General features: G+C 44.5%; 9 protein-coding genes and 3 non-coding genes across 20 annotated transcripts in view; 8 read left to right on the top strand and 4 right to left on the bottom strand.

The window, feature by feature from the left end:
• LOC139578111 (transcription factor 12-like) overlaps window positions 1-3,210 on the top strand; it is an 18,128-nt gene extending 14,918 nt beyond the window's left edge. Inside the window, exons 6-9 of one of the 3 annotated variants that reach the window (XM_071405328.1) lie at window positions 661-968; window positions 1,640-1,875; window positions 2,632-2,796; window positions 3,094-3,210. In XM_071405328.1, the coding sequence (XP_071261429.1) occupies window positions 661-968; window positions 1,640-1,875; window positions 2,632-2,783 (696 nt within the window). In that variant the 3' untranslated portion in view covers window positions 2,784-2,796; window positions 3,094-3,210. The remainder of the gene's footprint in view (window positions 1-660; window positions 969-1,639; window positions 1,876-2,631; window positions 2,797-3,093) is intronic. The other 2 variants (XM_071405329.1, XM_071405330.1) reach the window with 2 other exon arrangements.
• Window positions 3,211-3,216: 6 nt separating this feature from the next.
• Window positions 3,217-36,185, top strand: LOC139578110 (cingulin-like protein 1). Of its 3 annotated transcripts, none has more exons than XM_071405325.1 (20): window positions 3,217-5,329; window positions 6,813-8,369; window positions 8,575-8,687; window positions 17,770-17,875; window positions 18,488-18,592; window positions 19,006-19,154; window positions 20,048-20,192; window positions 23,543-23,755; window positions 24,475-24,582; window positions 24,997-25,095; window positions 25,213-25,317; window positions 25,526-25,678; window positions 26,022-26,192; window positions 27,076-27,228; window positions 30,779-30,868; window positions 32,032-32,115; window positions 32,313-32,437; window positions 33,646-33,754; window positions 34,614-34,777; window positions 35,449-36,185. In XM_071405325.1, the coding sequence occupies exons 2-20, from the start codon at window positions 6,924-6,926 to the stop codon at window positions 35,516-35,518; spliced, it is 3,708 nt and encodes a 1,235-aa protein (XP_071261426.1). In that variant the 5' UTR covers window positions 3,217-5,329; window positions 6,813-6,923; the 3' UTR covers window positions 35,519-36,185. The 3 variants fall into 3 exon arrangements, with proteins under 3 accessions (XP_071261426.1, XP_071261427.1, XP_071261428.1); XM_071405326.1 differs by having other exon boundaries at window positions 23,543-23,746; XM_071405327.1 differs by lacking the exons at window positions 30,779-30,868; window positions 32,032-32,115; window positions 32,313-32,437; ... (1 more) ...; window positions 34,614-34,777; window positions 35,449-36,185 and adding an exon at window positions 29,373-29,548.
• Window positions 36,186-39,341: 3,156 nt separating this feature from the next.
• LOC139579843 (U1 spliceosomal RNA) lies at window positions 39,342-39,505 on the top strand. Its single transcript, XR_011675858.1, has one exon. It is a non-coding gene; the product is annotated as a U1 spliceosomal RNA (small nuclear RNA).
• Window positions 39,506-42,676: 3,171 nt separating this feature from the next.
• On the top strand, window positions 42,677-42,840 carry LOC139579938 (U1 spliceosomal RNA). Its single transcript, XR_011675946.1, has one exon. It is a non-coding gene; the product is annotated as a U1 spliceosomal RNA (small nuclear RNA).
• Window positions 42,841-46,080: 3,240 nt separating this feature from the next.
• LOC139579950 (U1 spliceosomal RNA) lies at window positions 46,081-46,244 on the top strand. The gene has a single exon (XR_011675957.1). It is a non-coding gene; the product is annotated as a U1 spliceosomal RNA (small nuclear RNA).
• A 1,123-nt stretch (window positions 46,245-47,367) lies between these two features.
• On the top strand, window positions 47,368-68,025 carry LOC139578084 (aquaporin-9-like). The gene is made up of 6 exons (XM_071405269.1): window positions 47,368-48,286; window positions 49,119-49,245; window positions 50,603-50,740; window positions 51,327-51,445; window positions 58,406-58,623; window positions 65,938-68,025. Exons 1-6 carry the CDS (start codon window positions 48,185-48,187, stop codon window positions 66,146-66,148), a joined length of 915 nt encoding a protein of 304 aa, XP_071261370.1. The 5' UTR covers window positions 47,368-48,184; the 3' UTR covers window positions 66,149-68,025.
• A 15,231-nt stretch (window positions 68,026-83,256) lies between these two features.
• Window positions 83,257-110,914, bottom strand: LOC139578086 (disintegrin and metalloproteinase domain-containing protein 10-like). Of its 2 annotated transcripts, none has more exons than XM_071405274.1 (16): window positions 110,577-110,914; window positions 107,907-108,060; window positions 102,335-102,453; window positions 100,940-101,098; window positions 99,799-99,899; window positions 98,529-98,675; window positions 98,193-98,285; window positions 97,764-97,947; window positions 97,468-97,631; window positions 96,507-96,690; window positions 96,133-96,283; window positions 94,835-95,018; window positions 93,184-93,295; window positions 91,108-91,328; window positions 89,660-89,786; window positions 83,257-88,528 (listed from the first exon to the last, which is right to left on the bottom strand). In XM_071405274.1, the coding sequence occupies exons 1-16, from the start codon at window positions 110,641-110,643 to the stop codon at window positions 88,296-88,298; spliced, it is 2,400 nt and encodes a 799-aa protein (XP_071261375.1). In that variant the 5' UTR covers window positions 110,644-110,914; the 3' UTR covers window positions 83,257-88,295. The 2 variants fall into 2 exon arrangements, with proteins under 2 accessions (XP_071261375.1, XP_071261374.1); XM_071405273.1 differs by having other exon boundaries at window positions 98,529-98,678.
• Window positions 110,915-111,017: 103 nt separating this feature from the next.
• On the bottom strand, window positions 111,018-127,911 carry fan1 (FANCD2 and FANCI associated nuclease 1). Of its 3 annotated transcripts, none has more exons than XM_071405272.1 (14): window positions 127,636-127,911; window positions 125,592-127,080; window positions 125,151-125,291; window positions 124,342-124,549; window positions 123,782-124,015; window positions 120,323-120,454; window positions 119,857-119,965; window positions 116,523-116,642; window positions 115,862-116,026; window positions 115,166-115,328; window positions 112,773-112,876; window positions 112,376-112,570; window positions 111,572-111,700; window positions 111,018-111,381 (listed from the first exon to the last, which is right to left on the bottom strand). In XM_071405272.1, the coding sequence occupies exons 2-14, from the start codon at window positions 126,970-126,972 to the stop codon at window positions 111,244-111,246; spliced, it is 3,219 nt and encodes a 1,072-aa protein (XP_071261373.1). In that variant the 5' UTR covers window positions 126,973-127,080; window positions 127,636-127,911; the 3' UTR covers window positions 111,018-111,243. The 3 variants fall into 3 exon arrangements, with proteins under 3 accessions (XP_071261373.1, XP_071261372.1, XP_071261371.1); XM_071405271.1 differs by having other exon boundaries at window positions 127,215-127,911; XM_071405270.1 differs by having other exon boundaries at window positions 125,592-127,911.
• Window positions 127,912-128,328: 417 nt separating this feature from the next.
• Window positions 128,329-158,618, top strand: LOC139577966 (zinc finger CCCH domain-containing protein 13-like). Its single transcript, XM_071405087.1, has 12 exons — window positions 128,329-128,522; window positions 129,422-131,545; window positions 132,086-134,458; window positions 136,288-136,423; window positions 137,929-138,074; window positions 138,616-138,702; window positions 140,703-140,888; window positions 146,363-146,542; window positions 149,085-149,297; window positions 152,455-152,574; window positions 152,727-152,867; window positions 155,491-158,618. Exons 2-12 carry the CDS (start codon window positions 129,458-129,460, stop codon window positions 155,560-155,562), a joined length of 5,742 nt encoding a protein of 1,913 aa, XP_071261188.1. The 5' UTR covers window positions 128,329-128,522; window positions 129,422-129,457; the 3' UTR covers window positions 155,563-158,618.
• LOC139578088 (dual oxidase maturation factor 1-like) lies at window positions 158,604-163,253 on the bottom strand. Its single transcript, XM_071405275.1, has 7 exons — window positions 162,999-163,253; window positions 162,567-162,624; window positions 162,195-162,329; window positions 161,056-161,263; window positions 160,524-160,741; window positions 160,050-160,243; window positions 158,604-159,435 (listed from the first exon to the last, which is right to left on the bottom strand). The coding sequence occupies exons 1-7, from the start codon at window positions 163,143-163,145 to the stop codon at window positions 159,376-159,378; spliced, it is 1,020 nt and encodes a 339-aa protein (XP_071261376.1). The 5' UTR covers window positions 163,146-163,253; the 3' UTR covers window positions 158,604-159,375.
• Window positions 163,254-164,410: 1,157 nt separating this feature from the next.
• LOC139577811 (dual oxidase 2-like) lies at window positions 164,411-207,216 on the top strand. Of its 2 annotated transcripts, XM_071404985.1 has the most exons (33): window positions 164,411-164,477; window positions 164,637-164,720; window positions 164,862-165,026; window positions 165,460-165,647; window positions 167,126-167,327; window positions 168,351-168,517; window positions 168,800-168,863; window positions 169,877-169,973; window positions 170,961-171,051; window positions 173,718-173,820; window positions 176,246-176,418; window positions 176,717-176,892; window positions 177,420-177,538; window positions 178,491-178,631; window positions 180,246-180,356; window positions 180,973-181,175; window positions 181,467-181,652; window positions 182,883-183,108; window positions 183,382-183,475; window positions 184,835-185,010; window positions 185,235-185,307; window positions 187,140-187,220; window positions 189,146-189,324; window positions 190,788-191,018; window positions 191,315-191,414; window positions 192,148-192,197; window positions 195,215-195,342; window positions 200,240-200,393; window positions 201,004-201,236; window positions 202,787-202,945; window positions 203,618-203,773; window positions 204,784-204,912; window positions 206,489-207,216. In XM_071404985.1, the coding sequence occupies exons 1-33, from the start codon at window positions 164,411-164,413 to the stop codon at window positions 206,609-206,611; spliced, it is 4,629 nt and encodes a 1,542-aa protein (XP_071261086.1). In that variant the 3' UTR covers window positions 206,612-207,216. The 2 variants fall into 2 exon arrangements, with proteins under 2 accessions (XP_071261086.1, XP_071261088.1); XM_071404987.1 differs by lacking the exons at window positions 164,411-164,477; window positions 164,637-164,720; window positions 164,862-165,026 and having other exon boundaries at window positions 187,176-187,220.
• A 4,766-nt stretch (window positions 207,217-211,982) lies between these two features.
• Window positions 211,983-218,907, bottom strand: LOC139577967 (octapeptide-repeat protein T2-like). The gene is made up of 2 exons (XM_071405089.1): window positions 218,801-218,907; window positions 211,983-212,523 (listed from the first exon to the last, which is right to left on the bottom strand). Exons 1-2 carry the CDS (start codon window positions 218,905-218,907, stop codon window positions 211,983-211,985), a joined length of 648 nt encoding a protein of 215 aa, XP_071261190.1.
• Between the last annotated feature and the right edge of the window lie 4,033 nt (window positions 218,908-222,940).

Here is a 222,940-nt window from a genome sequence, read left to right on the forward strand (position 1 = left end):
AGTGTTCCTTTTGTCCAGATGAGAAATGGCAGTGTGGAGTGCAATTGAGATGGCATCATCTGTGGATCTGTTGGGGCGGTATGCGAATTGGAGTGGGTCTAGGGTTTCTGGGATGATGGAGTTGATGTGAGTCATGAACAGCCTTTCAGGCTACCGACATGAGTGCTACGGAGCAGTAATCATTTAGGCAGGTTACCTTCGCTTTCTTGGGCACAGGGACTAAGGTGGTCTGCTTGAAACTTATCCTTCCGTGGGGAGCTCAAATTAAAACTTTTAATAAAACGTTTTTATTGAATATAACCGCCCATTTGTTTCCTCATTTGGATTCTGCTCGTACTACTTACTACATACACATAGAGTACCACAGTATGAGTCATAATACCCATTAAGAAAAAATAGGAGCTGAATATATTGATGAAAGTCACCTTGTCTGAGAGAGATTCACATTTTTATCTTTTAGTAATACAGCAGACGCTCTTATCTAGAGCTGACAATGTTTGTCTATGGAGGTTGTGTGGCTGTGTGCTCGATTTTATACTCCTGTCAGCAACGGGTGTGGCTGAAATAGCCAAATCCACTAATTTGAAGGTATGTCCACATACTTTTGGCCATGTAGTGTATGTGTATATTTATTGCACCTATTCTCTTGTGTGTGTACAGGTAGAGGCTGTCAATCTGAACAACAACAACCACCACCCTGTGTTGCAGAATAAACATGGCCACTCCTTCCCAGCGGGTCTCCCTGCAGGACTAGGTGGCTTGGAACTGAAGTCGGAGGGTCTGGAGAAAGATGAGCAGTATGAGCTACATCACAGCCATCACAACCAGGGTCACAGCCACAGCCATCACAGCCAGGGTCACAGCCACAGCCATCACAGCCAGGGTCACAGCCACAGCTCTGACAGCCACAGCCAGCGCTCCGACGAGGAGAGCGTGTCACACAAGACACAAGGAGACAGCATGACCAGGTGAGGACAGCAAAAATTGCTTTACGCTATCTCTCTTTGCCTCTAGCCTGATCCCAGATCAGCTTTATGCTATCTCTCTGCCTCTAGCCTGGTCCCAGATCAGCTTTATGCTATCTTTCTGCCTCTAGCCTGGTCCCAGATCAGCTTTATGCTATCTTTCTGCCTCTAGCCTGATCCCAGATCAGCTTTATGCTATCTTTCTGCCTCTAGCCTGGTCCCAGATCAGCTTTATGCTATCTCTCTTTGCCTCTAGCCTGATCCCCGATCAGCTTTATGCTATCTTTCTGCCTCTAGCCTGGTCCCAGATCAACTTTATGCTATCTTTCTGCCTCTAGCCTGGTCCCAGATCAGCTTTATGTTATCTTGTCAGAGTTGAAACAGATCTAGAACGAGGCTATTCTCCCTCTACCCAGCAGGGGAAATTATTGTTATGATGTCATTTCAACCAGCTTTGCCTGCTGGCTGGGTAGCTCCCTATATATCTGTTTGAGTGGTAAAAACTGGTAATGAACTCAATATTCAACGCATTTTGTAGGGGGCAAGCATAATCAGAATTCCAACTCAACCCCCAAAAATAAAAATAAAAAGTGTTCAAATAATTCCCACCAGAGGGCGCCACATGGCAACTGCCAATTCTAATACTAACCCCCACTTTCTTTTCTCCCCTTCAGCAGCATCCATGAGGATGAGGACAACCTGAGTCCGGAGCAAAAGGCTGAGCGGGAACGAGAGCGACGGATGGCCAATAACGCCCGCGAGCGCCTTCGTGTCCGTGACATCAACGAGGCGTTCAAAGAGCTGGGTCACATGACCCAGCTGCACCTGAAGAGCGAGAAGCCCCAGACCAAGCTGCTGGTTCTTCACCAGGCCGTGGATGTAATACTTAGTCTAGAACAACAAGTCAGAGGTCAGTACTGCTACCATCTTGAACAGGTCTCTCTTTGCAAAAAGAGATTATGTCTATTTTTGAATTCATCTTTCCTCGAATCTTTCCTCGAATCTTTCCTCGAAGGTCTGAGAAGAGGAACATTGTATTTTCTCCTCCAATAAGAGATTGAGAAGGAGATGTAGAAAAGACGGAAAGATACATTGAGATATAGTTATTATCTAAATAATCTGTATAAATAGAAGTTGAATGAGTACGTACTTCACTACAGTGGAACATGAATCGATGGGAGGGGCTGCGTAGAAGAGGATATGTCCTGGTTCCCTGTCTGGTCCATGAGACAGTACTAACGTTGATGTCCTGGTTCCCTGTCTGGTCCATGGGACAGTACTAACGTTGATGTCCTGGTTCCCTGTCTGGTCCATGGGACAGTACTAACGTTGATGTCCTGGTTCCCTGTCTGGTCTATGAGACAGTACTAATGTTGATCTCCTGGTTCCCTGTCTGGTCTATGAGACAGTACTAACGTTGATGTCCTGGTTCCCTGTCAGGTCCATGGGACAGTACTAACGTTGATGTCCTGGTTCCCTGTCAGGTCCATGGGACAGTACTAATGTTGATGTCCTGGTTCCCTGTCAAGTCCATGGGACAGTACTAACATTGGTGTCCTGGTTCCCTGTCAAGTCCATGGGACAGTACTAACGTTGATGTCCTGGTTCATTGTCTGGTCTATGGGACAGTCCTAATGTTGATGTCCGTGTGATCTGCTACCTCTAGAGCGTAACCTGAACCCTAAGACAGCCTGTCTGAGGAGGAGGGAGCAGGAGAAGATGTCAGCTGGGTTAACAGATGCCCAGGGCCTGCAGCAACACCAGGCATCACTACATCCTGGACTAGACGCTGCCAACCCCATGGGACATCATGTCTAAACATCTAAAACAGGTACAGTACAAAGATCTCCCATTCTTCTCCTTCTTCTTCTGTTTTGGCTGTGTTTAGACAGGAAGCCCAATTCAAAAAAAATAAAAAAAATAAATGTAAATGTCACTTTGATTGGTCTTTTGACCAATCAGATCAGGTCTTAAAATGATATGGTGTGAGAAGATCTGATGTGATTGGTGGAAAGAGATCAGATTTGGGTAGTCTTCTTCTTCTTCTATGAAAGCGTGTGTTGATCCAAGTTGATATCATCTATATTGTGAGAAACGTTATCAACACATGTTTTCTTTCTTTCTACAGATGAAGTGTGTAGAAGGATCATCTCAAGATGGTGAAAGACCATCCAATGACACTCAGTGTTATCTCTGGGACCCAGTAGCGAAGAAACAGAAGGATTCTCGTGGGGGAGGAGGAGGAGGAGGGGGGGGGGGGGGGATAAAGTGTTGCAGCAGCTAATTAATCACGACAGTAGTGACAATTTCCTCCTGATCGACTTTCACTTGTGCCTAAACTTACTTGTAACCAGCAAATGTTTTGTACAAAATGTTTTATATTCGTTAGTACAGTGAAAGAAAAATGTACAGTGAAAAAAACAACAACAATACTGTCCCGTCCTGTGTAAAACAATGTTTATTTCATCATTTTTTATTCTCCTCTGTCAGTATTGACCTCTTATAAGGCTCTGCATGGTCAGCCCAACATCTGCAGTGGCTGTACAGCATTTAGAGAAAGCATTGAGCTTCCATACTTGTTGCGCTTCGTGGTGCTTTCATACGCATCCAATAAATTGGTCTGAACCACACAACTCACAGTGATTCAGGGCTAATCTCTATAGGCATCCAGCTAATTTACAGAGCAACTGGCTAAACGAAAAGACAAGATCTTATCTCTACTGAGATGTTGGAGTCCGTTTCCCGGTGCTTGACATAAGAACTCAGACAAAATAGCATGAAGTAAAAAGGCTGCATCTCCATCCCGAATATCTCCCCGTTGCCCCCCCAGCAAAACTAGTCTACATTTAAGGCTATTGTTTATTTGTGTATTTCACACTATGTTGAGGAAAAAATGCTTTGACTACCACCTCTGATGTCTTTATGCTAGCTATGTGTGTGTGCCAATCCAGCGTCCTTCTATCCCCCGCAGTCTTCATTCCATTGACCTCTTTACCCTTCTATCCCCATTACCTCCCCGATCTCTTTCCAGGAGTTCAAACTCATTTTTGTGTCTTAGAAATCCCTAGACGAGGTATCATAAAGATGTTTTTTATTTGTGAACTTGTTCTGATAGCCTGTCGTCAAAGTTCTACATTTTTGTTGTCAAGGAAGTTGGCAAGGAAGTTAATTTGTGTTTATACAGGATGTACCGCTCCACTTACCGTCAACCAATCATGTCAATCCGGAGCTATACGGAGCTATACGGATCCCTTCGCATCGTTACAAAATCTGGGAGGCGCACGGCATCGCCATACGGAGCTCGATTTGCCCTCCTCGAGCCTCCAGATGCACTGCAATTGAGTCACACTCTCCATATTGAGACTCTGGGCCGCATGCCAGATCGAGCTTAAATTGGTTTTAAGGCTGAAACAAGGCTTGAAACCAATTTATGCTTGCTCCAGCAATATGAGCTGGAGGCTCCGTATGGAGGGTGTGACGCAATGGCGGAGGCTCCGGAGGCACGAGGAGGCTAAATCGATCTCCGTGCTCCTCCCAAATGTTTTGACGGAAGGTGAGGGCTGGAGGTCCTGCATAAACACAAACTCACTTCCTTAACAACTTCCTTCACACAGCTCTACTCTGCTCCACGAAGTGATGTATGGCCACTGCAGATGTCTGCTTGACCATGCAGAGCCTTTTAGTTGTATGTACATGCTTGTGTTTAGGCAGAGTCAGATTTTTTGGAGCTAAGTGCACTTTTTGGTTAGGCTACAGATGGATTAATACTTAATTGTTCAATTTTTATAGAAAATATTGATTACTTTTTACTAACTTGCTGTAGTTTATCTTTTCTACAATTACTAATAACAAAATATCTGAATTACAGATTTTTAATTTTAAACCAAAAAGTATTTTTTTCCAGAAATATTTCTTGGTCATATATTTTACCAGACATTGTAAATAATGATACGCTAAACAAGCCACAACTTAGTGTATATTGGAGGATTCCATAATGGGGGATGTCTTTGTAAAACCCATACCTTTCTGGTATGTACAGTTATGTTGTTGAGTGTCATCTATGTAATCTACAGGAAAGGTAAACCATAAAAGTATTTCTTATTTTTCCCTACATTTTCTTTTCTCAGAAAGGACATCCGGTATGTATTATTCGGGGAGTTAATGATCATAATGATGATGATGATGATGATGATGATGAACACCCGCGCAATTTGTTGAATAGCTGAACAATTCCGCTAGGGGGAACACGTACTTGTGAATAGAGACTGGAATAGGGAGGGGGAATCCCGAGCGCCATACAACAGCTCCCACAACACTGGCACTTCAGCCAGGGCACTGCTTTTAACAGAACTGCGCGAATTTAGGTAAGACAATCACAAAGATTTTGCGCACTGGGACACTTTTCTAAACTGTCTAACAACTGTTACTCAAACCAATTGTACAGTCAGTGATTTATAAAGTGATTCTCGTTTTGGCATTGCTTTGGGTAGGCTGTTTTATCGTTCAAGAACATCACGTTTGATCCGCTAGTAAAGGTAGTGGTGTTTTATTATCCGCTGGTAAAACTGCGTAGAGGATTATCCATGCATATCATATATCCTTTGTCTTTAATTACAATCGTACAAACAGAGGTTGATAAAGTACTTGTGAAGGATACACATTTTTGATATTGGTTAATAATTAAAAAGGGTCTCCCGTGTGATCTAAGCGGTCTAAGGCACTGCATCTCAGTTTTTGAGGCGTCTCTACAGACACCTTGGTTCGAATCCAGGCTGTATCACAACCGGCCGTGGTTGGGAGTGTCATAGGGCTTGGCACAATTGGCCCAGCGTCGTCCGGGTTTGGCCGGGGTAGGCCATCATTGTAAAAAATATTTTGTTCTCAACTGACTTGCCTAGTTAAATAAAGGTTAAATGTGAACAATTTCAATTTATTTTTTAAATATTTTTTCATTAAAGAAGTGTACTCCCATTGGGCAAAAACTGGATGAATCAACGTTGTTTCCACGTCATTTCATTTCCCCAAATCAAAGTGGTGATGTTGAATCAATGTGGAAAACTTTGTGGATTTACAAAGTCATTTTGTATTTTTTTCACCTAACTTTGAACCTAAATCCAATGACATGGTGACATTTTTGTTGTTGAATTCACAATAGATGACAAATCAACCAAATGTCAATCAAAACTAGATGTTGAACTGACGTCTGTTGCCCGGTGCCCGGTGGGCTGTAACACGGGTAACAACTGTCACCTATATTAGAATACAGTACTTTTGCATGTTGTTTATTTCAATAACAATCTACATTGTTCTAAAACAAACGTGTGTTTTTGTTTTGTTCCGTAACTGATTTTCTCTCATAATCATATCATAAACTGTAGATGACTAAAGTCTGGTCGGAGTGTGTGTGTGTGTGTGTGTGTGTGTGGATGACGATAGTCTGGTTGGCGCGACCACGGCCAGTGGTAGTCGTCATGCAGCAGTAGTGTCCTGTATACAATAGTTACACTGTTAGCACACTGAATAAACTGTTTTCTATATCAATGTGCTGTGTGTTGATGTTGGTGTTTTCTCTCTCTCTGTGGCTAACTGGTTAGTGCAGCTGTCTGAGTGACATCAGATGCTCTTGGGATGTCATTGTTGTTAGTTGGTCCACATGACTAGTCTCTGTTTTGTAAACAGTCACCTCATCCAGCTGATGCCATAGAAAGTGATGTATTTTTCCCTGGGGTTAAACTGTTGTAAAGACGGGTGGTTATTGGAGCCTCCAGGTTAAGAAGAGCCGTGGTAATGGTCAGTCAACTAATAATGCATCAGCCTCTAACGTGTTGTATTTGACGTCTTTTATAGCTGTGAACCTCTTCAGTTCTGAGGGAGGTCCTCTGTTCATTTCAGGACTAGTGTGGACCCAGCAAACACGCAACGTTGTCTTAACGTTGTCTCTAAGTTGACTCTCTATAAATGGAGTCTCACAGACACGGAGTGAGTGGCTCTTCTCCAGACTTCAGTAGAATACAACAGGGCTACAACATGCAGCAGCCTAGGCCTGGTCCCAGAGGCAGCCCTCGACCTCACAGCGACAGCAGCAGCATGTTCGGGGTTAGGGTACAAGTCCAGGGGATTGAGGGTCTTCCCTACGTTGTATTGAACGGGGATAGTAGAGCAGCTCTGCCATCTGGTGGCCTGGAGAGCTACAGCAGGAAATGGGACCACCAGGAAGTGTTTGTCAACGCCCACAGTCAGTCTACAGAGTACACCTTCATGGTGAATGATGGGCGATCTTCATTCGGTAGTCCCAATGTGGAGCGATCTTCATTCGGTAGTCCCAATGTGGAGCGATCTTCATTCGGTAGTCCCAATGTGGAGCGATCTTCATTCGGTAGTCCCAATGTGGAGCGCAGACTTCCCAACCACCAGAGGGAGTATACTCGTGGAGGTGCTCTGACTGAGGATATGGAGTCACAGAGGATTCCGCTGGCGTCCGCTGCATTCGTGTTCGACTTCCAGGAGTCACATTTACAGCAGTCACAGAGGACCGTGCCGACATCTAACACGGTGTTGAACTTCCAGAGACATCCAGAGCTGCTGAAACCCTACAACCCAGACAGGAACAGCCTCAGCCCCCTCCTAGTCTCCACCCGAAGACTCTCTGTTCCCCCCACTCAGACAGCCTCTATACCTAGGCCGGGACATCTCACCAGGGATCTCCAGAGTGGAGCAGAGGCCACCCTGATCCAGGCAGCAGGGTCTAGACCAGGAGCAGCCAGGATCCCTCTGCCTGCTGGGGGTGTAGAGAGGGCCCCCACCCCTGTCTCGGCCCCCACCCAGACCCAATGCCCAGGCCCTGCCCCTGTCTCAGCCCCCACCCAGACCCAATGCCCAGGCCCTGCCCCTGTCTCAGCCCCAGCGCTCCACCACTCTTCTTTGGCCACCTTACTAAGCCCCCCAAACGAGGTCACCAACATCCCCAGAAGATCCCCAAACTCAGTGGACACAGAGCCCATCTCCTCCATAGGTAGCCTGATCAACCAGTTCGACAGCCCCCAACAGATGGGCCGAGCTGGGCCTAGGAGAGGGAGGATAGCCCCAGAGGACCGGAGGAGGTCACGTAGCGTGGACAGCAGACAACAGTGTCACTCATACCCATTGGACCCCTCCAGCCCTGCCTCGGTCGTCAGAGTGGCCAGGGGAGAGACTCCAAGCGGATACACCAGTGCCCCAGGGTCACCGAAGGTGAGAGGGGCCAACGGACCCTCCACTGTGATGTTTAATAAACCACAGTGGGGGGAGAAGGAGCCTAGCGGGAGGTCATCCAGAGCGGTGAATGTGCTGTACGGAGTGGAGAAGACCTCCATGACCAGATCCAGGTCTCTCAACCACACGGAGGAGGAGGAGAGAGACATTCAGGTAAAGAGATTAGCTTTAGAGGTTTTACTCGGTTTAAAGAGTTTTTACTTGATTCCTTCTAGGGAGTTTTTCCCTTGCAACTGTGCCTTTGCTTGCTCTTTGAGGGTTCCGGTCGGGTTACTGTAAAGCATTCTTTTAACTTTTGTGATCGATTGATTAATTGATTGATACACTTTGATATTCTGTTGTGTGTTCATTTAATCAGATCATCACTCCAGATCTTTTGGAAGATCAGAGGGGTCAGCACGAGGTCTCAATTGAACCACAACCAAATGAAGACACCACCAAAATGATACTGTTCACTTACCTCAATGATGGGTGAGTAACACTGGACTAAATTAACCACTGAGTACTGTCATGATTCTTTTACCTATTTAACCTTTACATGACCTGTAGGTTTTTTTGAGTTGTGACATAACTTCCTTGGAAAGATGCCGGCTAGAATGTTTTCAACCAAAGAGGGTTGGGATCAATTCCGATCCCATTCCATTCCAATGAGGAGAATTGGAATTTCAGTTTACTTTTTGAATTGACTGAATTAAAATGGAACTTAATAATGACCCCCGATCCTGATCCCAAGTGACCATTACACATTCCTCATATCCTGCCTCTCATATCCTGCCTTTGATGATCTGAGGGAGAGAATGTGACATACAGTTGTTAGTCTGATAAAGGATTGCTGTTTCAGCTGTGTGTGTGTGTGTGTGTGTGTGTGTGTGTGTGTGTGTGTGTGTGTGTGTGTGTGTGTGTGTGTGTGTGTGTGTGTGTGTGTGTGTGTGTGTGTGTGTGTGTGTGCTCACACACAAACACACACGCCAGTTCAGGAATACAGACTACGATGATGAACACCCTTCCAAATACCCAACAATGGAATATCAGTTTCACCTCCTCACTGTCGTGAGTTATATAAAACTGCCAACATCTGAAATATGTCGATCCTCTGTAGCTCAGTTAGTATAGAATGGAGCTTGCAAGGCCAGGATGGTGGGTTTCGATTCCCCGGGGACCATCCCTATGTAAAACGTATGCACGCATGACTGTAAATGGCTTTGGATTAAAGCGTCAGTGTAAATGGCACATATTAATATCAACGTTTGAAACGTTTTAGTCTGGCGTTATTATTCTCTCAACGTCTTGAACGAACGTGAGGAAGCCTGGAAATGGAGGCTCTGTCAGGCTCTGTGTTTGTAGTACAAAGCTAAATCCCTTTAATAAATGAAACACTAGTCACTTTAATAATGCCACTTTAATAATGTTTACATATCTTGCATTACTCATCTCGTATGTATATACTGTATTCTATACTATCTATTGCATCTTTGCCTATGCCGCTCTGACATTGCTCATCCATATATTTATATATTCTTATTCCATTCCTTTACTTAGATTTGTGTGTATTAGGTAGTTGTTGTGGAATTGTTAGATATTGCTGCACTGTCAGGAACTAGAAGCACAAGCATTTCGCTACACTCGCAATAACATCTGCTAACCATGTGTATGTGACCAATAACATCTGCTAACCATGTGTATGTGACCAATAACATCTGCTAACCATGTGTATGTGACCAATAACATCTGCTAACCATGTGTATGTGACCAATAACATCTGCTAACCATGTGTATGTGACCAATAACATCTGCTAACCATGTGTATGTGACCAATAACATCTGCTAACCATGTGTTTGTGACCAATACAATTTGATTTGAATTGTAGCCTTCATTATCTTACATACAGAATACCTGCAGATTTCCCACACACAGTATCTATATAAGTGGTATGTTGTTCTGTATGCTAGTTATATGACGGGTATGTTCTGTATGCTAGTTATATGACTGGTGTATGTTGTTCTGTATGCTAGTTATATGACTGGGGTATGCTGTTCTGTATGCTAGTTATATGACTGGTGTATGTTGTTCTGTATGCTAGTTATATGACTGGGGTATGTTGTTCTGTATGCTAGTTATATGACTGGGGTATGCTAGTTATATGACTGGGGTATGTTGTTCTGTATGCTAGTTATATGATGGGTATGTTCTGTATGCTAGTTATATGACTGGGGTATGTTGTTCTCTATGCTAGTTATATGACTGGGGTATGCTGTTCTGTATGCTAGTTATATGACTGGGGTATGCTAGTTATATGACTGGGGTATGTTGTTCTGTATGCTAGTTATATGACTGGGGTATGCTGTTCTGTATGCTAGTTATATGACTGGTGTATGTTGTTCTGTATGCTAGTTATATGACTGGGGTATGTTGTTCTGTATGCTAGTTATATGACTGGGGTATGCTAGTTATATGACTGGGGTATGTTGTTCTGTATGCTAGTTATATGATGGGTATGTTCTGTATGCTAGTTATATGACTGGGGTATGTTGTTCTGTATGCTAGTTATATGACTGGGGTATGCTGTTCTGTATGCTAGTTATATGACTGGGGTATGCTAGTTATATGACTGGGGTATGTTGTTCTGTATGCTAGTTATATGACTGGGGTATGCTGTTCTGTATGCTAGTTATATGACTGGGGTATGCTGTTCTGTATGCTAGTTATATGACTGGGGTATGTTGTTCTGTATGCTAGTTATATGACTGGGGTATGCTAGTTATATGACTGGTGTATGTTGTTCTGTATGCTAGTTATATGACTGGGGTATGCTAGTTATATGACGGGTATGTTCTGTATGCTAGTTATATGACTGGGGTATGCTAGTTATATGACTGGGGTATGCTGTTCTGTATGCTAGTTATATGACTGGGGTATGCTGTTCTGTATGCTAGTTATATGACTGGGGTATGCTTTTCTGTATGCTAGTTATATGACTGGGGAATGTTGTTCTGTATGCTAGTTATATGACTGGGGTATGCTGTTCTGTATGCTAGTTATATGACTGGGGTATGCTGTTCTGTATGCTAGTTATATGACTGGGGTATGTTGTTCTGTATGCTAGTTATATGACTGGGGTATGCTGTTCTGTATGCTAGTTATATGACTGGGGTATGCTAGTTATATGACGGGTATGTTCTGTATGCTAGTTATATGACTGGGGTATGTTGTTCTGTATGCTAGTTATATGACTGGGGTATGTTGTTCTGTATGCTAGTTATATGACTGGTGTATGTTGTTCTGTATGCTAGTTATATGACTGGGGTATGCTAGTTATATGACTGGGGTATGTTGTTCTGTATGCTAGTTATATGACTGGGGTATGCTAGTTATATGACTGGGGTATGCTGTTCTGTATGCTAGTTATATGACTGGGGTATGCTAGTTATATGACTGGGGTATGTTGTTCTGTATGCTAGTTATATGACTGGGGTATGTTGTTCTGTATGCTAGTTATATGACTGGGGTATGTTGTTCTGTATGCTAGTTATATGACTGGGGTATGTTGTTCTGTATGCTAGTTATATGACTGGTGTATGTTGTTCTGTATGCTAGTTATATGACTGGGGTATGCTGTTCTGTATGCTAGTTATATGACTGGGGTATGTTGTTCTGTATGCTAGTTATATGACTGGGGTATGCTGTTCTGTATGCTAGTTATATGACTGGGGTATGTTGTTCTGTATGCTAGTTATATGACTGGGGTATGCTGTTCTGTATGCTAGTTATATGACTGGGGTATGCTAGTTATATGACGGGTATGTTCTGTATGCTAGTTATATGACTGGGGTATGTTGTTCTGTATGCTAGTTATATGACCGGTATGTTTTGTATGCTAGTTATATGACTGGGGTATGCTAGTTATATGACTGGGGTATGCTGTTCTGTATGCTAGTTATATGACTGGGGTATGTTGTTCTGTATGCTAGTTATATGACTGGGGTATGCTGTTCTGTATGCTAGTTATATGACTGGGGTATGTTGTTCTGTATGCTAGTTATATGACTGGGGTATGCTGTTCTGTATGCTAGTTATATGACTGGGGTATGTTGTTCTGTATGCTAGTTATATGACGGGTATGCTAGTTATATGACTGGGGTATGTTGTTCTGTATGCTAGTTATATGACTGGTGTATGTTGTTCTGTATGCTAGTTATATGGCGGGTATGTTGTTCTGTATGCTAGTTATACCTTGGCTTCCAATCCAAGGTGGCTTAGCAGTTCAGACGTCTTTTTCTGTTCCGTATTGTTCGTGTCCTGTGTATATATATATATTTACACCTTTCTTCGCATATCTTTTATCTATTTTATTATCCAAGAACTCAACTACAAAAGCTTTCCTGCAAAAGCTTTCCTGCAACCCGCTTCACCAATTACAAAAAGTATTACTTACCTCAATCTGAAAATCCATCGTGGAAGCTAGCCAGGGGCTAATTCAGAAGCTAGCCTGAAAGCTTAACCAGAAGCTACTCCGATAGCTAGCCAGAAGCTAATCTGTAGCTGCCCCGAAATTAGCCGGTTTGCTGGCTAGCGTTGGTGTTTCAGCTGCCCACGTTTAGTGGTCATCAGCTATTCCTTTAGCTCGATAATCTACCGGCACTTTTGTGCAACGCGACTCGGACCGGAGCATTCCGGGACTCTTTTTTTCTCTCAGTTTCCCCGGATTCCAGCCGCAGGCTCTGGACACTTGTACCTTGATTTCGCAGCTAGCTAGCTGCAAACCGTGTGACTATTGGCTTACGTCGACCCCGGAGCAAACTCTAATCATTCTGGAGCTAGCCAGCTGAGGAGTTCCATCACCATCCGGACCCGTTTCTTTTGTTGCTGCTGCAGATACGGAACCCCACCGGGCCTTCACGACTGACTGCCGCGACTGACTGCCGACGTTATCTGCCCGAGGGATTTATCCAACTGGCACCTCCGTCCCGACGTTACCTGAACGCTCATCTGAGGCCCGCTAATCGTTAGCTGTCTTATCGGCTGCTATTTGAACAAGTATATTGGACAACTATTATTATTATTATTATTTATTTATTTTATTTTTTCCTTGGGTCACTATATCTATTTTGCCAATTTGGATTGATCCCCTCTACCACACGGAACCCCACTACACGGAACCCCACTAACCTACCGACGGAAACGCACGAGGTATCTACAAACAGACCTCCATCCTATGCTGCTACCGATAGCCATATACCCGGCCAGCTGTCTGGATCGCCACGACCCCAACCAACCTCTACTCACTGGACCCTTATTGATCACTCGATTAGCATGCCTCTCCTTAATGTAAATATGCCTTGTCCATTGCTGTTCTGGTTAGTGTTTATTGGCTTATTTCACTGTAGAGATTCTAGCCCTGCTCTCTATACCATATCCAACCTCTCAGTTCCACCACCCACATATGCGATGACATCACCTGGTTTCAATGATGTTTCTAGAGACAATATCTCTCTCATCATCACTCAATACCTAGGTTTACCTCCACTGTATTCACATCCTACCATACCTTTGTCTGTACATTATTCCTTTAAACTATTTTATCGCCCCCAGAAACCTCCTTTTACTCTCTGCTCTAGTAGCCCTAGGCGACCAATTCTCATAGCTTTTAGCCGCACCCTTATCCTACTCCTCCTCTGTTCCTCTGGTGATGTAGAGGTGAATCCAGGCCCTGCAGTACCTGGCTCCACTCCTATTCCCCAGGCGCTCTCTTTTGATGACTTCTGTAACCGTAATAGCCTTGGCTTCATGCATGTTAACATTAGAAGCCTCCTCCCTAAGTTTGTTTTGTTCACTGCTTTAGCACACTCTGCCAACCCGGATGTTTTAGCCGTGTCTGAATCCTGGCTTAGAAAGACCACCAAAAATTCAGACATTTTCATCCCCAATTACAAGATTTTCAGACAAGATAGAACGGCCAAAGGGGGCGGTGTTGCAATCTACTGCAAAGACTGCCTGCAGAGTTCTGTTATACTATCCAGGTCTGTTCCCAAACAATTTGAACTTCTACTTTTAAAAATCCACCTCTCTAAAAACAAGTCTCTCACCGTTGCCGCCTGCTATAGACCACCCTCTGCCCCCAGCTGTGCTCTGGACACTATATGTGAACTGATTGCCCCCCATCTATCTTCAGAGCTCGTGCTGCTAGGCGACCTAAATTTGAACATGCTCAACACCCCAGCCACCCTACAATCTAAGCTTGATGCCCTCAATCTCACACAAATTATAAATGAACCTACCAGGTACCACCCCAATTCCGTAAACACGGGTACCCTCATAGATATCATCCTAACAAACTTGCCCTCCAAATACACCTCTGCTGTTTTCAACCAAGATCTCAGCGATCACTGCCTCATTGCCTGCATCCGTAATGGGTCAGCGGTCAAACGACCTCCACTCATCACTGTCAAACGCTCCCTGAAACACTTCAGCGAGCAGGCCTTTCTAATCGACCTGGCCGGGGTATCCTGGAAGGATATTGATCTCATCCCGTCAGTAGAGGATGCCTGGTCATTTTTTAAAAATGCCTTCCTCACCATCTTGAATAAGCATGCCCCATTCAAGAAATTTAGAACCAGGAACAGATATAGCCCTTGGTTCTCTCCTGACCTGACTGCCCTTAACCAACAGAAAAACATCCTATGGCGTTCTGCATTAGCATCGAACAGCCCCCGTGATATGCAACTTTTCAGGGAAGCCAGAAACCAATATACACAGGCAGTTAGAACAGCCAAGGCTAGCTTTTTCAAGCAGAAATTTGCTTCCTGCAACACAAATTCAAAAAAGTTCTGGGACACCGTAAAGTCCATGGAGAATAAGAACACCTCCTCCCAGCTTCCAACCGCTCTGAAGATAGGAAACACTGTCACCACCGACAAATCCACTATAATTGAGAATTTCAATAAGCATTTTTCTACGGCTGGCCATGCCTTCCACCTGGCTACCCCTACCCCGGACAACAGCACTGCCCTCCCCTCTGCTACTCGCCCAAGCCTTCCCCATTTCTCTTTCTCCCAAATACAGTCAGCTGATGTTCTAAATGAGCTGCAAAATCTGGACCCTTACAAATCAGCCGGGCTAGATAATCTGGACCCTTTCTTTCTAAAACTATCTGCTGAAATTGTTGCCACCCCTATTACTAGCCTCTTCAACCTCTCTTTCGTGTCGTCTGAGATCCCCAAAGATTGGAAAGCAGCTGCGGTTATCCCCCTCTTCAAAGGGGGGGACACCCTTGACCCTAACTGCTACAGACCTATATCTATCCTACCCTGCCTTTCTAAGGTCTTCGAAAGCCAAGTCAACAAACAGATTACCGACCATTTCGAATCCCACCACACCTTCTCCGCAATGCAATCTGGTTTCAGAGCTGGTCATGGGTGCACCTCAGCCACGCTCAAGGTCATAAACGATATCGTAACCGCCATCGATAGGAAACAATACTGTGCAGCCGTATTCATTGACCTGGCCAAGGCCTTTGACTCTGTCAATCACCACATCCTCATTGGCAGACTCGACAGCCTTGGTTTCTCTAATGATTGCCTCGCCTGGTTCACCAACTACTTCTCTGATCGAGTTCAGTGTGTCAAATCGGAGGGTCTGTTGTCCGGGCCTCTGGCAGTCTCTATGGGGGTGCCACAGGGTTCAATTCTTGGACCGACTCTCTTCTCTGTTTACATCAATGATGTCGCTCTTGCTGCTGGTGATTCTCTGATCCACCTCTACGCAGACGACACTATTCTGTATACTTCTGGCCCTTCTTTTGACACTGTGTTAACAACCCTCCAGGCGAGCTTCAATGCCATACAACTCTCCTTCCGTGGCCTCCAACTGCTCTTAAATACAAGTAAAACCAAATGCATGCTCTTCAACCGATCACTGCCTGCTCCTGCCCGCCTGTCCAACATCACTACTTTGGACGGCTCTGACTTAGAATATGTGAACACCTACAAATACCTAGGTGTCTGGTTAGACTGTAAACTCTCCTTCCAGACTCACATCAATCATCTCCAATCCAAAGTCAAATCTAGAATTGGCTTCCTATTCCGCAACAAAGCATCCTTTACTCATGCTGCCAAACATACCCTTGTAAAACTGACCATCCTACCAATCCTCGACTTCGGTGATGTCATTTACAAAATAGCCTCCAAAACCCTACTCAATAAATTGGATGCAGTCTATCACAGTGCCATCCGTTTTGTCACCAAAGCCCCATATACTACCCACCACTGCGACCTGTACACTCTCGTTGGCTGGCCCTCGCTTCATACTCGTCGCCAAACCCACTGGTTCCAGGTCATCTACAAGACCCTGCTAGGTAAAGTCCCCCCTTATCTCAGCTCGCTGGTCACCATAGCAGCACCTACCTGTAGCACGCGCTCCAGCAGGTATATCTCTCTAGTCACCCCCAAAACCAATTCTTCCTTTGGACGCCTCTCCTTCCAGTTCTCTGCTGCCAATGACTGGAACGAACTACAAAAATCTCTGAAACTGGAAACACCTATCTCCCTCACTAGCTTTAAGCACCAGCTGTCAGAGCAGCTCATAGATTACTGCACCTGTACATAACCCATCTACAATTTAGCCAAAACAACTACCTCTTTACCTACTGTATTTATTTATTAATTTATTTTGCTCCTTTGCACCCATTATTTCTGTCTCTACTTTGCACTTTCTTCCACTGCAAACCAACCATTCCATTTTTTTTTTTTATTTTATTTTTTTTTTTAATTTTTTTTTTTTTTTTATTTATTTTTATTTTTTTATTATTATTTTTTATTATTTTTTTATTTTTATTTTATTTTTATTTTATTTTTTTATTTTTTTATTTTTATTTTTTTATTTTTTTATTTTTTATTTTTTTATTTATTTTATTTTTATTTTTTATTTTACTTGCTGTGTTGTACTCACTTCGCCTCCATGGCCTTTTATATTTTTATTTATTTATACATATATTTGTTTGCCTTCACCTCCCTTATCTCACCTCACTTGCTCACATTGTATATAGACTTATTTTTATTTTTTTTCACTGTATTATTGACTATATGTTTGTTTTACTCCATGTGTAACTATGTGTTGTTGTATGTGTCGAACTGCTTTGCTTTATCTTGGCCAGGTCGCAATTGTAAATGAGAACGTGTTCTCAATTTGCCTACCTGGTTAAATAAAGGTTAAATAAAAAAAATAAATAAAAATATGACTGGGGTATGTTCTGTATGCTAGTTATATGACGGGTATGTTCTGTATGCTAGTTATATGACTGGGGTATGCTGTTCTGTATGCTAGTTATATGACTGGGGTATGCTGTTCTGTATGCTAGTTATATGACTGGGGTATGTTGTTCTGTATGCTAGTTATATGACTGGGGTATGTTGTTCTGTATGCTAGTTATATGACTGGGGTATGTTGTTCTGTATGCTAGTTATATGACTGGGGTATGTTGTTCTGTATGCTAGTTATATGACTGGGGTATGCTGGTGTCATTGAACTCCGTGTGTCTGGTTGTTGGTATTCCCTCAGGACTACTGAAAAAACCTCCATCACTGAGACGAAGGTGAACCTGGTATTTGACAGAGTCAACCAACTGAAGTGGAAGACTGCAGAGAACGTGGAGGAGGAGATCAGGGTAAGGTTGGATGACATAGCTCAGATGGATGGCTGTGCTGTCCTAGGGGATCCCCAGCCCAGACACGGCTCAGATGGATGGCTGTGCTGTCCTAGGGGATCCCCAGCCCAGACACGGTTCAGATGGATGGCTGTGCTGTCCTAGGGGATCCCCAGCCCAGACATGGTTCAGATGGATGGCTGTGCTGTCCTAGGGGATCCCCAGCCCAGACATGGTTCAGATGGATGGCTGTGCTGTCCTAGGGGATCCCCAGCCCAGACATGGTTCAGATGGATGGCTGTGCTGTCCTAGGGGATCCCCAGCCCAGACATGGCTCAGATGGATGGCTGTGCTGTCCTAGGGGATCCCCAGCCCAGACACGGTTCAGATGGATGGCTGTGCTGTCCTAGGGGATCCCCAGCCAAAACGTTTCAGAACCACTGCTGTAGTATACACAGATGGTTGAGACTTCCATATAGAAGCATTACAATCTTACGCGTTATACTAATACATTCATATCTGTGTAAATACCTATGTATTTCCGTGTTGTATTTCAGTGTAAAGGAAAGTAAAGTACTGTGTCTGTCTGTGAGGCAGAAGCAGGTTGGTGATGTGTTGTTGGACCTGTTGTAGGACTATGCTGCTAAGGCCAAGGAGGCCAAGGAACTTCAGAAGACAGGAGCAGAGCTGGAGAGAGAGGTGTCACAGCTGAAGACACAGCTGGAGCATAAGACCATGGTGCAGTACAGTACAATACACAATATAGTACAATATACAGTACAATAAGGTGCGATACGATACAGTGCAGTACAATACACAGTACAGACTACATTACAGTACAGTATGATACAATACAGTGCAGTACAGTACAATACAGTGCAGTACAGTACGATACAATACAATACAGAGCAGTACAGTACGATACAATACAGTGCAGTGCAGTACAGTATGATACAATACAGTGCAGTACAGTACGATATAGTACTTTTAGCAAGAGATTTGTACTTGTTTTCTCCTTATGTGCACGGAGTCCAGCTCGGACACGTTTATTCTCACTAGTACTGATTTTGCAGATGGCGTTATTTTTGTGGTGATCGTTACATGTGGTTATTTTTTACCTACTTTAGTTGAATGCACTGTGTGTCCTGCAGAGTGGTCGGAGTCTGGCGGAGGTGTGTTACAAGGCCCAGACATACATGAAGACCATTCAGGAGGAACTGGACAGGAGACAAGAAGAACTCTCCACGCTACGGGATAGGCTGGCTCAGATGGAGGCGGAGCTTGAGGTCGCCATAGAGGAGTAAGAACATTTCCACAAGTGCATAGGGTTCTAGAAGTCATTTGGGGATTATGTTTAGGACCATAATCCTCCTTGATGATTATTATTAGTCCCTATCCCCTAAGAACTCCTGTAGCACACCAGTATCTCTACTTACACATCCTCATCTGCACATCTATCACTCCAGTGTTCATTTGCTAAATTGTAATTACTTCGCCACTATTGGCCTATTTATTTCCTTACCTCATTTGAACACACACTGTATACAGATTTTTTTTCTATTGTGTTATTGACTGTATGTTTGTTCATTCCATGTGTAACTCTGTGTTGTTGTTTGTGATCACACTGCTTTTGCTTAATCTTGGCCAGGTCGCAGTTGTAAATGAGAACTTGTTCTCAACTAGCCTACCTGGTTAAATAAAGGTGAAATAACTAGCCTACCTGGTTAAATAAAGGTGAAATAACTAGCCTACCTGGTTAAATAAAGGTGAAATAACTAGCCTACCTGGTTAAATAAAGGTGAAATAACTAGCCTACCTGGTTAAATAAAGGTGAAATAACTAGCCTACCTGGTTAAATAAAGGTGAAATAACTGGCCTACCTGGTTAAATAAAGGTGAAATAACTGGCCTACCTGGTTAAATAAAGGTGAAATAACTGGCCTATCTGGTTAAATAAAGGTGAAATAACTGGCCTACCTGGTTAAATAAAGGTGAAATAACTAGCCTACCTGGTTAAATAAAGGTTAAATAAAATAAAAAGGATCTGAAAGAATTGAACAGGTGTAAGCATTTCGCTAATTGCCTCACAACGTCTTGACATAGTATGATTTCTCTGGTGCTCTGTAATATTAAATTCCCTATCGAGTGCAAATAAGATTCTATTTCTATTCTGTTGTATTATTTCTATTGCCAGGCTAGTCCAGGTGAAGACTGAGCGAGAGCAGGGCCGCACAGAGATGAAAGACCTTCAGCAGCAGCTGTCTGAGATGCATGACGAGCTGGACCTGGCTAAGAACACAACACAGGCCGACAGCACAGAGAAACAGCTCCTTCTAAAGGTAAACAGAGAGAAACCGCTCCTTCTAAAGGTAAACACGGAGAAACAGCTCCTTCTAAAGGTAAACACGGAGAAACAGCTCCTTCTAAAGGTAAACACGGAGAAACAGCTCCTTCTAAAGGTAAACACGGAGAAACAGCTCCTTCTAAAGGTAAACACAGAGAAACAGCTCCTTCTAAAGGTAAACACAGATAAACCGCTCCTTCTAAAGGTAAACGCAGAGAAACAGCTCCTTCTAAAGGTAAACACGGAGAAACAGCTCCTTCTAAAGGTAAACACAGAGAAACAGCTCCTTCTAAAGGTAAACACAGATAAACCGCTCCTTCTAAAGGTAAACACAGAGAAACAGCTCCTTCTAAAGGTAAACGCGGAGAAACAGCTCCTTCTAAAGGTAAACACGGAGAAACAGCTCCTTCTAAAGGTAAACGCGGAGAAACAGCTCCTTCTAAAGGTAAACGCGGAGAAACCGCTCCTTCTAAAGGTAAACACGGAGAAACAGCTCCTTCTAAAGGTAAACGCGGAGAAACAGCTCCTTCTAAAGGTAAACGCGGAGAAACAGCTCCTTCTAAAGGTAAACACGGAGAAACAGCTCCTTCTAAAGGTAAACACGGAGAAACAGCTCCTTCTAAAGGTAAGGGGACGAGTTGATATTCCTGCTCAAAACATTCTGTTTATTCCAAGTGTATACTTTGAGTTCAGACTATTGTATGTTTTTATATATCGGGTTACCTGGACCGAGATTAAGTCTAGTTTTCTGGACAACGCCACACTTTCAGTGAAGATTCTCCCTTGATGATTTGTAATCCAGGTCTTAATCTGGGTCAGGAAACCTCCTTCTACCGTATTATACAAATTGTCTTTAATATGTACCTGTTTATAGTAGGATGTGGCCCAGCCATGTGACACACACAGACGCACATAATAATAATAAGTAATAATTGATTAGATTAATATAGTGCTTTTCTACCAACTGAGGTTCTCAAAGCGCTTTACATAGTAGGAGGAAACTCACCTCATCCACCATCAATGTGTAGCACCCACCTCAGTGATGCACGTCAGCCATTTTGGTGCCAGGAACACTCACCACACAGCAGCTATCAGGTGGAGAGGTTGGAAAGGTTGAAGCACAGGGTTTGAGTTCGAATTACTGGATTATATCAATTAACTCAGTGTCTGTGTTAGGACCTGGCCCAGCTGGATTATATCAATTAACTCAGTGTCTGTGTTAGGACCTGGCCCAGCTGGATTATATCAATTAACTCAGTGTCTGTGTCTAGGACCTGGTCCAGCTGGATTATATCAATTAACTCAGTGTCTGTGTCTAGGACCTGGCCCAGCTGGAGTATATCAATTAACTCAGTGTCTGTGTCTAGGACCTGGCCCAGCTGGATTATATCAATTAACTCAGTGTCTGTGTTAGGACCTGGCCCAGCTGGATTATATCAATTAACTCAGTGTCTGTGTTAGGACCTGGCCCAGCTGGATTATATCAATTAACTCAGTGTCTGTGTCTAGGACCTGGCCCAGCTGTATTATATAAATTAACTCAGTGTCTGTGTCTAGGACCTGGCCCAGCTGGATTATATCAATTAACTCAGTGTCTGTGTTAGGACCTGGTCCAGCTGGATTATATCAATTAACTCAGTGTCTGTGTTAGGACCTGGCCCAGCTGGATTATATCAATTAACTCAGTGTGTGTCTAGGACCTGGCCCAGCTGGATTATATCAATTAACTCCGTGTCTGTGTTAGGACCTGGCCCAGCTGGATTATATCAATTAACTCAGTGTCTGTGTTAGGACCTGGCCCAGCTGGATTATATCAATTAACTCAGTGTCTGTGTCTAGGACCTGGTCCAGCTGGATTATATCAATTAACTCAGTGTGTGTCTAGGACCTGGCCCAGCTGGAGTATATCAATTAACTCAGTGTCTGTGTTATGACCTGGCCCAGCTGGAGTATATCAATTAACTCAGTGTCTGTGTTAGGACCTGGCCCAGCTGGATTATATCAATTAACTCAGTGTCTGTGTCTAGGACCTGGCCCAGCTGGATTATATCAATTAACTCAGTGTCTGTGTTAGGACCTGGCCCAGCTGGATTATATCAATTAACTCAGTGTCTGTGTTAGGACCTGGCCCAGCTGGAGTATATCAATTAACTCAGTGTCTGTGTTAGGACCTGGCCCAGCTGGATTATATCAATTAACTCAGTGTCTGTCAAGGATCTGGCCCAGCTGGATTATATCAATTAACTCAGTGTGTGTCTAGGACCTGGCCCAGCTGGATTATATCAATTAACTCAGTGTCTGTGTTAGGACCTGGCCCAGCTGGATTATATCAATTAACTCAGTGTCTGTGTTAGGACCTGGCACAGCTGGATTATATCAATTAACTCAGTGTCTGTGTTAGGACCTGGCCCAGCTGGATTATATCAATTAACTCAGTGTCTGTGTTAGGACCTGGCCCAGCTGGATTATATCAATTAACTCAGTGTCTGTGTTAGGACCTGGCACAGCTGGATTATATCAATTAACTCAGTGTCTGTGTTAGGACCTGGCCCAGCTGGATTATATCAATTAACTCAGTGTCTGTGTTAGGACCTGGTCCAGCTGGATTATATCAATTAACTCAGTGTCTGTGTCTAGGATCTGGCCCAGCTGGATTATATCAATTAACTCAGTGTGTGTCTAGGACCTGGCCCAGCTGGAGTATATCAATTAACTCAGTGTCTGTGTCTAGGACCTGGTCCCGCTGGATTATATCAATTAACTCAGTGTCTGTGTCTAGGACCTGGTCCAGCTGGATTATATCAATTAACTCAGTGTCTGTGTCTAGGATCTGGCCCAGCTGGATTATATCAATTAACTCAGTGTCTGTGTTAGGACCTGGCCCAGCTGGATTATATCAATTAACTCAGTGTCTGTGTTAGGACCTGGCACAGCTGGATTATATCAATTAACTCAGTGTCTGTGTTAGGACCTGGCCCAGCTGGATTATATCAATTAACTCAGTGTCTGTGTTAGGACCTGGCACAGCTGGATTATATCAATTAACTCAGTGTCTGTGTTAGGACCTGGCCCAGCTGGATTATATCAATTAACTCAGTGTCTGTGTTAGGACCTGGTCCAGCTGGATTATATCAATTAACTCAGTGTCTGTGTTAGGACCTGGCCCAGCTGGATTATATCAATTAACTCAGTGTCTGTGTTAGGACCTGGCCCAGCTGGATTATATAAATTAACTCAGTGTCTGTGTTAGGACCTGGTCCAGCTGGATTATATAAACTAACTCAGTGTCTGTGTTAGGACCTGGCCCAGCTGGATTATATCAATTAACTCCGTGTCTGTGTCTAGGACCTGGCCCAGGTGCGGTTGGACTTCCAGGAGCTCATTCAGGTACAGGAGGAGCAGGAGGTGCTGCTACACTGGAGGGAGAGGGAGCTGACCGCCCTGAAGGGAGCGCTGAACGAGGAGGTGGAGAGTCATGACAAGGAGCTGGGCATTATGAAGGAGGTGCGCGACAAGGAGGTGCAGAAGCTCCGAGAGGAAGTTGAGGAGGTGAAAGAGGTATTGAATTGAGATAAGGGACATGTTACTGCTAGTGGAACTAGTGGTCTAAAGGACTAAAGTACTGTACTTTACTTTAGTATTTATATTTCTGCCAACTTTTACTTCACTACATTCCTAAAGAAAATAATGTACATTTTACTCCGTATATTTTACCTGACACCCCAAAAGTACTCGTTACATGTTGAATGTTTAGCAGGACAGGAAAATGGTCCAATTTACACACTTATCAAGAGAACATCCCTGGTCATCCCTACTGCCTCTGATCTGGTGGACTCACTAAACACGTGCTTCGTTTGTAAATTATGTCTGAGTGTTGGAGTGTGACCCTGGCTGTCCGTAAATTAAACAAACAAACAAGAAAATGGTGCCGTCTGGTTAGCTTAATATAAGGAATTTGAAATGATTTATACTTTTACTTTTGATACTTAAGTATATTTAAAACCCAAATACTTTTAGACTTTTACTCAAGTAGTATTTTATTGGGTGACTTTCATTTTTCTATTAAGGTATCTTTACTTTTACTTTGAAAACCACCTGAGTAGAACAGAATTGAGTGACTGAGTGTCCCAAGTGGCTATAAATATTTACATTTGTCATATTAGTTGACTTTGAGTTTCAATGTGTTGGCATGCAGAAGGTTGTGAGTTTGATCCTAGGTTTTTTCTACTAATATTCCACCCATCTCCTGTGTATACTACCTCCTCTCTCCCTGCTAGAGTAACACAGTGCTGGGCCAGGACAAGAGGGAGATGGAGGAGGAGAGAGGGGAGGCACGGGGACAGGTGATTCAGCTGATGCAGGAGAGGGAGGAACTGAGGGGACAGGTACTGCAGATGGATGTACTCCAGTACCCATAATGCTCTATAGTACAGAACCCATAATGATCCTTAAGAAATACAAATAATGAGGTACTACAATACCCATAATGCTCTATACTACAGAACCCATAATGAACAATACCCATAATGCTCTATACTACAGAACCCATAACGTACTACAATAGCCATAATGCTCTATATTACAGAACCCATAATGATGTACTACAATACCCACAATGCTCTATACTACAGAACCCAAAATGATGTACTACAATACCCATAATGCACTGTACAATATATCCAGAAAAACATATCAGTGTCCGTATTCATAAAAAATCTCAGAGCAGGAATACTGATCTAGGATCAGTTGCCTCTTGTCCATTTGACGTGATGGTGTGTCCCGTCTCCTCACTAACCAAGGTGGAGGAGCTAGAGAGCAGGGTGGAGCAGCTTAACCTCGTCATCAAGGACTCCAAAACCCTGCAGAGACAGCTGGTGAAATGCATAGAGCAACTCAAGGTGAGGTAGAGAGAGATAAAGAAAGCACTTAAAATATAGACTGAATGAATTTAGATGTTCTGTGAAAATGCATGGCCAGGTATTGAAGGTATATTTATTACAGATGTGATTCCACAGAGGGAGAAACGGCAGGTTGAGGAGACTCTAGTGGAGGTGAGGGAGAAGGAAGAGGAGATGTCCCAGGCAAACAAAGCCCTTCTCGTACGTCTGGAGAATGTACAGGTGAGTGGATACAAGGACCGTACAGGTCGTACTGTATCTCAGGTGCTGGAGTCAATGGAATATACCGTATTCAGAACTCGCTGGTAAACATCTCCTTAGCACAGAGTACGTCCAACTTCGAAAACATGTTGTTGTGGTAGTTGTTGTTGTGGTAGTTCTGCCACACAATAACACAGTACATTCTCTCTGTGTGTGTGTGTGCCCACAGAGCGAGATGACCCAGCTGAACCACCAGCACAGGGAGGTGAAGGAGAGGCTGAAGGAGGAGAGGAGAAGAACAGAGGAGTTGAAGAGGATAAAGAGTGATCTGGATGAGGAGAGGAGACTGCAGAACAGCACTGTGGAGGAACTGCAGAAGGAGGTGAGGCAGAGAGAGGGGCTAGGTCATAGGTCACTGAGAAGAACACTGTGTTTCTATGCGGAGGAGCTGAAGATTTTATCGACCTCCACTTTATTGATTGCCACCCTACAGAGCTACTGGGTTTTTAAATAGTTATAATAGTCATGCATTACCCTGGAGTTGTCACCAGTACAAATGATAGGGGTTGTATGAATTTTCTTTAAAACCTGTATCTATCATGGGGGGGAATGTTAAATGAATACCATTCAGTCTGTCTTAATCTTCCATCTCTCTCTCTGCCCTCCCCCTCTTTTTCTCTCCCCCCCTCTCCCCCCCTCTCTCTCGCCCCCCCTCCTCCCTCCAGATGAGTACTATAGTAGAGGGCTGTGAGGCGTCCACTGAGAAGCTCCAGCTCCAGGTTGATGAAGTCAGAGAGAAAAGCCACTCCGCGCTGTCTGAGCTCCAACAACAGCTGCAGGAAAAGGGAGTGGAGCTGGAGAAATCCCGACAGACCGCCAGAAAACTGCAGGAAGAGGTGTGGCACACATTTTTTCCCCCTGATGAGTCACCAATGGATGGATCATATTCTCTGATATGATCTCTGATTATACTCTGTCTCTCGCTCGCTTGCTCTCTATTCAATTCAACTTTCTCTCGGTCCCTCTCTCTTTCTCTCTCTCTCACGCTCTCTCTCGGTCTCTCTCTTTCTGTCTCTCACGCTTTAGAGATAAGGAGGTGAGGAGTGATTCTAGAGATAAATCTGTCTCTTTCTCTCGGTCTCTCTTTCTGTCTCTCACGCTCTCTCTCGGTCTCTCTTTTTCTGTCTCTCACGCTCTCTCTCGGTCTCTCTCTCAAGCTCTCTCTCTGTCTCTCTCTCTTTCTGTCTCTCACGCTTCAGAGATAAGGAGCTGAGCAGTGATTCTAGAGCTAAAAGGTTTATCAGGAGAGGAGACTGAAGTAAAGTTCAGCTGTAAACATGTTGAGATGAAGGCTATCCAAGACACTTTACCTGATGTTGATGTTCTGTGTGTGTGTGTGTGATGTTCTATGTCGTGTGTGTGTGGTGATCTATGTCGTGTGTTACATTCTGTGTGTGTTATTGTGTGTGTGTGATGTTTTATGTCATGTGTTAAGATCTGTGTGCGTGTGTGATGTGCTATGTTCTATGTCGTGTGTTATGTTATGGTGTGTGATGATCTATGTTGTGTGTGTTGTTCTATGTCCCTGCTGAACCTGTCTCTGACTGGGTTTGAACCAGAGTTGTCTACCTATGTTCTGTGTGTGTGTGTTGAATATGTTGTGTGTGTTTGTAATATAATGTGTGTGTGTGTCTGTGTTGAATATGTTGTGTGTGTTTGTAATATAATGTGTGTGTGTTCAATATGTTCTGTGTGTTATAATATGATGTGTGTGTTCAGCTGCTTCCCCTGGAGCAGGGTCTGGAGCGGGGTCGTAGAGAGTGGGAGGAGGCCCAGCAGAGAGGCAGACAGCTGGAGAGGAAGGTGGAGGAGCTGGAGGAGAGGAACGCACACGCCCACGAGGACCACGCCCGACAGGTCAAACTCATGGAGGTAATGTTACTGTGGAGGTAATGTTACTGTGGAGGTAATGTTACTGTGTGTGTGTGTGTGTGTGTGTGTGTGTGTGTGTGTGTGTGTGTGTGTGTGTGTGTGTGTGTGTGTGTGTGTGTGTGTGTGTGTGTGTGTGTGTGTGTGTGTGTGCGGGAGAGGAACACACACACCCAGGAGAACCACTCCCGACAGGTCCATCTCATGGAGGTACTGACTGACTGACTGAACTCAAAACACATCCGTGAGGCACCCATGTACTGCAGGACATACACCCCTGTACTGCAGGACACACTGTTGGACATAGACCCCTGTACTGCAGGACACACTGTTGGACATAGACCCCTGTACTGCAGGACACACTGTTGGACATAGACCCCTGTACTGCAGGACACACTGTTGGACATAGACCCCTCTTAATTTCTTTCTCTCTTCCCTTCAGATTGTGTTAGAAGCGTCCCAGTCTGTTTTTGTATGATATGTCTCCTTTGTGTTGTTTACCTGCTGCCTCTATTTATACCTGTAGACTGACATGGAGTGGAAAAGAGCAGCGCTGGCTAATTCTCGCTGAAAAATTAACTGTTAACTGATGGCAAAACATTGAGTTCACTGTTGACTCACCATTGTTTGATACTGAAAGGTCAAAGGTCCTGTTTTCACTTGTAACAGAACAACCGTCAGAGTTGATGGACCAGTCTGTACAAATATAACTCATGTCTTAATAGTTGTAAAGCTACGGGGTCCTGTTTTTAATGACGTGCAGCTTCATAAAGCCTTCATAAACACGGCATAAATGTGTTACAAATCATCTATAACTATTTGCCATGCTTTATAAAGGGTTCATAAATGTGGCTTAACGGTGTGACATAACACACTATGTCAAATATGGCATAAACGTGTGCTTTTATTAAGGGTGACATAAGCACCGCTTAATAAACCATAAATTGAGGCTTCACAAAGCATTTATAACCCTGTCATGCATCTTGGTAGAGCGTTGCAGCGCCAGGATATTGGATTCGATTCCCAGGATCACCCATACGTTAAAATGTATTCACGCATGACTGGAAGTCTCTTTTGGATAAAAGCGTCTGCTAAATTCTATATATTATATTTCACTAAAACATTTCTAGGATGGCCCAACCGCTTTCCCTCCTGGGTGCATAGTCAATATTGGACCTGACCTCAACTTCCCCCAAAATGCTTTGCTACAGGATAACTTACACAGTCACGCACAGTAAAAAACATTGGTAGGGCCTTTTAAAAATCTATAAGCCAATATGTATTCCGTATACAGTGATTCGTATTGGGGGCATTTATTTGACCATGGTACATGTTTTAAAACCCAATTTTTTTAAATTTAAAAGTCACTTAAATATGAATCATTGTTAATGTTATTTTTCATATCACGAATGGTTATTGACATTTTTCTATTATTACTTGGGGGACTCGCTCTTTATGATCTATGCATAGTCACTTTACCCCTACCTACATGTACACATGACCTCGACTAACCTGTACCGCCGCACATTGACTCGGTACCGGTACCGACTGTATATAGCCACGTTATTGTTTATTTTATTGTTACTTTTTTTCTACTTTAGTTTATTTACTAAATATTTTCTTAACTGCATTGTTGGTTACGGGCTTGTTGGTAAGCATTTCACGGTAAGGCGCACGTGACAAATAACATTTAATTTATTTAGAACATTTCCAAAATTCCGGAATTACTTTTTTTGTATTGCTGATCATGTGATGAGTTTGCAAATCAAATGCCCACTTCTGCTGCCACTGGACAGCAAAAAAAACAAGTAAGTTAACTTTTTTTATTTATGGTCATTTTAAACGAGTTTGTAGTAGTTCAGTGTTGAGTTAGATTACATACTGTAGCTACCTCCAATCGTAATTTCAAATAATTATGGTGACCTTCACAGCAATTGGTAGCTAACCAAAGTTTAGCTAGCTAGCAGGCTAAGCTAAATACAAATCCGCCTAGATTTGTAAATGAAAGAGGAATATAATAATACGAATTGAATCGAGTTTCCCATCTCCCCATTTAGAGTTTCTGGCGCAGCACAGACCTTATGCAGATGGTGTGACAAAGACATTTCCTAACAGACCTGCTAACTTTCTTTGTTGTTACTTTTAAGGTTGGAACCAACTCTTCCTCTAGCTGGAAGAGCTGCAAGAATCATTGGTACACCAGCTCAGGGACAAGCTACACTATTCAGCCCTGTGTAATGTTCAATGTAATTACATTGCTGGATTTCATGTACTTGTATTGTTTATTTAAAATGTACAAATAAAAGCAAATGTATCATTTAAACATGTCTATAATGTTTCTTTGTTTTAGTTGTTTGAGGTGAGGTGAGCTGGAGGGGAGAGATGAGCTGGAGGGGAGAGGGGAGAGGTGAGCTGGAGGGGAGAGGGGAGAGGTGAGTTGGAGGGGAGAGGGGAGAGGTGAGCTGGAGGGGAGAGGGGAGAGGTGAGCTGGAGGGGAGAGGGGAGAGGTGAGCTGGAGGGGAGAGGGGAGAGGTGAGCTGGAGGGGAGAGGGGAGAGGTGAGCTGGAGGGGAGAGGGGAGAGGTGAGCTGGAGGGGAGAGGGGAGAGGTGAGCTGGAGGGGAGAGGGGAGAGGTGAGCTGGAGGGGAGAGGGGAGAGGTGAGCTGGAGGGGAGAGGTGAGCTGGAGGGGAGAGGTGAGCTGGAGGGGAGGAGAGGTGAGCTGGAGGGGAGGAGAGGTGAGCTGGAGGGGAGGAGAGGTGAGCTGGAGGGGAGGAGAGGTGAGCTGGAGAGGTGAGCTGGAGGGGAGGAGAGGTGAGCTGGAGGGGAGGAGAGGTGAGCTGGAGGGGAGGAGAGGTGAGCTGGAGGGGAGGGGAGGGGAGGTGAGCTAGAGGCGAGAGGGGTGAGCTGGAGGGGAGCTGAGAGGTGGGGGGAGAGCTGGAGAGGTGAGCTGGAGGGGGGAGAGCTGGAGAGGTGAGCTGGAGGGGGGAGAGCTGGAGAGGGGTGAGCTGAGGGGGAGAGGGGGTGAGGAAACCTAACCCTAACTAATGAATGACAAATTTGATGTGTTAGTCCACCAGACCATTTGGGCCGGAAGTGTCTGGGAACGAGATTAGGTGTAATGTGACTAACATGACATCACTTTAGAGCGTATGACATCACTTTAGAGCGTATGACATCACTTTAGATCGTATGACATCACTTTAGAGCGTATGCCATCCTTCAGCACAACATGCTACCCTTTATAAAGCACACGTTTATAGCATATTCGACATAGTGGGTTATAAACTTATGTCACATTTGACATTGGTGATTATGTCACACAGTTACGCCACAAATAATGAACTCTTTATAAAGCATGAAGTACGGTTATAGATGCTTTGTAACACATTTATGTAGTGCTTATGAAGCCTTTATAAGCCGAAAGTCATTTAAATGCAGGACCGAGATGGTCCTAATACATAAAGGCACCTACACAAGGACTTCATAACACATTCATAACCCTTAAATAACACATCCATAAGCACTACATAAGTATTGCATGTCTCTTTCCCAGGGTGAGGTGAGCCATCTGGAATGTGATCTGAGTGAGGAGAGGAACAGTGCAGATCTCCTGATGGACAGAGTGGACCATGGGAAACAACAGGCCAGTACACACACAGGGCCCTCCTCCACCAATGGCAGACAGCCAAGCATACAATGTAGCCTGGGTCATAGAATCATGCTAGATGACTCAGACTTTACATTAACACATTTAGGTCTGAACGCTCACGTTTCCTGCTCTGCCTTTAGTTGCTGGCTAAGGAAGTTTTTTCCCAGTTTTGTTCTCAAGTTTACACTATGTTTGTGAAATGCTGACACAACTGTGTGTGTGCTTGTTGGTGAAGTAGGCCATGGGAGCAGATCGGTTCAGACTAATTGACACAACTCTGTTTTGGTTTCCCTGAAAAGACAAAGAAGAGCTAACTATTCTGAGCAATGATGTCACCTATTATTTATTCTCCCTTTACTGGCGAGTTGGAGAGAGCGGTCTCTCACTGGCAGTAGAGGAGACAGTGTTTGGGTCCTGTCTCACTGGCAGAGGAGACAGTGTTTGGGTCCTGTCTGACTGGCAGTAGAGGAGACAGTGTTTGGGTCCTGTCTGACTGGCAGTAGAGGAGACAGTGTTTGGGTCCTGTCTCACTGGCAGTAGAGGAGACGGTGTTTGGGTCCTGTCTGACTGGCAGTAGAGGAGACAGGACCCAAACACTGTCTCACTGGCAGTAGAAGAGACAGTGTTTGGATCCTGTCTGACTGGCAGTAGTGGAGACAGTGTTTGGGTCCTGTCTGACTGGCAGTAGTGGAGACAGTGTTTGGGTCCTGTCTGACTGGCAGTAGAGGAGACAGTGTTTGGGTCCTGTCTGACTGGCAGTAGAGGATACAGTGTTTGGGTCCTCCTGTCTGACTGGCAGTAGAGGATACAGCCTTTGGGTCCTGTCTGACTGGCAGTAGAGGATACAGCCTTTGGGTCCTGTCTGACTGGCAGTAGAGGATACAGCCTTTGGGTCCTGGAGATGAAAGTAAATGCATTATTCCCTTTGGTTTTGGTGAAAGAACCATTACTGACAGCATCACTGTTTTGAAGATGGCCGTAGATTGTCTTTTTTACATGACGTCTTCTTCTGACGAGGGAGATTCTGACAGCGTCACTGTTTTTAATAACTGTCCATCAATGGACTGGGAGTGTCCCTTTCTCATGTGAAAGGTGTATTCATCAGTGTGTGTGTGTGTGTGTAGTGAATGTCTGTACATGGTTTTCTCTGCTGACAGATGGAGCTGATAAGAGTTGAGCTGCTGCAGGAGAGTGCAGTCAAACAGGACCTGGAGTGTGACAAGATCACTCTGGAGAGACAGGTACTGGACTTTCTCAATTTCTCCTCCTCACCCATCTCTCTTCACATGTAGTCCTCTCCATTGGTGGTTGAAGTTGCTGTATGTCACCCCCCTGGATCATTGGTGCTTAAACCTGCTTGTATATGGTACCCCCTGAATCATTCCCCATGCTTCCTGTCTCTTTTATATGTGCTCACCCTTTTGTTGTTCTCCTCCAGAATAAGGAGCTGAAGAGCAGGGTGTCTCATCTAGAGGGCTCCCAGAGGTCCAACCAGGATGTTGTGGTCTCCAGACTGGAGGGAAGGGTCCAGGAGCTGGAGGGGAGGCTGGCGGGAGAGGAGAGGTGAGATGGATGGGTGAGGTAGAGGGGAGGCTGGCAGGAGAGGAGAGGTGAAATGGAGGGGAGAGGTGAGCAGGAGGGGAGGCTAGAGGGGAGAGGTGGAAAGGTGAGCTGGACGGGAGAGGTGGAAAGGTGAGCTGGACGGGAGAGATGGAAAGGTGAGCTGGACCGGAGAGGTGGAAAGGTGAGCTGGAGGGGAGGCTGGATGGGTGAGGTAGAGGGGTGAGGTAGAGGGGTGAGGTAGAGGGGTGAGGTAGAGGGGAGGCGGGAGGGTGAGGTAGAGGGGAGGCGAGAGGGGTGAGGTAGAGGTGGTGAGGTAGAGGGGTGAGTTAGAGGGGAGGCTGGATGGGTGAGGTAGAGGGGTGAGGTAGAGGGGTGAGGTAGAGGGGTGAGGTAGAGGGGAGGCGGGAGGGTGAGGTAGAGGGGAGGCGAGAGGGGTGAGGTAGAGGTGGTGAGGTAGAGGGGTGAGGTGCGCTGGAGGGGAGAGAAGAGATGAGCTGGAGGAGAGTCTGCCAGGAGAGTGGAGGTAGACGGGAGGCTGGAGGGAGAGGTGAGGTGAAGATGCCGCAAGGAGAGGGGAGGCTGGCGAGGATGCGAGTAGAGGGGAGCTGGAGGGTAGAGGAGAGTCTGCCAGGAGAGTGGAGGTGGACGGGAGGCTGGAGGGAGAGGTGAGGTGAGGTGAAGATGCTGCAAGGAGAGGGGAGGCTGGTGTAGAGGAGAGCTGGAGGGTAGAGGAGAGCTGAGAGGTGAGGTAGAAGGGAGGAGGAGGTAGAGGGGAGGCTGGAGGGAGAGGAGAGCTGAGAGGTGAGGTGGAAGGGAGGGGGAGGTAGAGGGGAGGCTGGAGGGAGAGGAGAGCTGAGAGGTGAGATGTGAAAATAGTTGGTAGTGTGCTCAACCCTGGACTATTATGCTGGCAGTTAGATTCTTCCCTTGGTTTATAATGCTGAGGTTTAAATACATCACCGTCACTACAGCAATGACAAGGCATCTACGGTACAAGGATTGAATGTTTAAATGGTGTTGAGGGCTATGATTGAGTGTAACAGGTTTGAATGTTTAAATGGTGTTGAGGGCTATGATTGAGTGTCTAACAGGGTTGAATGTTTAGATTGTGTTGAGGGCTATGATTGAGTGTCTAACAGGTTTGAATATTTAGATGGTGTTGAGGGCTATGATGGAGTTTCTAACAGGGTTTCATATTTTCTTCTCAGAGACAACATCAACCTGCAACAAGCCAACAGGAAACTAGAGCGAAAAGTCAAGGAGATGACGATACAGGTGGACGATGAGCACATGTCTATACAGAACCAGAAAGACCAGGTAACATGGAACACTTAGTCAAAATAATGACTTTAGCACTTTATTTGAACAGTAGGTCGTAAGTGTTGTAATACAGTCATAATCCTGACATTACAAATGTCTCTGAATGTCAAGTGGCAAATTCAGATAAAGTGTTACAGGAAGACAAAATAATTCACATTCATTGTGGACTTTGCATTGGCCAATTCATAAAGATCCTACCTAACGTACACCTCTTATAGCTGACCCAGAATCTGAAGTACTAGACAAGTACTAATGAAGCCAACGTGAAATGGCTAGCTAGTAACGTTCAATCGGTGACTTTACCCGCTCTTGAGACCTTGAATTAGTTGTTTCGCCTTGATTCACAAGGACCGCAGCTTTTGTGGAATGATGGGTAATAATGCTTCGTGGGTGTGATCAGAAGGTCCCTGGTTTGAGCCCAGGTTGGGGCAAGGAGAGGGACGGTAGCAACACTGTTACACTACAATGGACATACAGACAAACTTTAAAAACAACATCTATGAATTATAAAAAAACGATGTAGTCTAACTTCCTCTTCGTCAAGGGGCTAAAGACATAAGTTCTAATAAAGCCATTACAGACACAACAATGGACATATAAATTTACAACAACACATGATCAATAAATTATAACAACCAGGGATGGAATATAAGGATTTTGGGCACTGGCCAGCCTGGCTAGTAGACTGTGATTTCTACTTGCCTGGATGATATTCAGGTTCAAAATTTGGGCTATGCGTTGTTCTGAAAGACATAATTTTACTGGGCTAGTTTTGTACTTTTTCACTAGTCTGGTCTAAAAAAATATATACTAGCCCCGAGCCAGCTTTATTTCCATCCCCTCTCTCCTCTCCTAGCTGAACCAGAGGCTGAAGACTGCGAAGAGACAGATGGATGGGGCTGAGCAGGAGATAGAGCTACTGGAGAACTCGAAGAGGAAGTTACAGAGAGATCTGGATGAGCGGATGGAGACCAATGAGCAGGTCCTCAGCCAGCTCAACACCCTACGCTCAGAGATGAGGTGAGGTTGAATGTAACAATGTGTGGGTATCTATCTTTCCAGCATGTTCTCATAGACTAGATGTAAGATAGTAAACGTAAATCCGACACACTCAAATTAGTATGTTATGGTTACATAAGACAGAAGGTTACTTAAGACAAAATTGATTTGGTCGGGTTGGATGGGTGGGCGTATCACGCGAACATCTAGCAACACAGCGTTCGAATGTAATCAGGGACAACTTTAGCATTATAGCTAATTAGCAACGTTTCTACTACTTTTTAGCTACTTTGCAACTACTTAGCATGTTAAGTGTAAGGGTTAGGGGAAGGCTTAGCTAACTCCTAAACTTAACCCTGACCTTAACCCCTAGCCTAGCTAATGTTAGCATTAGCACTAGCTACCTAGCTAATGTTAGCCACAACAAATTAGAATTTGTAACATATCATATGAAATGGATTATGGACATCCACCAATGAATACATACCATACAAAACGTAACATACGTATAACATACATAACTAAATGGAGTGTCTCGTAAATTAAATGGAGTGTCTCGTAAATTACGAACAGAATAATACGAAATAGTCTTGAGACCAGGTTGTTCTTTCATTTCACTTCAGTTTTTGTACCCTGCACCTGCACTGTTGTCGTTTTTTTACAAGGCTTCTCCTGCTCTTTTCCTTGTTCAGGCGCAAGCAACAGAAATCAGCACCGCTCCTGATGATCCTTAAGGGTGTGGATGACATCAACACTGACTGACTTTTAGTACTCCTTGGTGACATGTTGTCATGCACTGACTACAGCGTGGTGGGGAAAAATACAAGCAGTCAAGTCGCATATATCCTGATTCTCACAACGGGTCGGTAAATCACTGAGGACATGGGAATGAAAAGCACTACAGAAGTTTCTCATTAACGATATTTCACCTGTACAACTCAACTGTGGGCTCAACTGGTGATTTCATAACCCTTTGCTCTAGACTGACCTCTAGTGGTTATTCTAAAACTACAGAGTTCCATGCAGTTCCAGAAGAAAGATTGCTAATAAAAAAGATATGTTTTTTGTTTTTTTGCTTTTCACCAGGGGCACAACTTTCACTGGGGACGGGGGTACATGCCCCCCCCCCCCCACATTCTGAAATTACATTTTTGTCCCCCGCAGTTTTATCATTGGAATGTGATACAAAACGGGCAACTGTGTGCTTTAGGACCATGCAGACGCCTCCGAGCAGTCGGGGCAGGCTGTTTGGAGTGTTGATCTGACTGAAAAATATATATATATAAAAATTGCCCCCCCCACTTCTAAAACCAAAGTTGGGCCCCTGCTTTTCACTATCATAAAGCAGTCAATAAACGTTATTGTGTGCTCCATAATTTTGTATTTGCATGATGTATTTAACCTATGAATAAATTACGGTTATTTATTACTAAGTTGTGTAAAATGAAGATTTGAAGGAAGGCTGCGTATCTGCAAAGTTCAAAGGTACATCTCAGAATTTCTTACACAGTGTGGGACTCGCGCGCACACACACCCTCCCCCATTTCACACCTTACACGGAACCCAAACCGGCTGCGAGCGTGCGCCATCGTACATACATTTATTTTGTCCCCCTACACCAAACGCGATCATGACACGCAGGTTAAAATATCAAAACAAACTCTGAACCAATGACATTAATTTGGGGACAGGTCGAAAAGCATTAAACATGTATGGCAATTTAGCTCATCAGCTTGCACTTGCCAGCTAATTTGTCCTATTTAGCTAGCTTGCTGTTGCTAGCTAATCTGTCCTGGGATATAAACATTAGGTTGTTATTTTACATAAAATGCACAAGGTCCTCTACTCCGACAATTAAGCCACACACAAAAACAGTCAACCGAATCGTTTCTAGTCATGTCTCCTCCTTCCAGGCTTCTTCATTGTTTAACTTATATGGTGATTGGCATCTAAACTTTCATAGTATTACCACGACAATCACCCACGTCTTTCAATCACCCACGTGTGTATAACCAATTAGGAGATTAGGAGAACCCTCTGCACACATCAACAACTGCCTCCCATGAAGCATCGTTACCTATCGCTCCACAAACGCCGCGGCCCTTGCAGAGCAAGGGAAAAAACTACTTCAAGGTCTCAGAGCGAGCGACGTCACCGATTGAAACGCTATTAGCGCGCACCACGCTAACTAGCCATTTCACACCGGTTACACATGCAGCGGATTTGGAAGTTTGCAAAGGGAAAGCTAAAGATGGAGTGTAACTGGTTAATTCTACTACAAAACCATGAACCAAGTAAGTTACAAAACTTCAATAATGGTAGTGTAACGACCCTGGGTTTATAAGCACGGAAATCGACTCTGCCGCATGAGCATGCTTTTGCGGCACAGTCGATAGCGCCCTGGACTTCGGGCTGGAAGGTCGAGGGTTCGAGACCTGCTCCCTGCTGTTTTATTACAGTATTTCATGTACATTAAGAAGTTTCTCGTAGTGACTGAGTATACCGAATGGAAGGAGTAGGCCGGAAAATACAATGTTTGGGTAAGTTTCTCTTGAGGATACATATTTAGATGGGAGTTGGCTACCCAACCCCCCAGCCTACCCAAAGGCCGACAGATGGTGATATTGAGTCGTTTTATATTACCATCCAAAGGGAATGTATGCAGCTAACATATATATATTTTTTTTAAACATTTATTTAACCTTTATTTCAAATCTAATTTTATTGGTCACATACACATGTTATTGTGGGTGTAGCAAAACAGCCTCCTCTTCCTCGTATCCTGATGACTAGCTGAAAAGACGGGCTACACAGCCTCCTCTTCCTCGTATCCTGATGACTAGCTGAAAAGACGGGCTACACAGCCTCCTCTTCCTAGTATCCTGATGACTAGCTGAAAAGATGGGCTACACAGCCTCCTCTTTCTCGTATCCTGATGACTAGCTGAAAAGACGGGCTACACAGCCTCCTCTTCCTAGTATCCTGATGACTAGCTGAAAAGACGGGCTACACAGCCTCCTCTTCCTAGTATCCTGATGACTAGCTGAAAAGACGGGCTACACAGCCTCCTCTTCCTAGTATCCTGATGGCTAATGTCCAATCGACAGAAATGGTCCAATTCACGCACTTAACAAGAAAACATCCCTGGTCATCCCTACTGCCTCTAATCTGGCAGACTCACTTTTATTTTATTTATCTGTTATTTTACCAGGTAAGTTGACTGAGAACACATTCTCATTTACAGCAACGGCCTGGCGAATAGTTACAGGGGAGAGGGGGATGAATGAGCCAATTGTAAACTAGGGATTATTAGGTAACCATTTTGAGGGCCAGATTGGGAATTTAGCTAGGACACCGGGGTTAACACCCCTACTCTTACAATAAGTGCCATGGGATCTTTAATGACCTCAGAGTCAGGACACCCGTTTTAACGTCCCATCCGAAAGACAGCACCCTACCTGGGGTATTGGGATATTTTTTAGACCAGAGGAAAGAGTGCCTCCTACTGGCCCTTCAACACCACTTCCAGCATCATCTGGTCTCCCATCCAGGGACTGACCAGGACCAACCCTGGTTAGCTTCAGAAGCAAGCCAGCAGTGGGATGCAGGGTGGTATGCTGCTGGCAAAACACAAATGCTTTGTTTCTGAATAATGTCTGAGTGTTGGAGTGTGCTCCTGGCAATCCATAAATTAAGTTTGCTTAATATAAGGAATTTGAAATTATTAATACTTTTGATACTTGAGTATATTTAAATCCTGACTTTCACTTTTACTTGATTCATTTCCTATTAAGGCATCTTTACTTTTACTCAAGTATGACAATTGGGTACTTTTTCCACCGCTGAACAATTGTAAAACGTTAGTAGTATCTTTATCCATTGTCCAACTGTTGCATTTATCAGAATTGTTTTTAAACCTTTTAATTAACAATTTCGATGACTCTTGCTCATTCAGTATTTTTCCCAGCAGATTGTACACTTCTCTTGTATTATCAGGGAGCAACTGACTTTTATTTTTAACAGTAACATTCTTTCAGTTTACCAATTTGTTAAGAGGTGGTGTGGTTGAACTACAATACTCTGTTATTCTAACGCTTTATCAGCCCTCCCTGTTTCAATGTGCCTGCATGGGTGGCTGTGTGGGACTGGGGAATGTGGCCACTAGTGGTCTATAGTGGAATTGCAGTCTGGCTTTCGAAGACAAAAGAACCACGAGACGAGAAAAGCTAAATAAAATCACAAATTCCATTCACTTGGCTTTGTGTGTGTTTCAGAATAGTTTTGGATCTACTCATGGACATTTCTAATCATTTATTATAGTTTCAGCTATCAGACACGTTTAATAAAAATGTTTTTTAATTATAATTTATACAGAATTGCATCCTGGGAAAAGGGCGAAACACTCATCTTTTACGAGTAAAATAACAGTTCAAACGTGTTTTCACCTTTCCACCTACAAGCAGATAAAATAACACTGAACGTCCATTTCAATTATTTGCTTTTCTCTCAATAGCCGCGGTGCTAAAACCATTAGCTTAAAACGTTCGCCCTGGAATGACTATCCCACATTGATCGTGTACAACTCATACTTACCTGGCAAGGGAGACACCGTGATCAAGAAGGCGGTTCACCCAGGGCGAGGCTCAGCCATTGCACTCCGGCTGTGCTGACCCCTGCGAATTTCTCAAATGTGGAAATCTCGATTGCATAATTTCTGGTAGTGGGGGACTGCGTTCGCGCTCTCCCCTGATTTTATTGTTAAAGAAATCCTCCGGTGCAACTTGTATAGCCTTTGTTGAAGTAAGCTAAGCTTTTACATATAGATATCAAGTTTATTTACAATTTGGTGTTTGTATTTGTAGTAGCTCTGCTGTTTAATCAACAGAGTTTATCGATGTCCATCGCTTTGGTCGGTGCTGTATCCGATTCATGTGCTGTTTTCTACTGTTACAAATATGTGGAACATTGAACTGTTTGTCAATTGTCAATATTAGCACAATTCATGAAAATGGTATGCTGTTATGTTTGGTTCAATTTACTTGCTTTTGAGACTCAGTTTTAAGACATTAACTTTATATACTTTACCATAATAAACTCAAAGCTTAGCAGGGTCGGGACTGGTTAGTACATGGATGGGAGACTGCGTGGAAATAGTAAGGCGCTGTACATTTTTACAGATTTTGTCCAGTAGGAGGCGCTGTGTCCCCGTTGTAACAGGCACACTTCTGCCAGATGGTGTACCGTCTCTGCTGCTGTGTGTTGTTTTGTAAAATAAACGTTGTGAACTCCGAGAAAGGCTTGAATCACAGAGGGACGTTAGGGAATGTCTTTGTTTTTACAGAGACATGGCTTACGGAGAATTCACTCGACTCTGCTATTCAACCAGACAGCTTTTCAGTTTTCTGTAGCGATCGAAATGTGGCTTCTGGTAAGAGCAGGGGGAGGTGTATGCTTCGTCATCAACAATTCCTGGTTTACCGAAGTTGAAAACATACTCAGCTCCTGTTTACCCGACCTTGAGTTTCTGATGCTAAATACCGACCCCACTATATACCAAGTTAATTCACGTGTGTTATTATCATAGCTGTGTACAAGTTTGTTTCTTATTTTTATTTATTGTGTTTTTGTTCTACCTTATGTAATTTTTAGTATTACATTGTTATTCATTACTGCATTGTTGGGTTTAGAGCTTGCAAGAAAGGCATTTACTGAACTTGTGCACGTGACATTAAAACTTTACTGTAAAATAAATGTAATCAAGTTATGTCTATAAGTTAGTCACACAGGATAGCTCAAACAGCATTGGCCCGATTTTGACGAAACTTTGGTGAATGATGCGTCTTGCCATAGAGATCCGGCATTCATTAAATCATACTGATTGACCAGATGGTGGCGCTGTAACAAGAGATTGAAAATGCAAACTTTGAAAGCTCACCACCCTCAACACGTTTTACCTAAAGTCACAAAATTTGTTACATTGATTCCTCTCCTCACATGGAACAAATTTGCCTTAAGAACCCATAAGGTCCACCCTGATGTATTTTCCGCCATTTAGAACATTTAGTAAAAAACACTTAAAACGCTACTCTTCTGGCACTGAATGACTGATATAACAGAATTATATCTACGAGGATATGAATGAACTTTGAACTTCAGAGAGTTGGCTTAACTAACGTTGGACCAGAGCTACCTAACGTTGGACCAGAGCTACCTAACGTTGGACCAGAGCTAACTAACGTTGGACCAGAGCTAACTAACGTTGGACCAGAGCTACCTAACGTTGGACCAGAGCTACCTAACGTTGGACCAGAGCTACCTAATGTTGGACCAGAGCTACCTAACGTTGGACCAGAGCTACCTAACGTTGGACCAGAGCTAACTAACGTTGGACCAGAGCTACCTAACGTTGGACCAGAGCTACCTAACGTTGGACCAGAGCTAGCCCTTGGTCATGACTCTCAGTTCCATTACATTACACATAATGCCGCCTTGAGTTTTCGAGAGCTAGACAGACCAGAGCTATCTAGCATGATAGCTAGCTAACAAGCTTGTGCAGTTGCACCAGAATTCAAATAAAAACACGTCTTAGATTTTTGTAGTTAATAAATTCAATGTGAAACGTGATAACTATAGTATCCTTAACTAGTATTGAAAAAGTGTATCCATTGTTCTCTTATTAAAAATCTCTCTCCCTAATTTCTGAATCACGCCTGTAACGTCAGTAGCTACAGTAGACTATGCTTTGGTGGGAGGGGCAGGTAGCCTACATACACACATTAGCTGGCAGGCAGACACTGGGTGATGTTGAGGGCTTTGCATAAATGCTTCGTTGCGTTTTTAGTTGAATTTGGGAAAAAATGCCCGGAATGTAAAATAACGTTATTAACCAGTTCCCATGTTTTTCAAATAATGGTTTGTTTTCAGGAACATTATAAATCACTTTCGTTCCCTGTTCTGGTTCTGTTCCGCAGAAAAGGTCATTATTTTCTGTCATGTTCCCTGAACCTGTTCCAACCCCTGTATCCTACGACACACACACACACACACACACTTATCCCTGTTCTAAGAGTTGATCTAGCAACGCGCATGCCCCGCCCTCCAGAGGATCTGTCTTTTTCAACCATCTATTTCCCGTGTTTGAGGGGTGCAAATTCCACTTGTCACTTGACTTAAAATCTCACTTGGATTGCTATAAATTTACTCATGCTACTCTTTTATACTCCTACTTGTGCCTGTCGTTTCTTACCATTAACGTTACGGACCGCCGCCATTTTTGTAATGACCTGTCTAACACACCCCAGTAATGGCTGACATGGGTTCAATAGGATACGTTGGCTTTCCGTTCAATCTATAAGAACGCTAAAGTTTAGTCAGGTATTTAACGCACAGTCTCGACATTTACACCACAAGAAAGAGTAGAAACTAACTCCATCAGCGCTCCCTGTTTCAATGTGCTTGCATGGGTGGCTGTGTGGGACAGCCACTAGTGGCCACTAGTGGACTATAGTGGAATTGCAGTCTGGCTTTTCTCTCGAAGACAAAAGAACCACGAGACGAGAAAGGCTAAATAAAATCACAAATTCCATTCACTTGGCTTTATGTGTGTTCCAGAATAGTTTTGGATGTACTCAGGGACATTTCTAATAATTTGTTATAGTTTCAGCTATCAGACACGTTTACTAAAAAAAAAGTTATGGTAATTTATACAGAATTGCATCCTGGGAAAAGGGCGAAACACTCATCTTTTACGAGTAAAATAACAGTTCAAACGTGTTTTCACCTTTCCACCTACAAGCAGATAAAATAACACTGAACGTCCATTTCAATTATTTGCTTTTCTCTCAATAGCCGCGGTGCTAAAACCATTAGCTTAAAACGTTCGCCCTGGAATGACTATCCCACTTTGATCGTGTACAACTCATACTTACCTGGCAAGGGAGATACCGTGATCAAGAAGGCGGTTCACCCAGGGCGAGGCTCAGCCATTGCACTCCGGCTGTGCTGACCCCTGCGAATTTCTCAAATGTGGAAATCTCGATTGCATAATTTCTGGTAGTGGGGGACTGCGTTCGCGCTCTCCCCTGATTTTATTGTTAAAGAAATCCTCCGGTGCGACTTGTATAGCCTTTGTTGAAGTAAGCTAAGCTTTTACATATAGATATCAAGTTTATTTACAATTTGGTGTTTGTATTTGTAGTAGCTCTGCTGTTTAATCAACAGAGTTTATCGATGTCCATCGCTTTGGTCGGTGCTGTATCCGATTCATGTGCTGTTTTCTACTGTTACAAATATGTGGAACATTGAACTGTTTGTCAATTGTCAATATTAGCACAATTCATGAAAATGGTATGCTGTTATGTTTGGTTCAATTTACTTGCTTTTGAGACTCAGTTTTAAGACATTAACTTTATATACTTTACCATAATAAACTCAAAGCTTAGCAGGGTCGGGACTGGTTAGTACATGGATGGGAGACTGCGTGGAAATAGTAAGGCGCTGTACATTTTTACAGATTTTGTCCAGTAGGAGGCGCTGTGTCCCCGTTGTAACAGGCACACTTCTGCCAGATGGTGTACCGTCTCTGCTGCTGTGTGTTGTTTTGTAAAATAAACGTTGTGAACTCCGAGAAAGGCTTGAATCACAGAGGGACGTTAGGGAATGTCTTTGTTTTTACAGAGACATGGCTTACGGAGAATTCACTCGACTCTGCTATTCAACCAGACAGCTTTTCAGTTTTCTGTAGCGATCGAAATGTGGCTTCTGGTAAGAGCAGGGGGAGGTGTATGCTTCGTCATCAACAATTCCTGGTTTACCGAAGTTGAAAACATACTCAGCTCCTGTTTACCCGACCTTGAGTTTCTGATGCTAAATACCGACCCCACTATATACCAAGTTAATTCACGTGTGTTATCATCATAGCTGTGTACAAGTTTGTTTCTTATTTTTATTTATTGTGTTTTTGTTCTACCTTATGTAATTTTTAGTATTACATTGTTATTCATTACTGCATTGTTGGGTTTAGAGCTTGCAAGAAAGGCATTTACTGAACTTGTGCACGTGACATTAAAACTTTACTGTAAAATAAATGTAATCAAGTTATGTCTATAAGTTAGTCACACAGGATAGCTCAAACAGCATTGGCCCGATTTTGACGAAACTTTGGTGAATGATGCGTCTTGCCATAGAGATCCGGCATTCATTAAATCATACTGATTGACCAGATGGTGGCGCTGTAACAAGAGATTGAAAATGCAAACTTTGAAAGCTCACCACCCTCAACACGTTTTACCTAAAGTCACAAAATTTGTTACATTGATTCCTCTCCTCACATGGAACAAATTTGCCTTAAGAACCCATAAGGTCCACCCTGATGTATTTTCCGCCATTTAGAACATTTAGTAAAAAACACTTAAAACGCTACTCTTCTGGCACTGAATGACTGATATAACAGAATTATATCTACGAGGATATGAATGAACTTTGAACTTCAGAGAGTTGGCTTAACTAACGTTGGACCAGAGCTACCTAACGTTGGACCAGAGCTACCTAACGTTGGACCAGAGCTAACTAACGTTGGACCAGAGCTAACTAACGTTGGACCAGAGCTACCTAACGTTGGACCAGAGCTACCTAACGTTGGACCAGAGCTACCTAATGTTGGACCAGAGCTAACTAACGTTGGACCAGAGCTACCTAACGTTGGACCAGAGCTACCTAATGTTGGACCAGAGCTACCTAACGTTGGACCAGAGCTACCTAACGTTGGACCAGAGCTAACTAACGTTGGACCAGAGCTACCTAACGTTGGACCAGAGCTACCTAACGTTGGACCAGAGCTAGCCCTTGGTCATGACTCTCAGTTCCATTACATTACACATAATGCCGCCTTGAGTTTTCGAGAGCTAGACAGACCAGAGCTATCTAGCATGATAGCTAGCTAACAAGCTTGTGCAGTTGCACCAGAATTCAAATAAAAACACGTCTTAGATTTTTGTAGTTAATAAATTCAATGTGAAACGTGATAACTATAGTATCCTTAACTAGTATTGAAAAAGTGTATCCATTGTTCTCTTATTAAAAATCTCTCTCCCTAATTTCTGAATCACGCCTGTAACGTCAGTAGCTACAGTAGACTATGCTTTGGTGGGAGGGGCAGGTAGCCTACATACACACATTAGCTGGCAGGCAGACACTGGGTGATGTTGAGGGCTTTGCATAAATGCTTCGTTGCGTTTTTAGTTGAATTTGGGAAAAAATGCCCGGAATGTAAAATAACGTTATTAACCAGTTCCCATGTTTTTCAAATAATGGTTTGTTTTCAGGAACATTATAAATCACTTTCGTTCCCTGTTCTGGTTCTGTTCCGCAGAAAAGGTCATTATTTTCTGTCATGTTCCCTGAACCTGTTCCAACCCCTGTATCCTACGACACACACACACACACACACACACACACTTATCCCTGTTCTAAGAGTTGATCTAGCAACGCGCATGCCCCGCCCTCCAGAGGATCTGTCTTTTTCAACCATCTATTTCCCGTGTTTGAGGGGTGCAAATTCCACTTGTCACTTGACTTAAAATCTCACTTGGATTGCTATAAATTTACTCATGCTACTCTTTTATACTCCTACTTGTGCCTGTCGTTTCTTACCATTAACGTTACGGACCGCCGCCATTTTTGTAATGACCTGTCTAACACACCCCAGTAATGGCTGACATGGGTTCAATAGGATACGTTGGCTTTCCGTTCAATCTATAAGAACGCTAAAGTTTAGTCAGGTATTTAACGCACAGTCTCGACATTTACACCACAAGAAAGAGTAGAAACTAACTCCATCAGCGCTCCCTGTTTCAATGTGCTTGCATGGGTGGCTGTGTGGGACAGCCACTAGTGGCCACTAGTGGACTATAGTGGAATTGCAGTCTGGCTTTTCTCTCGAAGACAAAAGAACCACGAGACGAGAAAGGCTAAATAAAATCACAAATTCCATTCACTTGGCTTTATGTGTGTTCCAGAATAGTTTTGGATGTACTCAGGGACATTTCTAATAATTTGTTATAGTTTCAGCTATCAGACACGTTTAATAAAAAAAAAGTTATGGTAATTTATACAGAATTGCATCCTGGGAAAAGGGCGAAACACTCATCTTTTACGAGTAAAATAACAGTTCAAACGTGTTTTCACCTTTCCACCTACAAGCAGATAAAATAACACTGAACGTCCATTTCAATTATTTGCTTTTCTCTCAATAGCCGCGGTGCTAAAACCATTAGCTTAAAACGTTCGCCCTGGAATGACTATCCCACTTTGATCGTGTACAACTCATACTTACCTGGCAAGGGAGATACCGTGATCAAGAAGGCGGTTCACCCAGGGCGAGGCTCAGCCATTGCACTCCGGCTGTGCTGACCCCTGCGAATTTCTCAAATGTGGAAATCTCGATTGCATAATTTCTGGTAGTGGGGGACTGCGTTCGCGCTCTCCCCTGATTTCACTGTAAAAGTAAAGTTTCGTTGCGGCGGATTCAGCTTAATTGAAGTGAAATAAGCTTCGACATGTCAATCTATAGCTTCTTTACAGGTTGTCCTTTATATTTGGGAATTCTGCTTTGCCTACTGAAATTGTCAGCCTCTTCCTGGTTTTAGCTTTTGTAGTAGCTCTGCTGTTTAGAGATCCAATAATCAACAGAGCTTGTCGATGTCCATCTATTTGGTCGGTGCTGTATCTGATTAATGTGCTGTTTTCTACTGTTAAATACAACTGATTTTAGCATAATTAATACAAATTGTAGGCTGCTATGTTTGGTTCAATTTACTTGCTTTTGAGACTCAGTTTATTTATTTTTTTACTTTATATACTTACTCATAATAAACTCAAAGCTTAGCAGGGTCGGGACAGGTTAGTACTTGGATGGGAGACCGTGTTGGAATGCACTGTAAACTTTTACTGATTTTGTCCAGTAGGAGGCGCTGTGTCCCCGTTGTAACAGGCACACTTCTGCCAGATGGTGTACCGTCTCTGCTGCTGTGTGTTGTTTTCTAAGAACAATAACATACTGTTACTAACAATATACTTTTAGAAATATTTGCAGCAGTTAACAACGTAAGTCATTGCAAAAGTATAATGTTGGAAAATCATAAAGTAAAACTAAATTATGTTACTGTTTGAAAGTATTAAAATGTTCTAATGTCATTATCCTTTTACCGCTCTCATCCAGAACTTTCAATATCTATTGAACTAATTTTAGCCCCAAAATGCCAATTTTTTTTTTTTTACCCCCCTGGTCTCACTCTGAGACATGCTGAATGGGTGTAGACTAGTGACATGTAGGGGTGGAGGATGTAGGAGTGTCTGGTAGGGGTAGAGGATGTGGGAGTGTCTGGTAGGGGTGGAGGACGTGGGAGTGTCTGGTAGGGGTGGAGGATGTGGGAGTGTCTGGTAGGGGTGGAGGATGTGGGAGTGTCTAGTAGGGGTAGTGGATGTGGGAGTGTCTGGTAGGGGTGGAGGACGTGGGAGTGTCTGGTAGGGGTAGTGGAGGTGGGAGTGTCTGGTAGGGGTAGTGGACGTGGGAGTGTCTGGTAGGGGTAGTGGACGTGGGAGTGTCTGGTAGGGGTAGTGGACGTGGGAGTGTCTGGTAGGGGTAGTGGACGTGGGAGTGTCTGGTAGAGGACATGGGAGTGTCTGGTAGAGGTAGTGGGAGTGTCTGGTACGGGTAGAGGACATGGGAGTGTCTGGTAGGGGTAGTGGGAGTGTCTGGTAGAGGTAGTGGGAGTGTCTGGTACGGGTAGAGGACATGGGAGTGTCTGGTAGGGGTAGTGGGAGTGTCTGGTACGGGTAGAGGACATGGGAGTGTCTGGTAGGGGTAGAGGACGTGGGAGTGTCTGGTAGGGGTAGAGGACGTGGGAGTGTCTGGTAGAGGTAGTGGGAGTGTCTGGTAGGGGTAGAGGACGTGGGAGTGTCTGGTAGGGGTAGTGGGAGTGTCTGGTAGAGGTGGAGGACGTGGGAGTGTCTGGTAGGGGTAGTGGGAGTGTCTGGTAGAGGTGGAGGACGTGGGAGTGTCTGGTAGAGGTAGAGGACGTGGGAGTGTCTGGTAGGGGTAGTGGACGTGGGAGTGTCTTGTAGGGGTAGAGAACGTGGGAGTGTCTTGTAGGGGTAGTGGACGTGGGAGTGTCTTGTAGGGGTAGTGGACGTGGGAGTGTCTTGTAGGGGTAGAGAACGTGGGAGTGTCTTGTAGGGGTAGAGGACATGGGAGTGTCTGGTAGGGGTAGAGGATGTGGGAGTGTCTAGTAGGGGTAGTGGACGTGGGAGTGTCTGGTAGGGGTAGTGGACGTGGGAGTGTCTGGAGATGGTGGGAATCTAGCGATGCTCTAGAGACACTGAGACTGTTGGACAACTGTCAGTTTTGACAGCGCGTTGGCACGGTGATACATGGAGATGAAACACAGGAGAACTATGAGGCAACGCTATGCTCTAAAACATGGGATACTCAAGGAGTTCCTGGCTGAGTTTCTGGGGACTTTTATCTTGGTTGTAAGTACTGCTGGTTTCATATTCAATATGTGTTTTGGTGAGAAATTGCCTTACAAGGGCAATTTGTAACCTCTCAATATCAGTTATCTTATTGAGCAATTACATTTAAAAAAAATTATGCTATTTCACATGATTATGATTCAATTAAGGGTAGGATTATGATTCAATTAAGGGTAGGATTATGATTCAATTAGGTTTAGATTAGTATTATATTTTATTTAACTAGGCAAGTCAGTTAAGAACAAATTCTTATTTACAATGACGGCCTGCCCTGTTCAGGAGCAGAACGACAGATTTTGTCAGTTTGGGGATTCGATTTAGCAGCCTTTCGGTTACTGGCCCAACACTCTAACCTCTAGGCTACCTGCCACCCCAATTAGGTTAGGGTTAGAATTAAATTAGTGTTAGGATTATCATTGGATTAGGGTTAGGATTATGATTGGATTAGGGTTAGAATTAAATTAGTGTTAGGATTATCATTAAATTAAGGTTAGGATTATGATTGGATTAGGGTTAGTATTATGATTTGATTAGGGTTAGGATTATGATTGGATTAGGGTTAGGATTATGATTGGATTAGGGTTAGGATTATGATTGGATTAGGGTTAGGATTATGATTGGATTAGGGTTAGTAAAAATTTGTAAAGTGAGTAAAGTGTAATCAGAATTAATTAAAATTCTTACAAACTAAATGTAACTGATAGACATTAATCCCATTCAGTACAATACTATTTGCTTGGCTAGACCCGGACTAACTCTCCTTCCCTCTCCCTCTCTTCCCTCTCTTCTTCCCTCTCCCTCTCTTCTTCCCTCTCCTCATCTCCTGTGTTAGTTGTTTGGCGTTGGGTCTGTTGCTCAGACGGTCCTGAGTCGTAATGCCATGGGGGAGACTCTCACCATCCATATAGGCTTCTCTGTAGGACTGATGATGGCAGTGTACGTGGCCGGAGGAGTGTCAGGTAATTATCATATCACATTATAATAATCACACTACAATTAAGTGCGTTTAAAAATATACTTAAAAAAAAAAAATGCCTGTTCTGAAGCAACGGTGCATTTTTAATGTGACAAACTCTCTCTGCCATTTTGCCGGAGTTTAATGTTGCAGTAAAGCTGTATCAAAGATGTCTACCTCCCAGTGAAATTATCAGCCCAACCCAATACATGGCTGAATGAGGTACAGACAAAAACAAAGATTCACAATGCATTTGTACTATTATGCAATGAATGGTGTTTTGTTATTAATTGGAGTTTGCAGGGATCAATGCCTTTTCAAATGAGATATTGGAATTCAGTTCAATCAATGAGGGATGCCATCTCAATTAAACCAATAGTTTTTTAAAAGTTCCTGGAACCTACTGTGTACACACACAGACACACACACACACACACACACACACACACACACACACACACACACACACACACACACACACACACACACACACACACACACACACACACAGTCTGACTGGAGGCTTACTGAAGTGAAACGTTAAGACATTTGAATTGTTTGATGATAACATTGTAACACGAGGCATTTCCTTTAGAGTAATTTAGTTCATCTGACAACATAACCCCCCCTGCACCCTGTCAACAGTCATGTTGTCAGCTCACGTTCTAGACCGATGCAGAACGTGCCAGCTCCAGTTCACAGTTAATACATCTGAACTAGCGATTGATTTCTCACCCATAGCCCTGCTTTGTTCCAGCCCCATCCAGGCCATTCATAACCTCGGGCAGTAAATGTCCTACAAACTCCATTGATCTTAGGCAGTGGCCTCTCTATGACAGAGATCTATCTCGGCTCCAACACACTGCAAGGCTGATCGTGAATACAGCAAATAGTTCACAGAGAGGGATTGAAAATGAGATTAATTGCGTACCAACAGTAACAGTAACATCATGCAGGTTTAAGATCATGCTCGTGCATTTTAAATATTGTGAAAAGAGACCGGGAGTATAGCTGGTCTTAATATATGTCACTTAGCAGTAATTTCAGCCGCTGGAATTACGTTATAGTGAGAGCATATATCTGTAATATGTCTCTTCATCTAATAGTGTAGACGGCTATCTTTCCAACCTCCCCAACCTCTCTCCTCTTTCACTGGCTCATTCTCAATTCATCTTTCCGTCATTTCTCCCATCCTTTCTCCTCGGCTTCCTTCTCAAAACTTATTGGAGAAGAAGATCTTGAGGGGGAAGAACCTTTTTGACCTTCTTCAATATGGTTGAGAAGGAGGCAAGGAGATAGGATGGGGAGGAATCAGAAGGAAGAATCATTGAGATAGAGCCTGGCTCTCTCTTCTCTCCCAGGAGCCCATGTGAACCCTGCTGTCTCCTTGGCCATGGTGATCCTGGGAAAACTCAAGTTCTATAAGTTTCCCGTCTATGTCATCGCTCAGTTCCTTGGTGCTTTCGCTGGAGCTGCTGCAGTCTTTGGGCTGTATTATGGTGAGTAGCGTGGTCATGGTCTGCATTCTGTTACGCACATCGAAAGTAATAACAGGAGTTGGACAGTAGAATAAGCCAATAGAAAAAGGGGAATGTCTGCTCACTGTTTTTCTGCTCCCGGAATGCGATTATTTAATAAATGCTTACTGTGATACAACAAACAACACATTTCTGCATTCTGCTATCACCACGGTGATCTGTTGCTGCAGAGTTGTTGAGGACCAAATGCCCATGGAACTGTTCCAACAGATTCCACATGTTTAAAAGCCTTGGGGCGTATTGTAACAAATCAGGTCAACTGGCTTAACTCATATTTCCTGCCAAACAAACATATTTTACATGTTTGTTATGAACAACCAATGTTATTAACTGCTGTTATGAACTTCTGTTATGAACTGTTGTTATGAACTGTTGTCATGTGCTCTGGATGTACAGAAGCTGTCGCTATCCCGCTTTCTAACCAAGGTGCAATAGAAGATCAATTTTTGAAGCAAACGTCCATCGTCTTATCAATATGTGCTGTTATCTTTTCATCTTAAGAATGGCTAAGTTTTGTTTTCTAACTGTGACATTGTCATCCATGTAGATGCGTTCATGGACTTCACCAATGGGATTTTATCAGTGACTGGTATTAACGCCACCGGTCACATCTTTGCCTCTTACCCTGCCAGGTCCCTGACCATCCTCGGAGGACTCATAGACCAGGTAAGAGTGTGTGCGTGTGTGTGTTGCATCCTACTGTGCCAGGTCCCTAACCATCGTAGATGGCCTCATAGATCAGGTGAGACAAGGTCAAGGGTCACGATGAGAGACACCAGGGGGTAGAGAGACCAGGGGAGAGACCGGGGAGGGAGAGAGAGACCGGGGAGGGAGAGAGAGACCGGGAGGGAGAGACCGGGAGGGAGAGAGAGACCGGGAGGGAGAGAGAGACCGGGGGGAGAGAGAGACCAGGGGGAGAGAGAGACCAGGGGGGAGAGAGAGAGACCAGGGGGAGAGAGAGAGACCAGGGAGGGAGAGAGACCAGGGAGGGCGACCAGGGGGAGCGACCAGCATTATGTTCATTAGTCACCACACAGATCAAAATTCTCTGAGGGACTACCTACCTACTACCTATACATTTTAGTTTTTTGTTGCAAAAAAATGTCCGTTGCGTGCCTTAATGAACACCACCTAGGCAAACCAGGCGAGACAAAATCAAGGGGTTGAGAGGAGAGACAACCCCTCTGGTACTCCAGCCTGCTCTAGTTACCAGTAGTTACACAATGTTTTGTCAGAGTTAGGCCATTAAACCTTTACATCCCCAGATCTCTGGGACATGTTGCTAATGCAAATTGATTGTCCCACTTTCCTACACATCACATCCCCTCGTTAGCTGGGTTTTGGGGCCAATGACCCTTGTTCTGATGTTCACACTTACCTACTTAAAACACTTTAACATCAACACAGACACAACACAGTAACAATCACGATGGTGTTGCATCCTGTCTTAGACATTACGTTCTCCCAACAAATATAAAGAATAACATCACCACTGAAGGATGTTACTTATAATGACTTTTTCCCCTTAATAATAATGTGAAATTAAAAGCTAATAAAGAAAGACTCATATGAAGTCCAAATTACAGAGGAGGAACAGTCTGGAAAAACTCCAGGGCTCGAGTTATAATAAACTTTTTTTTGATGTACTCAAAGATCCACTATTAGCGTGTTTTAACCACTCATATAAAATGGTAGATTATCAGACACTCAACAAGAAGGTCTTATTTCATTATTACTGAAACAGGATCACAGTGGGAAATATAAAGATCCGGTCCATTAAAAAGATTGGAGGCCCCTTTACACTTCAGTGTTGTGATGCAAACATTTTAACAAAATGCAGGGCGCATAGAATTAAAAAGGTATTGTCGGATATTATTCATCCTAATCAGACAGGTTGTTTACATGGACGATACATTGGAGATAATATAAGACAAGTACTTGAAACAATAGAACACTATGAAACATTTGGTAAATCAGGCCTGGTATTCATAGCTGACTTTGAAAAGGTCTTTGATAAAGTACAACTAGAATTGATATATTTTTATTTAGGAGAATCTCTTATACAATGGGTTAAAGTTATGTATAGTAACTCTAGGTGTAAAATAGTAAATAATGGCTACGTCTCAGAAAGTATTGAACTGTCAAAAGGACAAAAACAAGGTTGTACATTGTCTCAGTATCTATTGGCTCTGGCCATCAAAATGTTAGGTATCAGAACCAACAATAATATCAAGGGGTTAAAAATCCAGGGCTTAAAAACAAAAGTGTCAATCTATGCCAGTGACTCAAGTTCTGTTCTCTCTTAAATCTGGAATCTGGATCCCTGCACTGGATGCACAATCTCATTGAGAATCTGGAATATTTCTCTAACCTCTCTGGACTTAAACCTAATTATGATAAGTGTACCATATTACTTATGGCATCATTAAAATACACAACTTTTACATCACCCTGTAGTTTATCAATAAAATGGTCTGACGGTGAAGAAGACATACTTGGCATTCATATCCCGAAATATATAAATTAACTCACTACAACAAATTTCAATAGAAAGTTAGCGAAAAAATAAACAAGATCTTGCAACCATGGAGGGAAAATACCTGTATTTTATCATATCACAGTTTACTTATTTCTTTATGGTGCTTTTTTTTAAATTATATGAGCAAAAAATATTTAACTTGATTTGGAATGCCAACCAGACTAAATTAAACGTGCATGTTTATATAATGAAAATTAGTTTCCCACTAAAAGCTTCAGTCATACAAATGTTTATATTTAAATACGAACTGGTTCTCCAGTAGACTAGTACAAATGGCTGCGACAGGAGAAAACTGAGGATCAATCAACACCTTTGTAGTTACTCCACAATACTAACCTAAATGACAGAGTTAAATGAAGGAAGCCTGTACAGAATACAAATATTCCAAAACATGCGTCCTGTTTGCAATAAGGCACTAAAGTAAAACTGCAAAAAAATATGGCAAAGAAATTAACTTCATGTTCTGAATACAAAAGTGTTATGTTTGGGGCAAATCCAACGCAACACATCACTGAGTACCACTCTTCATATTTTCAAGCATGGTGGTGGCCACATCATGTTATGGGTATGCTTGTCATCGTCAAGGGCTAGGGAGTTTTTTAGGATAAAAAATAAATGGAATAGAGCTAAGCACAGGCAAAATCTTAGAGGAAAACCTAGTTCTGTCTGCTTTCCAACATAAAATGGGTTGTTGACAAATTCAACTTCAAATTCAACTTTCAGCAGGACAATAACCTAAAACACAAGGCTAAAGTTGGTTACCAATATGACATTGAATGCTCCTGAGTGGCCTAGTTACAGTTTTGACTTTAATCGGCTTGAAAATCTATGGTAAGACTTGGAAATGGCTGTCTAGCAATGATCAACAACTAACTTGATAGAGCTTGAAGAATTGTTTAATGTGCAAATATTGTACAATCCACGTGTGCAAAGCTGATTCAAACATGTACTGAGACTCAGGGGTGTAAATACTTATGTAAATGAGATATTTCTGTATTTAATTTTCAATAAATTTTAAAACATTTCTAAAAACATGTTTTCACTTTATCATTATGGGATGGAGTATTGTGTGTAGATGGGTGAAAATAATTAATATATTTAATCAATTTTGAATTCAGGCTGTAACACAACAAAATGTGGAATAAGTCAAGGGGTATGAGCACTTTCTGAAGTCTCTGTGTACCAGTTTCATTTGAGAACCAAAATGTTGACAGCGGCGCCATACAGGTTGCAAAATAGGTGGGAAGAGATTTTCGATGTTCCGTTTTCATGGTACATCGTTTATGAATTGATACACAAAGCAACACTCAATTTAAATGATAATGTAACATTCTTGCCACCTACAGAATATTATGTCCTGTATATGGGGCATGCAACCATTTATTTAAATTTTATTTATTTATCCCAGCTCTGCATATTTTGATGCAAAGAGACAGAATCATTAGATCACTTCTTTTGGTATTGTCCCTATGTAGCTTGTTTCTGGTCACAGGTTTAAGAGCGGCTGAAAAATCTATACAATTACATGAAAGGAACCGTACAAATAGCATTGGAAACTCATAGTCAATCAATCAACAATATAATATACACACCGTCTGTATATTAAAGATTCATATTTGACTATCTGTAAATACTATGTGATTATAAAGGTTCAGAATTTATGTAAAACAGCACAGTTTAAAAATATATATTGCAGATGGAGATCATAAGTCTGGTTTACGATGACAGGTGGGATGGGCTGAGAGTAGCTTTACGATGATAGGTGGGATGGGCTGAGAGTAGCTTTACGATGATAGGTGGGATGGGCTGAGAGTAGCTTTACGATGACAGGTGGGATGGGCTGAGAGTAGCTTTACGATGATAGGTGGGATGTGCTGAAAGCAGGTGAGGGGTGGGTTTAAAAGGCCATGATCTGTAATAGTTAAGACCAAAAAATACTATACAGTGCAAACGGAAAGTATTCAGACCCCTTGACTTTGTCAGGGAGGTGACCAAGAACCCTCTGGTCACTCTGACAGAGCACCAGAGTTCCTCTATGGAGATGGCAGAACCTTCCAGAAGGACAACCATCTCTGCAGCACTCCACCAATCAGGCCTTTATGGTAAGAGTGGCCAGACGGAAGCCACTCCTCAGTAAAAGGCACATGACAGCCCGCTTGGAGTTTGCAAAAAAGGCTCCTAAAGAACTCTCAGAATATGAGAAACAAGATTATCTGATCTGATGTAACCAAGATTGAACTCTTTGACCTGAATGCCAAGGTTCATGTCTGGAGGAAACCTGGCACCATCCCTACAGTGAAGCAAGGTGATGGCAGCAATATGCTGTGGGGATGTTTTTCAGTGGCAGGGACTGGGAGACTAGTCAGGCTTGAGGGAAAGATGAATGGAGCAAAGTACAGAGAGATCCTTGATGAAAACCTGTTCCAGAGCGCTCAGGACCTCAGACTGGGGCGAAGGTTCACCTTCCAACAGGACAATGACCCTAAGCACACAGCCAAGACAATGCAGGAGTGACTTCGGGACAAGTCTCTGAATATCCTTGATTGGCCCAGCCAGAGCCCGGACTTGAACCCGATCGAACATCTCTGGGAGAGACCTGAAAACAGCCTGAAAAAAAACATGAAAATAACCTGACAGAGCTTTAGAGGATCTGCAGAGAAGAATGGGAGAAACTCGCCAAATACAGGTATGCCTAGCTTGTAGCTTCACACCCAAGAAGACTTGATGCTGTAATCGCTGCCAAAAGGTGTTTCAACAAAGTACTGAGTAAAGGGTCTGAATAATTATGTAAATGTGATATTTGAGTTTTTTATATTTAATACATTTGCAAAAATATCTAAAAATCAGTTTTTGCTTTGTCATTATGAGGTGTTGTGTGTACAGTCGTGACCAAAAGTTTTGAGAATGACAAATATTAATTTCCACAAAGTTTGCTGCTTCAGTGTCTTTAGATATTTTTGTCAGATGTTACTATGGAATACTGAAGTATAATTACAAGCATTTCATAAGTGTCAAAGGCTTTTATTGACAATTACATGAAGTTGATGCAAAGAGTCAATATTTGCAGTGTTGACCCTTCTTTTTCAAGACCTCTGCAATCCGCCCTGGCATGCTGTCAATGAACTTCTGGGCCACATCCTGACTGATGGCAGCCCATTCTTGCATAATCGATGCTTGGAGTTTGTCAGAATTTGTGGGTTTTTGTTTGTCCACCCCAGCCTCTTGAGGATTGACCACAAGTTCTGGGGAGTTTCCTGGCCATGGACCCAAAATATCGATGTTTTGTTCCCCGAGCCACTTAGTTATCACGTTTGCCTTATGGCAAGGTGCTCCATCATGCTGGAAAAGGCATTGTTCGTCACCAAACTGTTCCTGGATGGTTGGGAGAAGTTGCTCTCGGAGGATGTGTTGGTACCATTCTTTATTCATGGCTGTGTTCTTAGGCAAAATTGTGAGTGAGTCCACTCCCTTGGCCGAGAAGCAACCCCACACATGAATGGTCTCAGGATGCTTTACTGTTGGCATGACACAGGACTGATGGTAGCGTTCACCTTGTCTTCTCCGGACAAGCTTTTTTCTGGATGCCCCAAACAATCGGAAAGGGGATTCATCAGAGAAAATTACTTTAACACAGTCCTCAGCAGTCCAATCCCTGTACCTTTTGCAGAATATCAGTCTGTCCCTGTTGTTTTTCCTGGAGATAAGTGGTTTCTTTGCTGCCCTTCTTGACACCAGGCCATCCTCCAAAAGTCTTCGCCTCACTGCGCGTGCAGATGCACTCACACTTCTGTACTGGTGGTGCCCCGATCCTGCAGCTGAATCAACTTTAGGAGACAGTCCTGGCGCTTGCTGGACTTTCTTGGGCGCCCTGAAGCCTTCTTCACAACAATTGAACCGCTCTCCTTGAAGTTCTTGATGATCCGATAAATGGTTGATTTGGTGCAATATCCTTGCCTGTGAAGCCCTTTTTGTGCAAAGCAATGATGACGGCACGTGTTTCCTTGCAGGTAACCATGTTTGATAGAGGAAGAACAATGATTCCAAGCACCACCCTCCTTTTGAAGCTTCCAGTCTGTTATTCGAACTCAATCAGTATGACAGAGTGATTTCCAGCCTTGTCCTCGTCAACACTCACACCTGTGTTAACGAGAGAATCACTGACATGATGTCAGCTGGTCCTTTTGTGGCAGGGCAGTGGAAATGTTTTCCCAACAAATATAAAGATTAACATTATTCTCCCAACAAATATAAAGAATAACATTACGGTCTCCCAACAAATATATATTTTAATTTTTACATTTTTTATTTAACTAGGCAAGTCAGTTAAAAAAAATATATTATTTACAATGACGACCTACCTCGGCCAAACCTGGACGACGCTGGGCCAATTGTGCGCCACCCTATGGGACTCCCAATCACAGCCGGATGTGATGCAGTCTGGATGAAGAATAACATTATGTTCTCCAAACAAATATAAAGAATAACATTTCAACAATTTTCTTTGTAACTTGATGGAATATTAAAATAATTGAAAATATCACCAGGTGTTACTGAATGTCCTTTTATTTAAATGAGCAAACAGGGTCCATTTCCTTCCTGAATTGACTGAATTGAAATGTAATTGACCCAATGCTGTTGTCAACAATACAATTATTTTTGAAATCATCTTACCACAGAGATTTTAAACCCAGATGCGCAACATTGAGAGACTTCCGGGAGCGTTTCCCGAAACAGACCAAGCAGACCCGTCCGGGGTTTTAGAAGTCAATGAGAGAAGTGAAAAGCTCTTCCTTAATTGTTGATTTATTTATTTTTAATCTAAAGGAACAACCAAGATTCAAGATGTCTTCAGTAGTTGAACATGTTATTACTCCAACTTCGTGAGTGACAAACTAATACGTTTTTATTTGAGTCAAAAACAACTTTATATCGAAGAAGTGCCTTTCATTTGACAGCCTTCACATGCACAGTGAGACGACCGTTAGCCCCGATCACTTAGCTAGCCAACATCGCCATGACATCGCCGACAAGCGTGAACAGGGATTCGGGCCTATCTTCATACTGTATTCTTTGATTGTACTCTCCAGGCAGCGGGAACAGGCATGCTGGTGTTGTGTATCCTGGCCATCAGCGATGGGAAGAACATCGGCGCCCCTAGGGGCATGGAGCCACTGTGCATCGGCCTGATCATCATGGCTATCGGGGTGTCCATGGGGCTGAACTGTGGGTACCCCCTCAACCCTGCCAGGGACCTGGGGCCACGGCTCTTTACTGCTGTAGCAGGCTGGGGCTGGGAGGTGTTCAGGTAACTCATAATATAATACTGTATAATATAATATATGCGGCTAAGATTAGAGGTAAGTACCCCCTCAACCCTGCCAGACACCCGGGGCCACGGCACTTCACTGCAGTAGCAGACTGGGGAGTCTTCAGGTAGAAGTGTTCGGGTAACTCATATAGAAGGGTTCAGGTAACTCATATAGAAGGGTTCAGGTAACTCATATAGAAGGGTTTGGGTAACTCATATAGAAGGGTTCAGGTAACTCATATAGAAGTGTTCAGGCAACTCATATAGAAGGGTTCGGTTAACTCATATAGAAGGGTTTGGGTAACTCATATAGAAGGGTTCAGGTAACTCATATAGAAATGTTCAGGTAACTCATATAGAAGGGTTCAGGTAACTCATATAGAAGGGTTCATGTAACTCATATAGAAGTGTTCAGGTAACTCATATAGAAGGGTTCAGGTAACTCATATAGAAATGTTCAGGTAACTCATATAGAAGGGTTCAGGTAACTCATATAGAAGGGTTCAGGTAACTCATATAGAAGGGTTCAGGTAACTCATATAGAAGGGTTCAGGTAACTCATATAGAAGGGTTCAGGTAACTCATATAGAAGTGTTCAGGTAACTCATATAGAAGTGTTCAGGTAACTCATATAGAAGTGTTCAGGTAACTCATATAGAAGGGTTCAGGTAACTCATATAGAAGGGTTCAGGTAACTCATATAGAAGTGTTCAGGTAACTCATATAGAAGGGTTCAGGTAACTCATATAGAAGTGTTCGGGTAACTCATATAGAAGGGTTCAGGTAACTCATATAGAAGTGTTCATGTAACTCATATAGAAGTGTTCAGGTAACTCATATAGAAGGGTTCAGGTAACTCATATAGAAGTGTTCATGTAACTCATATAGAAGTGTTCAGGTAACTCATATAGAAGGGTTCAGGTAACTCATATAGAAGGGTTCAGGTAACTCATATAGAAGGGTTCAGGTAACTCATATAGAAGTGTTCAGGTAACTCATATAGAAGTGTTCAGGTAACTCATATAGAAGGGTTCAGGTAACTCATATAGAAGGGTTCAGGTAACTCATATAGAAGGGTTCAGGTAACTCATATAGAAGGGTTCAGGTAACTCATATAGAAGTGTTCAGGTAACTCATATAGAAGGGTTCAGGTAACTCATATAGAAGTGTTCAGGTAACTCATATAGAAGTGTTCAGGTAACTCATATAGAAGGGTTCAGGTAACTCATATAGAAGGGTTCAGGTAACTCATATAGAAGTGTTCAGGTAACTCATATAGAAGTGTTCAGGTAACTCATATAGAAGGGTTCAGGTAACTCATATAGAAGGGTTCAGGTAACTCATATAGAAGGGTTCAGGTAACTCATATAGAAGTGTTCAGGTAACTCATATAGAAGGGTTCAGGTAACTCATATAGAATGGTTCAGGTAACTCATATAGAAGTGTTCAGGTAACTCATATAGAAGGGTTCATGTAACTCATGTCGATCAAAGACTAGACCAGTGTGTCACAAACTTCTAGTTCCACTTACTGGATCTATTCCAAAACTAGCTTGATTATTAGTTGACCGTTTTAATCAAATCGTCCTTTGATTGTCTGGTATTGATAGGTGAAAAAACAACCCTGTGTTGATTGGTGTTATATAACCTCACATGCACAGCAACACCTCACATCACATGCAGTCAATGTTAGCTAATTATCTGTTGTCATGCTCTGTGCTACCCCGTTGGGTTACTGCCTGCCTACTATTGAATTGAACTTTCAAAGCTTTGGAGCTTGGAAAGTAGACTGAGATTTAAATGATAATGGTGCTGTAAAAAACAAACAGTTGTCCTTCTGGGTAATTCTGTGATGGCCGCATCGAGCCGCACTTATACTGCATTAGGAAAGTATTCAGACCCTTTGACTTTTTCCACATTTTATTACACTACAGCATTTTTTTTCCATCAATCTCCACACAATACCCCATAATGACGAAGTGAAAACAGGTTTTTAGAAATGTTTGCAAATGTATTAAAAATAAACAGAAATGCCTTATTTACATAAGTATTCACACCCGTTGCTATGAGACTCGAAATTTGGCTCTGGTGCATCCCGTTGTCATTGATCATTCTTGAGATATTTCTACAACTTGATTGGAGTCCATCTGTGGTAAATTCAATTGATTGGACATGATTTGGAAAGGCACACACACCTGTCTATATAAGGTCTCACAGTTGACAGTGCATGTCAGAACAAAAAACCTGAAATAAGGACACATTTATGTATATTCTTGATACTGTGACGACCCTGGGTTTATAAGCGCGGAAATCGACTCTGCCGCCCGAGCATGCTTTTGTGGCACAGTTGATAGCGCGCCGGACTTCGGGCTAGAAGGTTGAGGGTTCGAGACCTGCTGCCTGCCTGTTTCATTACATTGGTGTCAAAAGTGATCGGACCTTGCATCCACGACAGTGCGTGTGCTTGGCCGGTGAGCGCGTTCCTGTAAGACGCAGAATCGCAAGCTAGCGTGAGGACGCACTCTTTGAAAGGAGGGAGTAGTGTAACGACCTTGGGTTTATAAGCGCGGAAATCGACTCTGAGCATGCTTTTGTGGCACAGTTGATAGCGCGCTGGACTTCGGGCTAGAAGGTCGAGGGTTCGAGACCTGCTCCCTGCCTGTTTCATTACAATACTATTTGAAAGGAAACACTTTGAAGTTTGTGGAAATGTGAAATTAATATAGCAGAATATAACACATTAGATCTGGTAAAAGTTAATACAAACAAAAAAACATGAGTTTTTTTATATATATATATATTTTTCATCATCTTTGAAATGCAAGAGCCATACATTCAGATAGGAGTCTAAGTGTAATTTAGATTTTGGCCAACAGATGGCAGCATGGTGTGTGCAAAGTTTCAGACTGATCCAGTGAATAATTACGTCACTACACAATATTTTGTATCAAGTCTGCCAGGAGTTTGCCCAAATGTGCCGAATTGGTCAACTGATACATTTTCAAGTATATACAGTTGAAGTCGGAAGTTTACATACACTTAGGTTGGAGTCATTAAAACTCGTTTTTCAACCACTCCACAAATTTCTTGTTAACAAACTATAGTTTTGGCAAGTCGGTTAGGATATCTACTTTGTGCATGACACATGTCATTTTTCCAACAATTGTTTACAGACAGATTATTTCACTTATAATTCACTGTCTCACAATTCCAGTTGGTCAGAAGTTTACATACACTAAGTTGACTGTGCCCTTAAACAGCTTGGAAAATTCCAGAAAATGATGTCATGGCTTTAGAAGCTTCTGATAGGCTAATTGACATCATTTGAGTCAATTGGAGGTGTACCTGTGGATGTATTTCAAGGCCTACCTTCAAACTCAGTGCCTCTAAGCTTGACATCATGGGGAAATCAAAAGAAATCAGCCAAGACCTCAGAAAAACAATTGTAGACCTCCACAGGTCTGTTTTATCCTTCCAAACGCCTGAAGGTACCACGTTCATCTGTACAAAGAATAGTACGCAAGTATAAACACCATAGGACCACGCAGCCACCATACCGCTCAGGAAGGAGACGTGTTCTGTCTCCTGGAGATGAATGTACATTGGTGCGAAAGTGCAAATCAATCCCAGAACAACAGCAAAGGACCTTGTGAAGATGCTGGAGGAAACAGGTACAAAAGTATCTACAGTGGGGAGAACAAGTATTTGATACACTGCCGATTTTGCAGGTTTTCCTACTTACAAAGCATGTAGAGGTCTGTAATTTTTATCATAGGTACACTTCAACTATGAGAGACGGAATCTAAAACAAAAATCCAGAAAATCACATTGTATGATTTTTAAGTAATTAATTTGCATTTTATTGCATGACATAAGTATTTGATACATCAGAAAAGCAGAACTTAATATTTGGTACAGAAACCTTTGTTTGCAATTACAGAGATCATACGTTTCCTGTAGTTCTTGACTAGGTTTGCACACACTGCAGCAGGGATTTTGGCCCACTCCTCCCTACAGATCTTCTCCAGATCCTTCAGGTTTCGGGGCTGTCGCTGGGCAATACGGACTTTCAGCTCCCTCCAAAGATTTTCTATTGGGTTCAGGTCTGGAGACTGGCTAGGCCACTCCAGGACCTTGAGATGCTTCTTACGGAGCCACTCCTTAGTTGCCATGGCTGTGTGCTTCGTGTCGTTGTCATGCTGGAAGACCCAGCCACGACCCATCTTCAATGCTCTTACTGAGGGAAGGAGGTTGTTGGCCAAGATCTTGCGATACATGGCCCCATCCATCCTCCCCTCAATACGGTGCAGTCGTCCTGTCCCCTTTGCAGAAAAGCATCCCCAAAGAATGATGTTTCCACCTCCATGCTTCATGGTTGGGATGGTGTTCTTGGGGTTGTACTCATACTTCTTCTTCCTCCAAACACGGCGAGTGGAGTTAGACCAAAAAGCTCTATTTTTGTCTCATCAGACCACATGACCTTCTCCCATTCCTCCTCTGGATCATCCAGATGGTCATTGGCAAACTTCAGACAGGCCTGGACATGCACTGGCTTAAGCAGGGGGACCTTGCGTCCGCTGCAGGATTTTAATCCATGACGGCGTAGTGTGTTACTAATGGTTTTCTTTGAGACTGTGGTCCCAGCTCTCTTCAGGTCATTGACCAGGTCCTGCCGTGTAGTTCTGGGCTGATCCCTCACCTTCCTCATGATCATTGATGCCCCACGAGGTGAAATCTTGCATGGAGCCCCAGACCGAGGGTGATTGACCGTCATCTTGAACTTCTTCCATTTTCTAATAATTGCGCCAACAGTTGTTTCCTTCTCACCAAGCTGCTTGCCTATTGTCCTGTAGCCCATCCCAGCCTTGTGCAGGTCTACAATTTTATCCCTGATGTCCTTACACAGCTCTCTGGTCTTGGCCATTGTGGAGAGGTTGGAATCTGTTTGATTGTGTGTGGACAGGTGTCTTTTATACAGGTAACGAGTTCAAACAGGTGCAGTTAATACAGGTAATGAGTGGAGAACAGGAGGGCTTCTTAAAGAAAAACTAACAGGTCTGTGAGAGCCGGAATTCTTACTGGTTGGTAGGTGATCAAATACTTATGTCATGCAATAAAATGCAAATTAATTATTTAAAAATCATACAATGTGATTTTCTGGATTTTTGTTTTAGATTCCGTCTCTCACAGTTGAAGTGTACCTATGATAAAAATTACAGACCTCTACATGCTTTGTAAGTAGGAAAACCTGCAAAATCGGCAGTGTATCAAATACTTGTTCTCCCCACTGTATATCCACAGTAAAACGAGTCCTATATCGACATAACCTGAAAGGCCACTCAGCAAGGAAGAAGCCACTGGTCCAAAACCACCATAAAAAAGCCAGACTATGGTTTGCAACTGCACACGGGAACAAAGATCATACTTTTTGGAGAAATGTCCTCTGGTCTGATGAAACAAAAATAGAACTGTTTGGCCATAATGACCATCGTTATGTTTGGAGGAAAAAGGGGGATCCTTGCAAGCCGAAGAACAGCATCCCAACCGTGAAGCACGGGGGTGGCAGCATCATGTTGTGGGGGTGCTATGCTGCGAGAGGGACTGGTGCACTTCACAAAATAGATGGCATCATGAGGGAGGAAAATGATGTGGATATATTGAAGCAACATCTCAAGACATCAGTCAGGAAGTTAAAGCTTGGTTGCCAATGGGTCTTCCAAATGGACAATGACCCCAAACATACTTCCAAAGTTGTGGCAAAATGGCTTAAGGACAACAAAGTCAAGGTAATGGAGTGGCCATCACAAAGCCCTGACCTCAATCCTATAGAAAAATTTGTGGGCAGAACTGAAAAAGCGTGTGCGAGCAAGGAGGCCTACAAACCTGACTCAGTTACACCAGCTCTGTCAGGAGGAATGGGCCAAAATTCACCCAACTTATTGTGGGAAGCTTGTGGAAGGCTACCCGAAACGTTTGACCCAAGTTAAACAATTTAAAGGCAATGCTACCAAATACCAATTGAGTGTATGTAAACTTCCGACCCACTGGGAATGTGATGAAAGAAATAAAAGCTGAAATAAATCATTCTCTCAGCTATTATTCTGACATTTCACATTCAGGAATTGTGAAAAACTGAGTTTAGATGTATTTGGCTGAGGTGTATGTAAACTTCCGACTGTACATTCTACAGACCCTACTGAGTATTACCTATAATAGTCTCCAGAGTTCCTCTGTGGAGATGGGAGAACCTTCCAGAAGAACAACCATCTCTGCAGCACTCCACCAATCAGGCCTTTATGGTAGAGTGGCCAGACGGAAGCCACTCCTCAGTAAAAGGCACATGACAGCCCGCTTGGAGTTTGCCAAAAGGCACCTAAAGGACTCTCAGACCATGAGAAACAAGATTCTCTGGTCTGATGAAACCAAGATTGAACACTTTGGTCTGAATGCCAAGTGTCACGTCTGGAGGAAACCTGGCACCATCCCTACGGTGAAGCATGGTGGTGGCAGCATCATGCAGTGGGGATGTTTTTCAGTGGCAGGGACTGGGAGACTAGTCAGGATTGAGGGAAAGAAGAACAGAGCAAAGTACAGAGAGATCCTTGATGAAAGCCTGCTCCAGAGTGTTCAGGACCTCAGACTGGGGCGAAGGTTCACCTTCCAACAGGACAATGACCCGAAGCACACAGCCAAGACAACGCAGGAGTGGCTTCGGGACAAGTCTCTGAATGTCCTCGAGTGGCCCAGCGAAAGCCCGGACTTGAACACGATCGGATATCTCTGGAGAGACCTGAAAATAGCTGTGCAGTGATGCTCTCCATCCAACCTGACAAAGCTTCAGAGGATTTGCAGAGAAGAATGGGAGAAACTCCCAAAATACATGTGTGCCAAGCTTGTACCGTCATACCCAAGAAGACTCGAGGCTGTAATCACTGCCAAAGGTGCTTCAATCTACTTATGTAAATGTCATATTTCATATTTTAATTTGTAATACATTTGCAAACATTAAAAAAAACTGTTTTTGCTTTGTCACTATGGGGTATTGTGTGTAGATTGATGAGGGGGATAAAAACTATTTAATCCATTTTTAGAGTAAGGCTGTAACGTAACAAAATGTGGAAAAAGTCAAGGGGTCTGAATACTTTCCGAATGCACTGTACAAGGCTTAAGAAAGTATTTATAAGTGTGGCTAGACGCGTCACAGCATTATCCAGAAGGACAGCTGGATAATTTGTTCTTATACCTTCATCTATTGCATGTGTTATGTGTTCTTGTAATGTGTGTGTATATATGTGTGCCTATCTATACACAGCACGTCAGACTACTGGTGGTGGGTCCCGGTGGCGGGGCCGATGATAGGGGGCGTGGTCGGGGCCCTGGTCTACTTCCTGTTCATCGAGATGCATCACAAACAGCCTGAGAAACCCCACGAGGAGGAAGAGGAGGAGGACGAAGAGGAGGAAGAGGATCTGGAGGAGGACAGCAGTCTTAAGGACAAATATGAGATGATTACCATGAGTTAAAGAGTCAGAGAGATTCATTCACTTGTCAAGGACTATAAAAGAAAACGTCCGTCTGTCTGGTTCAGATCAATGTTACTGTAAAGTCAATCAGGAGAGGAATGTCATGTTGGGAGCCATATACACACACACACACACACACACACACACACACACACACACACACACACACACACACACACACACACACACACACACACACACACACACACACACACACACACACACACACAAAGGACAGGGTTGCTCTCTCAGTGTGCTATGGTGAAATCCTGTGGTAGAGGGAGTAGAAGAGTTATAACCTGTTACATGTCATAGCCTTTAGTAACCAGACCAGTATGCTACGTATGAGTGAACGATCAGAGTACGGTTTATAGCCTGTTGTTACATGTCATAGCCTTTAGTAACCAGACCGGTATGCTACGTATGAGTGAACGATCAGAGTACGGTTTATAGCCTGTTGTTACATGTCATAGCCTTTAGTAACCAGACCGGTATGCTACGTATGAGTGACTGATCAGAGTACGGTTTATAGCCTGTTGTTACATGTCAAAGCCTTTAGTAACCAGACCAGTGTGCTACGTATGAGTGAACGATCAGAGTACGGTTTATAGCCTGTTGTTACATGTCATAGCCTTTAGTAACCAGACCAGTATGCTACGTATGAGTGAACGATCAGAGTACGGTTTATAGCCTGTTGTTACATGTCATAGCCTTTAGTAACCAGACCAGTGTGCTACGTATGAGTGACTGATCAGAGTACGGTTTATAGCCTGTTGTTACATGTCATAGCCTTTAGTAACCAGACCGGTATGCTACGTATGAGTGACTGATCAGAGTACGGTTTATAGCCTGTTGTTACATGTCATAGCCTTTAGTAACCAGACCAGTATGCTACGTATGAGTGAACGATCAGAGTACGGTTTATAGCCTGTTGTTACATGTCATAGCCTTTAGTAACCAGACCAGTGTGCTACGTATGAGTGACTGATCACAGTACAAGGCCTTTTAGCCCTCTGCTGATGGGCGCTCCAATAGTCAGTCTACATGGAGAAACCCTGTAGAACAGGTTATTGCTACTGTTTAAATAGGTAAAGATACAGAATGGTTAGTTCATAATGATGTGCTTATATGTAGCAATCCGCAACACTGGAAAAGTAATATTATGTATATATAATATTTCGCCCTTTACGATTCCATTTGGACTACACATCTGTCAGTTTTATGTAAATGAGATTCCATTTGGACTACACCTCTGTCAGTTTTATGTAAATGAGATTCCATTTGGACTACACCTCTGTCAGTTTTATGTAAATGAGATTCCATTTGGACTACACCTCTGTCAGTTTTATGTAAATGAGATTCCATTTGGACTACACCTCTGTCAGTTTTATGTAAATGAGATTCCATTTGGACTAGACCTCTGTCAGGTTTATGTAAATGAGATTCCATTTGGACTACACCTCTGCTAGTTTTATGTAAATGAGGTTCATGCAGACAATTAACCCAGACCCATTTGATGACATTTTTGTTGTTGTAGTAATGTCTGTGTTGTAATTGCAGAAGGTATAGCTTTAATGTAGGCTTTAGATTGCAATTTTGACCATACACTTCATACTCTGTGCACTGAAAGAGACCACGTGCGTATCTAAGGAAACCATGAGAAATAACAAATATAACAACAACTACTGTTACAATTCATGAATTTCATGTATGGCAGTTAAAGTTTTGTTGCCATTGTATAATATTCAATTATTATGTTTGTTTATTGTTGTGCTTTTTCTGTTTTTGATTTTGTATTGTTGTCATGGAAATAGTATCCAAACTATTTCAATGTGACAAATGTATTCCTGTTTGTGTAAACAAATATTATTACTTGGATGCATAATAAAAAAAATATTTAAAAAATGGTGTCTTGTATTTTTTAAGTAAAACTTGTTATCATGGCACCGAGGAGCAAAATAGCCTGGTCCCAGATCTGTTTGTGTTGTCTTGACAACTCCTTTGGGCCTTTACATGACAACAACCATAGGAGTTAAATAGATATGGAACCAGGCTTGGCGCAAAACACACACTGATAAAGTTTGTGGGTAGAAAACCTGTTGCATAATGCCATCACTTTTGGCCATTCATTTATAACCAGACAGACTCATAAAGGCTCCTGTTCTGTAATGTGACAGAATAAACCACAATGATTCAATGGAGACCTCTATTTCAACATGGGCCTGGTGTACAAGGCACTACACAGGCTGGACGAGGCTCTAGTGTTCCTCCAGAGGACAGTCGGGAGTTATTCACTTTTAGAAAAAAGGGTTCCAAAAGGGTTCTTCGGCTGTCCCCATAGGACAACCCTTTTTAGTTCCAGGTAGAACCCTTTTTGGTTCCAGGTAGAACCCTTTTTGGTTCCATTTAGAACTCTTTTGGGTTCCATGTAGAACTCTCTATGTAAAGGGTTTTACATGGAACCCAAAAGGGTTCTACCTGGAACCAAAACGCCTTCTTCAAAGGGTTGTCCTATGGGGACAGCCGACGAACCGTTTCAGGGTCTAGATAGCATCTTTGTTTCTAAGAGTATAGGAGGTATGCAGGCTGTGGATAGGTCTACGTCTGCCTCTCATTCAAATTATCATGGTAGGAGGGACTTTCTGTTCATTCCTTTGTTTATTGAATCTATAATATTACACTGCATTCTGAAAGTATTCAGACCCCTTGACTTTTTCCACATTTTGTTACGTTACAGCCTTATTCTAAAATGAATTAAATAAATAAAAAATTCCTCATCAATCTACACACAATATCCTATAATGACAAAACGAAAACAGGTATTTAGAAATATTAGCAAATGTATTAAAAATAAAAAAGAGAAAATACCTTATTTACGTATTCAGAATCTTTGCTATGAGACTGTAAATTGAGCTCAGGTGCTTCCTGTTTCCATTGATCATCCTTGAGATGTTTCTACAACTTCATTGGAGTTCACCTGGGATAAATTCGATTGATTGGACATGATTTGGAAAGGCACACACCTGTCTAAATAAGGTCCCATAATTGACAGTTGCATGTCAAAGCAAAAACCAAGCCATGAGGTTGAATGAATTGTCTGTAGCGCTCCGAGACAGGATTGTGTTGAGGCACAGATCAGGGGAAGGTTACCAAAAAATGTCTGCAGCTTTGAAGGTCCCCAAGAACACAGTGGTCTCCATAATTCTTAAATGGAAGAAGTTTGGAACCACCAAGACTCTTCCTAGAGCTGACCGCCCGGCCAAACTGAGCAATTGGGGGAGAAGGGCCTTGGTCAGGGAGGTGACCAAGAACCCGATGGTCACTCTGACAGAGCTCCAGAGTTCCTCTATGGCGATGGGAGAACCTTCCAGAAGGACAACCATCTCTGCAGCACTCCACCATTCAGGCCTTTATGGTAGTGGCCAGACGGAAGCCACTCCTCAGTAAAAGGCATGACAGCCCGCTTGGAGTTTCCAAAGGCACCTAAAGGACTCTCAGACCATGAGAAACAAGATTCTCTGGCCTCATGAAACCAAGATGTAACTATTTTTTGCCTGAATTTTTTTGTTGTTGCTTTGTCATTATGGGGTATTGTGTGTAGATTGAGGATGAGGAAAAAAACAATTGAATCGATTTTAGAATAAGGCTGTAATGTAACAAAATGTGGAAAAAGTGAAGGGGGGTGAGTACTTTCCGAAGGCACAATGTGCCCATATATCCTGGATGTGTCTACACATGGAATACAAAATGTGTCTGTATTGTGACCAGATTTCCCGGTCCTTTCCTTTATGCAAATCATTTTCACAGTTATTCTTTCAAAATATGATTCATTTATTGTAAGAAGGATACTGATGTAATCAGTCAACGGTGCCACCTGTCAATTTTAGAGAGCGGGAAAAATTATTATTTAAATGATGTCACTGTCCAGATCTGTCTACACTTGTACGATATCCAGACACAATTGTGTCTGACTACCTCTGGAGGTGGGCAGGATGATCTGATCAAATGAAACATCACCCGAGGGCTACCAGTTGGGGAACCCTGCTTTACTGGGTGGGCAGGCATCTGAGAGACGGGTTATAGAGCAGCTGCAGGGGTGTCTCCAGGACTGCAGAGAGGGAGTGACTGATGTCAGGCTGACAGGTATGGTACAGATCTGTTTCCAGTGGCGTCTATTCGTGGATGCCAAAGGGAAGCAAGGCTTCCCAATTATTAAAAAATATATATAAAATAATGTATCTTTCGTCTCTCTGTGTTTCATAATTTTCCTTGAATTCGCAAGAGGCTGAACGTATCTCACAGGAGAAAGTATCCGAGCGAGTGAAACAGCGCCCCTTTGTCTCTATACGTGTAGGTAGGCCATCTATCTGATGCTTTCTGATCAAACCATTAATTCATACATTGTTGTGCCCCTGGCCTGAGAGGATGGAAGTTCAATATGTAGCTAGTTGTAGAAGGCTAATGTTAACTAGCTAACGTTGCCCATGAATGGAAGTTAGGTTAGCGAGCAAGCATTTTAGCCATGTAGCCTAGGACAACAACAAATTGTCATGTTTTGTCATTGATCATCATGTCTTGTCCCTGTGCTTCCCTCTGCTGGTCTTATTAGGTTCTTTCCCTCTTTCTATCCCTCTCTCTCCCCCTCCCTCTCTCCCTCTCTCGCTCTCTCTCTCTATCGTTCCGTTCCTGCTCCCAGCTGTTTCTCATTCTCCTAACTACCTCATTTACTCTTTCACACCTGTCCCCTATTTTGCCCTCTGATTAGAGTCCCTATTTCTCCCCCTGTTTTCCGCTTCTGTCCTTGTCGGATTCTTGTTTGATGTATGCTGTTCTGTGTCCTTGTTCCGCCCTGTCGTGTTTTTTCCTCCGGAACCTAGGGTTAATAACCCACCATGTTACTCTGGGCAGCCCACTGAGTGTCGCTCCTTTCTCACCCAGTGTGATATTGTGTTCTCTCTCCAGCCCAACACATACTCAAGAGAGAGAGCTCGGATCGCTTACGTCATATCACTCCTTACTGGTCGGGCTCGGGAGTGGGGCACAGCTATCTGGGAGGCAAGGGCTGAGTGTTCTAACGTTTATCAGAACTTTAAAGAGGAGATGATACGGGTTTTTGATCGTTCAGTTTTTGGGAAGGAGGCTTCCAGGGCCCTGGCTTCCCTATGTCAAGGTGATCGATCCATAACGGATTACTCTATAGAGTTTCGCACTCTTGCTGCATCCAGTGACTGGAACGAGCCGGCGTTGCTCGCTCGTTTTCTGGAGGGACTCCACGCTGAGGTTAAGGATGAGATTCTCTCCCGGGAGGTTCCTTCCAGCGTGGACTCTTTGATTGCACTCGCCATCCGCATAGAACGACGGGTAGATCTTCGTCACCGAGCTCGTGGAAGAGAGCTCGCGTTAACGGTGTTTCCCCTCTCCGCATCTCAACCATCTCCTCCCACCGGCTCAGAGACTGAGCCCATGCAGCTGGGAGGTATTCGCATCTCGACTAAGGAGAGGGAACGGAGAATCACCAACCGCCTTTGCCTCTATTGCGGTTCTGCTGGACATTTTGTCATGTCATGTCCAGTAAAAGCCAGAGCTCATCAGTAAGCGGAGGGCTACTGGTGAGCGCTACTACTCAGGTCTCTCCATCAAGATCCTGTACTACCTTGTCGGTCCATCTACGCTGGACCGGTTCGGCTGCTTCCTGCAGTGCCTTGATAGACTCTGGGGCTGAGGGTTGTTTTATGGACGAAGCATGGGCTCGGAAACATGACATTCCTCTCAGACAGTTAGGGAAGCCCACGCCCATGTTCGCCTTAGATGGTAGTCTTCTCCCCAGTATCAGATGTGAGACACTACCTTTAACCCTCACAGTATCTGGTAACCACAGTGAGACCATTTCCTTTTTGATTTTTCGTTCACCTTTTACACCTGTTGTTTTGGGTCATCCCTGGCTAGTATGTCATAATCCTTCTATTAATTGGTCTAGTAATTCTATCCTATCCTGGAACGTTTCTTGTCATGTGAAGTGTTTAATGTCTGCTATCCCTCCTGTTTCTTCTGTCCCCTCTACTCAGGAGGAACCTGGTGATTTGACAGGAGTGCCGGAGGAATATCATGATCTGCGCACGGTCTTCAGTCGGTCCAGAGCCAACTCTCTTCCTCCTCACCGGTCGTATGATTGTTGTATTGATCTCCTTCCGGGGACCACTCCCCCTCGGGGTAGACTATACTCTCTGTCGGCTCCCGAACGTAAGGCTCTCGAGGATTATCTGTCTGTTTCTCTCGACGCCGGTACCGTGGTGCCTTCTTCCTCTCCCGCCGGAGCGGGGTTTTTTTTTGTTAAGAAGAAGGACGGTACTCTGCGCCCCTGCGTGGATTATCGAGGGCTGAATGACATAACGGTTAAGAATCGTTATCCGCTTCCCCTTATGTCGTCAGCCTTCGAGATTCTGCAGGGAGCCAGGTTCTTTACTAAGTTGGACCTTCGTAACGCTTACCATCTCGTGCGCATCAGAGAGGGGGACGAGTGGAAAACGGCGTTTAACACTCCGTTAGGGCATTTTGAATACCGGGTTCTGCCGTTCGGTCTCGCTAATGCTCCAGCTGTCTTTCAGGCATTAGTTAATGATGTACTGAGAGACATGCTGAACATCTTTGTTTTCGTTTACCTTGACGATATCCTGATTTTTTCACCGTCACTCGAGATTCATGTTCAGCACGTTCGACGTGTACTCCAGCGCCTTTTAGAGAATTGTCTCTACGTGAAGGCTGAGAAGTGCGCCTTTCATGTCTCCTCTGTCACATTTCTCGGTTCTGTTATTTCCGCTGAAGGCATTCAGATGGATCCCGCTAAGGTCCAGGCTGTCAGCGATTGGCCCGTTCCTAAGTCACGTGTCGAGTTGCAGCGCTTTCTCGGTTTCGCTAATTTCTATCGGCGTTTCATTCGTAATTTCGGTCAAGTGGCTGCCCCTCTCACAGCTCTGACTTCTGTCAAGACTTGCTTTAAGTGGTCCGGTTCCGCCCAGGGAGCTTTTGATCTCCTCAAGAAGCGTTTTACATCCGCTCCTATCCTTGTTACTCCTGACGTCACTAAACAATTCATTGTCGAGGTTGACGCTTCAGAGGTGGGCGTGGGAGCCATTCTGTCCCAGCGCTTCCATTCTGACGATAAGGTCCATCCTTGCGCTTACTTTTCTCATCGCCTGTCGCCATCGGAACGCAACTATGATGTGGGTAACCGCGAACTGCTCGCCATCCGCTTAGCCATAGGCGAATGGCGACAGTGGTTGGAGGGGGCGACCGTCCCTTTTGTCGTTTGGACTGACCATAAGAACCTTGAGTACATCCGTTCTGCCAAACGACTTAATGCACGTCAAGCTCGTTGGGCGTTGTTTTTCGCTCGTTTCGAGTTCGTGATTTCCTATCGCCCGGGAAATAAGAACACCAAGCCTGATGCCTTATCCCGTCTCTTTAGTTCTTCTGTGGCTTCTACCGACCCCGAGGGGATTCTCCCTGAAGGGCGTGTTGTCGGGTTGACTGTCTGGGGAATTGAGAGACAGGTAAAGCAAGCACTTACTCACACTGCGTCGCCGCGCGCTTGTCCTAGTAACCTTCTGTTCGTTCCTGTCTCTACTCGTCTGGCTGTTCTTCAGTGGGCTCACTCTGCCAAGTTAGCTGGCCACCCCGGCGTTCGGGGTACGCTTGCTTCTATTCGCCAGCGGTTTTGGTGGCCTACTCAGGAGCGTGACACGCGTCGTTTCGTGGCTGCTTGTTCGGACTGCGCGCAGACTAAGTCAGGTAACTCTCCTCCTGCCGGTCGTCTCAGACCGCTTCCCATTCCTTCTCGACCATGGTCTCACATCGCCTTAGACTTTATTACCGGTCTGCCTTCGTCTGCGGGGAAGACTGTGATTCTTACGGTTATCGATAGGTTCTCTAAGGCGGCACATTTCATTCCCCTCGCTAAGCTTCCTTCCGCTAAGGAGACGGCACAAATCATCATTGAGAATGTGTTCAGAATTCATGGTCTCCCGTTAGACGCCGTTTCAGACAGAGGCCCGCAATTCACGTCACAGTTTTGGAGGGAGTTCTGTCGTTTGATTGGTGCTTCCGTCAGTCTCTCTTCCGGGTTTCATCCCCAGTCTAACGGTCAAGCAGAAAGGGCCAATCAGTCGATTGGTCGCATATTACGCAGCCTTTCTTTTCGAAACCCTGCGTCTTGGGCAGAACAGCTCCCCTGGGCAGAATACGCTCACAACTCGCTTCCTTCGTCTGCTACCGGGCTATCTCCGTTTCAGAGTAGTCTTGGGTACCAGCCTCCTCTGTTCTCGTCCCAGCTCGCCGAGTCCAGCGTTCCCTCCGCTCAGGCTTTTGTCCAACGTTGTGAGCGCACCTGGAGGAGGGTCAGGTCTGCACTTTGCCGCTACAGGGCGCAGACTGTGAGAGCCGCCAATAAACGTAGGATTAAGAGTCCTAGGTATTGTCGCGGTCAGAGAGTGTGGCTTTCCACTCGTAACCTTCCCCTTACGACAGCTTCTCGCAAGTTGACTCCGCGGTTCATTGGTCCGTTCCGTGTCTCTCAGGTCGTCAATCCTGTCGCTGTGCGACTGCTTCTTCCGCGACATCTTCGTCGCGTCCACCCTGTCTTCCATGTCTCCTGTGTCAAGCCTTTTCTTCGCGCCCCCGTTCGTCTTCCCTCCCCCCCCCCCCGTCCTTGTCGAGGGCGCACCTATTTACAAGGTACGGAAGATCATGGACATGCGTTCTCGGGGACGTGGTCACCAGTACTTAGTGGATTGGGAGGGTTACGGTCCTGAGGAGAGGAGTTGGGTTCCATCTCGGGACGTGCTGGACCGTTCGTTGATTGATGATTTCCTTCGTTGCCGCCAGGGTTCCTCCTCGAGTGCGCCAGGAGGCGCTCGGTGAGTGGGGGGGTACTGTCATGTTTTGTCATTGATCATCATGTCTTGTCCCTGTGCTTCCCTCTGCTGGTCTTATTAGGTTCTTTCCCTCTTTCTATCCCTCTCTCTCCCCCTCCCTCTCTCCCTCTCTCGCTCTCTCTCTCTATCGTTCCGTTCCTGCTCCCAGCTGTTTCTCATTCTCCTAACTACCTCATTTACTCTTTCACACCTGTCCCCTATTTTGCCCTCTGATTAGAGACCCTATTTCCCCCCCTGTTTTCCGCTTCTGTCCTTGTCGGATTCTTGTTTGATGTATGCTGTTCTGTGTCCTTGTTCCGCCCTGTCGTGTTTTTTCCTTCTTCAGATGCTGCGTGTGAGCAGGTGTCTATGTCAGCTACGGCCTGTGCCTTCCTGAAGCGACCTGCAGTCTGTGGTCGCGTCTCCAGTCGTTCCTCTCTACTGACGAGAGGATTTCAGTTTCCTGTTTTGGATTTACCTATGATATTATCCAGGAGTATCATTGTTTGTTTAAGTTTGGATTAAAGACTCTGTTTCTTTTAAGTCGCTTTTGGGTCCTCATTCACCAGCATAACACAAATAAAAGTGTGTACTGTATGACAGAGTGATAGACTGTTTTGTCAACATGAAAGAGAGGAGGATGGCATTGGTGTTTCTCAACAAGTAGGGTGAGTCAACATGTTTTTCTACTTGCACGAACGCACACATACAGAAAACAGAAACATGGACAGCCACATCATATTTGGCGTACGGTGAGTGGACTAAATCGTTTTTGGTATCTTTTAGTTATCACTGTATTAGACTAAGCAGAGGTGATTTGATGATGTTGAAATGATGACGTTGAAATGGTGCTGGAATAGTGGAGGCAGATCCTGTTTTCTTTGCAATTCCATGACTCTAAATCAAAAGTTGTTTTAGTGATCTGAAAATGTTGGAAACATGAACTTGTTTGACCATGCTGTAGGTCATGTAACTGTCTGTTACTGTGCATGCAATATGCTTTGTGGACTTCCTGGACAGGGGTTTGCTCTTCGGTTTTGTGATAAAACAAAAGGTGTGGTTGAATTTATTCTACCACTGTGTCTTCTTACTGTCTCGGCCTTTAGGCCTGTATATCACGTTGTCAAGGCAAATGAAATAACTAGTTTATAGAGCAAACAATGTAATTATCACAACACATAGGTTGTAATATGGCTAACATGGCACCGCTACTGTCTGCTTCTTCTATTGCTTCTGCCCTGGTCAGATAACTTCATTACGGTACCCCCTGGTCAGTTCAGCCAGGCAAAGCTGTCATCAAGGCAAAGGGTGGCTACTTTGAAGAGTCTCAAAAATAAAATATATTTAGATTTGTTTTAACACTTTTTTTGGTTACTACATGATTCCATACGTGTTATTTCATAGTTGTGATGTCTTCACTATTATTCTACAATGTAGAAAATAGTAAAAATAAAGAAAAACCCTTGAATGAGTAGGTGTTCTAAAACTTTGGACCGGTAGTATATATTTTAGTCATGGTTAGCCTGGTCCTATACTCTGACAGTCATAGTTAGCCTGGTCCTATACTCTGACAGTCATAGTTAGCCTGGTCCTATAACCTGACAGTCATCATTAGCCTGGTCCTATAACCTGACAGTCATAGTTAGCCTGGTCCCATAACCTGACAGTCATAGTTAGCCTGGTCCCATACTCTGACAGTCATAGTTAGCCTGGTCCTATAACCTGACAGTCATAGTTAGCCTGGTCCAATACTCTATTGTTATCCTGGATCATGGTCTCAGAGGCTTTGAGATGTTCAGTGACAGATTTGAAGCCACTTTGGCCAGAAGAGATTTTCATACCATAATGTCACATTGGGCAGAGGCTTCGGTGTTGTCTGTGCTTTTCCTGTGAATATTGAACATTATTAGTATAATCACAATTATTATTCAGTTTTAAGTTGTATTAGTCGTATGTACCGGATACACATGGTATACATTGTCCAATGGTGCAGTGGTAGTATTTGGAGAGGACCCACGGGGTTGGCATAACGATTTGATTCAGCCGGAAGTAGAGACGCTGTTGTGCCCTTTTGACAAGACTGATGGTGTTGTTGGTCCATTGACAAGTTCCTCAGTGATGTGGATCGGGGCATGTTCCATCGTCCGCTTCTTGAAGTCAACAATTAACTCCTTTGTTTTGCTGACACTGAGGGAGAGGTTGTTGTCGTGACACCATTTCACTTACCTCCTCTCCCTATAGGCTGGCTCGTTGTTGTTGCTTATCAGGCCTACAACCGTGGTGTCGTCAGCAAACTTAATGATGGAGTAGGTGTCGTGCAAAGCCACGTAGTTGTGGCTGAACAGGGAGTACAGCAGAGGACTGAAGACACACCCCTGGGGGGCCCCTGTGTTAAGAGTCAGTGTGGAGGAGGTGATGTTGCCAATCCTCACAGCCAGTGGTCTGCCTGTCTGGACACCACCCTCTGCAACTGGATCCTAGACTTCCTCCAGGATCCAGTTTCAGGATCCAGTCCCTCTTGAGTTGCTGCTTGTAGGAGGGGAGTAGGAACAGAGAGATGTGATCTGATTGGCCGAAATGGGGGCGGGGGGGGTGGCTTTGTATGCTTAACGGATGTTTGTGTATACATGGTCAAGCACGCTGTATCCTGTTGGTGATATTTGGGAAAATGGTTTTAGATGGGCTTGGTTAAAGTCACCCACGACAATAAAGACTGCTTCCGGTTGAGAGGATTCTTGCTGGCTAATGTTCTTGTACAGTTCGCTGAGTGCAGCCTTGATGTTAGCTTGTGGCGGTATGTACACAGCTGTGATAATAACACACGTGAATTCCCTCAGCATATAGTGGGGTCAGTATTTAGCGTCAGAAACTCCAGGTCAGGTGAACAGGAGCTCACAATGTTTTCAACTTCACTACACCAGGAATTGCTTATGAGGAAACATACCCCTCCCCATGGACTCTTACCAGAAGCCGCCGTTCGATCCATTCGGAATATGGAGACGCCGGTGTGGTTTTAATAGCAGAGTCGAGTGAACTGTCCATAAGACACATCTCAGGAAAAACTAAGACACAGCATTTCCTTGATGTCCCTCTGCGATTGAAGCCTTGTTCTGAGTTCACAAAGTTAATCTGGACATTAACCATCAGGATACTAGGAAGAGGAGGCTGTGTAGCCTGTCTTTTCAGCTAGTCATCAGGATACGAGGAAGAGGAGGCCGTGTAGCCCGTCTTTTCAGCTAGCCATCAGGATACTAGGAAGAGGAGGCTGTGTAGCCCGTCTTTTCAGCTAGTCATCAGGATACGAGGAAGAGGAGGCCGTGTAGCCCGTCTTTTCAGCTAGCCATCAGGATACGAGGAAGAGGAGGCTGTGTAGCCCGTCTTTTCAGCTAGCCATCAGGATACTAGGAAGAGGAGGCTGTGTAGCCCGTCTTTTCAGCTAGTCATCAGGATACGAGGAAGAGGAGGCCGTGTAGCCCGTCTTTTCAGCTAGCCATCAGGATACTAGGAAGAGGAGGCTGTGTAGCCCGTCTTTTCAGCTAGTCATCAGGATACGAGGAAGAGGAGGCCGTGTAGCCCGTCTTTTCAGCTAGCCATCAGGATACGAGGAAGAGGAGGCTGTGTAGCCCGTCTTTTCAGCTAGCCATCAGGATACTAGGAAGAGGAGGCTGTGTAGCCCGTCTTTTCAGCTAGTCATCAGGATACGAGGAAGAGGAGGCCGTGTAGCCCGTCTTTTCAGCTAGCCATCAGGATACGAGGAAGAGGAGGCTGTGTAGCCCGTCTTTTCAGCTAGCCATCAGGATACGAGGAAGAGGAGGCTGTGTAGCCCGTCTTTTCAGCTAGCCATCAGGATACTAGGAAGAGGAGGCTGTGTAGCCCGTCTTTTCAGCTAGCCATCAGGATACTAGGAAGAGGAGGCTGTGTAGCCCGTCTTTTCAGCTAGTCATCAGGATACTAGGAAGAGGAGGCTGTGTAGCCCGTCTTTTCAGCTAGCCATCAGGATACTAGGAAGAGGAGGCTGTGTAGCCCGTCTTTTCAGCTAGCCATCAGGATACTAGGAAGAGGAGGCTGTGTAGCCCGTCTTTTCAGCTAGCCATCAGGATACTAGGAAGAGGAGGCTGTGTAGCCCGTCTTTTCAGCTAGTCATCAGGATACGAGGAAGAGGAGGCCGTGTAGCCCGTCTTTTCAGCTAGCCATCAGGATACGAGGAAGAGGAGGCTGTGTAGCCCGTCTTTTCAGCTAGCCATCAGGATACGAGGAAGAGGAGGCTGTGTAGCCCGTCTTTTCAGCTAGCCATCAGGATACTAGGAAGAGGAGGCTGTGTAGCCCGTCTTTTCAGCTAGCCATCAGGATACTAGGAAGAGGAGGCTGTGTAGCCCGTCTTTTCAGCTAGCCATCAGGATACTAGGAAGAGGAGGCTGTGTAGCCCGTCTTTTCAGCTAGTCATCAGGATACTAGGAAGAGGAGGCTGTGTAGCCCGTCTTTTCAGCTAGCCATCAGGATACTAGGAAGAGGAGGCTGTGTAGCCCGTCTTTTCAGCTAGTCATCAGGATACTAGGAAGAGGAGGCTGTGTAGCCTGTCTTTTCAGCGAGCCATCAGGATACGAGGAAGAGGAGGCTGTGTAGCCCGTCTTTTCAGCTAGCCATCAGGATACTAGGAAGAGGAGGCTGTGTAGCCTGTCTTTTCAGCTAGCCATCAGGATACGAGGAAGAGGAGGCTGTGTAGCCTGTCTTTTCAGCTAGCCATCAGGATATGAGGAAGAGGAGGCTGTGTAGCCCGTCTTTTCAGCTAGCCATCAGGATACTAGGAAGAGGAGGCTGTGTAGCCCGTCTTTTCAGCGAGCCATCAGGATACGAGGAAGAGGAGGCTGTGTAGCCCGTCTTTTCAGCTAGTCATCAGGATACGAGGAAGAGGAGGCTGTGTAGCCCGTCTTTTCAGCTAGCCATCAGGATACGAGGAAGAGGAGGCTGTGTAGCCCGTCTTTTCAGCTAGCCATCAGGATACTAGGAAGAGGAGGCTGTGTAGCCTGTCTTTTCAGCTAGCCATCAGGATACGAGGAAGAGGAGGCTGTGTAGCCTGTCTTTTCAGCTAGCCATCAGGATATGAGGAAGAGGAGGCTGTGTAGCCCGTCTTTTCAGCTAGCCATCAGGATACTAGGAAGAGGAGGCTGTGTAGCCCGTCTTTTCAGCGAGCCATCAGGATACGAGGAAGAGGAGGCTGTGTAGCCCGTCTTTTCAGCTAGTCATCAGGATACGAGGAAGAGGAGGCTGTGTAGCCCGTCTTTTCAGCTAGCCATCAGGATACGAGGAAGAGGAGGCTGTGTAGCCCGTCTTTTCAGCTAGCCATCAGGATACGAGGAAGAGGAGGCTGTGTAGCCCGTCTTTTCAGCCTAGCTTGGAGTCCTCCTTTCCTTAATCTTCTTTGGTCGCCGGAGTTGCCTTAGGTCATCTTGGCCAGGAGCAACAGGTAAGCCCGCTGTGCAGGGGAAAAAGGACTGGAAGGATTAGTTGTCTGACATAAGTAGCTGTTCATTCTTAGCCTGGGTACCAGTCAGTTTGTGATAAACTCCCTGTTCTCAGTGTCATATGCCAAACATTCAGTACGACAGGAGTCTCATTTCTTAAAAGTGCCTTTGTTTCCACATTTCCACTCCTCCGTTACCTTTTGATATTTTTCAAAAGCATACGAGGGGAGGACGGAGGAACGGACGCGAGTAGTCAAGCCAAAACCAATTGAGCTCCTCCCACAGAGTACAGGAAGTGGAAAGTTAAGCAGATCTGTATATCAGGCTAATTTGATCTGTGGAATATGGCCAGACCAGCAGAGCCTACCTACACCAGTACATTAGATACATCATGGAAAGCTAGAGAGATACTGCTGCTCTTGCAGTTTATTGAACCTATACAACAGCACATACCACTGCACTGTAAGAGTATTGAGGATCTGTGTTGACAATCAACGACACACCACATGTCCTGACATGTGCTATCGCCCGGTGATTTCCATGGGAAACATACTGTATGGACACGATCCTATAGGATTCCGTAACATCATGATTTACAAAACAAAACATTTGTTTATTTTTTTTTTTAACTAGGCAAGTCCGTTAAGAACAAATTCTTATTTTCAATGACGGCCTATGAACAGAACAGTGGGTTAACTGCCTTGTTCAGGGGCAGAACGACAGATTTTTACTTTGTCAGCTCGGGGATTCGATCTTGCAACCTTTCGGTTACTAATACAACGCTCTAACCACTAGGCTACCTGCCGCCCCAGATATAGTACTTCATGAAAATCAAATAAAATTGTATTTGTCACATGCGCCAAATACAACAGGTGTTGCCTTACTGTGAAATGCTTACTTACAAGCCCTTAAACACTGCAGTGAGGCAATATTTGCTAAATAAACAAAAGTTTTAAAAAGTAACAAAAATAACAAGGCTATATACAGGGGGTACCGGTACCGAGTCAATGTGCGGGGGTACAGGTTAGTCGAGGTAATTAAGGTCATATGTACATGTAGATAGGGGCAGTGACTATGCATAGATAATAAACAGCGAGTAGCAGCAATGTAAAAAAATGGGGTCAAGGCAAATAGTCCGGGTAGCCATTTGATTGCCTGTTCAACAGGGGTAGAAGCTGTTAAGGAGCCTTTTGGACCTAGACTTAACGCTCCGGTACCGCTTGCCGTGCGGTAGCAGAGAGAACAGTCTATGACTAGGGTGGCTGGAGTCTTTGACAATTTTTAGGTCCTTCCTCTGACACTGCCTGTTATAGAGGTCCTGGATGGCAGGAAGCATGGCCCAGTTTACTGGGCGGTACGCACTACCCTCTGTAGCGCCTTGCAGTCGGATGCTGAGCAGTTGCTATACCAGGCGGTGATGCAACCAGGCAGGATGCTCTCGATGGTGCAGCTGTAGAACCTTTTGAGGATCTGAGGACCCATGACAAATATTTTTCATGAGGGGGAATAGGTGTTGTTGTGCCGTCTCCACAACTGTCTTGGTGTGTTTGGACCATGATAGTTTGTTGGTGATGTGGACACCAAGGAACTTCAAACTCTCGACCCGCTCCACTACAGCCCCGTCGATGTGAATGGAAGTGTGCTCGGCCCTTCTTTTCCTGTAGTCCACGATCAGCTAATTTGTCTTGATCATGTTGAGGGAGAGGTTGTTGTCCTTGTACCACACTGCCTGGTCTCTGACCTCCTCCCTATAGGCTGTCTCATCGTTGTCAGTGATCATGCCTACCACCGGTGTGTCGTCATGAAAACTTAATGATGGTGTTGGAGTCATGCTTGGCCACGCAGTCATGGGTGAACAGGGAGTACAGGAGGGGGCTAAGCACGCAACCCTGAGGGGCCCCCGTGTTGAGGATCAGCGTGGCAGATGTGTTGTTGCCTACCCTTATCACCTGGGGGCGGCCTGTCAGGAAGTCCAGGATCCAGTTGCAGGAGGTGGTGTTAAGTCCCAGGGTCCTTAGCTTAGTGATGAGCTGAGGGCACTATGGTGTTGAACGCTGAGCTGTAGTCAATGAACAGCATTCTCACATAGGTGTTCCTTTTGTCCAGGTGTGAAAGGGCAGTGTGGAGTGCAATAGAGATGGCATCATCTGTGGATCTGTTGGTGCGGTATACAAATTGGAGTGGGTCAAGAGTTTATGGGATGATGGTGTTGATGTGAGCCATGACCAGCATTTCAAAGCACTTCAAAGCACTTCATGGCTACAGACATGAGTGCTACGGGTCGGTAGTCATTTAGGCTGGTTACCTTAGTGTTCTTGGGCAAAGGGACTATGGTGGTCTCCTTGAAACATGTAGGTATTACAGAATCAGTCGGGGAGAGGTTGAAAATGTCAGTGAAGACACTTGCAAGTTGGTTTGTATTTATTTGATTATAGGCTAGAATAAACAAGAGTTAAATACCCTCTCTAAGATATGGATATCTAGGAGATCAATGTGGTTTTAGGGTTGAAATAATCTGGCCAGCTGCGCCCTATGACCAAATATAACAAGCCTATAACTAAATAAATACATACAGCAAGCAGACGAGGCCAAAACTACAACTGTATTCACACTGAAATACCATAGTCCAAACCTGAATTACTGGAGAGAAATTACTATAGAACACCAATAGAACTAAATAAAAAATATTATTCAAGTAATAGTTCTAAACAAATTTTATACAGTGAATCAAATCCAATTTATTTTGAACGAGTCTTTTAATTAATGCATTTAAAGTACTCCCAAAAAAATTACACAATACATTTTTTGAATTTCTTTAGTAAAAATGTTCAAAGTGAACAACAATGTTTGATACTGTATAAAACACAGTGAACATTAAAATCAGACAGTAGTTTTTTTAAACTTTTTAATCATCGTGTGTTCTTTCGGGCCTAGATCTTCATTTCCCCTACAACATTTTTTCAACTCAATTTTGGACATTTCAGTTTTACGTTTAGAACCTTCTATATCATGAAGACCACGAAATTTAAAAAAAATAATTAAATAAAACCCAAACCATGCCACAGGATAACAGACTTAAATGAAATGAGAATGAAGGAAACATTTAAGTCCATCACATTGAATTTAGTTTTTTTTTTTTTTACCATTTTCATGATGGTGGAGAATTAAAGTAAATTATATTTAAAACTAATCCCATTTCAACTAGCATAGATACGAAAATAACCCAGGAAAGGAAGGTTGGTAACACTTTATTTAAAGGGTAAGACATTATAACACATTCATAATCAGTGTGTAAGCATTTAATACATTATGTCTACTATGAAATACTTATGTACTGGTTATGAATGTTTTATGTATGGTTTATGAATGTTATAAAATACTTACGTAGGTTCCCTTCAAAATCAATTGTTACTCAGAAGGTTTTAAGAAGGGGATGTTTGGTTTCTGAACAGTTTTTCCCCGATTTAAATTTTTTAGATTTTTATCTTCAAATTAAAACTCTAAATTCTCCAAGTACTGTACAAGTTTACAGGGAAATATGTCTGGCTTAGTGTACTGTGAGTGTGCTAGCTGGTCAGATATTATTTTTTTTAACGGCTTCCTTCTCTTCAGAAAAACGTCATGTTGAATTTTGCGACCAGTCGATGAATTTAGCGACCAGTCGATTAATTTAGCATCCAGTCTCCCAGTTATTCAGCAATGTGAAATACAGGATTCAATGGAAGACAGACAAGCGCCTAAGTCCCCAACAGAGTCCATTACCCTTTTCACAGTACCAAGCTGAACCGAGCCAAACCAAGTTATACTGCCCTGGCCTGGTTACACATTAAACCATAGTTGCTGGAACCATGCTGGAAATGACCAAGAACAGTATGGTTGGGGTCAGCATGATAGTGTGAAAAGAACAGATTTGACCCAGAACAGTTGGGGTCAGCATGATAGTGTTGAAAAGAACAGATTTGACCCAGAACAGTATGGTTGGGGTTTAGCTTTGAAGTTGTTTACGTGATCTAGGCTATGTTCCAAATGTAGTTCCACATCAACCCAACCTACAGGCTTTGTAGTATTAAAAGGGCAGGAGTAAACACCTAGTACTACTGCCTCGTAGTCTCTATCTCCTCAAAAAAACCTGACACTTCTATCCAGGACCCCCACATCTGTTTGTCTGGCCAACTCCTTTGCAAAATAAATCATAGTCAAATCACTGTTTGGCATGACAATTAACCATAGGAGTTGGCCAGACAGCAGTAGTAGGTCTGGGACCAGGCTTCCATTCAAACTAGTGCATGGCTTTTAGAGACCTTCCTACTGTTTTTTTCCTACATAAAAAGGTAATGATAAAAAAGATATGACTCGTTCATAAATGATATGACTCGTTCGCCCACAAGTACAAAGACATGTATGGCACACCAATGTTAATGTAAAAGCCCACAGTCTTCACCTCTGTAAAGGACACAATGGAGCAACACAAAAGGGTCATCTTCATTAGGGCACACAGCAGAAAACCATGTTCAAAACATTTTGTAACGGGGGAAAAACGAAAATGAACGTTTTTATTTTTTTATTTTTTACAAATCCAAGTAGGCCCTTCCGTGTTGCAGTCCGTTTTCTTCCGTTTGATGCATAATGAACCCAATCCAGGCATCCACACACATTGTTACAGGATGGAAGACCATTCAATCCAGATTCTAGCTCTATACATAGTGTTAGTTGGAAATAACTACTCACCCTGCTGTCTGTACTACAGACCTGACTAGTCAACCCCAGCTATCATTGGCAAGTTATCGGTTGTGATCAATTACGTAACAGACAATTTAGTACAGACCTTTGTCAAATCAACCGTAGTCCTATTTAAAATGTAAATTTAAAAAAAATCATGACTCCATGCCCACATTGAAAATTAACAGTTTGATATCAATTGTACTCATTTTTTTTTTAATCCATTCTGGAATTGTTTTTGTATATATTTTCCACACTCACGTAAACCTAGCAATTTGATACTATTAATGCACTCTGTACTAAAGGAAGTGTATGTCCGAAATGGCACCCTAAACCCTATATAGTGCACTACTTTTGACCAGGGTGCATAGGGCTAAATAGTGAATAGGTGCCATTTTGAATGTGTGCCATAAAATGTCTCTTAAAACAAAAAACGCATCACTGACCTAATATAACAGGCAGAATCATCAGCTTTCCGTTAGTGGTTATTTGTTCTATTCTTCTGCATCAAAAACATATCAAGAAAAAGAAGAAGTGTGTAAAAACTAAAAGTGAAGTTCCCTTTCCTTTCTTTCCCCTGATTCTTCTATCCCCAATCGTTACATCGTGACGCGATCAGAACAAGTCGTTACATCGTGATGTCATCGTGACGTGGTCAGAACAAGTCATTACATCGTGACGTGATCAGAACAAGTCATTACATCATGACGTGATCAGAACAAGTCGTTACATCATGACGTGGCCAGAACAAGTCGTTACATCATGATGTCATCATGACGTGATCAGAACAAGTCGTTACATCACGACGTGATCAGAACAAGTCGTTACATCATGTCATCATGACGTGGCCAGAACAAGTCATTAAACATGATGTCATCATGACGTGATCAGAACAAGTCGTTACATCACGACGTGACCAGAACAAGTCGTTACATCATGACGTGGCCAGAACAAGTCGTTACATCATGACGTGATCAGAACAAGTTGTTACATCATGACGTGGCCAGAACAAGTCGTTACATCATGATGTCATCATGACGTGATCAGAACAAGTTGTTACATCATGACGTGATCAGAACAAGTCGTTACATCATGACGTCATCAGAACAAGTCATTACATCATGATGTCATCATAACGTGGCCAGAACAAGTCGTTACATCATGATGTCATCATGACGTGATCAGAACAAGTCGTTACATCATGTCATCATGACGTGGCCAGAACAAGTCGTTACATCATGATGTCATCATGACGTAATCCGAACAAGTCGTTACATCATGACGTGATCAGAACAAGTCGTTACATCAGGATGTCATCATGACGTGGCCAGAACAAGTCGTTACATCATGATGTCATCATGACGTGGCCAGAACAAGTCATTAATCATGATGTCATCATGACGTGATCAGAACAAGTCATTACATCATGACGTGGTCAGAACAAGTCATTACATCATGACGTGATCAGAACAAGTTGTTACATCATGACAGGGCCAGAACAAGTTGTTACCAGATGAGATGAGGGAGATCTTGAACGTCACAAAAGGTCAAAGGTGAGAAGTAGTGGGAAATGGTGGTGACCCTTTTGTTCAATCCTTGGACCCTAGCATCTAGCAACCAGACCCTAAACACAATGCCATAGAGAATTCCATCCATATGATTCCATCACTGCAGAAAAAGAAGAACTTGATTGGTGAAATGCTGTCAATTTCCAACTACAGTGTCCAGTCCACAGAACTCACCATTTACTATTCCAGATATCTTCATTTGTGTTACTGTCCTGAGAGTACAGTACTAACCAAAAAAACAGTAAAGAATCATACGTACATTTACAGTAGAAGAAATAGTTTAGTTTTTTTTCACTTATGTTACACTGAAATCTGTACAATCACATGCAGAAGACAGTCAGTCTACATGGAGAAACCAAGAGAAGAGCTCCGTCTCTTTTCCCAGTTATGTTTGAAACGGTGTGTTGTAGTCATAAGTACAGCAAATCTCCTCCGAGTGTTTTTCACTTCACTTCCTGGCTACTATGGCTGACAAAACATTTCAACCAACCAGGAGCCACGGATCACACGGGTGTTCTCACTCAAGAGGAGGTACTTTACAAATCGAAAGAAAAAAACATGACCGAAGGTAGTAAAGCTACACGTGATGAAACCAGTCAATTCCTCCACTCGTTGGCACTCCATTGAAAGAAAGAAAGATTTGGTGGGAAAAAGAGGCAGACCGAAGACCTACTGCATTGGAAATGGCCAATGGTCACTTCCACTCCACAAAAAAAGACAAAATGGTGGATGGTCACTTCCACTCTACAAAAAAGACAAAATGGTGGATGGTCACTTCCACTCCACTCCACACAAAAAAAAATGGTGGATGGTCACTTCCACTCCACAAAAAAGACAAAATGGTGGATGGTCACTTCCACTCCACAAAAAAGACAAAATGGTGGATGGTCAAACAAAATGACTGATGGTGGATTCCACTGCACATCGAGAGCCACAGAAAACAAGACTGAAGTGGTCAGCCGTCAGTGGTGGTCGTTGGAGGGGGGGGGGGGGGGGTCCGTTTATTCTCACTTTCTCAACTCTGTTTTGTTTGTAGATGGAGGGTATGAGGATGGTAAACAACCAGTTAAGGCTGTTCTTTGGAAGGACTGAAGCAAGTGTTATATCCTACTGTTAGGTGTACACCGGTGGGATTCGAACCCAGGTCCTCCCACGTGGCAACCCAACACCTTAACCATTAGACCAAGAGGAAATCCTAAAAAAAAACGTGTAAAAACTAAAGTGTGGTTCCCTTTCCCTTGATTCCATCGATCCTAATCAAGAAAAAAAGCTAAGAAAATCCTGTTGATCTAAACGGTCAGGACGTCAGATTCCCACCCTGAAGACCCGGATTAAAATCCCACAAATCGGTTCAAAGCCCAGTCCCACCAGTTACATAGATAGGCACGTGGAGGAGCCAAGGCAAGGAGCAGTCGATGGAGGGAGCAGCGGACCGAGCGGTCCCAACCCCGAGCGGTCCCAACCCCCGAAGCCCCAGTGTCTCAACAGCTCAGCGTCTCATCTGACCCATCTGGTAGTTTTCTCTGGGCTGGCCCTGGCTGCGGTGGTGCCTCTGAGGCTGGGGCTGTGGCTGGGCCTGGCGTGTGGGCTGCTGCCGCTGGCCTCCGGAGACTGGGTGGTGCTGGCCGTGATCTCCACCTCCGTGGTGGGACTGGGACTGGTGCACCTGGGCGTCTCGGGCGTCCCGGGCGTGCTGCTGGGCTCTCCTCCTCTTTAGCGTGCCTGGTATAGAGGGAGGGAGACAGATTAGTTTACAACCTATCAACAGCTCTTCTTTGTCTCGTCTGCTCCACTTCCCAAATCATTTGAAGGTTTGTAACGCAACCCAACAAAACAACCACAGAGGAAAACAAGACTAAGTAGGCAATAAGTCCATTGAAAAGACGGCTCGTATCTCCAGTGGTTAATATGGGAGAGCTGGGGGTGACGACAGACACTCACCTGGTAGTGGTTTGGGTGGAAGAGCTGGGGGTGACGACAGACACTCACCTGGTAGTGGTTTGGGTGGGAGAGCTGGGTGTGACGACAGACACTCACCTGGTAGTGGTTTGAGTGGGAGAGCTGGGGGTGACGACAGACACTCACCTGGTAGTGGTTTGAGTGGGAGAGCTGGGGGTGACGACAGACACTCACCTGGTAGTGGTTTGGGTGGGAGAGCTGGGGGTGACGACAGACACTCACCTGGTAGTGGTTTGGGTGGGAGAGCTGGGGGTGACGACAGACACTCACCTGGTAGTGGTTAATATGGGAGAGCTGGGGGTGACGACAGACACTCACCTGGTAGTGGTTTGGGTGGGAGAGCTGGGGGTGACGACAGACACTCACCTGGTAGTGGTTAATATGGGAGAGCTGGGTGTGACGACAGACACTCACCTGGTAGTGGTTTGGGTGGGAGAGCTGGGGGTGACGACAGACACTCACCTGGTAGTGGTTTGGGTGGGAGAGCTGGGGGTGACGACAGACACTCACCTGGTAGTGGTTTGGGTGGGAGAGCTGGGGGTGACGACAGACACTCACCTGGTAGTGGTTTGGGTGGGAGAGCTGGGGGTGACGACAGACACTCACCTGGTAGTGGTTTGGGTGGGAGAGCTGGGGGTGACGACAGACACTCACCTGGTAGTGGTTTGGGTGGGAGAGCTGGGGGTGACGACAGACACTCACCTGGTAGTGGTTTGGGTGGGAGAGCTGGGGGTGACGACAGACACTCATCTGGTAGTGGTTTGGGTGGGAGAGCTGGGGGTGAAGACAGACACTCACCTGGTAGTGGTTTGGGTGGAAGAGCTGGGGGTGAAGACAGACACTCACCTGGTAGTGGTTAATATGGGAGAGCTGGGTGTGACGACAGACACTCACCTGGTAGTGGTTTGGGTGGGGGCAGTTTGGGATTGCTGGAAGGGGTGTGGACACTACAGATCTTAATGAAGCCAGCCATCAACATGATCAGAGCGATGCCCATCAACAACACTGCCCACCAGTGAGCCTGGAATTAGACAACGGAAAACACAGATTACATTTAAGGGTATATAGTGACATCTACTGAAGTGGTTCCTAACTTAAAAAAAAAAAAAACGTGTCACACCTTAATGGGATAAACATTTCCGCGGCACAAAAACTTTTCCAAATCATTTATTTTGTTTTAAATGACCTCCATCTCATCTTGATCCATATTGCAAAGCACCTATTCTCTGTGACCAACACTGCCACACAGATGGAACCGGGTGACATTTCATGTATCATCTGAGCCGGTGCTCCCAAGTCAACATGGCATGTACATTCCACAGGTCACATTTATAGGTGAGTGTACAATCAAAAATTTAAAAAATTAAAACAAGATTAGAATAAGTTTCGCGGTTTACGTGAGAGTTCCCAAAGGCATGCCAGTGTGTGCCACTTTACATCGGTTGAAAACCAAAAAGGTCAGTTGACCAAATACCCTTTTCACACCAACCTGACCAGTACTAGGCTTGTGCTGATATCTCCTTTACAATACGGTGTATACAGAACCAGGCCAGTGCAGTAGTGTGAAAATGGTATGATATTAAAATACAATGTAATTCAAGTCAGCAACGACACATAACACTATCATTTTAGATGTTCTCATAGAACTCGGGGTCGAAGAGTCGGGTCAGTAAGCTACGTACCACTATCCACTCTGCAATGTTCTCATAGAACTCGGGGTCGAAGAGTCGGGTCAGTAAGCTACGTACCACTATCCACTCTGCAATGTTCTCATAGAACTCGGGGTCGAAGAGTCGGGTCAGTAAGCTACGTACCACTATCCACTCTGCAATGTTCTCATAGAGCTCGGGGTCGAAGAGTCGGGTCAGTAAGCTACGTACCACTATCCACTCTGCAATGTTCTCATAGAGCTCGGGGTTGAAGAGTCGGGTCAGTAAGCTACGTACCACTATCCACTCTGCAATGTTCTCATAGAGCTCGGGGTTGAAGAGTCGGGTCAGTAAGCTACGTACCACTATCCACTCTGCAATGTTCTCATAGAGCTCGGGGTTGAAGAGTCGGGTCAGTAAGCTACGTACCACTATCCACTCTGCAATGTTCTCATAGAGCTCAGGGTTGAAGAGTCGGGTCAGTAAGCTACGTACCACTATCCACTCTGCAATGTTCTCATAGAGCTCGGGGTTGAAGAGTCGGGTCAGTAAGCTACGTACCACTATCCACTCTGCAATGTTCTCATAGAGCTCAGGGTTGAAGAGTCGGGTCAGTAAGCTACGTACCACTATCCACTCTGCAATGTTCTCATAGAGCTCAGGGTTGAAGAGTCGGGTCAGTAAGCTACGTACCACTATCCACTCTGCAATGTTCTCATAGAGCTCGGGGTTGAAGATGGCCTTCTTCAGTCTGGCCAGAGGGCCGTCTGCGTCCACCAGCCGACACCTCATGAACACGTCACAGTAGCCCTTGAAGTCGTTGCAGGGAGACCCCGCGGGCAGCGTGGTGACTTTCTTATTGAAGAACCGGGCCAGCTTCTCTGAACCTGTACTGCTGCAGGTGTTGGGATCCACTGCAACGTGAGAGAATCACAGGGGTCAATAATAATGTAATATTTTATAACGCTATTCATTACACAAAGACTCTCGAAGAGCTTCAAACATTGTCTTACAATGTAGCTATCATATAAGCTGGCAAGTAAGGTTGAACAATTCAAGAACATTTTCCAGTTTTTTCCCCCAGAAATCCTTGATTGGAGGATTCCCAAAATCACGAGGGAATCCTCGAACTGGGAATCCTCCAACTGGGAATCCTCCAACTGGGAATCCTCCAACTGGGAATCCTCCAACTGGGAATCCTCCAACTGGGAATCCTCCAACCGGTATTTCTGAAACACCCAGGAACATTTGGAAAGTATCTAGAATGTAGCTAAACCTGTAAAGGACATCATACAATTCCAATATAAGTCCTAAAACGACGTGAACGTCAGGAGGGCACTGTGAGGACGTGGTGTCAGGAGGGGACCGCGAGGACGAGGTAACAGGAGGGGACCGCGAGGACGTGGTAACAGGAGGGGACCGCGAGGACGTGGTAACAGGAGGGGACCGCGAGGACGCGGTAACAGGAGGGGACCGTGAGGACGTGGTGTCAGGAGGGGACCGCGAGGACGTGGTAACAGGAGGGGACTGTGAGGACGCGGTAACAGGAGGGGACTGCGAGGACGTGGTGTCAGGAGGGGACCGCGAGGACGCGGTAACAGGAGGGGACTGTGAGGACGCGGTAACAGGAGGGGACTGTGAGGACGCGGTAACAGGAGGGGACTGCGAGGACGTGGTGTCAGGAGGGGACTGCGAGGACGCGGTAACAGGAGGGGACTGTGAGGAAGCGGTAACAGGAGGGGACTGCGAGGACGTGGTGTCAGGAGGGGACCGCGAGGACGCGGTAACAGGAGGGGACTGTGAGGACGCGGTAACAGGAGGGGACTGCGAGGACGCGTTAACAGGAGGGGACCGTGAGGACGTGGTAACAGGAGGGGACCGTGAGGACGCGGTAACAGGAGGGGACTGTGAGGACGCGGTAACAGGAGGGGACTGCGAGGACGTGGTGTCAGGAGGGGACTGTGAGGACGTGGTGACAGGAGGGGACCGTGAGGACGTGGTGTCAGGAGGGGACCGTGAAGACGTGGTAACAGGAGGGGACCGTGAGTACGTGGTGTCAGGAGGGGACCGTGAGTACGTGGTGTCAGGAGGGGACCGTGAGTACGTGGTGTCAGGAGGCGACTGCGAGGACGTGGTGTCAGGAGGGGACCGTGAGGACGTGGTGTCAGGAGGGGACCGTGAAGACGTGGTAACAGGAGGGGACCGTGAAGACGTGGTGTCAGGAGGGGACCGTGAAGACGTGGTAACAGGAGGGGACCGTGAAGACGTGGTAACAGGAGGGGACCGTGAAGACGTGGTAACAGGAGGGGACCGCGAGGACGTGGTAACAGGAGGGGACCGCGAGGACGAGGTAACAGGAGGGGACCGCGAGGACGAGGTAACAGGAGGGGAGCGCGAGGACGTGGTAACAGGAGGGGACCGCGAGGACGTGGTAACAGGAGGGGACCGCGAGGACGAGGTAACAGGAGGGGACCGCGAGGACGCGGTAACAGGAGGGGACCGTGAGTACGTGGTGTAAGGAGGGGGCCGTGAAGACGTGGTAACAGGAGGGGACCGTGAGGACGTGGTGTCAGGAGGGGACCGTGAGGACGTGGTAACAGGAGGGGACCGTGAGTACGTGGTGTCAGGAGGGGACCGTGAAGACGTGGTAACAGGAGGGGACCGTGAGTACGTGGTGTCAGGAGGGGACCGTGAGGACGTAGTGTCAGGAGGGGACCGTGAGGACGTGGTAACAGGAGGGGACCGCGAGGACGTGGTAACAGGACTCACTTTTCTCACTACAGCAAACGTGGCACAGCTCGTCAGTCTCGTCCTTGCCCTCCACGCTGGCACAGGTACAGACCTCCAGACCATACTTCTCACAGATGGAGCCAGAACAGCCCTGGAGGAGGAGCCAATAGAAGGGATGAGATATCATGTGACATTTTAGTCATTTATCCAGAGCGACTTACAGTTTAATGCATTTAGCTTAGCTAGGTGGGACAACCACATATCACATTTATAGTAAGTAGCTAATGTCGTGGAAATACTGAATCAAATATTTCTCAGATACCGGAGCTTGTGAATTCAAACAGACTTTATTACAGAGAATAACAAAGCCGAGCAATTCCATGGAAGAACTGACTCTTCATTCTTAGTACTCGGCTTTTATACAGTCTTACCCTTACATAACATCGTCACTCCACTGTATGAATCGTGTTGTCTTGCTTAGTTTCCATTCTCTTATTGGCTCAGACATTGGGGCATAGATTCTATTGGTGGTGTGACATGCACACTCCTACTGCAGGTCTAATGGTACCTATAACTGATTAGCTAATGTTCCTGTCCAAAGATCTTCACAAGTTCAGGCCGATGTTATCTATGTATGATTAACCCATGTGCATGTCCAGTAGCCTTCACAAGATCAGATATGGCCCAGACCAGTCACGTCTTGTTGGTCTACCGTGCTTCATCCATACGGATTCTGCTTACGTTCTGATTTTTTTAACATGTCTAATATTTCAACTTACATAGATTCTTCTTTCTACTTCAAAGAGAACAGTATAGGTACTGAAAATCACCCGATGACTGGAAATTCTCTAATACTAATCAGCAAAGTCAGAGCTAGTAAGGAAAATACATCCCTTTTGATTTCCCTGTGAGGAAAATTCATATGCGGTGACTAATTGGACAAGACACAGATCAACATAGCAAACAACATTCACAGTAAACATGTGAAGCATTCCATTCTATCAGACATAAAAACAGTGCAGGTCAGAGCAGATTCTAGGCTGAGTTGAGGAGCCTGGTATACGTTGGCACAAAGCTAGATGATAGGTCTACACACTACAGGTAGCCAGGAATTTAACTACAGGTAGCCAGGTATGTAACTACACACTACAGGTAGCCAGGTATGTAACTACACACTACAGGTAGCCAGGTATGTAACTACAGGTAGCCAGGTATGTAACTACAGGTAGCCAGGTATTTAACTACAGGTAGCCAGGTATTTAACTACACACTACAGGTAGCCAGGTATTTAACTACACACTACAGGTAGCCAGGTATTTAACTACAGGTAGCCAGGTGTTTACCTACACACTACAGGTAGCCAGGAATTTAACTACAGGTAGCCAGGTATTTAACTACACACTACAGGTACCCAGGTATTTAACTACACACTACAGGTAGCCAGGTATTTAACTACAGGTAGCCAGGTATTTAACTACACACTACAGGTACCCAGGTATTTAACTACAGGTAGCCAGGTATTTAACTACAGGTACCCAGGTATTTAACTACAGGTAGACAGGTATTTAACTACAGGTAGCCAGGTATTTAACTACAGGTACCCAGGTATTTAACTACAGGTAGACAGGTATTTAACTACAGGTAGCCAGGTATTTAACTACACACTACAGGTAGCCAGGTATCCACTCACCCCGTTGAGGCACACTTGAGTCTCTCCGTGGCAGGCGGTGAAGTTGGCCTTGGGTTCAGAGGTGGGGCACTGGGCCGTACCCCCGTTACACATGCCCTGATGAGCACACTCAGACTCCTCACGACACTTCTCATTACGGCCCTTATAGTAGCACTCAGGAGTACAGCACGGGCCCTGGCTAGGACTGGGGGAGGGAAAGATGAAAGGCTTCAATTTGTATTATGGAAAATACACCATTTGACAGAAAATAATAAAATGACAGAAATAAACCTCCACACACGTCAATTTTAGTAATTTAATTACAATGACATTTGTAAGAAACTAAGCGTCTTATTTCCTCAGTTTGAGTCCCTTAACTTCCTGGACGACAGCTACTCTGTCAAGTTATCTACCTGGACCACTGCTACTCTGTCATGTTAACTTCCTGGACCACTGCTACTCGGTCAAGTTATCTATCTGGACCACTGCTACTCGGTCAGGTTAACTTCCTGGACTACAGCTACTCTGTCAGGTTAACTTCCTGGACCACTGCTGCTCTGTCAGGTTAACTTCCTGGACCACTGCTGCTCTGTCAGGTTAACTTCCTGGACCACTGCTGCTCTGTCAGGTTAACTTCCTGGACCACAGCTACTCTGTCAGGTTAACTTCCTGGACCACTGCTACTCTGTCAGGTTAACTTCCTGGACCACTGCTACTCGGTCAGGTTAACTTCCTGGACCACAGCTACTCGGTCAGGTTAACTTCCTGGACCACTGCTACTCGGTCAGGTTATCTTCCTGGACCACTGCTACTCGGTCAGGTTATCTATCTGGACCACTGCTACTCAGTCAGGTTAACTTCCTGGACTATAGCTACTCTGTCAGGTTAACTTCCTGGACCACTGCTGCTCTGTCAGGTTAACTTCCTGGACCACTGCTGCTCTGTCAGGTTAACTTCCTGGACCACTGCTACTCGGTCAGGTTAACTTCCTGGACCACTGCTACTCTGTCAGGTTAACTTCCTGGACCACTGCTACTCTGTCAGGTTAACTTCCTGGACCACTGCTACTCGGTCAGGTTATCTTCCTGGACCACAGCTACTCGGTCAGGTTAACTTCCTGGACCACTGCTACTCTGTCAGGTTATCTACCTGGACCACAGCTACTCTGTCAGGTTAACTTCCTGGACCACAGCTACTCTGTCAGGTTATCTACCTGGACCACAGCTACTCTGTCAGGTTAACTTCCTGGACCACAGCTACTCTGTCAGGTTATCTACCTGGACCACAGCTACTCTGTCAGGTGGGCCATCTTATCTTACCTGCAGACTTTGTTGGGTTTTAGTTTACACTTCCTGTTGTCAGGCTGGTCGGCGTCATAGCAACACTGGTCTCTGCATTGATCGCTGTATCCACAGTCACACTCCTCCCCTGGCTCCACTAACCCATTACCACAGATGGGTTGGCCTGACTCTGTAGGGGAGGGGGGCAGAAAGAACACATACACGTTACGAAATTACATTCAAAATAACACATTTTGATCTTGAATACAGTGTAGAATTTCAGAAACGTTCCCAAAATTCCAAGGCTTTCCAGAAATCCTGGTTGAAGACATTTTACGGAATTCTACAACCAATCGTAAACTAATGTACCGACAAATTAGCTTCGAACACCATAGACAGCAGTGGAAACGTACCGACAAAGCAGCTTCCCCTCTTCTTCTCCAGGACCTGGCTGATGTTCCTGACACTACAGACGGAGAACTTGTTGTTGTTGAGTTTGTCTCCTGATGTGGCCCGGGCGTACATGATGTAGTTCCCTTTCTCCTTCTTATCCTGGGTCTTAGACTCCCCTGGGGTGCACTCTGACCCCGAGTCATGCTGCGGTTACAAACAAAACATACATAAGTACACACACACAGAGAGAGAGAGAGAGAGAGAGAGAGAGAGAGAGAGAGAGAGAGAGAGAGAGAGGAGAGAAGAGAGAGGAGAGAAGAGAGAAGAGAGAGAGAGAGAGAGAGAGAGAGAAGAGAGAAGAGAGAAGAGAGAAGAGAGAAGAGAGAAAGAGAGAGAGAGAGAGAGAGAGAGAGAGAGAGACACAGACATACACACAGAGAGAGAGAGAGACACAGACAGAGAGGGATAGAAACACAGACAGAGAGGGAGAGAGACACAGACAGAGAGGGAGAGAGACACAGACAGAGAGGGAGAGAGACACAGACAGAGAGGGAGAGAGACACAGACAGAGAGGGAGAGAGACACAGACAGAGAGGGAGAGAGACACAGACAGAGAGGGAGAGAGACACAGACAGAGAGGGAGAGAGACACAGACAGAGAGGGAGAGAGACACAGACAGAGAGGGAGAGAGACACAGACAGAGAGGGAGAGAGACACAGACAGAGAGGGAGAGAGACACAGACAGAGAGGGAGAGACACAGACAGAGGGAGAGACACAGACAGAGAGGGAGAGAGAAACAGACAGAGGGAGAGACACAGACAGAGAGGGAGAGACACAGACAGAGCGAGAGAGAGACAGAGACAGAGCGAGAGAGAGACAGAGAGTGCGAGAGAGAGAAAGAGATAGACCATTGCAGGTCCGGATGAGGTTTTGCTGTAATCCATGCATCTACCATCAGCAGGCTAGGTTATCTAACTCACCGGAGAGCCAAAGTTGTGCCCCACCTCGTGGGCAAAGGTGATGTGTGAGACCTTCGGAGGGACGTGGGAGGCGTAGTTCTGAACAGTGATGATGCCGGTATTCAGGGACTTCTTCTTCCCGTCAGAGTACAGCTTACTCTTCTCACAGATCCCTCCAGAACTCCCTGTGGACAGACAGACAGGTATTAGTGAGGGTCGGTCCATCCCTTCAAGATCCATAATGCATCACAAATAGTTTTGGAGCGCCATGGTCTTCCCAAATGAGCCAGACAGGACCAGTAATTGTGTGTCAGTACCTGCAGGAGCTCCGACCCAGGCCAGACCCAGCACACCATCATCAAAGTCCCGGTCAGTGAAGACGTAGGCCAGACAGTAGTCATCATGGTTCTGCTCAGAGTTCAGCTCCAGGAACTTCTCCACGCCGATGTTAGCGAAGCGGAAAGGGTTGGACCGGTCCCTCTCATCTGTAGTGGTGTTGATCTGGAGCAGGAAGTGGCCACATGTTAAACATATAACAGGAAGTGGGAAACAGGAAGTGATGTCATACCAGACAATAAGAAGTGGTAACAGGATGTACAACAGGAAGTGGCATCATGACAGACAAACAGGATGCGGTAACAGGAAGTGACATCACGACAGACAACCAGAAGTACAACAGGAAGTGGGAACCGGTGGTGATTGATTGACTGAACGTTGCCAGGTAAAACAACTGTCTAGGGTCTCACCCGTATCCTCTTGACCATAAAGCTGATGTTCCGGATGCCCATGAAGTCTGTTCCCTGGTAGATGGCATCTATAGCCTTGATGTGACTAGAGATCTGGAACAACAACAACAACAACAACAAGATGCATCAGAATTCACATCATTATTCTGGAATGGAATCTTGACACACAGTTCTAAACATTGTTGACATGTTTCCCCATCCCCAAAGAACCCGGTATCACACAAACAATACACTTGGTGCTATTGAGGAATACTGTGTGTGTGTGTGTGTGTGTGTGTGTGTGTGTGTGTGTGTGTGTGTGTGTGTGTGTGTGTGTGTGTGTGTATCATCCAGTACCTGTGCGATGACAGCCTCCCTGGTCTTGTAGTACTTGAAGAAGAGGTGGTCTGTCTGGATGAAGAGTTGACAGGTGTTCTTCTCTATCTGAGCCGTCCTCCTCTTCCTCAGCAACACCGGGTCACTGGACGCCTCCTCTGCATGGAGCTTCTGGGAGGAGGAGGAGGAGAGGTGTAGGGGAGGAGAGGAAGAGGTGTGGAGCGAGGGGGGGAGAAGGACAATATTAAAGACTGTATTATTGTAGACGGTATTGTACCAACAGCTCCCCATGAGAATAAGAAATCCCTAATCTTAGTTTCATTGTATTATACATTTTCTTGGGCCTGAAGCACTGGTGAGATGTCGAGTCGAATATCTGATGCAAGATGTAGTATGTTAGTATCCACTGAGCTAAAGATACTTACATGGAGTATCATCACATAGTTAAATACACACAGAGTATACCAAACACCCTCCTAATATTGAGTTGCACCCCCTTTTGCCCTCAGAACAGCCTCAATTCGTCGGGTCATGGACTCTACAAGGTGTCGAAAGCGTTCCACAGGGATGCTGGCCCATGTTGACTCCAATGCTTCCCCACAGTTGTGTCAAGTTGGCTGGATGTCCTTTGGGTGGTAGATCATTCTTGATACACAAAGGGGAAACTGTTGAGAGTGAAAAACCCAGCAGCGTTGCAGTTCTTGACACACTCAAACCGGTGTGCCTGGTACCTACTACCATAACCCGTTCAAAGACACTTACATGATTTGTCTTGCCCATTCACCCTCTGAATGGCACACATACACATTCCATGTATCTCTCAGCTGGCTCTACGTAGAGCGTCCCCTGAGCGGCAGGTAGCCTAGTGGTTAGAGCGTTGGACTAGTAACCGAAAGGTTGCAAGATCGAATCCCCGAGCTGACAAGGTATAAGTCTGTTGTTCTGCCCCTGAACAAGGCAGTTAACCCACTGTTCCCCAGTAGGCCGTCATTGAAAAAAAGAATTTGTTCTTAACTGACTTGACTAGTTAAATAAAGGTTAAATAAAATGTCTTAATTGTTTCAAGGCTTAAAAATCCTTCTGTAACCTGTCTCCTCCCCTTCATCTACACTGAACTGAAGTGGATTTAACAGGTGACATCAAGCTTTCACCTGGTCAGTCTGTCAGAGAAAGAGCAGGTGTTCCTAATATTTGGCACACTCAATGTATATACAGTAGTGCCATAGAGCCCTGATCCAAAGTAGTGCCCTATATAGGGAATTATGGTGCCATTTCAGACCCAGTCTGTTACCTGGTTTGGCTCCTCCATGGCAGTGGCCTGGTATCTCTTCATCCTCTCAAACACCGAGTGGTCGGCACAGCCCCCCTCTGGACCATACTTATGGGGGTAAGCTAAAGGGAGAGAGACATGTTTACATTACCCGAGGTAACATCACGTCACCTTCATCCTCTTCAGCTACTCTATGGTCGCCAGAGAGCTTCTCTATAGTCGCCAGAGAGCTACTCTATAGTCACCAGAGAGCTACTCTATAGTCACCAGAGAGCTACTCTATAGTCACCAGAGAGCTACTCTATAGTCACCAGAGAGCTACTCTATAGTCACCAGAGAGCTACTCTATAGTCGCCAGAGAGCTACTCTATAGTCGCCAGAGAGCTACTCTATAGTCACCAGAGAGCTACGCTATAGTCACCAGAGAGCTACTTTATAGTCACCAGAGAGCTACTCTATTGTCACCATGGAGCTACTCCATAGTCACTAGAGAGCTACTTTATAGTCACCAGAGAGCTACTCTATAGTCACCGGAGAGCTACTCTATAGTCACCGGAGAGCTACTCTATAGTCACCGGAGAGCTACTCTATAGTCACCGGAGAGCTACTTTATAGTCACCAGAGAGCTACTTTATAGTCACCAGAGAGCTACTCTATAGTCACCAGAGAGCTACTCTATAGTCACCAGAGAGCTACTCTATAGTCACCAGAGAGCTACTCTATAGTCACCAGAGAGCTACTCTATAGTCACCAGAGAGCTACTCTATAGTCACCAGAGAGCTACTCTATAGTCCCCAGAGAGCTACTCTATAGTCACCGGAGAGCTACTTTATAGTCACCAGAGAGCTACTTTATAGTCACCAGAGAGCTACTCCATAGTCACCAGAGCGCTACTCTATAGTCACCAGAGAGCTACTCTATAGTCACCAGAGAGCTACTCTATAGTCACCAGAGAGCTACTCTATAGTCACCAGAGAGCTACTTCATATCTATAGTCACCAGAGAGCTACTTCATATCTATAGTCACCAGAGAGCTACTCTTGGATGTCACCAGAGAGCTACACAATTAAAAGATGACAAGAGGGTACATCAAAGCGTGTTTGTGTTTTTAATAGTGAAAGGAGCTGTATACTCCAGTACACACACATACTACAGTACTTACTGATGTCGTCCTCGTGGTAGATAACTGAATGGAAGGGAACGTCCCGGTCCTTCAGGTATCTCTCAGCTGGCTCTACGTAGAACGTCCCCTGGTACGTCTGGATGAAGCCCTCAAACTTCCCATCCACCAAAGACCCATGGCTCAGGGTACCTTTCTCACCTATGGAGAGGGGGGGGGGGGGGCGTGAGAAATCAAGAAACCGGAAAATAAACATTTGAGGAACAGAATCAGAACCAGGAATGAAAGTGATCTGTACTGTTCCGGAACAGAACCATTATTTTAAAAGTATGGGAACTGGTTATTAATGTTATTTTACATTCCGGGTATTGTTTTTCCTCAGTCCAACAGAAAATGCAACAAAGCGCCTATGCAAAGCCCTCACTCTGTCACTCAGAAACTTCTTCCAGCCTTCACTCTGTCACTCACAAACTACTTGCAGTGTCTGCCTGCAGCAGGAAATCTTTACCCGTATGTGTGTATGTGTAGACTACCTGCCCCTCCCCCTCTCTCTGAAGCATAGTCTAGTAGCCTACTGACATTACAAACATGATTCAGAAATTAGGGAGAGATTTTTCACGAGAGAAGAATGAACTAAACTTTTCAATTCTAGTTAAGGATACTATAGTTTTCACATTGGATGTATTAACTACAAAAAGGTAAAACGTGTATTTATTTAAAATTCTGGTGCCGATCTTCACACACAAGCTTGATAGCTAGCTAGCTCTGGTCCACTGTTAAGGGTCAGTGCTCTTTGAAGATCAGTAGACATTCAAAATTACTTCATAGAAGCCGCTCCTCTGTAGGTATAATTCCATGGGTCTAATTCAGATAATCCATGTCATAACAACAAGATGCTCAGCGCTTCAAGTCTCTCTCTCTCTCTCACAGCTAACAGAACACATACAGATGAGTTCATAGAATGGACGGACACACACACACACACACACACACACACACACACACACACACACACACACACACACACACACACACACACACAAAAAAAAGTGTTTTTGTGGTTTGAAATTGTTTGAAATTCAATGCTCGACTGAGCGAACCTACAGATATAATTGTACGTGAGTGGTACAGAGATGAGGTACTCATAAAAAAGAAAGAAATCCATGCAACTTATGCGTACATTTTTAATCCTGAACTTATTTAGGCTTGCCTACTTACTGACTCAAGACATTTCAGCTTTTCATTTTTTAAATTAATTTGTAAAAATGTTGGGAAAAAACCAACATAATTCCACTTTGACATTAAGAAGTGTGAAGGCCAGTGAGAGAAAAAAAAGACTTTTTATTTATTTAATTCATGCTGTAACACAACAAAATGTGGAAAAAGTCAAGGGGTGTGAATGCTCTCTGAATGCACTGTAGTAACATCAGTCCTCACCGTATATTTCTCCAGTGTAGATATGAGAGGTGTCATAGTTCACCTCCTGTCCTCCCATGTCTACCTTCAGGTCCTCAGCAAACAGACTGGTGTCTCTCTTCATCCTCAGGTTAAAATGTCTGACAGACAAGAAACAGAGGTTTAGTACCAAGTCATTCATGCCACATTTCTGTATGGTATATCTGAGTAGGGACAGATACAAACACATCGACTTGTTGATTAAACAACCACCTGATGTGTGTGTGTGTGATATATATACACACAAATATGTTTAGTTACATGCTTTAGCTGTTGCAACAGTTACTCTTCCTGGGGTCCACAATATGTCCATGAACGGAGCCAAAGAAAAGACACAGGCCTAGTAGCACTAAGACATGAGGTGTTTCGTGCTTGTGGAGAGACGGATCTGAACAATGTAGCAAAGTTTGGAAGACACGTTCTGAAACATCTGTCCTTCATAATGACTTGTTTACCATTCTGAGTACACCATCGATATGCAACGTTTCAGTTACGTTTCAATTACCCGTGATGATAGCGGTCTCTTGTCTCAAACCCCTTACTCCTGTGCCCCTGTATTAATGGTTTAAACATGTGGCACTGAACATGTGCCTTCAGGCCTGGGAGTGGGTCTGAAACAGTTAAATATTGAGCATAGAATGTCTGTTCTATAGAATATATTTCTATGGTCTGAACATTGCAATGCTATGGCTCAGATTGTTATTGTAAAAAAAAAAAAAGTGTTTATGTGTTCTCAATAACATAGGCCAACCTGATTACATAAATGAAATAATAAATACATAAATAAGAAACTCTGGATGGAACTAGGCCTTAATTTCTCAGGACTCGGGAGAAAATAAAATGCAAATGAAAGCGAGATGCAGAGAGATAAAAGACCAGGGTATTGGCTCAGCTGAAAATAAAAACATTTATTCCACTTTTTTTTTTTTTTTTGCATTTCCTTTTTCTCTCCTGAAAGACGGTGAAAGAGCAGTAAACATTATTTCCAACACCAACAGAGAAATGAGGTCATCTTAAAAAGAGTACGGCTTTACTGCATATTAAACGATGTTGGGGGGGAAAAAAAGTACCATTGTAAATAATTGAAGAACGAAATTCATTACGTTCTGTATGGCTCCTCAAACACTAGAACAGTGAAAGAAAATAATTTTGAGTTGCCAAAAATCAGTGACTTCTCCCAAAATAAAACTACAAGGAGGTCTATATAGCCTGAATACCAAGAGTCCCGTCTGGAGGAAACCTGGCACCATCCCTGCGGTGAAGCATGGTGATGGCAGCATCATGCTGTGGGGATGTTTTTCAGCGTCAGGGACTGACATCAACAACTGCTCCAACCGGGCACCCAGTGTGGCACCCCCTGCTCCAACCGGGCGCCCAGTGTGGCACCCCCTGCTCCAACCGGGCGCCCAGTGTGGCACCCCCTGCTCCAACCTGTGCATGTTGATGTGTCTTTGAGATACGTCTTCATGGTCGAATTGCTGCAAAGAAACCACTACTAAAAGGACACCAATAAGAAGAAGAGACTTGTTTGAACCAAGAAACACGAGCAATGAACATTAGACCGGTGGAAATCTGTTCTTTGGTCTGATGAGTCCAAATTTGAGATTTTTGGTTCCAACCGCCGTGTCTTTGTGAGACGCAGAGTAGGTGAACGGATGATCTCCGCATGTGTGGTTCCCACTGTGAAGCATGGAGGTGGTGGTGTGATGGTGCTTTGCTGGTGACACTGTCAGTGATTTATTTAGAATTCAAGGCACACTTAACCAGCATGGCTCCCACAGCATTCTGCAGTAAAACGCCATCTCATCATTTGTTTTTCAACAGGATAATGACCCAAAACACACCTCCAGGCTGTGTAAGGGCTATTTGACCAAGGAGAGAGATGGAGTGCTGCATCAGATGACCTGGCCTCCACTATCACCAGACCTCAACCCAATTGAGATGGTTTGGGATGAGTTGGACAGCAGAGTGAAGGAAAAGCAGCAAACAAGTGCTCAGCATATGTGGGAACTCCTTCTCCTCTTGTTGGAAAAGCATTCCAGGTAAAGCTGGTTTGGAGAATGTCAAGAGTGTGCAACGTTGTCATTGAGGCAAAGGGTGCCAACTTTGAAGAATCTAAAATATATTTTGATTTGTTTAACACTTTTGGGTTATTACATGATTCCATGTGTGTTATTTCCTAGTTGATGTATTCACTATTACTCTACAATGTAGAAAACAGTAAAAATAAAGACAAACCCTTGAATGAGTAGGTGTGTACAAACTGTTGACTGGTACTATATATATATACACACACACAATGAGTGTACAAAACATTAAGAACACCTTCCTAATATTGAGTTGCACACCACCCTTTTTCCCTCAGAACAGCCTCAATTCGTCGGGTCATGGACTCTACAAGGTGTTGAAAGCGTTCCACGGGGATGCTAGTCCATGTTGACTCCAATGCTTCCCCACAGTTGTGTCAAGTTGGCTGAATGTCCTTTGAGTGGTGGACCATTCTTGATACACAAAGGGGAAACTGTTGAATGTGAAAAACACAGCAGAGTTGCAGTTCATGACACACTCAAACCAGTGTGCCTGGCACCTACTACCATACCCCGTTTAAAAGGCACTTAAATATTTGATCTTGCCCATTAACCCTCTGAATGGCACACATACACAATCCATGTCTCAATTGTCTCAAGGCTTAAATATCCTACTTTAACCTCTTCAAGGTAATGGCAAAATTTAAACACACCAAAAAGTAACTGCTATTCGTGTGTAATTACATGTTTCTGACATGCAAAAACGTGTATATATTTGGAAAGAAGACATCTGGGAGATTATGAGGAAATTATCAGAATATAGATAGGAGGGACATAGTTCAAAATACACAAGATCAAGCACACAAAAAATAACCATGTTTCATTGACAAGCTATAGGTGAATTATTGATGACTAGAGCTGGAAACACAGATGGTTTCCACAACACGTGAACAAAATCAACAAGAAAAAAATGGGATTGATAGACCTAACAACTAGAAATGGGATTGATAGACCTAACAACTAGAAATGGGATTGATAGACCTAACAACTAGAAATGGGATTGATAGACCTAACAACTAGAAATGGGCAGATATTTTAGTAAGTGGTGTCAGGTGTGGTCACGGGATATTTTATTATTGTATTTATTATTATTTATTATTATTATATTTCCAAGTGTCCCTAAACGTCTCCAAAGTATACTATGTCTGTAAATTAGATAATTCCAGTGCTATTACATATTTGCAATCCATAAATGCTATTAGTTCAGTCTAAAAACACAATTGCTACCATATCAACCTCACTCAAACATTGTGGTGGTGTTATGGGGTATCCAGGGTACATTCAACTGTCCTTTCAGCCTCTCCAAAGTGTCTGAATGTGGTAATTGCACCGTTTTTGCACACTAGATCCTTGAAGTTATTGTTCACTATACAAACTACATTTCTACAACGCCAAACTCTCTCAAACATTGTGGTGGTGTCAGGGGACATACAGGGGATACGGATGCGAGCAGGCAAAATCATATTTTTGATACGCAAAGATATTGTCACTCGGTGGACTTTCGATGTTGCCCTTAAGTCAAATCAATCAAATCAAATTTATTTATATAGCCCTTCTTACATCAGCTGATATCTCAAAGTGCTGTACAGAAACCCAGCCTAAAACCCCAAACAGCAAGCAATGCAGGTGTAGAAGCACAAACATCAGATAATAGGCTAGATTTGTTCCTACCAACCTAAGGATTAATTTAATACCCCTCCCATGTAGCTATAGCTCAAACACAGACCAAACCAAAGCTTACCTTGTAAGATGTTTGCTGTTTGGTGAAAACGTAGTGTAAAATAAACATTTTGACTCTCAGGGCTGGTGATCAATAACGGTAGGTCACAGGCAGACAAATAAGACATCCTCATGATCTGTAGAGTCCCGGCTTTCGGTGTGAATCAACCTATTTCCGGGTTTATTTGGTTTATGCTTCACAACGCTAACCGGAATAAAGGTAGCAGACATCTTGAAATGAGGTCATCGGCTCGGGCCTGCCTTTATAAATCCATATGCCCATATATGGTAGTAAGTCATACCAAAGATTTGAAGGCACCGATCACCTGGATTCATCTGGTAAGTCTGTCAGCTTTATATTAGGGATTCTGACAATGCTTGTTATTTCTTACATTTCTTTTGTTTTAATTTTTGGGGACTTTTGTATATTGCTTTATATTGTTAGGTATTAGTGCATTGTTTGGAGCTAAAAACGTAAGCATTTCCCTGCACCTGCGATAACATCTGGGATAATATGTGTAAACCAGTAACCTTTTATTTGAAATACAACTCAATTGATTGAACAAATGTATTTCAATATGATTGATATAGGCCTATATCCTACTGTTTATATTTGGGGATTTCATTTGAAACCTCTTTCTATACATCACTTGTTTGTATCAATTGCAAAGACATAGTCAACTTTGTATTTGTAGTCAACTCTGTTCTGAAGTTATCTGCGGTCACAGGGAGATGGATAAAACCATGTAATTCTATGTTTAGCAGAGATCTGTGTGTATATAGTGACGTTGGAGGGTGCAATAAAAAGCATCTAACGACACACTTAGCTGTTCTACGGGTGGTTCGAGGCAGGCGTATGTTGAATACAAGCGTATTCAACATTAATAATAATGGTTTTGGGACACCGCTCTGAGATTTAACGACGCTCCTACGAAGGTTCTAACGATGAACTTAGCCTTAAGATGCTTTTGGGAAACTGGGCCCTGGTACCAGACTCAGAGCTTTAGAGACTCCTGCTTTTCAGAACAGCTGCAGACATCCTCCTCTCCTTCTTTTGTATTTATTTGTTTCCACAGCCTCTTTTTCCATCCCTGTTAAGCAGTAGCATCTGAGGCTAGGAGCAATGGGAGCACCAGGCTTTGCCACTGGCAGAATGAGAGGCCTAGTCCTCTCCCTGCCAAGCTAGCAACAGATCTGAGTTCAAATACTATTTGAAGTTTTCAAAATACTTTTGAGCGTTTGCTCTGGCCTCCTAGGAGTGCTAGATAAGCAGCGTTTGCCATTTGGGGCCTACTCTAATGAGCCATTAAGCCAGGCAAGCTCAATCAAGCACAGATAAAGTATTTGAAATGATTTTAAATAGTATTTGAACCCAGGTCAGACTAACAGCCAGATGGTCTCGACTGGGTCTCGACTGGGCACAGCGCTGGGAGAGAACAGAACACTACGCTCTCCCACAAAGCCAGGCAAGGCTTGTTTAGAAGGTACAGGATATTAATAATTAGGCTATATTCTATGAAAAGAATCAAAGATGAAAACAAGGCTAAACAAAAAAAAAAAGGTTTTAACAACAATAATGCCTATGTTATTGAGGAAACATGAACGGTTCAGTTATTGAGGAACAAGACTCACCTTGAAGATGAGGTTCACTCCTGGTACTTCATTTAGACTTTTTAACAAAATAAACTAAAATCACAAAACGGACACACAGACATACGAGCACAGTGGAAAAAGTCTGGGACACTAACCTTCCGTGTGCGTGGAAGTCGAGATGGAGAAACTTGTCTTGGTGGTGGAGGGCCCTCTTGACTCTCAGGTGCTTGTCATGTATCTCATAGGTGTTATAGGACAGACCCTCGTAGTGACGCACATACTTGTTCAGGGGGTTCCCATTATGATAACCTGGAGAGATGATAACACAGAGGAACTTAGACCCACTAGAGCAACAACACCACACAGGACACCTCATCAAACCACCGGCTGTTAGCTGAACATTAAACTACAATTCTATAATTCGTTATCTTCTTCGAGGGCCTAGCTATAATCAACAAGGCATATAAAGATAGTAGCCTATTACTTAAAACAAGACTGAAAACGTGATAGCACACTAGCCCCACATAACATCCATGATCCTACATTATTCTAGCCAAGCCTGGAAACACAATACTCTACTTATTCAGAACAAAAGGCACATTCTGTTTGGAATTACATAGGATTCCTGATTTGTGGAGGCCACCATAACGTCTGGATTCCCCCCCCCCCAATGACTAAAACTATCAAAGACGGCAAGTGTCATCACATTGTTGCAAAAAAGTGGTAGTTCATTGAGAGTACAGCCTAGTCTACATCCACGGTTCTCCCAATGATTTATTAACAAGGTGGTGCTGCTGAGTACACCTGTAACTGACAAAAACATCATCTATTAGGGTGTGGTGCCTGTCCTTAAATGATAACAAATAAAGTGAATCTATTACGGAAATAGAATCTAGGCCTATTTCTACGTCTACATCCATAAAAGGCCTGGCGATTACTGCAATCTCAGTCTCAACCCTATAAATAAATCAACTGGATGTCATCATAAAAGGCTTTAACATGGATTATAACTGAATTAGTATCACTCAGACCTGGGCTCAAACACTATTTTAAATTATTCCAAATACTTCATCTGTGCTCGATTGAGATTGCCTGGCTTAATGGACCAATAAAATAGTGTCAAAAGTGTAAACCACACCCATCTAGCACCTCAGGCAGGCTAGAGCAAAGGCTGAAAAGTATTTGAATAGTATTTGAACCCAGGTCTGCCATCACTAACAGGAGCAGGTGTTTATCCCTGTGCCTGCTCCCAGCTACTGTCGTGGGCTATTCATTTTAGAGCTCATGATGTCATCAAGGTAGGTAGGCCAAATACTACATAGGATAGGAGGTCGATGACACCTACATTGGGGAGGACGGGCTCGTGGTAATGGTATCAAATACATCAAACACACAGTTTCCATGTGTTTGATGCCATTCCATTTACTCCATTCCAGACGATATTAATAGCCGTCCTCCCCTCCGGAGCCTCCACTGCTATATAGCTACAGGCCTGGGCATACTCTTCTATTTTCTGCTCCCTACATTTGCACGATAAAATATTGAACTCTGACCATTAAAATGTTTCATTGTGGTTGTAATTGCTTTAAGAGACTTAGGCTATTTCGTATTGAGTAGTTTCAGACTGTATTTGTCCAACTACCACCAATCTGGATGCTGTTTGTTAGATACCAGCGGTCTAGTGAAACTCATCTTTAGATGGCTTAATTTTCATTAATTTGACATCGTATCTTCTGCTCATCTTTTTCACAGCTGTTGGCCTATATAGTATTAAGTGAACCATGAAACACATTCAAAGCTGTTCAAACAATTCTATGTGTGATTAGCATCATGTCAACGAGAACATTTCATTGAAAACATACAGTGTGTTGCCTCTATCGATTACGCGATCAGAATGTGTTCATGAAAATAAGGAAATTGCCCTATTCACATTAATACTATTGTATCGTTCTACCAGTGGAGGCTGGTGGGAGGAGTTATAGGACGGACTCATTGTAATGGCTGGAATGGAACGGTATAAAACATCACAGATATGGAATCCATGTTTGACTCCGTTCCAAATACTCCATTCCAGCCATTACTACTGTATTCATCGAATAGCTACAACATAATATATTGGCGCTAGCTACTGCCATTGGAAAGCTAATAGCTAGCTAACAAAGATCGAATATGTTCTTACTAGGGAGCCATTGCCTTTGGGTCAAACATGTAAAAATATTAAGTTGTCAACAGGCATAGTTAGCCAATTACCTAGCAATATCCCTAGTTAGCTAACTGTTGTTGCTAAAAACGATGCTAAATTAGCTGGCTAACTAGCTAGCATGCTAGCTAATGTTGATAGAAAGTGGTACAGCCCATCAATGCAAATGTAGTATTGACGTGGTGCAAAAACAATACTGACTGACAGCACTGTAAATATTGCAAGCTAAATCAGATTGCCCAAATAGCTTTGCTCGTTCGTGCCAAAAGACAACAGATTCCACCTAATTTCTCATAACAATGGCACATCCGCAAGCTAGTTAGCTAGTAGTCTTATCGTAACCATCCACATTAATAGTAAATTCTCGTTTAAAAAAAAATAGCTTCCGCCAAGCTTAACATAACATCTATTTTGACAACTATATAGCTTTGTGGTTTGAAGTTTCTGTCAAAAAGGGACACAAGGCATCTTCACAACGACCAGGCCTTGGACCGCTATGTTAGCTTTCTTAGCCTAGCCTGCTAGCCATTCGCTCGAACGCTGTCTTGCTTGGCTACTCTTCCCTTCGTGAATGTATCCCGCTAATGCTTCGCTTTACAGAACAAATACAAATGCTCTCACTCACCCTGGGTGTAATTTATTAAGTAGACGAAACAGAAGAATTTGACGACAAGCATATCTGCTAAGTCCATTGTTAGAGCATTGATACCGTGATCACTTTGTCCTTGTTTAGGCTCAGACGCCCTGCCTGTGTTTATCGCAGCTTCCTCTCCTCCTCGCCTGCCCTCTCTTTCACGCCCCGACGTCAGACGTAGGGATGAGGATTCTCCCTTCCCCCATCATTATGGAGTGATGGATTGGGATAACGGGATACCTAGTCAGGTGTACAACTGAATGCATTCCAACTATTGTAACAGATATTTCAGGTAATGTTTCAAAAAGTATAACGCAAGTACATCATGTAATGTTCAGGTCATTCTTCTACTCATTGCTGATTAAATAGGACAAAAAGCCTTTTTCCCCAGCATCACCAGACACTAAGAAAGTTAACATTTTCACATTCAACCAGATTTATTACATTTATTAGAGATATTATTTTATTTACATATTAGACAGTTATAGTATAAAATCCAGTCATTAAAGCTCATTGTGTTTTTTTACCCCCTCAACCTTGTCTGTCCTGCAACAAACTGGTACAGTGTGCTATTTTTTATAAAAACCAATGTCATTCAATTCTGTACTTCAGTGAGACGGTCAAAGGTCAAGGCAGGTGTTTGCCAAGCTCATCAGTCCTATTCCAGCCAAGCTCCTCTGGCCCCGGTGGCAGTGACGTGACAGACCTCTACATCAGCCCCCAGTCTCTGTAGCTCATCCAGCCAGATCTGTTGCTTCTGGGACAGTTTGTCGCTAGGACCCTTCACTTCCACCAGCTGGAACAATAGAATATGATAGAATTCATAGAACAGAATAGTAGATCTGCTTCTGACAGTTTGTCGCTAAGCCCCTTTACCTCTCATCAACATGTCATCATGGGACATATAGATAGACCTTCTAGTCATCTCAAATAAATGTGTTTAATTCCACAGCCCCAGGCAGGCCTAGACAGTCCTGTGAGCTCACCTTGTAGGTGTTGTTGGATGTGTTCCACACCACTAGGTCAGGCAGTCCTGCTCGACAGTGTCTGTAGTCCTTGGCCATCCTAGTGATCATCCCTCCCAGAAACGATCCACCCAGACAAGACACGAGACTCTGCAAAGAGAGGAGACCACCGAGGGTTAGACTAGCTCAGTAGCATTACATTAGCCAGGTAAACAACACTTTGTTCAATGTGAGAGCAGGTTAGTTTAACCAGGCTACAATTACATGAGATGTACCATTACACAATAACCATGTTACTAACACATCGTTATACATGGAGGTGAAATCATAGCATAGGCTTTATAATGCCTAATCTGAAAGTCAATATTTATTAAATTTAGCAGACGCTTTTCAACTTTAAAGGCGAGATATTTGTCACAGATGTTATTGCGGGTGTAGGGAAATGCTTGTGTTTCTAGCTCCAACAGTGCAGTAGTATCTAATAATACACAACTATACACACAATCTAAAAGTAAAATAATGGCATTAAGAAATATATAAATATTAGGATGAGCAATTTCGGAATGGCATAGACTAAAATACAGTAGAATAAGAATAAAGTATATACATATGAGATGAGTAAAGCAAAATGATGTAAACATTATTAGAGTGACTAGTGTTCCATTACTAAAGAGGCCAGTGAACCCACAACCGTGGCGTTGCTAGCACCGAAGCTACTTTTACCAACTGAGCCACTCTGGTCCACGTGGTAAGTCAATGACAAACAAGATTGTCTGTACCGACAATGCGTCAATCGGTTTTGAAGTGAGCCTTAACTGTGGTTACCTGTGCCCGCTGCAGGGATGCGAAGCGCTCCCAGTTGACCAGTGAACACACCCTCCCCTCCTGATTGGTCCAGGCCTCAGCCATCAGGTTGTGCAGCGTCTCAATGGACGCCTCACAGAGCACCTGCACACGCGTCTCTATCACCTCCCTCCGGTTCCCATAGAAACAGTCTGTGAAGAGGTCCAGTGGGCAGGGCTAGGAGAGGAACAAGAGGGGTGAGGAAATATTAATATATGCCTCGTAGCAGACACTTTTATCCAGAGAGTCTGACAAGACAGTGAGGGCATGTAGGTACAGGTATACGTGAGCCTTGTGGGAATTGAACCGACAACCTTGGCGTCATTACTGCCACACTTCAACCAACTGAACCACAAAAGGACAGGTTGAGCATGTTTACCTGGTAGGGATTCCGGAAGACGTCTGGAATACCCTCCATGAAAATGACGTCCCATAAGAGGAGACCAAACAGAGTGGAAAACGTGGAGCCCTCTCCATGGATCCCTATAGATAACCAAGAGACGTTTCAGTCAAACTTCACTTCCATCCGTGTGTTAAGGAAGCATTTCACAGTCAATTCTACACCTGTTGAATCAAATTTTATTTGTCACATGCGTCAAATACAACAGGTATTCATTCACCTTACAGTGAAATGCTTACAAGCCCTTAACCAACAATGCAGTTAAAAAAAATTATATATAATTCTCTCTATATATATATATATATATATATATATATATATATATATATATATACAGTGGGGAGAACAAGTATTTGATACACTGCCGATTTTGCAGGTTTTCCTACTTACAAAGCATGTAGAGGTCTGTAATTTTTATCACAGGTACACTTCAACTGTGAGAGACGGAATCTAAAACAAAAATCCTGAAAATCACATTGTATGATTTTTAAGTAATTAATTTGCATTTTATTGCATGACATAAGTATTTGATACATCAGAAAAGCAGAACTTAATATTTGGTACAGAAACCTTAGTTTGCAATTACAGAGATCATACGTTTCCTGTAGTTCTTGACCAGGTTTGCACACACTGCAGCAGGGATTTTGGCCCACTCCTCCATACAGACCTTCTCCAGATCCTTCAGGTTTCGGGGCTGTCGCTGGGCAATACGGACTTTCGGCTCCCTCCAAAGATTTTCTATTGGGTTCAGGTCTGGAGACTGGCTAGGCCACTCCAGGACCTTGAGATGCTTCTTACGGAGCCACTCCTTAGTTGCCCTGGCTGTGTGTTTCGGGTTGTTGTCATGCTGGAAGACCCAGCCACGACCCATCTTCAATGCTCTTACTGAGGGAAGGAGGTTGTTGGTCAAGATCTCGCGATACATGGCCCCATCCATCCTCCCCTCAATACGGTGCAGTCGTCCTGTCCCCTTTGCAGAAAAGCATCCCCAAAGAATGATGTTTCCACCTCCATGCTTCACGGTTGGGATGGTGTTCTTGGGATGGTGTTCTTGGTGTTCTTCTATTCCTCCAAACACGGCGAGTGGAGTTTAGAGCAAAAAGCTCTATTTTTGTCTCATCAGACCACATGACCTTCTCCCATTCCTCCTCTGGATCATCCAGATGGTCATTGGCAAACTTCAGACGGGCCTGGACATGCGCTGGCTTGAGCAGGGGGACCTTGCGTGCGCTGCAGGATTTTAATCCATGACGGCGTAGTGTGTTACTAATGGTTTTCTTTGAGACTGTGGTCCCAGCTCTCTTCAGGTCATTGACCAGGTCCTGCCGTGTAGTTCTGGGCTGATCCCTCACATTCCTCATGATCATTGATGCCCCACGAGGTGAGATCTTGCATGGAGCCCCAGACCGAGGGTGATTGACCGTCATCTTGAACTTCTTCCATTTTCTAATAATTGTGCCAACAGTTGTTGCCTTCTCACCAAGCTGCTTGGCTATTGTCCTGTAGCCCATCCCAGCCTTGTACAGGTCTACAATTTATCCCTGATGTCCTTACACAGCTCTCTGGTCTTGGCCATTGTGGAGAGGTTGGAGTCTGTTTGATTGAGTGTGTGGACAGGTGTCTTTTATACAGGTAACGAGTTCAAACAGGTGCAGTTAATACAGGTAATGAGTGGAGAACAGGAGGGCTTCTTAAAGAAAAACTAACAGGTCTGTGAGAGCCGGAATTCTTACTGGTTGGTAGGTGATCAAATACTTATGTCATGCAATAAAATGCAAATTAATTACTTAAAAATCATACAATGTGATTTTCTGGATTTTTGTTTTAGATTCCGTCTCTCACAGTTGAAGTGTACCTATGATAAAAATGACAGACCTCTACATGCTTTGTAAGTAGGAAAACCTGCAAAATCGGCAGTGTATCAAATACTTGTTCTCCCCACTGTATATATAAGAAATAAAAGTAACAAATAATTAAAGAGCAGCAGTAAAATAACAATAGCGAGGCTATGTACAGGGGGTACCGGTACAGAGTCAATGTGAGGGAGCACCGGTTAGTTGAGGTAATATGTACACGTAGGTAGAGGTATTAAAGTGACTATGCATAGATAATAACAAAGAGTAGCAGCAGTGTAAAAGAGGGGGGCAATGCAAATAGTCTGTGACAAATACAATTAGATTTGATTACATTTCTAAGTACAGGTTCATGTGACAACAGGAGAACTTTACTGAACTTGCTGTTTTCAATAGTTTTGTTTTTTTACTGTGAGAGCTCTGGTTTATATGTCAAATACACTTAAAACACGAAAACTTGACTATTTAAAAGAAAGAAAAAAAACCCCGGGAAACTAGAAAATAAGTAAAGCAGAAGACCTTGGTCAAAGCCTTGACGACGGTAGTGTGCCAGTGACAGCTCTTCCACAGAACACATGACAGTGGAGTATCCTCCCTCTGCCCCCTCCTCCTCAGCAGGCATGAGGAACACATTCTTCCCTGTCCCCCCCTCGTGGGGGAAGAGCTGCCCTCGGATAGTGACCTAGTAGACACAAACACAATAGCACACAGAAAACAAGTCTGTTTAACTTTTTTTTTTTTTACCCTTTATTTAACTAGGCAAGTCAGTTAAGAACAAATTCTTATTCAGAATGGGAGGCCTACACCGGCCAAACCCTAACCCGGACGACACTGAGGCCAATTGCGCACCGCCCTATGGGACTCCTAATCACGGCCGGTTGTGATACAGCCTGGAATCTAACCAGGGTGTCTGTAGTGACGCCTCTAGCACTGAGATGCAGTGCCTTAGACCGCTGCGCCACTCGGCAGCCCCTTAAAACGGCTTGATCATCAGTGATGTAATGAAGCATAAACTCAAGTAAACCCAGTTTACCCTCCTTCTTATTTTGGGAATATAATTGACCCACCTCTTAACTAACGTTTTTTTTTCTTGTTTTTTTCTCTCGCATTATCGTTTACTTAACTTGATAACAAAGATTGTCATCTCGATCATCGCTTAGAATTTACCCATCGCTGAATATAACGTATATTTCATCAGTGACAGAAGTGACTCACATGAGTGACGTCGTTGACGTGGATGGTGGGCAGGTCACGGAGTACATGGTGGTAATTCTTGTAGCTGGGGGATTCCTTCATCCTATTGGCTCTCTGGTGGAGTGAAAGCTGGTGGCCCGTCCTCACCAAGGGGTCAGAGAGACCGTCTCTGATGGACCTGATAGCCTGGGATTGATACATGGGGAATTTCAATTCAATTCATGCTAATTACCGCTAGGACAGACAAAGAGACACACGTTTAATAAATACCACGTATAACAACAGTGCAAAGTGAAATCCAGACATACATTAACAAAGTGCAATAGTCCATAAGTTCAGGAAGAACCTTGGGACAAAGTACTTAAGAGACGGTGTGGTTAACTGACCTGTTCAGGTAGTTTGAGGTTGTGCTGGTGGCTGACTGACCTGTTCAGGTAGTTTGAGGTGCTGCTGGAGGTTGGGTGGCTGACTGACCTGTTCAGGTAGTTTGAGGTTGGGCTGGAGGTTGACTGACCTGTTCAGGTAGTTTGAGGTTGGGCTGGAGGTTGACTGACCTGTTCAGGTAGTTTGAGGTTGGGCTGGAGGTTGACTGACCTGTTCAGGTAGTTTGAGGTGCTGCTGGAGGTTGAGTGGCTGACTGACCTGTTTAGGTAGTTTGAGGTTGGGCTGGAGGTTGACTGACCTGTTCAGGTAGTTTGAGGTGCTGCTGGAGATTGAGTGCCAGTCTGTCCCACCATCGCCCCCTGCTGTCTGGACAGTAGACTGACTGGGCCAATAGGGAGCGCAGCTCCTTCACCGCTTCCTGGAACACAACCAATCTGAATCAATACAATACACTACACTCTGCTGTGTGTGTGTGTGTGTGTGTGTGTGTGTGTATATCTTGGTATATGAATGTGTGTGTGTGTGTGTGTACACAGTAGGTTCCAGGAACTTTAAAAAAAACTATTGGTTTAATTGAGATGACATCCCTCATTGATTGAACTGAATTCCAATATCTAATTTGAAACGGCATTGATCCCTGCAAACTCCAATTAATAACAAACCACCATTCATTGGTGTAACAGCACCTGTTTGGCACATAATACGCACGCAGCTCTTTCTCCTTACCTTCTTGATCTCCAGAACTTTCCACAACTAGTCAAATTTATTCCACACATCTGACTTCCCCTTTACCTCCTGAGTAACCAGTAAAACATTCCCCCCGGTTTGTCACGACCTCTGCATCCATTTTGCTGTCACATGTGTTCCGGTGTTCAGAGTTTGTTATAACCAATTTATTAATGTGATTATGATATGCTTTAAGGTCAGGCCCTATTGGTCACGTGCATTCGATGCACACGTGTCACACAAAGAGAGCAAGGGTTGAGGGGATATTTTCCTAAATAAATTAGGGATTTCGGGTAACGGAACTTTTCAGTCAGAAATGGCTGTAATTATGTTGCAGTTCAGCAACACGGACAGTGTGATACACACTGTTGATGTTCTGTGGTGGTCGCTGCAGCAGGGAGGAGTGATACACACTGTTGATGTTCTGTGGTGGTCGCTGCAGCAGAGAGGAGTGATACACACTGTTGATGTTCTGTGGTGGTCGCTGCAGCAGGGAGGAGTGATACACACTGTTGATGTTCTGTGGTGGTCGCTGCAGCAGAGAGGAGTGATACACACTGTTGATGTTCTGTGGTGGTCGCTGCAGCAGAGAGGAGTGATACACACTGTTGATGTTCTGTGGTGGTCACTGCAGCAGAAAGGAGTGATACACACTGTTGATGTTCTGTGGTGGTCGCTGCAGCAGAGAGGAGTGATACACACTGTTGATGTTCTGTGGTGGTCGCTGCAGCAGGGAGGAGTGATACACACTGTTGATGTTCTGTGGTGGTCGCTGCAGCAGGGAGGAGTGATACACACTGTTGATGTTCTGTGGTGGTCGCTGCAGCAGAGACAGTGTGATACACACTGTTGCTGTTCTGTGGTGGTCGCTGCAGCAGGGAGGAGTGATACACACTGTTGATGTTCTGTGGTGGTCGCTGCAGCAGAGAGGAGTGATACACACTGTTGATGTTCTGTGGTGGTCGCTGCAGCAGAGACAGTGTGATACACACTGTTGATGTTCTGTGGTGGTCGCTGCAGCAGAGAGGAGTGATACACACTGTTGATGTTCTGTGGTGGTCGCTGCAGCAGAGAGGAGTGATACACACTGTTGATGTTCTGTGGTGGTCGCTGCAGCAGAGAGGAGTGATACACACTGTTGATGTTCTGTGGTGGTCGCTGCAGCAGAGAGGAGTGATACACACTGTTGATGTTCTGTGGTGGTCGCTGCAGCAGAGAGGAGTGATACACACTGTTGATGTTCTGTGGTGGTCGCTGCAGCAGAGAGGAGTGATACACACTGTTGATGTTCTGTGGTGGTCGCTGCAGCAGAGAGGAGTGATACACACTGCTGTTGTTCTGTGGTGGTCGCTGCAGCAGAGAGGAGTGATACACACTGTTGATGTTCTGTGGTGGTCGCTGCAGCAGAGAGGAGTGATACACACTGTTGATGTTCTGTGGTGGTCGCTGCAGCAGAGAGGAGTGATACACACTGTTGATGTTCTGTGGTGGTCGCTGCAGCAGAGAGGAGTGATACACACTGTTGATGTTCTGTGGTGGTCGCTGCAGCAGAGAGGAGTGATACACACTGTTTATGTTCTGTGGTGGTCGCTGCAGCAGAGAGGAGTGATACACACTGTTGATGTTCTGTGGTGGTCGCTGCAGCAGAGAGGAGTGATACACACTGTTGATGTTCTGTGGTGGTCGCTGCAGCAGAGAGGAGTGATACACACTGTTGATGTTCTGTGGTGGTCGCTGCAGCAGAGAGGAGTGATACACACTGTTGATGTTCTGTGGTGGTCGCTGCAGCAGAGAGGAGTGATACACACTGTTGATGTTCTGTGGTGGTCGCTGCAGCAGAGAGGAGTGATACACACTGTTGATGTTCTGTGGTGGTCGCTGCAGCAGAGAGGAGTGATACACACTGTTGATGTTCTGTGGTGGTCGCTGCAGCAGAGAGGAGTGATACACACTGTTGATGTTCTGTGGTGGTCGCTGCAGCAGAGAGGAGTGATACACACTGTTGATGTTCTGTGGTGGTCGCTGCAGCAGAGAGGAGTGATACACACTGCTGTTGTTCTGTGGTGGTCGCTGCAGCAGAGAGGAGTGATACACACTGTTGATGTTCTGTGGTGGTCGCTGCAGCAGAGAGGAGTGATACACACTGTTGATGTTCTGTGGTGGTCGCTGCAGCAGAGAGGAGTGATACACACTGTTGATGTTCTGTGGTGGTCGCTGCAGCAGAGAGGAGTGATACACACTGTTGATGTTCTGTGGTGGTCGCTGCAGCAGAGAGGAGTGATACACACTGTTTATGTTCTGTGGTGGTTGCTGCAGCAGAGAGGAGTGATACACACTGTTGATGTTCTGTGGTGGTCGCTGCAGCAGAGAGGAGTGATACACACTGTTGATGTTCTGTGGTGGTCGCTGCAGCAGAGACAGTGTGATACACACTGCTGTTGTTCTGTGGTGGTCGCTGCAGCAGAGAGGAGTGATACACACTGTTGACGTTCTGTGGTGGTCGCTACAGCAGAGAGGAGTGATACACACTGTTGATGTTCTGTGGTGGTCGCTACAGCAGGGAGGACAGAGAGACAACGGGTCACACAGTCCCTCGTTGTCTTTTTTTCTTTTTTTACACAGTGCAGCAAGTCTGAGCCCGGCCTGGCACAATCAAATCAATTGAGGTCGGATTCCCTCTAGTCATCTGTGCGTATTAATTATTTCATCAAACAGTGCACTTGAAGCATCAGACAAGCTCAGTGCATAAAGTTGATTTGATTAAAACACATATATATGGAAAAATACACATTGGTCGAAAGAACAGACTATTATATATTTTTTGGGGTCGACTAATATATATATTTTTTGTCTGGGACAGTCCTAGTGTGTATCGAGGTATATGATGTGTGTGTGTCTGCATCCACCTTGTAGCAACGTAGTCTCTGTAGTACTTCTACTCCCCTGGACAGGATGCGTGTGTAGGCCCACCCTGTGGTGAAACAGCGCAGGAACACTGGCAGCTCTTCCTGGTGGCTACACACACACACACACACACACACACACACACACACACACACACACACACACACACACACACACACACACACACACACACACACACACACACACACACACACACACACACACACACACACACACACACACACACACACACACACACACACACTTTAGGTTTAGCTGGCTTATGGCTGTCGATCAATGTCAACGATAACGTTACTTATCAAGCGATTATTGTGTGTGTGTGTGTGTGTGTGTGTGTGTGTGTGTATGTGTGTGGTTGCATTTGGCTTTGCAGTCCAATGTGAGATCCGCATGGCCACAGATCAAAGATTGACAAAGAGGGATGAATATGACGCTAGTGGTCCCCACCTGAGGTCGTACGTCTTGCTCATCTCCTGCCAGGTCGTCTTGGCTGCAGTGTAAAGTACCAGAGCGTCCTCCCAGTGGCCTGTCTGCATGGCTGTGATCACCTCTTGCAGCGCTCGCATCGCCGCCTCATACCTGACACAACAGGACAGAGAGGCGCTGAGTCCAACGGCACAATCAAGTCAACGTTTATCGGTCGCGTACACCAGTTTTTTTGCAGACGTTATCACCGGTGCAGGGAAAGGCTGTTGTTTCCAGCTCCCAAAAATGAAGCAATATCTAGCGACACAATAACAATACACACAATCTAAAAGTTAAAAAGAACAAAGACATTATGAGAGAAAATATCAGAGGTCTAGGACCCAGGGTGAGAGTATGAATACATCTACACTGAGTTGGACACAACATTAGGAACACCTGCTCTTTCCATGACACAGACTAACCAGGTGAATCCGGGTGAAAGCTATGATCCCTTTTTGATGTCACCTGTTAAATCCACTTCAATCCGTGTAGATCAAGGGGAGGAGACAGGTTAAAAGAAAGATTTTTAAGCCTTGAGACAATTGAGACATGGATTATGTATGTGTGCCATTCAGTGGGTGAATGGGCAAGACAAAATATTTATGTGCCTGTAATGGGGTGCGTGCTGGTGGCAGGGAAGTCAGGTGCAGGAGAATGAACTTGGTATAAACGGAGCCGTTTAATAAGTATTCAAAACCTCCGAAAACCAAAATATACAAAATAAAATAAGTGGGTGCAAAACCCGTCGCACACCAGAACATCACTAGCACCAATACATACAACAAACAATCACCGACAAGGACATGAGGGGAAACAGAGGGTTGAATACACAACATGTACTTGATGGTATTGAAACCAGGTGTGATGGTAGACAAGACAAAACCAATGGAAAATGAAAAATGGATCAGTGATGCCTTGAAGGTCGGTGACGTCGACCGCCGAACACCGCCCGAACAAGGAGAGGGACCAACTTCGGCGTAAGTCGTGACAGTGCCTTTGAACTATTTACCTATTACCGACGTGGTAACAAACCCCCACCTCACGACCCCAAACTGTTCACACTCCTCTTGTTGGAGGAGAGAACATTTTTGCAGTTTTTAAAGTTAATGTCCTACAATTCTACACATTTTGCATTGGGCAGAGATTTTTTTGTTGTTGTTGCTGTTTTAAAGCTAATTTCCTGCAATTCTGATATGATACCAGGGATCGAAGCGAGTAAAAAAAAAAATATATTATTGTCATTGGGACCCGCGGTCCGTATTGACCCTGTTCCACCAGTTGAGCACGGAGGAGCCTTAGCTAGAATACAGTATATACAATGCCATCAGAAAGTATTCACACCCCTTGACACATTTTGTTGTGTTTCAAAGTGGGACTAAAATAGATGTCATTGTCAACGATCTACACAAAATAGTGTAATGTCAAAGCGGAAGAAAAATCCTAACATTAAAAAAATATATATTTGAATTTCATCTAACACAAATATATGTTGATTAGATGAGTAGTCCACCCACTGAGTCAATACATGGTAGGGCTCCCGAGTGGCGCAGTGGTCTAAGGCACTGCATCTCAGTGCTTGAGAAGTCACTACAGACACCCTGGTTCGAATCCAGGCTGTATCACAACCGGCCGTGATTGGGTGTCCCATAGGGCGGCGCACAATTGGCCCAGCGTCGTCCGGATTTGGCCGGTGTAGGCCGTCATTGTAAATAAGAAATTGTTCTTAAAGGTTAAATATTTAAAAAATGTAAATAACAAAAATGTTAGAAGCACCTTTGGCAGCGATTACACTTGTGAGTCTTTCTGGTTAAGTCTCTAAGAGCTTTACACACCTGGATTGTGCAAAATGTGTCTATTATTCTTTTCAGAATTCCTCAAGCTCTGTCTAATTAGTTATTAACAACCATTTTCAGGTCTTGCCATAGATTTTCAAGCAGATTTAAATAAAGGGAGGGCAGGGACCTTGCAGTCGTCCCTGAAGGGAGAGTAACAACAGTCAAGCGTGTTCTCTCCGCGTGTAGTACAGGAGAAGTGTTGATAGATTTTCGGCAGCGTATTCTTCAGATTTCCTTTATTAAAGTCCCCAGCTACATTAGTCCCTGGCCTCAGGATATGTGGTTTCCAGTTAGCATCCTCAGTTCCTTGAGAGCCGTCACAGTGCCAGCTTGGGGGGGGGGGGGTATTTACACGGCAGTAACAATAACCAAAGAAAATTATCTCGGGAGGTAATGCAGTCGGCATTTGATGGTGAGGTAGTCCAGACCAGGAGAACAAAAGGACTTACGTTACCACAATCACACCATGAGTTGTTAATCATGAGACATATCCCTCCAGAGAGTTCTTTCCCAGAGAGTTCTTTCTTGCTGTCCGGACGATGAACTGAGAATCCCACTGGCCGTATAGACAATTTATCCAGAGAGAGCCATGATTCCGTAAAACAGAGTATGTTACTGTCCCTTGTGTCTCTCTGAAAGAAGATCCTCGCCCTGAGCTCATCTACTTTGTTGTTCAGGGACTGAATGTTAGCGAGTAATAAACTCGGAAGCAGTGTATGGTTTGCTCGCCACCTGAGCCTGACTAGGACCCCACTTCTCGGGCGTCAACGTTTTGCCTCAGAGAATCCAGAAACAAAGGATCCAGGTCAGGGAAATCAAATTTCTGGTGTGTGACCGCCGATCTAATGTCCAAAAAGTTATTTTGGGCTGTAGGTAATAATACTAGAAATGTTCTGAGCAAATAATGTAAGAAGCACAACGACAACAACAAAAATACTGCAAAGCTGGCTAGGAGCTGGAAACAGGATGACTGTGTTGTTTTCGGAGCCATCTTGTAATTATTGTCTGAATGTGTGCCAGAGTCTGGTCTAATGGTAGCGCTGCTGATTACAGACTACACATCCGCCTGGTGTCTAGGCCCTTCATGTCTGTGTGTGCCCCTTCTACATGCATCTCCCTCTCTCCTTTCTGATCTTTAAGCAATAAGGCATGAAAAACCCAGGGATTATTGTAAGAATAACACAGGACTAAGGGCTGTTCTTAGGCACGACGGGAAGCGGAGTACGGTGGAGATGGCAACAACAAAAAAATGGCACCATTGTTGCACAGATCAGAGAGGCAGGCAGCAAGGTTTATACAAACAAAAAATAATGTCTAGATACTTTTTTCCAGGGGACATGAAGTTAATGAATTGCCTGGCCTGGGCTGTGGGACAGTGGATGTGCATTGAACTGTTAACAGGCATTACCCGGGGATTGTCGTGAATAACTCCCTGCTATCAATCAATCAGCATCTAGGACCCAAACATCCCATTTTATAATAACACTTAGATAGCTTATGAAACGCACACCTAAATAAACAATTAACATTTGAGGTTGATCAATCAGTGTCCACAGCACTGACCAATGAGATCTGACCCAAATACACTGTAAGTCTATGCTCTAACCTGATAAGATCTTCTCTATCCAGGAACAGTTTGGCTCTGCGCTGTACGGTGTAGTCAGGGAATGCCAGTCGGCCAGAGTTGACCAGTAGGATGGTGTAGAGCTGACCTTGACCCCCTCCGGCCGTCTCCTCCTCCTCCAGACCGTCTGTCAGGGAGAAGAGGAGGAGGACGCGAGAGAACACAGCCCTGGGGCCGCGATGCAGACGTACACAGGAACCAGCTAGCTGCTTGGCCCTGGAGAGGAGAGATTATTAGTGTAGGAGTGTGCCTGAGGACGGTTGTGTGTTTAAGGCAGCTGACCTCATCACATATGCAATCCCCTGCCTGCGTAGGAACGAATGCCTGTCCCAATGTAATGCCCTTCTGTACACGTTACCCCATTTCGTCAGTCACCCATTCCATCAGTCACCCATTCCATCTGTCTCCCATTCCATCAGTCACCCATTCACTAATGCCTATCCCTTTCAATTAAAAATAAATAAAAGGCCAGCAGAAAAAAGGGTGGGACATATTGCTGTGAATGACTCTAGAATATGTCAATAGAGCCCCTCCCCTCTCACCTCTTTAGTATGACAGTCCCAATGTTGTTCTGTCCAGGGGCCAGGGCGAACAGAGACCTCTGTCTGCTCAGCTTCAGGAGTCCCTCCACCAGCTGATGTTTCTGGGTACCAGACCCAGGGCCCCCCAGGTGGAACGTCTTAGCAAGGCTACGGAGCTCCGGGGCGGGCAGCAGGTCCAGCACTTCCTCCAACTCTTGGAGGTCACTGTCTGGAAAACAGGTGAGGATGTTGGGCATTGGATGGTAGGGGTTGGTTAGGGTTGAACATTTGAGTGACTTCCCACTGTTAGCGTGACAGAGTGGAAATTCAGACATCCGCACCATTAACACAACACACTCAAGAAGCACTCACAGTCACTCAGTAAAGACATGTCTGCATCCAGGGCTTCAGCACCTCTAGATCCCAGGAAGGCAGTAGCAATGCACTTAGCCATCCACTACACTAGCATTTAGCATAATACCATTCAAGACCTTTCAACAATTAGCATTTAGCATAATACCATTCAAGACCTTTCAACAATTAGCATTTAGCATAATACCATTCAAGACCTTTCAACAATTAGCATTTAGCATAATACCATTCAAGACCTTTCAACAATTAGCATTTAGCATAATACCATTCAAGACATTTCAACAATTAGCATTTAGCATAATACCATTGAAGTCCACTCATTCAACTGTTGGTAGGAAGCCTCCTTTCACCAGGTCCTGAGCTACAAGTCCTAGATCAGCCTAGTGTTAGCATAACACCATTCAAGTCCATTCAACAGTTAGCATGTAGCATAAAACAATTCCAGTCCAATCATTCACCTGTCTGTAGGAAACCTCCTTCCACCAGCTCCTGAGCTACAGGTCCCAGGTCAGTGCTAATCTCATTATAGTTTAGCTTGTTGACCTGGAGCCACTTCAGTTTCCTCTGGAACAGTCTCACATACAGCTTCTGTCCTGTCACTGAGAGGAAGGAAAGGCAAATTAGCAAGACTGGTTGATGATAAAATAGGGGTTGGTTAGGGTTGAACATTTGAGTGACTTCCCACTGTTAGTCAAAAATGCTAAACGTGTACTTCTAAATGTAATTATATTGTATAATGTGATTTTATATTATCTTGTGTTATAAATCATGCATGTTCAAAAACAAATTTGCAGAACACTTTCCTGTAGCCCTTATGTATGCATTCATAAAGCCCTTATAACAGCTATATAAAACATAACATTTGTCATAGACAGTCATGTTTGTTCTATTCTACACACCTGACAGACGCTCAAAGCCGTGTATGGCTGAAAGGTCTTCTTGATTGAACAGCATCCTATCGTCTTCGTTCTCCAGCACTGCCTCTAGCACGGTCAGGAAGTTACCCAGGTAGTACGGTAACCGCGGTGACTCTGAATCTTGCTTATCAGTTCTTCTGTCTGTGTCAGGCTCTGTCAGCTGATCACTGCCAATGGTCACTGTGGATTCTTCTTCTTCTTCTTCTTGTTCTCCTTCTTCCTCTAGTTTTACTTTTCTTCTCTGATGCTCCTCCTCAGGCACCTCTGTGCTGCTCTTCAAAAGAGTGTCACAGTTACCAGTTGAAGATTCTTCTGTTCCGTGTTGCTTATCATCATCAGCTGTTGTTGTTGACGTAAGGAGTTTGTTTCTAGCGAGGTCATCATCCGGTTCTTCACCATCTCTCTTCTCACATATGCCTTTCTTGCTGCGAGTAGACATCCTCTGTGTTTTAACAGAGACCTCCGCTTTCCCTCCTTTCTTCCTCTTGTTCAGTCTGGATGGAGCATAGGACAGAGGTCGCGGGGCCATAGAAACTACCTGAGACAATGATTCTAATTTAGATTCAGATTTGGATTCTAAACATTCCAAAGTTTCTTCTCTGCTTTCTACCTGAGGTCTGCCCAGTGAAATAGTACTGTGACTTTCCACTGTGACATTTGTTGTCTCTGTGTCCATTAAGCATGTTGTCTGGTCACCAAATCCTTGAGGGAGGTGGTTCTCCTTCTGAGAGCTGCTCAGCTCCTCAGACCTTCTGTCTCTCTCTGGGGACTCCTGGATGGTGATGATGTCATCAACCTGCGACTGTAGGTCCTCAGGGGACTTCAGCCTTTGCTTCAGGCCCCTCCTGGAGAGCTTAGAGGACAGCCTGCTACCTATGTCAATGGGCCTGACTACAGTCTTACTGCTCATCTCTCTGGTGTTTACCTGCTGAGAAGAAGCACCAGACTTTTTAAAGTACGGGCTGGTGTTGGCCTCTCGCTGAGGCTTTTCCTCCTTTGGACAGGAAGGCCCTGTGTCTGGATCATGGACCTTATTGGCCCTCCTGGAAGGAGAGTGAGACGATGCCAGCTTTGTTGTAGTAGCAATGTTACAGGCCGAAGCAGTATCAATGGACGCACCATCTTCCCTCTGAAAGTTCTGACACTGTGAGTCAATGTGTTGGTTTATCCTGAACCGTGGCACTAGCTGACCACACAGAGGACATGGCAGTCTAGGTGGCGGGGCGTTGTTGAAGAATGATGAGATGGAGGCTGTACCAGGACATGCATTGGCACTCTTCTTACCATCTTTACTACTGACGTATCCTTTTCTCTTTGTTACTGACAGGCTTCTCTGTTTGCGTTTGTTTCCTTTCTCTGCCATTGTTTTTCAACTGTTATTGTTTTCACGTTTTGTCTACAAAAACAGGGGCTGATATTCTATAATGTAGCTATCTTGACAGTAACTTGCAAATGTAGATCTACCACCAATCTGTAAAGTGAGAGAGGCAACGATTACAGTTCACATTGTCGAGGAACGCTTAACTCCGTTCTCTTATATCGAGGCAGAGTTGAGTTTTGATAACCGGTCGCGGGATTTGATAGCAATAACACTGAGTTACCCACCATCAGTCGATTCTTGTAAAAAAAAAAATAATAATCACATCTGAAAACGGTTACCTGTACCTAAAATGACCTGTTCAACTGCCGTTCTTCCGCAGGGTGCTGACATTCATATTTAAAAATAATAATAAAAACCTATAGAATACAACCACCGAATTGTCCCCTCATTTGTGTTGCTGGTACTAAACCGTTACGTAAACTGAGATTCAATTGGCACATTCGCGTTGAGTTAAGCGACACAAATGAAAAGTAAATATTAGGAAGGTGTTCCTAATGCTTGGTATACTCCGAGTATTTCTGTAATGTGACAGTGAGAGAAACCTACTCTGCTGAACATTGTTGTCATAGAGACTACACTAACACCATATATTATTTAGTACAATGTCACATCATAAACGTATAATTCCTTCACATTGTAGCTCACCCACTCAACAGTGTCACCGGTGCCGTTCACCACCGATCATTCATCTAGAATGGGCAATGCGTGGCTGAGCTAACGTTAGCTAGCTAGCTAGTTCTCTTGCTCTCTTCACGTTACCTTTGCAGGCGTCAGGCAATGATATAGAAACGGTCATACTTGTTATGCATTGCGTTATAATATAATTATTTAGAGTTTTAGATGAGAAATGAAGCTCTTTGAGTATCCCGTGTTTTGTTGTTACAGAACAGCCGGGTTCGCGCGCAACGCTAGAGCAATCGAGAAAGGATCTTTAGTAGACTCAAGTAGTAGATGACAAATCCATAGATTTGATAGATTTTCATATATTGGTGAAAAGCGAGGTAATTGTGTGCTTTCACAAAATAATAATAATAACACAACATAAAACACTTTAAAATATGAATTGTTAAGGCTCTTATTAATTAAGATAATAGGCCTATGAGGTGTAAATAGCCTACCACTTCTATAGAAATAAATGCAGCATCAAATGCACATAAAAAATAAATGAATAGACAACGCATTGACTATCTGGTAAAATGTATTGTGTTTTTTTGACCCCAATAAAACAAATCTATGTGCTTTGTTTGCTATAGGCCACTCACTTTGACTCTGTCAAGGATGTATGTATAATCTCATGTGGCATAAAGGATAATTTTATTGAGATCAGATGGACCAGACCATTTCATCAGGGTGCTGCCCGCACGTACTAAGGAGAGAATAGAGCCTGCATGGGGTATTCCTTACACAGGTTCCAGGGCTACTTGCCCCTGGCTTCCAAATTCACCATATTCCGGGGTTTCTAAGGCAAATATCTGATCGGGACATAGGCAATAATTTCAAAGGAGCTAAGATCCTATCATCAGTCGATGCTGGTAAGTCGGATATTAGCCTATATTGTTTTGATTAGGACGCTTAAACAGAAAGAGATCAGTAGCATATTCAGTTTGCATCTGAGATCCTTATTATAAAGATGTGGTCCTAATGACACAGAGGAATCATGGCACACACCACCGCCTAATTAGCCTATAACACTACACCAGCGTGATGCAGTCTCAATGAGAAATCATTCAAATCAAGGTCGATGTTAATTGTGCTTATAAGAACTTAACGGGTTGTCTGTCTGCGATTTACATGGCTATAGATCAATGTGACGAATCGGGATTTTCAGAGAATGGATGAGAAAACCATCCCTGCGTTTTACGAAAGACAGGGATAATATGCTGAGTGCAGTGAAAACGCGGATCCGATTTAAGAAATAGGTTGGAGATAGAACGAATACGTGCGTTTCCCTGTCCTGTGCTCGAGGAACAGTTTTCCAACAACACTACCCCTGCAGTTGCGGCAAAAGTTTGGCGCGATCGTTTATCATCTGATTATCTGCAGTGTGCAAATTGAATAATCTCGCGTGAGATTTTATAAAATCCACACTAGCAACAGCATTTGCAACACGTCATAATGATCAACAAAAAGTCCTACTACAAATAGCATCAGTCGTCTGTACAGTTCAACACCATGGACAGGGACATTTCGCATTTAGATGTGTGTGTTTGGCGGGTATTATTGAACACAGATGTGTAGTGACGCAGTTTTAGAAGAATAAACCATTTGATTTCGCTCACTTGGGGATTGCATGCGTTCCCGTACACCCTTATTTGGTCTAGCTGTGTAAATAGAACTAGTAAACTATCTCCTAGGCATAGGTTTGGCTTGTAAACCCGATATGCAATTCCAATTATAATTTGACCACGGGTTCATTGCTGTGTTATTCTAGGACTGAGGATAGTGTTGGGATAGGCCAGCCTGAGCCATGGCTCATGGGAAGAAACCAGGGAAGATCACCAGAATCCTGGGACCCAGCCCTTCGTCGTGCCCAGGAGGATCCATAGAAAAGAAGCCAGGGACTATTAGGAGAATATTGGCCCCCAGCTCTCCGCCCAGCCCGGGTCCCACAGGATCCACAGAGGAGTCTAATGAAGGACCTCATGATGAAGGACCTCAGAAAGAAAGACCACAGAGTTTGAGGAGTAAGGGCCCTCCACCCTGCCCTGACCCCCTATCCACAGGGGAGCCTACTGATGAAGAACCCTGGGGTCTGAGCAGCAAAGGCCCAACTGAAAGACTACATGATGGAACTCAGAGTCTGAAGAGTGAAGGCCCTCCTCAGCACTCGCAGAGCACCAGCAATGAGGAGCTGGACAATAACAATGATGAGAGGACCCCTGGGCCTGCAGCACCTGTCCCTGTCCCTGCTAGTCCAACACAGGCCCGCCCATCCCAGGCCTACAGCAAAATTACTCAGGCCCAGAACTACCCTAGGCAGTCAGACGCCCAGGCCCAGAACTACCCTCAGCAGTCGGACGCCCAGGCCCAGAACTACCCTCAGCAGTCAGACGCCCAGGCCCAGAACTACCCTCTGCAGTCAGACGCCCAGGCCCAGAACTACCCTCAGCAGTCAGACGCCCAGGCCCAGAACTACCCTCGGCAGTCAGACGGCCAGGCCCAGAACTACCCTCGGCAGTCAGACGGCCAGGCCCAGAACTACCCTCTGCAGTCAGACGCCCAGGCCCAGAACTACCCTCGGCAGTCAGACGGCCAGGCCCAGAACTACCCTCTGCAGTCAGACGCCCAGGCCCAGCCCCGACAGACACAGCAGCATCTCAGAGAGAGTCCAACAAGCCCCAGCACCAGGCCCACCTCTGACTCACCATCCAGTCAGGAGAGACAGTCCAGGGCTGTTAAACCATCACCTGTCCTTACCAGTGCCAGTCCTTACCAGCCGTGTCTGATTAGTCCCTCCAGTTCACCTCTTCCTGTCCCTGCTAGAGCTAGTCTCTCCTCCAAGCTCTCTCTGAACCTGCCCGGTGACACCACCACCTCTGACAGCATGGAGGAGGAGGAGGAGGAGGAGGAGGAGGAGGAGGAGGAGGAGGAGGAGGAGGAGGACAGCTGCTCAGAGTACGACAATGTGGGTTCAGATGTGGAAGGTGTGGAGCAAGACATTGATCAGGTGCTGCGGGTGGAAGACCAGGGTATGGAGGTGAGGTACTACCCTGAGCCGCAGGATGGTATCTATGTGGAACACCAAGACGGAACCTACATTAAAAACCAAGACGGAACCTACGTGAAACACCAAGACGGAACCTACGTGAAACACCAAGACGGAACCTACGTGAAACACCAAGACGGAACCTACGTGAAACACCAAGACGGAACCTACGTGAAACTCCAAGACGGAACCTACATTAAACACCAAGACGGAACCTACGTGAAACACCAAGACGGAACCTACGTGAAACTCCAAGACGGAACCTACATTAAACACCAAGACGGAACCTACACGAAACACCAAGACGGAACCTACACGAAACACAAAGACGGAACCTACGTGAAACACCAAGACGGAACCTACACGAAACACCAAGACGGAACCTACGTGAAACACCAAGACGGAACCTACATTGAACACCAAGACGGAACCTTCGTGGAATGTGAAGACCGAACTTACATAGAAGACGAAGACGGAACGTATGTGAGGCATGAAGATGAAACCTACGTAGAAGAATGTGAGGATGGACCCTATTGCCCCAAGGATTCCACCTATGTAGAAGATGAGGATGGTACCTATGTGGAGGGTAGTGTGGAGGGGGACAGCCTGGAGGGGGACAGCCTGGAGGGGGACAACAGCACCACTGTACAATACAAACCCACAAGGCCACTGTACGGCCCTGAGTCTGAGGAGATGCAGGATAAAGATAGAAAACCCTGTAGCTCTTCTGAGCATTACCATCAGTTCAATGACAATCCACATCAGACACCCAAGGCTGGAGACAAGGAAGAAAAAGAGGAGGTGGAGGGGCAGGAGGAGGAAGAGGAGGTGGAGGGGCAGGGGGAGGAGGTGGAGGGGCAGGAGGAGGAGGTGGAGGGACAAAAGGAGGAAGAGGAGGTGGAGGGACAGGAGGAGGTGGAGGGACAGGAGGAGGAAGAGGAGGTGGAGGGGCAGGAGGAGGAGGTGGAGGGGCAGGAGGAGGTGGAGGAGGAGGAGGTGGAGGGGCAGGAGGAGGAGAATTTCCCAGATGAAACTGGTGAAACAGAGGAAGAGCGGGATGTGACCACGTACACAGAGGAGGAGTCTGAAGAGACAGAGGACAGAGAGCAGGAAAAGAAAATCACTACCAGCCACCAGGAGAATGATGGGGTGAGGATAAGAGAGGGAGAGAGGGAGGGGGAGAGGATGATAGAGAGGGAGAGGGTGGGGGCGAGGATGAGAGAGAGGGTGGGGGAGAGGATGAGAGAGGGAGAGAGGGAGGGGGAGAGGATGAGAGAGAGGGTGGGGGAGAGGATGAGGGAGGGAGAGAGGAGGAGAGAGGGAGAGAGAGAGGGGGAGAGGATGAGAGAGGGAGAGAGGGAGGGGGAGAGGGAGAGGATGAGAGAGGGGGAGGGGGAGAGGATGAGAGAGAGGGTGGGGGAGAGGATGAGAGATGGAGAGAGGGAGGGGGAGAGGATGAGAGAGGGAGAGAGGGTGGGGGAGAGGATGAGAGCGGGAGAGAGGGAAGGGGAGAGGATGAGAGAGGGGGAGCGAATGAGAGAGAGGGAGAGGATGAGGGTGGGGGAGAGGATGAGAAAGGGAGAGAGGGAGGGGGAGAGGATGAGAGAGGGAGAGAGGGATGGGGTGAGGGTGGGAGAGAGGGAGGGGGAGAGGATGAGAGAGAGGGAGAGGGTGAGAGAGGGAGAGATGGATGGGGTGAGGGTGAGAGTGGGAGAGAGGGAGGAGGAGAGGATGAGAGCAGGAGAGAGGGAGGGGGGGAGGATGATGAGAGCAGGAGAAAGGGAGGGGGAGAGGGTAAGAGAGAGGCAGAGGGTGAGAGAGGGAGAGAGGGAGGGAGAGAGAATGAGAAAGGGAGAGAGGGGTGAAAGGGACAGGGAAGATGGTAAGGTCTACTCTTTGAGAAACTGTGACACCCCTGAGGACAGAATGATCTCAGTGTGTGTCTCAGAGTCCCCACAAAGGGCCCCCTATAGGGGAAGTGGGGGGGGAAGGGATTGGACTTGTGATGCTCCTCAAAGGGCCCATAAGGAGGTGAAGAGGCAGGGGAGGGGAGGAGGACGAGGTGGGAGGAGTGAGAGGGGAGGAGGAAGGAGTGGGAGGGAAGGAGGAAGGGTCGGGAGGGAGACTGACAGGGAGGAAGACACTGGCCAGATAGTATCTGAGATGAAGGTATGTATGAGCAGTAGCAGCAGCTCAGAGACACAGGATTGCAGAGAGGCTGCCATCAGGCCCAGACCACCAAGGCCTAGGCCCAGGCCTAGATCTGGGCCCAGCCCCAGCACCCCACAACCTCACCAGACACAATCCCACACCCAGACCCGCCCAAAACAGGCCTACCAGACCCAAACCTACCTGACAGAGGGCCATACTGGACCGACAAAAGCCCACCCAACACAGAACCACCACCTAGAGGCTCAGAGCGACGCCCGACAGAGCCAGCAGACTAAGACACAGGACTGCAGAGACGGTGCCATCAGTTCTATACCTAGATCTGACTTCATCACACCACACCCTCACCCTCCTCAAACCCCGGCCCAAACGCAGCACAGCCAGGCCCAGCAGACACACACCCAGCCTCACCAGATCTGCCCAAAACAGGCCCATCCGGCAAAGACCCACACCCACCCGACACAGGCCCAGACCCAGGCCCGACAGGTCCTGCCGACACAGGCCCAAACCCACAAGAGACAAGCACCCACCCATCCGACACAGGCCCAGACACTGCAGCACCACAGAGAAGGTTCCGTCAGGCCCAGCCCTAGGCCTAGGCCCACCTCTGACTGCCCTTCCACCAACCAGACCCAGAAGCAGACTCAGGATCGCAGAGAGAGTCTCACCACTGAGCCTACACACAGCCAGGAGAGCCAGGCCCAGACACACAGCCAGGAGAGCCAGGCCCAGACACAGCAGTCAGAGGCCCAGGCCCAGCAGTCAGAAGCCCAGATCCAGCAGTCAGAGGCCCAGACACAGCAGTCAGAGGCCCAGGCCCAGCAGTCAGAAGCCCAGATCCAGCAGTCAGAGGCCCAGATCCAGCAGTCAGAGGCCCAGATCCAGCAGTCAGAGGCCCAGATCCAGCAGTCAGAGGCCCAGACCCAGCAGTTAGAGGCCCAGATCCAGCAGTCAGAGGCCCAGATCCAGCAGTCAGATGCCCAGACCCAAGCCTGGCAAATCCAGGATCGGAGAGGGAGTCCCATCACTTCTGACGCGCCTCCCACCCACCAGACCCAGGCCCAGAACCATCCTCGGCAGCAAGAGGCCTGGCAGACCATGCAACACCGTAGAGAGAGTCTTACCAGCCCCAGGCCCGACTCCGACTCCCCACCCAGTAAGGCCCAAAATGACCAGTCTCAGGCCCAGCAGCATTACAGAGAGAGTCTCCCCAGGTCCCGGCCCACTTCTGCCTCCCCTCCCAGCCACAAGACCCAAATACAGGACCACACTCCCCTCGCCCGACAGACACCGCAGCATCGCAGAGAGAGCACCACCAGTCCCAGGCCCCCCTCTGACTCCCCTCCCCTCCAGGAGAGCCACCAGGCCCACATCCAGGCCCACTCTTATCAGACCGAGAGCCAGGGCAGACAGACCCAGCAGCATTGCAGAGAAAGCACCACCAGCCCCAGCCCAAGGCCTACTTCTAACTCCACTCCCAGCCTGGAGAGCCATCCAAGGGCTGTCAATGTATCACCAGCTCCACATCAGAACACAGAGCCACAGAGGGAGTCCCAAGAGGAGAGACAGACAAGGACACAGACACAGACACAGGTAACCGCCTGATGCTGCCAACTCAACAGGGTTTGTTTTATGTTATTAGTTTACTTGACAGGAACCATGTACAACAAACATTGCACCAGATTTGACCTACATGGCTAAGTCTCATCTGAAGTCCGGTCATGTTTCCGTCTCTTTAGTTGTTAGTAAGATCTCCCCTCTGTCTGTTCCAGTTGTTAGTAAGATCTCCCCTCTGTCTATTCCAGTTGTTAGTAAGATCGCCCCTCTGTCTATTCCAGTTGTTAGTAAGATCTCCCCTCTGTCTATTCCAGTTGTTAGTAAGATCGCCCCTCTGTCTATTCCAGTTGTTAGTAAGATCTCCCCTCTGTCTATTCCAGTTGTTAGTAAGATCGCCCCTCTGTCTATTCCAGTTGTTAGTAAGATCTCCCCTCTGTCTATTCCAGTTGTTAGTAAGATCTCCCCTCTGTCTATTCCAGTTGTTAGTAAGATCTCCCCTCTGTCTATTCCAGTTGTTAGTAAGATCTCCCCTCTGTCTATTCCAGTTGTTAGTAAGATCTCCCCTCTGTCTATTCCAGTTGTTAGTAAGATTTCCCCTCTGTCTGTTCCAGTTGTTAGTAAGACCTCCCCTCTGTCTATTACAGTTGTTAGTAAGACCTCCCCTCTGTCTATTACAGTTGTTAGTAAGATCTCCCCTCTGTCTATTCCAGTTGTTAGTAAGATCTCCCCTCTGTCTGTTCTAGTTGTTAGTAAGATCTCCCCTATGTCTGTTCCAGTTGTTAGTAAGATCTCCCCTCTGTCTGTTCCAGTTGTTAGTAAAATCTCCCCTCTGTCTGTTCCAGTTGTTAGTAAGATCTCCCCTCTGTCTATTCCAGTTGTTAGTAAGATCTCCCCTCTGTCTATTCCAGTTGTTAGTAAGATCGCCCCTCTGTCTATTCCAGTTGTTAGTAAGATCTCCCCTCTGTCTGTTCCAGTTGTTAATAAAATCTCCCCTCTGTCTGCTCCAGTTGTTAGTAAGATCTCCCCTCTGTCTATTCCAGTTGTTAGTAAGATCTCCCCTATGTCTGTTCCAGTTGTCAGTAAAATTTCCCCTCTATCAGCTCCAGTTGTTAGTAAGATCTCCCCTCTGTCTATTCCAGTTGTTAGTAAGATCGCCCCTCTGTCTATTCCAGTTGTTAGTAAGATCTCCCCTCTGTCTGTTCCAGTTGTTAGTAAAATCTCCCCTCTCTCTGCACCAGTTGTTAGTAAGATCTCCCCTCTGTCGATTCCAGTTGTAAGTAAGATCTCCCCTCTGGCTGTTCTAGTTGTTAGTAAGATCTCCCCTATGTCTGTTCCAGTTGTTAGTAAGATCTCCCCTCTGTCTATTCCAGTTGTTAGTAAGATCTCCCCTCTGTCTGTTCCAGTTGTTAGTAAGATCGCCCCTCTGTCTATTCCAGTTGTTAGTAAGATCTCCCCTCTGTCTGTTCCAGTTGTTAGTAAAATCTCCCCTCTCTCTGCACCAGTTGTTAGTAAGATCTCCCCTATGTCTATTCCAGTTGTTAGTAAGATCTCCCCTCTGTCTATTCTAGTTGTTAGTAAGATCTCCCCTCTTTCTATTCTAGTTGTTAGTAAGATCTCCCCTCTGTCTTTTCTAGCTGTTAGTGAGATCTCCCCTCTGTCTTTTCTAGCTGTTAGTGAGATCTCCCCTCTTTCTATTCTAGTTGTTAGTGAGATCTCCCCTCTTTCTATTCTAGTTGTTAGTAAGATCTCCCCTCTGTCTTTTCTAGCTGTTAGTGAGATCTCCCCTCTGTCTTTTCTAGTTGTTAGTGAGATCTCCCCTCTGTCTGCTCCAGTTGTTAGTAAGATCTCCCCTCTGTCTGTTCCAGATGCCTCACGATATCTCAGAGCAGCAGCCTGGCAGGCCCCACTGCCCAGAGCCCCAGGCCCTACAGAAGGACAGCAACAACACACCTCAGCCTGAACCAACACAGAACAACGCCTCGTTCCCCAGCTTTGTGGATGGTAAATGTAATTTCTCTGTGTAGTTCATTGATTCCATACCTGAGTAACGGGCATGTGATTGGTTTCTGGTGTGTACACACCTTGACGTTGTTGTACTGCTGCAACCATATTGCCCAGCAATGGGACAATAACGGCCTTCTGAATGTGAATGCGAATCTGTATCTGATTCTGAATCTGACTCTGAATGTGAATCTGACTCTGAATGTTAATTTGAATCTGACTCTGAATGTGAATGTGAATCTGAATGTGAATCTGACTCTGAATGTTAATCTGACTCTGAATGTGATTCTGAATGTGAGTCTGACTCTGAATGTGAATCTGACTCTGAATGTTAATCTGACTTTGAATGTGAATCTGAATGTGAATCTGACTCTGAATGTTAATCTGAATCTGACTCAATGTGAATGTGAATCTGACTCTGAATGTGAGTCTGAATGTGAATCTGACTCTGAATGTTAATCTGAATCTGAATGTAAATGTGAATCTGACTCTGAATGTGATTGTTAGTCTGACTCTGAATCGGAATGTGAATCTGACTCTGAATGTTAATCTGACTCTGAATGTGATTCTGAATGTGAGTCTGACTCTGAATGTTAATCTGAATCTGACTCAATGTGAATGTGAATCTGACTCTGAATGTGAGTCTGAATGTGAATCTGACTCTGAATGTTAATCTGAATCTGAATGTAAATGTGAATCTGACTCTGAATGTGATTGTTAGTCTGACTCTGAATCGGAATGTGAATCTGACTCTGAATGTTAATCTGACTCTGAATGTGATTCTGAATGTGAGTCTGACTCTGAATGTGAATCTGACTCTGAATGTGAGTCTGACTCTGAATGTGAATCTGACTCTGAATGTGAATCTGACTCTGAATGTGACTCTGGCTCTGACTGTTAATCTGAATCTGAATGTTAATCTGAATCTGACTCTGAATGTGAATGTTAGTCTGACTCTGAATGTGAATCTGACTCTGAATGTGATTGTTAGTCTGACTCTGAATCTGAATGTAAATCTGACTCTGAATGTGAATCTGACTCTGAATCTGACAAAGAATGTGAATCTGACTCTGAATGTGAATCTGACTCTGAATCTGACTGAATGTGAATCTGACTCTGAATGTGAATGTGACTCTGAATGTTAATCTGAATCTGATTCTGAATGTGAGTCTGACTCTGAATATGAATCTGACTCTGAATGTGAATCTGACTCTGAATGTGAATCTGAATGTTAATCTGAATCTGACTGATTGTGAATGTCAGTCTGACTCTGAATCTGACTCTGAATGTGAATCTGACTCTGAATCTGACTGAATGTGAATCTGACTCTGATTCTAAATGTGAATATGACTCTGAATCTGATTGTGAATGTTAGTCTGACTCTGAATCCGACTGAATGTGAATCTGAATGTGAATCTGACTCTGAATCTGACTCTGAATGTGACTCTGACTCTGATTCTAAATGTGAATCTGACTCTGAACCTGACTCTGAATCTCATGCCCAGTCCCAGGTCCGTGTGAGCCGGAGGACCTGATCGATGGCATCATCTTTGCTGCTAACTACCTGGGTTCCACACAGCTGCTGTCTGACAAGAACCCGTCTAAAGGAACACGCATGGCCCAGGCGCAGGAGGCTGTCAGCCAGGTCAAGGTAGTCTATTTATTTGCCTGCCTAATATTCGGATCGATCAATGTCAGGTGAAGTGAATATGCATTCTCCCTAACCACAGTAAGGATTTTTGCCTTTGAAAAAACTCACAGTTGGAGTACGCTTTTTCAGTCACATGATGGAGGGCTCCTTTTTACCATGTTTTGTGTGTCTACCATTTATGACAGGATTTCCCAACTGGTGGTGATTATATTTGCCCCCCCCCCCCCTCACAGAGTTTTCTTAAATTATTATTATAATAAAAATATATATACAGTGGGGCAAAAAAGTATTTAGTCAGCCAACAATTGTGCAAGTTCTCCCACTTAAAAAGATGAGAGAGGCCTGTAATTTTCATCATAGGTACACTTCAACTATGACAGACAAAATGGGAGAGAAACAAATCCAGAAAATCACATTGTAGGATTTTTAATGAATTTATTTGCAAATGATTTGTAATTATGTTCCGGCACCCCGAACATCCGCTCAAGAGAAAAATCATCCCGCGGCTGAATCCCTTATCTATGATGTCTGCTGCCCACAGAGCCAAGATGAAGACTCTCAGATGGTGACAGAAGTTGACCTCTTCATCTCCACCAAAGCAGTCAAAGTGCTGAATGCTGACACACAGGTGTGTAACTACAGTGTTGAGCTATGTGTCCAGGTGTGTAACTACAGTGTTGAGCTATGTGTCCAGGTGTGTACCTACAGTGTTGAGCTATGTGTACAGGTGTGTAACTACAGTGTTGAGCTATGTGTCCAGGTGTGTAACTACAGTGTTGAGCTATGTGTCCAGGTGTGTAACTACAGTGTTGAGCTATGTGTCCAGGTGTGTAACTACAGTGTTGAGCTATGTGTCCAGGTGTGTAACTACAGTGTTGAGCTATGTGTCCAGGTGTGTAACTACAGTGTTGAGCTATGTGTCCAGGTGTGTACCTACAGTGTTGAGCTATGTGTCCAGGTGTGTAACTACAGTGTTGAGCTATGTGTCCAGGTGTGTAACTACAGTGTTGAGCTATGTGTCCAGGTGTGTACCTACAGTGTTGAGCTATGTGTCCAGGTGTGTAACTACAGTGTTGAGCTATGTGTCCAGGTGTGTACCTACAGTGTTGAGCTATGTGTCCAGGTGTGTACCTACAGTGTTGAGCTATGTGTCCAGGTGTGTAACTACAGTGTTGAGCTATGTGTCCAGGTGTGTAACTACAGTGTTGAGCTATGTGTCCAGGTGTGTACCTACAGTGTTGAGCTATGTGTCCAGGTGTGTACCTACAGTGTTGAGCTATGTGTCCAGGTGTGTACCTACAGTGTTGAGCTATGTGTCCAGGGAAAACACTCACCTCTGTGTTAGCTTTGTATCTGCCGTCGGGTTGTAATTTCAATTCAGGAAGTTGACTGAAATTTCGGTTTCAATTCCTATTCTCCTTATTGAAAAAATCTGATCTACTATCATAAGAGACCTATCTCTTGCTTTTCTAGCTTTAGGAGCATCCTGTGGACATGTTGTTGAGGACCGTCTACTCCACACAGTACTAAGTTATTACCACAGCAGCTATATCTATATATATATATATATATCATTTAACAACTGGGTGGTTCGAGCCCTGAATGCTAATTGGCTGACAGCCGTGGTATATCAGACCGTATACCACGGGTATGACAAAACATGTATTTTTACTGCTCTAATTACGTTGGTAACCAGTTTATAATAGCAATAAGGCACCTCGGGGATTTGTGGTATATGGCCAATATACCACGGCTAAGGGCTGTATCCAGGCACTCCGCGATGGGTCTTGCATAAGAACAGCCCTTAGCCGTGGTATATTGGCCATATACCACACCTCCTCGGGCCTTATTACCACAGCAGCCATACATATTATTTATCCCCCCAGGAGACGCTGATGGACAGTTATTACCACAGCAGCTATACATATTATTTATCCCCCCAGGAGACGCTGATGGACAGTTATTACCACAGCAGCTATACATATTATTTATCCCCCCAGGAGACGCTGATGGACAGTTATTACCACAGCAGCTATACATATTATTTATCCCCCCAGGAGACGCTGATGGACAGTTATTACCACAGCAGCTATACATATTATTTATCCCCCCCAGGAGACGCTGATGGACAGTTATTACCACAGCAGCTATACATATTATTTATCCCCCCAGGAGACGCTGATGGACAGTTATTACCACAGCAGCTATACATATTATTTATCCCCCCAGGAGACGCTGATGGACAGTTATTACCACAGCAGCTATACATATTATTTATCCCCCCAGGAGACGCTGATGGACAGTTATTACCACAGCAGCTATACATATTATTTATCCCCCCAGGAGACGCTGATGGACAGTTATTACCACAGCAGCTATACATATTATTTATCCCCCCAGGAGACGCTGATGGACAGTTATTACCACAGCAGCTATACATATTATTTATCCCCCCAGGAGACGCTGATGGACAGTTATTACCACAGCAGCTATACATATTATTTATCCCCCCAGGAGACGCTGATGGACAGTTATTACCACAGCAGCTATACATATTATTTATCCCCCCAGGAGACGCTGATGGACAGTTATTACCACAGCAGCTATACATATTATTTATCCCCCCAGGAGACGCTGATGGACAGTGCGTTGCGTTCCATATCCTACATCGCAGACATCGGGAGCATCGTGGTTCTGATGGCTCGTACCCGTATGGCAGGAACATCCTCGCAGGACTGTAGTGAAGCTGATCTCTCCTCCTCAGAGGGACAGAGGCACTACAGAATGATCTGCTATGTCTTTGAGTCAGAAGACGTGAGTACTGAGCTGGCAGCCTTAAAATAAGATTCTGTTCTGTTTTATTCTGTTGTATTCTGTTGTATTCTGTTCTGTTCTATTCTGTTTTATTCTATTCTGTTCTGTTTTATTCTATTCTGTTCTATTCTGTTCTATTCTATTCTGTTCTATTATATTCTGTTCAATTCTGTTCTATTCTGTTCTATTCTGTTCTGTTCTATTATATTCTGTTCAATTCTGTTCTATTCTGTTCTATTCTGTTCTGTTTTATTCTATTCTGTTCTGTTTTATTCTGTTGTATTCTGTTCTATTCTGTTCTGTTCTATTCTGTTTTATTCTATTCTGTTCTGTTTTATTCTATTCTGTTCTATTCTGTTCTATTCTATTCTGTTCTATTATATTCTGTTCAATTCTGTTCTATTCTGTTCTATTCTGTTCAATTCTGTTCTATTCTGTTCTGTTCAATTCTGTTCTATTCTGTTCTGTTCTATTCTGCTCTATTCTGTTCTATTCTGTTCAATTCTATTCTATTCTATTCTGTTCTATTCTGTTCTATTCCATTCTGTTCTATTCTATTCTGTTCTATTCTGTTTTATTCTATTCTGTTTTATTCTGTTCTATTCTGTTCTGTTCTGTTTTATTCTGTTCTATTCTGTTCTATTCTATTCTGTTTTATTCTGTTCTATTCTGTTCTGTTCAATTCTGTTCTATTCTGTTCTATTCTGTTCAATTCTGTTCAATTCTGTTCTGTTCAATTCTGTTCTATTCTGTTCTATTCTGTTCTGTTCTATTCTGCTCTATTCTGTTCTATTCTGTTCTATTCTGTTCAATTCTATTCTATTATATTCTGTTCTATTCTGTTCTATTCTATTCTGTTCTATTCTATTCTGTTTTATTCTGTTCTATTCTGTTTTATTCTATTCTGTTTTATTCTACTCTATTCTGTTCTATTCTATTCTGTTTTATTCTGTTATATTCTGTTTTATTCTATTCAGTTTTATTCTATTCTATTCGGTTCTATTCTATTCTATTCTGTTTTATTCTATTCTGTTCTATTCTGTTCTATTCTGTTCTGTTCTATTCTGTTCTATTCTGTTCTATTCTGTTCTATTCTGTTTTATTCTATTCTGTTCTATTCTGTTCTGTTCTATTCTGTTCTATTCTATTCTGTTCTATTATATTCTGATTTATTCTATTCTGTTCTATTCTGTTCTATTCTGTTCTATTCTGTTCTATTATATTCTGTTTTATTCTATTCGGTTCTATTTTGTTCTATTCTGTTCTGTTCTATTCTGTTCTGTTCTATTCTGTTCTATTCTGTTATATTCTATTCGGTTTTATTCTATTCTGTTCTATTCTGTTCTGTTCTATTCTGTTCTATTCTGTTATATTCTATTCGGTTTTATTCTATTCTGTTCTATTTTTTTCTGTTCTATTCTATTCTGTTCTATTCTGTTCTATTCTATTCTGTTTTATTCTGTTCTATTCTCCCACTCTTGAACTTTGAATACTGCTGACTGTGATTGATCTATTGGGGTAATGATTTTGTTCTTTGAGATTGTCTGGCACAGTGTTTGCGAAGGTCAAATCAAAGCAAATGTCATGGGTCACATACACATGGTTAGCAGATGTTATTGGTCACATACACATGGTTAGCAGATGTTATTGGTCACGTACACATGGTTAGCAGATGTTATTGGTCACATACACATGGTTAGCAGATGTTATTGGTCACGTACACATGGTTAGCAGATGTTATTGGTCACATACACATGGTTAGCAGATGTTATTGGTCACATACACATGGTTAGCAGATGTTATTGGTCACGTACACATGGTTAGCAGATGTTAATGTGAGTGTAGCAAAATGCTTGTGCTTCTAGTTCTGACTATGCAGTTCAAATCTAACAAGTAATCTAACAAATTCACAACAACTACCTTATACACACAAATGTAAAGGGATGAATAAGAATATGTACATATAAATATATGGATGAGTGATGGCGTGCAGCATAGGCAAGATGCAGTAGATGGTATAGAGCAGTATATACATACAGTGAGGGAAAAAAGTATTTGATCCCCTGCTGATTTTGTACGTTTGCCCACTGACAAAGAAATGATCAGTCTATAATTTTAATGGTAGGTTTATTTGAACAGTGAGAGACAGAATATCAACAAAAAAATCCAGAAAAACGCATGTCAAAAATGTTATGAATTGATTTGCATTTTAATGAGGGAAATAAGTATTTGACCCCTCTGCAAAACATGACTTAGTACTTGGTGGCAAAACCCTTGTTGGCAATCACAGAGGTCAGACGTTTCTTGTAGTTGGCCACCAGGTTTGCACACATCTCAGGAGGGATTTTGTCCCACTCCTCTTTGCAGATCTTCTTCAAGTCATTAAGGTTTCGAGGCTGACATTTGGCAACTCGAACCTTCAGCTCCCTCCACAGATTTTCTATGGGATTAAGGTCTGGAGACTGGCTAGGCCACTCCAGGACCTTAATGTGCTTCTTCTTGAGCCACTCCTTTGTTGCCTTGGCCGTGTGTTTTGGGTCATTGTCATGCTGGAATACCCATCCACGACCCATTTTCAATACCCTGGCTGAGGGAAGGAGGTTTTCACCCAAGATTTGACGGTACATGGCCCCGTACATCGTCCCTTTGATGCGGTGAAGTTGTCCTGTCCCTTTAGCAGAAAAACACCCCCAAAGCATAATGTTTCCACCTCCATGTTTGACGGTGGGGATGGTTTCTTGGGGTCATAGGCAGCATTCCTCCTCCTCCAAACACGGTAAGTTGGGTTGATGCCAAAGAACTCCATTTTGGTCTCATCTGACCACAACACGTTCACCCAGTTGTCCTCTGAATCATTCAGATGTTCATTGGCAAACTTCAGACGGGCATGTATATGTACTTTCTTGAGCAGGGGGACCTTGCGGGCGCTGCAGGATTTCAGTCCTTCACGGCATAGTGTGTTACCAATTGTTTTCTTGATGACTATGGTCCCAGCTGCCTTGAGATCATTGACAAGATCCTCCTGTGTAGTTCTGGGCTGATTCCTCACCGTTCTCATGATCATTGCAACTCCACGAGGTGAGATCTTGCATGGAGCCCCAGGCTGAGGGAGATTGACAGTTCTTTTGTGTTTCTTCCATTTGCGAATAATCACAGAAACTGTTGTCACCTTCTCACCAAGCTGCTTGGCGATGGTCTTGTAGCCCATTCCAGCCTTGTGTAGGTCTACAATCTTGTCCCTGACATCCTTGGAGAGCTCTTTGGTCTTGGCCATGGTGGAGAGTTTGGAATCTGATTGATTGATTGCTTCTGTGGACAGGTATCTTTTATACAGGTAAGAAACTGAGATTAGGAGCACTCCCTTTAAGAGTGTGCTCCTAATCTCCGTTCGTTACCTGTATGAAAGACACCTGGGAGCCAGAAATCTTTTTGATTGAGAAGGGGTCAAATACTTATTTCCCTCATTAAAATGCAAATCAATTTATAACATTTTTGCAGTGGTGGGCCGTCAGGGCCTGCAAGGCCTTCTCTGCTGGCCTAAACATCATCAGAATATAATTTTTTTTTAAATATATTTTCCCACAAATATGTATTAAATTATTCCCCAGAGTAAGAGTTATACTCTTCATTTCATAGCTTTCCTCTTGGTTGCACTGCTTCCAGCCCCAGGTTGAGATTTGGAGGGCTGGTCTTTATGTTAGATCTTTTATCCAATCATATTCAGCCATCATGTGTTGCCAGGGGTCTAAAATCTGCCCTCAGGCCTTCAGAATCAACAGTGCGGGCGCTTGTAGCTTATAGTGAATGGAAATTAAAATTTTGTGTCAACCAATCAGCTTTAGAGTTGGCTATTGTACGCCTGCTGGCTGGCTCCAGTGTTACACAGGAGCCAGCTAGCAGGCGTAGTGCGTCCACGTCTTTTGATTGGATTACCAATATTGAGAGGCAGGTCCTATGGGCAGGTCTATGCAGATCTAGGAAACTGAATTTGATAAACGAATTAATTCGCGTTCTACTAAGCTGTTTTTTCAACCCACAATGGCGGAAGGAGGAGAAGATATCGATTTGGTCGAGGATATAATTATAACGCCATTCTCAAGACGAACTTTTCAAGAAAAGTTAGACATTGTAAGGAGAGGTCGCCCGACGCCACAAAGCCTGTCACAGGCGGGAAAGGGGTTCGTTCGCTCGCCACTTTCAAAGTTTCAACTACGAGCGCTATGGCTCCGAGAAGCACTGCAAACTGTACTGCTGGGAATGCCTATTATTTGCAAGTGATCGATTTGGTGTTTGGAGCCACACTGGCTTTGCAAACTTGAGTTGTCTGTTAAACACTGTTTACCCAAAAATGTCAATTTGTCAATTTCAAGGTGACGCAACGCCTGGTTATACTGCGTTTCTGTCTAAATGTATAGTGTCTAGAGCCATGGCTTAATGATGGTAATAAGAGGTGGATTAATTCGGGTGGGACTGTGTAGTACCTCACTGAAGGCCTAGGCCCCAGGCCCACGGCACGCCACTGCATTTTTGACATGCATTTTTCTGGATATTTTTGTTGTTATTCTGTCTCTCACTGTTCAAATAAACCTACCATTAAAATTATAGACTGATAATTTCTTTGTCAGTGGGCAAACGTACAAAATCAGCAGGGGATCAAATACTTTTTTCCCTCACTGTATGAGATGAGTAATGTAGAATATGTAAACATGATTAAAGTGGCGTTATTTAAAGTGCCTAGTGATACATTTATTAAGTCAGTTTATTTAAATGGGGAGAGATTTGAGTCTGTATGTTGGCAGCAGCCTCTCTATGTTAGTGATGGCTGTTTAACAGTCTGATGGCCTTGAGATAGAGTGGCCTGTACACTATTACAGTACAATATTACTGAACATCATTTTAAAGCTTTGAAAATGTCTATGGCTTGTACAGAGGCCCTACCTTATTTAACTCTAATGTAGGCTTTCCTATAACATGTGTTATATCTTCCTATAACACGTGTTGTCTTCCTATAACACGTGTTATCGTCCTATAACACGTGTTATATCTTCCTATAACACGTGCTATACCTATCTATAACATGTGTTATATCTTCATTCATAATTTCAGTTGGTCCCTAACTGTGTGCTCTCTCCCACCTCTGTATTGTTGTCAACTTGAATAGTTTATAGTTTCCATTTAGTAGTTATCCCCTACCAACCGGCCTCCCTCCCTTTGCCCCCTCCCTTTGCCCCCTCCCTATATCCCCTTCCCCCTCCGGCCGACCTCCCTATGCCCCCTCCCTTTGCCCCCTCCCTATATCCCCTTCCCCCTCCGGCCGACCTCTCTATGCCCCCCCCTATATCCCCTTCCCCCTCCGGCCGACCTCCCTATGCCCCCTCCCTTTGCCCCCTCCCTATATCCCCTTCCCCCTCCGGCCGACCTCTCTATGCCCCCTTCCTTTGCCCCCTCCCTATGCCCCCCTTTCCCCTCTGCAGGCCCAGCTCATTGCCCAGTCCATCGGACAGGCGTTCAGCGTTGCCTACAGGGAGTTCCTCCGAGCCAATGGGATCAACCCTAAGGACCTGAGTCAGAAGCAATACAGTGACATCATCAATTCCCAGGAAATGTACAATGACGACCTGGTCCATTTCTCAAACTCTGACAACTGTAAAGAGGTGAAGTGTGTGTGTGTGTGTGTGTGTGTGTGTGTGTGTGTGTGTGTGTGTGTGTGTGTGTGTGTGTGTGTGTGTGTGTGTGTGTGTGTGTGTGTGTGTGTGTGTGTGTGTGTGTGTGTGTGTGTGTGTTTGTGGGTGTGTGTGTGTGTACTGAAGTATTGAGAGGTGCGACGGCCTACTGTAGTGAGCAGAGCTTTGATTGTTGACCGTGATGCATGACTCTTCAGGATGTATTGCCCGCTTCCTTCCTTCCTTCCTTTCTTCCTTCCTTCCAGTAAATTAAAAGAGATAACTTTGAAGAGTACAAGTAATTCGTGTTCTTGCTTTACCATCGTCCTTCTCCCCCGATTGCTCAGTTTGGCCGGACTGCCAGCTCTAGGAAAAGTCTTGGTGGTTCCAAACTTCTTCCATTTAGGAATGATGGAGGCCACTGTGTTCTTGGGGACCTTCCAGATCTGTGCCTCGACACAATCCTGTCTCGGAGCTCTATGGACAATTCCTTCGACCTCATGGCTTGGTTTTTGCTCTGACAACTGTGGGACCTTTTTTTTTAACCTGTTTTCTCTCGAATTTCGTGGTATCCAATTGGTAGTTACAGTCTTGTCCGTACGGACTCGGGAGAGGTGAAGGTCGAGAGCCGTGTGTCCTCCGAAACACAACACAACCCAACCAAGCGCACTGCTTCTTGACACAATGCCCACTTAACCCGGAAGCCAGCCGGACCAATGTGTCGGAGGAAACACTGTGCACCCGGCGACAGTGTCAGAGTACACTGTGCCCGGCCCACCACAGGAGTCGCTAGTGGGCGATGGGACAAGGACATCCCTGCCGGCCAAACCCTCCCCTAACCCGGGCGACGCTGGGCCAATTGTGCGCCACCACATGGGTCTCCCGGTCGTGGCCAGCTGCGACAGAGCCTGGACGAACCCAGAATCTCTAGTGGCACAGCTAGCACTGCGATGTAGTGCTATAGACCACTGCGCCACTCAGGAGGCCAAATTGTGGGACCTTATATAGACAGGTGTGTATCTTTCTAAATCATGTCCAATCAATTGAATTTACCACAGGTGGACTCTTATCAAGTTGTAGAAACATCTCAAGGATGATCAATGGAAACAGGATGCACCTGAGCTCAATTTCGATTCTCATAACAAAGGGTCTGAATACTTATGTAAATAAGGTATTTCTGTTTTTGTTTTTTTATAAATGTGCAAACATTTATAAAAACCTGTTTTCTCTTTGTCATTATCGGGTATTGTGTGTAGATTGCTGATGATTTATTTTTATTTAATCCATTCTAGAATAAGGCTGTAATGTAACAAAATGTGGAAAAAAGTCAAGGAGTCCGAATACTTTCCGAAGGCACTATACACTAACTAATAACTTAAAGCAGATGGGTGAGAGCCTGGGGGTGGTGATTGTAGAGTCTGAACTCTCTCTCTCTCTCCCCCTCCCCCTCTCCCTCTCTCTCTCTCTCCCCCTCTCTCTCTCGGTCTTTCGCTCTCGCTCTCCCTCTCTCCCTCTCTCCCTCTCTCACTCTCCCCCTCCCCCTCTCTCTCTCTCTCTCCCCCTCCCCCCTCTTCCCCTCCCCCCTCTCTCTCGGTCTCTCTCTCTCTCCCTCCCCCTCTCTCACTCTCTCTCTCCCCCCCTCTCTCTCCCCCTCTCTCTCTCGGTCTCTCTCTCTCTCTCTCCCTCCCCCTCTCTCACTCGGGTCTCTCTCTCCTTCCCACTCTCTCTCTCACTCTCTCTCTCCCCCCCTCTCTCTCTCTCTCCGCCTCCCCCTCTCTCTCTCTCTCGCTCTCTCCCCCTCCCCTCTCTCTCTCTGTCTTTCGCTCTCTCGCTCTCTCTCTCTCTCTCTCTCGGTCTCTCGCTCTCTCGCTCTCCCTCTCTCACTCCCCCTCTCTCTCTCTCTCCCCCTCCCCCCTCTCTCTCTCTTCCCCTCCCCCCTCTCTCTCGGTCTCTCTCTCTCTCCCTCCCCCTCTCTCACTCTCTCTCTCCCCCCCCCTCTCTCTCCCCCTCTCTCTCTCGGTCTCTCTCTCTCCCTCCCCCTCTCTCACTCGGGTCTCTCTCTCCTTCCCACTCTCTCTCTCACTCTCTCTCCCCCCCTCTCTCTCTCTCTCCCCCTCCCCCTCTCGGTCTCTCTCTCTCCCCCTCTCTCACTCCCCTCCCCCTCTCTCTCTCTCTCTCCCCCTCTCTCTCTCTCTCTCTCCCCCTCTCTCTCTCTCAGTCTCTCTCTCTCCCCCTCTCTCACCCCTCTCCCTCTCTCTCTCTCTCTCTCGGTCTCTCTCTCTCCCCCTCCCCCCTCTCTCTCTCTGTCTCTCTCCCCCTCTCCCACTCTCTCTCTCACCCTCCCCCCCCCCCCTCTCTCTCTCTCTCTCTCTCTCTCTCTCGGTCTCTCTCTCTCTCTCCCTCCCCCTCTCTCACTCTCGCTCCCCCCCCACCTCTCTCTCCCCCTCTCTCTCTTGGTCTCTCTCCCTCTCCTCCCCCTCCCCCTCTCTCTCACTTTCCCCCGCTCTCTCTCTCCCTCCCCCCTCCTCCATAGCTGGAGTTGGAGAAGCAGAAGGGAGAGAGCCTAGGTGTGGTGATAGTGGAGTCTGGCTGGGGCTCCATCCTGCCAACGGTGATCCTAGCTAACATGTTGAACAGCGGCCCGGCTGCCCGCTCCGGGAAGCTCAACGTGGGAGACCAGATCATGTCCATCAACAACACTAGCCTGGTAGGGCTACCTTTAGCTACCTGCCAGGGTATCATCAAGGTACCGTACACCAGTCACTAGTCAGACATGTCCATCAACAACACAAACTAAGTAAGCCTTGTCCGAGCCAGAACGGTCCATAACACATCTGGTTCCAGCCTTTTGTATGACTCGACCGGACAACCCCCTACCTTCCAATCTCAGGGCGGACACTCTGTCAGGCAGTCAGGCATAACAATGCTAATTAGCACTGTATGTGGTAATACTAGCTTAATACATATGCAGTGGTGGGCCGTCAGGGCCTGCAAGGCCTTCTCTGCTGGCCTAAACATCATCAGAATATATATTTTTTTTAAATATATTTTCCCACAAATATGTATTAAATTATTCCCCAGAGTAAGAGTTATACTCTTCATTTCATAGATTTCCTCTTGGTTGCACTGCTTCCAGCCCCAGGTTGAGATTTGGAGGGCTGGTCTTTATGTTAGATCTTTTATCCAATCATATTCAGCCATCATGTGTTGCCAGGGGTCTAAAATCTGCCCTCAGGCCTTCAGAATCAACAGTGCGGGCGCTTGTAGCTTAAAGTGAATGGAAATTAAAATTTTGTGTCAACCAATCAGCTTTAGAGTTGGCTATTATACGCCTGCTGGCTGGCTCCAGTGTTACACGGGAGCCAGCTAGCAGGCGTAGTGCGTCCACGTCTTTTGATTGGATTACCAATATTGAGAGGCAGGTCCTATGGGCAGGTCTATGCAGATCTAGGAAACTGAATTTGATAAACGAATTAATTTGCGTTCTACTAAGCTGTTTTTTCAACCCACAATGGCGGAAGGAGGAGAAGATATCGATTTGGTCGAGGATATAATTATAACGCCATTCTCAAGACGAACTTTTCAAGAAAAGTTAGACATTGTAAGGAGAGGTCGCCCGACGCCACAAAGCATGTCACAGGCGGGAAAGGGGTTCGTTCGCTCGCCACTTTCAAAGTTTCAACTACGAGCGCTGTCAATTGCTCACAGGCTCCGAGAAGCACTGCAAACTGTACTGCTGGGAATGCCTATTATTTGCAAGTGATCGATTTGGTGTTTGGAGCCACACTGGCTTTGCAAACTTGAGTTGTCTGTTAAACACTGTTTACCCAAAAATGTCAATTTGTCAATTTCAAGGTGACGCAACGCCTGGTTATACTGCGTTTCTGTCTAAATGTATAGTGTCTAGAGCCATGGCATAATGATGGTAATAAGAGGTGGATTAATTCGGGTGGGACTGTGTAGTACCTCACTGAAGGCCTAGGCCCCAGGCCCACGGCACGCCACTGTACATATGTCATGCCTGACAATGCTAGTTAGCATTATGTGTGGTAATACTAGCTTAATACAGGCATATGTCATGCCTGACAATGCTAGTTAGCATTATGTGTGGTAATTCTAGCTTAATACAGGCATATGTCATGCCTGACAATGCTAGTTAGCATAATGTGTGGTAATACTAGCTCAGTGTTGCAGACCAGATCAAGTCCATCAATAACACCAGCCTGGTGGGGCTTACCACTAGCCACCTGCCAGGGCATCGTCAAGGGTTACGGTCCAAACATTTAAAAGACACACCCTCGTCTACTTACCCTCGCCTTATGCCCTTGGAGGGAATCCCCGTCGCCATCTTGGGTGGACGGTCCAAAATGATTAGCCAAGCAAGGGAAGTTTACAACGTAAGCTCTTGTTTTTATTCGGCATTGCTAGTGTACAATTATGTTCACTCCGGGGCCTTAAAATTCCCAATAATTCAATTTGCGACGATTGTACATCCGCTAAGAAAAGTCAGCGAAAACTTAAAAACAACATCAATGGAGAAGTCAACATACAAGTGCAAGTAAAAACGAATGCAAATAAGTTAGACATTGTGCTATTAATGCACATGACAGCACAAACACGTAAAGTAAATATGTTTTTGTTTGGTTATCTTTTGGAAATTGTAGAAATTTTCCTTCTTCAGAAGTTCCAGCTAGGCAGGCTAGCGTTAGTTAACTCATTAATTTGCTAGCTATCATACAGTAGGCGTATATTAATAATTATATATTTAATATAAGTAGACATGCACTCATAATTGACTGTAGTGCATGTGAAGCACCCACAAGCTTCCGGGGGCTGAAAACACAATCATCGCAGGATGAACGAGTGACGTTTCCGGCCAAGGGTGGTCCATTTAAAAATCATTCCTTCCTCCCTCGCCCCTTGCCCTGCAAGTGTATACTCGTCAGACGTCATGATACATCATCAGAAGTTTCCACTAAATTTGAGGGCTGAGGAGATAGGGTGTGTCTTAAGTGTTTGGACAGCAGCCAAGGTCTGGAGCATACAGTCAACTCAGGCAGCATCTATGTTATGTTACTGCTTTTTTGACTTTTTTTAAACTCAAAAGTTCAAACCACTTCCTTTATTTGTCTCTTATCAGTCATTAAAGAAAAGGAGATGAGGAAGCCATTAGTATTGAGATTGAGATCGACACAGCCATTCTAGGAAGACATTCTAGAGTATTGAGGTTGAGACAGGGCCATTCTAGAGTATTGAGATTGAGACACGGCCATTCTAGAGTATTGAGGTTGAGACAGGGCCATTCTAGAGTATTGAGATTGAGACACGGCCATTCTAGAGTATTGAGATTGACACACGGCCATTCTAGAGTATTGAGATGGACACACGGCCATTCTAGAGTATTGAGATGGACACACGGCCATTCTAGAGTATTGAGATTGAGACACGGCCATTCTAGAGTATTGAGATGGACACACGGCCATTCTAGAGTATTGAGATTGAGACACGGCCATTCTAGAGTATTGAGATTGAGACACGGCCATTCTAGAGTATTGAGATTGAGACACGGCCATTCTAGAGTATTGAGATTGACACACGGCCATTCTAGAGTATTGAGATGGACACACGGCCATTCTAGAGTATTGAGATTGAGACACGGCCATTCTAGAGTATTGAGATTGAGACACGGCCATTCTAGAGTATTGAGATTGAGACACGGCCATTCTAGAGTATTGAGATTGAGACACGGCCATTCTAGAGTATTGATATTGAGATACAGCCATTCTAGGAAGACATTTTAGAGTAATGAGATTGAGACATGGCCATTCTAGGAAGCCATTCTAGAGTATTGAGACACTCTAGAATTGCCATTGCTATTTATCGTGTTCCGGTTGTCCTGCCAGGGTCTGAAGAGCCAGGTGCAGGTGAAGCTGAGCATCGTGAGTTGTCCTCCTGTCACCACTGTCCTCATCAAGAGACCTGACCTCAAGTTCCAGCTGGGCTTCAGTGTTCAGAACGGCATCGTGAGTAGGATTATGATACCGTTATAATGCATTGTAAGACTTGTCATAAGCATGTATGACCTCTTTGTACTCTAATTATCATCTCTCTTCTAATGATCCTGATAACAGCCATTTGGATTCAGAGGGTTGAGCTTTTCTTTCTCTCTCCTCAGATCTGCAGTCTGATGCGTGGCGGTATTGCAGAGCGAGGAGGGGTGCGAGTCGGCCACAGGATCATTGAGATCAATGGGCAGAGTGTGGTTGCCATGCCACATGAGAAGATAGTCCAGACCCTGTCTGTATCAGTGGGAGAGGTGAGCATCAGGATCCTATGACTGTTAGCTAATTGCCAACGTTATACACGTTCAATTAATAGTCTCTCTGAACCCTCTTTGGACGAAACAGACGAATCAGAAGCATTTATAAAAATACAAGTGAGTGTCTTCATGATGAGCACTGAACTGTCCGATTCTCTCCTCACTCTCCTCCTCCTCCTCCTCCTCACTCTCCTCCTCCTCCTCTTCCTCCTCACTCTCCTCACTCTCCTCCTCACTCTCCTCCTCCTCCTCACTCTCCTCCTGCTCCACCTCCTCCTCCTCCTCACTCTCCTTCTGCTCCACCTCCTCATCCTCCTCCTCCTCACTCTTGTCCACCTCCTCCTCACTCTCCTCCTCACTCTCCTCCACCACCTCCTCCTCACTCTCCTCCTCTTCCTCCTCCTCATTCTCCTCATTCTCCTCCTCCTCCTCACTATCCTCCTCTTCCTCACTCTCCTCCTCCTCCTCACTCTCCTCCTTCTCACTCTCCTCCTCCTCGTCATCACTCTCCTCCTCCTCATCCTCCTCCTCACTCTCCTCATCCCCCTCATCACTCTCCTCCTCCTCACTCTCCTCCTCCTCCTCCTCCTCCTCCTCACTCTCCTCCTCCTCCTCACGCTCCTCCTTCTCCTCATCACTTTCCTCCTCCTTCTCACTCTCCTCTTCCTCACTCTCCTCCTCCACCTCCTCCTTCTCTTTCTCTTCTACTCCTCCTCTTCCTCACTCTCCTACTCCTCACTCTCCTCCTCCACCTCCCCCTCCTCTTCTTCCTCCTCACTCTCCTCCTCCTCCTCTTCCTCCTCACTCTCCTCCTCCTCCTCACTCTCCTCCTGCTCCACCTCCTCCTCCTCCTCACTCTCCACCTCCTCCTCCTCCTCACTCTTCTCCTGCTCCACCTCCTCATCCTCCTCCTCCTCACTCTTGTCCACCTCCTCACTCTCCTCCTCACTCTCCTCCACCTCCTCCTCACTCTCCTACTTTTCCTCCTCCTCATTCTCCTCCTCCTCTTCCTCACTCTCCTCCTCCTCACTCTCCTCCTCCTCCTCACTATCCTCCTCTTCCTCACTCTCCTCCTCCCCCTCACTATCCTCCTCTTCCTCACTCTCCTCCTCCTCACTCTCCTCCTCCTCCTCACTCTCCTCCTTCTCACTCTCCTCATCCTCCTCATCACTCTCCTCCTCACACTCCTCCTCCTCCTCACTCTCCTCCTCCTCATCCTCCTCATCACTCTCCTCCTCTTCACTCTCCTCATCCTCCTCATCACTCTCCTCCTCCTCACTCTCCTCCTCCACCTCCTCCTTCTCTTTATCCTCTTCCTCCTCCTCCTCACTCTCCTACTCCTCACTCTCCTCCTCCTCACTCTCCTCCTACTCCTCTTTCTCCTCTTCCTCCTCCTCCTCACTCTCCTCCTCCTCCTCACTCTCCTCCTGCTCCACCTCCTCCTCCTCCTCACTCTCCTCCTGCACCACCTCCTCATCCTCCTCCTCCTCACTCTTGTCCACCTCTTCCTCACTCTCCTCTTCCTCCTTCTCCTCCTCTTCCTCACTCTCTTCCTCTTCCTCCTCACTCACCTCCTTCTCCTCCTCCTCTTCTTCCTCCTTCTCCTCCTCCTCCTCTTCCTCACTCACCTCCTCCCTTCCTCACTCTCCTCCTCCTCACTCACCTCCTTCTCCTCCTCATCCTCTTCCTCCTTCTCCTCCTCCTCCTCTTCCTCACTCACCTTCTCCCTTCCTCACTCTCCTCCTCCTCACTTACCTCCTTCTCCTCCTCTTCCTCACTCTCCTCCTCATCCTCTTCCTCCCCCTCACTCTCCTCCTCTTCACTCACCTCTTTCTCCTCCTCCTCTTCCTCCTCCTCCTCCTCACTCTCCTCCTCCTCCTCCTCACTCTCCTCCTGCTCCTCGTCACTCTCCTCCTCCTCCTCCTCACTCTCCTCCTCCTACTCCTCACTCTCCACCTCTTACTCACTCTCCTCCTCCTCACCCCCCTCCTTCTCACTCTCCTCCTCCTCACTCTCCTCCTCCTCCTCCTCCTCCTCCTTCTCCTCCTCCTCCTCACTCTCCTCCTCCTCCTCACTCTCCTCCTCCACCTCCTCCTCCTCCTCTTTCTCCTCTTCCTCCTCCTCACTCTCCTTCTGTTCTTCCTCCTCCTCCTCACTGTCCTCCTCCTCCTCCTCCTCACTCTCCTCCTCACTCTCTTCATCACTCTCCCCCTCCTCCTCACTCTCCTCATCCTCCTCACTCTCCTCCTCCTCCTCACTCTCCTCCTCCACCTCCTCCTCCTCTTTCTCCTCACTCTCCTCCTCCACCTCCTCCTCCTCTTTCTCCTCACTCTCCTCCTCTTTCTCCTCACTCTCCTCCTTCTCCTCTTCCTCATCCCCCTCACTCTCCTCCTGCTCCGCCTCCTTCTCATCTTCCTCCTCCTCCTTCTCCTTACTCTCCTCCTCCTCCTCACTCACTCACCTCCTTCTCATCCTCCTCCTCTTCCTCACTATCCTCCTCCTCTTCCTCACTCACCTCCCCCCTCCTCCTCCTCTTCCTCCTCCTCACTCTCCTCCTCCTCCTCACTCACCTCTTTCTCCTCTTCAACTTCCTCCTCCTCCTCCTCCTCCTCTTTTTCAGATCAACATGAAGACCATGCCTGCAGTGATGTTCAGACTGTTAACAGGACAGGAGACTCCTGTCTACATCTAGTCCCTCCATGTCTACATCTAGTCCCTCCATGGGTGCACCCTCAATGGCACCCTTTTCCCTGTGTAGTGCACTACTTCTAACCATGGCCCATATGGCTGTAGGTTCACTATGTCAGGAATAGGGTGGCATTTGGTATGCATATTTTTCTGCGTACTCTCTCACTGCTTCTGCATGTCTAGGAGAAGATGGTGGACAGACCGGGTGGGTGACAGGCAGAGGAGGCTGGTATTCCAGCCATTCCAATGAGCCTGTCGTCCGATTTATAGTGACGCCAGCCTCCACTGGTGACAAGGTGGTACATTAGCAACATTTATTTTTTATATATCATTTTATTTTGGGGGTAATATGTTACTCTGCTGAAAATGTCAACAAAAAAAAAAAATTCAACTTCAGGCTTAGTTGGAGTAGCCTGGATAACACATTGTTTGGCGATGACGCATTGTACAAGGAGTGAAATGTTAGCTAAACAGACTGGTACCAGGCTATAATTGAAAAGCTACACGGTCATAATGGTTTGATGTGTACAGTGTGTGTGCGCGTGTGTGTGAATACGTATGTATACTGTTAAAGAAAACTGTAAATGCAAGGTAATGATTATGTTCTTATGACTAGATTACAATTCCATTTTGATAACATGCAAGATTAAACAATGCAGTGACATAAACGTGTTGATACGGTAACTGAACTTATTGTAGGGAAGGGGTTGGCCTGTCGTTATTCTTCAATAGGAGTTCAAGTGACAAAGCAGGGGTATTTAAGCCTGTTCCCGTGTATACCTAAACAGCATAGGACAAGGCTATTCTTCAATAGCAGGGGTATTTAAGCTACGTCCCGTGTATACCTAAACAGCATAGGACAAGGCTATTCTTCAATAGCAGGGGTATTTAAGCTACGTCCCGTGTATACCTATACAGCATAGGACAAGGCTATTCTTCAATAGCAGGGGTATGTAAGCTACGTCCCGTGTATACCTAAACAGCATAGGACAAGGCTATTCTTCAATAGCAGGGGTATTTAAGCCTGTTCCCGTGTATACCTAAACAGCATAGGACAAGGCTATTCTTCAATAGCAGGGGTATTTAAGCTACGTCCCGTGTATACCTAAACAGCATAGGACAAGGCTATTCTTCAATAGCAGGGGTATTTAAGCTACGTCCCGTGTATACCTAAACAGCATAGGACAAGGCTATTCTTCAATAGCAGGGGTATTTAAGCTACGTCCCGTGTATACCTAAACAGCATAGGACAAGGCTATTCTTCAATAGCAGGGGTATTTAAGCTACGTCCCGTGTATACCTAAACAGCATAGGACAAGGCTATTCTTTAATAGCAGGGGTATTTAAGCTACGTCCCGTGTATACCTAAACAGCATAGGACAAGGCTATTCTTCAATAGCAGGGGTATTTAAGCTACGTCCCGTGTATACCTAAACAGCATAGGACAAGGCTATTCTTCAATAGCAGGGGTATTTAAGCTACGTCCCGTGTATACCTAAACAGCATAGGACAAGGCTATTCTTCAATAGCAGGGGTATTTAAGCTACGTCCCGTGTATACCTAAACAGCATAGGACAAGGCTATTCTTCAATAGCAGGGGTATTTAAGCTACGTCCCGTGTATACCTATACAGCATAGGACAAGGCTATTCTTCAATAGCAGGGGTATTTAAGCTACGTGCCGTGTATACCTAAACAGCATAGGACAAGGCTATTCTTTAATAGCAGGGCTATTGTAGCCTGGTCTGTCATCGGAGCCTGCCATGCCAACGCATAACTACTACCTTAGGAGTTGGTGAGACAACAACACAGACCGATCTGGGGACCAGGCTAGGAGGGAGGGGGGGGGGGGGGGGTATTGAGCAACAGAAAACAATGTAATGTAGGGTAGTGTGTCCCGAATCACACCCTACCCACTGGGAACAGATATCAGTTCCAATGTCTAGCTTTGATTTACATTTGGTTGAGTTTGTCAACAAATGTGAATTCAATGTGAAATCAGCAACAACAACAACATAACATTTCACCATGTCATTGGATTTATGTTACAATTTTTTGGGGGGTGGGGGGGGTTGAAGTGGCGTGGAAACATTGATTTTTTTTTTTTGGTCCAGTGGGTATTCCCCTAGATAGTGCACTAGTTTTGACCATGCAAGGCCCATAGAGCTCTAATCAAAAGTAGTGCACTATGTAGAGAATAGGTTGCCCTTTGGAATATTAACCAGTGTCTGGAAGCTGTCCTTTTCTCTCTATACTGCCTTGGATGTAACAAAGGTTTCAATATAACATTATGGCAATGCTGAAGGCCAAAGATAATACTACGACATGTATTCTTTAAAAAAACTAAAAAACGAGTGCTCTGTAAAGGATATAGGGGCGGGGGGGGGAATTTTGGAATGCAGAGCAGGTATAATGAGAATGTATTAACTTGTTTAGTTGCTGTATTGTGAGAAGCTAAGAATATACTGTGATTAATGAAATGTTAATGACAATGCTTACTATTGCTTTCCAAATATGTCAATAACAACAAAAAATAAGAGAGGAAAAAAAAGGCATTTATGACATGCAATGATGAAAATAAAGTCAAGTACATGAAAGTCAAATGGTGTATATTCATGAGGTTGAGGACAATGACTGAGTGCCAGATGGCACCCTATTCCCATAGGGCTCTGGTCTAAAGTAGTGCCCTACATAGGGAATAGGGCTCTGGTCTAAAGTAGTGCCCTACATAGGGAATAGGGCTCTGGTCTAAAGTAGTGCCCTATATAGGGAATAGGGCTCTGGTCTAAAGTAGTGCCCTACATAGGGAATAGGGCTCTGGTCTAAAGTAGTGCCCTACATAGGGAATAGGGCTCTGGTCTAAAGTAGTGCCCTATATAGGGAATAGGGTTCTGTAGGGCTCTGGTCAAAAGTAGTGCACTATATAGGGAATAGGGTGCCATTTGGGACGCAAGCGACTTGTTCGTTCACACTTTACTCTTATGTTCATTACACAAGAAGCAGATCATCAATGACTTGAATACCCGACTCAACGATGTCCATTAAAAGTATGTGAATCTCACACGTTTGTTTAATTTTTGTTACACTATTGGAACATGACAAATGGCACAGATACGACACGTATATATACAGTACATATTAACCAATTATGGCATTAACACATTATACGTATATACATGATTTACATACCTAAATATATTGTACAGTAGGTTTAAAGGGCTCCCAGAGATATTCACAACTAATTCACAAAGTTAAACACATTTTTCTTGGTAACTGCAATGATAATTGTTTTTCAAGTTGAGAGAATATTGTTTGACGTGACAGACACAGATGTCACTGTGCTTGTGATAGTGCTAGCCTCCCTCACCGTGCTAGCTTAGCCATACCACTTCCTCACTGTGCTAGCTAGCCATACCACTTCCTCAACGTGCTAGCTTAGCCATACCACTTCCTCACCATGCTAGCTTAGCCATACCACTTCCTAGCTAACCGTGCTAGCGTAGCCATACCACTTCCTCCCTCACCATGCTAGCGTAGCCATACCACTTCCTCCCTCACCATGCTAGCGTAGCCATACCACTTCCTAGCTCACCGTGCTAGCTTAGCAATGCCACTTCCTCCATCACCGTGCTAGCTTAGCCATACTACTTCCTCCCCATCCAGCTCACACCTAGAAGCTGGGACCTCTGCCCCGCAAACACACTTGACCCCCCTCCTTGACAACGTCTTAGCCAACTACGCTGCAAAAAAGCTAGCGATTCGATAGCGCGGGTGGAGACATTTCAAGCAGGGGATAGGAGGTTATAAATCCGACTCCGTTACATTCTGACTGACAGCTCCTGGAGTGATGGTTGGCGGCTGACATTCCGAATTTCATCCTGGAACACATAAGAAGAAGAGAATAACATTATTTACAGTTAATAAATAATCAATAATTACTATTCCCTATTACTGTACTTATGTAGCAGAGTTGAAGAATAAATGCTGTTCTTTTTGAGATAGCCAGACTTTAATAGACTAGTGATCAGAACTAGTGATCATGATCGTGAGAGATCACCCTGGACCAGAGCTAGTGATCATGATCGTGAGAGATCACCCTGGACCAGAGATAGTGATCATGATCGTGAGTGCTCACCCTGGACCAGAGCTAGTGATGATGATCGTGAGAGATCACCCTGGACCAGAGCTAGTGATCATGATCGTGAGAGATCACCCTGGACCAGAGATAGTGATGACGATCGTGAGTGCTCACCCTGGACCAGAGATAGTGATCATGATTGTGCGAGATCAACCTGGACCAGAGCTAGTGATGATGATCGTGAGAGAGCACCCTGGACCAGAGCTAGTGATGATGATCGTGAGAGATCACACTGGACCAGAGCTAGTGATGATGATCGTGAGAGAGCACCCTGGACCAGAGCTAGTGATGATGATCGTGAGAGATCACACTGGACCTACAGTACTTCATCTCATTAAACTGACAGAGACTTACTGTAGGAAGCACTAAGGTTGTCAAAGGTGTGGTGGTTACTCCTGCCAGGAAGTTGGAGTTCAGGTATCCCTCTCCAAAATAAACATCCTCATCTTCGTCGTTGTCCACCCCGACACTGAAGGCCTCTCGTATCTTCCCAGGGATCAGACAGTCCAACAGAACCACCAGGACTCCAATGATTAAACACAGCACACCTGGAAAACAAGATGGACGCCTTTTAAGCAACATTTTCATTAAATGTTGTCATTGGTGTGGATAACTGGGATCCTTCTCAATTCATCTTTCCTTGATCCTAGCGTCCTTTCTCCTCACCTCCTTCTCAAAACACACATTTGGAGAAGGTCCAAGGTCCCTTTCCCTCGAACCTTCACTTCCAATGCATTTTTGAGATGGAGGCTAGTAGAGAGGACACAAAGGAATTGAGGAAAGATGAATTGAGGAAAGAGCCTTGGGCTCTGGTAAACCTTTCCTTACCTGTGGCCAGCGCCAGCCAGAAAGAACCGCTGTACTCTGTCTGGAAGGCTCCAGAGGTGCCTATGGTGAACAGACAGGTAGGCAGGTTCATGATGGTGGAGAAAGAGGCCATGGAGAAGAAGATGAAGGCGGCAGTGGCCACCATCATGTAGCCGGCGTACAGGATGACAGGCATGGAGAACAGCACATTGGCTACCAGCCAGCAGCAGAACGCTGTCCTGAGGAGGCGAGTTAAATTTGGTATATATATGTACAGCCGGCAGAATTTGTACCGTTCTCAATGGCGGTTTGTTAACCTATTGCCTAACCTTAACCCTTACCCTGGCGTTTTCCAAACTAGGGGTCGCGACCATTTTCGATCCCAATGCCTAACCTTAACCTCTGGATACCTGGCGGTCAAATATCCACTTCCTTCGAATTCTGACTCACAGTTTGAGGAGCAATGTCTCCCTGAAAACATCTACAGGTATATATGTTTAGATTGAGACTGGTTGTCTCACAGAACTATTTATTTGTATATGGCTAATCTTACCAGAGGGTGGCCGAGGCATAGCGCCCAGAGTATCTATACTGGTAGATGAGGCCACATGGGTTGTTGAGGGTAAACTTCTCAGCGATATAGAGGATGGGGTTAGGTAGACCTCTCTCTAAGGCGTTCCCGTACTCCTCATCGATGGTGTCTTTCCACGCAAACATCTCGTTGTAGTTGATGGTCTCGTTGAGTTGATTCACAGGATTCCCTGGAGGGACAGAGTGGACAATGGCGGTTATAATCCATGCACTTGTTAGAATCCTTGTTAGAATCCTTGTTAGAATCCTTGTTAGAATCCTTGTTAGAATCCTTGTCAGAATCCTTGTCAGAATCCTTGTGATGTTTTTTTAATGTGTCAATGAATCCCTTAATGGATGGGGGGGTGGGAAATTCCAGTCTTCGGGGGCCTGATTGGTGTCATAGTTTTGCCCCAGCCCCAGCTAACACACCTGACTCCAATAATCATCTAATCATGATCTTCAGTCAAAAATGCAATTAGTTTAAATCAGGTGTGTTTACTAGGCCCGGGGGGGGGGGGGGGGGGGTGACACCTATCAGGCCCTCGAAGGAAAGGAGTTGCCCTCCCCTGCCTTAATTAAGGGATGGGTCGCCAAATGGCGATTTCACACGATAACAAATTATATATTAATTCACGTAACACACAATACAAGTTACGTGTCACATGACTTGTGATCATCCCCCCAGGTGTGTCAGGGTCAGGATCACCATAACAACCCTATGTGTCACATACTGTATCAAAACTTTAGCCTTGTCTTTCTTCATATGTACTCCATATTCAAATGCATCAGAGTAAAAAACAGTGGAATGCTATCAAATATAAGATGACTTAAAGGGGTATAGTAGCTGTATTCAATATTATCCTTAGGCAATCACAGAAAACCCAGAATAATAATCTTACGAAATTGACAGACACTACGACACTACGATAATCTTACAGTCTCTTGACAGACACTACGATACCAGTTATGTTAGGTGCGTCTGTCGACCTTGAGATTATACCCCAGGTAACATATACAGAACATTCAAACACTGCAGAAAAGTGACATATGTAATACATACAGGTGTAATACTGTAAACAAATAAATAATAGTATTACGTTGTAATTCTACGGGCTTTACCTCTTAAAGTAATGTTAATACCATACAGTCCTATGTGCAGTCCCACTTCAGCGTTCACCTCCTCACTGCTGAAGGACTTGTAGGTGGTGTTGGTGGTGGCTCGGGCCTCAGCCCAGTCGCTGGTGAAATTCAGTGCTGAGATGATATGAAATGAGATGAGATGACACACTTACACTTACAGACATAATAGGAAACAAACAATACAATGCTTAATAATCAACATCCTCTCCGATCTATCAGAATCGGTCTGTTTATTAGAGCAAAAAAAGATAAGAAGAGTTAGAATCCAATGACTGCCAGTCATTTGACGTGTTGCAATAGATGTCATGTGATGTGGAAAATCTATAGCAATTTCCAGTTATAGGTACTTACCCACTATCACAACGCCTACGAATAAACTGATGATGATCCTGAACATCCAGAATAGTCTCTAGAAGAGAGAGAGGTTACGTGTGACTTACTGACAGATTTCACATCACAAAACATGTACCTTGACTTACTGACAGATCTCACATCCATATAGTCTTAACTAAAGTTTATTCATCCAGTTTATCTCGATCACATTCCAAGGGTAAATAATATGTTTAAATATGCATTTTTTTTACATTGAGAAATTGTATTATCTACAATTTTGTATGACGTCATAATAGTGTACTCATATTAGCGCCAACAGAAATGGAATCTGAAGATGGAATCTGAAAATGAATGAAATCTGAAAATGAATGGAATCTGAAGATTCCGTTTCTGTCGGGCATTAATATGAATTAATCCATAGTTAGGGTTGCACCAGTTCATTATACTCACCGACTTGCCTCTGATACCTGGCAGAATTAGAAGGAAGCTGACCGTGAGGACCAGGAAGACCAGGATAATGGTGAGGAGGTGGGTGCTGAAGATAAAGGAGGTTCTTTGTAGGGGGTAGAATGGGTAAATGTCATCGTAGAAAGTCATCTTTCCTCAGGATCTCCGGAGCTGAGAGCAGACAGCGTGACAGAAGGGGACAGTGTGGAGAGCAGGGTGTCTCAGTTACTGTCTAAAGATCCAGAGATTAGCACATCAGCTCCTCACTCTATAGTAGGGATACACCGGGGAATGAGAATGTTACATCATTTAAAAAGTGAAAACTTAAGTAAAAATATGAATTGTTTCAATTATCAAATGCATTTGACTGTTTTCCCGAATCAAGAAAAAAAGTATTTCTAATTCAACATACATTTTCTAATTATTGTAAAATACAAAGTGCTTTAAGAAACCAGTTGTTGAGATTGAAAGCACATGCAAACTAAACCGTGTCAGGTACAGTACAGTCAATGAGTACAGTAAGTGGATACTCTTGCACTCAAGTTTACCCTCCCTGGCAAACTACAAGGACAAAGACCAACCCATCTTAAATTCGACTCGTTTTGGAAGCAACAAACAAATAGCAAAGCAAACACACACACAAAACTCTTCTATCTACCTCCAAACCATACTAATATGCCAGTGTGCGACATTAAAATAATGCATAATATATATGCTTAAAAATAACACTCACCTTTAAGTGTATAAAAGTGACTAGAGCAGATCAAGACAGTAGCAGAAGGATGAGAAGAGCGAATGTAACGCACGAAGGCGACAGACGTCTCTTTTAAAGCTTATCCGCACTTCTTTTGTTTATCTTTAAGGATGCATTTATTGGTATTCCTTAGAATAAGGGGTGTGTTACTGTAACTGGTGATTACCAGTCCATCAAGGAAACGCACGTGTCAGTCATTTGTAAGAACTTGGGTCATCGACACTGTCGTCTATCCTTCCCTGTAGCAATAGGCTATATTGTATGGCTATCAACTACATTTTTTAAATAGTTCTGATTCTTCAGTGCGCATGACATTTCATCCACAACAATTAGGGTAAGTAACAAACTTATCTATCTATTCAAAATAGGCTTTTTTTGTTGTTGAGCAAATCAACCAATTGTCCTCTTCTTGTTTAATTAAAGGATTCTTTTCAGATTTTTTCTTCTCTACGTTAGAGTGACAATTTATTTTTATGAAGCACTGATACCCACATTGATTTTTTTAACACATTACCAATCAAAACTCAAATGTGAGGTAAAGATTATTTTATGTAAAGATTTAGCCCAATGTTTTCCTACCTTACCTGGTCTTTCCACACAAGTGCTCCTCGACTAGACACTTGACTGGCTCAGAGTGCATGCAGTTACATCTCTCGCGTCAATGGATTTGCGTAAACCGATCTGGAGTATCTTGACAGTGCTGGCAGCGCTTGCCCTTATCGTTGAACGTAAGTAGCCTTGTACCTAGTTACTTTAAATTATTCGGTTAAAAACCCACGGAAAATATCTCATCTTGATAAATAAGTTTGATTAAAATTTTTTTTTTTTTAAAGTCCTCAATTTAAGTACCACACTGAAAGTGTCTATCTATAAATTCACCTGTTTAGATGCTCAGTCTAAAGTCACCTGGGAAGTCCAACGATATGACGGCTGGTATAACAATTTAGCCTATCACAGTCGAGGAGCTGTTGGTAAGTTTCTAATAAAATCTGACAATATAACTGACAATATAAACTATGTGAAATATAAATATTTAAAGATATAGGATGCGATTATAGAAAGCCATAAGTTGCATTGTTGCTAGGTGATAATGGAAGTGTGTGCTGGTGCAGGTTCCCCCCTGGTGCGACTGCTGCCCGCGCGTTACTCTGACGGGGTGCTCCAGCCCCTGCAGGAACCACAGCTCCCCAACCCGCGCAAACTCAGCGATGTGACGGCCAGGGGCCACTCGGGCCTGCCCTCCGCACACAACCAGACCGTACTCTCTGTGTTCTTCGGTAAGTCAATGTTTATTGTTCACTATGGCATAATGACATTCAGGAGGTATTGTTTTAACAAAAAATTGCATTATGAAATGAACCTAAATAATTGAGGTGAGGTTGCCATAGTCACCCCGGTTATAATAATGCATAGTAAGATGATTCTAACACATTTTAAATATGTATGACCCCCTTTGAGATGATATAATAATGTCTTATTACCATTTTATAATGATCCAGACTAAATAACAGCCTCATTATAAAATACAAGTTATACAGCATTATAGCTGCAGCAGGCTTTAAGTCAAATGTTATATACAGTATATTTCTCCATTGCCTGTTCAGGGTACCATGTCATGTTTGAGATCCATATAACTTGTTATAAGCACGTATGACCCTTTATGTGTCTTATAAATCTCACGGTGTTTCTCTGTCTCCTCTGTCTGTGAAGGGTACCATGTAATGTTTGAGATACTGGACTCCCGTCCTCCCGGCTGTCCCCCTGAGTTCATGTACATCCCCGTCCCAGAGGGAGACCCAGTCTTCGACCCACACCGTACCGGCCGTGTCCTACTGCCCTTCCAGAGGGGGCCCTGGGAAAAACACTCCAGCCAGAGCCCCAATAATCCCCGCACACAGGTAATAACCCCCGCACACAGGTAATAACCCTCACACACAGGTAATATCCCCCGCACACAGGTAAAAACCCCAGCACACAGGTAATAACCCCCACACACAGGTAATAACCCCCACACACAGGTAATAACCCCCGCACACAGGTAATAACCCTCACATACGGGTAATAATTATTGTAGACAGGTAATAACAGGTACTATAACAGACAGGTACTATAACAGACAGGTACTATAACAGACAGACAGGCACTATAACAGACAGCCAGATACTATAACAGACAGGTACTATAACAGACAGGTACTATAACAGACAGCCAGATACTATAACAGACAGGTACTATAACAGACAGGTACTATAACAGACAGCCAGATACTATAACAGACAGGTACTATAACAGACAGGTACTATAACATACAGGTACTATAACAGACAGCCAGATACTATAACAGACAGGTACTATAACAGACAGCCAGATACTATAACAGACAGGTACTATAACAGACAGGTACTATAACAGACAGGTACTATAACAGACAGCCAGATACTATAACAGACAGGTACTATAACAGACAGCCAGATACTATAACAGACAGGTACTATAACAGACAGGTACTGGTCATACTTTAGTGATTACATGGTCAGTCTGTTGGACATCTGTCGGGCATAATAATCAAGTAATAAATCCAAAATTACATCAATTTTATCATAACACCTGTAGGTGAACCTGGTGACTGTATGGCTATGTTATGTTAAGTCTTGTCATGTTCCATAAAGGTGATCCTGGTGAAGTGTGGCTATGTCATGTTATGTCATGTTATGTAGGTGAACCCGGTGACTGCGTGGCTATGTTATGTTATTAGGTGAACCTGGTGACAGCGTGGCTATGTCATGTTATGTCATGTTATGTTGTTGAACATATTGACAGTGTGGCTATGTCATGTTATGTAATTTTATGTAGGTGAACCTGGTGACAGTGTGGCTATGTCATGTCATGTCATGTTAGGTAGGTGAATCACCTACCTGCGTGGCTATGTTATGTTATGTAGGTGAACCTGGTGACAGTGTGGCTATGTCATGTTATGTAGGTGAACCTGGTGACAGTGTGGCTATGCCATGTCATGTTATGTAGGTGAACCTGGTGATAGCGTCGCTATGTCATGTCATGTTATGTAGGTGAACCTGGTGATAGCGTCGCTATGTCATGTGATGTTACGTAGGTGAACCTGGTGATAGCGTGGCTATGCCATGTCATGTTATGTAGGTGAACCTGGTGATAGCGTCGCTATGTCACGTCATGTTACGTAGGTGAACCTGGTGACAGCGTCGCTATGTCATGTGATGTTACGTAGGTGAACCTGGTGATAGCGTCGCTATGTCATGTGATGTTACGTAGGTGAACCTGGTGACAGTGTCGCTATGTCATGTCATGTTACGTAGGTGAACCTGGTGACAGTGTCGCTATGTCATGTCATTTTACGTAGGTGAACCTGGTGACAGCATGGCTGGACGGCAGCTCTATCTACGGCCCATCTAGTTCCTGGTCTGACGCCCTGAGGAGTTTCTCTGGAGGTCTCCTAGCCTCGGGGGAGCAGTTGGACATGCCCAAGAGGAGCGGGAGCACTAGCCTCATGTGGAGCGCTGCTGATCCCTCCACTGGTCAGCATGGACCTGAGGGGCTCTATGGTGAGTAGATGCTTGTTGTCTTCTTCTTCTGCTTCTTCTTCTTCTTCATCATCTTCTTCATCTTCTTCTTGTTCTTCTTTTTCATCTTCTTAATTACCCAAAACTCAGTAATGTAATCTGATTACTTTTACTTTTGGATTACATTCCCCTTAAGAGGTATTAGAATAAGACAAAAAAAAAGGATCCATGAAACACATTTGGTGTGTCGTCATAGTGGTCTCTTAACTTGTGGTCAGACTCGCTCAGGTGGAACAAATTTAAACGTGCACCTTTTTTCAATGCTGATCTGAATGTCATTGAGAAAACAGAAAGGTGTCATAATGTATTATATATTTTTTAATTAACCAACAATCTTTTCTGAATTTAAAAGAAATCTAAGAAGTAATTTTTCATGATATTTTGGCTAGTAATGTAACTGATTAAAGTTTATTTAATTTAACGTAATCAGATAACATGTAGCTGATTACATCATGTAACCAGTTACTCCATAATCCAGGGAAGTCCGTGACAATGGACTTGCACAGTAAAACAACATCATGCCAGTTGATCTGGTTAGACACTTCACTAATGACAAAAAAAATACAATAAGGAAATACAAAAGAAGATTTGAACTGTTAATGGATATAATGATATTGACACAAGAAATAGATATGATAAAGCTGTGTAAGACTTCCTGCTCCTGATCCGTTGGGTGTGACTCCATGACATTCATGCCTTGGCACAGCTAAAGAATATGAGCCATTAAGTAATAACTTATAAAGATATCAACCCCTTTAAGGAGGTCAGAGAGAAAAAGATATCGGCACCTGTAAAGAATTACTGAAAATACTTTATTGTCAGGACAGTTACCAGGGTTGGGTTCCGCTTCTACTCAGTCAATTACTGGAATTTCAGTTTACTTCCTGAATTGACTGATTTAAAATGGAAATGACCCCAACCCTGTCATACGGTCGATACTGCAGTCCAACAGCCAAACATGCAGCCAGAGTAAACCCTTTCTGTTTCTTCGTTTCCACCCTCCAGAGTTGGGTAACGCCTGGGGCAACGAGAATGTGTTCACCATGGCCGAGGGGATCGTGTGGTTTCGCTACCACAATTACATCGCCTCCCAGCTTAGTGAGAAACACTCGTCGTGGTCTGACGAAGACCTGTTTCAAAACGCCAGGAAGACCGTGGTCGCCACGTTCCAGGTACTAGGAAAAGTCTGCTGTAATCCAACCAACACATAGCTGGTCATTTAGTGATTATTTACAGTAATATAGCATGTCACATGACCAGGAAAGAGTGTTGTTAGTTACATCAATGCCAGGTGGTCGTGGGTTTCTGGATTAAATTGTATTAGTTAAGAGTGTGTGTGTGACTGCGTCACCTCTTATTCCTTCTGGTTTAGCAACAATGTAATTATCCTGTGTATTGACAAACACTTGACAAGTAAAATTCATTATATTGTAAAACATTTTTTTTTTTTACAGAATATTGCCTTCTACGAATGGCTGCCTGGATTCCTGGGGGAGAAGACCATGCTTCCATACCAGGGTAAGAGAGGGAGGGAGGGAGGGAGGGAGGGAGGGAGGGAGGGAGGGAGGGAGGGAGGGAGGGAGGGAGGGAGGGAGGGAGGGAGGGAGGGAGGGAGGGAGAGACAGATAGAGGGAGATGGAGAGAGAGAGAGAGAAAGAGAGAGGGAGGGAGAGAGAGAGAGGGAGGGAGGGAAAGAGAGAGAGAGGGAGAGAAGGAGAGGGAGAGAGAGAGAGGGAGGGAAAGAGAGGGAGAGAGAGGGAGAGAGGGAGAGAAGGAGTGGGAGAGAGAGAGGGAGAGATAGAGGGAGAGAGAGAGAGAGAGAAGGAGAGGGAGAGAGAGGGAGGGAGAGAGAGAGAGAGGGAGAGAGAGAGAGAGAGAGGGAGGGAGGGAGGGAAAGAGAGAGGGAGAGAGAAAGTGACTGTGTGTGTGGGGGGGGGGGGGGGGGCAAGCTGATCACAAGACAGACGTGGTGAGTTGTTACCTCTAGTGGTATTGTGTAAATATGTGCTGTGTCAGAAGGGAAACACTCAGAGACAGATGCTCCACACACACGCGCGGGCGCACGCACGCACGCACACAGGGGTCAGCGACCAGAAGAAGAAAGTCACATTATGTTATTTTTGTTTCTCTTAATAAATCATATGGAGGTTTAAATTGAACCTTAATTTAACTAGGCAAGGCAGTTATGAACAAATTCTTATTTACAATGACAGCCTACCGGGGAACAGGGGTTAACTGCCTTGTTCAGGTGCAGAACGACAGATTTTTACCTTGTCAGCTCAGGGATTCAATCCAGCTACCTTTCGGTTGCTGGCCCAACGCTCTAACCACTAGGCTACCTGCCGCCACTTAGCAGTAGTCCTTTCCCTGTAATCTTTCACAATGTTAAAAAATGCTTCCTCTACAGTGGGCAGACACATACATGCTGTACCTATGACAATGGTTTTGGAGACTCCATCTCTTCTATTTTAGAGCAGTTTTACAATATTACATCCCGTGTCATTGTTCTCTGTCTGTCTTGTCTCCTGCAGGCTACCAGAAGTTTGTGGATCCAGGGATCTCACCTGAGTTCCAGGCTGCTGCCATCCGCTTTGCCTCCACGATGGCCCCACCTGGTGTCTATATGAGGTACTGACGACTAGCCTCCACTGTCTGGAGTAGGCCCCCTCTCCTACCCTGTTCCTGGAGAGCTACCCTCCTGTAGATTTTCACTTTGACCCTGTTCCTGGAGAGCTACCCTCCTGTAGATTTTCACTTTGACCCTGTTCCTGGAGAGATACCCTCCTGTAGGTTTACACTCCTACCCTGTTCCTGGAGAGCTACCCTCCTGTAGATTTTCACTTTGACCCTGTTCCTGGAGAGATACCCTCCTGTAGGTTTTCAACTCTACCCTGTTCCTGGAGAGCTACCCTCCTGTAGATTTTCACTTTGACCCTGTTCCTGGAGAGATACCCTCCTGTAGGTTTTCAACTCTACCCTGTTCCTGGAGAGCTACCCTCCTGTAGATTTTCACTTTGACCCTGTTCCTGGAGAGATACCCTCCTGTAGGTTTACACTCCTACCCTGTTCCTGGAGAGCTACCCTCCTGTAGATTTTCACTTTGACCCTGTTCCTGGAGAGATACCCTCCTGTAGGTTTTCAACTCTACCCTGTTCCTGGAGAGCTACCCTCCTGTAGATTTTCACTTTGACCCTGTTCCTGGAGAGATACCCTCCTGTAGGTTTTCACTCCGATCCTAATCTAGCACACCTGATTCTAATAATTAGATGGTTAATATGCTGAGTTGGCGCGAAAACCTACAGGAGGGTATCTCTCCAGAGACAGGGTTGGAGCGAAAACCTACAGGAGGGTTGAGCTATAAGGCGATCATGCTGCATTCAACAGGCTATTAAAACACTTGTATTGTATGGTTCCACCAGGCTACCCCTTCAATTCAACACTGTACACTATTGCTAGCAGAGTAAATATCTCTATAAGGCTCTGTTGGGGCCATTTTGTTGTTATTTACAAAAAAAAACATGGTCCCAAATGCAGTGTTTGTGTCAGCATTCATATTTCAACAGCTGCATGTAATTTGTGTCACCATTAATTTTTCATACATTGTTTTGGCTACAGAAACAGAACTTGCCACTTTCAGAAGGTTGTCAACATCGACGGGAGCACGTCATCAGCCATTCGCATGTGTAACAGCTTCTGGAACCGTCAGGTAAAAATATGCCATGTAGCCTCCATGTAGACTGGTCTCAGATCTGTATATAGCCTCCATGTAGACTGGTCTCAGATCTGTGTATAGCCTCCATGTAGACTGGTCTCAGATCCGTATAGCCTCCATGTAGACTGGTCTCAGATCCGTGTAGCCTCCATGTAGACTGGTCTCAGATCTGTATATAGCCTCCATGTAGACTGGTCTCAGATCTGTGTATAGCCTCCATGTAGACTGGTCTCAGATCCGTATATAGCCTCCATGTAGACTGGTCTCAGATCTGTATATAGCCTCCATGTAGACTGGTCTCAGATCTGTGTATAGCCTCCATGTAGACTGGTCTCAGATCTGTATATAGCCTCCATGTAGACTGGTCTCAGATCTGTGTATAGCCTCCATGTAGACTGGTCTCAGATCCGTGTAGCCTCCATGTAGACTGGTCTCAGATCTGTGTATAGCCTCCATGTAGACTGGTCTCAGATCCGTATAGCCTCCATGTAGACTGGTCTCAGATCTGTATATAGCCTCCATGTAGACTGGTCTCAGATCTGTGTATAGCCTCCACGTAGACTGGTCTCAGATCCGTGTAGCCTCCATGTAGACTGGTCTCAGATCTGTATATAGCCTCCATGTAGACTGGTCTCAGATCTGTGTATAGCCTCCATGTAGACTGGTCTCAGATCCGTATATAGCCTCCATGTAGACTGGTCTCAGATCTGTATAGGCTCCATGTAGACTGGTCTCAGATCCGTATAGCCTCCATGTAGACTGGTCTCAGATCTGTGTATAGCCTCCATGTAGACTGGTCTCAGATCCGTATATAGCCTCCATGTAGACTGGTCTCAGATCTGTATAGGCTCCATGTAGACTGGTCTCAGATCCGTATAGCCTCCATGTAGACTGGTCTCAGATCTGTATATAGCCTCCATGTAGACTGGTCTCAGATCTGTATATAGCCTCCATGTAGACTGGTCTCAGATCTGTATATAGCCTCCATGTAGACTGGTCTCAGATCTGTATGTAGCCTCCATGTAGACTGGTCTCAGATCTGTATATAGCCTCCATGTAGACTGGGCTCAGATCCGTATATAGCCTCCATGTAGACTGGTCTCAGATCTGTATATAGCCTCCATGTAGACTGGTCTCAGATCCGTGTAGCCTCCATGTAGACTGGTCTCAGATCTGTATATAGCCTCCATGTAGACTGGTCTCAGATCTGTGTATAGCCTCCATGTAGACTGGTCTCAGATCCGTGTAGCCTCCATGTAGACTGGTCTCAGATCTGTATATAGCCTCCATGTAGACTGGTCTCAGATCTGTGTATAGCCTCCATGTAGACTGGTCTCAGATCCGTGTAGCCTCCATGTAGACTGGTCTCAGATCTGTGTATAGCCTCCATGTAGACTGGTCTCAGATCCGTGTAGCCTCCATGTAGACTGGTCTCAGATCTGTGTATAGCCTCCATGTAGACTGGTCTCAGATCTGTGTGTAGCCTCCATGTAGACTGGTCTCAGATCCGTGTGTAGCCTCCATGTAGACTGGTCTCAGATCTGTGTATAGCCTCCATGTAGACTGGTCTCAGATCCGTGTAGCCTCCATGTAGACTGGTCTCAGATCTGTATATAGCCTCCATGTAGACTGGTCTCAGATCTGTGTATAGCCTCCATGTAGACTGGTCTCAGATCCGTATATAGCCTCCATGTAGACTGGTCTCAGATCTGTATAGCCTCCATGTAGACTGGTCTCAGATCCGTATAGCCTCCATGTAGACTGGTCTCAGATCTGTATATAGCCTCCATGTAGACTGGTCTCAGATCTGTATATAGCCTCCATGTAGACTGGTCTCAGATCTGTATATAGCCTCCATGTAGACTGGTCTCAGATCTGTATGTAGCCTCCATGTAGACTGGTCTCAGATCTGTATATAGCCTCCATGTAGACTGGGCTCAGATCCGTATATAGCCTCCATGTAGACTGGTCTCAGATCTGTATATAGCCTCCATGTAGACTGGTCTCAGATCTGTATATAGCCTCCATGTAGACTGGTCTCAGATCTGTGTATAGCCTCCATGTAGACTGGTCTCAGATCTGTATATAGCCTCCATGTAGACTGGTCTCAGATCTGTATATAGCCTCCATGTAGACTGGTCTCAGATCTGTATATAGCCTCCATGTAGACTGGTCTCAGATCCGTATAGCCTACATGTAGACTGGTCTCAGATCCGTATAGCCTCCATGTAGACTGGTCTCAGATCTGTATATAGCCTCCATGTAGACTGGTCTCAGATCTGTATATAGCCTCCATGTAGACTGGTCTCAGATCTGTGTATAGCCTCCATGTAGACTGGTCTCAGATCTGTGTATAGCCTCCATGTAGACTGGTCTCAGATCCGTATAGCCTCCATGTAGACTGGTCTCAGATCTGTATATAGCCTCCATGTAGACTGGTCTCAGATCTGTATAGCATCCATGTAGACTGGTCTCAGATCTGTATATAGCCTCCATGTAGACTGGTCTCAGATCTGTGTATAGCCTCCATGTAGACTGGTCTCAGATCCGTATAGCCAACAGCCATAGGAGGTGGCAAGATGGCACCTTTCATTGAGACATTTCTATTAGAGAAACTGAATGTCATGTTTCAAACAAACCTCTCTGATTGTCTGTTGTAGAACCCCAACCTGAAGTCAGGCCAGGACATAGACCATCTGATTATGGGCATGGCTTCTCAGATCGCGGAGAGAGAGGACAACATGGTTGTGGAGGACTTAAGAGGTAAATTTCCATCACCACATCATCATCATCATCATCATCATATATTTTCAGATTTCTTTGTGTCTACTGATCATAAGGCAGAGACCTCCCACTTCAGCTTTAGATGGTCAGTGGAGGGATGGCCGTGCTTTATGTAGGCCTTCAAACATGAAGAGGACAAGTAGTTGCTTATGACAAGTCTTATAATGCATTACAACCACATCATAATGCATAACAACCACATCATAATGCATAACAACTACATCATAATGCATAACAATCACATCATAATGCATAACAACCACATCATAATGTATAACAACCACATCATAATGCATAACAACCACATCATAATGCATAACAACCACATCATAATGCATTACAGCCACATCATAATGCATAACAACCACATCATAATGCATAACAACCACATCATAATGCATAACAACCCCATCGTGATACATTACAACCACATCATAATGCATAACAACCACATCGTGATGCATAACAACCACATCATAATGCATAACAACCACATCATAATGCATAACAACCACATCATAATGTATTACAGCCACATCATAATGCATAACAACCACATCATAATGCATAACAACCACATCATAATGCATAACAACCCCATCGTGATACATTACAACCACATCATAATGCATAACAACCACATCGTGATGCATAACAACCACATCATAATGCATAACAACCACATCATAATGCATAACAACCACATCATAATGCATAACAACCACATCATAATGCATAACAGCCACATCATAATGCATAACAACCACATCATAATGCATAACAACCACATCATAATGCATAACAACCACATCATAATGCATAACAACCACATCGTGATGCATAACAACCACATCATGATGCATAACAACCACATCATAATACATAACAACCACATCATAATGCATAACAACCACATCATAATGCATTACAACCACATCATGATGCATAACAACCACATCATAATGCATAACAACCACATCATAATGCATAACAACCACATCATAATGCATAACAACCACATCATAATGTATTACAGCCACATCATAATGCATTACAACCACATCATAATGCATAACAACTACATCATAATGCATAACAACCACATCATAATGCATAACAACCACATCATAATGTATAACAACCACATCATAATGCATAACAACCACATCATAATGCATAACAACCACATCATAATGCATAACAACCACATCATAATGTATTACAGCCACATCATAATGCATAACAACCACATCGTGATGCATAACAACCACATCATGATGCATAACAACCACATCATAATACATAACAACCACATCATAATGCATAACAACCACATCATAATGCATTACAACCACATCATGATGCATAACAACCACATCATAATGCATAACAACCACATCATAATGCATAACAACCACATCATAATGCATAACAACCACATCATAATGTATTACAGCCACATCATAATGCATTACAACCACATCATAATGCATAACAACTACATCATAATGCATAACAACCACATCATAATGCATAACAACCACATCATAATGTATAACAACCACATCATAATGCATAACAACCACATCATAATGCATAACAACCACATCATAATGCATAACAACCACATCATAATGCATAACAGCCACATCATAATGCATAACAACCACATCATAATGCATAACAACCACATCATAATGCATAACAACCACATCATAATGCATAACAACCACATCGTGATGCATAACAACCACATCATGATGCATAACAACCACATCATAATGCATTACAACCACATCATGATGAATAACAACCACATCATAATGCATAACAACCACATCATAATGCATAACAACCACATCATAATGCATAACAACCACATCATAATGCATTACAACCACATCATGATGCATAACAACCACATCATAATGCATAACAACCACATCATAATGCATAACAACCACATCATAATGCATAACAACCACATCATAATGCATAACAACTACATCATAATGCATTACAACCACATCATGATGCATAACAACCACATCATAATGCATAACAACCACATCGTGATGCATAACAACCACATCATAATGCATAACAACCACATCATAATGCATAACAACCACATCATAATGCATAACAACCACATCATAATGCATTACAACCACATCATGATGCATAACAACCCACATCATGATGCATAACAACCACATCATAATGCATAACAACCCCATCGTGATGCATAACAACCACATCATGATGCATAACAACCACATCATAATACATAACAACCACATCATAATGGACTATACCGTTTGACTTTAAGAAAGGTGTGTTTTCAATACAACAATAATACATGATTGAAATTTTACTGATAGTGTTTTTTCTCCCCCACCAGACTACATGTACGGTCCTCTGCGTTTCTCACGGTCAGACCTGGTTGCTCTGACGGTGCAGAGAGGCCGGGACTTTGGCCTGCCCAGCTATAACCAGGTCAGAGAGGGGCTGGGCCTGGCCCCTGTGGGGAGGTGGGGAGACGTAAACCCTCAGCTCAACACCACCAACCCACAGGTATGTTCAGAACGGCTTACGTACTGCTTATAAATGCTTTATGTACGGGATGTGAATGTGTTATTAAATCTTTATGTACTACTGACCATTTAGATTTTAATTGCCAATGATCATGATAGTGTATGTGGTTGTTTTACATCGGTATAAGTCACACAAAATGACTCAAATATAAATGTGACCAGGCAGGGAGAGTTGAGCCAAAGAGAGGGGACTCAAACCACTGGCCAAATATCCTATAATAGAGTGAATAACCTACCATACCCTCTCAATTCCGTCTCTACCTGTTCTGTATCTCTAGTTATTCAGGGACCTATCAGACCTGTATGACGGGGATATCTCTAAACTGGAGCTGTTTCCTGGTGGTCTCCTGGAGTCTGTGGACGGTCCTGGTCAGGTCTTCTCCTCTATCATACTGGATCAGTTTGACCGCATCAGGAACGGGGACCGCTTCTGGTTCGAGAACACACAAAATGGGTAGGAAGGAATGAAAAATATGTAAATATGTAATGTAAAATATACACATCATACATACATTCATTAATCGTATGAAACTGTTACTATCATTTGAACCTCGATTTATTTCCTGGCTTTCTCACGTTCGTTCATTCTGAAAAGGAGGTCAGCTCCCACTCAGCCCATGCCAAAGCTCTTCTCTGTCCTGGCACCCATCAGCTTTGAACTGAGGAAACAAGACTTTTGTCAGTTTTGATCAGCTTTGAACTGAGGAAACACAAAACTACTGTCATTTAGGATCAGCTGTGAACTGAGGAAACACAAAACTACTGTCATTTATGATCAGCTTTGAACTGAGGAAACACAAAACTACTGTCATTTAGGATCAGCTGTGAACTGAGGAAACACACGACTTCTGTCAGTTTTGATCAACTTTGAACTGAGGAAATATTAAACTGCTGTCATTTATGATCAGCTTTGATTCACTGTTTGGGTGATACAATCATAACATTTCCAGTCAATCTGACCTCTCCTGTTTGTTCCTCTAGGTTGTTCACAGCTGAGGAGCTGCAGGCCCTTCGGAACACAACCTTTCATGACGTCATTACAGCAGTCACCAGTGCAGAGGCTGAGGACGTACAGAGGAAAGTCTTCTTCTGGAAGGATGGTAAAGCTCATTTCCTTCCTAAAGTTTCTGTGGTTGGCCAATAAATTATAGTGTTCTCAGCAACTCAAACAATAAAGATAACAATGTTAGTAATATAGTCTTAGTAAGATAGTAATCTATGACAGTATTCACTGTAAGTCATAAATGTTGACTGTACGTGCTGCTGGAACGGTAACTAGTTTCTCTGTCTACGTGCCTCCCTGTCTGTATGTCTGTCTGTCTCCCTGCCCGTCTCTCTGGCTGCCTGTCTGTCACGCTGTCTGTTTCCCTGCCTGCCTACCTGTCTCCCTGCCCGTCTCTCTGGCTGCCTGTCTGTCACGCTGTCTGTTTCCCTGCCTGCCTACCTGTCTCCCTGCCCGTCTCTCTGGCTGCCTGTCTGTCACGCTGTCTGTTTCCCTGCCTGCCTACCTGTCTCCCTGCCCGTCTCTCTGGCTGCCTGTCTGTCACGCTGTCTGTTTCCCTGCCTGCCTACCTGTCTCCCTGCCCGTCTCTCTGGCTGCCTGTCTGTCACGCTGTCTGTTTCCCTGTCTCCCTGCCCGTCTCTCTGGCTGCCTGTCTGTCACGCTGTCTGTTTCCCTGCCTGCCTACCTGTCTCCCTGCCCGTCTCTCTGGCTGCCTGTCTGTCACGCTGTCTGTTTCCCTGCCTGCCTACCTGTCTCCCTGCCCGTCTCTCTGGCTGCCTGTCTGGCTGCCTGTCTGTCTGTCTGTCTGCCTGCCTACCTGTCTCCCTGCCTGTCTCTCTGCCTATCTGCCTGTTTGTCTCTCTGCCTGCCTGCCTGCCTCCCTGCCTGCCTCCCTGTCTGCCTACCTGTTTCCGTCTGTCTGTCTGTCTGTCTGTCTGTCTGTCTGTCTGTCTGTCTGTCTGTCTGTCTGTCTGTCTGTCTGTCTGTCTGTCTGTCTGTCTCCCTACCTGTCTGGCTGCCTGCCTGTCTTGCCTGTCTGTCTGTTACAGGTGACCCTTGCCCCCAGCCTTCTCAGGTCACGACCTCTGAGCTCCACCCCTGCACCAACGCCACCAAGCTCAACTACTTTGACGACGGAAGCAAAGCTGGCTTTGGCATCTCAGTCATCTGCCTGTTCCTCTTTCCTGTTGGTCAGTATCTGACGTTAACCAATCAGAATCCACAAGCAAAAGGCCTTGATTTTATAATTCTAACATTAGATTATTCAAATAAGTAATACAAATTTCCAAACTTATTTTTGTTTTGTTTTATAGCACTTTAAAATGCACCAGGGCTAATTTTGTTAGCATTTAAACAAAATGTATTAAGGAAACACTATCCCTTATGTCCAGCTAATGGTGCAGAACAGTGATTCCAATGTTTTTTCAGAATATTGACAACATAAATCGATCTCAAGGGGATTAGCCATCAGTGACGCAGTTGACAACAGATACTCAATACAGAGATTTTTTTTTTGTCTCTAAAAAATACAAGTAATATACAAACATTTGTAAAATATAGAAAATGATTCATTTGAAAATCCCCAATAAAAATAACCATTCTATCAGACAACATTCTGACAGAGTTGGTGTTTTACATAGTTGGCGTGGGAAAAAATGACATTTTTTCTTCTTCATTCAAGTGGTATACACAGTAGCAATGTAGTTTTGTCTCAGTTGCTTTCTGACTCTAAAACGGAATTAAATTGTAACATATTTAAAACAGTATTCATATTCTATCTTAATCTATCAGGCAGGTGGAGTTAACAGTTTATGGTTGTGACCAGGGTGATTCCAATATTGTTTTAAATCGATCAAAAATAGAGAACTGCTCTTGTTGCACTCCATGTAATGAGGACGTGAATAAGGGGTCCTTATGTCATAGCTGGCCCTGCTCATTCCTGATTGATTTAGGATTTCTGACAAATCTGACGGACTAAACCAAATCTCCGGACACATCTTTTAGGAATCAACATTTTTAGAGAAATATTCTTTAAAATCACAGAGGACTATTGCAAGAAACTAAACATGCTATTTTCTCAGTTAATATCCATTTTTGCCAGTTAAAAAAACAACATGTAAACACTTTTTTTTGGGAAAGTTTGAAATTGGTATCCATTGCTCCAGACAAGGGCATTTCCAGGCTGTCACGCCCTGACCATAGAGAGCTGTTTATTCTCTATGTTGGTTAGGTCGGGGTGTGATTAAGGGTGGGTTATCTAGGTGATTATGTTTCTATGTTGACCTGGTATGGTTCCCAATCAGAGGCAGCTGTTTGTCATTGTCTCTGACCGGGGATCATATTTAGGCAGCCATTTCCCCTTTGTGCTTTGTGGGATCTTGACTTTGTATAGTTGCCTGTGAGCACTATAGCAGCGTCACGTTTCGTGATTTATTGTTTTGTTTTGCTGTGTGAGTTTCACCTAGTAATAAAAAGACGCTGCGCTTTGGTCCAGTTATTATGACGAGCGTGACACACGCATAGAGCTGACATGGAAATGAATCATATTCAAAGTATTGAGAAAATTCCCAAAACAAATATTTTCCCTTGTACAATTCTCCTAAATGTACATTTTAACATCAAATAATCAAATAACCATTGTGATTGCTACAGTATAATTGTTCTGTTGATTGTGGTACCCTCATAGTGAGCTTCTTCATGGCTCTTGCGGAGGCCTACTTAGAGAGACATAGCATATCATCAACCCTATTATAAGAGTTACCAGTGATTCTCTGATGACTACTGTCCATGTGTTCCCCTGCCAGTGAGCTTCCTCATGGCTCTTGTGGTGGCCCACTTCAGAAAATCCAAGTTTAAGAAGTTCCAGAAGAGAGGGCCTGACGACACAACAGAGGAACCTGCTCCTGGAATCACAGGTGTGTGTGTGTGTGTGTGTATACAGTACATGCATGTACATGGTCTGTGTTATGACAGAATCGTCACTCTCTGTGTAGAACGGGTGTGCTTTTCTCTTTTCACACTACTGAGCCGAGCCAAGCTGAGCTGGACTGAGCTGGCCTGGTTACGCATCCACCATAGCTGCTGCTAGAACTATGCTGGGAAGGACAATGTCAACAGAACATATCAGAGCCATCAGAATATCATTTGGATAGTGTGAAAATTGTAATATGTCTGATGTCCATCTCTCACCCCCTTCTGTCTCTCTCTCTCTCTCTCTCCCCCCCTTCTCTCTCATCTCTTCCCACTTCTCTCTCGCTCTCTTATCTCATCTCACCCCCTTCTCTCTCTCATCTCTCATCTTTCACCTCCTTCTCTCTCTCATCTCTCACCCCCTTCTCTCTCTCTCATCTCTTCCCACTTCTCTCTCTCATCTCTTCCCACTTCTCTCTCTCATTTCTCACCCCTTCTCTCTTGCTCTCATCTCTCATCTCTTCCCACATCTCTCTCTCTCTGTGTCTCTCTCTCTGTGTCTCTCTCTCTGTGTCTCTCTCTCTCTTTCCTCTCCTCTCTCTCTCCTCTCCTCTCCTCTAGCCTGTGAGTGGCAGGGCCCTAAGATGCCCCTATTTCCAGTCAGTCTGTTGATCGATGATAGGAGGAAACTCCAGGTGTTTGACCAGTCTGGACCCGCTCTACGGTCACTCAGCCTGGGTACCCAGACCCACCTGGATGTCCTGCTGTCCAGTAACAATTACCGCAGGGCTCTGCTGATGAAAGTACCCAAAGAGTTTGACCTGGTGAGTAGATGGGGGTGTGTATGATTGTGCGTGTGTTTGTTTACTCGTGTTTACTGATTTGTTTTCTTGTGTTTACTGATTTGTTTTCTTGTGTATACTGATTTGTTTACTCTTGTTTACTGATTTGTTTACTCTTGTTTACTGATTCGTTTACCTTTATTTACTCATTTGTTTACTCTTGTGTTTCATGTGCCTCTCATTTGTTCGTCTTCACTGTTAGATGTTTCCATGCCAATCCCTGTGTGTGTGTGTGTGTGACTGTGATCTCTGTTTGTTGGGGTCTGTCCCCAGGTGCTGTACTTTGAGGACGAGGGCCAGCGTGGAGAGTTTGTTCGGCACCTTCGCTCTGAGGTGACAGACTGTGGACAGGTGCTGGTTGTGAGGGACATGACAGAGAAGGAGCTACTGAGAGAGGCAGTGACCAGAGACCAGAGAGCTCAGATAGTAGAGAACTTCATCAGGAGTGCCTTTGCCAAGGTACTGGAATATATGGTGATTTAGGAGATGCTTTACTGTAATATGGTGATTTAGGAGACGTTTACTGTAATATGGGGATTTAGGAGACGTTTACTGTAATATGGTGATTTAGCAGACATTTACTGTAATATGGAGATTTAGGAGACGTTTACTGTAATATGGTGATTTAGGAGACGTTTACTGTAATATGGTGATTTAGCAGACATTTACTGTAATATGGGGACTTAGGAGACGTTTACTGTAATATGGTGATTTAGCAGACATTTACTGTAATATGGAGATTTAGGAGACGTTTACTGTAAAATGGAGATTTAGGAAATGTTTACTGTAATTTAGGAGACGCTTTTATCCAATGTCACATTGGGTTAGATCCACAACCCTGGTACACCGTATGGACAGTGCCAGTTTACGTGGCCCATGCAGGAATTGAACCCACAACCCCAGTATTGTTAACACCATTTTTTGTTTTATTTAACTAGGCAAGTCAGTTAAGAACAAATTCTTATTTACAATGACGGCCTAGAAACAGTGGGTTAACTGACTTGTTCAGGGGCAGAGCGACAGATTTTTAGCTTGTCAGCTCGGGGATTTGATCTAGCAACCTTTTAGTAACTAGCTAACACCAGACACAGATGAAGACCTAGCTAGCCAGTAACTAGCTAACACCAGGCACAGATGAAGACCTAGCTAGCCAGTAACTAGCTAAGACCAGACACAGATGAAGACCTAGCTAGCCAGTAACTAGCTAACACCAGACACAGATGAAGACCTAGCTAGCCAGTAACTAGCTAACACCAGGCACAGATGAAGACCTAGCTAGCCAGTAACTAGCTAACACCAGACACAGATGAAGACCTAGCTAGCCAGTAACTAGCAAACACCAGACACAGACGCTCTAACCACTAGGCTACCTGCCACCCCTCTAACCTACTGAGCCATTCAACGTGACCACCATTAACAATCGCAATGGCACCATGCTGACATGTGCAATGTAATCCATTGCAGTTACTAGTTACCTGTCCAAAATTGACATCAGTAACTTTAGGATTACCCAAATTTAGGATCATAATCTGATTACTTTCAGTGAGCGGATCATGGTGGTAAACGCCAATGCCATCCTCCTGTCTTTCATGTTGACGAAACGGTCTATCACTCATATGTATTGGCTCAATGGGACAACCCGGTTAAATAAAGGTTAAAAAAATATATACATCCATCCCCACCCTATAGGTCCTGGAGATAGAGAATTGTGATGCCAGGGACATGAGTGGTGCGTCCTGTAGGAAGACCCGCGAAGCCCTGGAGACTGAGCTGACAGGAACTGAATTTGCCGACGCTCTGGCACTCAAACCGGACTCTCTCTTTGTTGACTCCATGTTCACGCTGGCCGACAAGGACGGAAACGGATACCTCTCCTTCCAGGAGTTCCTTGATGTCATAGTAATTTTCATGAAAGGTGAGTCCAGGGTAGGTTTCCATTTCAATTCTAGTCAATTCAGAAAGTAAACCAAATTCCAAATTCAGATTTTACTAATTGAAAAGCATTGAAGATAATTGGATATTCAGTGTACTTCCTGAATTGACTGGAATTGAAGTGGAATTGATCCCAACCCTGGAGTCCGGAGGTCGTGTTTATTAGGCAACAAACAGAAGACAACTGACTGAAACAGGAATTGTCCAATAAGAAACACAGATTTTGTACTGATATTCCACTGTGTTGTTTGTCCAGGTTCTCCCGAGGAAAAGTCTAAACTGATGTTCTCGATGCACGACATCGATGGGGACGGTTTCTTATCGAAAGATGATTTTTCCAGGCTGCTCAGGTTAGCACTGTTATCAATTCACTTAAAAGGTCCCGAACAGTCATTCTGATTCCCATGTAAAATATCACTCATAATATTTTTTTTGGGGGGGAAAGAAATGCTCAAGATTTGAGAAAAAGTACTTCTCTCTCATGGCTAACTACCAGGAAGTTTGAAAAGAAAAGCTGAGTGGGCGGGGGAGTTTATAGTCATGACCTCACCTTGACTGGCAGCTTTGTCAAGACGGAGTGAACAGTGGTGCTGTAAAATCATCTCAAGCTAATTTGGTGATACACAAAGCAATTGCATCAATGATGTATATTTTTGTAATACATCTCCTGTTTAGCATGTCTCTTGTGATGCGGTTCACAGCAGCACTGACAGATGTGTTGACATGACAACTGCGTCAAAGTTTTGAACAACACTTTCCCCCCCCCTTTTGTACCATGCTGGCTGAAGGCCTAGCTAGCCAGTAACTAGCTAACACCAGACACAGATGAAGACCTAGCTAGCCAGTAACTAGCTAACACCAGACACAGATGAAGACCTAGCTAGCCAGTAACTAGCTAACACCAGACACAGATGAAGACCTAGCTAGCCAGTAACTAGCTAACACCAGACACAGATGAAGACCTAGCTAGCCAGTAACTAGCTAACACCAGACACAGATGAAGGCCTAGCTAGCCAGTAACTAGCTAACACCAGACACAGATGAAGACCTAGCTAGCCAGTAACTAGCTAACACCAGACACAGATGAAGCGGAGACATATAAGTATCTTTACCATAAATGAATAGTGTAAACATTTAATTATTTGCTACAGTAAGATTTTGGCACCATTAGAGTAGCTATCTATCTATATAATCCACGCCCCTCCTCCTCCAATGTTGGTTACAAGGTGGTACTTATTTAAATTAGGTAAGAGAATATCATGTTACCATTGGTTAACAATTTTATTTATTTAAATAAAGGTTAAATAAAAATAAAATAAATTGGTGTATTAAAATGACAGTTACTATCCCCTTAGTAATCCCGCCTCCTGAATCCAAGTGTTTGACATGGGGGGGGAGGAGGGCGACCAGTAACATTATAGTCAAACTTGATCAGTGTAGAAGCAACAGTCATTTTTCATACTTTGGGTCATCATACTTTGATCTGTTTCATCCAAATATCATCCAATTTCATGAAAAACATTGTCTCTTGAAGGGACATTACACTCAGACCTCAATAGCCACCGTCTGTCAAAGTACGTCCACATTCCATGCCATCTGTTTTGTAGATCCAGCTCTATGCGCAATCCAAAATGAATGAAAAAGATAAGCACCGTATAATGGATTCTCCGGCCGTCTTAACTCCGGCCATCTTGTGGTCTGTTCTGCAGGTCGTTCATAGAGATCTCCAGCAGTCTTCTGTCTAAGAGCCAGGCTGAGGAGGCCATCGAGGCAATGTTGGAGGCCGCAGGTTTCGAGAACAAGAAACAGATTACCTGGGAGGACTTCCACTTCCTGCTCCGGGACCACGAGAAGACACTGACCTTCGCTCAGCTTAACATCAAAGGTGACAAAGGCTGGAGAAGGCCGACCAGAGACACAAAATACTCTCAAGGCTTCTGCAAAGGCCAACCAGAGACACAAAATACTCTCAAGACTTCTGCAAAGGCCGACCAGAGACACAAAATACTCTCAAAGGCTTCTGCAAAGGCCAACCAGAGATACAAAATACTCTCAAGACTTCTGCAAAGCTTCTTCTTTTTCTTCTTCTAATGTTATGTATCTCTGCAGGGATGGAGAAGGAGGGGGGAAACAAACTGAGTCGACACCAGCATGTGTCTTTCATCACCCCAGAGAGGAAAAGGTAAGATAATAACACCAGCCCGTTTCTTTCATCATCCCAGAGAGGAACAGGTAAGTTAATAACACCAGCCCGTGTCTTTCATCACCCCAGAGAGGAACAGGTAAGTTAATAACACCAGCCCGTTTCTTTCATCATCCCAGAGAGGAACAGGTAAGATAATAACACCAGCCCGTGTCTTTCATCACCCCAGAGAGGAACAGGTAAGTTAATAACACCAGCCCGTGTCTTTCATCACCCCAGAGAGGAACAGGTAAGTTAATAACACCAGCCCGTTTCTTTCATCATCCCAGAGAGGAACAGGTAAGATAATAACACCAGCCCGTGTCTTTCATCACCCCAGAGAGGAACAGGTAAGTTAATAACACCAGCCCGTTTCTTTCATCATCCCAGAGAGGAACAGGTAAGATAATAACACCAGCCCATGTCTTTCATCACACCAGAGAGGAACAGGTAAGATAATAACACCAGCCCGTGTCTTTCATCACCCCAGAGAGGAACAGGTAAGATAATAACACCAGCCTGTTTCTTTCATCATCCCAGAGAGGAACAGGTAAGATAATAACACCAGCCCGTGTCTTTCATCACCCCAGAGAGGAACAGGTAAGATAATAACACCAGCCCGTTTCTTTCATCACCCCAGAGAGGAACAGGTAAGATAATAACACCAGCCCGTGTCTTTCATCACCCCAGAGAGGAACAGGTAAGATAATAACACCAGCCCGTGTCTTTCATCATCCCAGAGAGGAACAGGTAAGAAAATAATGTAATGAACATGAGGGGAGACAGAGAGCTGGTTTCAAGCACAGGGCACAGCAGGTGTTTATTGCAAAGGACCACAGGAGGAGGCAGGTAGCTGGGTCAGCAGAAGGTCATACACAGGGGTCCTAAAGGGCAACAGTACAGGCAGGGAAAAGGCTAGTAACGTAGTCTGGGAGATCAGGCAATAGGTAGGTAACAGGAAATCCGATAGGTTAAAGTACAGGCATGGAATAGGCGTCGTTAGTGAGGCAGGCAAAAACTATCATACACGGGAGGAGTAACTCACAGGAAACCAATCGCTCTGACAGACATGTGTCACAAAACAAACAATACCTCACAGTGATGAGGTGCAAAGAACTGAACTAAATAGTGTTTGATAATGACCTACAGGTGTGTGAACAGGTGATCAGAATTCAGGTGATTGGGATCTGGAGAGGGAGATGCGTTCAGGGGATCTACGTGTTTGAGAGTGTGAGCTGGAAAGTGGGCTGGAAAGTGAGCTGCGTTCAGGGGATCTACGTGTTTGAGAGTGTGGGCTGGAAAGTGGGCTGGAAAGTGAGCTGCGTTCAGGGGATCTACGTGTTTTGAGGGAGTGAGTTGGAAGCTGACGTTACAAATAACACCAGCCCGTTTTCTTTCATCACCCTGGAGAGGAACAGGTAAGATAACAACATTAGAATAGAGGAAGAGAATAACTTAGTAACGAGGATACACCCTTATGAGAGAACTGAGAGACAAACAAAACATTGATTTGATTGATTGAAAAAATGCACTCTTCATTGCATGGTAATTTACTGTATTTCACAATCTCCATTCACCAAGATCTCGATAGTCATGCTCTTATCAGGGTGTGAATGTGGACATGATGATGATTTACTTCACGGCATGACGATGACTACCTTTTTCCAACTAACCTGTTATATTACTATTACGACGACTATTACGATTATTTCTACAAGTTATTTTAATTACTCCACCCTTGTCTGCTGATATGATTAAGCATCCGTTTTCAAACGTCGGCCTGCAGGCCTCATGCTCTTTATTTAAAAACTGTAATGTCTTCTCTTTCTTAGCTCACCCACAGAAGGGGACACACAGTTCTCCAACAGCCCGGGGAAAGACGGGCAGGAACTTCGCAGACGACAAGGGAAAAGGTAAGTTCTCTAGGGTTGGGGAATTTCCAACCGGATGCTACTGATGTCACTACCAGAGATCACATCCAACCTCATGTGGTTGATGTCACTACCAGAGATCACATCCAACCTCATGCTGTTGATGTCACTACCGGAGATCACATCCAACCTCATGCTGCTGATGTCAGTACCAAAGATCACATTCAACCTCATGCTGCTCATGTCACTACCAGAGATCACATTCAACCTCATGCTGCCCATGTCACTACCAGAGATCACATTCAACCTCATGCTGCTCATGTCACTACCAGAGATCACATCCAACCTCATGCTGCTGATGTCACTACCAGAGATCACATCCAACCTCATGCTGTTGATGTCACTACCAGAGATCACATCCAACCTCATGCTGCTGATGTCAGTACCAAAGATCACATTCAACCTCATGCTGCTCATGTCACTACCAGAGATCACATTCAACCTCATGCTGCCCATGTCACTACCAGAGATCACATTCAACCTCATGCTGCTCATGTCACTACCAGAGATCACATCCAACCTCATGCTGCTGATGTCACTACCAGAGATCACATTCAACCTCATGCTGCTGATGTCACTACCAGAGATCACATCCAACCTCATGCTGCTGATGTCAGTACCAAAGATCACATTCAACCTCATGCTGCTCATGTCACTACCAGAGATCACATTCAACCTCATGCTGCTCATGTCACTACCAGAGATCACATTCAACCTGATGCTGCTCATGTCACTACCAGAGATCACATCCAACCTCATGCTGCTCATGTCACTACTAGAGATCACATCCAACCTCATGCTGTTGATGTCACTACCAGAGATCACATCCAACCTCATGCTGCTCATGTCACTACCAGAGATCAATTCAACCTCATGCTGCTCATGTCACTACCAGAGATCCCTTCAACCTCATGCTGCTCATGTCACTACCAGAGATTCCATTCAACCTCATGCTGCTCATATCACTACCAGAGATCACATTCAACCTCATGCTGCTGATGTCACTACCAGAGATCACATTCAACCTCATGCTGCTGATGTCACTACCAGAGATCACATCCAACCTCATGCTGCTCATGTCACTACCAGACTTCTCCTCACGTGTTTTCATTTTTCTCTTTTCTTTATTGACAGATTTTCTCATGACATTCTCGCATGGCTTTCTAATAATAAAAAAAAATCTATTTACATAAAGTTCATTAAGGTCTTATACAGTAGGTTGATACCAGTAGTGGTAATGGTTGTTGTGCTTACCTGTATGTACAGTATTCTGTTTCAAGGAAGTGAAGCAGAGTGATACCAGTAATTATGGGTTTACCATTGTTACCTCGGGTTGTTTGCTTTGTGGTTGACCTCATGTCTGGTATCTAGAGTTGTCCACCCAGTGATGCAACCAGCCTCTACTTAACGCCATTATCAGATAAAACTAGACTTGAGTCTGAGTTCCTTAAATATATTGATGATGGTACGATGGTTTTACCACGGAGCACAGCACTTACACTCTATCTATCCTGTGTCTTCGTTATATCACTAACGCACAGTAATACCTTTTAACATTTAATTATTGCCCTGAAGGGGAATCCAGCCTGAACCTCACCCGGATGTTCTGTTGTTTTTACCCACTGTCCTTATGATTTATTTTTATTGTCCTTGCTAACTCTGCCTCATCCATTGTATTCATTGATTGCTGCATTGCTGTAACATAAAAGTTAAAAAAGGTCGCAATAGTGCTTTGTTGAAGGAGCTTTCTCTTAAACGTGTTCAGCAATAAATGCCATTGAAGTGAATTATGCTACGGCCTGAACCTTCTTTGGTAGTTTCAGTTCAATAAATTATGTTGTGGGACAATGAAGCTTTTCTCAGTCTAAACCACTGCAAATTACTTCCTCCTTCCTCCTCCCATGCAGATCGGGCCTCCAGAGTCCTAAGGTCTACGTGAAGCCTAAGAAGGAGCGTTACAACAGGAGCCCCATCCAGCAGAAGATCCAGCAATTCAAACGCTTCGTAGAGAACTACCGTCGCCACATTGTTTGCTTCACTATCGTCTATGGCATCACAGCCGGAGTGGCTCTGGAGAGATGCTACTGTAAGTTCTCATCTCATCTTCTCTTGTCTTCTCTGGTCTTGTCTTCTCTCATCTTCTCTTGTCTTCTCTTGTTTTCTCTTGTCTTCTCTGGTCTTCTCTTGTCTTCTCTCATCTTCTCTGGTCTTCTCTTGTCTTCTCTCATCTTGTCTTGTCTTGTCTTCTCTTGTCTTCTCTCATCTTCTCTTGTCGTCTCTTGTTTTCTCTTGTCTTCTCATCTTCTCTCATCTTCTCTTGTCTTCTCTCATCTTCTCTTGTCTTCTCTTGTTTTCTCTTGTCTTGTCTTCTCTTGTCTTCTCTCATCTTCTCTTGTTGTCTCTTGTTTTCTCTTGTCTTCTCATCTTCTCTTGTCTTCTCTCATCTTCTCTTGTCGTCTCTTGTTTTCTCTTGTCTTCTCTCGTCTTTTCTTGTCTTCTCTGGTCTTGTCTTCTCTCGTCTTCTCTTGTCTTCTCTCGTCTTCTCTTGTTTTCTCTCATCTTCTCTTGTTTTCTCTTGTCTTCTTCTGTCTTTTCTTGTCTTCTCTGGTCTTCTCTCGTCTTGTCTCGTCTTCTCTCGTCTTGTCTTCTCTTATCTTCTTTTCTATTATTTTCTCTTGTCTTCTCTCATCTTCTCTCATCTTCTCTTGTCTTCCCTCATCTTATCTTCTCTGGTCTTCTCTGGTCTTGTCTTCTCTCGTCTTCTCTGGTCTTGTCTTCTCTCATCTTGTCTCGTCTTCTCTCATCTTGTCTTCTCTTGTCTTCTTTTCTATTATGTTCTCTTCTGTCTGTTCTTCTGTTTTGGGAGTTAGCTGGCACTTCGTTACAACTGCTATAATATACACTTGATTGATTTGAATTTGAGCTAGCCTGGCTGGTTCCAGATCTTTTTGTGCTGTCTCGCCAACTCCTTTGCTTGTTGTCAAGACAGTACAAACAGATCTGAGACCAGGCTGGGAGTAAACTGTGCCAAGAAGAAGAAGGCTGGGAGTTACCTGTTTAAAAAAGAATCTCAATTCCCAGAACCAAATCAGCTAAGGCGATCACGAGAGACGACTGTTTAGTTGACACAAATGCTTAACTTAATGACATTTTCATAATTTTGTTGATTACTCATGCAATTTTAACTCCATTGCCCTACAAAAGCATCTTATGAATGCTTAGGTACATTTTCCATCACATTACAATAGCTATACTGTATCTGAGTATAAAGGTCTTCTGCCAGCCTTGTATATACCCTGAATCCCAAATCAAGCCCTGGCCCTAATCCTTCCTGTAGATCTAACAGAATGGGATATGTTTAAGCAATATGGTGACGACTTAAACTTACCCTTCTGTTTGGCTGAATTTTTTTGCCATTTTGATTACACTTATCCAATCCCTTCAGATCTACGGGAGTGCCCTAGGAAATCCGAAGGGGCTGAGGGTCTTATTTGGGATTCAGGTAAAACCTGTGGACTAACAGAAACAAACCCCTAGCTGCGTGTTTAGACTATGGTTTGCAGGCATACTCCACGGGTGTGCCGGAGACGTCGGTGGTGGGTATCTTGGTGTCACGCGGTTCGGCGGCGGCCATCTCCTTCCTGTACCCCTACATGCTGCTGACGGTGTGCCGTAACCTCATCACCCTGGGACGAGAGACCTTCCTCAACCAATACATCCCCTTCGACGCCGCTATCGACTTCCACCGCTTCATGGCCATGTCCGCCCTCTTACTCACAGGTCAGAGGTTAGAGGTCAGAGGTTGACACTTCTTAGAGTATCAACACAAAAGGAGGGGTTGACTGGGCGGAATTGGAAAAAAGTCACTCACCAATGTAAAATCCAAAAAATATATTTATATTTTTTGTCTAAATGATTTCACTTGGAGAACTGATGATTTCACTTTTGGGAACTCCTACATTTATGAATACTAGTTCTTCACATCTCATTGTAGTAACACATTTACAACGTGTTTCCAGTTCATGTTATGTTTTGCTCCTGAATTAAACTCCTTCTTCTCCTCCTCTCCTCTTTAGTTGTCCATTCTCTGGGTCATGTGGTTAATGTCTACGTGTTCTCAATCAGTGACCTCAGCATCCTGGCCTGTCTGTTCCCCAAGGTCCTAGTCAACAATGGGTAATGGCATTATTCTGGATTCTTCTCCATTCTTCTGGATTCTTCTCCATTCTTCTGGATTCTTCTCCATTCTTCTGGATTCTTCTCCATTATTCTGGATTCTTCTCCATTCTTCTGGATTCTTCGGGAATATTTTGGGGATTCTTCTCCATTTTCACATGCATGCGTACCTCTTTACATGCATACTCTTGTATCTGAATTGCTATGTGTTGAGTATTTACTATGGGTTGACTATTTACTGTGTGTTGACTATTTACTGTGTGTTGACGAGTTACTATGTTGACTATTTACTATGTTGACTATTTATTATGTTGACTATTCACTGTGTTGACTATTCACTATGTTGACTATTTATTATGTTGACTATTTACTGTGTTGACTATTTACTATGTTGACTATTTATTGTGTTGACTATTTATTGTGTTAACTATTTACTATGTTGACTATTTACTGTGTTGACTATTTATTGTGTTGACTATTTATTGTGTTGACTATTTACTATGTTGACTATTTATTGTGTTGACTATTTATTGTGTTGACTATTTACTATGTTGACTATTTACTGTGTTGACTATTTATTGTGTTGACTATTTATTGTGTTGACTGTTTATTGTGTTGAGTATTTACTGTGTTGAGTATTTACTGTGTTGAGTATTTACTGTGGGTTGACTATTTACTCTGTGTTGACTATTTACAATTAGTTGACTATTTACTATGTATTGGCCATTTGCAGGTCTGAGATGCCGATGAAATGGTCGTGGTGGTTCTTTCAGAGTGTTCCAGGTAGGACAGAATACAAACCATTCCCACCAGTCACAACCGGGCAAAACTAGTTGATGTCATAATTATGTCATTTCAACCTGTTTCTAGTTATAATTTTACATTTACATTTAAGTCATTTAGCAGACGCTCTTATCCAGAGCGACTTACAAATTGGAAAGTTCATACATATTCATCCTGGTCCCCCCGTGGGGAATGAACCCACAACCCTGGCGTTGCAAGCGCCATGCTCTACCAACTGAGCCACACGGGACCACACGGGACCACACGGGACCATAATGAAGCCAATGCAACCAGTTTTGCCCGCTGGGTTTGCTTTACTCCCAAAATATTGACGTTAAAGAGCTACTTTATGTTATTGCTGAATATTACAGTAGCTCAATACTTGTATGTGTCTCTAATGTTACTCTAACGTGTCTCTCTCTAACGTGTCTCTCTCTAACGTTACTCTAACATCTCTCTCTCTAACGTTACTCTAACGTGTCTCTCTCTAACGTTACTCTAACGTCTCTCTCTCTCTAATGTTACTCTAACGTGTCTCTCTCTCTAATGTTACTCTAATGTGTCTCTCTCTCTCTAATGTTACTCTAACGTGTCTCTCTCTAACGTTACTCTAACGTCTCTCTCTCTAACGTTACTCTAATGTGTCTCTCTCTCTCTAATGTTACTCTAACGTCTCTCTCTCTCTAACGTTACTCTAATGTTACTCTAACGTGTCTCTCTCTCTAACGTTACTCTAATGTCTCTCTCTCTAACGTTACTCTAACGTGTCTCTCTCTCTCTCTAATGTTACTCTAACGTCTCTCTCTCTCTAACGTTACTCTAATGTCTCTCTCTCTCTAATGTTACTCTAACGTGTCTCTCTCTCTAATGTTACTCTAACGTGTCTCTCTCTAATGTTACTCTAACGTGTCTCTCTCTCTCTAACGTTACTCTAATGTCTCTCTCTCTCTAATGTTACTCTAACGTGTCTCTCTCTCTAATGTTACTCTAACGTGTCTCTCTCTAATGTTACTCTAACGTGTCTCTCTCTCTCTAACGTTACTCTAACGTCTCTCTCTCTCTCTAATGTTACTCTAACGTGTCTCTCTCTCTAATGTTACTCTAACGTGTCTCTCTCTCTCTAACGTTACTCTAACGTCTCTCTCTCTCTAATGTTACTCTAACGTGTCTCTCTCTCTAATGTTACTCTAACGTGTCTCTCTCTCTCTAACGTTACTCTAACGTCTCTCTCTCTCTCTAATGTTACTCTAACGTGTCTCTCTCTGTTACTCTAACATGTCTCTCTCTCTCTCTAATGTTACTCTAACGTTACTCTAACGTGTCTCTCTCTCTCTCTAACGTTACTCTAACGTCTCTCTCTCTCTAACGTTACTCTAACGTGTCTCTCTCTAATGTTACTCTAACATGTCTCTCTCTCTAATGTTACTCTAACGTGTCTCTCTCTCTCTAACGGTACTCTAACGTGTCTCTCTCTCTAATGTTACTCTAACGTGTCTCTCTCTCTAATGTTACTCTAACGTCTCTCTCTCTCTAACGTTACTCTAACGTGTCTCTCTCTCTAACGTTACTCTAACGTGTCTCTCTCTAACGTTACTCTAACGTGTCTCTCTCTCTAATGTTACTCTAACGTGTCTCTCTCTCTCTCTCTAACGTTACTCTAATGTTACTCTAACGTGTCTCTCTCTGTTACTCTAACATGTCTCTCTCTCTCTCTAATGTTACTCTAACGTTACTCTAACGTGTCTCTCTCTCTCTCTAATGTTACTCTAACGTGTCTCTCTCTAATGTTACTCTAACGTGTCTCTCTCTCTCTAACGTTACTCTAACGTCTCTCTCTCTCTAATGTTACTCTAACGTGTCTCTCTCTCTAACGTTACTCTAACGTGTCTCTCTCTGTTACTCTAACATGTCTCTCTCTCTCTCTAATGTTACTCTAACGTGTCTCTCTCTCTCTAACGTTACTCTAACGTCTCTCTCTCTCTCTAATGTTACTCTAACGTGTCTCTCTCTCTAACGTTACTCTAACGTGTCTCTCTCTCTCTCTGTTACTCTAACGTCTCTCTCTCTCTAACGTTACTCTAACGTGTCTCTCTCTCTCTAATGTTACTCTAACGTGTCTCTCTCTAACGTCTCTTTCTCTCTAACGTTACTCTAACGTCTCTCTCTCTCTAACGTTACTCTAACGTGTCTCTCTCTCTAACGTTACTCTAACGTGTCTCTCTCTCTCTGTTACTCTAACGTCTCTCTCTCTCTAACGTTACTCTAACGTGTCTCTCTCTCTCTAATGTTACTCTAACGTGTCTCTCTCTAACGTTACTCTAACATCTCTCTCTCTCTAACGTTACTCTAACGTGTCTCTCTCTAACGTTACTCTAACGTGTCTCTCTCTAACGTTACTCTAACGTGTCTCTCTCTCTAATGTTACTCTAACGTGTCTCTCTCTCTCTAATGTTACTCTAACGTGTCTCTCTCTCTCTCTAACGTTACTCTAACGTGTCTCTCTCTCTCTAATGTTACTCTAACGTGTCTCTCTCTCTCTCTCTCTAATGTTACTCTAACGTCTCTCTCTCTCTAACGTTACTCTAACGTGTCTCTCTCTCTCTAACGTTACTCTAACGTGTCTCTCTCTAACGTTACTCTAACGTGTCTCTCTCTCTAATGTTACTCTAACGTGTCTCTCTCTAATGTTACTCTAACGTGTCTCTAACGTGTCTCTCTCTCTCTCTAACGTTACTCTAACGTGTCTCTCTCTCTAATGTTACTCTAACGTGTCTCTCTCTAATGTTACTCTAACGTGTCTCTCTCTCTCTAACGTTAGTCTAACGTCTCTCTCTCTAACGTTACTCTAACGTCTCTCTCTCTCTCTAACGTTACTCTAACGTGTCTCTCTCTCTAACGTTACTCTAACGTGTCTCTCTCTCTAATGTTACTCTAACGTCTCTCTCTAACGTTACTCTAACGTTGTCTCTCTCTCTGTTACTCTAACGTGTCTCTCTCTCTCTCTAATGTTACTGCAGGATTAACGGGCATCCTGCTTCTCTTCATCTTTGCGTTTATGTACGTCTTTGCCACTCACTACTTCCGACGAATCAGCTTCCGGGGTTTCTGGCTCACACACTACCTCTATGTGGTCGTCTACATTCTGGTGAGCACAGAGATACATTATATTCATATACGTATACCTTGTACAACATATACAGATGTGTATTACTATAGTAGTTGCTGGTTAACCGAAGGGGCTTGCCATAACGTTGAACCACGGTGAACACAGGGAGATTCTCATTTGGACAAAAAGACCGTCCTCTCCCTCGACTCCTCCATCCTCTCCTCGACTCCTCTGTGCTCTCCTCGACTCCTCTGTGCTCTCTTCGACTCCTCCATCCTCTCCTCGACTCCTCTATGCTCTCCTCGACTCCTCTGTGCTCTCCTCGACTCCTCCGTCCTCTCCTCGACTCCTCTATGCTCTCCTCGACTCCTCTGTGCTCTCCTCGACTCCTCCGTCCTCTCCTCGACTCCTTCATCCTCTCCTCGACTCCTCTATGCTCTCCTCGACTCCTCTGTGCTCTCCTCGACTCCTCCATCCTCTCCTCGACTCCTCTGTGCTCTCCTCGACTCCTCTGTGCTCTCCTCGACTCCTCCGTCCTATCCTCGACTCCTCCGTCCTCTCCTCGACTCCTCCGTCCTCTCCTCGACTCCTCCATCCTCTCCTCGACTCCTCCATCCTCTCCTCGACTCCTCTGTGCTCTCCTCGACTCCTCCATCCTCTCCTCGACTCCTCTGTGCTCTCCTCGACTCCTCTGTGCTCTCCTCGACTCCTCCGTCCTCTCCTCGACTCCTCCATCCTCTCCTCGACTCCTCCATCCTCTCCTCGACTCCTCCATCCTCTCCTCGACTCCTCTGTGCTCTCCTCGACTCCTACGTGACCTGTAAACTGATAAGTGGTCTAGGAGAGTGTCAATTAGTCAGTAGGTGAAGGAAGGAGCCTGCTCCTCTCATTTATTACCTACTAAATTCCACCCAAAAACTATATTTTTGCTCTTTGCTTCATTAGTCCATTGTTGATATAGTCCCAAAATGTTTTCCATGTCAGCAATCAAGTTTTTAAGCTATATAACTTTAAAAATACATACCTACAGCCGGTAGGATGCGTTTTGGTTGGATTGAATGTAAATGCTGGTCCCTGTAGGGAGAACATGAAGTGTATTTCCTCTTAGCCCTTTCCTTTGCTCTCCTGGCCATGTCTCCTCCCCTCGTTTCTAGTATCTAAAACATGATGCTCCTGGCCATGTCTCCTCCCCTCGTTTCTAGTATCTAAAACATGATGCTCCTGGCCATGTCTCCTCCCCTCGTTTCTAGTATCTAAAACATGATGCTCCTGGCCATGTCTCCTCCCCTCGTTTCTAGTGTATCTAAAACATGATGCTCCTGGCCATGTCTCCTCCCCTCGTTTCTAGTGTATCTAAAACATGATGCTCCTGGCCATGTCTCCTCCCCTCGTTTCTAGTATCTAAAACATGATGCTCCTGGCCATGTCTCCTCCCCTCGTTTCTAGTGTATCTAAAACATGATGCTCCTGGCCATGTCTCCTCCCCTCGTTTCTAGTGTATCTAAAACATGATGCTCCTGGCCATGTCTCCTCCCCTCGTTTCTAGTGTCTAAAACATGATGTTCCTGGCCATGTCTCCTCCCCTCGTTTCTAGTATCTAAAACATGATGCTCCTGGCCATGTCTCCTCCCCTCGTTTCTAGTATCTAAAACATGATGCTCCTGGCCATGTCTCCTCCCCTCGTTTCTAGTATCTAAAACATGATGCTCCTGGCCATGTCTCCTCCCCTCGTTTCTAGTGTCTAAAACATGATGCTCCTGGCCATGTCTCCTCCCCTCGTTTCTAGTATCTAAAACATGATGCTCCTGGCCATGTCTCCTCCCCTCGTTTCTAGTATCTAAAACATGATGCTCCTGGCCATGTCTCCTCCCCTCGTTTCTAGTATCTAAAACATGATGCTCCTGGCCATGTCTCGTCCCCTCGTTTCTAGTGTATCTAAAACATGATGCTCCTGGCCATGTCTCCTCCCCTCGTTTCTAGTATCTAAAACATGATCCTCTTGGCCATGTCTCCTCCCCTCGTTTCTAGTGTATCTAAAACATGATGCTCCTGGCCATGTCTCCTCCCCTCGTTTCTAGTATCTAAAACATGATGCTCCTGGCCATGTCTCCTCCCCTGGTTTCTAGTGTATCTAAAACATGATGCTCCTGGCCATGTCTCCTCCCCTCGTTTCTAGTATCTAAAACATGATGCTCCTGGCCATGTCTCCTCCCCTCGTTTCTAGTGTATCTAAAACATGATGCTCCTGGCCATGTCTCCTCCCCTCGTTTCTAGTATCTAAAACATGATCCTCTTGGCCATGTCTCCTCCCCTCGTTTCTAGTGTATCTAAAACATGATGCTCCTGGCCATGTCTCATCCCCTGGTTTCTAGTGTATCTAAAACATGATGCTCCTGGCCATGTCTCCTCCCCTCGTTTCTAGTATCTAAAACATGATGCTCCTGGCCATGTCTCCTCCCCTCGTTTCTAGTGTATCTAAAACATGATGCTCCTGGCCATATCTCCTCCCCTCGTTTCTAGTATCTAAAACATGATGCTCCTGGCCATGTCTCGTCCCCTCGTTTCTAGTGTATCTAAAACATGATGCTCCTGGCCATGTCTCGTCCCCTCGTTTCTAGTGTATCTAAAACATGATGCTCCTGGCCATGTCTCCTCCCCTCGTTTCTAGTATCTAAAACATGATCCTCTTGGCCATGTCTCCTCCCCTCGTTTCTAGTGTATCTAAAACATGATGCTCCTGGCCATGTCTCCTCCCCTCGTTTCTAGTATCTAAAACATGATGCTCCTGGCCATGTCTCCTCCCCTCATTTCTAGTATCTAAAACATGATGCTCCTGGCCATGTCTCCTCCCCTGGTTTCTAGTGTATCTAAAACATGATGCTCCTGGCCATGTCTCCTCCCCTCGTTTCTAGTATCTAAAACATGATGCTCCTGGCCATGTCTCATCCCCTGGTTTCTAGTGTATCTAAAACATGATGCTCCTGGCCATGTCTCGTCCCCTCGTTTCTAGTGTATCTAAAACATGATGCTCCTGGCCATGTCTCGTCCCCTCGTTTCTAGTGTATCTAAAACATGATGCTCCTGGCCATGTCTCCTCCCCTCGTTTCTAGTGTATCTAAAACATGATGCTCCTGGCCATGTCTCCTCCCCTCGTTTCTAGTATCTAAAACATGATGCTCCTGGCCATGTCTCCTCCCCTCGTTTCTAGTGTATCTAAAACATGATGCTCCTGGCCATGTCTCGTCCCCTCGTTTCTAGTGTATCTAAAACATGATGCTCCTGGCCATGTCTCCTCCCCTCGTTTCTAGTGTATCTAAAACATGATGCTCCTGGCCATGTCTCGTCCCCTCGTTTCTAGTGTATCTAAAACATGATGCTCCTGGCCATGTCTCCTCCCCTCGTTTCTAGTGTATCTAAAACATGATGCTCCTGGCCATGTCTCCTCCCCTCGTTTCTAGTATCTAAAACATGATGTTCCTGGCCATGTCTCCTCCCCTCGTTTCTAGTGTATCTAAAACATGATGCTCCTGGCCATGTCTCCTCCCCTCGTTTCTAGTATCTAAAACATGATCCTCTTGGCCATGTCTCCTCCCCTCGTTTCTAGTATCTAAAACATGATCCTCTTGGCCATGTCTCCTCCCCTCGTTTCTAGTGTATCTAAAACATGATGCTCCTGGCCATGTCTCCTCCCCTCGTTTCTAGTATCTAAAACATGATCCTCTTGGCCATGTCTCCTCCCCTCGTTTCTAGTGTATCTAAAACATGATGCTCCTGGCCATGTCTAGTCTCCTTGTTTCTAGTTTATTTAAAACATGATGCTCCTGGCCATGTCTCCTCCCCTCGTTTCTAGTATCTAAAACATGATGCTCCTGGCCATGTCTCCTCCCCTCGTTTCTAGTGTATCTAAAACATGATGCTCCTGGCCATGTCTCGTCCCCTCGTTTCTAGTGTATCTAAAACATGATGCTCCTGGCCATGTCTCCTTCCCTGGTTTCTAGTGTATCTAAAACATGATGCTCCTGGCCATGTCTCCTCCCCTCGTTTCTAGTATCTAAAACATGATGCTCCTGGCCATGTCTCCTCCCCTCGTTTCTAGTATCTAAAACATGATGCTCTTGGCCATGTCTCCTCCCCTCGTTTCTAGTGTATCTAAAACATGATGCTCCTGGCCATGTCTCCTCCCCTCGTTTCTAGTGTATCTAAAACATGATGCTCCTGGCCATGTCTCATCCCCTGGTTTCTAGTTCATTTAAAACATGATGCTCTTGGCCATGTCTCATCCCCTGGTTTCTAGTGTATCTAAAACATGATGCTCCTGGCCATGTCTCCTCCCCTCATTTCTAGTTTATTTAAAACATGATGCTCCTGGCCATGTCTCGTCTCCTCGTTTCTAATTTATTTAAAACATGAGCCTCTTGGCCATGTCTCATCCCCTGGTTTCTAGTTTATTTAAAACATGATCCTCTTGGCCATGTCTCGTCTCCTCGTTTCTAATTTATTTAAAACATGAGCCTCTTGGCCATGTCTCATCCCCTCGTTTCTAGTTTATTTAAAACATGATCCTCTTGGCCATGTCTCGTCCCCTCGTTTCTAGTATCTAAAACATGATCCTCTTGGCCATGTCTCGTCTCCTGGTTTCTAGTTTATTTAAAACATGATGCTCCTGGCCATGTCTCGTCTCCTTGTTTCTAGTTTATTTAAAACATGATGCTCCTGGCCATGTCTCGTCCCCTGGTTTTTAGTGTATCTAAAACATGATGCTCCTGGCCATGTCTCGTCCCCTCGTTTCTAGTGTATCTAAAACATGATGCTCCTGGCCATGTCTCATCCCTTCGTTTCTAGTTTATTTAAAACATGAGCCTCTTGGCCATGTCTCGTCTCCTCGTTTCTAGTGTATCTAAAACATGATGCTCTTGGCCATGTCTCGTCCCGCCAGACGGTCATCCACGGCAGCTTTGCTCTGCTCCAGGAGCCTCGTTTCTACATCTACCTGATCCCCCCGGGACTGCTCTTCCTCCTGGACAAACTCATCAGCCTCAACAGGAAGAAGGTGGAGATCCCTGTGGTCAATGCTACGCTGCTGCCCTCAGGTAGGGACTGGGATAGAGGGTGGGAGGGGAGGGAGGAAGGGTGGGTTGGTTGGTGGGTGGGAGGGGGGCTGGGAGGGATAGAGGAAGGAGTGAGGAAGGAGGGATGGATGGTGGATTGGATGGATGGATGGATGGTGGATGGTGGATTGGATGGATGGATGGATGGATGGATGGATGGATGGATGGTTGGATGGATGGTGGATTGGATGGATGGATGGAAGGATGGATGGATGGTGGATTGGATGGATGGATGGATGGATGGTGGATTGAATGGATGGATGGATGGTGGATTGGATGGATGGTGGATTGGATGGATGGATGGATGGATGGATGGATGGATGGATGGATGGATGGATGGATTGGATGGATGGATGGTGGATTGGATGGATGGATGGATTGGATGGATGGATGGATGGTGGATTGGATGGATGGATGGGCGGATGAATGCATAAATTCCCATTCCAGTTAAGGCTCTTTGTGGGTTAATTCTAGCTCTATCCTTGTATTCCCCTCCACTCTGGCTATTGCCTTGTGCTACTGGTCGCTCTCCTCTCTCTCTATCTCATTCTATCTCTTCTCTCTCTCTCAACCCCTCCCCACCCCAACATAGAAGTGACATTCCTGGAGTTCAAGCGTCCCCAGGGCTTTGTGTACCGCTCAGGCCAGTGGGTGAGGGTGGCGTGTCTGGCGCTTGGCACAGATGAGTATCACCCATTCACCCTGACGTCAGCTCCACATGAAGAGACCCTCAGCCTTCACATCCGCGCCATAGGCCCCTGGACCAGCCACCTCCGAGAGGCATACGCCCCCAACAACCTGGAACAACTGGGAACATATCCAAAGGCATGGAGGGAAGGAAGGAGGGAGGGAAGGAGGGAAGGAAGGAGGGAGGCATGGAGGGAGGGAAGGAGGGAGGCATGGAGGGAGGGAAGGAGGGAGGCATGGAGGGAGGGAAGGAGGGAAGGAAGGAGGGAAGCATGGAGGGAAGGAAGGAGGGAGGCATGGAGGGAAGGAAGGAGGGAGGCATGGAGGGAGGGAAGGAGGGAGGCATGGAGGGAGGGAAGGAGGGAGGCATGGAGGGAGGGAAGGAGGGAGGCATGGAGGGAAGGAAGGAGGGAGGCATGGAGGGAGGGAAGGAGGGAGGCATGGAGGGAGGCATGGAGGGAGGCATGGAGGGAAGGAAGGAGGGAGGCATGGAGGGAAGGAAGGAGGGAGGCATGGAGGGAGGGGAGGAGGGAGGCATGGAGGGAGGGAAGGAGGGAGGCATGGAGGGAAGGAAGGAGGGAGGCATGGAGGGAGGGAAGGAGGGAGGCATGGAGGGAAGGAAGGAGGGAGGCATGGAGGGAGGGAAGGAGGGAGGCATGGAGGGAGGGAAGGAGGGAGGCATGGAGGGAGGGAAGGAGGGAGGCATGGAGGGAGGGAAGGAGGGAGGCATGGAGGGAAGGAAGGAGGGAGGGAAGGAGGGAGGCATGGAGGGAAGGAAGGAGGGAGGCATGGAGGGAAGGAAGGAGGGAGGCATGGAGGGAGGGAAGGAGGGAGGCATGGAGGGAAGGAAGGAGGGAGGCATGGAGGGAGGGAAGGAGGGAGGCATGGAGGGAAGGAAGGAGGGAGGCATGGAGGGAAGGAAGGAGGGAGGCATGGAGGGAGGGAAGGAGGGAGGCATGGAGGGAGGGAAGGAGGGAGGCATGGAGGGAGGGAAGGAGGGAGGCATGGAGGGAAGGAAGGAGGGAGGCATGGAGGGAGGGAAGGAGGCATGGAGGGAAGGAAGGAGGGAGGCATGGAGGGAAGGAAGGAGGCATGGAGGGAAGGAAGGAGGGAGGCATGGAGGGAAGGAAGGAGGGAGGCATGGAGGGAGGGAAGGAGGGAGGCATGGAGGGAGGCATGGAGGGAAGGAAAGAGGGAGGCATGGAGGGAAGGAAGGAGGGAGGCATGGAGGGAAGGAAGGAGGGAGGCATGGAGGGAGGGAAGGAGGGAGGCATGGAGGGAGGGAAGGAGGGAGGCATGGAGGGAGGCATGGAGGGAAGGAAGGAGGGAGGCATGGAGGGAAGGAAGGAGGGAGGCATGGAGGGAGGGAAGGAGGGAGGCATGGAGGGAAGGAAGGAGGGAGGCATGGAGGGAAGGAAGGAGGGAGGCATGGAGGGAGGGAAGGAGGGAGGGAAGGAGGGAGGCATGGAGGGAGGATGTGTATGTGTAGGGTGGGGGGTCTGTGTGTATGGTGGGGGGTCTGTGTGTAGGTTGGGGGGGTCTGTGTGTGTGCATCTGTGCATCCATACGTGTCTGCTGTAAGCGTGTCTGTGTGCCTGCATGATTGTGGTTGGTTGGTTGGTTGGATGGTTGATTCTTGCTGTTTTGCAATGCTTTCTCTATCACATATTTGTACTCCCATTCTACAGCTGTACCTGGACGGGCCGTTTGGGGAGGGCCACCAGGATTGGACAAATTTTGAGGTGTCAGTGCTGGTGGGAGGAGGGATTGGAGTCACCCCCTTCGCTTCCATCCTCAAGGACCTGGTGTTCAAGTCCTCAGTCAAGTTCAAGATACAGTGTAAAAAAGTAAGCTGTCCACGTGAGAATGTCAGGAACCTTCTTCTGCTGCTTCTCCTTCTGCTTCTTCTTCTCCTTCTTCTCCTTCTGCTTCTTCTTCTGCTTCTTCTCCTTCTTCTTCTGCTTCTTCTCCTTCTTCTGCTTCTTCTTCTGCTTCTTCTTCTGCTTCTTCTCCTTCTTCTTCTGCTTCTTCTCCTTCTTCTGCTTCTTCTTCTGCTTCTTCTTCTGCTTCTTCTCCTTCTTCTTCTTCTTCTCCTTCTTCTGCTTCTTCTTCTGCTTCTTCTTCTTCTTCTTCTTCTTCTTCTCCTTCTTCTGCTTCTTCTTCTTCTTCTTCTCCTTCTTCTAGTGATCCAAATCAAATCAAAGTGTATTTGTCACGTGCGCTGAATACAATAGGTGTAGTAGACCTTACAGTGAAATGCTAAAATAAAACAACCGTAAAAAGACAGGCTATATACAGTAGCGAGGCTATAAAAGTAGCGAGTCTACATACAGACACCGGTTAGTCAGGCTGATTGAGGTAGTATGTACATGTAGATATGGTTACATGTACAGTATTTACACAGTCCCGTATCAGAATAAAAGTAAATAAACCTCCTGCCTTTATGTCCTTAACCTAATCTGAATCCCTATGCCTAACCTTTGGCTTTGCCCGGGGGGGAATATCCTGTCTGTCTGCAGATATACTTTATCTGGGTGACACGGACGCAGCGTCAGTTTGAGTGGGTGTCTGACATCATCCGGGAGGTGGAGGAGCAGGACAGTCTGGATTTGGTCTCTGTCCACATCTACATCACACAGCTGGCAGAGAAGTTTGACCTGCGAACCACCATGCTGGTGAGAACAACCAACAAACGGTTTCCTGGACGTAGATTAAACACATTCTCAACTCAGGGCTAGGCTTAATCTGGGTCTGGAAAACTGGCCCTAAAAGTGCTTGAAATGTCACAGGATAAGAGTACAACAGTTTAGATATATTGTGTAGTTTAGTTGTAGCTACTATTATGCACCAGGAGGGCAGAGTTTGCACTTTAGGACTTTAGGATTTTAAGACGTTAGGACGTTAAGACTTTAAGACGTTAGGACGTTAAGACTTTAAGACGTTAAGACTTTAAGACTTTAGGACGTTAAGACTTTAGGACGTTAAGACTTTAAGACTTTAGGACGTTAAGACTTTAAGACGTTAGGACGTTAAGACTTTAAGACTTTAGGACGTTAAGACTTTAGGACCTTAAGACTTTAGAACTTTAAGACTTTGTGACTTTAAGACTTTAGGACTTTGTGGCTTTAAGACTTTAGGACTTGGCGACTAAGACTTTAGGACTTTAGGACTTAGGTGATTTTGTGACTTTGCGACTTTAGGGCTTTAGGACTTGGGGACTAAGACTTCAGGACTTTAGGGCTTTAGGACTTGGTAACTTTGTGACTTTAGGACTTTAGGACTTTGTGGCTTTAAGACTTGGCGACTAAGACTTTAGGACTTCAGAACTTTAGGACTTAGGTGATTTTGTGACTTTAAGACTTTAGGACTTTGTGACTTTAAGACTTTAGGACTTGGTGACTAAGACTTTAGGACTTGGTGATTTTGTGACTTTAAGACTTTAGGACTTTGTGACTTTAAGACTTTAGGACTTGGTGACTAAGACTTTAGGACTTTAGGACTTGGTGATTTTGTGACTTTAAGACTTTAGGACTTTGTGACTAGAACTTTAGGACTTGGTGATATTGTGACTTTAAGACTTTAGGACTTTAAAACGTTAGTACTTGAGGACTTTAGGACTGTACATTTAACAACAGTAAATGTAGTATGTGGTACTAAAGTGGGATGTCCTGATGTGTCTGGTCAGTACGTGTGTGAGCGTCACTTCCAGAAGGTGAGGAATCGGAGCCTGTTCACCGGCCTGCGTTCTGTGACCCACTTCGGTCGTCCACCATTTGTCTCCTTCTTCAGCTCTCTGCAGGAGGTGCACCCTGAGGTTAGTTACTGCTACACAACATTGTGTGTGTGTGTGTGTGTGTGTGTGTGTGTGTGTGTGTGTGTGTGTGTGTGTGTGTGTGTGTGTGTGTGTGTGTGTGTGTGTGTGTGTGTGTGTGTGTGTGTGTGTGTGTGTGTGTGTGTGTGTGTGAGTCTTTGTGTATGTGTGTGTGGTGTGTGTGTGTCCTTTGTCTCCTTCAGCTCATTACAGGAGGTGGACTCTGAGGTCAGTTACATAGACACATCCATCAGCGCCATGTTGCGTAAAACCTGATGCCAGACCTGTTTGTACTTTATCGTGGTCATTATATTGCTATCATCTGTTATCATACTATCCTATCAGTACTACTTGTCCATAGACGTTAGCTAATACAGGGCTAACATCTCTGGAAGAAGACTATGCTACATACAACACATTTGAAAAGTATTCAGACCTCTTCAAGTTTCCCATATTTTGTTTACGTTACAGCCTTATTCAGAAATGGATTCAATAGTTTTTCCCCCCTCATCAATATACACACATTACCCCATAATGACAAAGCAAAAACTGGATTTTTGAAATTTTTGCTAATTTATTAAAATAATACATTTCCATAAGTAATCAGACCCTTTACTCAGTAGTTTGTGGAAGCAGCGATTACAGCCTGGAGTCTTCTTGGGTTTGACGCTACAAGCTTGGCACACCTGTATTTGGGGAGTTATTCCCATTCTTCTCTGGAGATCCTCTCAAGATCTGTCAGGTTGGATTGGGAGCATCGCTGCACAGCTATTTTTAGGTCTCTCCAGAGACGTTCGATCGGGTTCAAGTCCGGGCTCTGGCTGGGCCACTCAAGGACATTCATAGACTTGTCCCGAAGCCACTCCTGCGTTGTCTTGGCTGTGTGCTTAGGGTTGTTGTCCTGTTGTCCAATCCGGTCTCGGAGCTCTATGGACAATTTCTTCGACCTCATGGTTCGGTTTTTGCTCTGACATGCACTGTCAACTGTGGGACCTTTCCAAATCATGTCCAATCAATTGAATTGACCACAGGTGGACTCCAATCAAGTTGTAGAAACATCTCAAGGATGGTCAATGGAAACAGGATGCACCTGAGTCTCATAGCAAAGGGTCTGAATACTTATGTAGATTTCTGTTAATTCAGTTTTTATTTTTAATACATTAGCAAAAATTCTAAAAACCTGTTTTAGCTTTGTCGTTATGGGGTATTGTGTGTAGATTGATGAGGAAAATAATTAATTGAATCCATTTTAGAATAAGGCTGTAATGTAACAAAATGTGGAAAAAGTCAAGGGTTCTGAATATTTTCCGAATGCTGTATGCTGTTGTGATCCCTTCCACAGAATTCAGCATCACTTCCTTGTACTGTGTCCCCTCCACGTCTCCATCGGCTGCAGTAGCAATCTACCATGATAAACTGATACTCATACACTGGAACTGGTCTTACAAAATTACTGTTTGTTTTTCTCTTTCTCCCTAATTTTCTCTCTCTCTCTCTCTCTCTCTCTCTCTCTCTCTCTCTCTCTCTCTCTCTCTCTCTCTCTCTCTCTCTCTCTCTCTCTTCCCCCCCCCCCCCCCAGGTGGGTAAGATTGGTGTGTTCAGCTGTGGTCCTCCTGGTCTCACTAAGAACGTAGAGAAGGCCTGCCAACAGATGAACAAGAGAGACCAAACACATTTCATACATCACTATGAGAACTTCTAACAACAGGACTGGGGAATACCCATAATACACCACTTTCTACTGTGCCCGAATAACAATGAAGAAAGAACAGTTTATGAGTCCTTCAGACTAGATTTTACGACTTATAAATTCTTTAAAATTAAAATATAAAATACTGTCTACTGCTTTTATGTAATACTGCACATCATCTGGATTTTTTTTGTTCTCCAAAACTAAAATAAATAAAGAGAAGTAGAATAGTTTGTATAATTGTTGTATGCTGAGTAATCCCTGCAGATGACGGAGCAAAGGGAGCGGCTGCATCCCCACTTTGAAAATGGAGGTGCAAACGTATGTTTTTGCACAACCACTTTTATTTATTTTTTAAACAGGATATTATCATAATCCATTGGGTAGATTTGTCATTTTTCAATGATTAGCAATGTTATGAGCTAGTCTGTATTAAATAGATATGTCCATTTTATATATGATGTAATAATTAACAGTTTGTATTTCTGAACCTGAAGATGAATGGTTTTGACCACTTGATAATGTTGGTTGCTCCTGCTGTCACTGTTAGAAGGCACTTGTTGCACCACCGGTGTATAAAATGACAAGGCACCTGCAAAAATAAATGTTTTTATCTATTTTGTTGTGCTGTTGTTACATTTGTATCGTCGTTTCATGTCCGATGGTGTCGTTACACACACAGGCGAAGTGAAAATGATACCACGGTTGATATATCAATTGAGCAACGTGCACAACGAGCAAAATCATGGTATCATTTTCACTTCGCCTGTCAGAACCATGATGAGCACGGCCCGGGCATTGTCTTGGCTTTGGCTCTGACTCGGAGTCCATCAAACTACCAAAGGTTGCACCGCGGCAGAAAACGGTATGACTGGTAGCTCTTCAGGCTGTCAATGAGAAGCTTGCGAGTAGATACTGAGAAATAATCAGTAGCCTTAATTTTGGGAAATATTTTTCCTCCCCAAGCTATTTAAAGGCATTTAAGACCATTGTACATTTCGACATCTACTTTCCCAACATCAATCGGTTAAATCACATCATTAAAACGTTTTCATTCAGTTACAAAAATAACAGTGCTGGCTGAGCTCCATATGCAGGCACACCGTGACTACAATCTAGCCAAGATGTATCTGTCAAATCGACAAAATAAGCCCTTTTTACACTTTGTTTTGCATCAAATATGTATGCTGCTGAGACAAGTTGATTTAAAAAAACATTTTCATTGTGACAGCACTTCAAACAAAGGCGGGAGGTAGTCTAGTGGTTAGAGCGTTGGACTAGTAACTGGAAGGTTGCAAGATCTAATCCCCCGAGCTGACAAGGTAAAAATCTGTCATTCTGCCCCTAAACAAGGCAGTTATTAACCCACTGTCCCCGGTAGGCCGTCATTGAAAATAAGAATTTGTTCTTAACTGACTTGCCTGGTAAAATAAAAGTTCCACCAAACCAGGATGACTTAGACTTTGACATGAATTACATAAACTGAGTGTACAAAACATTAAGAACACCTGCTCTTTCAAGGACTATCCAGGTGAAAGCTATGATCCATTATTGATGTCACTTGTTAAATCCACTTCAATCAGTGTAGATGAAGGGGAGGAGACAGGTTACAGAATGATTTTTAAGCCTTGAGATTACTGAGACATGGATTGTGTATGTGTGCCATTCAGAGGGTGAATGGGCAAGACAAAAGATTTAGTGGCCTTTGAACGGGGTACGGTAGTAGGTGCAAGGCGCACTGGTTTGAGTGTGTCAAGAACTGCAATGCTGCTGGGTTTTCTGTGTGTATTAAGAATGGTCCACCACCCAAAGGACATCCAGCCAACTTTTGTATTTGTATTTATTAGGGAACACCATTGGCTGTTGCCAAAGCAGCAGCTACTCTTCCTGGAGTCCAAACACATGAAGACACATCACACATAAAACAAAAGATAAAACAGTACATCATATAACATAGTTACACCCCTACATATCTACAATACAAAATGTACAATACCACCATACAACAATTTTACGATGTGCGTATGTGTAGAGTGCATGTGCCAGCGTGTGTGTGTGTGTGTGTGTGTGTGTGTGTGTGTGTGTGTGTGTGTGTGTGTGTGTGTGTGTGTGTGTGTGTGTGTGTGTGTGTGTGTGTGTGTGTGTGTGTGTGTGTGTGTGTGTGTACCTGTATGTGTGTGTGTGTGTGTGTGTGTGTGTGTGTGTGTGTGTGTGTGTGTGTGTGTGTGTGTGTGTGTGTGTGTGTGTGTGTGTGTGTGTACCTGTGTGTGTGTGTGTGTGTGTGTGTGTGTGTGTGTGTGTGTGTGTGTGTGTGTGTGTGTGTGTGTGTGTGTGTGTGTGTGTGTGTGTGTGTGTGTGTGCGCGTATGCTTGTGTCTGTACCTGTGTGTGTGAATATTCACAGTCCCCGCTGTTCCATAAGGTGTATTTTTATCTGTTTCTACTGCGTGCCTCAGTTAAATGAGGAGAGTTCCATGTAGTCATGGCTCTATGTAGTACTGTGCGCCTCCCATAGTCTGTTCTGAACTTGGGGACTGTGAAGAGACCTCTGGTGGCATGTCTTGTGGGGTATGCATGGGTGTGTCATGGATCCCCTCCGGTACTGCTGCTCATTCTGTTCACCAGTTCCGGAGGTCGACGTCACCGGCCTTCTAGGCTGCGCCGAACTGTGTCATTACACACACCTGGTTCCAATTCCTCACTGTTTGTGTTTGTATAAATGTGCCCTTTGTTTCCCCATTGGGCTGTGGGTTATTGTTCCCATGTCCGTTGGTGGTGTGAGCACCTACGAGTTGTCTCAGCCTGTGCTGCGTGTTTTGTGCTTTGTGTATTACGGGTCCTGTGTCGTTCTACGAGGTTTACCCTTGCTCTTTTGTTTGGGTACATCCCAGTGTTTTGTATACGTGTTTGTTTTGGGTGTATTAAATAACCCAGATGTATTCCTGCGCCTGTCTCCAAATCCTTTATACCAGCGTGACAGGGTGTCTGAGCTGTGTGCTAGTAGTTTAAACAGACAGCTCGGTGCATTCGGCATGTCAACACTTCTTACAAAAACAAGTAGTGATGAAGTCAGGCTCTCCTCCACTTTGAGCGATGAGAGATTTACGTACATATTATTAATGTTAGCTCTCCGTGTACATTTAAGGGCCAGCCGTGCTGCCCTATTCTGAGCTAAATGTAATTTTCCGAGGTCTCTCTTTGTGGCACCTGACCACATGACTGAACAGTAGTCCAAGTGTGATAAAACTAGGGCCTGTAGGACCTGCCTTGTTGATAGCGCTGTTAAGAAGGTAGAAACTAGGGTCTGTAGGACCTGCCTTGTTGATAGCGTTGTTAAGAAGGTATAAACTAGGGCCTGTAGGACCTGCCTTGTTGATAGTGCTGTTAAGAAGGTAGAAACTAGGGTCTGTAGGACCTGCCTTGTTGATAGTGCTGTTAAGAAGGTAGAAACTAGGGCCTGTAGGACCAGCCTTGTTGATAATGCTGTTAAGAAGGTAGAAACTAGGGTCTGTAGGACCTGCCTTGTTGATAGTGCTGTTAAGAAGGTAGAAACTAGGGTCTGTAGGACCTGCCTTGTTGATAGTGCTGTTAAGAAGGTAGAAACTAGAGTCTGTAGGACCTGCCTTGTTGATAGTGCTGTTAAGAAGGTAGAAACTAGGGCCTGTAGGACCTGCCTTGTTGATAGTGCTGTTAAGAAGGTAGAAACTAGGGCCTGTAGGACCAGCCTTGTTGATAGTGCTGTTAAGAAGGTAGAAACTAGGGCCTGTAGGACCTGCCTTGTTGATAGTGCTGTTAAGAAGGTAGAAACTAGAGCCTGTAGGACCAGCCTTGTTGATAGTGCTGTTAAGAAGGTAGAAACTAGAGCCTGTAGGACCAGCCTTGTTGATAGTGCTGTTAAGAAGGTAGAAACTAGGGCCTGTAGGACCTGCCTTGTTGATAGTGCTGTTAAGAAGGTAGAAACTAGGGTTTGTAGGACCAGCCTTGTTGATAGTGCTGTTAAGAAGGTAGAAACTAGGGCCTGTAGGACCTGCCTTGTTGATAGTGCTGTTAAGAAGGTAGAAACTAGAGCCTGTAGGACCAGCCTTGTTGATAGTGCTGTTAAGAAGGTAGAAACTAGAGCCTGTAGGACCAGCCTTGTTGATAGTGCTGTTAAGAAGGTAGAAACTAGGGCCTGTAGGACCTGCCTTGTTGATAGTGCTGTTAAGAAGGTAGAAACTAGGGTCTGTAGGACCTGCCTTGTTGATAATGCTGTTAAGAAGGTAGAAACTAGAGCCTGTAGGACCTGCCTTGTTGATAGTGCTGTTAAGAAGGTAGAAACTAGGGCCTGTAGGACCAGCCTTGTTGATAGTGCTGTTAAGAAGGTAGCGCAGCGCTTTATTATGGACAGACTTCTCCCCATTTTAGCTACTGTTGTATCAATATGGTTTGACCATGACAGTTTTACAATCCAGGGTAACTCCAAGTAGTTTAGTCACCTCAACTTCCTCAATTTCCACATTATTCATTACAATATTTAGTTGCGGTTTAGTGAATGATTTGTCTAAAATGCAATGCTTAGAGTTTTTGAAATATTTAGGACTAACTTATTCCTTGCCACCTGTTCTGAAACTAACTGCAGCTCTTTGTTGAGTGTTGCAGTCATTTCACTCGCTATAGTAGCTGACGTGTATAGTGTTGAGTCATCTGCATACATTGACACACTGGCTTTACTCAAAGCCAGTGGCATGACGTTAGTAAAGAATTAAAAAAGTAAAGGACCTAGAAAACTGCCCTGGGGAAATCCTGATTCTACCTGGATTATATTGGAGAGGCTTCCATTAAAGAACACCCCTTCTGTGTTATTTTGTTGAGTAGGCAGCTTGATGAAAGCCAGTCAATATTTAAATCACCCAGAAAATCTATCTCTGTTGATATCACTTACATTATCAAGCATTTCACACATATGCTTGATTGTATTTATTGCTTTACTGGGAAGCTTATCAGAAGACATGCTCAAGTTATTGATGTTTACACTGCACACAGAGGACTTCCTACTAGGGCACATCACCTCAGTGCTAACAGTATAACTCTGATTCATAGGCACATGATTACTGCATAGCTGTAGGATCAACAGAGGCATTCAGGTCAGTTAGAGGGAAATTAATTAGGTTACTTACATGGGTTACTTTACATTGTGTTCACCAACTCCCCTAGGATAATGTACATTTGCTGAAGCACAATGACTCAGAGACACAAGGGTAGGGGTTAACTGAGCTGGGCTTGGGTCATTAATATTATAACTCAGACTAGAAAACACATTTCGTCAACAACACACTCAGGGGGTGAACAGGGCGAGCCAAGTATAGAGCCAAGATAAGCTTCATATGTAACTCTGTTATAAATGATCAGGCCTGCCTGTTGAGACCTGGACCTGCCTGTTGAGACCTGGGCCTGCCTGTTGAGGCCTGGGCCTGCCTGTTGAGGCCTGGGCCTGCCTGTTGAGGCCTGGGCCTGCCTGTTGAGACCTGGGCCTGCCTGTTGAGACCTGGGCCTGCCTGTTGAGGCCTGGGCCTTTCTGTTGAGACCTGGGCCTGCCTGTTGAGGCCTGGGCCTGCCTGTTGAGACCTGGGCCTGCCTGTTGAGACCTGGGCCTGCCTGTTGAGGCCTGGGCCTGCCTGTTGAGACCTGGGCCTGCCTGTTGAGGCCTGGGCCTGCCTGTTGAGGCCTGGGCCTGCCTGTTGAGACCTGGGCCTGCCTGTTGAGGCCTGGGCCTGCCTGTTGAGGCCTGGGCCTTTCTGTTGAGACCTGGGCCTTTCTGTTGAGGCCTGGGCCTGCCTGTTGAGACCTGGGCCTGCCTGTTGAGGCCTGGGCCTGCCTGTTGACCTGGGCCTGCCTGTTGCGGCCTGGGCCTGCCTGAGACCTGGGCCTGCCTGTTGAGACCTGGGCCTGCAAAAAACATATTTCTCTCAAATTTTGTGCACACATTTATTTACATCCCTGTTAGTGAACATTTCTCCTTTGCCAAGATAATCCATCCACCTGACAGCTGGGGCATATCAAGAACCTGATTAAACAGCATGATCATTACACAGGTGCACTTTGTGCTGGGGACAATTAAAGGACACTCTAAAATGTGCAGTTTTGTCACACAACACAATGCCACAGTTTGTGGCATGTCTCAAGTTTTGCAGGAGCGTGCAATTGGCATGTTGACTGCAGGAGTGTCCACCACAGGTGTTGCCAGATAATTAAATATTAATTTCTCTACCATAAGCTGCCTCCGACATCGTTTTAGAGAATTTGGCAGTATGTCCAACTGGCCTCACAACTGCAGACCAGGTGTATGGCGCCGTGTGGGTGAGCGGTTTGCTGATGTCAATGTGCCCCATGGTGGCGGTGGGGTTATGGTACGGGCAGGCAAAAGCTGCAGACCACGAACATAATTGCATTTTACCGATGGCTATTTGAATGCACAGAGATACCGTGACTAGATCCTGAGGCCCATTGTTGTGCCATTCATCCCCCCGCCATCACCTCATGTTCCAGCATGATAATGCACGGCCCCATGTCACAAGGATCTGTACACAATTCCTGGAAACTGAAAATGTCCCAGTTCTTCCATGGCCTGCATACTCACCAGACAGTTTACCCATTGAGCATGTTTGGGATGCTCTGGATCGACGCACACGACGGCGTGTTCCAGTTCCCACCAATATCCAGCAACTTCGTACAGCCATTGAAGAGGAGTGGGACAGCATTCCACAGGCCACAATCAACAGCCTGATCAACTCTATGTGAAGGAGATGTGTCGCGCTGAATGAGGCAAATGGTGGTCACACCAGATACTGACTGGTTTTCTGATTCACGCCTTCACCTTTTTCTTTTAAGGTATCTGTGACCAATGGATTATCTGGAGACGTAATAATATGTTTTCAATATTGTTTATATGTAAACATAATCAATGACCAAATTTAAACACAAAACTCCAGTTTTTTGTCCAATGCCATTCCGGATAACATTTTGCTATTTTGAGAAAGAAAATTGTTAAAAGATAAATCAAAATTCACATTTTTAAATTGTACTACATTATTGTGACAAAAAGAAGATGAAAACTCAGTTTTTTACATTTTTACCCTTGCACCTAGAAAGTGCAAAATTCCAATCCTTATTGCTTAAAACAATATTATTCCTCCCATTCAATGTCCTCGTTCTTAACATTTTGGCCTGTCAATCGATCAAAGTGAGTGGGAGTATCAGGGGAGGAGCAGGTGATTTGTGAGAGTCAGAGAGTTGGTAGGGTTTCAGACCTGTCAATCACTCAATATGTGATTGGGCACTCAGGTACCCGCAGCTTACAGGTGTGCTAGCCAGCTGACTATTACTCGGGCAGAAACTCAATACTTATTGACTATTTGCCACAAAGAGATTTCATCAGATCTCGGGATCAGACACTGTAATATAAGTGGTTGTGATATTAAAGTGAAATGGACCAGAGCCAGGTATTGGCAGGTAACGAAAATGTGACATATTTTTGAGGAAGAATTGTATAAAGACATATGTTCCCTGAAAACTATAATGGGAAATACAATGTTAGAACCGTCTTATATATTAGTAACGCTTATTTAAACGAGGAGCTGTCTGTGGCAGAAGTTAAGAAGGTGATTGAAGCTGCAAAAAATGGGAAAGCGTTTGGCATTGATGAACTGCTTAATGAGGTTTAAAAATCCACTAAATTAATTGATTTATAAAATATGATTTGCTCCAAATTTGTTTTTGAGTACAGCATACTGTCATCCGTTTGGTATAAGTCTATAGTGAATGAGTACAGTAGACTGTCATCCATTTGGTATAAGTCTATAGTGAATGAGTACAGTATACTGTCATCCGTTTGGTATAAGTCTATAGTGAATGAGTACAGTATACTGTCATCCGTTTGGTATAAGTCTATAGTGAATGAGTACGGTATACTGTCATCCATTTGGTATAAGTCTATAGTGAATGAGTACAGCAGACTGTCATCCACTTGGTATAAGTCTATAGTGAATGAGTACAGTATACTGTCATCCGTTTGGTATAAGTCTATAGTGAATGAGTACGGTATACTGTCATCCATTTGGTATAAGTCTATAGTGAATGAGTACAGCAGACTGTCATCCACTTGGTATAAGTCTATAGTGAATGAGTACAGTATACTGTCATCCGTTTGGTATAAGTCTATAGTGAATGAGTACAGTATACTGTCATCCACTTGGTATAAGTCTATAGTGAATGAGTACAGTATACTGTCATCCATTTGGTATAAGTCTATAGTGAATGAGTACAGTATACTGTCATCCGTTTGGTATAAGTCTATAGTGAATGAGTACAGTATACTGTCATCCGTTTGGTATAAGTCTATAGTGAATGATTACAGTAGACTGTCATCCATTTGGTATAAGTCTATAGTGAATGAGTACGGTATACTGTCATCCGTTTGGTATAAGTCTATAGTGAATGATTACAGTAGACTGTCATCCACTTGGTATAAGTCTATAGTGAATGAGTACGGTATACTGTCATCCGTTTGGTATAAGTCTATAGTGAATGAGAATGTCGTTCTGCCCCTGAACAAGGCAGTTAACCCACTGTTCTTAGGCTGTCATTGTAAATAATAATTTGTTCTTACCTGATTTGCCTAGTTAAATAAATAACAATTTGGTGTGGCAGATGAACCTGTAGCCATATTGACATGAGATTCTTTCTAAACATCACAGGAATATGACTCTGAATATGCACAGCAACAAACACCTCCACCATTGGCATTCCTGTCTCTTCTGAATGTTGAAACCATGCATTGCTACCACTGTATCATCAAAAGCATTAATTCTATTTGTTTCAGAGATGGTCAGTATATGAATGTTATCTGTTACCAGCAAGTTATCGATTTCATGAACCTTGTTTCTTAGGCTACATACAGTACCAGTCAAAAGTTTGGACACCTACTCATTCAAGGGTTTTTCTTTATTTTTTACTATTTTCTACATTCAAGAATAATAATGAAGACATCAAAACTATGGAATGACATATGGAATCACGTTGTAGCCAAGTAAGTGTTAAACAAATCAAAACATATGTTATATTCTTCTAAGTTGCCACCCTTTGTCTTGATGACAGCTTTGAACACTCTTAGCATTCTCTCAACCAGCTTCACCTGGAATGCTTTTCCAACAGTCTTGAAGGAGTTCCCACATATACTGAGCACTTGTTGGCTGCTTTTCCTTCACTCTGCGGTCCATCCCATCCCAAACCATCTCAATTGGGTTGAGGTCGGGTGATTGTGGAGGCCAGGTAATCTGATGCAGCTCTCCATCTCTCTCCGTCTTGGTCAAATAGCCTTACACAGCCTGGAGGTGTGTTGGGTCATTGTCCTGTTGAAAAATAAATAAAAGCGCAAACCAGATGGGATGGCGTATTGCTGTGGTAGCCATGCTGGTTAAGTGTGCCTTGAATTATAAATAAATCACTGACAGTGTCACCAGCAAAGCACCATCACACCTCCTCCTCCATGCTTCACGGTGGGAACCACACATGCGAAAATCATCCGTTCACCTACTCTGCGTCTCACAAAGACAGGGCGGTTTGAACCAAAAATCTCAAATTTGGACTCCGGTCTAATGTCCATTGCTTGTGTTTCTTGGCCCAAGCAAGTCTCTTCTTCTTATTGGTGTCCTTTAGTAGTGGTTTCTTTGCAGCAATTCGACCATGAAGGCTTGATTCATGCAGTCTCTTCTGAACATTTGATGTTGAGATGTGTCTGTTTATTTGGCTGTAATTTCTAAGGCTGATAACTCTAATGAACTTATCCTCTGCAGCAGAGGTAACTCTGGGTCTTCTTTTCCTGTTGTGGTCCTCATGAGAGCCAGTTTCATCATAGCACTTGATGTTTTTTGTGACTGCACTTGAAGAAACTTTCAAAGTTCTTGACATTTTCTGTACTGACTGACCTTCATGTCTTAAAGTAATGATGGACTGTCATTTCTCTTTGCTTATTTGAGCTGTTCTTGCCATAATATGGACTTGGTATTTTACCAAATAGGACTATCTTCTCCTACCTTGTCATAACACAACTGATTGGCTCAAATGCATTAAGAAGGAAAGAAATTCCACAAATTAACTTTTAACAAGGCACACCTGTTAAATGAAATGCATTCCAGGTGACTACCTCATAAAGTGTGCGAAGCTGTCACTTTTAAGAATCTCAAATATACAATATACAGTATTTTGATTTGTTTAACATTTTTTTGGTTACTACATGATTCCATGTTTAATAAGTAGGTGTGTCCAAACTTTGGACTTCTCTGGGATTCTTGATTGTTTTTATTGCTTTACTGGGAGGCTTATCAGCAGTAGACATGACTGTGATATTTATGTGTGATCTGGACTTCCTACCAGGGCAAACTGCCTCAGTGCTAACAGTATAACTAAGGCTCGTGATTAAGGCAGCCCTCCACACTTGGCTGATTCAGAGGGGTTGGATTAAATGCGGAAGACACATTTCAGTTGAATGCATTCAATCTTATCCTCCTTTCCCTTTCATAGGCGCATGATCACTGCATACAATAGTTGTAGGATTGAGGGTAGCTATTGGTTAACTATTTAACTAAATATTTATCAGTCTTATGGCTTGCGGGTAGAAGCTGTTCAGGGTCCTGTTGGTTCCAGACTTGGTTAGTAAGCTATAAGGTCAAAAGCACACAGAACTCTATCAACTAAAAAGAGGCAAATAATCAAATGTTATCTTTAAATTATGCTAACATAGGATTATCAAGCTTACTTCAGTGAATATCATGAAGTAAAATATTGACTGTTAAAGATAGAGGTCGAGGAGGATGGGAGAGGTTGGTTGGTCAATCATACTCAGGTAGGGCCACAGGTATGATCCACCCGTTCTTCCCATAAAACCTCCTTCTTCCTTGTTTGCCGAAAGACCAGGCAGTGTCATCACACGTATTTGCCAAAGTTTCGACTGACTGTTACTGTATCACTTTAAACCAATATTTTAATTGCAACTTTGCCAAACCTTAACCTGCCAGAACTGATAGGATCGATCATATTTAGAAGTCATAAAACTATAAAATAAAACCAACAGTGTTGATAAGAGTTGCATTGCTATATAGTGTGAAGCATAGGCTAACAGCAGTCTCACCTCATGGATGTGTATTGCTGTTGTGCCCAAGCTAACCCCTGGGCACAAACTGATCAAATCAATGTTGTTTCAATGTCATTTGTCAATGTATTTTGATGTGGAATCTACATGGAAAATACATTGGATTTAAAATATAAAAAAATGTAACCACAGAATTGTCATCAATGTAACCAATTTTCAACATAGACAAACCTTTGAATTTGTGCCTTTGAAACGTCAGATCTTCAATTTTATATATTCACTTAAAAAAACAAGACGTTTTTAAAGGCTGGGCAGCACCTCCTACTGGAGAGTTGATCTACAGTTGGTCTCCCCTCCAGGTTTTAACCAAGCCCTGCTTTTACATTTGTCACTGACTACTACCAATGTAGTATTGTGAGAATGAGTATCGAGAAGACCTCTTAATTACAAACTATATTCACGGTTGCTATCGAACTCATTCCAAAGTGGGTATAACAGAGCAAATTAAATGTAACCACACTTTATAAGTCATATACTGTATACCATTTAGCAGATGTTTTTATTACAATTTGCGTACTGCCCCAACAGATCCACGGACAGTGCAATCACCATTGCACTAAAAGGAATACCACGTAAGCCGTGAACTCCGGCTCCGAGGGTCGTGTGTTCAATCCAAGTTTTTACAACTTAAAAATTTGACATTTTGGAGCAACTTTCAAAATTTGTTATCGGACCCCGCTGCTCACGAGGACTGCGTGCTCCCAAACTTCGTAGCTGATGTGAGTAGGACTTTCAAGCATATTAATCCTCGCAAGGCGGCCGGCCCGGACAGCATAACAAGCCGCATCCTCATTGCATGTGCAGACCAGCTGGCTGGAGTGCTTACGGACATATTCAACCTCTCCCTAACCCAGTCTGTTGTCCCCACTTGTTTCAAGCTGTAAATGAAAACACTGTTCATCGACTACAGCGCCGCTTTCAACCATATAGTGCTCTCCAAGGTTGTCACTTAGCTCAGGGCCCGGGATCTGAACCCCTCCCTGTGCAACTGGGTCCTAGAATTCCTGACGGGCTGACCCAAAGTGGTGAGAGGAGGCAGCAACACCTCCGCCACGCTCATCCGCAACACAGGGGCCCCCCAAGGGTGTGTGCTCAGCTCCCTCCTGTACTCCCTGTTCACCCATGACCGCGTGGCTCTGCACGACTCTAACTCAATCATTAATTTTGCAGACAACACAACAGTGGTAGGCCTGGTTACCAACAATGACAACACAGCCTACAGTGAGGAAGTTAGAGCCCTGGAGGAGTGGTGCCAGAAAAATAACCTCTTCCTCAATGTAAAAAAACAAAGGAGCTGTTTGTGGACTACAGTGGACAGAGGGAGCGCGCCCCAATCCACATCTCGAGTCCCGCATTGGAGAAGGTCAAAAGCTTAAAGTTCCTTGGCGTGCAAATCACTGAGTAGCTGAAATGGTCCCACCACACCAACACCGTGGTGAAAAAGCCACAACAGCTCCTCTACAACCTCAGGGCAGCTGAAGAAATTTAGCAAGGGCCCTAAGACCCTCACAAACTTCTACAGATAGCACAATAGACAGCATTCTGTCAGGTTGCGTCACCGCGGCAACTGCACCTGCCCTCAACAAGCTCTCCAGATAGTGGCCAAGATGATTGTCAAGGACCTCAGCAAATATGGTGTCTGTTATTGATCTGAAATAGGTGGTCTTCACTGACATACAGTGCATTCGGAAAGTATTCAGACCCCTTGACTTTTTCCACATATTGTTACGTTACAGCCTTATTCTAAAATTGATTAAATACATTTTTTTCCTCATCAGTCTTCACAAAATACCCCATAATGACATCACAATACCCCATAATGACATCACAATACCCCATAATAACAGTTTAAAAAAAAAGATTTTTACATTTATAAAACAAAATACAAAACAGAAATACCTTATTTACACAAGTATTCAGACCCTTTGTGATGAAACTCGAAATTGAGGTCAGGTGTATCCTGTTTCCATTGATCATCCTTAAGATGTTTCAACAACTTGATTGGAGTCCACCTGTGGTATTTTCAATTGATTATACATGATTTGGAAATGCACAAACCTGTCTAAATAAGGTCCCACAGTTGACAGTGCATGTCAGAGCAAAAACTAAGGTATGAAGTTAAAGGAATTGTCTGTAGAGCTCCGAGACAGGATTGTGTCGAGGCACAGATCTGGGGAAGGGTACCAAAACATTTCTGCAGCATTGAAGGTTCCCAAGAACATAATGGCCTCCATCATTCTTTATCATCCGTTTGTTCAGGTTTATCAGCAGTTTGTTCAGGTTTATCAGCAGTTTGGCTTATCTGATTTGATAGCTCTAATGGGTATTATGTCCCAATACATTAACAAACACAGTTTGGCCTCTCCAGTGCTATATTTGAGCCGGATCCGGTACCTCTCAGTTTTGGACTTTTGCGTTCTGGAATCCTATTTGGCCAGATCCAGTACCTCTCAGTTTGGGTCTGTTGCGTCCTGGAACCTATCCGGTACCTCTCTTGGGGCATGAAAAAAGTTCTTTCAAAGGAGACTAATTGTAATAAAACGTGATTAGCCAACTCTTTTTTGTGATTTGTAATGTGAATGGCATGTTAGTTCTAAGTTATATTGTCCAACCCCATCTATATTAAATACCCACAATCCTAAAAGGTATCATATCTCCATTACACTAACAGATACAATAGGTTTGTATTGGCCAAGCTTCTCTGTCAGCGTCACAAATGGCAACCTATTCCCCTTTAGGCCTCTGTTCAAAGGTAGTGCACTATATAGGGAATAAGGGTGCCATTTGTGACCCAATGCCAAATCTTGCGTGCACGCTGGCCAATTGATTAACATTTAGTTACCAGTCTGTAAGAATGTCTACTGACCTGAAATAGCCTCTCATTTGTAATACTGTGGATGTGATCATGTCTTTGGTGTTCACTGATCAACTAATGACCTCTACTGGGAGAAGAAAGAACTAACAGTCCTCAGAGCATAGAAATATGGCTCATGTAGATCTGGGCCCCTGTTCAGAAAGTGTCTCAGAGTACGAGTGCTGATCTTGGATCAGTTTATCTGTTTAAGATAATAATTCATAAGATTATATGGACAGATCCTTGATCAGTACTCCTACTGAGAGTATAGTCCCAGGACCTTTTTGACCGTATACTCATCAGCTTTTATTTAACTAGGCAAGTCAGTTAAGAACAAATTCTTAATCACAGCCGGTTGTGATACAGCCTGGAATTAAACCAGGGTCTGTAATGACGCCTCTAGTACTGAGACGCACTGCGCCACTGGGGAGTTTGTACTCTTGCCAACTCCAAAGCAGCCATTTTCAAACCAAACTTCATTCGTTTTTTTTTTTACTAATTGGACATGACAATGAGTGACATTGGAGTTGGTATGATAGCACAAACCGACTGGCACTCAGGCTAGGCCAAAGTAGTAGCATATATATACACTACATGGTCAAAAGTATGTGGACACCCCTTCAAATTAGTGGATTCTGCCATTTCAGCCACACCCGTTGCTGACAGGTGTATAAAATCGAGCACACAGCCATGCAATCTCCATAGACAAACATTGGCAGTAGAATGGTCTTACTGAAGAGCTCAGTGACTTTAAACGTGGCACCGTCTTAGGATGCCACCTTTGCAACAAGTCAGTTCGTCAAATTTCTGCCCTATATATATATACATACATATATATATATATATAGTATGTCATACTGAACAAAAAAATAAACGCAACAATTTCAGAGATTTTACGGTGCCACTCAGGAGCCTAGATCAGCACCTCTACTCTTGAGACGGTTGGTACTGTACATACTGGGTACTGGGCTAGCTGAGGAACGCTCAACTCCGTTCTCTTATATCAACGAGGAGTTGAGTTTTGATAACTGGTCGAGAGATTTGATAGCAACATTGAGTCACCATCAGTCGATTCTTGTAAAAAATTTAATTCTGAAAATGCTTACCTGTACCTACTCTATATACACAAAAGTATGTGGACAAATTTGTGGATTCGGCTATTTCAGCCACACCCGTTGCTGACAGGTGTATAAAACTGAGCACACAGCCATGCAATCTCCATAGACAAACATTGGCAGTAGAATGGCCTGTACTGTAGAGCTCAGTGACTTTCAACGTGGCACCGTCATAAAATGCCACCTTTCCAACAAGTCAGTCCGTCAAATTTCTGCGCTGCTAGAGCTTCCCCGGTCAACTGTAAGTGCTGTTATTGTGAAATGGAAACGTCTAGGAGCAACAACGGCTCAACCGTGAAGTGGTAGGCCACACAAGCTCATAGAACTGGACCGCCGAGTGCTAAAGTGCGTAGCGTGTAAAAATCCTCTGTCCTCGGTTGCAAAACTTACTACCGAGGCCCAAACTGCCTCTGGAAGCAACGTCAGCACAAGAACTGTTCTTCGGGAGCTTCATAAAATGGGTTTCCATGGCCAAGCAGCCGCACACAAGCATAAGATCACCATGTGCAATGCCAAGCGTCGGCTGGAGCAGTGGAAACGCGTTCTCTGGAGTGATGAATCACGCTTCACCATCTGGCAGTCTGAAGGACGAATCTGGGTTTGGCGGATGCCAGGAGAACGCCACTTGCCCCACTGCACAGTGCTAACTGTAAAGTTTGGTGGCGGAGGAATAATGGTCTGGGGCTGTTTTTCATGGTTCGGGCTAGGCCCTTTAGTTCCAGTGAAGGGAAATCTTAACGCTACAGCATACAATTACATTCTAGACGATTCTGTGCTTCCAACTTTGTGGCAACAGTTTGGAGAAGGCCCTTTCCTGTTTCAGCATGACAACGCCCCCGTGCACAAAGCGAGGTCCATACAGAAATGGTTTGTCGAGATCGGTGTGGAAGAACTTGACTGGTCTGAACAGAGCCCTGACCTCAACTCCATTGAACACCTTTGGGATGAATTGGAACGCCGACTGCGAGCCAGGTCTAATCGCCCAACATCAGTGCCCGACCTCACTAATGCTCGTGGCTGAATGGAAGCAAGTCCCCGCACCAATGTTCCAACATCTAGTGGAAAGCCTTCCCAGAAGAGTGGAGGCTGTTATAGCAGCAAAGGGGGGACCAACGCCATGTTAATTCCCATGATTATGTAATGAGATGTTGGACGAGCAGGTGTCCACATACTTTTGGAAACACTTCA

This window comes from Salvelinus alpinus, chromosome 6, assembly GCF_045679555.1.
Source record: "Salvelinus alpinus chromosome 6, SLU_Salpinus.1, whole genome shotgun sequence".
In the NCBI taxonomy this organism is placed as follows: domain Eukaryota; kingdom Metazoa; phylum Chordata; class Actinopteri; order Salmoniformes; family Salmonidae; genus Salvelinus; species Salvelinus alpinus.

Coding starts and splice junctions, on each gene's coding strand:
- LOC139578110 (XM_071405325.1), top strand. CDS start 6,924: ATGGAGTCTCACAGACACGGAGTGAGTGGCTCTTCTCCAGACTTCAGT. Junction 25,318..25,525: donor TACGTCTGGAGAATGTACAG/GTGAGTGGATAC, acceptor GTGTGCCCACAG/AGCGAGATGACCCAGCTGAA. Junction 32,116..32,312: donor AGATCACTCTGGAGAGACAG/GTACTGGACTTT, acceptor GTTCTCCTCCAG/AATAAGGAGCTGAAGAGCAG.
- LOC139578084 (XM_071405269.1), top strand. CDS start 48,185: ATGGAGATGAAACACAGGAGAACTATGAGGCAACGCTATGCTCTAAAA. Junction 48,287..49,118: donor TGGGGACTTTTATCTTGGTT/GTAAGTACTGCT, acceptor CTCCTGTGTTAG/TTGTTTGGCGTTGGGTCTGT. Junction 49,246..50,602: donor CGTGGCCGGAGGAGTGTCAG/GTAATTATCATA, acceptor CTTCTCTCCCAG/GAGCCCATGTGAACCCTGCT.
- LOC139578086 (XM_071405273.1), bottom strand. CDS start 110,643: ATGGACTTAGCAGATATGCTTGTCGTCAAATTCTTCTGTTTCGTCTAC. Junction 95,019..96,132: donor AAACCCAACAAAGTCTGCAG/GTAAGATAAGAT, acceptor TCCCTCCCCCAG/TCCTAGCCAGGGCCCGTGCT. Junction 88,529..89,659: donor CCCACCCAAACCACTACCAG/GTGAGTGTCTGT, acceptor CCTCTATACCAG/GCACGCTAAAGAGGAGGAGA.
- fan1 (XM_071405272.1), bottom strand. CDS start 126,972: ATGGCAGAGAAAGGAAACAAACGCAAACAGAGAAGCCTGTCAGTAACA. Junction 124,550..125,150: donor AGGAGGTTTCCTACAGACAG/GTGAATGATTGG, acceptor CCTGTTTTCCAG/ACAGTGACCTCCAAGAGTTG. Junction 111,701..112,375: donor CATCCCTGCAGCGGGCACAG/GTAACCACAGTT, acceptor CTCTCTTTGCAG/AGTCTCGTGTCTTGTCTGGG.
- LOC139577966 (XM_071405087.1), top strand. CDS start 129,458: ATGGCTCATGGGAAGAAACCAGGGAAGATCACCAGAATCCTGGGACCC. Junction 138,703..140,702: donor TGCTGAATGCTGACACACAG/GTGTGTAACTAC, acceptor TTATCCCCCCAG/GAGACGCTGATGGACAGTGC. Junction 149,298..152,454: donor CCTGCCAGGGTATCATCAAG/GTACCGTACACC, acceptor TTGTCCTGCCAG/GGTCTGAAGAGCCAGGTGCA.
- LOC139578088 (XM_071405275.1), bottom strand. CDS start 163,145: ATGACTTTCTACGATGACATTTACCCATTCTACCCCCTACAAAGAACC. Junction 162,625..162,998: donor CAGGTATCAGAGGCAAGTCG/GTGAGTATAATG, acceptor TCTCTCTTCTAG/AGACTATTCTGGATGTTCAG. Junction 161,264..162,194: donor TATTAACATTACTTTAAGAG/GTAAAGCCCGTA, acceptor CTGTCCCTCCAG/GGAATCCTGTGAATCAACTC.
- LOC139577811 (XM_071404985.1), top strand. CDS start 164,411: ATGGATTTGCGTAAACCGATCTGGAGTATCTTGACAGTGCTGGCAGCG. Junction 192,198..195,214: donor GTTCTTTCAGAGTGTTCCAG/GTAGGACAGAAT, acceptor ATGTTACTGCAG/GATTAACGGGCATCCTGCTT. Junction 200,394..201,003: donor TGCTACGCTGCTGCCCTCAG/GTAGGGACTGGG, acceptor ACCCCAACATAG/AAGTGACATTCCTGGAGTTC.
- LOC139577967 (XM_071405089.1), bottom strand. CDS start 218,907: ATGGGTGAACAGGGAGTACAGGAGGGAGCTGAGCACACACCCTTGGGG. Junction 212,524..218,800: donor GCCTCCTCTCACCACTTTGG/GTCAGCCCGTCA, acceptor TGTTTTTTGCAG/GCCCAGGTCTCAACAGGCAG.